The sequence below is a fragment of the Lemur catta genome, chromosome 10 (genome assembly GCF_020740605.2).
Source record: "Lemur catta isolate mLemCat1 chromosome 10, mLemCat1.pri, whole genome shotgun sequence".
Classification (NCBI taxonomy): domain Eukaryota; kingdom Metazoa; phylum Chordata; class Mammalia; order Primates; family Lemuridae; genus Lemur; species Lemur catta.
In genome coordinates, this window is record NC_059137.1 from 15,317,799 (window position 1) to 15,606,156 (window position 288,358).

Sequence of the window (288,358 nt, forward strand, 5' to 3'; positions counted from 1 at the left end):
AGAGAAAACTCGCTCACTTTGGATTTCTTTTTCGCACATGTAAACTACTTCTTTAATAGAAATCGGAAGGGAAACCATATTCTATGTGTTTGTTAGATAACTTGTAACGAGAGTACATCTTTTTATTATTTTAAGGAACCCTTGAAGATTCTCTATTTTGACAAAGCTAAGTGATCTTTGATGGGATGGCATCTTAAGAGATCCCCAAATAAAAAAAGTTAGTCATCTCTTTGTGCTAAGAGCTTTATGAACTTAAACTGGTTTATTCAGCTTCAGTTGGTTGATATTTAAATTTTAAAACCCTGTTTTTTCTTTCTTACCACACACGAAAACAGGTTTGATTACTTTATAATCACACCTTATATGTTTATAAATGTGGTTCTATGATGTATATGAATTGGATGTTATCATAAGGGAACAGAATAAGCATGGCAGAAATCTAACTAAACAAAGTTTCAAGAGAAAGTAAAATATACAAACTTACCACACTGAGGGGAAATATTGTCAAAAACGTTTATAGTATTGTATTCATACTTCTAATGAAAATCTATCAAGTAAAGACATTTACTAGATTGCATTATCAAGACTGGTTGTATTCATTTTCCATAGGAGTATAAGATGCATATGTTTAAAAAAATTCCACAGGCTCCATTATAATTAAATCAGTAACTTCAAAGTATAATAACAATTGTGCTTAGTTATATTTAAAAAGTTAAGGTAAATTAAAAACAACAAAATGTTTTTCATGAGATCACAGGCTGAAAACCAACATTCTAAAGCAATGTTAAAATCATAGTTTTACCTACAAGTTAGTTTTTCAAGGCAATTTTATGAAGAAATTATTGTAGTAATGATTGTACAGGCTTTCAAATACTTCTGGGTGCAAAATGAAAGCCATCAGATGATGTTAAATTTAAAGTGTGTTGCTTGTTTGTATTACTAATCAGTAGGGTTTAAACCTTGTATGTTGAATTGAACACTGCACTTCAGACAGTTGGAGAAAAACAGGCAAAATGTTTTCTTTGTATGTAATAAGAGTAGGTTTGGGTAATAAAGGAAGCATTTGGGAGGAAATTTTCTTTTGTGGTTTCCTTTGTATTGTCAGACCAACTGCTAAAATTGTATATGTCAATACTGTTTTTTTAATCTCTGACCCATGTAAGGAAGAGTCTCTTCCCTTCCCCATGCTTATTGCCTTTCTAATCCAACCATATTTAATCTCATGTATAATTTCCTATATATGCCAGGTTATATAGGCATATATAACCCCTTTGCTGGTATGATTTCCTCTACCTGTAATATCCTTGAGAATGTTTGTTCATTCTTTGCAAACCCTTGGTAAAGGGAAGTTGATCAATCCTTAATTTGTACCTACATTTTGCTTAATGAATACCTTTCTTACTGCACATGTTTTATTATAAAATACTTGCCTGTGTCTTCCCCAGTAGACTTGAAACCAGGAGCATTTATTCTTCTGTCTCTGGTATCTGGCACATTGCTGGTACATTGTGGGTGCTCAATAAATGGTGGTTAAAACAAAAGGTACTTTACAATACAAGAGTTGGTATGTGAACTTACTTGGTGAAGTATTGTAAGAAATCTTATATTCAATGGGAGGACAGTGTTTCTTGTTCAAGAGAGGTGTCAGTATATGAGCTTCAGAAGGTCTGAGAAACCCTTGAAATCGTATGCTGTTTTATCTATGAATGCAATTATGTGTCTTTTTTCTGGAGAGAAGAGCCATCCTTTAATCAGAGGCTCAAAAGGATCCATGATCCCCAAAAGATTAAGAACTACTTAGATGGTTTTTACTTCATGTTTTTCAGCAATAAAAGTTCTCCTACTGAATGTAAATTGGTAAAATTGGTAAATTGGTCTTGATTCAAGAAATTCACTTTTGGGAATCCTTCATAAGAAATGACCTAAAAAGCAGAGACTTCTGCACCAATTTTTTTTTTTTTCAGAGTGATGTCTAAAGTTCCAAAACATAGGGACAAATTCTAGATGTTCAAGAGTAGGGATGTGGTTTAGTTGTTAAGATAACATATAATCACTAAGAAGGATTAGGAAGAATTATTAAAAACAGAATCAGAATTAAGTGAAGAAAAATGAAATAGTTTGAAGATGTGCATGAAATTTCACTCCTAGTGTATAGTTCAGAGAATCTCTTATGTATGTGCACCAGAAGCCACATTCCAGACTTTTCATGGCAGCATTATTTGTTATAACAAAATAATTGGAAACAGTTCAAATGTCTGTCAGTAGAAGAATGGATAGATTGCAGTCTATCCATATACTTCTGGGAGAATTTTATGCAGGAATGGAAAATGAATGAATTACAGCCTTTATGCATCAATGTGGATAAACCACAAATACATAATGTTGAGCAAAAAGAGTCATAGAAACCTATACAATATAATTTCTTTTAAGGGCCAAAAAAATGGGAAATAGGATGATATGTTGTTTAGAAATACATATTTTTGAAGGAAAACTGTAACGAAAGACAAAGGAATGATTAATACAAAAGTAAAGATAACTTTGGAAGGGAAAGAGGGAAGCACAGATGGTTTCAAAGTAATCAGTAATATTCTATTCCTTAAACTATGTGTGGGTATGTGAGATTTCATTGTATTCTTTTCTTGAACTGTGTGTGTGTGTGTGTGTGTGTGTGTGTGTGTGTGTGTGTGTACACACAATGATATATATGTAACATTTCATTGTGAAAACTTTTAATAGGATATGAACTGGTAGATAAAACATAATTTCAACTTTGTTGAAAAAATATGTAAAGAAAATATTTGGAAGAAAACACTATAATTTAGTGATATGTATGCTAAAGAAACAACCAAACAAAACAAACCCATTACATTTTATTTCATAATGGTAAAAGAATAAATTCATCAATCCTAAATGTAACAATCCTAAATGTATATGCACCTCATAACAGCTTCAAAATACACAAAACAAAAACTGATACTAGTGAAAAGAGAAACAGACAAACCACAATTACAATTAATTAGACAAGTAGACAGAAAACAAGTAAATCTACAGAATACATAACACTATCACCAACTTGACCTGATTGACATAGAACACTCAGCCCACAACAGCAGGAGATACTTTCTTTTCAACTGCACAGGAGACATTTACCAAGACAGACCATATACTGACCCATAAAATAAGTCTCAAAAAATTCTAAAATATGAAATCATACAAAATATATTTCCTGACAACAATGGAATTAAATTAGAAATTAGTGCCAGAAATTTATCTGGGGAAATTCTGAAATATTTGAGAACTAAAGTACTTCCAAATAACACACATGTCAAAAAAAAAAATGAAGAAAAATTAGAAAGTATTTTGGACTGAATGAAAATGAAAACACAACATTTCAAAATTATGGGATGCAGCTAAAGCAGTACTTAAAGGAAAACTTAGAGCATCAAATTTTTGTATTAGAAAACAGGAATGGCCGGGTGTGGTGGCTCGCGCTTATAATCCTAGCACTCTGGGAGGCCAAAGTGGGAGTATTGCTTGAAGCCAGGAGTTCAAGACCAGCTTGAGCAAGAGTGAGACCTCATCTCTACTAAAACTAGAAAAAATTAGCCAGGTGTAGTGGCACACACCTGTAGTCGGGAGGCTGAGGCAGAAGAATCACTTGAGCCTAGGAGTTTGAGGTTGTAGTGAGCTATGACAACGCCACTGTACTCTAGCTGGGGCAACAGAGTGAGACTCTCACACACACACAAAAAAAGGAAAGATCTCAAATTAATGACCTAAGGGTCTATCTTAAACTAGAAAAGGAAGAGCAAAATATACCCAAAGTTTGCAGAAGATAGTAAATAAGACCAAAAATAAATAAAACAGAAAGCAGAGAAAATGGAACTAAAAGCTAGTTCTTTGAGAAATTCAATAAAATTGATAGACTGCTGGGCAGATGATCAGAAAAATTAAAAGAAGAGAGGGAGAAGACCAAAAAAAAAAAAAAACAATATCAGGAATGAGAGAGGGGTAATCACTATGGGTTCCAAAGACATTGAAAAGATAAGAGAAGTTTATGACAATAAATTTGATGACTTAGATGAAATGTATAGATTTCTTAAAAGACACAGATTACTGTGCTCACTCAAAAAGAAATAGATAACTCAAATAGTCCTGTATCTTTTAAAGAAATTGAATTTGTAGTTAAAAAACTTCCCCCAAAGAAAACTCCATGTCCAGATAGCATCACTGGTGAATTCTAGAAACATTTAAAGAAGAAATATTACCAATTCTACACAAACTTCCAGAAAAACTAAAGAGGAAGCAGTATTTCCCAACTCATTCTACGAAACTGGCATTACCTAGATACAAAACAAGATAGATTTCACAGAAAACTACAGACCATACTTCTCATAATCATAGACAAATATTTCTAAGAAAATTTAAGCAAGGCAAATTAAATACAACAATACATTAAAAAAATAATACCTCATGGCCAACTGGGGTTTATCCTACAAAGGCAAGCTTGGTATAACATTTGAAAATCAATCAATGTAATTCACACAGGCTGAAAAAGAAAACTCATATAATGATCATCTTAAGAGATGCACAAAAAGAATTTGACAGAATCCGATATCCATTTAGGATAAAAATGATGATGATGATGATGATACTCTCATGATCTTGTGAGATAATAAGAAATAAATACTTTGATCTTCATCCAGCTCCTGGTCAGAGCTCTGAAACCTTTGTAATTTCCTAAGTGTCATGAGCTATAGGAACATCTGATGTTATATTTGGTTTCTGTCTCTGGCTCTTGAAACAACTCCAGAATGATAAAGGTGAAAGGAATGTCTTTTGTTACTTATGGCAAGCCCCTGTCAACCACACCAGATTTAATGAGGTGACTTTTGGAAAGCCCCTAAAGATAGGGGTGCTGGTTGCCAGTGGAACCAATCATAGGTTTAGAGGATTGAATCTTTCAGCCCCACCTCCCATACTCTGGGGCCTGGAGATTGAGTGTAATCACCAATGGCCAATGATTTAAAAATCATGCCTATGGAATGAAGCCTCCATAAAACCCTAACTGAAGGGGTTCAAAGAATGGGGCTGTCTGCATCTTTGTTTTCCCATTGGCAAGCACTGGTTCTAATACAAAATAATAATAATAATAATAATAATAAATGTTAGTAAATGAATAAGTGAATCAGCAGTATCACAGTTTTTACACCAATAAATACGGTAAAGATGTGTCAGTATACTGTGATGTGTAGGCTTTGAATTAGTGAAAGCTTAACCCATAAACCAAATAGGCTGTTATTTTGGAAAGCGCCACATCACTTGTAAGTAGGGATGTTTGTGAGTGAACTTGGTAACATACATCACAAAATCCCCTTCAGTGGACCGGTGCTGATGAAGCTCATTCCTTCAGAGCAGAGAGAGATCTCGCCCACGGACTGGCCTGCATCTCCTCCGGCTTTGCGGCATGTGCCCACTGGGTAGCAGCAAACATAGTCCAATATATGGATGCTTTTGGTGCCCTCCCCTCTTTGCCTTTATTTTCAGTAGCTTGCAGAATCAACAGGCTACATCTCAGCCTTTTAATTCCCCAAAACACTTTCTAAATGAGCCATTGTTATCTTTAATCACCATGGCTAGGGGATTATCCAGCCTCATTTGAAGAAGCTATTTTTGCAAGGAGATGAGATTCTTCCAGATAAGGATAAAGACATTAAGGCTGTCTGTTAAGATTCTGCTTTAGTTGAGATAATAATTTTAGGGTAATTAAGCAAATTGTGTAGACTCCAATGGGCCGTTAATCCCCAAAGGAATTGTCTGAAATGGAGAAGTCTTTAAATTCCAAAACAAGGAATTTGGCAACAGTTACAGTTTGAATTTCCTTCAGTTAAAATGAGCAGGTACTGTCCTGGGAAAAAAATTAACTTCATTTACTTATAACGTGTATCTCACCTTTTTGTATCAAAAGATATCATAAAACCTTTAAATTAAGAGTTAAAGTTAAGTATACCAAGGAGGAAGTAGAAATATACCAGAAAACCTAGACTAAAGGCTAAATTAGCAATTGACACCGCATTTAGCTATGAGCTTCCCAAGAAACAACAACGTAAATTACTTAGCTATGTTACCTTCCAATGAAGGGATGCATACCGGAACATCAACAGAAAATCTCTTTTTCTGGGTTCTAAAAGAGAATAGGTTGCAGTCCTGAGAACATCAGCTTGGAAAGCAGAGAGACAAGGGTTCCAGTGCAGGCCTCACAACTACAGGATCTTGGGCCAGTTAATAGATGGTGCTTAGTCCTATTGTCATTACCTGTAAAAGTAATAATGATCCCGACCCCTTAGGGCTGCAGTGAGGTTAAGTGAAATCTTACATGTTAAGCACCCTGGCACATGTAAGGTTTGCAGTTTGCAGTGAATGTTAGTTCCCTCCCTCTCTCCCTATTATTTAAGAGGTCTTTAATAAAAACTTTAGCAAAAATGCAATGTTATTCTTTCTCTAGTGAATGGAGAATTGGATCAAGTACCAGGTGGTTTGTTTTCTGACTAGAAAACCAGTCCACAGCCCAGTATTGGAGTAAGGCCACTCCTAGGTTTTGAGTACATTTGGGATGAAATGAGATACTTTCTAAGTTGAATTGTTGCTGTTTCGGTGTCTTTGCTCGGTGATCTTGGGCCAGGATGGCACCTACAGGAGGCAAAAATAGGCAGTGTGGCATCTCGTGGGCTTTCTGTGGTCCCACGGGGATCCACAAGAATTGCCGTATTTGTCTAGGAGAAATGGATGGGAAGTGGGTATTGTGGTGTGAGGAGGGTGCGGGCCTGGGAGTCTGCACATGTCAGATCTGTCCACGCTCTGTTAGAAATTCACAGCGTGATCTCGGGCAGGCCACCGAACCCATCTGGATCTCGGTTTTTCCATCGGTGAATCCAAGAGGTTTAGTTTAATGTTCTCTGTGTGAGCCTTTTTCATTTTTGTATTCTATTAGGTGGGAAGAAAAGGGTGTTTGGGGTAAGATCATTAAATTCTGGTTAAGATTTATTAATTTATTCTTTCCCCAACATTTATTAAACACCTATTATCTGCCAAGTGCTATAATAAATCCTAGGGTATAGAATTAAAAGTCCCTGCTCTCCAAAAAGCCAGACACAAAAGAGTATATTCTGCAGGATTCTAGTTCTATGAAACTGTCAAAAAGACAAATCTTTAATGACAAAAAGTAGCTCAGGGATTTCCTGAGCTGGAAGGGAGATTGACTTGGGCAGGATTACCAGGAAACTTTTTAGGGTGATGGAAATGTTTTCTATCTATGCTAATAGGGTAACCACTCGCCTCCTGTAGCTATTTAAGTTAAAATTGATTAAGATAAAATTTTTTAATTCAGTTCTTCAGTCATGTAGCCACATTTTCAGGGTTCAATAGCCATATATGGCCAGTGGCTACTCTGTTGGACAGTGCGGATTTGGAATACTGTGTTTCTACCATCCCAGACAGTGCTGTTGGAGAGCCCTGTTCTATGTCTTGATCGTGGTGGTGGTTGCATGGGTGTGTAAGTTTGCCAAGTCTCATCAGAATGTACGAGTGTACCCAAAGTGAGTGCCTTTTGTTGTTTGTAAATTCTATCTCAATAAAATCGATTTAAAGTAAAAACATTGCCTCTCCTAGTTTCCAGAAGCTCACACTACCATAGGAGAGACAGCCGAGGTAATAGACAATTACAGAGCTAAGTGTCACAATGAAGATGAGCTCAAGGTATTCTGGGAGTCCAGACTGGGGCATCTACTCAGACTGGGTCCCAAAACGTGCTCTGTTTTTTTTCTTTGAGACAGGGTCTTGTTCTGTTGCCTAGGCTGGAGTGCAGTAGCATCATCATAGCTCACTGCAACTTCAAACTCCTGGGCTTAAGCAATCCTCCTGTTTCAGCCTCTGAAGTAGCTGGGACTACAGGTACGCGCCACTGTGCCTGGCTGTTTTCTATTTTTTGTAGAGACAGGGTCTTGCTCTTGCTCAGGCTGGTCTTGAATTCCTGGGCTCAAGTGATCCTCCTGCCTCGGCCTCCCAAAGTGCTAGGATTACAGGCTTGAGCCACTGCCCCACACCTGGCCCCAAAACTTTCTCTTAACTGTGGCTGAGAGGACCCTGGGAATTTGAGAGAGAAGAGGAAGGAAAGGTATTCTAAAATGTAAGAACCACTAGCACATACAGTTCCTTTGCGTGAGTTAGAAAAAGGCATTCCTACTTTGGAATGGACTCACAGCTTGTCAAGCAGAGCATGAATTGAACTTAAACCTGCAGGCATCCTATGGCTGGATGTACTCATGCAGGATGCCACCTGTCTGGTGTACCTGGTGGTGTGTCAGTCAGGGAGGAGGGCAAACGCAAAGGTAGAGGGTCTTACATTCATCCCTTTGAGGAGGGAGGTGCTGTAGCCACCACAAATATGTCCACCGTTCCCTAGGTCCTGACCTGTGCTCTCAACATGAAGTCACTACATTTAAGGGAGAGGCAAAGTTTACCATCCCCTCCTGCAGGTCACAAGACATTAAGTGCTTTTTTTAATCTGCAAAATGTCTGGACAATTGATGAATTTAATTATCCTTCTTTGCCTAGAGCTATTGCTGCTTTACATATTCAAATATGCAGCTGGAGAGGGTGGTTGAAAGCTCTCCCTGGCATCCTGGGGTGCCAGCCCCTGGGTTTAGATGAGTGGGGATCTGGCCATGGTACTGAGGATGATCAATTTTGGTGGGGACATCTTGGCTTGGGAGCTATCTATGCCTTCTGTAAGTTTCAAAAAGCTCAGGAGCATCAGCTTTTGGGAATCAGGAAATTAAGGTCCAAGTTCCTTTCTCTGTCAGTAGCTTGCTGTGTGACTATGGGAAAATAAGTTCATGTCTCTGAGCCTCAATTTCCTTATCCATAAAAGAGTGATAATGAACTTGTCTCAAGTTGCTGTTGTGAGGGAGCATCAAGGGATGAAGAATGTGGCATACGTTTTGTAAATAGTGGTATCAGGTAGGGATTTTATTTTATCTCTGTGTTACCAACCTTATGGTTCTTGGTCTCCAAGTCAATAGAATTGGCACGAGACTGAAAAAGGAATTTATACAGGCAAGGCTTTATTTGGGTGGGAGGAGGCGCTTTGCGCTAACAAAAGGAAGATGATGCTGGTTAAGGAGCAACCAGACTGGCTCTCCCAACAAAGAGCTGGGGAACTTTTAAAGGGTAGAAAGAGACAGTTTGATACTAGCATTGAAATCACAGCATGTAGAGGTGGAATTTTGTTGGCAGCTGCCCATCCAGCCATCATGCTTCTTCACACATTGCATGCCTCGTTAGCATGTTAAATCTCCACCCTTGGGCATGATTTTTAGCATTAAAATGAGGCAAAAGGTCTATGAGTGGTCAACTTCAGTCTTCATCTTGGCAGTAACCAGTTTGTGCTGGCTTTGACTGGGGCAGGCAGACCCTGCTCCAATGGTTGCCACGTCCTGTTAAAAAAAGCAGAACTATCTTCTGTTGAAGCTGAGTGTTAATCATGTTCTGAGCTTTTGTTCAGTATCGTAAGCAGACTTGAGCTTTGGCTCAAGGCTCAGGCAGGCAGCCCAAGTCCACCTCCTGTACTATCTCATCAGCAGGCCTTAAAAAGTGAGAAGTTACTGCACATATGGTATGTATAGGTTTCTATCCTGCTTTTGCAGGGCATAGATGTCTTGTAAAACACCTTTCCCCACCCCCTGGTTCAGAATGACTCAACTGCATGTCTCTGGTTGTCTCTAGAATTTTACTGTGATTTTTCTTTTATCAACTAAGTATTTAAGATGTTTTACTTTGTTTTATAATTATTTATGGGCATTTTAAACAGCTTCTTGAGGGCAGGGATTCTAGCGCTATGACTTAGTGGTTAAGAGCATGGGCTTTAGAATGAAATCTGGGTTCAAATTCACTCCACCACCACTTAGCTGCTTGTACGGTGTCAGGGAGGAAAAACTTTCTCTGTGGCCTCCCAGGTTCAGCAGTAGCTGGGGGGCTGTGAATTAAAAGAGCAAAAGACAGATTAACTGGAGAACAGGAATACGATTTTTATTAGTAGTCACGTGCACAGGTGTTCACAGAAAAGAGGCAAAACTCAAAGAAGTGGTTAGGCTTGAGGGCTTTTATACTATTTCAACAAAAGAAAGGGGGCTTGTCCTTGAAGGGATGGCAGATCACTGGGAGGTGACTAGTGAATGTGTGGGGGAGACTAATGGAAGGCAGGGAGGGAGGACACCCGAGCAAGGGAATTTATGCTTCAAGGCAGAAAAGGAGAAGGCCGAGAATTCTTCTCACATCTGTTGATTCTCAGTTGCCTTCAGCTCCAAATAATCCTTATGCCAACGTGGCGTATGTGGGGATGGCATATTCTGATCCTCTTCTACGGCCAGGCAACTCTTCCTCTCTCAATCTCAGTTTTGTCATCTATAAAATTGGAGCATTATCCGTTCTTATTTAATGAGGTTATTGTGAGGACAGAATGTGAAGTATTTAACATAGTTCCTGGCACATAGAAAGAGCTCAGTATATGGTAGCTAGTTATTCATGGACATCAGAGCTGAAGAGGCCTCGATGCTGTAGTCGAATGCACTCAGTATACGGATAAGAAAATAGGCCGAGAAAGTTGAATTGGCAGGTCTAAGGCCGTAGCATGTTCATGTGTGTTACCTTGTCTAGTTCAATAATCTACATTCTATTCCCTTTGTATTGGGGTATTTCTCATTCCTCTTCCCATCTTGAGAAAAAGTCAGGAATTGGAGTTAATTTGACAATCTGGCATTGAGCACCTACTGTATGCACTGCCTTGTGCTACATTATGGGCCCAGAAGGTATCACTGGCTTGATACACCAGCATGCTATGGAGAAGACAGTGGATACTGCTTGGGAATTGGTCCCTAGCAAAGACTGCTGATGTTGATGGTTGGTTGGGAGGAGTTTTTGAGAGCAAGGGGGCAGACCGGTGTGCCAGAAATACTGCTGAGATTGGGACCAGACACATCTGTGTTCGAACCTTGGTTACAGTGATGTATTAGAAGGGCAGCTTGGCCAAATCTAGGACAATGTGTGTAACAAAATAAATAATGATAGTAATGGATTATAACACATAAAATAAAACAAATATCCATGAGTCCATACTGATATAAATAAGTCATTGAATAAATGAACAAATGGGGGAAAGGGAAAGCTCTTCCTTACGTAAGAATTCCAATTAATAAATACAGCAGAAGTGATGAAAATAGAAAATCGCCAATTGGAAAATACCACTGTAATAATTGTTTTGTGTAAGAATCATCAATAGATGATAAAATCAGTGGGTGAAACTATGCAAAACAGGATACATAGCTGCAAACATCTCCCCACAAGATCCTTATTAATTACAAAAGGAAAAATAGTCATTTTCCTGTAGACAAACTTGGCAGATACCACCGCAGTCAAGAAAGCAGAGTTCCCATCACCCATTAGTGAGACATGTTGACCCTGCGTGTCCCCTGATAGGCACCCTGGGAAGGGCACAGCATCGCTTTTGTGATATTCTTGTCAAGTGTGTGTAACCTGAATTTAATCATGAGAAAACACCACACAGACCTAAATTGAGAAACATTCTATCAAATAATGGGAACAATTTCTAAAAGTGTCAATGTCATGAAAGATAAAGGCAGAATACCTGTCAGAGATTGGAGGAGAATAAGGAGACGTAACAAGTAAATGCAATGTGGAAATACTGGACTGGATCCCAGACCAGCAAAAGGGAATTAATGAGAAAACTGATTAAATTTAAATAAGGTCTGCCATAAATAGTATTGTAACAGTGTAATTTCTTATTTTTGACAGTTGTGCAATGGTTGTGTAAGATGTTAGTATGTTAGGAAAATGAGTGAAAGTTATATGAGAAATTCTTTGCAATATTTTTGCAACTTTTTTCTAAGTCTGAAATTATTTCTAAATAAAAAGCTAAGAAAGACGGAATGAAAGAAGTTTGGCCTTTAGCAAATCTCTTTCCTTCTCTGAGCCTTAGTTTCCTCTTCTGTGGAGCAGCACAGTCATCCCAATTCTCTTCACAGCGTTGTGAGGATGAAATAGAATAGTGCAAAGCAGCAATGTGTATGTACTGATCCTATAAAAAGTTATTCTTGCTGTTCATAATGGCAATTCAAGTGTCTTGAGCTGCTAAAACTTCAGGAGGGCTCCACCCAAACGAAAGACAACTGGCTGCAAGCTACTTCCTCCCAAACATTTGATATGACCTTGTCCAAGGAAATAATAATGCCAGCTTTGTGGTTGTGTGGCTGTTGCCAAGGAGATGGCTCCAGATAGCTCAAACAGCTGGTGGCAGTGACGTCATCTCCAGGCTTGGCAGAAAGAAAGGCCATGGTGAGACAGAGACAGGGCAAAGGCCTCCGTCCCTGACCATGAAACCACCACAGGAGCAGGAAAAACAACTTCCCAAATAGCCTTTCATTTGAGCAATTGATTCTATTTTCTGTTTCCGGGTTCACTAAAGGGTTTAGCACATAATGCAGGAACATGGTCATGCTGAATAAGGCGATGGATTAACCATAATGAGAACTCCTCACAGGTTTTCTTCTTTGCAGTGTCCAAAATGTCTAATTAGATAATGCAAACATGTGATCTCAGCATTGCCCACCCCATTTTGCACATGAATAAATAAAGATACAGCAAGGGAAAGGGACCCCAGGTCACACGATAAATTGGAGGAGTTTCCAGAGTCAGAATCCAGGTGTCCAGACTTCCAGCCTTGTGACCATACTGCCTACACTAAGATTCACCCCTCAGCCACCTTGCAGCAGTTGCTGAAGATGTAGAGTCTGGCGAACATATCACTTAAATACTGTTGTGTGGATGTAGCCCTCACCTCTCAATCCTAAATTCTAAAGTGGAGAAAAACAAACAAATGGGGGTGACAGGCTGCCTGAAACAATGAGGGCACTCGGGTTCAGAGGGACCTGGGCTCATTTCCCAGTTCTGGCACTGTCAGTGGAAACTTGAGTAAGCAGTTTTAACCTTTTGCAGCCTCAGTATTCTCACCTGTAAGTAAAATGGGTATAATAGTAGCCCCTTTTCCAGAATGTTGTTGTGAGGGTTAACTGAGGTGGTGCATTTGATATGCCTGGCACAAGTGACACACAGACATGCTCAAAATGAGTAGGTCCTCTTTCTTATTTTCTTTCTCAAGAGGTTTCATTGGCTGGATGGAAAGTTACTCCCTTCATTTGGGAAGTGATGATTTGTAACTCAGCCTCCCTCTCCAGAAGAGAGTTGGTTGTATTAATGTTAGTAGCTTTGAAATAAACACACAGAAATCACCTCCAGAGCTGTAAAGTTCTGAAAGGTCCTGAGAGGTCCAATCCTCTCATTTAACAGATGTATAAACTGAGGTCTAGAGAGCAGAAGTGGTGTGCCAAAGATCACAGAGTCATTGGCAGAGCCAAGGTGGGAATCTTGCCACCCCAGCCTCCCTGCTTTTGGATACACTCATCTCATGGGTTGAACTTAGCACTACCAAGGAGTATTGGTTCCGGGGCTTTAAGGACTGCCAAGCCCTCTCTTTCTCTTTCGGGCTGTTATCCCATTGCTGATTCTAGGGTTGCTTGAAGATCTGGGGAAGGAACAGGGACAGGTACGGAATCATGGGCTTTGTAAGCCTCACTAAAGCAGAGAGAGAGAGAGAGAGAGAGAGAGAGAGAGAGAGAGAGAGAGAGAATATGGGATGTGTGGAATTACTATTGATTGAGCTCCTATATCTCAAGTTATCCTCCCCAAAACCTTGCAAGATAGATGTTAGCTCCATTTTCCAGATTGATTGACTGACTGAGTCACTCATTCATTTAACATATATTTTCAAATACCTGCCAGGTGGCAGGCATAGTGCTAGGTGTTGAGGATATAGCAGTTCACAATTCAGAACAGAGTGCCTACCTTCATGGAGCTTGCAGTCCAGTGCAAGAGGAAGACATTAAAAAGACCAGATATATACAATTGCAAAATGTGGTAATTGCTACAAAGTAATACAGTTTGCTAAGAATAATACATGAGTATTAATAATACTCAATAATAATAATAATAATAATCAATAATAATAATAATAAGAGTAATACAGGTTGCTAAGAATGCAAGAAGTGATTTGATTTAGATTAGAGGATTAGCGAAGGCCTCTTTTGGAAAGTAACTGATTAATTACTTAATTGAAGAATGAGGAAACTGAGGCTGAGACGGGATTTGTTCATGATTATTGGGAAAGTCACCATCCACCCATCCACTCACCTTATTTTATTCAGGGCTCTCCCAACAGCCTGCAGAGGAGGGAGCAACACTGAGAAGGGGAGGGGAAGGTTGATTTCACTGCTTAAGCTCTGCCAAAATTATGCAGGTGTTTAGTGATTGCTATGTGCTTTAAGAAAGGCAGCCAGGGTTTTGGAGAGAGCCGTCATCTGGTTGGCAGGCGCCGCGGATCTGGCTCCAGTTGACGAACTTATTGTTAATACTCACAGTATTACTTTGAGAGAAAGCACTCGATTATCTGAGTTTCAGCTCAAAGCAGAGGAGGCTTTTTGGATGCACAGACCCCCATCCAAGGTTTTGGGGTCATTACTCTAAAAAACCAAACACTGCGTTAGGAACTCTGAAGGTCCGGGAGCATATTCCCATCTCCCGCTTAAATTAACGGACGACGGCCGGCTTTCGCCCACAACAAAGATGGCGCTCGCCCCAGCCTCGGCTTGCGTGCCCTCACGAAACATGGCAGCCGGCCTCTCTTTCCTTTGTCTCGCTGGCCCAAGCTCAGAGGCAATGCCCTTAGTTAAGATGGCGCCTGCCTCCGCTTCCCTGCCAGGCCTCTGGGCCTGGCAGGTCGGCTTCACCGCGCGCGCCACGGTGGCCCCGCCTCGTTTCCGTAGGAAGAAGCGCCGGGAAAGATGGCGGCGGCTGCGGTTTGAATTCCAGCGGCGCCGCCGGAGTCCGAACAAGAGCTGGGTTAGAGGGGGCGGGGACCTGGGAGCCGGACGGGTCGCTACAGCAGGGGTTACCCGTGGCGCCGCCGTCACCAAGACACCAATGCTAACACCGCCTCCGTGTCCATGATGGACTCGGTTTTGGAAGAGGACGTCACCCTCCCTGGGACGCTCAGCGGCTGCAGGTGCGGCCCGGGCATTTGGGGTTCGCGGTAACCAGGCCCGGGTTCCCGCTGATGCGGGTTCGCTCTGACGCGGCCTTGGGCCCTGCCCTTGAGGTTGCTTGAGGGTGCCCGGCCCGGGGCACTATGTGTGGTGGGTTACTTCAGGAGGGCCTCTGGGGGGCCCACCGGCTATACAGAGTGTGGGGGGCTGGAGTCCCGACCTACATCACACTCGCATCTAGCATTTTGGGACATACTTTGAAGAGGGGTTGAAGGACAGGTAAGGGGCTCTCTGAAAGAGTGGGAATAGGGGGTGCACTTCGAGTATTCCACTGGTGGGGGCTGTTTCGGGGGCAGGGACCTTGAGGGCACTTGATGGTTCATTCTGGTTTGAGGGGGTTGCTTTCATCATGGAGAATTAGTCGGTATGTCCAGACTTTGCTTTTTGAGTCACATAGTGGCCATACAGGAAGGAGGCAATGGAATGCAGTGGTTAAGAACCTTGGCTGGACTTGGACAGAACTGAATTCAAATCTAGCCCTGTAAATTGACTGTGTTATCTTGATGAAGTGACTTAACCTACTTTCCCATCTGTGCAATGGGCTAGCAGTAATATCCACCTGACAGAGTTGGGAGAGGATTAAAAGAGGTGATGCTTGCCCAGCAATTAGCTTGGCATATAATCAGTCCTTAAAAAATGATCCTGTGTTGCCATTATTATTATCACTACTACTGTCATCGATAGTGATACAAATCAGGGAATAATGGCTGAGAGTGGCCTCCCATTCGACCTGCCCCAAGAGGCAGATGGAGGCCCCATTGCTGGTGGGGCTGGTGGAGCCCTAGACTGGGGCCCTGTGGTTGTCCTGGGCTCCTGGTTGGAGAGTGGGTAGAAGGAAGACGAAGAGAGCCCTGAGTGAGAGCTTGCAGTGTTTATCCCCGCTCTGCAAGGGACAGGCTGCTGCTTTTAGTCAGCATACCCTAATTGAAAGGGTGACCGTAGTGTTAATTGTGCCAAGTGGGATGCTTTTAAGAGTGAAATAGGCACAATTAATATTTGTGCCTGGGCAGCAGGCATAAACAGGTCCTATCTTGGGTAAACCTGGAGTAAAGGTTATTCTGTTTATTGAGAACCTAGTATGTATCAGGCACAGACCAAGACCCTTTACAGTTCCTAATTGGATCCTGTGATGGTCATCATGCCCCTTTCTGTCCATCTTTCTTCCACTGCCCCAGTATATTGGGGTATGGCCTCTCACTTGGATTGTCCTGGCTTCTTCACACCTCTAATAGTTCTTTATACTACAGTTTGAAAACTCTTTTTAAAATGTAAATCTGATCTTCACAGTCTTCTGCTTTATGCTTTTTATGTTTCCTATTGCCATTCAGATAAAGTCCATTATTCTCTTAGCTCTTCTCACTTCAGTGCTTTATGGCCAAATACTTGGGCTTTGGGGACCCAGACCTACCTGGATTTCAATCACAGCTCTGCCACTTAACAACCCTGTGACTTTGGGTAAGCCATACATCCTCCGTGAGACTCAGTTTCTATCATCTGTAAAATGGGTTGGTATAAAGTCTCAGTTTGGCCTAAGGATTAAAATGAGTCTAAAAGAGTTAAGCCCACTTTTTGTCTGACCCAGAGTAGCTACTCAACAGATCAGCAAATATTTTTCCTTCCCTCATCTCCCTGCCTTTGCAGGAATTAGGCACTGTATACATTGCTGGTAGCTAATCCCTTACTCACCTGCTTTAGACCCTCCCTGGTTTATCATCCCCAGGATGAAGTTCTTTTATATGGCTTCCAGGGTCCTTCATAATCTGGTCCTTGGTACCTCTCTCATCTCATCTCTTCTTACTCTCCTTACCCTGTCTCCTCCCTAAGCCAGGTTAACAAACTCTGTCATGAATGCTCTTACCTTGTTCTTTCTCACTGCTGGGGCTGTGCACTTTCTGTTCCTGCTGACTGGATTGCCTTCCCTTGTCTCCTTTGTGTTATTAATGCCTATTATTTTTCAGGTCTCAATTTTGGTGTCCCTGCCAGGAAGCCTTCACTGACATTTCCCCATCCTCACCTGGGCCCTCTACTTTCCTAGCCATCCCCACTCATCACTGACCCTGTCTCAGTCCTTGACCTTCCTGTATTTTATTAAACAATAAAATCGTCCAATGGAAATACAATGTAAGCCATATATGTAATTTAAAATTTTGTAGTAGCCACTTTAAAAAAATTAAAAAGAAACAGGTAAAATTAATAATGTATTTTATTTAACCTAATATTTCCATATATTATCATTCTAACTTAATCAGAAAAAATTATTGATGAGTATCATACATTCTTTTTTATCTTACTAAGTCTTTGAAATCTGGTATTAATTTATAAGTAGAGCACTTCTCAATTTGGACTAACCACATTTCAGGTGCTTAATAAGTGCATGTGGCTGATGCCTCCCATGTTGGACATTGCAGGTATTGACGGTTAACTTATCTGTCCCACACTGTGACCCACTTGAGAGCAGGGATTGCATTTTGTTCATCTTTTATAACGCCAGTTCCTAACCTGGTATCTGCCACATAATAGGGGCTCAGTGAGTATTTGTTAAATCACTGAATGAACAATGATCCTTTGAGGTGATGATATTGTCTCCTTTTTCACAGGGGACTCTGAAGCTCAGAGTGGTGAAGCAAATGGTCTGGGATCACACAGCGCGACTGAGTCAGGATTTAAATCCAGGCTCTCTGACTCCAAAGCCTGGCTGTCAGTACCCTGTCTTGCCCTCCAACTGGTTCTCTGAATCATTTCTGACTGAGAGGATTCTGGAAAGATTTTACAGAGCTCCTGGCACTTGAACTGGCCCATAAGGAGTGGCAGAAATATCCTCAGAGAGACAGGTTCTCCATTAGGTGGTCACAATGGAAGAGAAAGATCCCTAGAGTAATATCACCCCTTTTTATTCTAGTATATTACTAGTACCTCCTGAGCACTCTTCTGCTTGATATAATAATTTCCAAGCTCCAGTTTTAAAGACTAACCTGGAGTCCAGTTTGTCCTTGAACTTGTTGAAAGTCAGTATGTTTCATTCCCTCCAAACCTGATCACCTGCAGGCACCCCACGCAGCTCCAGCCCTGAGGAATTGAGGCTCAGATTCTGACCCCAGGGACTTTGCCCAAATGAAGGCCCTTTATTAAGTCCTGCCTAGTGGTATGAAAAAACCTGGGCTTTGTAGTCAGGATGAGTGGATATAAATCCTGGTTCAGCCAGTTATTAGATGTGTTGCTTTGAGTGATTCATTTAACCCTTCTGAGCTTCACTTTCTCTTCGATGATAATACCTGTTTTATTGGGTGGCTGTGTGGATGAAGTGAGATTGTGCATATTAAGTGCCTGGCACCTCCTGGAGAGTGCACCAGATGTTGGCAGGGTTTGTTATACTGTTGTTGTACCACCATGCTTCCTGCCCTGGACAGAACCCTCTGCGCCTACAATGCTGGGTCCATCCCTTCGCTTTATGCCTAGGAGTCTGCTTCTCCCCGACCGTGAGCTTCCTGAGGCCTGGCCCAGGCTTGTTCGTCCGTGATTTCCTCCAGCACGAGGCCATTAAGTGCTTGCTGTCTAGTTAGGAGCAGACCAAAAAGAAATGTTTTCCTATAAACACCGTTTGCACTGTCTTGGGCAAAGAATACCTTCATGGACTTTTTGTAGAAGGCTGGGAAAGAGGATGGTGGAATGAAATTTGTGGTGAAGGCTTGATGGTGGTAGGAGGGCTGAGCCTAGATGGGGTACCCTGGGGCAGTGAGGTTTGGGGACAGTGTGCCCCATCACCAGTGCAAGCTCAGTGAGGGCAGGGAGCATGTCTGGTTCGTTCTGCATTGTATCGTCAGCATCTAGAACCATGTCTGACACAGAGGCCTGACAAATCGATTTTGTTCAGTCTCTGTTTGAAAAGATAAATACCCTCTAAATATAGACTTAATATTTAGTAGTCTCATGCTGCTTTGTAATCACTGTGAAAAAGTGTACACACAGGGTGTCAACTGGTACAATCTTTCTGGAACACAATTTGATATTATCTGTATTAACATTAACAACGTGCCTGTGTGTGTTTTTTAACAGCTTTATTGAGATATAATTTACATGCCATAAAGTTCACCCATTTAAAGTAATGGTTATTAGTGTATTTACAGAGTTATGCAACGATCACCATAATCTAATTTTAGAGCATTTTCAGTATCCAAAGAAGAGACCCTGTGGCCCTGAGCAGTCGCTGCCACCCCGCAGCCCTAGGCAACTGCAGTCTACTGTTTGTCTCTGCAGATTGGCCTCCTCCGGGCATTTCACGTGAATGGATCTTACAATGTGTAGTCTTCTGTCCGGTTCATCCATGTTGTGACATGTCTCAGTACTGTGTTCCTTTTTTTAAAAAAAATTTTTTTTTTTATTTTGGTAAAATATGCATAAAATTTATCATCTTAACCATTTTTAAGTGTACGGTTCAGTTATATTAAATACATTTGTAATGTTGTGCAATTGTTGCACCATTTATCTCCATAACTCTTTTCATCTCGTAAAACTGAAACTCTGCACCATTAAACAGTAACAGCCTATTCCCCCTTCTCCCAAGCTCTGGCAACCACCGTTCGACTTTCTGTCTCTCTAATTTTGACTACTCTAGGTACCTCATGTAAGTGGAATCACAGTATTTGTCTTTTTGTGATTGGCTTATTTCGCTTAGTGTAATGTCCTCAAGGTTCTTCCATGTTGTAGCATGTGTCAGAATTTCGTTCCTTTTAAAGGCTGAATCATATTTCATTGTATGTGTATACTGCAGTTTACAGTGGGCTGCTTCCATGTTTTTAGCAATTGTGAACATGGGTATACAAATATCTCTTTAAAACCATGCTTTCAATTCTTTTGGGCATATATGTACGCAGAAGTAGAATTGCTGTATCACATGGTAATGGTAATTTTCTTTTTCTTTACTTTTTTTTTTTTGTGAGACAGAGTCTTGTTTCTTTACCCTGGCTAGAGTATAGTGGCATCATCATAGCTCTCTGCAACCTCCAATTCCTGGGCTCAAGCTATCCTCCTGCCTCAGCTTCCCTAGTAGCTGGGACCATAGGCACGTACCACCATGCCCAGCTAGTTTTTCTATTTTTTGTAGAGATAGAGTCTCAATCCTGCTCAGGCTGGTGGTCTTGAACTCCTGACCTTAAGTGATCCTCCCACCCTGGCCTCCCAGAGTGCTAGGATTATAGGTGTCAGTCACCATGCTGGGCCCTATTTTTCATTTTTTTAAGGAACTGCCATACTGTTTTCCACAGTGACTGTATCATTTTACATTACCGCCAACATTGTGCAAGGTTCCAGTTTCTCTATGTTCTCACCAACACTTGTTATTATTATTTTTTGGTAGTATCCATTCCTGTTTATGGCCAAATAATATTCCATTATACACATACACCCACAGTTTGTTTGTTCATTCATGTTGATGGGCATTTGGGTCATTTCTACTTTTTGTCTACTATGAATAATGTTGCTATGAACATTTGTTCATGTGCAGGTTTTTGTGTGGACATGTTTTCATTTCTCTTGGGCATATATTATTAACATAACTAGGAGTGGAATTGCTGGGTCAGATATGTTTAACATTTTGAAGAACTGCCCAACCGTTTTCCAAGGTGGCTGCACCATTTTATACTCCCACTAGTAGTGTATGAGGGTTGTAATTTCTCTGTGTCCTAACCAGTGCTTTTTATTGTCTGTCCTTTTGATTATAGCCATCCTTGGGGGTGTTACATTGTATCTCATCATGGTATTGATTATATTTTTCTAATGACTACTAATGTGTTATCTTTTCATGTGCTTTGTAGCCATTTGTGTATTTTCTTTGGAGCAATATCTGTTCAAATCCTTTGCCCATTTAAAAAACATGAATCTGTTTTGACCCAGCAATTCCACTTCTTATCTATCCTAGGGAAATACTCATGCATGTGCACAGTGGGGCCTGCATGAGAATATTTATATGACATTGTTTGTAAAAGAAAAACTTGGAAACAAATTGAATTAACCATCAATAGGGGATTGGGTAAATACATATCCTTTCAAAAGTGTCTTTCAGACTGTTTGTGGCTTATGAAAGTCACATTGGTAGCTTGTGAAAGTCAGTTTCGTAGGTTGCAACCAGGATTTAGAAAACTAGAGCAGAATAGAAAACATTTCAAGGATTAAGGGTAATATATTCTATAGATCATAGTCAATAAACTTTGAAAAACTGCTGTAGAATGCTTTGTAAGTGTTAAAAACATTGAGGCAGTTCTCTTTGTACTGTCAAGAAAACATCATTAGGACATAGTAGAGGAAATGTTGTGGAACAATATATACAGTTTGATTGCATTTGCTTTATTTTTAAGCCACAAAATTAAAAACCATTTCTATGTATGTGAATTCATAGAAAAAGGTCTGGAAGGATACAGGTCTTTTTTTTTTTTTTTTCCTTTTAGAGGCAGGGTCTTGCTCTGTTGCCCAGCCTGGAGTACAGTGGTCCGCCTGATCATAGCTCACTGTGGCCTTGAACTCCTGGGTTGAAGTGGTGCTCCTGCCTCAGCCTCCCAAGTAGCTAGAACTGCAGGCACATGCCACCATGCCTGGCTAATTGTTAAAACATTTTTTGTAGAGATGGGATCTCTCTGTGTTGCCCAGGCTGGTCTTGAACGCTTGGTCTTAAGCAGATCTTTTTGACAATGGTGATGACCTCTCATGTGGGGACTAATATGGGAGTGAGGAGAACTTTAGGCTTACCTGTCTTTTTGTATTTATGTATTTCTTCTCTGAGAATAAGTAACAGAATGAAAAAGGAATTGTTAAAACACAAACCAAAGTGCACTTGTTGATGTAATTGTTTTCTAAATGCGATGTCCAGTCCCATCTGTGGCTCTTATGACACTTTATCAACGAAATACTTAGTCCTTGTTGGGTCTTGTGGTGTGGTGGACAATTGTGGTTGGCACATAGGCACAGAAAGAGATCGCTCCTCTTGAGTGACAATAGAGCAAGCTGGAAGAGTGAGGTGGTGAAGCTCAGGGGAGGGGCATTCATTCACTCAACAAATAGAAAACAGCTGTGAGGGCTGCGGCTGAGCTGAGCGCTGGAAACCCTCTGCCTCTTCATTATGTCCTCACCGTCCCCGCCTTGAGGAAGGCGTTCAGGGCGCCAGGGTGTTGTGGAGGTTCAGAGCATGGGGTTTGAAGTCAAGGCAGCTTGGGGTTTCCAGCTTTATTAACTTTTCCTGGCCTCTGTTTCCTCATTTAAAAAAAGGGCAACGTTTAAAAAGTACCACCAACTACAGAAGGGCTGTGGTGAAGATTACATGGGAGGCCGCCTGTCCTGTCCTGTCCTGGGCGTGGCTTCTGTGCTGCGTGGGTGCCCAGTGCAGGGGAGGTCCCTGAGGATTATCCTTTACTTTGCACGTGAGGAAACTGACACTCCACCAAGTGCCACATTCATGTAGGAGCTTTGGGCAGCCTGGACACAGGTTAGCAAGTGGAAAGGGCACGGGAACCTGGAATTTGGTCTCAGCTTTGCCACTTACCCTTTGTGATTTTGAGCAAGTTCCTATCCCTTTCAAGGTCTCATTCTTCCCATCTCTACAGTGATAAAATCATATCTGAGCCCTCTTCTTTTGATTATTGTTTTTTATTTCTAGTGGATCTCCATGAGGCCCCAGCCTTGATTACAAGGCTAAGAGTGAATGATCAGAATGGGAAGAGGAGTTGCCTGGGGCTGGAGGTGTGATTGGTACTGACTGGAGGGTGCAGATGACAGAGATTCACAGCATTTTAAACGAGGGTAGGTAAAGCACCAGTGGAAATTTGGCAGGAACCAGGCAGGAATTTCTGTGTTGCATAGTGATTTTGGTAAGATTTGGGACATCAGATGTCATTTTCCAAACTTTAGTACTTGACTGTTGGAAGCTTGTCTAAGTCCAAAATCTTTGGCATTGATTGCTAGGTAGTTTTCAGCCGTGATTGATCTTGGCATGAGTTATGGATGGGCGATTTCAGCCAGTGGGAGTTAATTTAATGGCTGTGGTGGAGAGAATCCCAGATTGAGAATGGAGGACCAGACTCAGGCTAAGCTTGGCCAATAACCTGGTGTGTGTGTGACCTTGGGCCTTGGGCCCACATCTGCAAAAAGTGGTGGTTGAACTTGATTTTAATATTTAAAATTAAATTTAGAAAATGGACTTTGTGCTTTTAGTGATGCTTATTAGAGGAAATTGGGAATTATAGAACGTTAACAGGAGGAAAGCATCTTTCATTTCCCTACAAATGATGATTTTTAATATTTTAATTTATTTTGTCTTTTTATGTGTCTATAGCCTACCTACTTCACAGAAGGATTTGAGGTGACTTTAGTGTATACGTACTGTATGCATTCTTTTCATAATTGAGGACATACTTTGTTTTATAAGTTTTTTCAGTTATTTTTATAAGAGACATATTTTATATGATCATTTTCCTGATGTTGGAATTTTATGATATTTCCGATGTTTTACTTGTTCTTGATCTTGAAGGTCCATTCCAACTCCAAAGTTTGGTGATTAGGCAAAATTGTCCCAGGAGCAGAATGAATTTGGATTTAGAGGCATGGAAAGAGCAAACTGCCAAAAAGTCAAGCTGAGCTTCTGTCAACTCTAGTTTGCAACATGGACAGAGAAGCATGAATGGGGCTTAGGCATAAAAGGCCTGGACTCTGGACCTGGTTCTCCACTTAACTGCCATGTGACCCTGGCTAGGACGCTGAAATTGGGCCTCAGAGCCTTCCTTTGAATTGGGCAGTTCTAATGATGGTAAATCTTGTATAAATTATAAAGCACTGTTTATTTCAAGGTGGTGATGATATTTTGCCCCCATTTAGGGAGTACACACTATATGCCAGGTACCTTGCTGTATCTTGCTTAATTGCCAATTACTCTGTGAAATAACTGCTATTCTCCTTTTACAGCCAAAGGAAGTGAGGGTTGTAGAGGTACGTGGCAGAGCTTAGAATAGAATAGTGTCTTTTGTGTCAAACCATACCTCCAATTATGGTTTAGTTTTCTGTCAGTGTCTCCAGAATCATACTGAACTATTTATATAATTCAACCAGTACAGCTTCTTGGATCAGTGAAATTTTGCATTTTTGTTTGACATTCTTAAAGCATCTGAATTGGTAACTTGAATCCCAGAAGTCGTGATAGGCATATTAGTGGTAATAATAATAATGATAAAACAATAATAGGTACCATTTGTTGAGCACTTACTATGTGCTAAGTGTTTCTATACGTGAACTAATTTAATTTTTATGGGTAGAGTGATATCTCCATGTAAAAGATTAAGAAAATGAGACTCAGAAACAGAAGCAGCTTGTACTTGCACAGGGCCTGTGTGCCTGGCACATACTTGGCACACAGACATTTGATGTATGAACAAATGAATGAATGACCATGCTGAAGGTCAGTCAGCTAGCAAGTGTTCAAGTTGGCACTCATTTCTAAAGCCAGAGCTCAGCCCCACAGCCTCAGTTCTTAACCTCTGCGTTTCATGCCTCTGAGGTAGCTCAGCTATGTGTCTCCCTCCTGACTATGGGCTGATGATCATCACGTGCAGTCCTGGCAGTCCTAGCAGCCTCTGTTCAAATACTAGCTCATCTCTCATCCCATGTGTTCTCTCCTAGTGGCCTTGTTCCCAATGTACCTGATGACCTGGATGGCGTCAACCCCAATGCTGGTTTGAGAAACAGTGGTGAGTGCACAAAACCGGGTGTTCTCTTGAGTAAGAACAAGGGAAGTAGACACTAGGTGGTGAGCTCCATAAGGCTGGAGACTGGGCTTTCATATCTCTGGGGCCCAGAGCCTGCCCTAGCCTGACACATAGTAGGTGCTCAGTATTTTTTGTACGTATTGATTTGTTCTCCATCTCCTGTCATAAACACTAGAGGAATTGATGTCCTGTAGGCCATACTTCATGAGTTTTATTTCTTGCTACCAAGCCGATAAGGATTCAGATAGTGTTTGCTGAACTGAAGGATTGCGTGGAGGCTGGACATTGAATTGGTGACTGGACCAGGCACGGAGGTTCTGTTGGTCTGCACAGCCGAGTGGCTGGAGGCCCAGGAGAGCTGCCGTCTGGACTGGGTGTGCCAAGGCCTTTCTGGCAGCCTGCTGAGTCCCGTTTGCCAGCTGAGGCCCAGCATTCCTACACGGGCCTGCCCTTTGGAGACAAATAGCTGGTTAGACCACAGGAGACGGTGCTGAATAAGTAAGCAGCGTATTGTGTTTAAGCTGGATTATGAGGAGACTTTGCAGTTTGGGTCTTGCTAAGCATTCTTCATAATTTACATTTCTGAGAAAAATGAATGCTATCATAAGTGTCTCCGTGGGTAGTGCTAATAATTTGCCTTGTTGAAATATCTTAGAGATATTTTGACTTTTTTCTCTTCTCTAAAGTGATGAGATACATGCAAAAGGAAGTTGTTTTTGCAGCAGACAGGCTAAATGTTTCAAGGTTTATTTCTGGAGAATACCTTAACAGGCCAACCTCAGTTTTCCTTAGGAACCTGTTAACTTTTACTTTAAATAAAAAATGCAACAAGCCTGCTTTCTACTCTTCCTGCCTATAGGCAGTTAGAAGCAGAAAATTGATAGGCCTGCTCCTTAATTCAGCCAGCAGTGTTCATCTGCCTCATGCCAGGCTCCGGGATAGACGCTGGGATTCAATCTCGAATGTGTTACCATCAAGGTGAGAGGACAGACAATTAAACAAAAAATTCTGATGAATCATATATATAGTCAGTGTCTGGGGTGAAAACTTAAACGGTGCTGTGAGAGGGGATTAGCGGGAGATCTTCCCTGGTGTGCAGGTGGGCCAGGCGAGAGTTTCCCCAGAAACTGCTACTGGAGCAGAGACTTGAAGAGTGAGTAGGACCTAGGCAGGGAAGGAGGGGCTGGGGATGAGCATCGCAGACACGGACAGCGGAGCACGGCCTGTTTGAGGGACAGGAAAACACGCCCGTGTGCCGTTAGTTTGCACACAAGGCTCCTTGTAGTCTGCCCCACCCACTCTCGTGGCCTCTTTTCTGCCGAGTTGTTTCTGAACACCAGGCCCACGCCGGCCTTTGCCTGGGCTGTTTCTCCCTCCTTTTGTCCCTCTCACCAGCTGGTGGCTGCCTCAGCTCAAAGCTCACCCTCCTTTTTTGGCTCCCCCCAGGCTGACTTAGGTACGCTTTCCTCTCTAAACATTATATATTTCACTTCATTTCATCTCATTAGTTTATTCCTTTTGTCTACTTTTAAAATAGCCAGAATCAGACCATTTTTCACCCACTTACACTCCTATCATTCTGGTCCAAACCGTGGTGATCTCTGGCCTGGATTATCCTAGTATTCTCCCACCTGTTCTCCTTGTTTCTCTCCTAAGCCCCTTACAGTCTGTTCTCAGCAAGGCAGCCAGAGGGAGCCTTCAGAAACCCTGGTCTGATCATGTTACTCCTTTGCTCACACTCTTCCAGCGGCTCCTCAGAGTCCTTAGATAGCCTACAGGACCACACACAGTCTGTCCCCCAACATCTTTCTTACCTCCTCTCCTGCTGTCCCCCTTGTTTATTGCTCTCCAGCCCACTGGCCTTTTGATGGTTCTGCAGGTCCACTAGGCGTGCTCCCATCTCAGGCTTCTCCCTGTGCCTGGAGTGTCCTTCCCTCAGGTAACTGGCTCCTTCTCTGCAAATCTGCCCAAATGTCACTTCTCAGTGAGACCTGCCTCAAAATTGCAATCCTCACCCCACCCCTGATATTCCATGTCCTTATCCACTTTATCCCCTACCCCTACCCCTGCAGCATTTATCACCTTTTATTATTATGCAGTTGGCCGATTATTTTGTTTATTGTCCGTCTCCTCTCTCTAGACTATCAGCTCCATTGTGGCTTTTTTGTTTTTAGAGACGGGTTCTTGCTCTGTCACCCAGGCTAGAGTGCAGTGGTTTGGTCATAGCTCACTGCAGCCTTGAACTCCTGGGCTCAAGTGATCCTCCTGCCTCAGCCTCCCAAGTAGTTGGAACTATAGGCATGCACCACCCCACCCGGCTAATTTTTTTTTTTTTTTTTGAGACAGAGTCTCACTTTATTGCCCGGACTAGAGTGAGTGCCGTGGCGTCAGCCTAGCTCACAGCAACCTCAAACTCCTGGGCTTAAGCGATCCTACTGCCTCAGCCTCCCGAGTAGCTGGGACTACAGGCATGCGCCACCATGCCCGGCTAATTTTTTCTATGTATATTTTTAGTTGTCCAGATAATTTATTTCTATTTTTAGTAGAGACGGGGTCTCGCTCAGGCTGGTCTCGAACTCCTGACCTTGAGCGATCCACCTGCCTCGGCCTCCCAGAGGGCTAGGACTACAGGCGTGAGCCACCGCGCCTGGCCACACCTGGCTAATTTAAAAAAAAATTTTTTTTGAAGAGGTAGGGTCTTGCTATGTTGCTCAGGCTGGTCTTGAACTCTTGGCCTGAAGCAGTGCTCCTGCCTTGGCCTCCCAAAGTGCTGAGATTAGAGGTATGAGCCACCATGCCTGGCCCATTGGTTTGTTTTGTTTCCTGATATTAGCCACATCTAGAGAGGGACCTAGCAGAAGGCAGGCTCTCAAAACATCTTTGTTGGAAGAATGAATTCGTTCATTCACTTAACACACAATTGCTCAGCACCTTCAAAGTGCCAAGTTTTGCACAGCATGAAACAGTTTGTTTACATCTCTGTCTTGCCCGCTGGATTGGGAACCTCTTGGGTACAAGATCAGTGTCTTTTCACTGTCATTTCCCCAGCACACAGGATGGTGCTTGGCACAGAGTGAGTATGTAGTAAATGTGTGTTGAATTAAAGAAGCTATGGAGAAATTTGGTTATTAGCAAAGTCTTTATTCACTGTAAAACAGAGGTCAGCAGTTTCCGGCCCATTGCCTGCTTTTGAAAATAAACACTTATTGGAATACAGCCCCTTTATTTGTTTATGAATTGTGGCTGTTTTTGTGCTATGACAGGATTTGAGTAGTTGTGACAGATTTTAGGCTTTGAGTATGGCCCACAAAGCCTGAAATATTTATTGTCTGGTGTTTCAAGAAAAAGTTTGCCAATCTCTGCTGTCAAATCAGTTAGATGTGCTTCGTTTTAATTATTGACAGGTGAAGATAGTATCCTGTTTAACAGAATAACTTTATGAAATAAAGAAGTACATATTAGGACAGTTTGCTTTGCCAAATGCCTGATGCATTTTCTGTGTTCATCTTTTGACACACACATCGTACATTGGGGTTACTTTAAGTAATCTTTAAATATTAGAAATATGATGATTTAGAGCTTTCCCTGAGCTAAAATCAGTAAATCACAACAGATAGTAAGTACCATGGGTTATACTATGGAAGCTGTTCATGTTTTTTCTTCTCTGGGCTCTATTCCTCAATAGGAATGCTGGTCAATTTTGCATGCCATGATGTTTTTCTATGTCTGTTTTACCTTTTTATAGTGCTCCCAGATGTGTCAGAAGAAATGGTGTCTCCCACCAGAGCACGGAACATGAAGGACTTTGAAAATGTAAGTGGAGATACCAAATTATTGCCCTTAACAAATCATGTCTGTTGCCGCTGTCCAGCCAGCCCAGGATAGAGCTGTGTTTCCTGAGAACTGTCTGAGCTGAATGATGTGAGAGGCAGGAGGCGTGCCACGTCTTGTAGGCTTTCTCTGTTGGACTGTAGCATATGCATGCAGTCAGCCCTTTTATGCAAGGGCCAGCTATGGGTTCTGACAGGTTCAGCAATTTGCAACTTTGGGGAGTTTGGTATTAATATATTTCTGGTGTTCTGAAGGTGAGGATGTTATCATATTCCACAGTTGAGGAGAACTAACATTTATCAAAGGCCTTACTATTAGCAGGGATCCCCAACCTATGGTGAGTTGTATAATTATTTCATTATATATTACAATGTAATAATAATAGAAATAAAGTGCACAATAAATGTAATGTGCTTAAATCATCCTGAAACCATCCCTCCTGTCCCCCATCTGTGGAAGAATTGTCTTCCATGAAAACGGTCCCTGGTGCCAAAAAGGCACATTATTTATGGGCCCTATTTAATCCTGCTACAACTCTTCAGGTGCTTTGTATTGTACCCATTTTATAGATAAGGAATCTTAATACTAGGAGACACTTGTTTATGGTCATATAATAGGTGTCAGAGCTGGGATTTGAATCCAGGATTTTAATGATTTCAAAGCTATTCTTTCTACTGCATTGTGCCTCCCCTTGCATTTTATAGACTTTATCTTTGTTGCTGTTGAGTGAAATGTGAGCAGCCTGTACCCAGTACTGTATAGTAATTGCCTGAGAATGGATTACTTGGTGATAAATTTGGCTTTGATGCTTAATGTCTTCCAGCATTGTCTTTCATTTGTTAGCAAAGGGGGTTTGTTGTCAAGTAACAGGAAAATAAGTTATTTTCCCAATTCCAATTCTCTTTAACAAGTTACCTGTTCAGTGCTCTCATTTATCTTGGGAAGAATTAGACCCTTCTTCATTTGTAAGTAAATGAAATCCATACTATGCAAGACGCAGGAGATATTTATCAGAGAGAAGATGGAGGACACAGAAGGAAGGATGTTCCACAATTATGTTCCTCTCTCCCCAGTTGTCTTTACAGAACAGAGCGGTGCTGTCTCTGGATTTAATTTAGAATACTCATTACTGCTAATAGTTATCTGCAAACCACCAGTGACCAATTGAAGAAATGACTTGTCAGATCTCTAATGGAAACAAGTAATTTCTGAGCTTTGAGTTGTTATAATTTCAGCTGTACAACTCGATCTATGCTGTGGGGTCTGGGGCCTCAAACGAATGAGATTTGATTATTCTACATCGTGTATAATTAAAATATGCTCTACTATTAAATGGTTGTTCCCATTTTATCATAAGAGTAATAAGCGCTGCTGTTTATTGAGCCCTGGCTCTGAGCTGGGTACTTTAAGTGGTAAAGCTTTTTGTATACGTTACTTTGATATTAAAGTGACTCTACAAGATAGAGAGTTATTATTTCATTTTTGAAGGGCACAGTTTTAAATTTTATTTCTAGATGAGAAAATTTCACAGAAACTTAGAATTTTGGTTTCGCATCGTTTGCCTACAGAACTGGAAGGAATCCTAGAATGGAATCCAACTCTCTTCATTATATGTGAGAGAAACTGAGGCCCAGGGATGTGATATGGCAAAGCTGCTCTCAGAGGCAGTCTGTGCTGCCGAAGGACCATGGCGTCTGGGGCCAGACTGCCTGTTGGTCCACTTCTGCCGGATGACCTTGGGCCAGTCACTTAACCTCTCTGTATTTTTCTCAGCCTTAAAATGGGCATGATATTATAATAGTAGCTACTTCTTAGGGCTGTTAGGAGGAGTGAGTGAGTGAATATATGTGAAGCACATGTGCCTAGCACAGAGTACATTCTATGTGTTAGCTATTTCTCCTTCTTATTGTTACACTTGTTATTTTTTCTACTCTGCCATGTGGTTCAAGTTTCCCTTTCTCAGACGTTTTCTTGATGACCTAAATCCTGTTTTCCTTGAAGGTGAGGGAGAGCCTTCTATGCCAATGTGTTTTAGGATTTATGTTTTTTCTTTATGACTGTGGTCCTTTGGCTGCTGTTAGGCATTTATGGCATTAATATTTTTTATTGTAGCATTTTCAAGAGCAAATTCTGCAGCTGAAATTGAAATGGCCAGACTGTTCTCAGTGTCTCCCTCTCAGGTCTTTATAAGTCACTGAAATTTTTCATTTGGCCTGAGCTACTAAATGCATGATCTCTGTGTAGTGGTAGTCTGAACCTTCTGTGGGATGCTTACAGGAAATGCTCTTGGCATCGAAACTAATTTTAGAGTCAGCATGCATATTAAGGAAAGGGCCGGAATACTTTTGATTTAATGAGGAAACTCATGATTCCTCTTATTCTAGTCTCAGATGACATCTAACCATCAGCAGGTGTATTTAGCCAGGGTCTAGCAAGACATATGCCCCCTTCTGGTTTTGCTTGGAGTTCATCCGTTCAATAAACGTTTTCAAATATATGCCCTTGTGCCAGGCTCTCTGCCAGGGTATTGAGAATTTGCAGTGGATTAAGACAAGGTAAGTCTTCCTGTCAGGAGGCTCAGACTCTAGTTGGGAAGATGGATAGGAAAACTGCAGTGGTAGAGGTAAGCACAGGGTGCTGTGGAGCCACAGAAGAGGGGCTCTGAACCGACTGGGGGATTCAGGGAAGCCTCCCTGGAGGAGGTGTTGCCTGAGTTGGGTCATCAGGGACAAATAGGGATTGGCCAAGTGGAGAGGGCTGGGAAAACATCCAGGTACAAGGACTCAATGTACGAATGTACAGAGAGGCATGACAGGGCATGATGAATTCAGGGAACTGTAAGCTCCCTTTGGCTAGAAGGAGGCTGTATGAGGGGGGCTGAGAGAAGTGAGGCCATGGAAGCAGGTAGGGGTCAGATCCTGCAGGTACTTGAATGTTACACTGCTTTGTTTTAATTTTGTCCTGAAAATGAAAGGGAACCAGTGATAGGTTTTAGTTTAGGGAGGGAAATGACCAGAATTGTGCTTTCAAAAGATTTACCCGGGCTGGTGACTGAGGCGAAGAGTTTGGAGGGGAGCAAGGCTGGTGGCAAGGGGGTGAGTTAAAAGGCTCCTGTGGTGTTGTGGGCCTGGAGGGAGGAATGCCGGAGCTAAGGACATGGAGTAAAGAGGTGTGTGGAAGAGGGTCAGAATTTCAGAGCTGGAGGAGCTCCAGGAATCATCTCATCCAGTCCCTCCATTTGACACATGGGGACTCTGAAGCCCTTAGAGGGATAGGGACTTACTCAGGCTTTGAACCCAGGTCTTCTGGCACAAGAAGACCTTTCTACTACATTCAACTATTTTGTGCAAATACTCACTCGGAAATGTAAACCACATGCCTTCTTTAAACTGGTAATCCATTGTCTAATATCCTCGTTAGCTGAGGGCATAATCACCCCTATGGTAGGCTTATGGTAGTAAGGTGATAAATCAATTTGGTCTTCAGTGGGAGCCTGACTTACTGGTCCTTTCTAGATGGCAGTGTAGTAGGGGCCTTCCCAGACAGACGGATGGAGGAGGCCTGGCTGAGGCAGGGTTTGTGAAGGCCAGTGCTTACCTGCTGGGACCTGTTCTAGACACTACAATCTCTCTCTCTCCCTTTAAAAAATTTTTTTGGATGAGTGGTGTGGGGGTCAGGGGAAACTTCCCTTTCACCCTGGAAGGTTCACTGAAAGATGAACTCACAATAAGGCAGATTAATAAGAGAAAAAGATTTATTTACCCTGGGCATGGAGAGAATCACAGAATGATTACCCAATATCTCAGTGGGGTATAGAAGTTTATATACCCTCATTTTAGAGGGAGGAGGAGATGAGGAATGTAGGTAATTCTGTTTAGGGGCAATAAATGGTTACTAGGGAGGATGAATAGATATTTGGGAGAATGAATGGATGGGAGAAAATAGATTAATTTGTGAATGATTCTCTTTGGAAATTAAATTAACCGAGAGACCAGTATTATCTTTGAAATGGGTTGGGCCAGATCTGGTTGCGTTCTTGATCTTTTTCCTGCAATATATTGAGATAACTTGGAGGGGAAGGAAAGGCAATTGTTCTTTTTGATGGGTCCCTCCGGTTTTACGCAGGTAGAGGGAAAGCCCCTTGCAGCCTGTTGATCTCTAAGGGCCTTTAATTCAAAATACTCTTTATACCCAAGGGTCATACTTTGGGGTGAAGTTCCCTGAGCTCCTTCAGTGGGCAAGACTCAGAATCTGGCACAGCATATCCAGTCCAGGTAGTAATCTTCATCAATGTGTGGAAGAGTTTAACTCTGGCTTTCAACAGGGAATGACATGGTAGCTTTCTATCTCCGTTAATACTGATGGATGGCATTATTTAATGGCTGTGTAATATTTCATAATTAAAAGGGATAAATTGAGCCACAATTCTCATAATCTCTTACAATGGGACATTTCAAGTTGTTTCTAATTTCTTACTTTTACAAAGCTGTGATGACTATCTTTGGGCATATCTTTTATAGTTATGTGATTTTTTTAGGGTAAATTCCTAGAAACAGGCTTTCTGGATGGCAGAGGTTTTAACTATAACGTATATGCAGCAAACAATACATATTATGGAGTGGGATTTGTTATTTCTAGTGCCTTTCTTTCTAAGGAATTGGGAAAACACTTAGTCAGGTGTGGCTGAACCAGTTACCTGTATGCTGGCCACACCCAGGTCTCTCTTCATCCCTATCCTTTGCCGCTCCTGTCTCATACCCACCTGCCCTGAGATACTGGCCTTCTTGTACTGAGGCCTTTATTTCTATTTGTTGAAAATTCATGGTCTCAGCTGAGGCAGTTGGTCAAGTTTGAGTGTTTTATGTGTAGTTTTGCTAGGAGATTTGCATCTTTAAATTTGCTCTGTAATATCTATATTGTGAGTTAACCCATTACCAGAGCATAGCTCTCTCACTCTCTGGCCCTGCCCCAATTGTATGGCCCCTAAGCTTTCAAAAGCACCATGGTGTGTGGATATGACATGGGCTCTAGAATGACAAAGACTGGGTTTTAGGTCTGTCTCTGCCACCTACTGACCTGTAGCCTTGAATAGTTTGCTTCCAGAACCTCATATGTAAAGTGGGGCTAATACTGTCTTTCATTCAGTGTTGTTATGAGGATTTTATGAGCTATGGTGTGGAAAGCACCTGTCCTGCCTGGTGCATAGTGGGTACTCAATAAATGCTGTATCTGCTCTAATCTGAAGATTCTGTCTACTACAGCCACTGCCCTTGGGTTGTGCCCCAGCAATGTTCAGTTTCTGCTGATCCTTTTGTGAGGTTCCTTTGACCTTGGAGTAAAATCCTAACCTTGCCATGGCCCATGAGATCCTGCCCTGTGTGCTCAGTAGCTCCCTGTCTCTGCAGCCCCAGCATGTTCTCCTGTCTTCTTGTATGCTGCACTCTGGCCATACAGGCTGTTCTTCCTCAGCCACACCCAGCTTGTCCTTGTGTCAGGGCGTTCTTGCATGCTTTGTCCTCTGGCTGGACACCCTTTCTCCCTTTCGTTGAATGGCAGGCCCCTGGACCTTTATGCCTCAGCTTTAACGTGACCTTGCTGGAGAGGCTGTCCCCAGCTCCCTTCCCAAATTCATTATTTTCTTCTACCAAGTGCTCAGCACCTTGTCTTTCCTGCCATTAATCTTAGGACTGAGATTATGTCTTTATTTTTGTACCTGCTTAACATGTGTCTTCTCTGTTGTAGTGCTCAACTCTGAGCCTAATAAGATGGTAGGCACTTAATAAATATTTGTTGCTTGAATGAATGTGTAACCTTGTGTGAGATACTAACCCTCTAAGTTTTGATTGCTTTGTCTGTAAAATGGGAAAAATAATATTTATCTCATGGGCTTGTGGGGATTAAATAACATGCTAGGACAGTGCCAGGTCTACCAGGCAAATGGGACAGCACAGTGAACAGGGCAGCTGCTGTGGTTTTTGTTAATAAAGTGGCTGGAGACGGCAGCGTACCAAGAGGGAGACCAATCATGATGTGGGTGGGGGCGTGCAGGGCCAGAGTCTCAGGAGAGCAAGCGGTGGTGAGGGGAGGGTGAGGCTAAGATGGGGGGACAAGGGTGAGCTTAGAACGAGGCAGGAGAGCAAGAACCGGGTGGGGTGCAGCTCAGTGGAAGTAGTTGAGGACCATGTCTGTAGCTGGCAGTGAGTGTCACAGCCACTCTCTGTGTAGCTCTCTGCACAACATATGGCCTGACGGCACCAAGGGCCTTTTGCAGAGTTGAGCATGTGGAGTCAAGTTGGGCTTATGGCTGGTGGGGATGTGTTAGGTACAGGATTCATCTGTGCAGCAGGCCAGTCTACTGGATTGAACGTTCTGAGTTCCCGTACCTCTGCACGTCCTGGCCATGCCCTCCAAAAACCTGGCCAGATGGTGGGCTGGGCACTGTAAATTTTTACAATCTTTTTGAAGGCCATTTGGAAAGATTTTGATAGTCATTAAAAATAAAATTACTCTTGAGCCCAGTAATCCATTTTGGGGAAATTTAACCTAAGGAAACCACCCAGTAGAAAAGGCAAAAGCTGTGTTCACAGAGGTGTTTGTTGCCACATCGTGTATAATTGTGAAAAATTGGAAAGAAGGAAAATTCTATTTTATATTTGTTATCTTTTATCTCTTTGACTTCTTGCAACAAGCTTGTGTTGATTGTATTTCACGGATGAGGATGCTGAGGTTGGAGAGATTAAATGACTTGCCATTGAGCTTGGTGTGATTGAGAAACTAAAAGATGACAAAATTCAAACCTGGTCTTCCTGATTGTAAAGCTTGTCTGTATACTTCCCACTAAAGCACACCAAATCCCTAAAAGCACAGTAGAGAAATGGTTAAATGATTGACTTTGAATCAATTCAGTGGAATTGTGTGCAGTCATTTAAACCGATAATTATGTGTAATTCCACAACAACATGGAAAATACTTGATATATTAAGCAAAAGCAGTGGAATATACAAATTTACTTATGTTATAATTCTACAAAAAACATATTCATGAGCAAAGACTGAAGGAAATATGAAGAGCTGATGTCATTAGTAGTCATATTCCAAGTGTTGTTTGGGGTTCAGTTTTAAAATTCTGTTACTGCTCTAGTATTGTTTGTTAATAAATAGATACTTGCCTAGTAACAGTTTTCTTGATGACTGGAAGACACCAGGGAGAGTGTTGGCATCAGAAACGAATTCCGAAGTGTCCTCCTCATTTTATTACTTAGCTCATTTTATTACTTAGCTCATTTTATTATTTATTCACTTAGCTGCTGTTGGCAGAATTATCTTACATGTTTACTAGAGATGAACTTTGGGCAGCAAGAAATCGTGATCTTTGTTGTGTTTAGGTGAGGTCTAACAGTTTTTGTCCTTTCAAAGAGGATAAAAAATTGATGGTGGCCCAAAGATCTGCTTATTGAGGGCTTGAGTGAGAAATGGATTCCTTTCTAAAGCTGTCTGTGTTTACTGCTTGCTAAGTGCCACGCTCTGCCAGGTGCTTTAGCTCATTTAGTTGTCCCAACACCCGTGTGAGGTAATTGATTTTATCCTTATTTTAGAGATGAGCCAGCAGTGGCTCAAAGATGTTAAATAATTTCCCCAAGGTCACACAACTCACAAGTAGCAGCACTGAGAATTCAGTCTGTTTCTGCTGACCCCAGAGCCCTTGTTCTTAGCCCTTGCTGCCTTGGTAGAAAGATGATCTTGTAGGGGGAGCTTCATCTCTGGAGGCCAGGCTCTCGCGAGTCCTTGAAACTGGTAGCCAGAGTTAGGCACCTTGCTTAGATTTCAGATGAGATGGGGCTGGTTGGAGTTGCCCTTATTTTTTATGTTGTTGGTTTTTGTTTTTCTTCTCTTTTAGATGGAACTTTAGGCTAAGCAAGGCTTTTAACAGGGAGTTGGGGGAGGAGGAAGCCAGAACCTGACTAGCAGCTCCTACAAAATCTTTCCTGCTGCTGAGCTGGGGCCCCTGTCCAGTTTCAGAAAGCACCACCTCGTAATCATGTTGGGATGTTTCCCATTTGAGATGGCTGCAGTTCTGTAATGACACTTGAGTTCCAAGGGCTGGAATGTGACAAATACAGCCCTTGCATTAGCTTACTTCTGGGCATTAAGTTTCTAAGTTATATTTGGTGGGTTTTACATTTTGAGGTATTTATTCCTTCTGTATTATAAGCTATTTTATGTTCTTCCACCTCAATTTTTTTTGTTTCTCATAAAAGGAAAAGTACACATGAGAAAAACATCAATATGTTTTACATTTTTATGATATACTATACACTATACTAAACATTCTAATTAATTTCTTTTAATCCTTATAGTAGCTCTATGACATAGGTATTATTATAATCCCATTTTTATAAATAAAAGAGCTGAGGCACACAGAAAAAGTAAAATAAGATCATACAGCTAGTATGGTAGTCTGAACTGTATTTATTCATTTATTTATTCATTCATTTAATAAATGTTGGTTGAGCATCTGCCGTGTTCTAGATATTGCGTGCTAAAACTTGGGAGGAAACAGCCAGGAAAGATTAAGTGAATTGTTTTCATATAATAAACATGATAATAAATAGTAAACATGTGAATAGATAGGATGAAGATTATGAAAAATTTTAGCAAGAAAATAAGAGCTGTGTGTTAGAGAGTGACTTGGTTGGGGGTGGTAGAGATGGGCCCCCATTAGATCTGGGAGTGAGGAAGGGCCTCTCTGAGGTGGTGACATTTGAGCCGAGAAGGAAGGGATGAGAGGGAGCCACCCTGGCAAGTGCTGCAGGAAGAGCTTTGCAGGCAGACAAGGGCTTGGCTTATTTGAGGATCAGAAGGGAGGCCAGTGAGGCTGGAACATCGTGGACAGGGGAGAAAATGATACCTGATGGGGCTGGAGAGGCGGGCAGGAGCCAGGTCATACGGCACTTTGTGGCCGTGGCAGGGAGTTTTAGTCTGGGAGTGATGGAAAAAAAAAAAACAATGGAGGCTTTAAGCAGAGGAGTGATGTGTACCAGATCTGTCTGACTCTGAAGCCTGTGGGGCTCTTGTTACATCTCACTGCCTTCAAGAAATTCTTAAATATATCTGTTCATCTATCCAGCCAACCGTTAGCTATGGAGTATTAATAAAAACTGTCTCTTGTGTTTCAGACTAGAATGCACAGGTTAGGTATGGTTCCCCTCTCCTAGTGATGGCGTGGGTAGAAAGGCAGGCAGCCACCTGGTATAGGGCAGAGCCACCATCGCTGTGATACAGAAAGTAGTGTGTGCAAACATTCAGAAGAGTCCCCAGTCCAGCCTGGTGGGGACACTCACAGAAAACTTTCTGAGGGAAGTGATAATAAGCAGAGAACTGGACTGGCCATTGTGGAAAGGTGGTGCTTGTATTTTGTTTTATTTATTTGGGCCCGTCTGGCGTTTGCCATGACCTTCTAAAGGCATATTTGCCTTCCTCACATTTTTAAACAAATTTCTTTACCTATAAATAGGATAAATATTCTTTCAAGTGTTTACTAAGAATTTTAACATTGTGTGCAATGTGGGCATTCTAAGCAACCTCTATAAATATTTTATTGGTAGCTGAGTAATAGAATAAGGTTTCTCTTTATAGGAAGCATCTGGTGGGTAGACTTTTTTGTTTGAATGAATGTTTTATGTGCTGTTTCCTTAAAACATTTAAAAAGAGGCTTTAACGAACCTACCAGTTGTTTCTTGTGCTGTTCTTGTTAGCCACGAAATTGAAAACTTAAGTGTTAACAACAGGGCCAAGGGTAGACAGTTTGAAAATGTACTTAATGTAGAATATGCTTATTATTTCCTTTTATCCAGTCATAAAGCTACATTTATTAAAAGATCGTGTAATGGATATTGAAAACTAAGAAGGGGAGAGGGTGGGAAGGAGGTGAGGGATGAAAATCTACCTACTGGGTACAGTGTACACTATTCTGGTGACAGGTACAGAAAACCCTTACTTCAGCATTATACAATTCATCCGTGTAGCAAAAAACACTTGTAACCCTTTAATCCATTGAAATAAAAAGAATACTATATGCTATTAAAAATTATTTTTAAAAATGCTGAAAAAATACCCAATGAATGTATATGTGTAGGAATGTACTAGCATCCGAGTATAGCTATTCATATTTTGCTATATTTCATTTTAGTTAATTATTGTTATTTTTTTTTTTTTGAGATGAAGTCTTGCTCTGTTGCCCTGGGTAGAGTGTAGTGGCATCATTGTTGCTCACTGCAACCTCAAACACCTGGGCTCTAGTGAGCCACCTGCCTAGCCTCCCAAGTATTTGAAACTATAGGCACACGCCATGAAAGCCAGCTAACTTTTTTATTTTTAGTAGAGACGGGGTTTCACTCTTGCTCAGGCTGGTCTCAAACTCCTGACCTCAAGCGATCCTCCCACGTCGGCCTCTCAGAGTGCTAGGATTACAGATATGAGCCACTGTGCCTGGCCCATTTTAGTTATTTTTAAAATCAACTTTATTGAGATATATTTTACATAAAATAAAATCCACCAATTTCAATTGTTGCATGAATGTTGACAAATGTATACTCTCTTGTAATGACTATTTTAATCAAGATATGTATGTGGTTATATAATAGTTTTTTTAGTGTGTGTATAGTTCTAGGCTCATGTAACCATCACTATAATCAGAATATAGAACAGTTCCGTAACACCACAAAATTCCCTTATGTTGCCTCTTTGTGGTCAAATCTTCTCTTAACCCCAAACCTCTGGCAATTACTACTCTGTTTTCCATCCCTATAATTTTGCTTTTCCCAGAATGTCATATAAATGGAATCATACAGTATGTAATCTTTTGAGACTGGCTTTTCCTCAGCATAATGTCCTTAAAATTCATTCGTGTTGTGTGGATAGCAGTTGCTGAGCGCTATTGCATCCTAGGTGTTACTCTGTTTATCCATTTACCCTTTGAAGGACTTTTGGGTTCTTTCCAGGCTTTGGTGATTATTAATAAAGCTGTAATAAACATTTGTGTACAGGTTTTTGTGTGAACATAGATTTTCATTTCTCTAGGATAAATACCTAGGAGTGGAATTGTTGAGTCATATGTTGAGTATAGGCTTTTTGCAAGAAACTGCTAAACTACTGTCTAGAGTGTGCCATTTTGCATTTTCATTAACAGAGTATGAGAATTCTACGTGCTCCATATCCTCATCAGCATTTGGTATTGTTAATTTTTAGAGAAAAATCTAGCCATTCGAATAGGAGTGTAGTGCTACGTCATTGTAGTTTTAATTTGTATTTCTCTAATGGCTAAAGACGTTGAAGATCTTTTCTTGTGCTTATTTGCCATCTATCTATCTGTATGTCTTATGTGATGTTGCTGTCACAAAATATGACTCCAGAGAATTGACATCTTTATTGAGTCTTTCAATCCATGAGTTTCTGTTTGAATTCTTTGCCTTTTTTTTTTTTTTTAGAAAAATTGGTTTCTAAGAAGGGGGGAGGATGGGAGGTGGACGAGGGATAAAAATCTACCTATTGGGCACAAGGTACACAATTCTGGTGGTGGGTACACTGAAAACCCTGCCTTCAGCATGAAACAGTGCATCCATGTAACAGAAAACACTTTTACCCATAAATTTTATTTTGAAAGGCAAAAGAATGCAATAAAAAAAAAAGAAAAATTGGATTCTCCTAAAATTAAATTTTGAAAGTTACTTTTGTATTCTGGATACAACGCCTAGGTCAGATATGTAATTTACAGATATTTTCTGCCAGTGTTTGGTTTGTCTTTCATTCTCTAAACACCATGTTTTTCAGAGCAAATTTTAAATTTTGATGAAGTCCAATTTATTGATTTTTTTTTTCTTTTATAGATCATGGCTTTGGTATTATGTCTTAAGAACTCTTTGCTTAGCTCTAGATCCCAAAGGTTTTCTCATATGTTTTTCTTTTTTTTAATATGTGTTTTTCTAAAAGTTACATAGTTTTACATTTAAAATTTAGATCTATGATCTAATTTTAGTAAACTTTTTAAAGTTTGAGGTTTAGGTTGAGGTTAATTTTTTGTATGTGGACATTCAATTGTTCTAATCCACTATTTATGAAAAATGAAGACTGTCCTTTCTCCATTGAATTGTCTTTGGACTTATGTCAAAAATCAGTTGGCCATACTTGTATGGGTCTATTTCTGTATTCTGTTCATTGGATTCTTCCTTTATCAAAATTATTTTGACTCATCTAGTTCCTTTACCATTCCAAATAAATTTTATAATCAGCTTGTCTATATTCACAAAACATTCTGCTGGGATTTTTGTTAAATATGAAGGAGCTCAGGAAATTTCACCCCAAAATATGACTCTAGAGAATTGACATCTTTATTATTTTGAGTCTTTCAGTCCAGGAGTTTGGTAAGTCTCTTGTTTAGAACTTCTTAATTTCATTGGCATTAGTAGTTTTAAGCATACAGTGCATGTTTTATTAGATTTATACTTGAAAATTTCATTTTTGGGGCTGTTGTAAATGGTATTTGAAAATATTTCAGTTTCCAGTTGTTCACTGCTAGTATTTTGAAATATGATTGATATTTTTGTGTTGATCTTGCTAAACTTACACATGAGTATTAGGAACTTTTTGTAAATTCCTCGGGTTTTATTTCTTCCTTTCTTGTGTGAATGCCTTTTATTATTATTTTTCTTGCCTTATTGCACTGTCCAGGACTTTGAATACAATGTTAAATAGGAATTGTGAGTGCAGATATCCTTCCTTATTTCCCATGTTAGAGGGGTAGTCTTTTTTTTTTTTTTTAGACAGGGTCTTGCTCTGTCGCCCTGGCTAGAATGCCGTGGCATCATTGTAGCTCGCCGCAGCCTCAGACTCCTGGGCTCCAGTGATCTTCCTGCTTCAGCCTTCCAAGTAGCTGAGACTATGGGCGTGTGCCACCACACCTGGCTAATTTTTTCTATTTTTAGTAGAGATGGGGTCTCACTCTTGCTCTGGCTGGGCTAAAACTCATGAGCTCAAGCCGTCCTCCCACCTCAGCCTCCGAGAGTGCTAGGATTACAGGCATGAACCACTGTTACAGGCATGAACCACTGCACCCAGCTGCCTCTGTAGTTTTGATTAAGAAATCTGCTGTCATTTGAATCATTGTTCATTCCCTCATATGTAATGTTTCATTTTTCTCAGGCTGCTTTTGAGTTTTTTTTAGCTTTTAAGTGTTCATCAGTCTCTGGGTGTGAGTTTCCTTGAGCTTATCCTATTTGGTGTTTGGTAAGCTTCTTGAGTCTTTTTCCAAAATTAGAAAGTTTTCAATTATTATTGATTCAAATATTTTTTTCCATACCACATTCTTTCTTCTAGTTTTCAGGGACTCTGATGAATGTTAGACCTTTTGGTATTATCTCAGCGGTCCCTAAAGCTATGTTAATTTTTTTCAAGCTTTTTCCACCCTCTTTTTCCATATTAGATAATTTTTGTGGTTCTCTCTTTAAGTTCACTGACTCTTTCCTCTGTCATCCCCATTTTTTGAGTCCATCTAGTTGACTTGTTATTTGATTATCATATTTTTCAGTTTTAAAATTTTTATTTGGTGCTTTTTTTATACTTTCTGTTTCTCTGCTAAGACTTTCTGTCTTTCCATTCATTTTAAGACTATTGTCTTATGTCTTGGTACATGGTTTTACATGTTGCAGACGTCTTAGTAATGTGACTTTAAAGTTTTACATTTTGAAATAGTCAAATCCATTTATTTTCTTCTCACAAAAACCTGTGAGATTGATTTTATTATCCCTGTGTTAGAAACTGAGGCTCAGAGAGGAAGCATGTCTAGGGTTGCACCGTGAGAGAGAGTTCAGATTAAACTTAATATTGTCTCCAAAGCCTGGTCTTTCTGCTTTACCATTGAGAGCCAAGCTTGAGTAGTGATTTTGAGAATGGAAAGGGAACAACAGATGCAGGAATTATAGTGTGGGCAGACACACTGGGTTTAGTAAAATATCATCAGCACTCTACACAATTCAGAGAGTCTCAAAAAAGGATGCGTTTGTCCATTATTTAAATTTCTTTTACTTTTTATTAGGAAATTTATATGCTACAAAATTCAAAAGGCAAAAAGGATATACAGTGCACTTCCAGATACATACCATCATATCAAACAAATAAGCATTTATTTATATCCCTGCCTTTTTAAAAAAATGGTAACCTGCCATATATAATGTTCTATATCTATACTATAGTGTTCTTTTTTTTTTTTTTTTTTGAGACAGAGTCTCGCTTTGCTGCCCGGGCTAGAGTGAGTGCTGTGGTGTCAGCCTAGCTCACAGCAACCTCAAACTCCTGGGCTCAAGCAATCCTTCTGCCTCAGCCTCCTGAGTAGCTGGGACTACAGACATGTGCCACCATGCCCAGCTAATTTTTTCTACATATATTTTTAGTTGGCCAGATAATTTCTTTCTGTTTTCAGTAGAGACAGGGTCCCGCTCCTGCTGAGGCTGGTCTCGAACTCCTGACCTTGAGTGATCCACCCGCCTCGGCCTCCCAGAGTGCTAGGATTACAGGTGTGAGCCACAGTGCCCAGCCTATAGTGTTCTTATTTCACAGTGTATCTTGGAGATAATCTCCTATGAGTATACAAAGTAGTCTTCCATTCTTTTTTATGACTCCATAATATTCTATTGAGTAGACATACTTAATTTACTTAACCATGGACTGATTGACTTTTAATAATTCAAATTAACCTTAGACTATTTAACCTTAAAAACTTTTTAAAATAAAGTATAACATACATATAGGAACATGCACAAATCATACGTCAGTAGTTCAGTGAATTATCAAAAAAAGAGCATACCCCTATAACTATCACCAGAGACAAGAAATGGAATATTTTCAGCACCCAGGAAGTCTCCTTTGTGGCTCTTCCCAATCACTACCCACTTTTCTTCCCCAAAGGTAACCATCATCCTAGACTGATAAGTTCTTTCCCAGCCTGTACTTCTATCATTCTCTTTATAACAGTGTTAAGGAGAGCAATCTTTTTTTTTCCTACGAGGCAAATACTCAAAGATATATGAAGCAGAGAGGGAGAACTTGGGGGATTTGGGTAGAATTTTGAAAAATATTTAGTTATTTAAACATGGTGATATAAACATAATAGGAAATTGCTTTCACAGTTAGGCTAATGTCTGTTTTTGGAGTTAGGTTAGCCTGCTCAGAAAAGCTTGCTGGATGAACCAAACCAAAAATCAGGAGTTTTCGTATAGGCAGTGAAGTTTAATCAACAGATCTCAGTCACTGGAGTCAGACAGAAGGGGAGAGGAATCCCAGTCTTGCAACTAGTAGTGTGCTCTTTGATCATATGGATAGTGCAAGTAATACTTTTGTGGTGGTGTTTTAAGCGTTGAGATATTGTATATAAATTATCTAGCCCAGTGCTTGTTTACTTAGTAGGGTCTCAGTAAATATAAGTTTTCTTAATATGTTCCTTTCCCCTCACCCAACTTTTTGTTTTGACAAGTTTCAAGCCTATGGAAAAGTTGTGAAATAGCACAGCAAACAGCCATATATACTTCATTGAGATCTGCCAATTAATGTTTTCTACATTTGCTTTATCTCTTTTTTTCCTCCTTCCCCCCTCTCTAATGAGTTGCAGCCGTCATGACACAGCACCTTAGTACTTGAGCGTGTGTCTCTTTCTTAGGACATTCTCCTACAGAATCATAATACTGGTACCTTATATTAATATAAAGTTGTTATTCCAATTTCCCCAGTTATCATCCTATTGCTGTGTTTTTTAAAAAATTTGAGATTCCATTGCACATAGTCATGCCTGTTCAACCTCCATTTGCTTAGAAGAGTTCCCCAAGCATTTTCACCTTAAGATTGTCATTAAGATTTTTGAAGAGTTCAGTCCTGTTGTTTTGTAGACCATCCTTTGATGTAGCTTTATCTGATCGACTCCTCTTGTTTAGATGCAGGTTAAAGGTTGTAGACACAAGCACTTTAGATGGAATTGTTTGCTCTCATTGATTTATTTCAGGAGGAACATGATGTCATTTGTCCCATCAGTGGTGATAATAGATGTATTTTCTTGATTAAGGTATGTTTTCAAGGTTTCTAAATTGTAAAGGGCCATCTGTGGGGTGACATCTTGAGACTGCAGTGATCTTTCATCTAATGCTTTCAGTGTTGATGATTCTTACCTGAATCATTTACTACTATAAAAGTTGTACAGTGGTGATTTTCTGTTCCTGTTATTCTTCTGCATTTATTAACTGGATTTCTTTTATAAAGAAGACATTCCCCTTTTCCTTTCTTTCTTATTTGCTTATTAGTGTGGAGTCATGAATTCTTCCTTTATTCAGTTATTATTCATTCCTGTTATTATTTATTTTGATGCTCAAATTGTCCTAAATTTGACTAGTGGGAACCACTTAATTCTTCTGGGTTGGTATAGCAAAGATAAGCTTTCTTTAGTGTTTAACATTTGGATCCATTTTGTACCCTTGTAATCTATGGGGATTAATGTAGGTAGCATCTGTAAGACCCTTTATGTTTTGTTGGCTTTAGGTAACCCTTCTGTGATATTTTTCAGCAAATTACTGAATTGAAGAAGGAAAACTTTAACCTAAAGCTCCGCATCTATTTCCTTGAGGAAAGAATGCAACAGGAATTTGATGGCCCTACTGAACACATCTACAAAACTGTGAGTGGCCCACTTCTCACTGCTGCCCCTGGTGTCTTTTCTCATAGTCAGTCCAAGCAGAAATTTGATTATTATGTATTCTCAGAGTTAGCAAGCATAGGTAGAGCTGGTTTCATTTAATTTGAGTTGATTATGGAGAGCATAACGATACTAGGATGACTTTAATATTAAGCAAAAAGGTGCATGATTAATTTTAAAGAAGTCTTTCACTCTCTTTTTAAAGTCATCATTCGATTCACTATCTTTATCTAAATTGACCTTTTATAATTATTTATTATTTAGAAACAGGTGGTGGAATGGTGCAATGGCTTTGGAATTGAATTCTATTACCAACTAACCTGCATAACTTTAGACAAGTCACTTCAGCTCTCTGGGCTTGCGTCCAGAGTTAAGTGGTAATCCCTCTGTCATGAGGTTATCTGTGTGGATTAAAATGAGATGACAGATGAAAAGCTCCTGCACATAGTCAGTGCGTGACAACTATCATCGTTGTCTTACTGAGGCTTCCTTTGGCAGCCTGAAGTTAGGATTGCCAGGTTTTCTGTGATATGACTCTTCTGTATGCCTGTGTGCTTGCTTATAACTGTCAGAAAAAAAGTCTATTCCCATTTGAAGTCTTGACCTAGAGGTCTTAGTCTGAAAACAAACCTTGGTTCTGAAAGTTGAAAAAAGAACTTGGCTTTCTTGAAAAGACATGAGTACAAACAATATTGCAGTGCCCATTTCTTGGCTTTTTCTAGCAGATTAGCCCTTGGCCTGGGAATTATTCCATCTTTTCCCCTCTGAAGTTTGTACCAGTGGAAACTTTTGAAGGAGGAAAAAGAATTCTTTAGTTTCAGCAGTTGAACTTAAATTGACTTGTCTAGAAGAGGGACTGTACTGTACTTGTGAGCCTTCTCAAGAACTGAAAAGCTCCTTTGTCCCTTAAGACAGTTTTTTCCTTCTCTGTGGAGGTAGAAAGACAAGGAGGATGTCCCCTTTTCTGGAAGAGGGTGATGATGCAATCAAAATTTTAAAGGAAAACTGATATTCTAAAGCATTTTATATGTATTAAAAAGTGTGGTGGTCATGTGTCTCAGAACTTCTGGGGAGATAGGAAGCCCAAATGTGTCAACTGCTGATTCTCTGTCAGGCACTGATGTGGACATTTATACATTTGTCATCTTACTGTAATTCTTACGATAGCCCAGTACAGTGGAGATGTATACACTGAAAAGACTTTCTTCCACCCTTGTCTCCTGGTCTAGATCTAACCAATATTATTTATTCCTTACACAGAAGGATTTTATGTATACATAGTACGTGTTTGTGTGTGTGTGTGTGTGTGTGTGTGTGTGTGTAAATCCCCTTTTTACATAAATGCAAACATGTTCTATTTTGCACCTTACATTTTTCACTCAATGATATCTTTCCTTAATAGTAGTTTAAGAGTTTCTGCATTCTTTTTTATAGCTTTGTAATCTTCTATTTTATGCTTAGAAGGTATCCTGACTTTTGATTTGGAAATTATGATCACCATGTATGTAAGTTTGTAACTTGAGAAGTTGGGCTTGAGAAAAATAGTCTAATGGACATGTTAGCTATCCATTCCTGTACATTTATTAGTTGGAGTGCCAGGTGGTCCATCAGAAAGCGAAGGACTTAGAATATGTTATATCAGCTCATACATAGAAATAAAAGTGCTCTGCCCTTCTGAGAGCTGGAAAAGGAATCCTCTGTTTGAAGAGTGCTTGTGCATTTTTCACAGAATCACAGTTGAAGACATTATGCACTGCCCCTGTGTCCTTTATGCAAATATTAGTTTGTTTTAGAAAAAGTTCTGCCTCATAGATGACTTCTTTAGTTCCTCTTGTTTGACAGTGAAGAAAATAACCTATTTTGAGTCCTATCTCCTAGGCTTTTCACATTTGCTAGCTCACTTAGTCCTCAAATCCCCCATGTCATGGGGCCTTTATGGTTTTCATTTGACACTTGAAGGATTGGAAAGGAGAAACATTGGTTTCTCGCCCCCTGGAAAGGTCACATTTGCAGTCTTGTGCTCCATCTCACTGTGAAGGCAGGGCCTGTGTCTGTCTTGTTTACCCCATGGCGTCAGTGCTAGGCCATTCACAGATGCTTGCTAAGTGGAGTGAAGGAGTGAATACGTGAGTATCCACTGACTTACTATAGTCTCTTCCCAGTAAAGACTAGACGCAGGATTTGAACCCATGTCCTTCAGGTCTCACACCCATGACCTTTCTGTTTTGGCCATACTTTTCAATCTGGGGTGCTCGTTCCCCCAGGGCTGTTTGGCAGGTATGTCCTCTGAGATGGTAAATTTTACTGGAAATGTTATTTTTATTTAAAATAATACATGCATGTTAGGAAGTAGAATGTAGAGTTTGAATGAGTTATTACAATAAAACAGGAGAGAGATTTCTGAGAAATCTTGGATTTATAGCAATCCTCTGCAAACTATGCACCCAGACCTCCTGTCTCTACTACATGAATTCGTCTAATATTCTGTCTGGGATACATTTGTGGATAAGTTTGAAAAGCCTGCCATCATTCCATTGTCTCACATTGCATTCCATTTGCCAAAGATTCTGTCTTTGGATTCTCATGTGAGTTGTCAGCCCAAGGCTGTGTGTGATTCCCTTTGTTCCAGTCAGTTAGGAGGAAGATGGTTGGAGAACACTGTGGTGTCCCTTATAGACAGTTTGCCCCATGTGGTTGTGGCTTTTTTTTGAGTACCCTGAAATCTTATCTTGAAATGGGACAGACCATGATGTGGCCTCCCACTTACCCATCCACGTTTTATGTTTTTAACACATTGCCACACTAGAAAAAAAATTTTTCCTTGGGGCCACTGTGTTTTGTTGCGAAAGTAGAATAAAAACTTTGAAAACAAAATGATCCTTTATAATTTAATGAAAACTTTGTTATTTTTTACTGTTTTCTGTGTGTGAGTTATATGCAGCTTGAAAAATAGTTCTCATGGCTCCCAAGGTGAAGAGATCTGTGAGTTACACATGCTTCATGAGGCCCCGGGCTCAAAACTAGTGTGGGTTAGATACAACTCACATGGCAGTTAATGTGTTAAAGCTGTACACTGCTACAGCCACCAAATGCATGATTGTAAACAACCAGAAGTAATTGCCTTGGAATGGTAAAAACAAACTGCAGAATTGCTTATAAATTTGCTTGGCGAAGGGCAAACAATTTTTAAATCAGCCTCACTTGTATGACATTTATGCCTTGATATTTGAATGCTCTGGCTGTTAGAAGCTTGGAGCATTTACATAATTGTTCCAAGTCTTGAGAAATCGGGGGCTTTCTTTTGAGACCACCAGTGTTTAATAATTCCCTTTTCCCTGTGCCCTGAGGCTAATGAGGTTTTTGAATCTAACATCTGCCTATTACAAGCATCGCATAGTCAGCCCGTGCTAGAAGTGGTTTCCCCACTGTTGATGTTCATAGGTCCTGTTTTTACACTGTTTCTTTTCTTTCTTAATCTCATCTTCAAGAACATTGAGCTCAAGGTGGAAGTAGAAAGTCTGAAGCGGGAGCTCCAGGAGAGAGAGCAGCTGCTCATCAAAGCCTCGTGAGTACCTGTCATCCTGTCAAAAGCCTGCAGATTGCCCAGGGCTTCTGATGGTAGGCACTAGGTTGGTCAGTAAAATGGAACCTTACACTTCTCTAAACCAGTCTTCTCCAGCTAGGCACTGAGGACCCCAAGGAGGCTTTTGTTTTTATTTAATTACTTACTTTGAATAGATCTTAAGTGTACAGCATGATGAATTTTCACAAACAAACACACCCGAAGAGCCACCATGCAGATCACAAAACAGAACATTACCAGCCCCCTCGAAGCCCCCTTTGTGCTCTCAGATCTTACCTTTCTCTTCCAAAGGTAAGCACTGTCCTGACTGTGGTTTCCATTGTTTCTTAGTTCTGCCTGTTTTTGAACTTCAGATAAATGGAATTATATGGTATATACTCTGTGTCTGGCTTCCTTCCTCACATTGTATTTGTGAGATCCACCTCTATTTCTAATTATCTCAGTAGCTCATTCTCACTGGTGTGAAAGCCTAGAGGATTGGAAGGGGTCCTGGCGGGTGAGGCAGGGGGTGCAGAGGACAGGGCTTCAGCCAGAGTAACTTTTTTTTGTTTGTTTGTTTTGTTTTTTTATCTGTTATATGTACTAGGGCCATTTGTAATATTTTGTTTGAAAGAGGTTCTACTGCTTAAAAAACATTTGAAAACTAGTATTTTCATTAATTAATTCATTTATGGAAATATTTATTAAACAATAAGCACAGTTCAGAGAATATAGTCTGTGAATTGATTTGTTATTCACTCATTCATAACCATTTATTGTGTAATAACCTGTGCTACACACTGAGGATCTGAAAAGAGACACTCCCTTACTCCAAGAGCTCATCAGAGACTGGTGAACAAATAGAGTGGAACCGGGGTGCAGTGATAGAGGGCATTTGCGGGTGGAGTGGGGACACCAGCGTGTGCTCAGGTTTGCTCTGTGAGAGTGGAATAAGACTTCAGGCTGCCCCACTGAGGATCTGGCTGAAGGCTTTTGTGGAAACGCCTCATTTGTCATGGCTGTAGAGCCCTTGCTGGGTGTGGTGGGCCAGGAGCACGGAGTCTTTGGCTCAGGGCACAGCTGCACTGCTCTGGGCCGGGCCAGTGTAATTTTTTTCACTGCCACAGGATCCAGCAGCTGGAGGTTGGCCTGCTGTTGGCTTTGACCATGTTAGAGGATCCCAGGCCCAGGCTTCTTCTCTGACTTGTACTGAACTTGCATACATGGTATTTTCTGAATGAGTGAATGAATTAATAAATATAGCCAGGTTAACAAGTTGTTGTTGTTGTTTTGGAAGCACATATTTTCTGGGGAGGGAGGCAAATCTACTTTATGTAGCTTGAAGATCAGTAATAGAATTTGATCTGTTTTACACCCAACACCCTGCCTGCTGCATGCATGTCTTGGCTAGGCCTTGTTTGTAGCTAAGCCTACACACATGGAAACCTCTGTCTGTAAAGGCTTGTGTGTACCCCTCAGTACCAGCATACAGGGTTGAGTGTTTTGGAGGCTTGTGCACAAGTGTGTGTGTGTGTATTTCCCAAACTGCCCAGCCTACATTCAAGGCCCTTGGTAGTCTGACCAGCTTTATTAATTTATTCAGAAAATATTGATGAAGTTGCTGTGGTGTGCTGCACTGGACTAGGTTCCTGGGACACAGTGGTGGTCCAGACAGTTCTGTGAGGCTACATTCTGTTGGGGGTAATGGTGATGAAATACTCGCAATAATAAATACAAACTGGGACAAGAGCTATGAGGAAAGTAAAGGGAGCTGTGAGAGTCTATAGCTGTGGGAGTAGATATATAAATATGTATATAGATGGAAACACAGCAGGGAGTGTGTCCCTGAGGAGGTAGCATTTGAGATGAGATCTGAAGGTCAAGTGGGAATGAACCCAGGGAATGGGTAGAGAAAGTATTCAAGGAAAAGGGAATGTGTAGGTCTGAGGAAACATGAGAAGTCTAGAACATGAGAGATTTTGGTCTTTATCTTAAAATCAAATGGGAAAAAATCATGGGTTTTGAGCAAGTGACACAATCAGAGTTCTGTTGTTGAAAAGGTCACTCTGGATGCTGCTGGGTGGGAAATGAATCGTGGAGGGAGCTCGAGCGGAAGCTGGGAGACCAGTCAGGAAGCTAGTGCAGTGGTTGAAGTGACAGGTGAGTGGGTGAGTCAGACGTTTGGGAAGCAAAATCACAGGCCTTGGTGAAGGATGGGAGGGGAGATGTCAGGGGTGCCTCCTGTCTGGGGTTAAGGTCATGCGCTGTGTTTAAGCATGTTCACAGTGACTTAACCACTCCAGCTTCTTCTCCTCCAACTCTTTATCCCAAACACAGTTCATGGATGCTATAATTGTTCTTGTTTTCGCTGTTCTAACATTGCCTTGGCAGACCTCTTTCCCTTCTTGTCTCCTCCCAGCCCAAATGGCTTTCTGTGGCCTAGCCCTTTGGAAACTCAAGTGGTGAACCACACATGGCTTCCTCTGGCCCATGTCAGTCTTGTAACAGACTTCTCTGATGTATAGTGACACTCCCATGCGTGTAGCACTTTTCAGTTTATAAAACATTTTCACATCCATTTATATCCCATCATTATCCTGGGAGCTAGGCAAATCTCAAGGAATACTCTTACTTTATGGAGGAGGGAATTTAGGCCTGGAGAAGGGGAGAGACATGACTCCTAGCCAGAGATGACACAGCTGGGATTAGAACCCACGTCCCTGACTTCTAGTTTAGGGCTAGGTTTCATATTCTTTTCTTATTTTCGTGTATAAACGTAGTATATTCACAGTATCTCTATGTCTGTTCAATGACAATATCTACCCTATAAGTGCTAAATGTGCCTTTCCCTTTACCCATGACTACCCAGCACCCAGCAGTTTGTCTGTGGCAGATAGCTGTTGATGGAAAATATCTTTATTACTATAATGCCCTCATCTCCCTTTTTCAGTGTTATGATTTTCGGTGCAGGGGCAGGATATGGGACTTGCCCAGGAAAAACCCCTGCTTTTTCCTACCGAACTATAATTAGAATGGAAAGAATCAAGAGTAAATGTTGAGGGCTGAAAAGGGCAGTGAGGCTGGTATTTAGAGAAGATTCTTTCTTGTATTGGGTGGGAAGCTGGATTAGACCAATTTCCCTCCACCTTTCCTCTCCTAGGTCTTGCTGTCTGCCTTATCTGCTAGCCTGGATTCTACAAGGACAGAAAGGGTGGAGGGAGGGACTAACAATTATTGGGATCCCACTTAGTTCCCAACCCTGTGCCTGGCACTTGACAAACTTTGTTGTGTTTGATCTCTACAACAGTTACGCGAGGCAGCTGGTATTCCCGTTTGAGTGACAAGAAAACTGAGGTTCAGGGGAGTGGGGGAACTTGCCCCAGTTGGTAACAGAGCTGGAACTGGGCTGGCTCAGAGCCCACTCTGCCTTGCCTTGAAGTAAACATATTTGTTTGCAGGTTTTCCGTTGTTATATTTATCAGTTATAATAAGGGGACATTAAAAACAAAAGCAGTCATATTCTTCGGAATAAATTTTATCTCCATAGCTTTAAAACACAAACAAAAATAATAATTCCATTAGTATAGGAAAATTGCACCATACTGCTGAGTATAAATTTTATTGCTACAGTAACTGTAAAATACAAAGATGATAAATGAAAAGTTGGAACATTTATTATTGGGAATATATTTTATTGGTATAACTAAAACACAAACAAACTGAATAATACCAGTACTTGTTAAAAATTGTAGTCAGCCTCTTGACAATGTATATGATTCAGACTATAAAACACAAAGGTTAGATCTGGGCTTATGGGAGGGAGGTGGTATATTTGCACTCTGGTGGGTAGTGGGCTAAGGGTAGGGGGAATGGAGGTGAGCCATTTTATAGAGAAGGCTTTATAAAGCCCCAGGGCTATAACATTTGTGAGTGGGTAGCAGAAATTCGTTACTGGAAAAATCCTGTATTCAGGGCTCAGGAAGAAGAGGCTTTTAGTCTAGAATTCTTTTGGCCGTATATAATGCCCCTTGAGGGGTGATAGAAATGATTGTGAGTCACTGTGAATTCGAAACAGTACTGATCCAGAAATGAGCCCAGGGACTGGGGACTGAAGACATTTAATGGCATTAATCAGGAAGTGGAAATGGCCACCTTGGTTCTGGCCAGCAGAGATCTCAGCAGAGGGGGTAGCATGAAGCCTGTCCCAGCGGCTCAGTAGGGGCCAGCGCGGCATGGGCCTCCGAGGCCACGGGCTAGCATGCAGAGCGCTCAGATCAGAGAGCAGGAGGCCCCACATGTGTTAGCACGTCGATTCTAAGAGGTAATCATCTCCTTTTTCACATGAGGAAACTGAGGTGTGAGAGGCAATTTACTGAGGCTAGGTAATTTACCCAGAGTCACACTGAGGATATAATAGAGTAAAAATTTGGAAGCAGATCTGTCCAGCTTCAGAGCCCATGTTCTTTCTTTCCAGTTGCTCACACTGAATTCCATTAAAGTGATATCATGACGCTGGGGCCTTCTGAAGCCTTATTGGCGAAAGGAAAAAAGATATGAATAAAGTCTTTATTTGCAGGCGACTCATATTTGAGACTTGGACAAGTATGGCCCTCTTGACTTTCCATTGTTCTCAGTAAAAAATTCACATGGCCTGTACATGTGAGTGTTTGATCACATGGCTGTTGGTTGGAAAAATTTTATATATCCCTAAATTAGGGCATGGGAGGCTGGTGGTGAATAGATTTGTTCTGTTGCAGTTTTTCTGAGAAACCAGCTTTAGGTGGAGCCATTTCCTTTATTATTCTGCCTTCTGGAAACCCACAATCATTTTAGAAATCTGATGAGGACTGCTCACAGTATAAGTCTTACAGATTCATGTCCGACGCTTTTTCTTTTGGCGTCAGCGGTTGTGGTGTGCTGTCCCCACCACTGCTGGCCATGTGGAGAGATAGATAACCCGTGGTGCCACAGCAGTGTGCACTCTGCGTGTTGTGTTGGAATGACACGGAGTGTAGTCTGTTTGCATAATCTCCCCTCTTCATGCCCTGAGTGGTAGTTTGTGCTCATATTGATGGTGCTGCATTTAAAATTCTTTCCCCTCCAGTTGGCAGAAGATGAAGCATACAAGCTCGTAATCTTGCAGATGTATTTTTGTTGCATACTACTCCTTTGCACGTTGGTTTGTCAAACCAGCTCTCCACCTTCTCTGCACCACTGGGGAAATGTACTTTGTTGGAAGCTTCCTGGTGGGAAATTTTGTAACAGCTCTCAGAAATCTTAAGAGTGGCTTACCCTTTGACCCAGCAATTCCCTTTCTATGAATCTGTCCTCAGGAAATCACTGGATAGTAGACATACAAGGATGCTTTTATCATAACATTGTTTATTATAATAAACAATAACAGCAACATTTATTGAAAACTTTTTGTATCAGGCACTGTTCTCAGAACTTTATGAAGTATTAGATAGATGTGTTAAACCAGAAACAATTTAAATGCTTTAAAAATAACGAATTGATTTACCAAATTATAGTATATTCATACAGTATACATATATGTATATACAAATATAGTTCTTTTCATACATTTCACTCATGAATTAATATGTAGCCTTTAAAAGTGATGGTACAGATTTTTATTTATTGACACAAAATGATGTTTATAGTGTATTAAGTAATAAAATCAGTTCACTGATACATACTAAATGGTTCTATTTTTGTAGAAAATATCTGAAAGACTATCTACTAAAATGTTGACTTAGTTATCCTGAGTGACAAGACTATGGATGGTACTCACTTTTTTCTTATCTGTGTTTTTGAATTATAGATATTAAGTTTAAAAAAAAGCTCAGCACAGGTCTGTGGGAGAAATGACTAACAAATACCCCTTGTCTCTTGGGGGCAGTTGACATTACCATCAGACTATCATCTTTAACTTGTTTTACCCCTTTGCCTCTTTTTGCAGCAAAGCAGTTGAGAGCTTAGCTGAAGGGGGTGGCTCTGAAATTCAGCAGGTGAAAGAAGATGCTCGGAGGAAGGTGCAGCAGGTGGAAGACGTCCTGAAGAAAAGGATAGCCCTTTTAGAAGAGGCAAGTCTGGAACTCCTGAGGGGAATGTATTTCTTACAGTGGGTTAATAACGGGGTGGGCACAGTTCGGCTTCCTTTTTCCTGACCTGTCAGTTTCAGCAGAAACAACAGCCACCCTTATTGAGCATCTCCGGGGTTCTAGCCCCATTTGAGGCATTTTACACGTATAATTTCTAACCCTTCCACCCTGCAAACAGGCCATTGTTGTATTCATTCCTGTATGAGGACAACTTAGGTACAGAGAGAAGTAAGAACTTGTCCAAGTTTAATCCTGGATTTAAACCTGTGACTGATGATTTTAAAGCCCATGCTCTTTCTGCAATCCCACTCTGCTTATTATCTGGTATGGTCACTTAATTTTAAAGATGTGGAAGCTGAGGGCCAGAGAAGGGAAGTGACTTCCCAACATTAGCCAAGACCGGAAGCAGATTGCTGACCTTTAGGCTGCTTACCCGTCTGGCTCCGGCTCCCAGTGTCCAGCCTCCATCCAGCTATCCTGCCAGTGCTCACTGAACGTCTTCTCTGTTAGGCACTGTGTGTAGCTTCTCCTTTTACTTATTTTCACTTAGGTGTTTCCTAAGACTGTGAGGGGAGTCAGGATGTTTCCTGCCTCAAAAATTCTGTCTCCTAGCTGTTAGAACATTTTCCTTCATTTTAAGCTAGTATTAAGTAATATTATTTAATTCTTGGTCTTTGAAGTCTGTTGTTTCATCTCAGTTTCTCTACCTGAAACTCTGATTCTTCTTAGTACATTTGAAGAGAAATGGCACCAAAAAGCACTTCTGGGTACAAAAAGCAGTTACTGTATTTTGCAGCCTACAATTTTCTACTTATGACATTCACATCAGGCCTTATATAAGATGTAATTCCCCTTCAGGGTGTGTAGGTATTAGATCCAAAAACAGGCAAGGAAATGGAGGCTCGGAGAGGGTAAGAAATTCAGCTTAGCTCATAAGTGATAGAGCTGGAACCAAAAGAAGGATCTTCTGATCCCAAATTCTGAATTTTAGTTAAAATGTAATTTTTTGACTGTGGGTTCAGTAATCTTATTTTTCCAGTTAGTGCTTCCCAGTGTTTTGGGGTTTCAGATCTCTGCTCTGTCACTTACCAGCTTTATCACCTTCCCTGAGCCTCTGCTGCTTCATCTGTCAAATGAGGATAGTGGTACCTAATTTCCATTAGTAATGATAATAATAACAGCATTACCAATAGTCTACTAAGGGCATACCATTGGGTGAAGCACCCTTCTGCTTCTAACATACACTGATTTAGTTAGTCCTTTCAATAAACCAATGAGGTCAATATGCTTATCATACTTTTGCTTTCTTTTTTTCTTAAACAGATGATGAAACAGGCACAGAGTGGCTAAGTCACTTGCTCAAGGTCACATAGGCAGTAAATGTCAGGTAGTCCATCTGTAGACTCGCAGAACTGCTGTACTCTACTGTCTCAGTATATAACTTTTTAGGTTTGGGTGAGGATCAAAGATAATATGTGTAAAGCTCCTTGCTCAGAGCCTGGCATTTAGTACACATTCAGTAAATAACAGGCTTTGTTTATTGTCTAAGAATATGGGAAATGGTTTTTTCCAGCTTTCACTGAGATTGGCAGGCCAGTCTCCTGGGGAGACATTGGTGGTGGAGGTGCTGTGGAGGTCAAGGGCCCAGAGGAAGAAGTCACCATGAGCTTTCTGTGATGCAGCAGGCATTTGGCAGTTTCACGACAGCTCTTTCATGGGATGGTAACCACCATCCCTGTTTTATAGATTGGGAAACTGGGGCTCAGAGAGGTTAAGTGACTACTTGAGGTCACACAGCAAGTAAATGGGAGAGCTGGGTTTTGAATTCAGCTTGATTTGACTTTTATCTTTGTGATGTAATCAGAGGCAGTTGGCATGATATGAGTAGTTGGAGATTGTCTACTCCGAGGTTGCTTTCATGAGCACCAGGGCCTTTTCTGTCACATAGACACTGCTTGTGTGATTTAGGTAATTTTCTTATAGGCTCCTCTGAGCTCTTGGGGAGAACATAGAGTTTCTTTACTACCTAAATCACCTTGGAGCTGTAGAAAATGTACTTTAGAATTGTGTAGTCGTTATCTTAAAAAAAATAGTGAGGGGGGCACTAGGTGTGGAGTGAATTTGTATGGAGATTATGGTGACTCTGAAATTTATGTATGTTTAGTATTGAGAGGCGCGTTTCTCCTTGTTCTCCTTGAAGCTGTAAATATTGATCTGATTTTTCAAAACCAAAAATACAGTTCTTGTAGAGTTGAGTCTTTTCCATTGGAAATGTCTATTACTCTTCAGGATACAAGAGGGAAAAATGGCTGGCAAATGTATTTATTACCGATTCTCTCCATGTATAGTACAATTCAGGGAGGGGAAATGTGCCGGAGAAAAAGTCATAAATATTTATATTTTAATCCAATTTCCTTTCAAAATGTTCCCAATTGTATTGAAAAATTGCATCAAATGCATTTAATTTAACTCTAGGATGTGAAAGCCGCCCAAGCAGAACTGGAAAAAGCCTTTGCAGGGACAGAAACAGAGAAGGCTCTTCGATTGGGCTTGGAAAGCAAGCTTTCGGAGATGAAGAAGACGCACGCGGGGGACTTGGAGATGGTTTTGGTCCTGAAAGAGAAAGACAGGTCTGGCTCTGTCCCCCTGACACCCTGACATCTCATTGTCTGGCAGCCTTGGGACAGAATTGTTCCCTTTCCTTCCCTCCTTTCCCTCCCTTCTCTCTGTGTTCCCCACGGGACTTGAGTGACTTTCTGGAATGTGTCCAACACAGTAAGACAGAAAACTAGGGATAAAATTGGGTGAAAAGAAAAGGGCACAGTAACAGAGATAGAGTCTACTGATATGTTTCCTGATAGACATTCATGCTGAAAAGTTTTACTCACATTCTACATTGAGTGTTCAGTTTTGGCTCTAAACTTCCCAGTAGTCAAAGGAAAAAGAGAAAAACAATCTTGGTGGCCATAAGATTCACATTGCTCTCAAGGTAAAACAAGCCAGCAACTTAGAAGCCCAGTTTTACTTGGCACTGTCAGAAGAAAGTTTCTCTTGTGGTTCTTCCCAAAGGGAACAGTGAGTGACTACGTCCTCACCATAAATACGAGTGAATTTTATGTGACTTGTTTTCTATCACATCTTTTAATGCAGGCCAAGGCCCAGATTAGTGCAGGGGGCCAAGAACAACAATGTGGAGCAAATACAGAGCTCTTTGATGATCAGGATAAAATGTATGCCGTTTAGTTCAGAGAAGGGGGCCAAGATGGCCGTTAGGCAGTTTTTAATGCTCATCATATCTTGCAACCAAGCTTTTGATAAAAACTTGTCAGGAGAAATTTGATTTTAATCCTTAACATGAACCTGACATTTTGATACTCTTGCTTTGCTTTGATAGTTACTGAGTGGAAGGTTCACTAAATATAAGTGCAACTGATGGCTAACCTGTGACCTGTCTGTCAAAGAGCCAAGCTTGTTTGGAATTTAGAGGAAATTGTTCTAAAGCTTGCAGTCTATTTTAGAGGATACTGACTGGTTCCTCCTTCTTGATCACTCAGTGCGCCTGCATTGACGGGTGCAACATGTTGCTTAGGTTCTTGTGCCTGATGGCCCTGGTTTCTCAACTGTTGTTTGCTTTTACTTCTGTCAGTGCCGCCTTTTGAGATCTGAGTCTGCTACTTGTTTTTTTTTTTTGAGACAGAATCTCGCTTTGCCACCTAGGCGAGAGTGCAGTGTCATTATCACAGCTCACTGCAACCTCAAACTCCTGGGCTCAAGTGGTCCTCTTGCCTCAGCCTCCTGAGTAGCTGGGACTACAGGTGTGCGCCACCACGCCCAGCTAATTTTTCTATTTTTAGTAGAGACAGAGTCTCGCTGTTCCTCATCCTGGTCTCAAACTCCTGCATTCAAGCGATCCTCCCGCCTGGGCCTCTCAGAATGCTAGGATTATAGGCATGGGTGCCACTGCGCCTGGCCTTCTGTTACTTGTTTTTATTTATGGGTTGGAAAATCAGGTGAGCAAACCTTTAGGATTATTTGTAAAAGAGGAGTAAATAGACCCTGAGGGAGAGCCCATGGTTTCCCTTTACGTGCCCTAGCTTCAGCATTTGGAGGAGCGACCATTTATTCGGTGCTCTGCAACCTTTTCTTAGTTTTGATCTGGCAAATCGAAGTTTTGTGATTAATAATCTCAGGATGAGACTTTATTCAGCATGTATTTCCTGTGCATCTTCTACTCAACAGTGGAGATTAGAATATAGGAGTAAGTGATACAGATTGAGTCCTTTTCCCCAGGAATCTCATGGTCTAAATTTAAGCTCATCATCTAGCTAGGTGGAAGGGGTGGAGGGCAGGAATGGAAATGATAAGGTGCTACAAGGGATAAATGCTAGGTTAATATATTTATCTAACTCAGTTTAGCAGGATTAGGAAAAGCTTCCTAGAGGAAGTACTAGAATGAGGAAGAATTGTTTGGACAAAGAAAGGAAAGTAAGAGTGTTATAGGCATAGGGCATAACGTGTGAAAGTCCAGAGGCACGAGGATCATAGCATGGTCAAGGCACCGGTGTTGTATTCCGGAAGGGAAGAGGGAAGAGGTGAGGGGAGGAATGCTGGGGGAGGTCACGTGGGCCTTGTTGAAGCATTTGGATTTTATCCTAAGGGCGGGCATGTAAGAAGCCACTGAAGAATTAATGGTGGGGCTTGGGGCAATGTCAGGATCAGATTTAAATTTAGAGAGATCCCTCTGGCTGCCCTCTGGGGGATGGACTGGCACTAGGCTGGGTGGAAGACCCTAGTTCTCATGCTGACACAGAAATCCAAACAAGAACTGATGGTGACAGGACAGAGGTGACAGAGGTAGGAATGGAGGAGAATAGGCAGAGGTAGGAAGAAGGTAGAGTAGACATGATGGGCATGAAGGGCTTGGTGACTGATTGGGTTTGGGGGGTGGTGGAAAAGGCTGCAGTGACATCCCCTCACCCAGGTTTCGAGTATGAGCAACTGTGGGGTGGTAGTGCGTTTTGCAGAGTTTGGGGGACAAAAAGGGGAAAAGAGGTAACGCTTTTGGGTAGAGCGAGTGAGAAGATGATGGTTTCAGTTGGGACATGTTGGGTTTGAGGGATCTGTGAGCATCTGTGAGTAGAGCAGATTGGGTATATGGATTATGGCTTAAATTAAAGGAGGTATAGATTGTTTCCTTAACCCACCATGAGCGTGGCCTTGGGAATGCATGCCAGGAATGCAAGGATGAACACCGTCCTGCTTCCGTGGAGCTCCCAGTGTGGAGATGTTAAAAATATGTTGTGACTGATGGTGTGATGGAGGTGAGCCCAGGATTCTGTGGTGTGACAAAAGTAAGGAAGTGATCAGCTCTGCCTGGGTGTGGGTCAGGGAAGGCTTATCAGAGGGAGGAGTCCTGGAGTTGGGTGAGGATGTCTTGTGGAGCAGAGAGAACGGCACACGCAGAGATACAGAGCCTGGCACATTTCAGGATGATCGTAGAGGAAAGTGGTCCCTGTTAGTGTGTGCCACAGAAGCTTGACTTCTCATCTGTCTTGGAAGAGGGGATTTGGGAAGGGTTAATGTTTATCAGGTACTTACTGGGGTCTCTGTGGAGGTGGGTGGTCAGATCAGAGCTTTGCTAAAGTCTGCATCTTCCTGGGATTTCCCATGGATGTGGCTAGACAGGTACGGAAATGTGATCTTTCAGTGCTGCAGATGCGTCTGTCTTTCAGGGATAGATGTGTCCCTGAGGCACTCTCAGAGACTGGTGCAGCAGTCAGATGCCAACTCAGGTTTTCCGCTCAGGGTGTGACCGCTTTTGTGGTGAAACTCTCCTGGGCCTCCGATCAGGGTGTTCCCTCCCTGAAGGCAGGCCTGCCTAGGGCGCTAAGTCAAGGTGGGGAGGAAGGTTAGCACGAATTAGAGCAGCGGTCCTTGGCTGTGCCCTGGTGAGACGGATCCAGATCTGCTATGCGGATTGACCTGCTGTTGGGCAGGGCAGAGTGTCCGGTCTTAGGCCCCGGGGCCCGCCTCACATGCATGGGCACTGTCAATATGTCTCTGGGCTCCCATCCTCCTTTCAAAGGTACATGCTTTAGCTACTTTATTTCCTTCAATCCCGCCTTTGAGCTACTCTGTATCTTTAAGGCAGTCACTGTTGGGGAGCCCCGAAGTTCACATATGGCCAACGTGTATGTTTTATTTAGCCTACAGTGTTCTTAAAAGTTTGAATTAGTTGCCGATATTTAAAAAATTGAATTTCCCATAACAGTCTGGGTTTCCAGCTTTCCTTGAAAGCCTAAAAGACATGGCAGCCCTGGGCAGTGGTCCTGCTGCTCCCTTTAGATGGGCCTGGTACTCCAGTCTGGCCACAGTCCCCACCTGGCCTCTGGCCTGCCCACTTTTTCCATTCCCTATCTAGAACTTGCTTCAAGGTAACTAAAAAAGAAAAAAAAAAAAAAGAAGAAAAAGAATTTTATTGAGGTATAAATTGTATCCAACAGTTTGGTGACTTTTACCTCTCTGGTTGATTATGTGATGATTTCAGAGTTGACCCCTAGAGGGCACTCTTGCGCCTCTTTCCAGGAGTTTTGGCGCCTGGCCCTGGGGCCGCCCGCACCATCCCACTGCATTGCCCGGCGCCTCAGCTGCTCTTATCTCCCTCCTCACCTTCACCCTGGGAAGCCGGGTGCTTCGCTAGGGCAGCTGTGTCAGACTTCCAGCCTTTGTTCTTTCTACCAAACTAAGTTGCTTTCTAGGCTTAGCTATAGTAAGACTCTCCTGAAGGGTCCTCTGACAAACTGCTAATTGTTGAATGTTTAAAAAAAGTAATAATTATAGCAACTGTCATTTGTTGAGTTCCACCATATGCCAGGAGCGGTGTAAGGTGGTTTTAAATAGCTTGTCTCCAGTCTGCTATTTTATAGCTGAGGAAACACAGGCTCGGAGAGGCTAAATTACTTGCCACGGTCAAAGAGCAGTTGACATGAGGTAATTTGGTGGCCAAGAGAAGGATGTGTTCAGCTCTCCCCGATGGGCACCCTCAGGGTGAAAAGGGTGGCAGAGCTTCCTTGAGGGGAGGTGATGCTTGACGGACTCTGGCGGGACACATGGGCGCTTATTAGGCGGAGATGGGGGTAGGGTTGGGAACGGCATTTCAGGCAGAGAGACCGGTGTGAGCAGAGGCAGAGAGGCACCAAACAGCCCGGCTTCGGGAGAGAACTGGAACAGAGAGGGTGGTGGTTTCCTGTGAGAGACGAGACTGAGGCTTTGAGCAGGGGCCTCCGATCCGGTCGGCCCTCAGAGCCAGGGCCGTGAATGCCCTGCGGAGGAATTTGGCCTTTATCTTGAATGTTAGTGTGTTTTTAAACTTTGCCCTTAGAAGCCCTGGAGAGACATTCCTTGTTTTTTCCATATTCACCAGAACAGCTCTGCTTTATTGGTTTTATTTGCTTAGATTTTGGTGACATTTCTTTTGGAGAGAGGATTTCTCTTGGACAAAAAAAATTAGTAATCCACTGGTGTCGGCGCTGGGGGCCACTGAAGGTCTTTGAACAGTGGTGGGACTGGGCCAGACCATAGTCTGGCAGCTCAGAGTTGGATCACCTGGAGCCAGGCTGGAGACAGGGGGACCCGTTAATGTCACACAAATTCTAGCCCTTAATCTCCGACCTGCAAAAGATGATTCCATTTATGTTCGGTCATTGGACATGTCTACTTGGAAGATGTCTTGCCCCATTTCCTACCTCCTCCTGCTCCACTGAGCTAAGAGAACAGCTTAGAATTAATATTTAAATTTTGTTCTCTTTTAGGCTGATTGAGGAGTTGAAGCTGTCTTTGAAGAGCAAAGAAGCTTTAATTCAGTGCCTTAAAGAGGAGAAATCTCAGATGGCATCTCCTGATGAGAACGTGTCATCTGGAGAGCTCCGAGGACTTTCTGCTGCTCTAAGGGAAGAAAAAGAGAGAGAAACTGAGGTGAGGTGACAGGATGTGAAGGGGGAGGGCTTTAATTAGCCAACCAGACTCTTCTATGGGAAATGGATGCACGTTCAGTCTTCATGGTTCACATACAGTTTGCTTCTAAATCTGAATTCCCTGTCAGCTGAGGAATGAACAGAAACTGCCTTTATCAGGGGCCCTGTCAGGCTCCTGTTCATATAAAGAGTTAGTTTAAAAAACAGTCCCATATCTGCTTGTCTCTATTTTACCATGGGTTAGTTTGTCGTTGCCTGGGGACTTTGTTTTCATCCTTTGGGTTTTCTTCGGATACAATTGTGCATTGTACATGTCCCTTTTCCCTTTGTGGTTAGAGACAGGCGTGAGGCCAGCTTTGGTCTGTAACCTGAGAGGTAGTGGGGGAAGGGAGCTAACCTGTACCAGGCCTGGCAGTGTGGGAGGGGTTCAGCGTATCACCTTGTTCAGTCCTCCCAGCCACCTGCTGAGGTAGAGATCATTGTCTCCTTGTCGAGTTTAGAAACAGGCTCAGAGGAGTTGTTATATTTTTCCAGGCTCCGAGAGGTGGGTTGCTAGTAGCTGACCCCAAAGCCTCCCTGGACTCCTCCCCCTAACTAGGCTGCCTCCCCAGCAAGCTCTTTTGAAGCAGATGGGCAGGCAGGGAATCACAGGTAGGTCTTAGCCTAGGCCTTCCATTGCATGTGGTACGTTCCCATGAGGGGTGTTCTGGATGTTCATGAAAAGTCTTGATTTTTTTATGGAGCAGGGTCTGTGTGCCCCCACAGCAGTGAGTTCTGTAGTCTCGCTGATCAGTTTTTAATCTGTGATCAGCCGTTGTCTCCTGCTCATCCGTTTAACCCTCTCCCCACTTCGCAGGTGCTGGCCTTTAGCAGGTCTTCTTCATCCTGTTTGGTAGCAGCTTGCTTTCCTCTCTGTGGGGCTGGCGACCAGGCAGTGTCAGCAGCTTGTCTTCACGTTTTTCTTCACTCAAATCCACTCTCTTGGCCCCACTCACTCACTGTGGGTGGGGCCAGGAGAAGAAGGGGACACTTGTTTTAATGAGTTCCACAGAACTGGGGGAAACTCAGGGCTCATTTTAATTGTTCTGGAGAAGCTATTGGATTGTGGGTCCCTTCTGGGCACTACCAACAAAATGCTTTTTCTTAGGCTGCACAAATGGAGCGTCAGAAGGAAAGAAGTCACTTTGAAGGGAGGATCCAGGTATGTTGATACAATTTTTAAAAATTTATTGAAGATTTATCCTATTCTTGCCTCTTGTTTTATTTGGAGCACAACAGAAAATTCCGTGTGACAATTTCTGTCATTTACGGACTGCTACTGCGTGCCAGTAAGGCACTTTAGAAAGGGGTTCTCAGTCTTTGCAGTAACTCTGTGAAGCAGGCACTCCCACTTTACAGATGTGGTTCCTGAGGCTCAGAGAGTTGAGGTCACTTGCCCACAGTCACATAGCTAGGAAAAGGTAGAGCAAGGGTTCCAACCTGCCCATGCTCCGTGGTCCCCCGGTCACAGCGGCTGGCACTGGTGTAGTGCCTGCCAGCTTAGAAAGTGCTTTCACATCCATTATCTCATTTGATCCTCACAGCAGCCCGGGAGGGAGGCAGCAGTGATTATCCTTAGAAATGTACTGACTATAAATGTATAGTTCAGTCTCCATCAAAAGGAATGAAATTAATGATCTGTTATTTCTCCCAAATAACCTGGTATGAAAGGCTCTGATGTGACTGTATTCATATTCCAGGAGGCACTGGAATCCTTCCCGTAGGAATAGCTGTCATCGTCTTAACTGATCTGATCCCTTTCCCTTCACCCAGCCCTGTTGCCGTGAGCGGTAACACAGTAACTGGGAGCCGATGCCACTACGTTCAGCTCGACTTGGAAACATTAATCACAGGTTGACAGGAATAAGATAGAATAACTGCATTTGAGTGTGCTTTTAAAGATATATTTACAGTGCATTTTGGTTGGAACGCATCAACTTAGTGAATCTTTTTCTAATCTAATTTAGGCACTTCAGGAGGACCTGAGAGAGAAGGAAAGAGAAATTGCTACAGAGAAGAAAAATAGTTTAAAGAGGGATAAAGCCATTCAGGGTTTAACCGTAGCATTAAAATCAAAGGAAAAAGAGGTATGTCTGAGATACTTGAAGGGAGATTTTTCTTTATTAGCTTCTGTGACTGGCTTGTTTCTACCCTGAATTTTTAGCTTTGGATAAAAAGTTTATAAGAGAGCGGAGATAGTATGGAAAGTGGGGAAACGATCCTTTAGTCAGCTGGAAATTCTTTTGGTGTGTGTAATCCAGTGCTGTCCAATAGAAATATGAATTAGATATGTAATTTTACATTTTCTCGTAGCCACATTAAATGAAGTAAAAAGAAACAAGTGAAGTTAATTTTAATAATTGTGTGTTTATGTCTCAAACATAATCATTTCAACATGTAATCAATAGAACAACAGTGACATTTGTTTTTCAGAATAAAGTGTTTGATGTACTTATAGCACATCTCAATTCAGACTAACCACATTTCACTTGCTAAGAGCCACATGTGGCTAGTGGCTACCATATTGTACAATGCAGGTCTGATCTTTTGAAGGATAACAGAAGATTGAGACAAAGGAGTTTTGGGAGGCAAGGCCATGACTGTGAACCCGTTAGAGAGCTACCTGGGGTACCCTGTTGTCTTTGGGATCCAAGGTGGTGGCTGACGGTTTTGTATTGTTTTCCTGTTGTTAGTGCAGCAATCTGCTGTGTCCCAGTAACTATGCTAGGCACAAATGCAGAGATGAAAACCCAGCTCTGTTTGCAAGTCTGGTGAGGAGTATAGAGTGATGGGTGTTGTGACTGAGGGAAGCGCAGGGGGCTGGGGAGGTGGAGGGAAGGAGACCTGATCCAGATTAGGTGTAGATGTGGGGCATGGGGAGCAGTACTTAGATAAGAAGACCCTGAGCTGCATCTTAAAGGACGAGTAGGAGTTAGTTGTAAAGGCAGGCAGGGACAGAGATGCCTTTTTGGGCAGAGGCATAGGACACTGGTCAAGGCATTAAGATAGGAAAGTCACTGAAATGTACCACAAACAGTTCGGAGCACAAAGTGCAAAATGTAAGGGAGGCCAGAGAAGCAGCTGGAGCAGTTGTCGGGGATCAGCTGGTAGAGGGGGTACTAATACTGCTGAGCTGCTTGGGTAGCACTTAAGGCCCCTGAAGGCTCTTAAGCAGGAGGGGTACGATCACATTTTCATGTTAGAGAGGTCTCTGGCTGTATGGAGGCAGGGAGGCCAGTAGCTGAGGCAAGAGCCAAGAAAGGCTGAATTAGAGCAGTGGTCACAGCAAGTAGGAGTGGAGGGGGAGGGGTTTATTCAAGAAATAAAATTAGAAATAATTAAAAATTAGAAACAAAATTGGGAAAATTAGATGATTAGAGTAGGACTTCACAAAAAGGAGCAGTCAAGGATGACTTCTAGGTGTCTGGCTTACGTGACTAGGATATGGTGGTGCCACTGACTCAGTTCAAAGCCTAGAAAATAGAGGATGATGGCAAGATAGGCTGTTGGGGGAAGCTAAAGCTTGGAGAGAACTCAGGCCTCGAGAGGTTGGTCTGGGAATTACTCATATACAAGTGTGAGTTAAAATTTTGTTAGCTGACCGGGCGTCGTGGCTCATGCCCATAATCCTAGCATTCTTGGAGTCTGAGGCAGGAAGATTGTTTGAGTTCAGGAGTTCAAGACCAGCTTGAGCAAAAGTGAGACTCTGTTTCTATTAAAAATAGAAAAAATTAGCTAGGCATGGTGGCATGCACCTATAGTCCCAGCTACTCGGGAGGCTGAGGATAGGAGCCTGAGGCTTGAGCCCAGGAGTTTGAGGTTGCAGTGAGCTATGATGATGCCACTGCACTCTAGCTGTGTGACAGAGTGAAACTTGGTCTCAAAAAAAAAAAATTCTGATAATTGACCTACTAATCCATGGAGAGTGTAGAATGGGAAAGGAGAAGGCTAGGATGGGACTGCAAGGGACATCAGAATTGTAGGCCTGGGGAAAGGAGTGCACAAGGGAGACAGAAGGAATGGTTGCTGACATAGGAAACTAACCAGGAAACTGTGGTGTTGAAGAAGCTCAAGGAGTGCCCGTGTTTGAATATTAACCATTGTTAGATGCAACAGCGATTTGGCTCATAATAGTAGTAGTTATAATTTGCATCATCTTTTGGGAGTTTAAGGCCCAGCTGAGGTTGGAGCTGAGGTCGTGACACCAGTGGTAGAATGGTTCTGGGTGCTGGCAAACTCCAGGGCGTGGCCATGGTGGTTCATGTTTGACTCCCGGGTCTAGGAGAAAGTCGCTAGAGGATGAGGAAGTCTGGCAGTACCCAGGCTATAGGTTATTGGGTGGGTCTTCTATATGGATAATAATAATAGTAACACATAGTATGAGCCAGGCATTGTATTAGCACCAATACACATTCCTCATTTAACCCTAGGGCTATAGTTGAGTGAGTAGTGGTATCCTCATTTTACACTTGAGAAGTATACCTTGCCTGAAGTCAGCTTGAAGTAAATGGCCAAACTGGAAATCCCACTCAGATCTTTTCTGACTACAAAGCCCTTGGTTATAAACCATATACAACTGAGCAGGAAGAGCATGTGGGCTGTGCAGAGGCAGGAGAGCCTGGTTGCATACGTGGCTACTGGTCCTTGTTTTTCCCCAGGTTGAAGAACTTAACTCTGAAATAGAAGAGCTCAGTGCTGCTTTTGCTAAAGCCAGAGAGGCTGCGCAGAAAGCACAGACCCAGGAATTCCAGGTAAGTGTTCACTTTGGCTTAAGTGGCTGTCTTTTTAATCCTGATTCCTGTCAAGGTGAGGACTTTGCAGCTGAAAGGAACTTGGATGATTTTAATAAGGAAAACTGTGGGTGGTCTTTAGCGATAGAATTTGCTCAGTCTAATTAAAGGGAGGCTCTTCACCAGCTTTGGGAGCTTCTCCAGCCCGTCCTCAATATGATAATGATAATCCTAAGTATCCCTACGGTTAGGAGTGCTGATTTTACTCTGTGCCAAGTAATGGTGCAAGATATGTAGATTATCTCATTTAACACATTGACTGCTACACTACAAAAAAAATTTTTTTCCTTGGGACCATGGTGTTTTATTACAAAAATAGAATAAAAACTTCAAAACCAAAAATGATCCTGTCTAATTTAATGAAAAATTTATTGTTTGTTATTGTTTTGTGTGCATGAGTTATATGCAGTTAAATTGTCGATATCTGTTGTAACAATAAGAACATTAACAAGTAAGATTTTCACGAACCAACTGTAGGCTTTTGCCCAGGGGGCCACACGTCACGTAACATGTATGCGATAGCATGGCAGCGTGAGTTGCCTGTGTGCGACACGGCTCCCAAGGTAAAGAGATGTGTGAGTTACATATGCTTCACGGGGCCCTGGGCTCAAAACTAGCATGAGTTAAATACAACTCACATGGCAATTAATGTGTTAATCTTGACAACCCTGTGGAGAAGGTAATTTTCATTCTCCTTGTATTTATGAGGTTTTGAGGCTCAGTGAGGGTGTGCAGCTTATTCATTGTCACACAGCTAGCAAATGGTGGAGCCAGGATTTAAATGTAGTAATTGCTAATAATAACAGGAGACATTTATGGAACACGTAATATGTGCCAAGCCCTGCTAAGTGCTCCCCATAGATTATCTCAGTTATCTGCACAACAGCTCTGTGAAGTAGGCACTGTTAATATTCTTGTTTTACTGCTGAGGAAATCCGGGTTAGGTTCAAGTAACTTGCTCAGGGTCCCAAATGTAATAACTGATAGAGCTCAGGTTTGACCCCAGAGCCAGTCTCACTCCCAGGCTTGGGCTTTTACCTGTCATCCCATACCTCCCCTCACCTGGCTGCTTCGGTCTCAGCTGCTCCATTCCAGGTTTCTGTTCCAGGCCTTGCTGTTTCTGACCTGCCTTTCTCTCCCTGCCCATCCCCCCAAGATTGTGCTGCAAGGACTCCTGCTGATGGGCCCGCAACTTTACCTCTCTTTTCCTAATTTTAGTTTTGTGTTTTAAATTATTTTAACATTTTTCTTTTCTTGTTTCTCATTTCCCTATATAGTTTATGCCTATAACTAATAATTTAATGAATCAATGAAGTTCCATCATCAAAATAAGTCCATACTGCCTAGAGCTCTGTCTTCCCACCCCTTGCACCAATGTTGCTTTTCGTTGTTAAGTAGAAGTTGGAAGTTAAATCTAATTTAAGACTGTTTGAGTTCCAAGATTCATATCCCCTGCCTTGCCTTTTGCAGAGCTTTGGTTCACAATAAGAATAATTGAAGTAATTTAGTTTAAGTCCTGGTATGCTACGAGCTCTGCTTTGAGGATCTCAGAGTTGCCTTCTCCCACCAGTGGTTGATGAAATGGAGCTGAGATTACACTTTAAACTGTTGTTTTTTTTCCTGGCTTAGAAAATAACATGCCTTAAAAGCTGAATTTTTAGGAAAACCTTTCATATTTTCCATTGCTTGGAAAAAAAGTATGTTGGCAATTGATAGAGAGATCAGACATCCTTATAAGCATTGTGATATTTTACTTGTTATGTTGAGCCTTGAAGGAGAAAAAGGAGTCTTATAAATTTAAATGTTACCCAGATTTATTACTTATATTTATTAATTTAATAACTGTAACTGTCAGTCCTAGTTGAAAGACTTTAAGAATGATTTTTGAGGTCTTGTGATACACAGTGTTGATCAGGTTTCTTGTCTTGCAATGCAGAGAGATCAGGAACTATTGTAACACCTTACTTTATACATGTCAGGTTGGCTTTGTGGAGAACCTTCATTTAGTCCTTACCCAAGAGGTAACAGGTTTACAAACTTTAGTGAGTTTGTGCCGGGACTCAAGCCCAAGTCTGTCTTCAAAGCCTGTGTTTTTTCCATTCCTCTGGTTGTGTGTGAGTAAATGCACACAATATGCTTATATTGGTTGTTTAATTGTGAAGTAGACATAGTTTGAATGTTGCACAGACGCTTGTAGATGTGTCTTGTTTCATGGGATCTTTTTGGGATAGTATGTGATTTGAACTGTTAATAATTGCAACATGAGTAAAATTGCCAGAGTTCATAGGGTTGACAACAAGCCTGACATTGAAGCAACAGCAAGTGAATATTTAAACTCTTGAAGTGGTTGCCAAAGTTCAGAAGCACAGAGATATGAATTCTAATCACAGGTGTGACACTGTAAAGGTTGTGGTGTGGGCTGGCTGCTGTTATCTCCATACCCATTAAAAAAAATATTTTCAAATTGGAAATAGCAACCCCCCCAGCTGCAAAAGTAAAAATGCACACTGTAGGAAATTGATGAAATACTTAAAGTAGTAGAGAGATGTTGATAGAGATCACCAATAAATTAATCTCTATTCACTGTTAATGCCTTGACTCTTTAGTGCATATTTATACGTGTACAAAATCGAGGCTGTTACTTCCCATTTCACAAATGAGGAAACTGAACTTCAGAGAAGTTAGTTTTCTCCGAAGTCACACAGCTACAATTGGTCTTTGAACCCTGGGCTTTCTGACTTTCTCTTTATTAAACTCATCGTGTTTATGCACAGTGGGCAAGAACGAAATTGTTTAATATTATATTTGGCCTTCAGTTTCTGACTGTATCTAATTGGACTAAATATTTGCCACCTGGATATCATGCAGAAAAAGATAAAAAGGCCTTCCAAAGAAGTTTTTCAAAGGGCCATTTAATGAAAAGGTAACATGGAAAGTATTTTTATGAAATTAATAGAATCTATGCATTTGAATCCTTTGAGCTTGGAGTTTTTGAAGAGGTTTTGTCATCATTATTTATGTGATAATTCTGCAAAACTTTCATCACTTTATAATAACTTTTAATAATAACCATTGCTGTCCTATGTTTTACAAGCCCCTAACTAATATTCCTATCTCTAGCCTTCTTCCCTCTAGTCTGCTTGTTTTAATTTTTGATAGGTAATTGCTGTTAATTGGAATCTTCACCACTAATGACAAGGTAGTGTAGTGCTGTGGAAAGAACACAGGCTCTGGAATCACTTGAATCGATGGTCTGAAAACAGACTAGTCATTTAGCAGTTCGGAGCCTCAGTCACTTAAATGGGCTTGATAATGTATACTTTGTGGGGTTGGTGTGAGAAATGGAGATATAACATAAAAGCTCTTGCTAGACACAAATCTACAGATTTTGGAAAGAAAAACAATCAAAAAAGCACTTGGTTTAGCTCCTCATATATAATTAGTGCTTAATAAGAGGTAGCTATGAATATTGTTCAAGATGAGCATTTTCCAATCATTGTTTACCTCCTTTTGTTGAGATTATTTAAATAAGCATTGCCACACTTTTTTTTTTTTTTTTGGCCTCGTGATCTAGGTTTCCCACTTCTTTTTATTTATTTTAATTTCAAAAGAAACAAAACCAGAAGATTTTATAAACTTAGTTTTAAATCTGCATGGAGTCACCCTCAATTCCTGTTGCTGTGTTCATAGCAATTTGGGGAACATGGGATCAGATGTCTGGGCTTTTGATTGCCCAGCAACAGCAGAGCTTCCCAGCCCCAGATTGAATGTGGCTGTAGCTTAGCTCTCCCGAACAACTGAGTTGACAACCTGAACAGCTGAAACGTAACCAGTGGTGGTGGCAGAGATGGAGTGCCTGAAAAGGGTGAGAAGCTGGGGCCTTTATTTCACAGTCTGAGTTATGACCTTGACAGCTCAAGTATCATTTGTTTGTGAATGATAACAAAACAGCCTTAATTCAAAGAGCAGATTAAAAGAAAGTTTATTTTCTTGTGATTGGAAGTATTAGTATACTTCAAAATTTTTTTCAGAGGACTAGAAAGAAGAAAAGAAGGAAATCCTGAAATCACCTAACCACTATTCCCATTTGGATCTTTTTCCTTCTAGACTTCTAGATTTCTTTTTAGATCATTTATAATTCGGTCATCTGTTTTTTCATAGAATGTTGCAACTTAGAAATAGTCCCGTGTTATCAATCTTTGTAAATATAGTTTTAAGATTTCATCATGTAGCCTTATCATACTGATCATTTTTTTTTTTTTTAAGAGGCAAGATCTCTTTGTGTTGCCCAGGCTGCAGTGCAGTGGCTGTTTGTAGGTGTGATCATACGCACTACAGCCTTGAACTCCTGGGCTCAAGGGATCCTCCTGCCTCGCTTCCCGAGTATCTGGGACAACAGACATGGGCCACCATGCCTGGCTTTTCCATTTTTGTGTTATGCATGTTTAGGTTACTTCTTATTTTTTACTGTTACAGGTAATTCTGTGATGAATGAGTTTGTATATAAGGCTGTTTTTCCCCCTATATTTTGGATTCTTCTGAGATTGAATCCTAGGAATGGAATTACTGGGATGAGTGTGAACATTGTTTATACTATACATATACAGACTCTATACGTAATCTGCCGATACATAACAGGTGCTTGTTTGGCCAGTTCTTGCCGATACATAACAGGTGCTTGTTTGGCCAGTTCTTGAGGAGTGATTATTAAGAGCACCATTTCATAAGAAGCGCACCAGCACTGGATGTTCTCGTTAAAACAATCTCACTTGATAAAGGAGAACTCGTTTTAATTTGTTCTTTTTGAGTATTGGTGGGTCACGATATTTTTTTGATATGTTTGATAATTACATGTGTATTTTCTCTAGTGAACTGTGTATTAATGAAATTAAGATATTCTTGACTCATTTAGCTCTTGGACTTTGCTAAAGTTGTAGCCTTTCAGGGTGGCCGTTGAGCCACCATGCTGACCACCTCTTTTTCTGCAGATGACCCTGGGTTTGAGCCGTTCTAATACAGGTGAACATTACAAGTGCTTGGATCCATTGCTGCTTTTTGTCAACCTAAGTAACAAACAAAGAGAGGCTCTCTAAAAGAAAATGATGTTTATTCAGGAATAGGGCATTGGAATGGGAATGTACATGCTTTAGTAAACTATGTGCATTTTCAGGGAGGTAAAGGAACACAAAGATTTTTAGTGAAAAAATGAGGAGATTACATAATTGTTTTGAGATAATTTCCGTTGGCTACAAGGGTCAATAGCAAGGGTGAAGCTAGTCTGAGGTTGGATAGGCAATTGCCAGGCAGAAGTATTTTTTGTATAGGGTCATGATGTCCTCGTGGAAGGTCATGGTTTTTGCGGAGTCTGTTGATAGTTTTTGCTATCAGGTATTTATCCATGAGAACTGTCTCTTCATAGCCTTCCCCAAATCTGTCAAGGTGTCAAGGTTTTTTTTTTTTTTTTTAAACAAAAGTGACTCCATTTTGATTCAGACAATTTTCACATTTTCAAATATAGCTCTTCATTTTCTACCTTTTAAAAATGATTTTATTTTTTAAAACCATTATGAAAGTAACATGTTCATTCATCTTAGAACATTTGGAAATACAGAGAAATGAAGGAAGAAAATCAACTTTAGTCCCACTGACTAAAGACAGTTACTGTTAGCATTTTGTGCTTTTCTTCTAGTTCTTTTAAAAATACTTCTTTTACACAACTGTGGACTTTTCTCCCTTGCCGTCAACATCATAACAAACATTATCCCGTGTTATTCCAGAATCTTCATATTACTTTTGCTTTGGATTTTGAATATTGTCTATCTTAATCTTTTTCTTTTCTTTTTTTCCCCCAAGGTGGAAAAGGAGCCCAGATTTCTTCGTTCGTTTCATGAAGTATGACAACAAGCTCACCTTGCTTTTCTCCCCTCTCTTCTAGGGGTCCAAAGACTACGAGGCTGCTCTGTCAGGAAAGGAAGCCCTTTTGGCCGAGCTGCACTCAGAAAACCTCTCCAAGAGTACAGAGAACCGCAGACTGCGTAGGAACGTTAAGAAGGTCAGCCAGGAGCTGAGCGACCTGCAGCAGGAGAGGGAGAGACTGGAGAAGGACCTGAAGGAAGCCCATCGAGAGAGGAGCAAAGGAGACTGCACCATCCGTGTGAGTGCCCCTGCCCTCTGACAGCGGGCTGGGGCTGTGTGGCCGTTTCTGGTTATAGGGTGATACTCAGTGCAGAAAACTTAGAAAAATCTGAAAATTATGAAGAAGGAAATAAAAATAAATTCATCATCTCATTACCTAGAAACGACCATTCTTAACTATTTGATGTTTCAGTCCTTTCATTCTCTCTCTCTCTCTCTCCCTCTCTTACTCACACACACACACACAAACACACACACGCACACACACATACACACCTGAAAATACAGGTTTGTATCCTGCTTTTTTTTTTTTGGAGATGGAGTCTTGCTCTGTCACCCTGGGTAGAGTACAGTGGTGTCATTGTAGCTCACTGCAATCTTGAATTCCTGGGCTCAATGGATCCTCCTGCCTCAGCCTCCTGAGTAGCTGGGACTGCAGGTGTGCACCATGATGCCTGGCTAATTTTTCTATTTTTTGTAGAGACAGGGTCTCGCTCTTGCTGAGGCTGGTCTTGAACTCCTGAGCTCAAGCAATCCTCCTGTCTCTGCCTCCCAGAGTGCCAGGATTACAGGTATGAGCCACCCCGCCCAGCCTGTATCCTGCTTTTTTTAATTTAATGTTCTCATGTCATGAATGTTCTTCAAAACATGTTTTTTTTTTTTTTTTTGGTGTCAGCACAATATTTCATCACTTAGATGGGCTATAATTTATTTAACTAGTTTTTTATTGAAGGGCGTTTAGATAATTTCACTTTTTTTGCCTTACAATGCATTTGCCAGCAAACATTTTTATACATAAATATTTATCCAGTGAGTCTTTCTTTTCTTTTCTTTTTTTTTGGAGATGAGGTCTTGCCATATATTGCCCAGGCTGGTCGCAAGGTTTTGAACTTCTAGGCTCAAGTGATCCTCCTACTCAGCCTCCTGAGTAGCTGGGATTATAGGCATGTGCCACCACACCCAGCTCACTGATTAATTCTTATAGGGGTATAACTACTGGGTCAAAGAGTATGAATATTTTAAAGACTATTTAAAAGATATACTCAAATTATTCTACAGAAAGATTGTACCAGGTTTCTATATGTGGTCTTTTTTTCATGACTGTACTCTATTCAGCCTTGAGTATTAGCATTTAAAAATTCTCTCTGAATTTTGGAGGCTTATTGAGTTTCAATTATATTTAAACTTCAGTATTCAATGCCTTTTAATCCCTCCTGAGAGTCACATCCAGATGCATGGCTTTGGTGCATTCAGGTGGGATCAGGGTCTGAGTCTGAGTGATCATTGCCACTCAGGTTAATTGGATTCCTTGCCCTAGATCTTGGGGCAGGCAGAGTCATTAGAATAAAGGACTCAAAAAAGAGCCCACAAGTACCAGGGGGGTAGTTCTGGCGGCTGCTGTTGGCAGGGATGACAAGATCCATGGGTTGTAACTCCAGTGTTAACACTGAAGAAAGGATTGAAATACAATGTTTGTGTATTTTATTAAAATTTTAACATTAATGGAGCAGTAATGGAAATTTAGAAAAATGAGAAAATAACAGCTACGGTTCTACTATCCTATCAAAATAACTCCTTTTCCTTTTCAGTATTACCTTTTGGTCCTGGTGTGTCTGGGGTCCTGGTATAATCAGAGGCTAGATGCTGGTCTGTGTTCTTTAGTCATTTACTCTGTCATAGGCACCTTCCCACGCTGTGTGGCTCCAGCGTGATCATGGTGAATGATGCACACTTTCACTGAATAGATTTCTTGTGATTTACTTAATAATTTTCTCCTTTGTTGGACATTTTGGCTGTTTAAATAATGCTACAATGAACATCTTTGGTCATAAAGACATTTTCTTTTCAAATCCATAGGATAGATTCTGAGGAGAGAGATTACCGGGTCAGATAGTGCAAATATTTTATATTGGTTAATCATGCTGCCAAATTAATTGTCCAAAGGGCTGGCCCGTTTTGTGCTGGCAACAGCAATGTTGGAGCTTTTTTGTCTGTTATTAAAAGACTTGTTTCCCATATTTATGCAGTGTTAATTGAACACCAAATGTGGTTTAGATACTGATGGAATTGTAAGATATAACTTCTGGAAGTTTTATTTTTCTAAGGAAGATGAAAAAATGTTATTCATGACAAAACACAAAACCATTTAAATCCAGAGCTAATAAATGTAACCTGTTCTCAGTGCAAAAGATCTTTGTGAGATGGAGTAGTCAGGGAAACCTGCTAGAAGGGGCTGACACTTGAGTTGAATGAGAAGGGTGAGATTTGGGTAGTGTGACTTCATGGATGAGTGAAGCCTGGCCAGAGGGTCCTTTAATAGAGTTACAGTTTTTATTGTAAAATTCTTATATTCTTTGCTGTTGGATAACAATTTTTTTAGTTTAAAATAGTTACCCCGCCATCCCTTACTGCTGTCATAAAAATGTTCATTAAGTAAAATTTGGATGGCAGAGGAAGGGGGGAGATACACACACATGCACATGCGCACACACATACACACATATATATAAAATTATATCTACATATATGATACGTAATTTTTTTACATTATAGCTTATTCTTGGTAAGCATTTGGGATGGCTATATAACATTACATCAAGTGGATATCCTGTAATTTTCTTACATATCCCTCTATTATTAGACATTTCATAATTCACTTATTCATATAAACACTGGTGCTTCTAGAAGAATTTTAGGCTGCTGTGGATAAAAAGATGTATTCCTATGTAACATGTATGCATCTTCATAAGGAGGTTACAGTGTTTGGCAAGGAATGGAAGGGACTGTGTGGCAAGAGGGAGGGATTGGGATGAAGTACGCTACGAGTAAGACTTTCTAGAGAGGGGCGGGAATCCAGCTTGAATAAACTTTGGCGAAAAGGGAAATTTATTGCCTTGTGTAACTAAATTGCTGGAAGGACAGGGACACTGGAACACTCTCTCTGAGAGCTGGCTTCTTTTTCTTACATCTGCATACTCCAGTTCCAAGTGGTTGGACCCCTCTTTGCCATCCCTGCTGGGATCACATCTTCCCAGTTTATTGCAGAAGAGGAAGGAGGACTCTCACATTTTGCTGCCCTGGCTGGCTTCTTGTCAGGATGGCCAGATGGGTGAGGTACTAAGTGAGCCAACTTGGGTCACTTGCCCGTCTTGCTTTGGCAGTAGTGTGTGTGTGTGTGTGTGTGTGTGTGTGTGTGTGTGTGTGTGTGTACACCATCATTGGAAGCCTCCTCTAGAACCACGTGTTTGGAGGGAGCAGGTACCCAGAGAAAGTGGTATTTTGTCTCAGGGCACTGGGCAGACCAGAACAACAGCTGTGCACTCTAAATGCTTACCTCATGTGAGCATGGCTGTGACTTAAAACTTCCTGGCATCTATCTTATCGTGGCTACTTTGATGCATCAAATTATGTATATGTTTCTGACAAGATGATTTGACTGTGTTTTCCCATTTTTTTGCATATGTACTGCATCCCAGTTGTATCTCTAGTTAACTTTTGGTTATAGTCTAAAGATTTGGATGTGTCTATTTCACACGAATGTTTTATACCAGCTCTTGGGGGTACTAGCTTGTTCAGAGTCTGGGGAAACATAGTGGGGTGGTTGTTTGCTTTATAGTGCTAGGGTAAATGCACAGGTGGAGCATAACCCACTAGCCTTGCAGATCTTGTTGTTTGTTTCTGTTAACTAGGCCTCTTTATTTAACTAGAGTGCCTCCCATTTGCCAGCTGCTACTGGTGTTGCTTTTGGATTGAAACAGACCAAAACCCAGACCTTTTAGTGGTCTTTATTTCTGCCCTGGCAAAGGAAAGGAATCATTCATACATTCAGCAACATTAGAATACTTCATGCAGGCCTTCTACTAAGTGGGGGACAGTTCCATAACAGAGATACGAATGAACTATGATAGGAACACAGAGAAAGGAAGTGGCTTGCAGGACCAGAGAAGGCTCCTGGGGAATGTAACTGTTGAACTGGTTGTGAAGTTTGAGTTAAAGGTTAGTAGCTAGGCAAGGGGGAGGAGGGTTTTGAACAGAAGGCGAAGATGCAGAGGTGGGAGAGAGAGTGGTGATTTTGGGGAAAAAGAGTTTGGGGCTGTAGTGAAGGGTGGTTGCCTCTAGGGGCATGTCAGTTCCAGAGCCTATACTTGACCCATAGGCAGTGGGGCCCCTGTGGAGGGGAGTTAAGCAGAGGCTGGACAGGATCAGATTTGCAGTTTGGGAAGACTAGTCTGACGGATGTCTTGGAGGGTGGATTGGTGTGGGAAAGTCAGGAGATGAGGTGAGAAAAGTCCTTTCTTCAACATGTAAGCCAGGCTCTTGAGAGGTCAGGGTTATAGGTGGGAAAGGGAAGGAACCTGTTCCTCTGTAATGAGGATGCTCAGGTCTGGCTTCTAGGGCTTGTCTTGGTGCACATTCAAAGGTTTACCCACCAGGACTCTTGGATATTCAGTTTTGAGTCTTCTGTTTACTCGAATATCACTGCATCCCACAGGTAGAATAAAGAAAATATTGGTAAGAAAAATGTCCAAAACACAGGTCTTGTTCTCAATCCACATTCAGCTTAATCTTCAGCAACCTTCATTGGAAATGAAAACTGCTATTTGGAGTGATAGACATAAAGCAGATGTGGTCCTTCGGTGTGGATATACTTTACATTTTACAAAGGATTGCCTGTGTTTTTTATGATGCTCACACCATTGTGTTTGGGCATTTTACGGATTAATCTCAACCTCAGAATTTAAGTGGCTTGACCCTGGTAACATAGAAAGTAATATATATGTGACATGGATCCCCAGGTCTATGGATTCTAATTTCAGGACTTTGCCTAAGATACTGTGCTGTGGCTATGCCAAACAATCAATAATAAAGTTGAGAATACTGTGCTTTTTGACAAAAAGGAAGATTGATACATTTTTAGCTTCTCAACAGACCAGAAGAATACATTCTCAAGAACATCCAACTTGAACTATTCTGGATAATTGAAGCTTTAAAAATTATAATTTGTTCCTCTCGTTTCAGAAACATTTGCAGAGGTTTATAGAAAGTCATAAGATTAAATGAGATTAAAAATAAAGGCATTAGGATCAAGAAAAAATAAAGGTGACTAGTTAAATGGAACCACAGAGTGAGTATGTGAAAATACATGTTGTGATGTTCTTCACTTTGCTAAGGAGGAAGACTTACAGCTCAGTTGATAATTCCTGGCAGCAAAGGTAAAGAGGGAAATTCAGTTACAAGGTCTCCAGTGTCTGTAAGATGACCATGTTAAGATAAAAGGGCAGCTTTTGCTGGCACTAAGGCATGAAGGAAGAATTGCCTCTGGTGGCTTTTTATAAAGAGTATTCTGAACAGTCTACAGGGTCTTCAACAATACCCCACTTAATAAAAGGAATTCTGCACAGGGCCAGATCAGTGTTATCCAAGTCAGTAAGCTTGTAAGTAGGAAGGTTCTCAGTCCTTGGGACTATATCTAGCTGTTTTTCATTATTCTCTTTCCTTGGACAAGAACTGCAAAATCAGTTGGAAATGCTGCAGCCCGGTTTACATACGAGGCCTGACTTAAAGGCTGTGCAGAGGACCTAGATCAAGCAGTACTGGTTTTTGTAGCATTCCCTGAATTCTGATGGTAAGCCAACTGGTTCTCTTTTGGATGTGATCAAACCATCCTTTGCTCATGCCAGCAACATTTATTGCCAGTCTCATTGTGCCTGTTCTTTAGCATTTTGGAGGGTGGCAATTCTTTTGCTGAAAATTCAGCTTGGATCAGAGGCATATGAATGCATTGTGTCTGATCATGATGAACACTGGAGCTTGGGCAGTGAGAGGTCCTCATGTTTGTTTTTAATTGCCTGTGATTGCAGTGACCGAGTGCCAGTTGACTCAGCATGTGTTGTAATTTGCAGTTTGTTTATTTGTTTGTTCAACAGACATTTATTGAGTACTTGCAATGGTGCAGGCACTGTTGTTGGGCTCTGGTGAATACAAGCTTTACTTCTTTGGAAATTTTATTTATAATGAGAAAGGTCAAAAAGTAAGGGTCACAAATAGATCCCCTGTATTGTATTATACCTCCTTTGCCACCAGAGGAATGCATATCCCTACAAGAAAGTTCAGGAGGCCTTTGCAAACAAAACAAAACAAAACAACCCCCCCCCCCCCCGCCCCCAAAACCAACAAACAAAAAAGCCAGTGTTCCAAGTCTGTGTCCTACTTGTGGTGTTTAAAGTGTCCTAACCTCTGATGTCTGTAACAGGGATGCTGCTTGGATCCTCAAATCCCTGCCCTCATATCTCTGAGTTTGATACTGTTTGGACCTAGAGACTTGAAGCTTTCCTTTTGGTGTGTGCACACGCAGGAGTGTGTGTGTGTTTCGTGAAGGGAGAAAGAGAGAGAGAAATCTTTATTTTAGATGTGCTCTCTCTGGTTCAGGTGCTCCGTATTCTACCCAGAGTGGGTGGGGGAGAGAAGCAAGCCATAGTTTTTCTGTTTTCCTTTATAAGCAACATATATTAGACATTGGCTTAGCTGCATTCCCCAGACTGTCTCAGAATGCTCTCATCTGTTATGAGCCCTGTCATCTGCTACCCTGACAAGTGTGTGCTTCAGTACCTGGGCACTTAGCTCTGTGGGGATGCATTTGCTGGCTAAAGCCCCCAAATCTAATCAAAGTTATACCTGTCACCTTGCTGGCTAATCCTGTGTGCTTTGACAGGAGTGGGTTTAATTTCAGGGTGGTTCAGCCTGAACCCCTCCTGTTCTCACATGCATTCATTGATGGATAGCTCTAAGGGAGACTGTGACAGCATTTAGAACATCTCTTGGTGAACCGGAATCAAAACATGGCATTTGGAGACAGAGTCTACAGGCTGGTTGGTTAGTGCTAAACCACAGACCTGAGGCAGTATGTTTTTTAAACAAGGGTCAAATGTTCTCCTTGCCTTTTTTTCTTTTTTAAATCAAATGTGAAGATTTTGAGTTGGTAACCTTGTAGAATAATGTGCAGTTTAAATGACCTATGTTGGAAGAAGTTCTGTCTTTGCAAGTTCCAGTTTCTTATAAGAGGGCCTGTCAGCAGAGACATTGAAGTCAAATGGGATTTGAGTCCTGGCTCCATCACTTACTAGATGTTGAACCAGCAACTTTGTCTCTCCGTACCATGGCGTCCATTGCTTATTAGAAAAATAGGGGTTAATGGTTAGGATTATCTGAGATAGGGTATAGGACTTAGCATAATACCTGACACATCATAAATGATTAATAATTGTTAGCTACTTTGATAATAACACCTCTGCCTTGGGCCCTAGACACTTAGCAATTTTAATAGGCATCTTTGGAATAGTGGAAGACAGTGTTGGACTTGAGTTGCAATCTCAGCTTCACTTAGAGGTGCTTACTCTTGAAGCCAACTACTTAACCTCTCGAAATTAATGTTTACTCCCCTGAAATGGGGTTGATTACGTCTATTTTAGGATTAAACAAATGAACACTAAAGTTTAATGCATGAGAAAATGCCTGCTGTGGTTCCTGACACAGAGAGGTATATGCTCAGTGTATAAGATTCATTCTCTTCTTTCCTCTTTTCCTACTTTTAATTGTATGGCAGGTGCTGGCTCAGGACTTTGAATGAAAAACCATTGCTGGCTAGGATCTACTGGACTCTGTTGATTAATAAATGTGGTCTGCCCTTCTCCCGGTCAAGTCACCAGAGCTGTAAATTTTTTCCATGATCAACACTAACCTCTCCTCCGGAGGAAGTGCTTGTCTGTTCCTTTCCAGCTGGTTGATCCCTTTAGAAAGGGAGTCAGAACACTCCCAGCCTGAGAGACCCTGGAGCGTCTCAGTGGCTCATGCATGGGCTGTTGGGAAAGCCACTTTAAGAGGCTTGCATGTGGAGTTGCTGTAATCTCTGTGGGGCACAAACGGGGAAACTTTCTCTTATCTCACCTTCTTATTTTATCTTTTCTGTGCCAGGCTCTGTCCTGGGTACTGGAAGTACAGGACTGAATCAAATCATACACAGTCTCTGAAGGAATCTAGTGGAGAAATATAATAGAAATGCAGACAAAGAGCTAATTAAAATATAGCATGATAAATGCTGATAGTGGGATGGACCCAGTGTTTTGGGAGCAGGGAATGGAACTTTGCTAAGAGACCAGAAGGGGAGGGAGGGAAGACTTCACTGAGGAGGTGGGTTTGAGCTGTTTTCCCTGGGTGACAGGAGGTGGAAATGCATTCCTGGTAGAGGAAAGGCCTGTGCCAAGGCTTGGGGGGCATGAATGAGCCTGGCATGTGGGCAGCAGTGAGTGGGGCTGGAGATGGGGCAGGTATGTTCTGTTGCATCCTTCAGGTGGGGTTTTAGAGAGATGTGGTGTCTTGCCTGGTGCTTGACCCAGCTGGACCTTGATGTCTACATGGTTTGAACTCCCAGCTCCTTTGTCCACTCTTTGTGGCTTTCTGGTGACAGCTACACTGCGCCCCTTGCTCAGAACTTCTGCAATCTTCACAGCCAGTACCATCCAGCTAGGTGAGGCACATTTGTTAGTTCTATAGGGCAAGGACTCTTTGATTCAGTGGCTTCTGGAGTTTTTCCACCTAGCATAAGAATTCTTTATTCAAATGAACTCTTAGGGACAAGAAACATAAAAGTAGAGCTTCTCAGGGTGAAGTGAGATAGGAGGCCTGGCACCCTCCTTTGCCCCACCATGTCCTGCTTCTGCCACAGCCCCCAGGAGCAATGAGGCTCCACAGAATGTGGCTTGCACACTGCTGTCTCCTACTAATTCTAGAAATTCTCCTTACGTCACCAAGTGCCTATACCTCATTAAGAGTTTGGAGACGTTTCCTTTGTATTTTTAAAGGTAACCACTGAGCGCTTTGACAAGCTCTCTCACAGTGAAACCTGATAAGGTGGAAATTTGATGGATGAGAACCTTCTCGTTCCCCATCTGGCCAGAGATAAAACAAACTAGCTGGCTGGAGAAGGAAGTATGAGGGCCTGGCTCTTCATTTCTAATGCGATTCTAAGATTTTAGGGATATTTTATTTTTTCAAACAATCCACTTTTAAAAAAATTTTTTTAATCAGCCAGTCTACTGTGAGAGAGCCCTGCCTTGCAGAGGCAGCTCTCAGCTCAGTGTTGGTCCAGAGTGTACCTGTGAATCTTACAGAGAAATTGCTGGTTAGTAGAGAAATTGAAGTCATCAGTTGATGTTATCATACTGATCTTGCTGTGAGCACTAACTTTAAATCAAGTTGGTAGTCTGGTATAGGATAGGGGTTTTCAAACCTTTTTTTCCTGTGTAAATCCTTTTTGGTCAGATGCAAATAAAACAGATGCACCCAAGGGAGCTCTGCCGATTCCTTAGGATGGTGGCATTTTGCATTAAAATCAAATATAACTTTTTGTGCTCTTCACCTAGCCTACTGAGCCAATTTCTGGAGGAAGGCCCAAGAACATGTAGTAAGATGATACTGATAGCCAGTCAACCTTGGGTATTCTTAATCCTAGAGCTTCTTGGTTTCGTTTGAAAAACCACTGGTGTAGTAAAAAGAATACAAATGGACCTGGTTTTAAAAAAATCCTGGCTGGGCACGGTGGCTCACGCCTGTAATCCTAGCACTCTGGGAAGCCGAGACGGGAGGCTCACTCAAGGTCAGGATTTTGAGACCAGCCTGAGCAAAAGCGAGACCCCATCTCTACTAAAAAAAATAGAAAGAAATTAGCTGGACAACTAAAAATATATATAGAAAAAATTAGCTGGGCATGGTGGCTCATGCCTGTAGTCCCAGCTACTTGGGAGGCTGAGGCACGAGGATGGCTTGAGCCCAGGAGTTTGAGGTTGCTGTGAGCTAGGCTGACGCCATGGCACTCTAGTCTGGGCTACAGAGTGAGACTCTGTCTCAAAAAAAAAAAAAAAAAAAAATCCTGCTTCTACTACTTTTTACCAATGTTATTTTGGTTAAGTTACTTGAGCTCTTTGAGCTTCAGTTTTCTGATTGGTAAAATGGGCCTAACCAGAGTAAAGACGTCCCTCACAGATACTGTGGGTTCGGTTCCAGACTATTGCAGTAAAGCGAATATCACAATAAAGTGAGCAACATGAATTTTTTGGTGTCCCAGTGCATATGAAGGTGTTACGTAAAGTGCATACATAGTGTTGTGTAAGCACTGCACTGTGGTCTATTAAGTGTGCAATAGCATTATGTCTAAAAATGACAAGGTGCATACCTGAATCTTTATTGCTAAAAAATGCTATTAATAATAATCATCTGAGCCCTTAGTGAATCATAATCTTTTTGCTGATAGAGGGTCTTGCCTCAATGTTAATGGCTGCTGACTGATCGGGGTGGTGGTTGCTGAAGGCTGGGGTGGCTGTGGCAATTTCTTAAAATAAGACAACAACGAAGTTTGCTGTATGGATTGACTATTCCTTTCACAAAAGATTTTTCTGTAGCGTATAATGCTATTTGATAGCATTTTACCCACAATAGAACTTTTTTCAAAATTGGAATCAGTCCTCTCACACCCTGCCACTACTTTATTGACTAAGTTCATGTCAATATTCTAAGTCCTTTTCTGTCATTTCAACCATGTTCACAGCATCTTTACCAGGAGTAGGTGCCATCTCAAGAAACCACTTTCTTTGCCCATCCATAAGAGGCAACTCCTCCTCTGTTCAAGTTTTTTCATGAAATCGCAGCAATTCAGTCACATCTTCAGGCTCTACTTCTTTTTCTTTTTTTCTTGTTTTGAGACAGAGTCTTGCTCTATCTCCCCAGGTAGAGTGCGGTGGCATCATCGTAGCTCACTGCAACCTCAAACTCCTGGGCTTAATTGATTCTCTTGCCTCAGCCTCCTGAGTAGCTGGGACTACAGGCACGCTCCACCATGCCCAGCTAATTTTTCTATTTTTTGTAGAGATGGGGTCTTGCTCTTGCTCAGGCTGCTCTTGAACTCCTGAGCTCAAACAATCCTCCCGCCTCGGCCTACCAGAGTGCTAGGATTACAGACATGAGCCATCACTCTTGGCCAGGCTCCATTTCTAATTCTAATTCTCTTGCTGTTTCTACCATATTTGCAGTTACTTTCTCCACTGAAGTCTTCAACCCCTCAAAGTCATTCATGAATGTTGGAATCAACTTCTTCCAAACTCCTGTTAATGTTGTTGTTTTGACCTCTTCCCATGAATCACCTATGTTCTTAATGTTATCTAGAATGGTGAATCTTTTCCAGAAGGTTTTCAGTTTACTTTGCCTAGGTCCATTAGAGGAATCACAGCCATAGCCTTAGAAATATATTTCTTACGTAATAAAACTTGAAAGTCAAAACTTTTCCTTGATCCATGGGTCACGGATTGGATGTTGTGTTAGCAGGCATGAAGACAGCATTGATCTCCTTGTACATCTGCATTGGAGCTCTTGTGTGACTAGATGCATTGTCAGTGAACAGTAATACTTTGAGAGGAATCTTTTTTTTTTTCTGAGCAGTAGGTCTCAACAGTAGGCTTGAAATATTTAGTAAAACCATGCTATAAACAGATGTGGTATCATCCAGGCATTGTTATTCCGTTTATAGAGCACAGGCAGGGTAGATTTAGCATAATTCTTAAGGGTCCTAGGATTTTTGGAATGTTAAATTAGCATTGGCTTCAACTTAAAGTCACCAGCTGCATTAACCCCCCAAAAGAGAGTCAGCTGGACTCTCTTTGGAGCTTTGAAGCCAGGCATTGACTTCTCCTCTCTAGCTGTCAAAGTCCTAGATGGCATCTACTGCCAGTGTAAGGCTGTTTCGTCTACATGGAAAATTTTTGTTTAGTGCAGACACTTTCACCAGTTACCTTAGCTAGATCTTCTGGATAACTTGCTGCAGTTTGTACCTCAGCACGTGCTGTGGCACTTCATACTTTTATGTTACGGAGATGGCTTCTTCCCTAAAACCTCATGAACCAACCTCTGCAAGCTTCATGATTTTTTTTCTGCAGCTGCCTCACCTCTCTTAGCCTTCGCAGAATTGAAGAGAGTTAGGGCCTTGCTCTGAATTAGACTTTGGCTTAAAGGAATGTTGTGGCTGTTTTGGTCTTCTATCCAAACCACTAAAACTTTTTCCATATCAGCAACAAGGCTCTTTTGCTTTCTTATCATTTGTGTGTTCACTGGAGTAGCACTTTTAATTTCCTTCAAGAACTTTCCTTTGCATTCGCAATTTGGCTAACTGGCGCAAGAGGCTTAGCTTTTGGCTTATTTTTAGCTTTGACATGCCTTCCTCACTAAACTTAATCATTTCTAGATTTTGATTTAAAGCGAGAGACATGCAACTCTTTCTTTCACTTGAATACTTAGAGGCCATTGTAAGGTTATTAATGGGCCTAATTTCAATATTGTTGTGTCTTGGAGACTAGGGAGGCCCGAGGAGAGGGAGAGAGACGAGGGAACGGTCGGTGAGTGAAGCGATCAGAACACACGAAACGTTTATCAGTTAGGTTTGCCGTCTCATGTGGGTGCAGTTCGTGGCACCCCAAAACCATTACTATAATAATATCAAAGATCACTGATCACAGATCACTATAGTAGATAATAATAATGAAAAAGTTTGAAATATTGTGAGAATTACCAAAACGTGATAGAGACATGAAGTGAGCACATGCAGTTGGGACACTGGGCTGGCAGACCTGACGCAGGGCTGCCTCGGGCCTTCGATCTGTAGAGCACGCGGTGTCTGTGAAGTGCGGTAGAGCAGAGCGCACTAAAATGAAGCCTGCCTGTGTCTGTTTGGCAGGGCTGCTGTGAGGGTTGAATGACGTGATGGATAAAGTGCCTGGCACTCTCCTAAATACCATAGAGGTTTGTAGAAAAAAGTGGCGGGTGGTATTTTGGGAGGATGATTGATGAGGACCTGAGTAATCAGATTGGTCTTTGTGGAAGAAATGGCACTTGGGTTGAGCCTTGAAAGATAGCATGCTGTCTTTAGGCAGAATTAGAGGGAATTTTATGATACTTTTTTCCAGGTGGAGGGAACGGGCTGGATACAGAGAGCCTGGAGAGTATGTTAATAAGGTGCTTGGGTCAGGGGGACTGGGTGGGGATGAGGCTGCAAGGTAAGCTGGAGCCCGCTCTAGCAGCCTTGCATGGATGGCTTGTTAGGATAGCCTGTTCTGCAGTTAATCTGGAGTTTCTGAAGGATGCTGAGCAGAGATGTAATGACCGAAGGTCTACATGTGGTTTGGTGGGGTGAGCCCAGAGACGGGGAGACCAATTAGGAAGCTGTTGCAGTTGACTGGTAAGGGCTGAGTTATGAAGAAGTCAGTGGTGGTGGGATGGAAGGAGGTGAGGGGCCGAGGGTGGTGGGAGGGATACTTTTCTCCCTCACTACTGTAGCGTCTACCCTTCCTCCTTTCTAATCAAGGGAGGAGTCAGTAATCTGATTAACCAGAATCTAGGATATTTTTTGGGCCATCTTTGTTAATGGGTGGGTTACTGTACCTTAAGGCAAGAACCCAAGTTCCAGATTCTCCTGCTTTCTTGCTTCAGACACAGCCTCGTCTCCTTCCCAGTCGTCTTTGTCCACTTTACTTCTCCTTGAGTGAAAGGACTCAGGCAGCTCCCTCATGCTGTGTTCACCCTCCCTGTCTTTCCCCGCCAAAAAACCAATAACAACAAACCACAACCTTTAATTTTATCAGAAAGTGCTGCTCTGGGTACGAGATTGTCACAGACTTGTACTTTGATTCCCATCCTGCTATTGTTTCTGGTGTATGGCTCCTTTTGGACTCTGAGGATGGCAGGAGTGGAAGACAGGGCAGGATTTGGGCACTCTTGGCTGTGAAGAGCGCCTAATCCTCACCTTCATCTCATGTGCTCTGTGTTGAGGATGTGCTGTACCTTGAGGTCTGGGTTACCTGGTGGATGACCAGGTGCGTGTGAGAGGGAGGGGCAAGAGCCAAACCCTGTGGCTGGGTGAGTGGTGGTGCTGTGTCCTCATGAGCAAGCCCGGTAGGAGGGGTCGCCCTGGGGGCTGTGCATGGAGGAGAGAAAGGTGGGACAGCATCATTTGCTCTGCACCAGCTGTTGTGCTGCATTACCCATCATGCATTCTCTCATTTAGCCCTCCAAGGACCCTGGGAGTTTGCATTATTATCTTCATTTACTGGAAAGGAAACACTAAAAAAGATTTCAGTTATCAGTCTTTGGTCACACAGCTAGTTAGCAGTAGAGCCAGGATTCAAGGCCAGGTCTGTCTGTTTTCACAATCCAAGAATATTAAAGGAAGTTTGGGGAAACCACCTAAGATTATCAATTTTCATTTCTGATTGTTTTGCTCAGGCAAGACATGCCGTCTCCATGCCTCCTCAAAACACTCATTATAACCCCTCTGGTGACAGCGCTTGAGCCTGTGGCTGTCTTTGTGTTGCCATGGCAGCTGTTCTTCCTGAAAGCCACCTCAGCACACCAACACCCCCAACCCCTGCCTCCGCCCTGCCCCAGGAGTCATTTTACTTTAAGCCTTCTCTGACTGCTCTTCATATGAGGTTTGAGGCCTCTGGTTCTGCCCATTCCTTAGGAGGTGGGCCTCAGTCTCAGGCTAGATAGTCTGCCAATCCAGGTCCTTAAGAAGCTATAAAATTACCTCGGGGTGTTGGAATTATTGACCAATGGAAGCTCATGTCACAGACTGGTTTTATATTAATACTTTCTTTGGCCTTAACCAGTAGTGCAGTTGGGTGGAAAGTTCTGAAGGAATTTGGGGTCATACTGACCTGGATTTGAATTGCAGCACTAGAATTTACTTGTAAAGCTTTGTGAAAATCTCTCAACCTCTTTGAGCCTTAGTTTCTTTTCTGTGAAAACATGACCAATAATACCATGTAGGCAGTTATTAGGGTTAGAGATGTTTTATCTAAAAATGCCTTGGCCTGTGCTTGGCTCATAGCTGGTGCTTAGTAAATGGTGGATTCTGTTACTAGTGATTATAATAAGAGAAGTAGTTTATAGTCTTTGGTATTCTGAGTTTATTCAAGACCCTGATGGTGCTGTAGGCCCTCTGCCCCCACAAAAATGTACACGCACACAAATTTACATGGGATCCCAGGGCCCAGTCAGTGGACTTTAGGTTAGGAACTCCTAATCTTGGGAGATGACAAAACTACATGTCCTTTCTGGAATTCTGGGTTTCATATTGTCAACTCTGTTAGGTTTAGGGGACATGTGAGAGAAATGTGGCACATTAGTAGTCTTTATCACTTAAGACAGCGGTCCCAACCTTTTTGGCACCAGGGACCAGTTTCATGGAAGACAATTTTTCCACAGATGGGAGTGCGGAGCTGAAGTTTTACTATGTTGTCCACTGCTCACTTCCTGCTGTGTGGCCTGGTTCCTAAGTTTCATGGAAGACAACTTTTCCACGGGTGGGGCAGAGCTCAGGCAGTGATGCACGGCCCAGTTCCTAACAGGCTATGGACCAGTACTGGGCCGTGGTCTGGGGCCTGGGACTGCAGACTTAAGACATGTAAGAAGTTCTTACCAGGCAGTCAAATTAAAATTTTAAAAGCAAATATAGAGGAGAATGGAATAAATGATTGCTGAGTACACACATGTATGCTAGAACTTGAACCACACATCAAAATATGGGTCTGATAGGTGTTTGTATAAAGGAGGGAACCAAATCTGGGCAATGATGTAAATGGACCTGTAATTACCGTGCACAGGAACAGTGCACTCTCTGTACTCAGCATGATGTATGAACACTTTAGAATCAAAGGGTAGGCATGATCTTTCTAGGATGGTTTGCAAGTTTATTGTGAATTTAAAGATGTACACAAATGGCTGGCTTAACACAGATCTTATAGTCATTCTTCATAGCAGTTTTCAGGAGGAAGTTTCTAAAAGTGAGTATCATGTGATCATTAAGTGGCTTGAGATCAGTGTGTTAGTGAGTGCTGCAAGGAGATCTAAAGTCTTGCCATGGTGTGGAGGTGAAGTGAGAGGCTTTGGAATCAGAGCTGGAGTCAGGCAGGTGCTGTCCCTTAGTGACTGTGATCTTGGGCAAATTACTTTACCTGTCTCAGCCTGTTTCCTCATCCATAAATGGGGAGCATTCCCATCTAACTCATTCATTGATTTATTCAGTTACCCAACTGATATTTATTTAGTGTTTTTCTGGTTATCTGTTGCTATATAACAAATTTCTTCAAAACTTGGTGTCTTGAAACGATAATCGTTTTATTATATTTCATGAGTTTGTGAACCAAGGATTTGGGCAGGGCTTAGCTGGGTGATTTTCTGGTCTGTGTGACCCAGGTCATTGAGAGTATTCAGCTGGTGGATGGGCTGGGGTCCATGATTCTTCACTCACATGTTTTGTTGGGGATGGCTGGAAAGCTAAGCACAGCTGGGATTATCAGCTGGAGCACTGTGTGTAGCCTGTCCGGCATGGCAGTGTTCTTCTTAGATGTATGACTCTCAGGACTCCCAGAGAGTGTTCCAAGAGATAGGAATTGGAAGCTGGTGGTTTTCTAAGGCCTGGGCCCAGAAACTGGCATGGTGTCATTTCTGCTATATTCTATGGGTCATAGCAGTCACGTTGCTGCCCAGATTTAATAAGAAGGGACACAGAAACCACACCTCTTGATGTAAGCAAGGTCAAAGAATTTATAGCTATCTTTAATCTGCCACAGTGCCTTCTGTGTGCCAGGTACCATTCTAAGTGCTGGAGATGCCACAGTAAATAACATACACAAAAGTCCCTGCCCTCATGGAGTGTGCACCCTGGTCCGGGAGACTAGAACCAAAATACACACATCAATTAAATACTATATTAGGAGGTGCTATGGGGAAAAATAGTGAAGTGAGGGAATATGGAGAGTGGGGCTATGGTGGGGCCAGTGGTGGCCATTTGAGATGGGGCGGCCAGGAAAGACTGGACTGAGAAGGTGACGGTTGAGCTCAGATTTGGAGAAAGTGAGGGAGCAGCCTTGAACTTGCCAGGCAGGCAGAGCACCAGGTGTGAAGCCCTTGAGCTAGTATGTAAGAGGAACAGCAAGACAGCCAGGGTCATCGGAGCACAACTAGTGTGGGCAGAGCAGGAGCAGAGGAGGGTAGCAAGGTCACGGGGTGCAGCTGGTGTGGGGCCTTGTAGGCCATCGTAGGTTGTGAAGATTAAATGGGTAATTATGAAAGCATCTAGCACATTGCTTGGAACAAGAGTAGGCACTTGACACGCAGTAGTGTCTGTTATTAATAGAACCCAGATGTAGGAACTCCTGGGTGTGGGAGCCCCCAGGTCTCCCTTAGTCCACTCAGTAACCACTGCTCAGCCACAGCTGTTTATTCTGATGAGTCTCATGGCCAGCAAAACACAACCGAGAAGGCAAAGACATAACGAAGTACGCTTAAAAGGTACATCCTTGTAAGCTGCCTCTTCTCTAACAGTGCTGGTAAGGCAGACTTTGCCCAGGTAGATTTTTCTGATGTAGAGGGAAAATGAGTTTGTGTGTGCATGTTTGGGTATGCACACTTCGGGTGATTCTTGAGACAGCATCTTTTCATTACAACTGTCCTTGCAACTATTTTTATTCACGGCCAGCAAGGACAGTTTGCACAAGGGAAAATCCAAATAATAGTCAAATATATAGAAGCATGATTGGCAATCAAAGAATACAAATTCAAACACGGTGAGAAACCATTTTATACCAATTATTAATAAATTAGCAAACATTTAAGAAAATATCAGTGCTGGTGAGGATGTGTTGAAACAAACGACACTTTCATGGTGCCATTTTTGCCACTGCTTTTTTGGGAGCAAGTTTGTTAGTTTTTAGAAAGAGTCCTCAAAACACGCTAACCCTTTGGCCTAGTAATTCCACTCTTGGGGATTTAGTCTAAGAAAACAAATGAAAAGTTAGGAAAAAAACCTGTATGCACAGAGTTGTGATTTGCTATATTATCTATAAGGGTTGGAGACAGTGGCAAATAGTTAAGTGACTTAAGAATGAATATAATGAATATACATAAAGATTGTGTGGCATCTTTCAGTAAACACCACCCAGCCCTGTTTTGCCTTTTCTTTAGACTAAGAGGAATGAGCAGAGCCAAGTTGGAAGTTCTTTCTCACCTCTGTACTTTTTTTCCTGTGGAGACAGGATTTCCCTCTGTTGCCCAGGCTGGTCTTGAACTCCTGGCCTCAAGTAATCCTCCTGCCTCAGCCTCTCAAAGTGCTGGGATTATAGATATGAGCCACCTCGCCCGTCCTCTCATCTCTGTACTTTAAAATAAAAATGACTTTTCTTGACTTTATACTCTTAAACTTTTTGTTTTTTAATTGTTCTTTTTATATCATCATTTAATCACTGTATGTTCTTTGTAGGTTGTAGTATAATGGAATAAATAAAGTAAAATGGGGAAAAGTCCAAACCAAAGTTAAAATTACATAAAAATTAGGGCTACAGATGGACAAGGACCGCAGGGAGTATCTAGTTTGAAGATGTGTGATCTGTTGGTGTGACCGTACTGTCCGAGAATGTTTTCATTCTCTAATCTTAGAATTCTGTTAATGTTGCTTTAGTATTATTTGTATCCTCCTAATAAAAAAAACCAACAACCCTCTTTCCCCCTCCGGAATTGAATTTCTATTTACTGACATTTACAATTCATGATAAGTTTGTGTTCTAGTTGTTTTGGATTAAAGGTTTAAGGCATTCTCATCATCTGTTTGACTAAGAAAAAAATTAACATTTAATTTTTAAAGGATTAAAAAAAATGTTACTTACCCTTGCCCATTATGAGTGTAGCCTATACTTAGTATGAAGTACTTAAAAAATTGAGAAAAGAATAATGTAATTTTGTAAAACCATCCATAATTATGTGTTTTGGTATTTCTTCCAGGTTTTTAATAAGTGCCTTTAAGAAAAAAAACTGTTCATTATGGAAACTTTTAAATACCCACAAAAAGAGAGAGAACAGAACGTTGAACTCCTATGTGCTTGTCTCCCCGTATCGGCAATCGCAAACTTGTAGCTGACCTCGTGTCATCTCTGCTCTCCCCTTAGTACCCTCCTTTTCAACACTGATTTTAAGCAACTCCCAGACATTATTTTATCAGTGTTGCAGTATGTTTAAATTAAATACCATTTTCATATCAAAAATCTTAATAATCTCTTTAAATTACCAAATAGCCAATTAATGTTTAGATTTCCCTGATTGTCTCATTAAGAAAATTGAAACAGTTTGTTAAAATCATGATCCAGGCAAGGTATATACATTGCATTGACTGATGTTTCTTTTTAAAAACTTTTTATTTTGATAACTTTAGACATAAAGGAAAGGTGGGAAAATAATAGAGTTTCCATATATCCTGAACCCAGCTTCCTCTAATGTTAGCATTTTACACAACTGTGGTATATACTCACCAGAACCAGGAAATTAACATACAATAGTATTAACTAATCTGCAGACTGTATTTGAATTTTGCTACTTTTCCCATTAGTGACCCTTCTGCTCCGGGATCCAGTCCAGGATCCACATTCATTGAATTGTCCTGTCTCCTTAGTCTTGTCTAATCTGGGACAGTTCTCAGTCTTTGTTTTTCATGACCTTGACTGCATTGAAGAGTACCGGCCAGTTTTTTTGTGAAATGTTCCCATAATAAATTTGGGCTTGTGTTTCTCTCCTGATTAGATTGAGATTATATTAATACATTCTTGGTAAGAATAGCACAGAAGTGATGTGCTCTTCTTGTGTCATCAGGAGGTGCATAATGTCAATCTGTTTTATTACTGGTGAGGGTAGTGTTAGTCACTTGGTTAAAGTGGAATTTTCTGTGAGTTTCTCCACTATAAAGTCACTATTTTATTCCCTTTATAATTAATAAGTATTTTGTGGGGAGATATTTTGAGACTATGTAAATATACTGTTTCTTACCATACTTTCAAGAATTTTAGCATCCATTGATGGTTCTTACCTGCATCAGTTATTACTGTGGTGTTTACTTAGTGGGGATTTTCTATTTCCATCATTCCTTCTACACTTATTAGTTGTAAGTATACTATAAGAAAGAGCTACCTTTCCTTTTCCTGTATTTATATTTAGTTATTTGTTTATATCAGTATGGACTCATGGATATTTGTTTTATTCTATTTGTTGTAAGCCATTACTATCATTTATTTTGTTGCTCAAGTTAGCCCAGTTTTGGCTTTTGGGAGTTCCTTCAAGTTGATTCCTGTGTCCTTTCAACATGCCCTATCATTTTTTGAGCAATTCCTTGCTGTCTGGGACCATAAGATATCATACTGAGCTCATCTTGTATTTTCCATGCTCCAAGCTTAGAATCAACCATTTTTCCAAGGAATGCTGATTTCTTTTATTGGAGAACGAGATTTAGAAACAAAGATCTGAACGATATAGGTATCTTCACTACTACTGGAGTGTTGCTGGCTCTAGGCCTCCTCAGTGGACAGAGCTAGGAAATAAGTGTATGTGTATTGACACTTGCATATAGACATCTGTATTTATTTCTGTATCTGTCCAATGCTGTGTGTGTTTGTGGATAGTCAGGAATTCATACTGAGTCCGCAGAATTCATTCTTGCCTTCCCTAACTTATTTGTGGACTAGGTTGGGTCATTTGTCTTTTAGAGTTTTCCACATTCTAGATTTTGCTGATTGTCTCTGTAGTATCATTAACTTGTTTCTCTGCTGATTCTATTTCTAGTAAGTTGGTAGTTTAAATAACATACATGATCAAATTCAGGTTTAATTTTTTGGCAAGATTACATCATAGGTGGTCATTCATTCACACTTCCAAATATTTGATAGTTCCTGTTTTTGTGATGTTATTAGCTTGATTATTATTTGCAAATGGTGATAATCTAATTTCATTATTCTTTGTTTTATAGCTGAATACTTCTGTAAAGAGAAACTTCTTTTTCATCACCTATTTAGTTACCCTGACGTGCAGTTCATATAGGAAAGACAAAATAAGAGTTTCCTAGAATCCTCCAAAGGCTACTGTATTATTAATAGCTTCCTATTGCTGCTGCAACAAATTACCACAAACTTGGTGGCTTAACAGTACAAATTTGTTATGGTTCTGCAAGTCAGAAGTCTGAAATGGGTCTCCCTGGGCTAAAATCCAGGTGTTGGCAGGGCTGCATTGCTCCTGAAGGCTCTAACGTAGAATCTGCTTCTTTGCCTTTTCCAGCTCCTAGAGGCTGCCTGATTTCTAAACCTGTGGCCCTTTGCATCTTCAAAGCCTATAGTGGCTGGGGGAGCCTTTTCCCTGCTTCCCTCTTCCACTTTTAAGGATCTTTGTGGTTTTATTGGGCCCACCTGGATAGTCCAGGCTGTTCTCTATTTTAAGGTCAGCTGATTAGCAACCTTAATTCCATCTGTAACCTTTGTTCCCTTTTGCCATTTGGTGATTAAAACGTGAACATCTTTGGTGGCTGTTATTCTTCTATCAGAGTGACCAAAGTTTTTTTTTTTTTTTTTTTTTTTTTTTTTTTTACAGTATCATGAATTCATAGATTTTAACATTTTGATATATTTTAATTCATTTTATTATCCTTATTATAATTCTAATTGTCCTGTCTTTGGACAGTGGAAAAGTTTATTCTAGTTGATTCCTGAGTTCTTTTGACATGAACACTGTAGTTGTTGATTGCTTCTTCCTTTCTGATATGAAAAGATGTCTGGACTCAATATACCTTCCTGCCCCAGGTCTGCAGTCATCCCTTTCTCTGAGGAGGCAAACTTCAGTGAGAATCAGAATTACCTGGAAGGCTTGTTAAAGCACTGGTTGATGGGCCCTGCCCACCTTCTGAGTCTGTGATTTAATAGGTCTAGTATCAGGTGATACTCACTGATTATGCTGTTCTAGGGACTACACTTTGAGAACTGCTTTAAAAACCCTGTTCTTTTTGATAGGAAATGCTATTTAGAAACTATAGTCCAGATACCAAAGAGGACACAGATTTTTTCAGTGGAAGGAATGAGGAAATATGAGTTAATATTGATATTTCAAATTCAGATTTATAATTACAAGTTTTATCCTCTTATGTATGTCTTTTATGCTTAAAGTCTTGGTTCTTAGGACATTAATAATTATTTAATATATATTATATGTACACACAGTTTCAGAGTAACAATACCAATATTCTTACTTAGAACATAATTACTAAAAACAGTTTAGGATTTTGTGGTCTCTTTTGTCTGTAGAGAAATATCCCACAAGGGATATATAAATTATTTTGCTTTAAAGTTATTGAAATGATTCCTCTCAACCAATCAACTCATTACAGTTAGATTTATTTGTTTGTCTGTTTGCTCTGTTTTTAGTTTTAGGGGATTTTTATTTTAAGATAATTATGTAAACATTTAAATGATTCCACTGTCATATCTGTAAAATGAGTTCCAGTCTATATCTCTGTCTCTTCTACCTTGTTCTCTCTTACACCTTATAGACAATCATTTAATTTGTATTATGGTTAAATAAATGGCAATATGCTATCCATACTTATTTCTTTTGGATGCGCTCCCCACCCCCCTTTAACAATACATTCTGAAGATTACTTAAGGGCACTATATTTAGTCTTCTTTTATAGCTTAGGAGTGCTCCACTGTGAGAATGTACCATAGTTTATTCCTCTATTAGTGGACATTTGGGTTGTTTACAACCTTTTACTATTATGAATAGTGCTTTAGTATCACAAATAGTACATATTTTAAAGTAGTCAGAATCATAGTGTATACTTTTTTTTCCTGTTTTTTCTTAATGTTATGAGTGTTTTCCATCTTATTATAAATTCTTTGTAAATGGTATTTAAGACAATTTTTTTCTGATTATGAAAGTGATACAAGATCTTAGAAACTTAGAAAAATAAAAAAGTAAAAATCAACTGAAAAATCACTCATAATCCCTCTATTTAGATATACTGTTATGTTTTGATGTGTTACCACATAGTCTTACAACGGTTATATAAACATTTAGAAAGCAAGCCATATCATATTATATATACAATTTGGTATCCTGGTTTGTTTTTACTTATAATTGTGCTTTTTAAAAATACTGTACTCTTTATAATTATTTCTCTATTGTTGGCTATCTAGTTTCTTTCTGTTTTTTTAGCATTGTAAATAATGTGATAAATATTCGTGCGTAGAGCTCTTTCCAAATTTCAGATTATTCTTAAGGTTGGCTTTTGTAAGACTTCAAATGAGAAGGAAGTACACATTTGTTGAATGCATCTATTATCTTGCTTTTATAGCAGTAAATTTAGCAAGTCAAACACATAAGAAATTGTCACCTTGAAATTTTTGTCAAGTAATGTCCATTTTTCCCTTTTCTCCTGGTAGGACCTTAGAAATGAAGTTGAAAAATTACGCAATGAAGTGAATGAAAAAGAGAAAGCAGTGGAGAATCGGTATAAGAGTCTTTTGAATGAAAGCAATAAAAAATTGCACAGTCAAGAGCAACTGATCAAGCATCTAACAGAAAGTGCCAATCAAAAGGACTTGTTGCTTCAGGTACCATAACTTTTTTTCTTTTGTATTTAAGTCTTTTGATTTAGCACAAATTGTTTTTGGTTTTTTAAAAACTCTTTTGTAGGAACATTTATGTTTATAGTCGTCATTGCAATATTTTAGAGCACTTTAGAGCTTTCCTTATGTCATTTGAGCTTGGAGAAACAGAAACTCAGAGAAGGGATTAACTTATCCTGGGTCCTATGATTAGTAAATTTCAGAGACTGAAAGGTGCTAATGTTTGGGGGTCCTCCAGAAAATCGGCTAGGTCTCCACCTGAGCATCTCACAGTGAGGCCACCTTTCACATGGCCTTTCCGTACTCACAGAGCTTCTGAGCACTTTTAACCCTTGAAAGCAAATAGATGGCCTGAGTTCATCAAATAGGAGAAAAGTATTTAAGAGGAAGACAAAACCCAAAACAGAACAAAAGTACATAGAAGAAATAGAAACAATGCAAATAGGAGAAGACTAGACAGCTTTTAAAAGACCAAGAAATTCGACACTGTACCATCTTTAGATATGAAATAAGATCAGGACTGATAAAAAAGATATTTGGAAAAGAGGAATGACCTATTGGAAATTGAAAGTATGATCACAGATGTAAAAAGTTTAATAGAAAAGCTAGAAAAGGTAGAAGATAAAATTGAGTAAGTCTTCCAGAAAATAGAATTAAACAAACAAAAATTTAGAAAAATGAGAGGGAAAAGATAAGAAAATTAGAAGCTTGATTCAGGAGGTCTAAGATATGACTAACTGGAGTTCCAGAAAGCCAGAACAGGCAAAGGAGAAGGAAGGAAAATTTCAAAGTAACAGGAAAAAATTTCCCAGAATGGAAGGACAGCTGTTTCTACATTGAAAGGGCCTGCTCTGTTTCTAGCACAAAGAATGAAAAAAGACCCATTCCCCAAGGCATGTCATTGTGAAATTTCAGAACACAGGGATAAAGAGAGGATTAAAAGTCTTCTACAGAGAGGAAAATCCAGGTCACATACAAAGGACCCAGACCTGGAATGACATCAGAATTCTCAGCAACACTGGAAATCAGAAGGCAGAAGAGCCATGCTTTCAGATTTTGAGGAAAAGTGATTTCTACTCCGGCATGCTGTACTCAGCCAAGCTGTCAGTAAGTGTGAAGGCAGACTAAAGGCATTTTCAGACATTTGGTGCCTAAAATCATCAGCCTCCTATGTGCTCTTTGTAGGAAGCTCTTGGAGAATGATTCCATATAAATGAGGGAATAATCAAAAGAGAGAGGCATGGGATCCAGAAAGTATTCACCTGGGTGGGGTGAAGGGAAGCCCCAGGGTGACAGCTGAGCCGCTTAGGTAGCAAGCCCAGATTTGAGCCATTGAGGGAGAGTTTCAGTTGTGATCTCCAAGAAACTAAATGGAAGAGGTCAATTACCTGATGTATTTGACTCCAGGAGAGGAATTTTGAAGTTCTTCTGGAGAGTTAGGAGATAAATTAACATTAAATACATAATTTTATGAACTAAGTAAACAAATAGAATAAAGCAGTTACGAATTCCAAGATAAGCAAAGAACTGACCATGAAAGGAAATGTAATCATGGAACACGGTATGGCTGAGCCATGAGCAGTATTTATGTGGCTGTAATAATGTAAATGCAGAATAGTGATTTACTAATAATTAGTTATTGACTACTAAAATTATGATATAATTATTAGGAAAAGTGTGGAGGGGCAGAGGATGTAGGAACTGAATCCTTAAACTTCTATGTATGATAGGAGCCAGTAAATGAAATCTAAACTTAAGAAATGAAGAAATGTGAGAGTAAGAATGTAATGTAGAAACATGGAGGTAAATAGAAAAAATAAAGGGGTGAAAGTTGTTTTTTGGGTGTGGGACTTAGAGGTGAGAAGTGAAGAGGCAGAGGACTGCTGTTTTCCATTTAAGCCTTATAGTGCTATTTGACTGTTAAACTATATAATTGGGCTTTAAAAAATGAAAAGTGTAATTTAAGCACAACTGTATTATGACAGTTGAAAGTCAGTGTTGGTTATTTGGTTCCTAGTTCTTTCTGTTATAGTTCAGTGGGTTTTTACAAAGAATTGCCTCTGCTTTCTTGTTTCTGTTCATCTAATTTCTTATGAAAGTTTGGCTTGATAAATTAATTCTGCTGGCTACTTAGGAGTAAGATGTGTTTCCTACCCTTGATTTCTGGCAGAGAGCGGACAGAGTCTTAGTTTAGGACCAGGTTTAAGTTGTTAAGAATAGATTCTGTGCTTGAACTTGGCCAAAAGACCAGAAATATAGTCCCTAGTCCTGTCCAGTCCTGCTGCTAGACGTCAGATCATCTGGAGGGATCAGTGAGGGGAGTTGTGTTGTGTGTCATCATCATATGTGTCCAGACCCTATAACAGTATTTGCAGTCTTGGCTTTTTCTTCCTGGAAGTCAAATCTCTTTGTGGATATGGACAGTCCAAACTTTGTAATGTTTTGAGAAAAACTAAGACTTTGTTGAGTTTTGATATAGAAGCCCTCTAATCATTCTAGTAGGTCTGCAGGATAGGAAACATACTCAGAGATCACACCCTAAGCAGGAAGGAACGAGGTCTGGAACCAGTTCTGTTGGGCCAGAGCCTGGGCTTTGTCCCCCACACCTACTGAAAGGCATTCACGGTGGTGAGTCAGGAAGGTTTGTGACAACTGCCACCATCCTTGGCTCTGCCTTGCTGGCATGCTGCTATTCTCTAAGTTATACTAACATAGAAATGGAGTTGCGTTATAGTTTTGTAATTGTCTGGTATTTTGGGATGATGGAAATTATTTAGGGGACATATGGGTATTATGAAAAAATAAAATATATTTCCTTAAAGAGTTTGGGACAGTGTCTTAATACTTTTTTCTTTGATGAAAACTTTCTTGTAATTTATTTCATATCCTTAGAAATTCAATGAAAAAGATTTGGAAGTAATACAGAAGAACCGTTATTTAATGACAGCAGAGGATCTTGAGTTTAGGAGTGAAGGTTTAATAACAGAAAAACGCTCTTCTCAACAGTTACCTGGCAGCAAAATCATCTTCTCTGAGGTGAGTTTGACTGAAATTGGACATTCATATGCGAATGTATTCATATTCTTTTCTAAAACATATTTGATAACTCCTTTGATCTAGAGATCCTCAAATGCCTTCTTGCTGATAATTGAGCCTATAACAGGTAGGAGGAGGAGTTCTTAGCCTACTCCCTTACAGATTAATATACTTTAGCTGAGCATTAGTAGTTGCACTGTCCATGAAACTGAGAAATCACAGCTTGTTAAAGAGAAACCTCATTTGCTCTATCATGGATCAGTCTCTCAAGAACTATGTAATCCCAAGTGTTCAGTAAGTTTTCCTGTTTAAACACATAAGAAAATTGGCATGGCAGGCTCTTTTTCATCTGCCTCCAAATTATCTTTCCAATCTCATTTTCTTTCATCTCCAGCAATAGCTAACTTGTTGCAGATTCCTGAAAACACCATGTTTGTACCTCTCTGTGCCTTTGCATCTGCTATTCCATCTGCTTGGAATGACTTTTCCTTCCTTGTTTACCTGCTAACAGGACATCCGTATAGGTGCCACTCTAATGTCACCTTCTCTGTGGAGCTTTCCCTTAGTAGCCAGGCCATCTCTTCCTCCGGTTCACAGCACTTTGCACAATGCTCCATGGTAGCACTTACTCCTTGTGTCAGAGCTATGGGATCACCTTTCTACCTCCCTTCCCCTGAACCGCTGTGCAGCACCCTGGGTGGGCACTTCAGGGGTCAGGAACTGGCACATGCTCTGAATCCCAATGCTCAGCCCATATCCTGGTTCTGTAAATGTTTGTTGAATGAATGAATGAATGAATAATGCAACTAGGCAGCCGAATATGGGAAGGGAAAGGAATTAACTCTAGGCCAAGTTTTTTTTCTTTAAACCTGGCTTTAATTAAGTTCATGCATTCAGAAGATAGAGAACTCAGGCAAATTAGTTCTCTGATGAATGGCTGTGATCGTGACTTGTGGTTTTGTGAAGTGTGATTCTCAAAGTAATTAACAACTGGTACAACATGGGCATCAGCTATCAGAACAGACGTGGGCAGTAGGGCTGGAGCCGGGCACCAACCCTGTAATTATTAGATCATGGGGAGGTCTCTAGGGGTCCACAGGAGTTAGCCAGAGCAGCTGGGGTGGTTGGAGTGGATGGACCAAGGTTTATTTTCTAACTGGTGTAGAAATATTTTAGTATTTCAGCATTAGTACTAGCCATTGTGCTGTGTGTCGGCTCCGTGTCAGACCTGGTCCTGAGGGCATCATTGGCTGCAGAGTTGGAGCTCTTTCTTAATTCTGACCGTTTGTGTATTTGCCTCTGCTCTGTCTCTTGGGAGTGTCAACATGGACCCCTGGGCTGGGCCAGGAATCCGGAGGCCTGGATTTCTGTCTTGGCTCTGTCATTTCACCTAGGTGACCTTGCGTAAGTCTGATAACTAAATCTCAGAGGGCTAATGTCTTACTATTTTAACTTGCATTTAGTTATTTGATTTTGACCAAATTTAGTTGGGCTATTAAGATTCACATTAACCTATAATAAGGCATAGTTTGTTTTATAACAAGATAGCAGCCTGTTAGATTTTTTAGATGGAAATATTTTCACTAATTTGAATACATAGTTAAACTTTGCTATTTTGAATCACATTTCAATTGTGTAAAAAGTATCAAATGTTGAACAAAATATTTATACATTTATTAAGCAGGTTGAGTATTTTAAAATTTAATTTCACTAGTTTTATCATCTGCCCCATATTGTTTTTAGTTTTCGGTGCTGGGTGGTGTCTGTGCTTCATATAACTACAAATATAAAGTCATTGCCTGGGCATTTAATATTCATATCCTGGTGATGTTTAAATTACTGTGCAAAATACCTAGGTATTTTAGCAAAGGTTTTAATTCTTTTCTGCAAGACTAATTTCAAATTGTAGATAAAGAATTATACATTATCAGTTAGGAATTATAAATTTCTAGCTGTCAATTTAAGAAATCCCAACTGTTGCATCCTTACAATCCCCGCCACCCCCAAGAAAGGTATACTTTTCAGATTGTAGTTCTTCTTTGTAGAAAACGTGGATTTCTTTTGCTATGCCCTTGGCCATTTTGTGTTGATTTAGGATTTATCCTCTGCCCATTTCTACAAAGAGCTTGAGGCTATGATGATGTCTCTATAGATGGTGGGCAGTCTGTTTTCCTTCTAATCATTGTGTGATCCTGAGAGTTAATGCTAGATGATCAGGGAATTGAAGAATAGAGAGTAAAACACACTGACCATATTTAACTTACTGCAGCCAGAGATTTATAGCTTGGTTATTGACATGGCTGGGACATCACTGCCGAATTTTCTGAGTATTAAAATTAATGTCTTTGTTGCAGGGCTGTGACACAGCTACTGAAATAAACATCATCCATCTACCAGGCCACTAAATTGCCCTGATTACCAAGAAGTGATCCATTAAGATTTCTCTTTACATGTCTGCTGCCTCTTCAGACTGTGGTCTGCACAGAACATGTATTTCCTTCGAGTCATTAAGGAAACTATGGTAGAGTAGAAAATGCCAGTCCCGCTACTTACCAGCTTTGTGACCTTTAGCAAATCGCTTAATCTCTCTGAAACTCACCTTCCTAATCTTTAAAGTGGGCAATTACATGCCTGCCTTCTGAGAGGACTTGAAATAATATAAGTGTATTAGTTAAGGTTCTTTTGGTTGCAGGCTACAGAATCCAACATCGAGTAGTTGGAGTAAAACAACAATGAGAGGGAGCATTGATTGGGAGCATACTGGAGGTGCTCACAGATGCCAAGCAAGACTTGAGCAGCCACACTTTGGGGGAGGGTGAAAACCAGCGGCTCCACGGATCTCGACAGCAGCAGTCGCAGACTCCAGGGTTCTGTCTTTGACTCCCAGATGTCTGGTGTCTCAGTTTAAATCTGTCAGTTGCTGGGAGAGAACTGTACTGGTTTAGCATGGGCCCAGGAGCTGGCTCGCATAGGAGAGGAATCTTCCTGGGACTTGCCCCTGTGTCTTAGGGACAGTTCTTAGAAGAGGCAGGGGAATGTGGTAAGCTGGGTGGTCATTCCGGGGGCTGTTGAGCACACAGTGCTGAGCGAGACACGCGGCAGGTGTGTGGCAGAGGTGCGTCTTCTCTGTGATGAGAGGCCTCCTGTCTGGGCTGCTGCTTGTTTGGAGGGACTGGGTGGAGGCTGGGGGTTGGTTGCTCTTGCTGAGCAGGTGCTTCTCATTACCCCGCTCTGGGCAGCCTGGCCCCTGCCTCTATGCCAAGGAGATCTGGTTTGTCAGCTCTGCTGAGGGAGCCAAATGACTTCATTCTAATGGGGCATGATTCAACGCAGGGGAATAGGTGATTGATGAAATGGGACCCAAATGGCTCCGAAGAGTTCATTTATTTAACATGGGTAAGCAATTTGCTTCTAGGAAGACGTTGACTCACTCTGACTTCCATTATGCAAAATATCCCCAGGAATCTCTGCTCTTAAGATTCGTATCAGTCCCTGTGTTCCCCTCTTACCTATTTAATCATCAGTTCAGCATGTATTTATGGCAGCATTTGATTTGTGCCAGACATTGTGGCTGGCGCAGGACACTGTTGCTTGCAGAGAGCCCTCAGCCCTGTAAACAGGTAGTTGGTACACTAGCCGCGGGGCAAAGATGAACAAGTATGCTCTGCTCTGGGAGCTGGAGGAGGGCATCTTTCGCAGTCAGGAAAAGCTTCCTGGTGAGATTTGGCCTGAGTACATCCCATAAGGTGCTCTGGAGTGTGTCAGTGGAGAGTGGTAAGTGGTGGCACTCGGTCTCTGAAGAGAGGAGGGTTCCTTCCTGGGGCACAGGTGGAGATATTTCCCAGTTCCACTGAGATGGAAGGGCAGGAGGAAAGGATGAAGGCAGGAGCTGAGGATAGTGGTGGCCTGAGAAACCTGGGGCAGCTTTGGAATAGCTGCCAGAAATAAGTGGGGAGGGGGCTGAGCCAGCATCCAGGCCCTGATGTGGCAGTGAGCTGTCCTCCTCTAGGACTTGGAACCCAGCCTACAGAGATCCAGTTAAGATACGGGGGCCCACATACATACATTCCTCCCGTCTCTACGCCATCCACCGGAAATCCATATTGGTCTTTTTTCCATATCCCTTCTTGGTTTGGCTTTGAAGTTACATACTTAAGCACAAATTCTGACTTTACCAGTCATTAGCAGAGTGGACTCAAACAAGTTACCTCTGCTCCCAGAGACTCAGTGTCATCAACTGAAAAGTGGGAGAATGAAATACTTCCCTGGAATGCTGTGATGAGTAGAGATGATATATTAACATATTAATATGTAAGTAACTAGCATAGTACTTGGAGCATAAGCACACGTACTTGAGCCAGGCATTGTTTTGAGGACTTTGTCTAGATTAACTCATTTAATTCCCTTAATGACCCTATGAAATATGTGGAATTATTAACCTCCATTTAGAGGTGAGGGTACTGAAGCACAGAGAGGTTGAGTAACTTATTGGGTCACACAGTTAATAAGGTCATGTAATCTTAACCATCATGGCCTTTCACGTTACTGCCTCAAGAAGCAGTAGGTTTTTTAATTTTCTTTGGCTGGCCTTTGTGTGACTGACATGTCCCCATTGTCAAGCACCCAGTGTTTTGCATCCATTATGGGGCAGTGATGGGTGGGCTGAAGAGCACGGGTGTCAGAACCCACACCCTGGCTCCCCTCCGTGACCTTGGGCATGCAGCCCTCTGTGCCACAATCCTCATCTCTGAAACGGAGAGCGTGATAACACGTAAGCACATTGGGTTGGTGTGAGGATTAAATGAGAAAGTGCCTGGAAAGCACTTCTCATGGTGGCTGAGGACATGATATCTTCCTTGGGCTTGGTGTCGTATTTAAATCCTACCCCCTCTCTTCTCTGGGATTCTCAGGGTGCACACATGGTTGTGTGCAGGTGGGAGCTGAGAGAATCCCACATGATCCTGTTGTTGTATGTAAAAGGCATTTGGAAGCTCCTTGTGCCAGTGACAGGTGGCATGATTTACAAAAGGGCCTGACATTTCTAGCAGTCTGGATGACTAACTTATCATGACCAAGCTGGTGGTTTAGCATTTAAAACTTTTAATCAGCAAGTGGTGCCCTAGCCTTGTTTTGTCAGGGTTAGAAACAGAGCGGTGTTCTCCTAGCTCAGAGGTTCTTAACCTTTTTTGCCCTCTGCATGCCTTTGGTAGTCTGCTGAAGCCAAGGACCCCGTCTCTGGAAAAATGTTTAAATGCATAAAATATTCAAAGGATTCTAAAGGGAACCAATGTTTTGAAATTCAGTTATCAAAATATAAAAAAATTATGCTATAGAAATGGTGCTTGTTAATACATTAAACAACAAATATGGTGGTAAGTAAAGTGACTGCTGCAGTTCTGAAGTAGTGATAAAAATGAATACTTGGAGATATCTGCAACATATATAAAATAACTATTTCTTTTGATGACAAAGTCACAGTAATACCACTAGTACTGGCTTTTAGTAGTAGTAATATTCCTTCAATTCATAATTGAAGGGCATGCTAAATTTCAGTTAGCAGTTAGTGGACATAAAGATTTATTTTTTTTCCCCATTCATGTTCATGCAGCCCCTAAATTTTATTTATTTTTTATTTTTTAATTCTTTTTTAGAGACAGGGTCACTCTGTCACCCATGTTGGAGCTCAGTGCAGTAGCCCAATTATATAGCACACTGTAACCTTGAACCCCTTGACTCAAGGGATCCTCTCACCTCAGCCTCTGGAGTAGCTGGGATAGGTGCATACCACCATACCCGGGTAATTTTTTAATTTTTTTTTTTTTTTTTTTGTAGAGGCGGGGTCTAGCTATGTTGACCAGGCTAGTTTCAAACTCCTGGCCTAGCGATCCTCCCATCTCAGCCTTCCAAAATGTTGGGGTTATAGGCATGAACCACCGCGCCCAACCTAAATTTTTTGTCTTCCTGGCTAGAGTGCAGTGGCATTATCATAGCTCACTGCAACCTCAAACTCCTGGGCTCAAGCGATCCTCCTGCCTCAGCCTCCCAAGTAGCTAAGAGTACAGCCATGTGCCACCATGCCGAGCTAAGTTTTCTGTTTTTGTAGAGATGGGGTCTCACTGTTGCTCAGGCTGATCTCAAGCAGTCCTCCCGCCTCCACCTCCCAGAGTGTTAGGATTACAGGTGTGAGCCACTGCATGCAGCTCCAGCCTAAATTTTAATCACATTAAGAACCCCTCTTAAGTGGTATCTTAACTTTAGGAGAAATCATAAGTCAATGTGAACTACAAAGGCTGTCTGTAGCCCCAGTTTCTCTGTTAACTGAATATCATCCTCCTCCAGCATCTAGTTGGCGCCAGGCACTGTTCTAGGTATCCTGCACACATTAACATTTTTTTAAACTTTGGAATAATTTCAAACTTATAGAAAAGTTACAAGAATAAAGGATTCTATTTTTCCTGAGCCTTCGGAAAGTTGCCATGTGAAGCCCTATCCTCTCTGAATACATTAGTGTCTATTTCCTATAAACAGGGACATTCTCCTGTATAACCTCTGCTCAGCCACCACAACCAGGAAATTAGCCTAATTTTCTTCACTACTATCTTGTAATCCTCAGGCTAATGCCTATCTCATCAGCTGTCTCAGTAACACCCTTTGTAGCAAGAGGATCCAATCCAGGATCACACATTGCATTTAGTAGTCTTGGTTCTTCAGTATTTAAATCTGGAACAGTTTCTCAGTCTTTCATGACCTTTGGTACTTCCAGAGTGTCTAGGCCAGTTGTGTTATGGAATGTCCTTCAGCTTGGGTTGTCTGTTGGGTGTTTTCTTGGTGATTAGATTCAGTCTGTGCATCTTTGGCAGGAAAATCATAGTAGCAATACTGTTCTCATTGTGTCTTATCCAAAGGTACACGATTCTATTTGTCCCATTCCTGGCCATGTGACTTTGATAACTTTATGAAGACGGTGTCTGCCAGGTGTCTTGACTGTCTATTACTCTTTTTTCCTTTACATTTAATAAGTATTTTGGGGGAAGTGTTTTGAGTATGTGTAAATATCCTGATCTTTAAACTTTCACAAACTAGTTTTAGCATCCTTTTATGATTCTTGGCCAGATTATACTTGTTCATCTTGCATAACTGAAATTTGTTCCCTTTGGCCAACATCTCCCATATCCCCCCTGTCCTCCTGACTGTGGCAACAACTGTTCTACTCTTTACCTACTTCCTTATTTTGTGGCACAAGAAAAGTGCTGTAGATGTGTCTTCCATTTTCCCCTGATTTTCCTTGTCCCAATACTGGAATCAGCCATTTCTCCACGTACCCCTGGTTTCTCACGGTTCACAATCTATCTTTGATCTGCTCCGTGACTCCATGGGCAGTGGTTATTGTCCACCATTTCACAGGCGGGAATACCAAGGCTCCTAGTAAGTAACTGGTAAGTGGCAGAGCCAAAATTTGAACTTTTAAAAACACTTCACATTTGTGAGTGCTAATTCACAAAACCACATTGCCATTTCGTAAATGAGGAGACTGGACCTCATAGAGGTTTTTCAAGCTGCTTATCCAAGGTCACACTGCTAGCAGGTGGCAGAGATCCAATTCAGGTCTCTAGCATCACTCTGCTGGATGCCTCCCCACAACGCCTCACTTGGCCACTTCTGCTTTGCTGTAACTCCCTTGTCTTCGGTACTTGTCAGGTTCTGGTTTGTGAATTTCTCTTCTTTGGAGCAACAGAAAGCATGGAAAGGTCTTCTTTGTAGTGTTGTGAAAACGATGACCGGCTGCTCTGAGGGGTGACAGTTTTACGGTGGGCAAGTCGGATAACTGTGATGCCTCTCCTAGCAGCTGTTTAGTGTTAGAAGCTCAGCTCTCAGCTTTGTTCTGGGGTAGGTGATGGGCCGTCATTCCCCACTCCTCCTGAAGGTGGTGCTCTCTGACTGTGGCCTGAGCCAGAGCCTGGCACAGGGCCCCACCTTCGTCTGGTTTTAAAAACCAGAGCTAGCCACATATGTTTGCATAATGTAAGGATGTACTCTTTTAAAATTCTTCCCTTAATGTCAGATGCCTATTGTCATTTCCAGGAAAAGCAACAATCAGACTATGAAGAACTGATTCAAGTCTTAAAGAAAGAGCGAGACATCTATCTCCATCTGGTAAAATCTCTGCAAGAATCGGACAGGTAAGGGGGTTTCTGTTTGGACATCACACACACATGAGTGTGAACACACACACACACACACACACATCTTGAATAAATGCTGGGGGTCTCTCAGGCAGCAAAGCCCTATCATTTTGCTTAGGAAATTTATAAAGTGCTTGGATGCTAATAGCCATATTTAGTCAGATATACCTGTTTTCTATCAAGAATTGTCTGATTTTTGGCAACAAAATTAGGATAAAATATAATAATTGCTCAGATTTGTAAGTACTTTATAATATGTTTAGAAAGTGCTTTCATGTCTATTATCACCTGTGATCCTCACAGCTGTTCTGTAAGGTATTAGTGGTACCTGTACTTCCACAAGGCCATGAAAACTAAGAGAGGTTAAGTGACTTGTTCAAAGTCTCACAGGCGTTGAGCGTCAGAACCCTGGGATCCAAACAAGCCTCCCTGTCTGGGAGCAACTTGTGTCTCTGCAGGATTACTGAAATGGTTTGGGACCAGCGTGGTTTGGTAAGGAGAGCCAATTTTATGCCAGTGGTCTTGTTCTAGCCCTGGCTCTGCCACTTTCTACCTCTGTGTCCTCAGGCAAGTGGCCTGCTCTGGCCTCTGTTTGTACATCTATAAATGCAGGGTTGGCCTCAGGGAGTTCTCACATTAAGAAATCATTTCTCTACACAGTGGGATAGTTACAGTTGAAAGGATATAATATCTGGGATTCATTTCAAAACAGTACGGAAGCAGAGGAAATGGGTAGGGATATCGAAGGAACAGGACTGGCCCTGGCTTCCTGATTGTTGGGGCTGCAGTTTGGGTATATTAGTTTGTCTTCTTTTGTATATGTCTAAAATTTTTCATAATAAAAAGTGTAAAACCATCACCCCCCTCACTTCTCCCTCTCATCCACCCTTTGCTCTTGCCATCGTGAGCTCTTCCTTGTTCCTGGGGCTGTGTGTTCCTGCCTTTGCCTTCACTTGTGTTTCCTACCTGCCCCACCACCCCTCTCTCCTACTGAGTCCCCCACTAGTCCTTTAGAATTTAGCTTGAGTGTTAACCCTTGCCAAGAGGGCCAGCTAATCCCCAGAACAGTCGCCTGCCTCTTGTTGGGCGGTCTTTCTGTGCGGTGACTGCTCTGTCTCCTCACCTGCACGGGGAGCTCCCCCCAGGCAGGGATCCCATTTACTGTCTCTGTTCCCCAGGGCTTGGTGTAGAGTAGGCGCTCTGGAAACTCTGAGTAGGAATGCCCCTTCCCCCCAATGCTGATCTTCTAAATTATGAGATAATTTTGCAATTTTAAATCTGAAATGAGTTTAGAGAAAATGAAAACATGCTGATGAAATTCTGGGAGTAGCATCACTCTCTGAAAGTGAGTTTTTTCAAGAAGCCTCAGCTGCTGGCCATTTTCGCTTGGGAGAGGGGTTGAGTCATGTGGGAAAACTCAGAGGAACAGTCAAATTTCGTTTCAGTTGTGCAGCTTCTCTGGGTGGGAGCCAGGTTAGATTCTGGGCAGCGAGAGGCCCTGTGGGTGGATGTGGTTGCTCGCAAGGCCCCTCAGCATTGTGAGTGGCTCTGAGTTTCACAGTCCCTCTCTTAATGAATGAAAACATGGATGGGACTGAGGCGAGTCAGGGCTATGACTAACAAGGATGCTTTAAAAGGTTTCCTTTTCATCTTCAGTCTTGCAGTACATTTAGGGCAAGACAGACCTGAGTCCAAATCCCAGCTCTGCCACTGAGCAGCTCTGAGCTCTTGGCTAAGTCACTTTTCACCGTGCGCCTCAGTATGTTTATAAAATTGAGATTGGCTGGCCCAACTGCCTACCTGCCTACCTGCCTACCTGCTTACCTATCTTTCCACCCTACAGGCCTGTTTTGAAATAAGAGGTGATACTATGTAAATCCTAATTCTGCCTGGCACATAGTAAGCACTCATCAGTAAGTGGTATCACTTCTTAAGAATAAGAACAACATGAAAAGCTTGCGCATGCTTCAATATCCCAATGTGGCTTGCATGTAGCTTGTGGGGGGTTTTGAATCCTCAGGGGGCAGAATTGTGGGCTGAGGCAGGTGGAGCTCCCTTCTGCAACTCCAGCACTGCTGGCTTTCTGGAAACTGGCAGCAAAGGTGGATGACTGGCGACATGATATGCTGTGATTAAAAGTGGACAGGGAGGGCAGGGAGGAAGGGAACTCATCGCAGGCTACGTGTGCCGGATCTTTTCACTTTTACTATTCATTCTCCATAGCCACACTTAGAAGCTGGTGGCTTTAGCCCCATCTTACAGAAGTGGAGATGTGGCTTCTAAGATGCAAAGTGTATTTAGAGCTCACATGTTTTTGACTACTGAGCCTAGGCTCTTACCAGCACACCACCCACTGTGAGGACTAGCACAGTTTGCACTTCCCTGTAACTCAGGGTTTCTCAACCTCAGCAGTGTTGGGATTTGGGGCTGGATGATTTTTTTGTCATGAGGGGATGTCCTATGCATTGTAGGATGTTTAGCAATCCCTGACCTCTGTCCAGATGCCAGTAGCAGACCTGCCCCCTCCCATACCAGTTATAACAACCAAAAATGTCTCCAAACGTTGCCAAATGTCCTGTGGGGCAAAATCATTGCCAGAGAAGCAGCATTGCTGTAACTCGTGAAAATCAGAAATTTTGGCTCATAAGTATCATCTTTTGTATGGGAGTTGTTGGGGTATGTGGAAGGAAGGATGGTGTTTTTTGAGCATCTGATATGTGTTAGGCACTGTGCAAGGTCTTTCCCGTGTAACATCTTATTTAATCCTCAAAACAATCTTGAAGTAAAAGCATTATTATCCCCGTTTTACTGATGAGGAAATCAGGACTTGGGCAGTTTAACTGACTTGCCCACGGGCATGGAGCTAGTTAGTGCGGTATGTTGTTGTGAGCTTGGATCTCTCTGACTCCTCATTTCTGCTCCTGCCTATCCCCCACCCCCCCTCCACCCCAATTGCGATTCCAGAAAGAGGAAGGTACAGGGTTTTTGTTTCTTTCTGAGCAAAGCACCTTTTGTTCTGCCAGCTCCTCACACCTTGAAAAGATTCTGGAGTAGGGAAAACATAAATGACAGACAGAGGAGCAGCAGCTGTGTACTTTTCACCCTGTCAGAAATGGAAGAGGGAGTGAAGCAGTTAGCTTTCCCCAGCCCTAATCGCAGGAGCTTCGCTAAAACAATCTCCTTTTTTCCCCCTAGTTAAATGTCTCTGCAGCATGACTGCATCCAAGCGAGTGCTGTGCTGTCACACCTCTGTGCGGTTTTCCATCAGCCTTACAAATTGATCATTATGATTGTCTTGAAATGGAACTAGGTGCAAGTTGCTAGTAGGGCCCCTTCCCTTGCATGAAGACTACTTCACAGTGAACCGTCCTCAGAGCAGCAAGCATCGAAGATTAGACATAATGGTTTATTTTCCTTCCAGTGTATGTTGATTTATGTGTGCAGTTCGATGGATGGAGCTGGAAGAAGCCTTTGAAGGAGAAATAGGGCTTGAGTCTGACACACATTTAGAGGAATGGCTCCTAACCATTTGGGGGCTATGGACCCCTTTTAAAAAATCTGATGGAAGCTTATGGGCCATCTCCCTAAAAAAATCCACATATTCATAAATTTTTACAGATAGTTGCAAGGTGTTGATGGATCTTCTTAGGGAATCATAGGTCAGATGCTGGACAGAGAGTGATATATTTCTCGATGTTTATAAAAGGAGGCCTTCTGATTTGTTAATGTGTTTAATCTTTAACGATGTTCATATACTTTGACCCAGTAATTGCACTGCTGGGAATCTTTCTTAAGAAAATAACTTGAATGTCAAACAAGGCTTTAGGCACAGAGATGTACAGAGAAGCATTATTTATGTTATTTAGATGTCAGCTGGGGTCTCCACGTTCCTCTGAGAGCTGGACTTAAAGATCTCTGCCAGCTGCATATCAATAGAAGTACAAAGCCTTTCTTATGGTTCTGCACTGTCCGATACAGTAGCCACTAGCCATGTGGCTATTTAAGTTTAAACTTACTTTAAATTTAATAAAATTAAACGTTCAGTTCATCGATATGTTAGCCACATTTCAAATGCTCAGTAGGCACATTTAGCTAGCGGCTACTGCAGTAGAAAGTGTAGATATAGAACATTTCCATCGGAGAAAGTTTTTTGCACGGGGCTCCCCACGGTGAACACAAATTTTGGGAGGTGTGCATTTTCATGACCTCCTTTGGGTTTTGGGCTTCTGGTTCTGTGAAAGCTCTCTGTATAGCTCAGCACTGTATCACATTGACCCATATGTGAAACCTGACATCTCCACTCCCAAAATAAAAATCCATTTCTACTGTGCATTTATAAGTGGTTAATCCACCACAATGGAGTTCTGTTGGCCCTAAATTGGTCTTCTTTCTTATTGTTGACTCACTGTTCTTCCTTTATTTTTTTCTGTTCCCTCCTGTCCCCAATACCTACTCCCAGTATGATATCTTTGAGGAGTAACACAAAAGCTTCTCCCTCTCTTCTGAAGCCTGGGTGCCAGGTGACACCCAGGCCCTGGCTAGCCTCCCTTTCCATACCCAAGCCCTGTCAAGGCATTATGCCAAATAGAGAAGCATTCTGGAGAATCATACTATTTCCACCTGGTTATATCTGTAGCAAAAACTTGGGAATGACCCAAATATCCACTAATAGGGGATGAGTAAAGTAAATGGTGGTACAGTCACTGGTTTAATATTATATAGCCATTAAAAATGATGTTTGCAAATAATTTCCAAAAACATAGGGAAATATTTAAGTGAGGAATGTATAAATCAGCACTGTATGTCAAGCATTATTTCAACCTTGTAAAAAATACTCACAGGGAAAAATATTGAGAGAAAATACAGTCTGCCATGTGTTAATTGATAGTAGGAGCATGGGAATTTGGTTTACTTTATACTTTTATATTTTAAATTTTCTGTAATAAACATGTATTTACTTTTATAACTAGAAAAAACACATAGGACATAAAGATCACAGGAAGGCTTGCTGGGCTTGCGTCTTAAAGCACAAATAGGTCTGTTTTAAAATTTCTGATGTCTTGTTTTACCAAGTATCAACAACCTGCAGGCTGAGTTAAACAGCATTTTTGCCCTGCGGAAGCAACTGGAGCAGGATGTACTGTCTTATCGGAATTTGCAAAAGACCCTGGAGGAGCAGATCAGTGAAAATCGGAGGCGGGAAGGTACATGCTGTCTTCTGCATATTTCCTTTTGGTTTTTCCTCTTGGAGGATGGGGGCTGAACTTTAAGATAGTGCTGCAACTTCATTAAGAGGTGAAGCACCTACAAGATTTCATCTTGGGATTCTTTTTGTGGTAACTATGTCGATGTTGGCTTTCCCAGGCTCTATCCATCTGGTTTTGGCCTTCTTATTGAAGAGCCTAGTAAATTGTATCAAATTCTGCAAAGGGTCTGTTGTAGGATTGCTTCCTTGCTGCCTTTACTCTTTTTTGTATCATTTGATACGCCTAGCTGTGGATAACCTTGGGGACTTGCAATCTTCTTTTTCTGGTAAACAGCCTTCATTGCCCAAACATCTGGGCACTGCCTACCACAGCACCCACTGCAGAGAGCCCAAGACTGTACAGATGTATGGGTGAGACTGCTGTCGCAGGTTGAAACGTTTTAGCATTGTAGATTAATCAAGGGTGGGCTACAGGATGAGGGTCCTGTGGGGCTTGCATTGTTGTACTCATCACAGTGATATTTGGCGCTCTCCCTTGCTAGAACCTGAGCCCCTTAAAGTCTGGTATCTTATTCCCTTCTGTATCTCTAGCCTGGTGCCTGGCACATATTGTGAAATCAGTAGTTTTGACATTCCTTGAGTACCTGCTATGTATAAGGCACAGAGCTAGGCATTTAACTTTTCATCTCTGATCCTGACAGTCATCCCATTGGGTACAGCAGGTATTAACTTCATTTTACAGATGAAGAAACTAAGCTCAGCTGGTGGGTAGGCTGGGGTTTGATTTGCCCAGATTTGAGCCAGCATATCTTCCTTTGGAGTTTAGCTCTTTCTTGTATTCCATACTGTATTTTAAAAGGTGGATCATCTCTTACACGTATTAAATGAGATACTGTTTGTGGCTGTGCCTCACTCAATAATCAGCCTCCCCGCCTTTCACCTTCTTCCCTCTCTGTTAGAACATGACCTTCGCTGCAAGGAAGCAGACCCTTACGTAGGTGACTGCAGATTCTTTTATTAATGTCTTAGCTCTAGCAGGCAGTCTCTGCACTTAATGTGCTTGCTTCCCATGAGGGGTCTGGGGCCAGTGAAAAATAGATCAGGTACTTTTATTTCCCTTGAGTTCTACCCTTGAGGGTCACATCTAATTTTTCTGTATTCTCGCCTAAACAGAATCAGTCCCTCATTTAAACTGAAATCATCATTTGCTTGTGCCATTTAGAATGGTCTCCAGGCACAACACTCGATATGCAAATTATAATTCAGGATTGGCCACAGTGAAAACCTACAGCCTAAGATGAAACCATACATTGAAATATCAGCCTGTAGAGAAAGGGAAAATTACTTTTGCTCCAAAGGTGGTGCTTTGAACCCCCTATGTGTACTTACGCTCCTTCCACCCCCACCTCCCCCAATTCAAATTGCTTTAGATGGACTGCACTGGGATTGGTTTCAGAAGGATCTGTTTCTGATATTCTTTTTCTCCTCCCCCTCCCCACTTTTTTTTTTTTTTGGGCAGAAGAACCATTTTCATTTTATAGTGATCAAACATCTTATCTAAGTATTTGCCTTGAAGAGCACAATCAGTTTCAAGTGGAGCATTTTTCTCAAGAAGAACTTAAGAAAAAGGTATTGACCTATTAACTTTTAATGCTTTTTTTTTAAGGTTGTTTGTTGTCTCTTGACTCTGAAAGCCCCTTTCCTCTCCTTCATTCCCTGTGCTCTCCGCCTTGTCTTTGTTCCTCCCCTGTGCATTACCTGGACTGTTCTTGCCCATGTCTGACACAGGCTTCTTGAGCCTGAGACCCCAGCCCAGGCTTGCTGTCCTTGAGGAAAGGCTCTCTGGCCTGTCAGGTCATTCAGCTGTCTTCCTGTACCTAATCCGAATTGATGTCTTTCTCATACTTACCTGTGATTGTCTGGTTATTTGTCTATGTCCCCTGCTAGGTTGTGAACGTCTGAAACTTAGTGATCATGTCTTATTCATTTCTGATTTTCCAGTGCCTGACACACATAGTAGGAGCTAATAGATGCTTTTTGAATGAATGAAGTTCCAGGTTTGATCAATAAATCTTTTTTTTTTAAATTTTTTAACTGGAAAGGTTTTTCAATCTGTTGATCAGTGGCATGGTTAGAGTGGTTTAGTGTTTCAAGGTTCTAAGCACCATTGTTAAGAATAGGAAGTGTGAGCATAGAGGCAACTGCATTTGTTGTAAATTATCATACATGTGTGGCTGAGATTCAGTTTCTCTCTTGGAGTAATTCACATTGTGGTAGAGGAGACGCATGTAAACAAGTAATTGCAAAATGGAGTGCAAGGGTTGCTGTAATGGGCAGCTGTACAAGGTGTAGAGGTAGCAGAGGAGGAGAGGTTAATTGCCAGGGGCATGGGGGCGGCCCATTTGATCAGCGGAAGCTTCTTAACAGAAGTGAGGCTTGAAATGTGTTTTGAAAGGTGAATTTGGAGTTTATCCAGGTGGAGGGCTTTCTCAGTAGAGAAAGAGAAAACAGCCTGTGTAAAGCACAGAAGTAAGAAATAGCAAGATCTGTAAAACTTTGGATATTTTGTGAGGAGTAGGGCAAGGAACATTGAGGCAGCTGCTAGTTTTTGAAGATGAAGAAAATGGAGGTGATAATAGCTGCTGCTGTGTCTACTGTGGCTGCGGTAAGGGCAGGAGATGTTTCCCTTGGTTGGCATTTAGTAAATGTTTGTAGAATCAGAAGGTCTTGTTCTTCCCACTAGAACCTCCTTGAGGATTGGATCCAATTTTTACCCTGTTTCGATGTGTTGAGCATCTGTGTGCAGTCAGGGTGGGATTTTCCACTTTATTTGAAGAGCTAATGATTGCTCCCATCAAGAGGTGTTTGGAAAATGCCTGGCTATTGGGATTTGAACCTTGCAGGAAACAAAGGTGGTATCTGCTCAGTTTGCTTATATGTCTGGCCCAGCAAGACCTGTGCCTTCAAGAGAAGCACTGGCCTGGGAGCCTGGGGAGCTCAGTTCAGGCCTGGCTCTGCCTCCGTGGAGGCAGCTGCCCTTTCCCACGTGATTAGGCTCTTCAGCCACCTTTATGTCTCAATTAGTTCTCCAGACACCCCAGGTACGGGACCTTGGGCAATTAACTTCGTTGTAGCTAAGGTTCCTCATTATGAAATGGGAATAGACACACAGTGGCCTGTCTGCCTCCTCAGGATTTTTGCAAGGAATGATTGATTGAAGCTTGTAGGAGTATTTTAGTATTAGCCATAAATTGCTTTCTAATTGTCTTGTTATCTGTGATTATTACTGACATTGCTAGATAGGTATACAAAGAAAGAGGTCAATGCTGTAAAATAAGGCAAATAGTCTCAGAAACTTGAGCCTTGGGGGAGTTTTCCTCCAGAGGGTCTCAAGTACAAGACAGAAATAGTATTAGCTGTCGTTGACTGATCACTTGCACTGTGCCAAGGACTTCGGTGAGCTGTGACAATGGTCATGTTCTCACAGTAACCCATTCTGCAGATGAGAAAACTGAGGCTTAGATTAGGCAGCTTGCCCAGGATATCTTTGCCTTAAAGTGATTGGCTCTGGGATAAGAATACCAGCATGCCAAATGTCAAAGCCACTGTTTCTGTCACTATATCCGGGATGTCCTGAAGGTTAGAACTGGGCAGCCTGATTCTCCGTAACTGTGGTGCGGAAGGGTCTGCTCCACAGGAAGGCCTGTGTAGGAGTGTGGCCCCGGGAAGCAGAAGCCTGCTACTGGGTACCCAGCCGTCTCCTGTTCTTATCTTTTAGGTCAGCGACCTTATACAGCTAGTGAAGGAATTGTATACAGACAACCAGCACCTGAAGAAAACCATTTTTGATTTCTCCTGTGTGGGTTTCCAGGGAAATGGCAGACTTGAGTCAGCAGGAAGAACAGAGGTAAGAAGAAACATTCTTGTTGTCATGCTAATTACAAAAATGTAACAACTCAAAAGATTTCTCAAGACTGCATCTGTCTTGGGGAGGTCTGTAATTGAAGTTCCCTTTGCTGTGGATGGGGTTTTGGGTCTTGAGGACCCTGTTGGGTCGAGCAGGTCCGTCCACAGACCTCCTCAGGTTTGCATCATGTCTCCACTGACACATTCGATACATTGTGATGCTTTTGACTCCTATCCAGCCCTGGGATCTGAGCTGCAGATGGCACATCTGGATGAGCGCTGTGGTGTCAGAGGGCTCTGGAGAGTTGCCAAACCATCCAGATAATCTGGGCAGTGTAGATGCAGCCTTAATGACTCCATTAACATTGTAAAACAGACACACACATACCCCACCTGGGGAAAGAGCAAGGAAGCCTTATTCACCTCGATGACTTGTGGGTCTCAGTGCTGATCTTTGTGATGTGTTGTCTCCAATTTTCGCTGTTTGTGACATGTGCTATACAATGGGAGGACCCTGAAGTTGTGATGGTGAGGAAAAGCCTAACTCTCCTATAGGAAGAACCTTGTTCCATGTGGGTATTAGCATTGTTTCAGAAGACCAGAACTGTTCTCATTGTGAAGTGCAGTTGTAGGGTCTTTTTGTCTTGGGTCCCTCAAGTATAGAACTAGAATCTTCCTGGTTAGAGTTGTCTTAAACTCAACCTGGAGTGCCAGGTAAATGGAGCTTTCACATTCGTTGCCATATCATTTCTTGGGAAAGGTCTGTCAGCCTTAAGCTGTCTCCTCCTACCTTCAAAGTGAGAAATGCTCAAAGGTATTTATGCTGTCTTTGAGAGAGGGAAGATTATTGATCTTAGCTTCGAGGACTCCAGATAATTTTGAAGGCCAAGAATATCTGCGATCCATTTAGAGAGAAACCAGTGTCTTGGTTAGCTTCCTCTAAGGCAGCATTTTTAATAAGCAGTTGATTCTTCACTGACTTCATTTGAGACATAAATGGCGAGTTTTGTTTCTTCATTTGCCCTTTGAAAAAAATCTGTTAAATGTCCCATTATGTCCTTTGGAGAACAGAGGCTTTTTCCTCTTGCCACTCTAAGATCTTAACACCAGCCGATTCAGATTTGAGTCATTTGTCAGATTGCACTTTGATTTGATGTTCCCTGTGAATAGTCTTATCCTTTATAGCACAGTTCCCCATCTTCCCCTGGAATGGGATGGTAAAAATGATATGCCCACCTTAATCTTGAGCTGAAGGGGTAGAGGGAGTTAGGGGTGAGGGTGGATAGCAAAGAGTGAGGCTGCTGTTCTCTGGGAGTGCGTGTGGTGCTCTTTCGATGAGAAGGCAGAAGCAGACCAGAAATGCTTCTGTTGTCCACAGCATTTGCTGAGCAGCAGGACTTGCAGAGTGGGGGCTGGGAGTAATTCTTGCTCTCTGGGAGCCTATAAATCAGAGGAGAACCAAAAAAAAAAAAAGCAAATATGTTTTGTGTTTTGAAATTCAGTATTTTTCCTCTGATATTTAATTTACCCATAGCATAACCCTAGCAATAGGAAAACAGAGGAAAGAAATTACCCCTAATCTTGTCACTTTAAAACAGGCACAGTTATTTAACATTTTGGAATTGTGCCTTCTATATTTGTATGTATAAACATGTGGATGCACACACCTCTGCTGTAATAGTTGGTATCCTGTTTTTCCTAATTGCCAATGGGTCATAGCATCTTATTGTATCGTATGAATGCACTGAAATTTAACTGACTTGCTATTGTTGGACTTGCAGATTGTTTCTAGTGATTCACTGTTTTAAATTACATGATGAATGTCTTTGGACGCAGATCTTTTTCTGTTTTAAGGGTTTTTTCCCTTAGACTGTATTCCCAGATTGTGTAATTACTAGGTCAAAGGAGAGATACAGATACGCGATAGACATAAAATTTATTTTCATATGCCCTCCCCCAACAACTTTCACTTTGGAAAAGGGTATAAGTAGTTTGAAGGCCCTGATGGAGTTTGTCAGGTTTCTTTTCAAAGTGGCTGCCCTGGTATAGAACCCTGCCGGCTGGGTGTGATGGTGCTTACTCTCTGAATGCTGACAGTTCATGTAGAGATCACCAAACGAAAGACCAAGACGTGTTGTTTTAATGTGCATTTAAAAAACCTCTATGAGGTTGCCTGTTTTCTTAAATGTATCTGCTGGTTATTTATGCATTATAGGAGAATTTGGTTGGAAATCGCCGTACAGAGTGATTTCAGCAGAGTATAGTCAGGGTGGTGAGCGTTGAAAACCATGAACTGTGTAACTCGTGGACCTACCATCTCTGAGTGTTGGGTGTGTAAAGCACTTGGCACGGGTACTGGCACATTTAAGTGCTCAAAAAGGATTAGCTACTGTTATTATTTACTTACATTTTCATTATTAGTAATGCTTAGAAAATTAAGATTTTTTTGGCATAGAAAGGAAATGTCGATTAAGGGGCATAATTTAACTGAACTCAGGTATTTGTAGGGCTGTCATGTAGAACAAGAAATAGACCTTGTGTGACTCTAAAGTATAGAAATGGTACTCAGAAGTATAAAGTGCTTATTAAATATTCTGTTAATATTAATGTGTCCTGATCCTGGAAGGTTTCTATAAAAACTAAAGTCAGTTTGCTTGGTTTTGTTTTTCTTTTTCCAAAACAAGGTTTTTCTTCTAAAGGGAAGATCAGAAGAATTTAAGTTGTGCTGGGAGAGTTATGGGGGCAATTGACTAAATGTAGAAATTTAGAAAATAAAACTGTTGAGGTGGAACCATTGATATCTCATATGTACAACATGCCCAAAAAGTGACCTACTACTCTGATTTTAACACCCTCAGTGCAGAGTTAACTACTTCATGGGTGAGATGAGGTTTGGTGTAATTTTGAAACGCCTTTGATTGATTCCTTCCCTGGATGTGGCCACCTTTCCTCTTCTTATTTATTTGGCTAATCCAGGTATCCCATGACTAGGAGTTTGCTTTTCCAGAGAGCTGAGAACTGGAACTTTGTACTATCCATTTTGTAAAATGCAGAAGCTTTGGGATTTACACTTTCAAGAATTAGGGATTTATGCAGTCTTTATAAATAACTGTCCTTCATTTCCAAAAGCATAGCGTTGTCACCAGGCAAGCGTGATACTCTTCTCATTAGAGATGAGGACTTTTTGTCAGCAAAATGACAGTGTTGTGGGGACTGTCCATCTCAGATGTGTGACAGTCCAACAAGAGCTTTATGCCTTGTGCTAAACAGGAGAAGTGACGCATAAATTGGGCACACCATAAATGAAATTTATTGCTTTTTTGGTATTTGATATTTTCAATTCCATCAATAGCTATTTTCCAAAATCTTGTTACTTTTATATAATCTGAAAGTGAATTTAGCAAAGGCAGGGATGGCAGCGGCACAACAGACAGCATATTTAATTTACAGCAGCTCAGGAAAGGCCGGGCAAGGGCAAGGCGAAATGCCTTTAGTTATTTCTTGGGGAATTTGTCCTTAAATTATGCTTGATCTAGGCAGCTGTGTGTGATTTGCCAGAACTAGCAACTCTAACTTTGGTTAATTTTTATTTCATGGCTTTGGCATTTGTTTCTGCCTCGTTTTTGTTTGTTTGTTGTTTTGCATTTTAAAAAAAGACATCACTGACTTATTCATGCATATTCATGCTGCACACTTTTTTGGGTTGCATTTTCACATCATTCCATGCTCCATGTAGCTTCTGGCTAGCAAGGAGGACGAGGACACGATCAAAATTGGAAAGGATGACGAGAATAATTTCCTGAGTGACCAGCATTTGGAGCAGGGTAATGAGGTAGGAATGTGGCAGTTAACTCCTTATTCCATCTGCCCCACTCTGTGCCCAAGCCAGTCTTCCCGTCTGGAATGAGTCCAGTGGGTTTTCTGTTCATTCCTCCTACATCGAGTGCCTGTTGTGTGCCAGCAGAGAGCAAAGAGACTGGGTCTTTTACCTCTCAGAAGTTATAAACTGGGTGATAGAGCCAGTCATGAAACATGAAAACAGACATGTAGTTGCAAATAAAAATGGGGTGGTTATAGGAGAATAACAGGCATTGCATGCTGGACCTGGACAGATCTTTAGAGATCTAATCCAACCCATTTATTTTATGCATTGGAAACTGAGGCCTATGAGGGAAGGTGATTTTTCCAGGGCACAGATAAGTTGGTGACAGAGTTGGGGTGAGAGCCCTTGTGTCTGGACCACTGTGAAGTCCCAGATCATTTGACTGCAGCATAAAGAGCTGCTGGTGGAACCAAGCTCCCCTTCCCAGGGGCCCTCTACAGTCTCCTGATCTGGAACCCAGCTTCATGTCGTGTGGGCATTGCGATCATTTGACCCTCATCCACACAGAATGCTCTTCAGTCACATTCATGCTGAACATATGGAGCAGGCATTCTCCAAGGTTGAAAGAGCCCCAAAGACTGGGAGGTGGTGGGGGATAGGGTGCTGTAGATTGGGCAGTTTAGGCTTTTAAGGTGTTCAAGTTCATGGAGTTGTGAATGGGGGATGATAAATTGTAGGTAGTTTTGAAGAGCAAAGTAATTAAAAGTGAGGTTTTAGAATCAGGGAGACCTCATTTTGAGTCTTGGTTTTGGCACCACCATCTCTGTGACTTTAGTTAACCATTACTTTACCTCTAAGCCTGAGTTTCCTCATCAATCAAGATAATAATACTTCCTTTCAAGATTGTTGTATTATTTAAATAGAAAAGCATGTTATAAGTGGTCAGTAAAAGATAATGATTATTGTTTTTATTATTCTAGACTTTTCCTTCTTTGGAGGTTGCTTATTTGATGGATTTAATAACTAGATCAGTGGCAAACAAGACCCTATAAATAACAGCTCATTTGTGTGGGTCTTGTCTTCCATTTAAAAATCTTAATCATTTTACCAGTGTAGGGAGATGGGGGTGATGGCTAGTGTGTATATCACCAGCAGTAATGAAGTCAAGAGAAGTTATTTATAGACTGGCAGAAGAAATTTACAGCTTTGGATAGGGGAGAAAGAATGCTAATTGTAGCACCTTAAGACATGCCCAGCATAGGCTTTAACTAGATGCATCCTTGGTACCACTCCTCTGGGACCCCCAGTGACCCACAAAGGTGGATCCGTAAATAACATCTCTGTGGGAATTAGGAACTCTTCACCTTCCTAATGAGACAATCAAAGCCATGTTAATTAGTACGTGTCTGTAAAGACTAAGTTGGCTTTCTGATATGTAATGAGGAGGATACGCTGCAAGAAGGATATAATAAATATCCACATCATTGTTAATGACATGGGTTCTGTACCCTTCTTAGGAAGAACTTACAGGGAGTAGGCCATTGGGTGGGAAACAGACATCCGGTGTGCACCTACAGTGAGTAAGACACTTAACCTGAGCCAGTCATCTCATGTCATTCTCCTAACCACGGTGGGAGGTAACATTACTATCCCCATTTTATAGATGAGGAAACCGAGGCTGAGGAGGAGTGATGTAAACATCTCTATCCTCTTTCTAGAATGTTTCTCTGCATTAAAGTGGGTGTGTGTGAATCTGCATGCCTGTGTTCCTCCCTCTCCCCATTCCTCCTCCTCTTTTCATTTTCTGTCTCTTACCCTGTGTCTCCATCCTTTCTCTCCTTCATGTACCTCTTTCCCCTCCTCCATGTTCCATTCCACTATTTGACGAAATACCTTTATTTGCAGATTATGGAGGATCGTTTCAAAGAAGGTTGCAAAAATGGATTTTTAAAGCACACAGATTCCAGTATATCAGACTACGATGGAGACCACAAATCTGGTTGCCCTGGAGACCAGAGCCTGGAAGAAGGCGAGCTCATGAACCTGCATGTCCCTTTCGTCAATGAGAAGGCCACATTGTTCCTGGAATCCAGGTAGACACGGGGCCCAGACATTGCTTTGTCTCTCTAGTTTAAGGGGAGAACAAACTCATTTTGCTAAATGGATTTAGATGATGGTGCTGTGTAATTTACCTAAGAGAGCTCCTGAAATGGCCTGGAAGGAATCTTGCCAGTCATGCAATTAAGTAATTAGGCTGCATGCTAGTGGCTGTGAGGGGACTTCAGCAGAGCCTCATGCAAGCCCATTATAAAGAGGAGAAAGAAAGCTTTCCTTGAGAATTATTCCTGGGAGCCCCGGAAAGGGCTGCCTTGCTGTCCATGAGAGAAATCAACCCTACTGAAATCTCTTCCATTTTCTGCAGTAGCTTAAAAAATACCATTGTAGTTATGACTCTGCTGTTTTATGTAGAGCTTAAATTAAAATTCTCTTCTTATTATATCTGCCGGGAGTCATTCCTATGTAAGGAAATACTACAGGTTGTTTTTCTTAAAATAAAAAAGGAGAAACAGTGTGTTTGTATTTTTTTAAATTAATCCTTTAAGAGCAATTTCCCCCCACCCCCACCCCTTTCATATTCTTTCTAGTCCATCCATAACAGCTGCTTGGGCTTTGGAGCCAAAAGAGCTGTGCCTTAATCTCTCAGTGCCTCAGTTTCTCTGACTAGTCCTTAGGGTTGCTGTGAGGAGTAAGAAAAAAAATGGTTAAGAAAAATGGGTGGCATGTGATACATGTTCAGCAAAAGTTTTCAGTTCTCTTCCAGCATAGACAGAGAAATTGAGCCAGTGACTATTGCCCATGACTCTTGACAAGAGCCAGGAGCGGTAGAATTTCTTATATCATCAATGAGCTAAGGCTTGTGGACATTTCTTCAGCTCACAAGAGGATTGCTGCCTTCTGTTTTTGTGAGCTCAGCGAGGCTGACCTCTCCCCAATCCCTGACATCTGTCTAACGTTTTTCTAGTGTGAGTCCTCTGGGGAGACATGCTCAGTGGCTCTTCTGGTTTATTATCACAGCATCACAGGTCGTTAGGTGACCATCATCAGTGCTTGAGAAATAGAGGATTTCCTAAACATCAGGGTCGTAAACTTTACATCGGAGTTAAAAGATACCACTTTCTTTCTGAGGGCCGTGGAGGGATGCGCGTGGGTGATGCGAGCCAGGGAAAGTACCGTGGCTGCAGTGGGAGTGTGGTGATTGGGGTGGGGGCGGATGTGCTCCCTTCTGGCAGACAGGCCTTTCCAGCCCCAGCTGATGGTTGGGAGTCAGAAAGGTCTGGGTTCTAATCTTTGCTCTGCCACTCTGCTGCACGGTCCTGAATCTTTAGGAGCCCATTCCTGCACCTGTGAAATAGGGGTAGGTAACAGTGCTCACCTCACAGTCTTATTGTGAGGATTTAGTGTTGTTAAAGGATTTGGCACATAGTAAGTGCTTAGTAAATATCAGTTCCTTTCCCCTTACACCTTCTACACGGCAAAGGTGCTCCAGAAGGGTATGTAAACAATATTTGGGCCTCTGAGAAGACCCCTGGGCTGAACTATTCCAAAGGTCTTGATAACAGTGATAGCTTAATGAATCCACTATTCAGATTTCTAGCAAAATAACACTTGAAATGTTTTATCTAATAGCACCACCACTTTAGTATATTATAATGGCCTCTTTCACTACGTTTTACTATCCACTTGTAAAGTCTTTTTCCTGGGTTTTATTGTGTGTTGTTTGGTGGTGAGTGATGATCCTCCTTTGGCTAGCTGAATAGCAATTGTCATTATTTTTTATCTACATTAAAGAGGGAGAGGAAAGGAAAATTTAGTTTAATATCCCCTGAAGCTTGAAATAACAGAAATATTTTAAAAGTCTGGGTTTACTACAGTTTAAGATGGTTTATGTAACCTAGATGATCCTATATTAGAAGTGAAAAATGTGCATACATTTAAATTTTGTGAATATTCTTATTTATTTTTTTATCCCATTTCAGCGTACTTGCTTTAGCTGTTTAATTTGAGTTGGATTGACTCTGCCCCAATCTAGATAACAGATATGCAGAGGGCCATATCCCTGCCCTCAGAGGGCTCACTGGGAAGACAACGCCAGCGTGCATGTCATTTCCAGCGGGAGAGAAGATCCCAGGATGGGAAGGTCATGGTATATTAAAGCAGTTGGTAGAGTCTGGTCTGACTATTACACGAGGCTTCCTGAAGGCAGGCAGGTAGAAACTGCAGGGAGAAGGAAAAGAGCTAATGCTGATGAGGGCTGGTCTCTCCCCCTTTCTCCATGAGCACCACCTCATCTAGACCTGCAGCTCCTTCTCCTAGGAGTTAGCAGCAGCTTCCCGCCCTGGCTCTGCCTCTGGGCTTGCCCCCTCCAGGCCCTTTTCCCATAATTTTCTGTCTCAATGTCATACCTTTCTCTTCTTTTTTTAAGAACCTGTTTTCTTCCTTTATTTTTCAGATGATCTAAACATACTTATTTTAAAATCTTTTTCAGATTGGTTATTGTTTCTATTTCCTCAAGTGTGAATTCTCTCATTTGTTGGATTGTTGTCTTTTTTAATAGTGGATTTTGGGTGTGAGTTAGATTTGCCTGTGCCAATAGCCCGGTGCTGCTCCACCCTTACTCTGGCCTGAGTGGTGATTTTGAAGTTGCCTCAACTTGGCCCTGTAGGGTCTTACTTTAGGCCCATGGAATCTATATGGTTCCTCTTCCACCATAGGGCTTGAATTTCTGTCTCTGCTGCTTCCTGCAAATGCTTCCTATTCCAGCCTCTTTCTCATGGCTGTGGGTTTCCTCCTGTTTTTCTGATCTTTGGATGCTTTTATCTTGATTTTGAGCCCTATAGTGTACCTTTTTTTGTTATGTATATGTTACTGTCATTTTTTGTCATTAGAGCAGTGTGAGAGGAGCATCTTGACAGGAAATCTCTCCATTCATTCTTTACACAACAGCAGCCAGAGTCACTCTTCCAAAGCACACCTGTGACCAGGCCACTCCATCTCAGGGCCTTTCAGTGGCCCTCCTTTCCCTAATGTGGTGTATAAGACTCTCCATTTCTCCCTGCTTAGCTTTCTAGCCTCACCTCCTATTTGCCACTTGACTCTGTTCCCATTGTTTCCCATGCTTAGGCTCTTCCATCACCTCTCCCCTTGGCTAGCTTCTCTTTGATGTCAGAAGTCCTCTTCTGACATTCTCCCTGCCTCCCCAGCCGGACACTCTGGGATAGTTGCTCTGTAACCCTCATGATTTGTTTATATATCTGTTTCTACAACCAATCTAAGTCCTTGTGGGCCATTTTGTCTCCCTGGTGCCCACGATAGTGCCTGGTACAAGAAGTACAAAAGTACAAAAGGGAGTCTTCTTGAACTGCTCTACCCCGGGCACCACACCAAGTGTTTTACATGCTGGCTTAGTTTTAGTCCCTGGAAAGCAGAGCCTGAGATACGTACTTGAGTACAAGTGATTTATTTGTGATGTGACATCAGGCAACAGGAAGGAGGGCTCAAGGAGAGGACGATGGCAATGAAAACAAAGCCACTGAGGGTCTAGTATTGATCTGGTTACTGCTGTGGGCAGCTCGGCCTCAATCTTGCCGGGCACCCTCAGAGAGCCGTATAGACTATGCCTGTCTTGTCCCCCTGAAGGATGGGAGACTGGGACATTTACCCACCAGCTCTCTTCCTCCTCTGGTTGAAGGTTTCCCCCCAGAAATATAAACTATTTGACATTTGACACTGCCTTACTGGCTGGCGTAGAGAGCTCTGGAAAAAGCTTCAAGGCAGTAGAAACGTGGTGGGACTGTCTATGTTATGTCTATAGGAACTGCCAACACAGCGATAGCTGAAATCAGAGGTGAGACAAGGGCATGTGGCAAGGGACATGAAAAGCATCTGCTACCTATACACCATCTTGTTTAATCCTCATGACTGGGCTGGGCTCAGTGGCTCATGCCTGTAATGCTAGCACTTTGGGAGGCTGAGGCGGGAGGATTGCTTGAGGCCAGAAGTTCAAGACCAGCCTGGGCAACAAATTGAGACTCTGTCTCTTAAAAAAATAAAATTAGCTGGGTATTTTGGTATGTGCCTATAGTTTCAGCTGTTGGGAGGCTGAGGTGGAAGGGTCGCTTGAGCCCAGGAGTTCGAGGCTGCAGAGAGCTGTGATTGTGCCACTGCACTCCATCCTGGGTGACAGAGTGAGACCCCATCTCTAAATTAAAAAAAAAAAAAAATCCTTATGGCTGTCTTGTGGAGGAAGACTTATCTTTCTTTCAAAGAATTACAGAGTTAGAATTTGGAGCCATTTTTATTTGCCTTCAAAGCCAGCGCCCTTTTTTTACTGTCCTTGTATACTAGCTTCCCTTCTTTAACATCTGTTTATGAGCATCCATTGTGTGCTAGGATGGATCAGGTCATCGATGGACCAGCCAGGTTGGCCAGAGTCATCTAAAGCCATACTTGCTCCTGGATACAGAAATGGGACCAGGGCCGTAGTGGGGCTAGAGAACCCCTAATTGTCATGAACACCTTTTGATTCTGCTTGCTCCCACCCAGGCCCAGCCTGCATTCACAGATCCACATTGCCCACTCACCAGCTGTGTGCCTCTCGTCTTCTTGCCCATGAAATAGACATGGTAATGCCTGCCTTCTTTGGTTGTCATGAGGTTACATGGGATAAAATACTTAGTGTGATTGCCTGCATGTTGTGGGTACACACTATGTTGAGTTTGGGTGGAATCTGAGCAAGGGCGCAAGGCTGTGGCAGAAAAGCTTAATTCTCCCACTTCTTCCCTTTTTGAAAAATAGGCCAGACCTTCTGAAAGTGCTATGTGAACTGCTTCTGGAACGAATGTGCTTGACAGAGCAGGAAGTTTCTGGAGAACGCCTTGATGATAAAACTGAGAAGACACTTAAGCAAATAGCTGTTCAGCTAAAAGGCGAACTTGGACAATTTGTCCAAGCCATCTCATTTTCCAAGTCACATGATGAACTGAAGCCACCTCGGGAGGCCCAGCTAGTAAAGGCGGGTGAAGCGTCCAGGGGGGAGCTGAAAGATGCCTCGATGCAGACTGTGGCTGTGGAGGGCGACCTGCTGGGATTTGGACCCAAAGGAAAGAGAGAGGCTCGGGAAGAGAAACCAAGCGATGCCGCATTCAGCGCTGAGGATCAGCCGGAGAACTTGTGCAGGGTGCCTGGGCGGCAGGCCACTTCCCTCTCCTTCCTCAGTGAGAGCAACAGAGTAAGTTTTTCCAGATATTAATTATGTATTTATTTTATATAAACAAAAAACTTTAAAAATTACCTCTGATCCCATCCCTTTTTTCCATTTATATAAAGAGAAAATCTGGTGTGTCCCTTAGCCTGCTCTTACCCTGGCCTCCACCTAGAGGTGTGTCCTCCTGAACCTTCTCCTCACTCCCAGCCCCCTCTTTTCCCTCTCCCACGCAGCCTGTCTGATTTATCTATGTATCATGATATTTATGTGTTTTCCTTAGAAAATACACGCTTGGGATCCTGTTTATATGTCCATCTGTAACTTTCTCTTTCACGTTATGAGGAGCATCTCTCCTTGTAATGGCTGCGTAAGAGTCCATTCTGGCAGTGTGCCAAAATTTATACAGTGTTCATCAATTGATGGACATTTGCTTTTGCAGGTTGCGGTAAAATTGTAATAACCTGATTTTAGAGGTAGGGATGAGAACCTAGGTTTTATTTCGTGCAGACTTTGTGTAGGAGAGGTACTTTTCTGAGGGCTTTGTCTATATTCTCTTATCTTACAACACGTGGTGAGGAAAGCTAGATGAGGAAGCCAGATCCCACAGGCGCATGGTTGGCCAGCGGTTAAGGGGGGCTTGCTTCACTGGGACTCCCACTGTGCTCACCACAGCCACACCCTTTCCCTAGGTCAAGCTACCGCCCAGCTGTGGTAGCACAAAATGGCAGAGTCTGGTTTTGTTGGGTGAATGTCTGCATGTTGATTTTCCTTTGGTCTAGGTACTATATCTGTGGTTCTTCACAAATGCCATTAAATATGCCAGATTGTTAAAAGCCAGACCCTCTTAGCAATGTTTGATTGTACCTTTACTAAAATCCTCTTTGGGGTAGGGCTTGGGGTTGAGAATCCCCACAGCAGGGAGATGTGTTCTAGTAGAGAAGGAAATGGGTCATGTTTCCGATAGAGCTCCAGTGTCGGCTGTTGGTGTGCTCATTTCTGATGGGTGTTTTGTATCTGAGAAATCAACTGTACACATTGCTTTATAGCATCAGAATGGAGAATTAAGTTTATTTTCTGACCACTAAATTACTGCTTTTGTGCATACCAAAGAGAGTTAGATGTATCATTAGCAAAATTGCTTTTGATTGTTTTAAATTATGCACCAAAACTGTAATTTCTAGAAAAGGGTTTTCTAAAGATATCAGAGACAAAAAAAAAAAAAAGACACTGTCATTATATTAATGGTACTCGAAATGCAAATTTGTGCAGTTTGGCTAGAATAGAAATGCTTTCATCTGCCCCAGCTCCTTCAGTTTGTACCTATATGTTAGGAAAACTAGATGTTTTTTGTTTGTTTTTTTGTTTGTGTTTTTCTATTGTGTAGGAGATACCATTCTATGTTCAGGATAATTGGAGAATTGAACAGACTTAATCTCTTCAAATATATTTAAAAGATTTTTTTTTTTTAGTTTGAAATTATCCTTCTTGCTTGTGTCTTCAACAGGAAGGAAACTGTGTTTATTTGTTTATTATTATTTTTAGCATCTGCTATATGTGCCAGGGATTGTGCTAGACATTCTCTACATCATCTCATTTAACCATCCTAAGAGTATGAGTTTGGTAGGTACTACCTACATTTTACTTATGAAAAAACATAGGCTCTAAATGGCTCAGAAAACTGTCGTGAGTGACTCAGGTGGTAGGTGGAATGATGGGCCTAAACTAAAGTCTGGTTTGGGAGGCAGACAGAGATATTATAAACCTACCTTTCTCAGGGAGGAAGGAGCCCTCTTATCACTGTCGTAGCCTCCCATCTATGCAAAGTAGATGAAATTTAATGTTATTCTTTGTGGTCTTTGGTAGTCAAGAAGTCAGTATTCCTATGGCTTACCTTACCTCTTTTAAAAGGATACTCTGGTATCCTGTTAAAAGGACTGTCACTGCAGCCCGAAGGGGAGACTGGGAGACCAGATATCCTTCCAAGTGTTTAGTTATGAGGCAAGAGGATAGACTTTACAGATTAACGTGTGTTTGCTGAGGCCTGGCCAAATATCTGCCTTGAGTGCTTGGGTAGTAAGTCACCTGACCTTTCTCAGTGGCTCCAGTGAGATCAGTGTGACCTAGAACCTGAGGCTGATATGATGGCTAAATGAGGTAATGTGTGGCAAGTGCCTATTGCAGTACCTTGTATGGGCAAGAATGTGTGAGTTCTTGTCCCCTTCCATTCCCAAGTGGGAAGATCCAGTATATCTTTAATAAGGTAGTAGGTGGGACTCTGTTCAGAGTCCATAAGGTAGCATTTTGTTTAGTGTTATTTTAGAACCAGCATTAGGTTGACTGACGGCAGTCTTCCAGCTTGAAATTGGCTTTGGTCTTGTGCACTTACAGATATCTTTGCTGCTGCTGTATGAGACACAGATTTGGATCCAAGAATAAAGACTGGTGGAGCCTGAGGACTACGCAGATTATTTTCCAGCCCTCTTTGATGATGCACCCACCTCCTCCCAAGTGGTCCACATCCCCACCTCAAACTGTTCTTGTCCTTGAGGCTGCTCACACCTCTTCCCTGCATTTTCAGGCCAGAGAGTATCTTGCCTTTCTTAACTGAGCACTGGAGTCTGAAGAGCTAGTCTGAGGTCTGACTCTTGAACCTTCTTGCTGTGTGACATTGGACAAGTTGTTTGATGTCTCAGTTCTTGGTCTGGAAAACAGGCATGATAACTGCGATTATCCTGTGATCTCTGGGAATGCAGTTTACTTTAAGATTATGGGAGAATGTGCTTGAAAGCATTTTACATCCTAGAATATGCAAGAAGGGGCCCTTAGTCTCCTTTCCTTCTTGAGAGACCTTGGTGATTTCCTCAGTCCTTGAGTCCCAAATATTTCCTGTTCTTGGGTTCCTTCTCCTACACTATTTAAAAAAAATGTTAATAACAGCTTTATTGAGATATAATTCACATATCATACAATTCATCCATTTAAAATTTATAATTCAGTGGTTTTTAGTATATTCACAGAGTTGTACAACCATGACCACAATCAATTTTAGAACATTTCTATCATCCCAGAAAGAAACCGTGTACTCATTAGCAGTCACTTGCCATTCCCCCAGCTACCCACCCCCAGCCCTAGGCAACCACTAACCCACTTTCTGTCTCTTCAGATTTGCCTGTTGCGGATATTTAATATAAATGAAATCAAACGATATGTGGTCTTTGGTGACTGGCTTCTTCTACTTAGCATAATTTTTTCAAGGTTCATTCATATTATAGCATGGATCAATACTTGACTTATTTTTATTGCCAAACAATATTCCATGGTATGGATATACTACATTTTATTTATCCATTTATTAATTGATGTACATTTGAGTGGTTTTGATGGGTTGATTATTAGGAACAATGTTGCTTTTCATGTGCAGATTTTTGTGTGGACATGTTTTCATTTCTCTTGAGTGTATACTTAGGGGCAGAATTGATGGGTAATATGGTAACTCTGTGTTTAACCCTTTTGAGGAACTGCCTGCCTATTTTCTAAAGTGGCTGCATCCATTTTACATTCCTACCAGCAGTGTATGATGGTTCCAATTTCTCCACATCCTCACCAACACTTACTGTTGTCCTTTTGATTATAGCTTTCCTAACAAGGATGAAGTGGTGGTATTTTATTGTGATTAGATTTACATTTCCCTGATGACTGATGATGTTAAATGTCCTTTCATGTGCTTATTGACAATATGTCTATTTCCTTTGGAGAAATGTCTATCAGATCTTGTGTTCATCTTTTAGCTGGATTTATTTATGTTTTATTATTGAGTTGTAATAGTTCCTTATCTATTCTAGATTCAAGTCCCTCTCCTGAGCTTTTAAATATACAATTCCGCACTTGAGAGACAACCCCATTTGGCCTCTTAAGTTATTATTTGCATGTTCATTCTGCAAAGAGTTGAGTACTTACTGTGCATAAGTTCTTGTGCTGGAAGCTATGGAGAAAGTCTGGCCAAGATAGGCAGAGGCCTCGAACCCTGGAGCTTATAGGCTGGTGCTGAATATAGGCAGTGAACAAGTGATTCCACAGGCATTTAATTATAATGATACTAATATTCTCTGCAGAGAATTGTAGGGGACAGTGAGTGTATAACAGGGGGGCCTGACCTAGTCTTGGAAATCAAGGCCCATTCTCTTGAGGAAGCACAATTGAGCTAAGTCCTAATGAATGATTTGGAGTTAGCGTGGGAAACTGGGGGGAGGGGAGGATGGAGAACGAGCAGAAGGATACCAGAGTATCCTTTTAAAAGAGGTAAGGTAAAGCCATAGCAATACTGACTTCTAGCCAGAAGAGTCAGCATATGTCAGGGTCCTGAGGTAGAAGGAATGTGGCATTTGAAGAACCAATAGGAGATCAATGTGGTTGAAGAGTAGGGTGAAGTGGGATCTCAGGCTGCAGGTCGCGCAGGACTTTGTAGACTGTGCCGTGGGCTTTGACCTTTGTCATAAGGGAACTGGGAAGCACTTAAAGTAGTTGTAAGCAGCAAAGAGGAATAGTAGGTCTGCCTTATTGCTGCAGCGGGGAGAGTGGATAAGAAAGGGCAAGAGTGCGTGTGTGGAGACCACTCAGGAGTCTGTTGCCTTGGCCTAAGTGAGAGCTGACAGTGTCTTGCAGCGTGGTGGTGGCAGTGCAGGATGAGAAGACCTGAAAGAATTGAGAGACGACAGGGGAGTTGGAATTAATGGAACCTGAGGAATGAGGAAAGTGAGTGATGAGAATAAAGGGAAGTTTAAAAACGATTCCCAGGGTTCTAGATTGTATAGTAAGTGGATGGTCATATGATTGACCAAGACAGAGACTGTTGAAGTGGCATAGATTTTCAGATGGGTACATGGGGGAATAGAATCAGAGAGTTTTCAGAGGACTTGGGAGGGCCTGTGAGCCATCGCAGATGAAGATGTCTGGGATGGTAGGCAGGTTGGGAGTTCTGAGCCTGGGAGATGCATAGGGGGTTAGTGACCCACTAGCCACTGAAAGAAGGTTCTGGTAGACTAGCAGGGGCGGGAGGCAGATTGGCTTAGACTGAAGAATGGTTGGCAAACAAGGAAATAAAAATGTTTCCCAGAAGATTGTGTTGCAAAAAGGACTGCCGTATGTGGAACATCTGGATTACCAGGGCCAGAGGGTGTTGCGGAGAAGCCTGGACCTTGACAGTCAGAGGCGGGAGCTGCCAAGACGCAAACTCTGGCTGATGGATACATGTCTGGGTGGGCAGTTTGAATCCTGTTTTATGAGGTTGTCATGAGAATGTTGACTGTGCAACCAAAGTGTGTTCAGTGTGTATTCATTGTTGTATATGTGTGTGTTTTCAGGATGCTAAGAAGTCCCGCTTGCCAATCCTACTAAAACCATCCCGGTCATTAGGAAATGTGTATTGTCTCCCTGCCACCCAGGAGGTGGTGGCCCAGCTGCAGGGCCAGATCTTGAAGCTGCAGGGGGAGCTGAAGGAGTTTAAAACTCGTAATAAGCAACTTCACCAAAAGTTAATTCTGGCTGAAGCAATGATGGAGGGGAGGCCCACGTCCGACACAACGTTACTGAATGGTAAGCACCGAGAAAAATGTTTTCTCCACGAGCTAGACAAACGGCTTGATAGAACTGCTTGAAATGTCAACCTTGTTGTTTAGAATTGCAATAAGTTTGAGTATAAATTTCATGAATTGCAGTGATTAATCTTGACTCTCGACAAATGCACAACTGAGGGAATGCAATAAGGAAAATGAATCTGTTGCTTTCATTTTATTCTGGAGTCTGGATCAAGGGACTTGTAGTGCTCACAAGTCTTGTGGGGTCACTGCTGCTTTCACTTGGGGTTGTCTGCAGGTGCCGCAGTGGTGAGATAACTTGAATCTGGGCTTTTTTGCCTGACTTCATCTGTGGAAGCCTCAGGCATGTGGCAGCAGAGGTATGCAAGTGAGATTCTCTTTGCAGGGTTCTCAGGGCTGATTCTAAACCCTGCTGACTTTATGCCTTCCTCTAGAAGTGACCTGCCACGCCACTCATGTTGAATCTGCTGCCTCTGCTCCTGGGGACCAAGACAATAGAGAGTCCCTTGGTTAAAATGTATTTAAGTAGTTAGGATCCAGGGATTTTGGAGGAAGCACCTCTGGGGGGTGTCCTCTAGTCTAGTACAGTGGTGCATAGAGATTTTGGACCACCAGTCCTTTGAGAATCTGAAGCAAGCTGAGGGCCCTCTTACAGAATAATGCTGGTGAGCACATACATGTAGCATTTTACATAATATTCTCAGGGTTCATGAATCTACAAAAGTACATATGTTGACCCTAATATTGAACTTCTGCTGTATGCAGATGGCAGCATCCCAATAACAAGGACAACAACAGTAATCTTTTGTTTATTTAAAAAATATTTATTAATTTCTCCTGTATGCCAAGCACTGCTCTAGGCACTGGGGAGATAGGAGCAAACAAAACAGATGAAGTCTGTGTCGGGCCTACCTCCTTGTCGGCAGTGGGGGATGGTGGTGGTGGTAATAAGCTGATAAGCATATATGTGAACTATGTGAGAACAGAAGTGCTGTGGAGAAGAATGCAGCAGGGTGAGAGCGTGGGGAATGTGGAGTGGGGTGGGGTTTGCTGACGTTCGTGAATGGTAGGGTGAGGCTCTGTGATGGTGGCATCTGAACAGAACCGGGTGTTGAGTAGGGGAAGTGAGTGTGCTAGTCACCTTGGGAAGAAGGAACAAGGCAAAGGGCCAGGTGTTGCTGTGAACTTGGGAAGTTGGATGAATAGTAAGGAGGCCAGTTACGTAGCTGGAGTGGAGTGAGAAAGCGGGAGAGTTGTCAAAGATGAGATCAAGGAGGCAGCAGGTCAGGCCAGCTCTCACAGGCCACTCTAGGACTTTGTCTTTTACTCTCAGTAAGATTGGAACTGTTGGAGGGTTCTGAGCACCCGAGTGATATGATCTGACTTAAGTCTTAAAGCAGGAGTTGACAAACAGCCTGTGGGCCAAATCCACAAAGGTTGCCGGAGCAGCAGTGTCCTGAGGGGACAGCCCGGGCTCAATGAGAACGAGGGTGTGAGACGAATATTCAGAGAGATTGATGTTCTTTGGGATTTGCCTGTGAAGGGTATCAGTACTGGGAAAGCGCATCAGAGCAGGGGATTTCAGAATGGTTCAGGGATCTGAGATGACTCTGGACATGGACTTCCTGTGGTATTATTTATTTTTTTTAATGAAGTAAAATATACATATGCAATTGTATATCACCATCTTTACCATTTTAAGTGTATAGTTTAGTGGTAATAAATACATTTATATTCTGTTATCCCCACACTACTTCCTGGCCTCCAGTAAGCACCAGTATAGTCTCTGTCTTCATGAGATCCACTTCTTTAGCTCGCACCTGTGAAGGAGAACATACGATAGTTGTCATTCTGTGCTTGGCTTATGTCATTTAACATAATGGCCTCCAGTTTCATCCATGTTGCTGCAAATGACAGGATTTCATTCTTTTTTATGGTCAAATAATATTCCATTGTGCATATATATATGTACACACACACACACACACACACCACATTTTCTTTATTCATTCATCCGTTGATGGACACATAGGTCGATTCTGTATTTTGACTGTTGTGAACAGTGCTGTAATAAACCTGCGAGTGCAGATATTTCTTTGATACGTTGATTTCCTTTCTTTTGGACATATACCCAGTGGTGGAATTGCTGGATCATATGGTAGTACTATTTTTAGTTTTTTGCAGAATCTCCATACTGTTTTCCATAATGGCTGCACTAATTTACATCCCCACCAAGAGTGTGCGAGGAGTCCCCTTTCTCCACAATCACTAGCATCTGTTATTGTCTGTCTTTTTGATACAGGCCATTTTAACTGGGGTGAGATGGTATCTCACTGTGGTTTTGATTTGCAGTTCTCTGATGATTAGTGATGTAGAGAATTTTTCATATACCTGTTAGCCATTTGGTTTTTTTTTTTTTTTCCTAGTCTCCTTGTTTCTCAGGTATATATGTCTTCTCTTAAGAAATGTCTGTTCAGATCTTTTGCCCACCATTATCATATATTCATGTATATATACACACACACATACATACATACATATACATACATATAAGCTATTGAGTTGTTTGAACTCCTTATGTATTCTGGTTATTAATCCCTTGTCAGATGGATAGTTTGTAGAAATTTTTTCCCATTCTGTGGGTTGTCTCTTCACTTTGTTGATTGTTTCCTTTGCTGTGCAGAAGCTTTTTAGCTTGATGTAATGGTCCTAACTGTTTATTTTTGCTTTTGTTGCCTGTGCTTTTGAGGTCTTACACAAAAGAAATATTTGCCCAGACTAATATCATGGAGCATTTCCCTAGTGTTTTCTTCTAGTAGTTTCATAGTATCAGGTCTTAGATTTTAAGTCTTTAATCCATTTTGATTTGATTTTTGTGTATGTTGAGAGGTAGGGGTCTAGTTTCCTTCTTCTGCGTATGGATATCCAGTTTTCTCCATACCACTTGTTGAAAAGATTCTCAATTCCCCATTGTATGTTCTTGTTACCTTTGTCGAAGATGAGTTGGTTGTAAATGTGTGGATTTATTTCTGGGTTCTCTCTTCTGTTCCATTGGTCTGTGTGTCTGTTTTTATGCCAGTAACGTGCTGTTTTGGTTATCATAGCTTTGTGGTAAATTGAGGACTTCCTGTGGTATAAATAAAATGAGCACCTATTATTTATTCAGTCCTACTATACTCTTTAAATATATGTTCTAATTGAATCCTTTCAACAGTCCTTTGAGGCAGGTATAGTAATTTTCCCTGTCTTACAGTTGAGGCAGCAGTTTCAGAGATAAAGTGACTTGGTTACAGTCACACTTACTGAGATGTGAACCAGCCTCCCTGAATTCAAAGCCTGCATTCCTTACTATTTCATACAGCTTAGTATGTGATACTTCTCATATGGATTTTATGATGCTTTGTAGCCAGAGGTGTCTTCTATTTACTCTTAGGTTCTCTCTTGGGTTTAACATAATTGAGGTTTCAAGATAAGTGGGCCTGTGGCAGAAGTGCCTTCCCTCCCTCCCTCCCTTCCCTCCCTCCCTTCCCTCCTTCCCTCCTTCCCTCCCCTCCTTCCCTCCTTCCCTCCCTTCCTTCCCTCCCTCCCTCCTTCTGTTAATTCATTTATCCATCCATCCAGGCATTTGTTGATGCACTCAGTGAACATTCCCTGAGCACCTGCTGTGTTTGCAGCCCCATACACTGGGTTGGGTGTAGGAGAGAAAAAGAGAATATAGTCTCTGCCTTCTGAGAGCTCCCTGTCTAGTTGGGGGCTGGGGAGGTGGCAGGTAATTAAATCAGTGTATGGTTGTGGGGGCTTCAGAGAGGAAAGATTTTATGGCAGAGGTGACTCAGCCCAACAGAAGCCCAGGCATTTTGCCCAGGACTTGCCGTTTGTACTCAACATTGTTTTTATTTTTTGCTGAGGCACTCGGCTGGCTCAACCAGGTGCTGCTTCCACAGTTGCCCAGAAGACCCTGGGGCCTCTCTCTTCTTGGGAAAGTGGGCACAAGTTGATAGAATTCATTTTCTCACTCAGCTTTTTGAGAGCCTGGACTTAAACCATTTCAGACAAGCTGCAGTGTATTTATGCTTTTTATGTCCTGTTATGGCAGCTCGATAGATTAATTTTATCTTATAAATTGCATTTTGCCTCCCCAGTGTTTTTATTTTCCCTGTTGTATCTTTGTGTTCTTCTCAGTTGCTTGGCTAAGTTTCAAGTCCATGGTTTTATTTATTTTTCTTTCTCTTTGCGATTGCCTATAGCTCAGCCTCTTGTGGGAGAAGCCTACCAGGATGGCCCAGAAGAGCATACAGGAGTTAAAACCACACCCTCTATCTGGAGAGGCAAGGAAATGGACAATGATCAGCAAACAAGCTACAATATCGGTCAGAATTCAACCCCTATGAGTATTGAATAGCTACTATGTGCCAGGCACCATTTGGGATATTTTATGTAAAAATTATTACCAAGCCTGCAACAACTGTCTCAGGGTATCATTATCATTCCCACCTAACACATGGGGAAACTGGGGTTTTTAAAAATAATTGATCCAGGGTCACCCTGCTGGCAGTAGGTAGAAGAGTCAAAGCATGCTGGATGCCTGTTAGAGCTTACCTGTCCATGTGTTAAAACACTTTTCTGCCAGGCAGTGGGCTGGGTTCTAGTGGTTCAGCATGAAAGGGACCCCGTAAGGTCGGAGGAGACAGCCATCCCAACCGTCCGTTTGTCTTCAGCATGGTGCTGGCTACTGTGGAGGTGTGCAGAGTTGGCCTCTGTGTGCCCGGGAGGAGTGGGGTCAGAGGACAGCCTGCAGCCGAGACCGGGTTGTGGGGTTTGCCAGGAAGGTCAGTGGGAAAGGTGCAAGATATAAGTGAGGTCACAGGCAAGTTGTATTTCTTTCTTTTTAAAATTATGAAGCATTATAAGCATACAGATAAGCACAAAGGATAATATAACAAATACCCATGTTCTTACTCAACTAGAATGAACAAATGCTTACACATCTTCATCTTACCTTAGATCTTTTTTTTCCTTTCCATTAAAAAAAATCACTATTAATCTAGATCTGATTCACTCTGTAAGAAGTAATTATTATCCTCAGGAATCCTAAAGTTGTCATGGGATGGCCATGGGAACACCAGTCTCTGGAGAAATACTGAGTTATGGGCCCCGTTCCCAGTGGTGTATACTTCCCCAAGGCCTGAAGTCACTGCAGTGAGTGAATACATGGTCACATGCTTCTGAGTGTTCCAGGCTTTGAGGAGAAAGCTACTCTACCCGCAATAAAGTACCCCTTAGCTGAATTATGGAAAGTTCTAGGATTACAGTATTTCTTATAATGCAAGTTAAATGGTTCTAGGGACATCTTTTGATTTCTTGTTCATAGTAATTAATAAAGACTTCTGGACTGACTGGCAGCTTCCCTTTCCCTCTCAGTACTCCCCTTCATTACTGAACGTCCTTCATTCTTCCTAGTGTGCTTCAGAACTTTGCACATGCTGTTGTGCACGAACGTCCACCTTTAACTGTTGCTTGGCTGAGGCTGGGTGCTGCAGGTGACATCTTCACTGCTTTTTCTTCTTCAGGAGCCTTTTGATGGATATTTGGGAAATGAGTGAAGGGGATTTCACAGGTGTTATCGGCCTTCAGTTCAGGGTCAAGAGCTCGCTTTCTCTGCTCATGCACCCCTGGTATAGGAGATCTTGATTGTAGGAGGGTTATGGCAAGAGGCAGCATTCAGAGCATTAGGGGCAGGCCGCCAGGCTTCAGTGAAGTACCCTGCTGCTTACTCACCCTGAACCTCGGGCAAGTTCTTAAGCCTCTAATCCTCAACTACCTCTTCTGTACAATGGGAATGCTAATGATGCCTCATGATTACTTAAGGAAAGTCATCAGAACTCATATTTATTCCCATGAATGATTATTGCTTCTTGCCATGAAGTACAGACCAAATTCCACTGTCATGAGGTTGTTACAGCAAAGCTATTTCCTTGTTTTAGAGGGTGATTAGGGTGATTCACTGGAACAAAGCCTTGTTGCGATCCCCACTCCTCCCATACTTTCTCAGCCGAAGTACTTACTGAGTACATTTTCTGTCCCAGGCCCTGTGTCAGACACTGTGGAAACAGACATGGATGACATGATCACCTCCCTTAAGGCCCTCATCAACTAGTGATCATGACAAATTATATACAGTAAGAATGCTGCATTAGGAATGCTTCTTTTAGGTCATGTAGCAGCCACTTTTTAAAACAAAAAGGTGTTTTTATGGTATGTGTGTCATGAGCAGAGAGGCAAGAGTGTACCTAAAGTTATAAGGAGCTGATTGCAGAACCAAAAATTGGAACATGCAGTCTGATGAGGATTTTCATGTGATTTTCTTTCTGTGAGATCTCCCAGATCATCTGGTCTAACCCACATTGTCACTTTTGCAGTATTTCCCCAGGCCAGCCTTCGTGTGCATGCCTCTAATGATGAGCATCTCCTTCTATCTTTGAACAGTTAAAGGATGTTCATGTTACTTGGGTTCCTTCACTACTATGTGCCAGACACCATGTTAGCTTTTTTGCATATATTGTTCCATAGAATCCTAAAAAAAAAAAAAAAAAAAAAAAAAACCAAAAAACCCAAAAAAACCCAAAAATGACTTTTCACAGTGAATGGTATTCTTTCCATTTTACAGATAAAGCTACTGAGGCTCATAGAGGCCAGGTCACTTATGGTCATGCAACTAGTAAGTGGCAGAGCCAGACTTTGAAACCAGGTCTGTTTTATTTCAAAGATGGGTTTTTCTACTACATTCTGCCGTCTGTTTAAGTATTCAAACAACTCTTTATATGGAGCTGGGCTTTCCCTGAATGGCAGGCAGTGTGATACAGTGGTTAAGTGCTAAGATAGTGGTTAAGAACAGAAGCTCTGGAATCAGGCCTGAGCTCATTGCAACCACATCAGGCATCTCTTTCCTCCTTTTACATACAGAGGAAACTGAGGGTCTAGGATAGTAAGTTACTTGCTAAGGCTGTACAGCCTTCAAAGCTATAGATTCTTTCTGCTGCACCACTCCGCCTCTCAAACAAGTTTGGCTGCATCTCTAAGGATTTAGCTAGCTAGCTATAAGGAAATATTTCCTGGCAGGGTTGTGAGACAGTGAAACAACTCACTAAAGGGCATGTGTCGTCTCCTGGAAACCGGTAGACGTGGAAATGAGAAGAAGACTCTCACCTGTCATGAATGTTTAGAATTACTGTTCTTTAATGTTGCTTCACTGAGTCCCCCAATATTTCTCAGACTGTCCCTGACCTCTGGTCTGGGTTAGGTACTGTACTAAGCACAGAGAATGTGAAGATGAAAGGCCACATCCTTGCTGTGAAAGAACTTGCAGTCTGGTGAGGGAGCGGTGAGGGAGAGAGGACTCCAAATTTTACAAATGTTTAATTCTATGTAAATAAATAAGCCAGTGGTGATTCTTACACCAGCACCCAGCACATGGTGTGTTTGTCTTGAGTAATATATATGAGGTGCTGTGGAAGCACAGAAGGGAATGACTCTTGCACAGGTTGGAGGTGGCCTTGCAGAGGAAGGAAAATTAGATCTGAGTATTGAAGTTCATTGAGTAGCAGCAGAGTAGAGGGCCAGGGGTATTCGGGCAGAGGGCACAGCACGTGCAGGGAATCATGGTTAATTTAGTAGGAAATCTTTATAGGTGGTGCCAGGGATATTCCTGGAAAGATTACCTGGAACTAGATCATGGAAGGTCTCGGGTAGATAGTAGGAATATTGATGAGTTTTAGGTGTGTGTGTGATTTATCATGGTTAAATTTTACTTTTTAGAACAGTCACTCTGAGGAAGAGGATGACTGAGGGGTAAGAGGGAAAGACTAGAGGCAGGGAGGCTTGTTAGGAGGGTGTTGCAGTAGCCTTGGCTCAGCTATGGCTATGAGGAAGGAGAAGGGGGCTAGATTTTGGCAAAGGAGATTCTGACATAAATGTGTTTGGTTTTCAGACTCTGAAATTTACCCATCTGATGACCTTGCTATCGTGCCAACATGCAAAGAGAATCCTGAAGATTGTCTGGGCCTGACATCAGTAGCTACTTACGTGAGTTCTAAAAGTCAGCCTTCCATTAAAGTCCGCATGACTGGGACTGATCAGTCTGAGGACATTGATACCTCAAATAATACAGAATGCTTAAAACAGAAAATCCATGACTTGGAAACTGAGCTGGAGGGCTACCGGAATTTCATATTTCAGCTTCAAAAGCACTCCCAGTGCAGTGAGGCCATTATCACAGTTTTGTGTGGGACAGAAGGGGCCCAGGATGGCTTGGGAAAGCCCAAGGTCAGTACTGACGAAGAAGAAATGACCTTTTCAAGTTTGCGCCAAGTACGCTACGTGAAGCACATGAAAATCCTCCATCCGCTGGCCCCAGAGATAATTGATGGCAGGATGCTGGAGAGCCTCAAACAGCAGCTGGTGGAACAGGAATATGAGCTGCAAAAGGAGCAGAATTTGAACATGGAACTTTTCAATGAAATCCATAACCTGCAGAATAAGTTCAGAGATCTCTCACCCTCAAGGTACAATTCCACTTCTGCCTTCTCCCCCAATCCAAGCCTGCAGTCCCCCAACACTGCCACTAGGCAGGAGCCCTGGAGCTAAAAGGGAATGCTGCTGCGTGCTGGGGTGGAGTGTGTTCTGGGGAAGGCTTTGATGGTGGGGTTCGGGCAGCCAGGTCCTGGGGCAAGTGAGACAAGAAGCCACAAAGAATAGGAATAGTGCTTGCACATATGAACATCAGCTGTGAGTCTTGAGTCCTCTGAAATTGACAAGGCAGATTTTGCCCTCCCCAGGCTGGGGACTCAGGTTGGGGACGCCAGTCATTTGGTGGGTGACAGTGCTGTTGCCAAACTGCAGTGTTTACTTCTGGACTCCATTATTGGCTTTGGTGTGTTGTGGAACTAAAACTGATGTTGCAGGTAGGGTGGGAGCAATATAAATGTTTTCCATATCCTTACCCTTTAAGGCCATCTCAGAGAAATAAGCTTGTGTTGAAAGAGAAGAATTCTTAGGTCACGAAGATAATGCTTTATGGGTATAAATATATATAGTTTTGCTCCATGAAATAGGGCAAAAATGAGATCATTTGTAAAGTTGACCTTTATTCGTCACTAATTTGAGACAAATACGTTGTCTGAATTGTCAGGATCCAGAGGGAATTTTTCAAGATTTCCCAAGCAGTGAGATTGAAGGAAGCTTGTAGTTATTGAAAGGGTTTTGTCTCAGACCCCTGGTTAGTCACTTTTCTAATTTAATTCTGAAAATAACCTGAGAAGGAGGTGTTCTTAAGCTTGTTTTTAGAGGTAAGGAAACAGCCTCAAAGAGGTTACTGTGACTTGTCTGAGAACATTCGCAAAGCTGGTCAGAGCTGTTGCCCATATTATCCCACTCCAATACCCATGTTCCTTCTCTTCCATTAAACTGGCTGCCACCTTTAATACCAGTGCCATGTGATCTGCCTGTGCACACTCAGTGTCAAAGGTGATTGCCAGGCCCACGTACTGTCATTTCAGGAAAGGGGAAACAGTTGAAGTGAAGCACCAGCATCTGTGCTAAGCCATTCTTTGGAGTCAGGTCACTGTGGCCACAGTTTATGTGACCCGTGTTTCTCTTAATCTGTGGTTTTCTCAGTGGCTACTAATATTGTGGGCTCACATAGGAAAAGATGGCACATGGTAATAAGAAGGCAGTATTGCATAATAGAGCTTTGAAGTCAGAATTGTGTTTAAATACTAAATTTTCGCCACTTAACTAACTTTGTTTTTCCTCTTCTGTAAAAGGGGACATTTATACGTTTTTTGGAAGACTGGGAGGATCAGATAACTTATATAAAATCCCAAATTCCGTGACTGACTGATAGGCCTTCACTAAGTGGTAGTTAGGATCATGATTATTCCCTGACCTTTCAGTTGGAAGGAAAGAGTCCTATCTTTTTTCCCTTGCTTTACACTCTGTTTTTTGTACATGAGAATTTTTGATGGATTCCCTGACCCTTGGAGCACTTGTTTCTACAATTCAGAATAGTATTTTTGAAGAGTGTATGGAAACTAATTGTTTGCCTGAGTCCTTGTCAATCTGTACTTTAATTGGGGGCTTTATAAGGTTAAAAATGTTGCAGAAGAATCTTTGTTCCAGCATTTATTGGCTGTTTGAAATTGAAGAAGTGACCTTGTACAGTTTCAATTTTTCTAAAAGTATATATACTTGTACAGCTGCAGGCTTTTAAAAATTGTGCTCTGTCATTTTTCCAATTAGTGTTAAGGTCACAAAAATTCAATTCTGAAATGGTCCATGCATTTTCTCCCCCCCACCTTTTATCAGATACGATTCATTAGTTCAGTCCCAAGCCAGAGAGCTCTCCCTTCAACGGCAGCAGATTAAGGATAGCCATGGCATCTGTGTCATTTACCGTCAACACATGGACACCATGATTAAGGCGTTCGCAGAGTTGCTGCAGGCCAGTGACGTGGATTACTGTGTGGCCCAGGGTTTCCAGGAGCAGCTAAATCAATGTGCTGAACTGCTGGAGAAATTGGAAAAGCTATTTCTTAACGGTAAGTGGGGTGAAGTATGCGAGTCCTAAGACATCGGTAGTTGACCCAGGACTTCTTAGAGGAGCACAGGAGGAACTGACTCCTTGGCCTTGCTTATCTCCTGCCCCTCTGCCTTGATGAGGTGACAGAATCACACTTGTTGCTTCTTCCTTTCAGTGACCACTTCCAAGTGGCCTGTGGTCTGTACTGTTCCAAACCAGGAGTCCAGGTTGGATGCCTCAGGTGCCTGGCTGGCGAGGTACATGAGTGAAGTCAGTTGGAAGGTGCCCCTGAGCACTGGCCACATGGTTGCCCACTCTTGCAAATTTTCCAGCGAAGATGGAAGTCGGGATTTTTGGTGAAAATTCATGAGTTTTAAATATTGGCAACCAAAAAAACCCAACTAACTGAACAAAACTTTTATTAGTTACAAAATATATGCAAGGGTTAGAGGTGGCCAGAGGAAGAATGAAAGAAAACCTTTGCTAAAACTTTGCCATGTGCTGGGTGCTTTAATAAATGTTATTGCATTAAAATTTTTTTCAATAATTTTTTTCAAAGATTACAGCAAAGAACTACCATTCACCCTTCACCCAACTTCATCAGTTGTTAGCAATTTTGCCACATTTGTTTTGTCATTCTCTTTCTCTGTGCATGCACATGCATGCACACACATTATTGTCTTGTGAGCCCTGTAAGAGTGGATTCACAGTATAGCGTTCCTTTCCTCAGACCAGAGACGTTCTCTTATTTAACCACAGTACAATTATTAAAATCATAATTGGTGGTGTCTAATATACTATTATCTAGTATATAGTCTGTATTTGAATTTTTACCATTGATTCAATACTGTCTCTTATGACAGTTTTATTCTGTATCCTGATGCTTATCCAGGGTCCAGTCCCCACGTTAGATGTAGTTGTCATGTCTCTTTGGTCTCCTTTAACCTGGAGTAGTTCCTCACCCTTTGTCTTCTTGACATTAACATTCTTGAATAGTTCTGGTCAGTCCCTCACTTTGGGATTACCTATTGTTTCTTTATGATTAGATGCATGATTAGATTAGATTAGTTGTGCAAAACTTTGGCAGGAATAATACATAAGTGATTTTTTATTCTCATGGTCTCATTACCTTAAGGAGGCACATGATATCAGTTTATCCCATTTTTGTTAATACTCACTTTGATCTCTTGGTTAAGGTGATGTCCATCAGGTTTCTCCACTGTAAATTATATTTCCCTTTGTAATGAATAAGGAATTAGTGGAGGATACTTCATAACTCTGTGAATATTCTGTTCCTCTTCAGCCTTTTACCATGAGTTTTACCACCCATTGATGATTCTTGCCTGAGTCAAAATTACTATGATGGTGGCAACATGGTGGTTTTTTTTCTAATACCATCATTCTTTCTTCATTTATTATTAGATGACATTTACTAGAAGGATGTATTCTCTGTTAAACTCCTTTTATTTGTGTATTGGTTATTTGTTTATTATCAATGTGGATTTATAGATTCTTATTTTATTCAATGAACAGTTTACCCAATTCTGCCATTCATATTGTCCCAGATTTGTTAAGTGGCAGTTCCTTTCATGTGTCTCCATCTTTTGGGGAGCAAAGTCCTTATGTTCTGGCACAAAAAAAAGATGTTCCATGTTCAACTTGTACTGTCCCTGCCCCTGAATCATTTATTCAAGTAGTCCTGGGTCCATTTCGAGGGCTAAATTTTTTCTATTTTTTTATATTTTTGTGGAGATGGGGGTCTTGCTCTTGCTCAGGCTGGTCTTGAACTGGCCTCAAGTGATCCTTCCACCTTAGCCATCCAGAGTGTTAGGATTACAGGCATGAGCCCCTGCGCCTGGCTCCCAAAGTCATTATTTTTGTCCCTCTCCTTTATATCCAGTAATGTCACTTTCTAGTCCCCCTTTCTTAGACCATTGGGATTGGCTTCCAGTCACTGCAGCCTCTCCACTGAGAGGGTTTGCTGAAGTCACCAACAGCTTCCCCTTTGCCAAATCTAAGGATCCATTCTCAGTCTTCATCTTGCTGAGATTATAGCAGTATTTGACATGGTCAGTCCCTCCCTCCTTGGAGAATTCCTTGCTCACTTGGCTTCTGGAGGACCCCACTCAGAGTTCAGTTCTTCTCTCCCTCAGCCCCCCGGCTATCCCTGTGAGGCTCTGCCTTCATCTCTGACCAGTTCTCATGGCCTCTGACCTTGTTGCTGCCACTGCCCCAGTTTGCCTGGATGCTGCAGGCCTCTCCTACTTGGCCCGTGGGCTTCTGCCCTTGTGCCACGCAGTGCATTTTCCACACAGTAGTCAGAGTGAGCTTTTAAAAATGTAAGTCAGATCATGTCCCTTCTCTGCCCCCAAATCAAAGCCTTTCCTTTTCTTCAGTGTAAAAGTCCAGATAAGGGCCTGCAGTTTTTCTATCACGCCCAGGCGGGCTGCTTCTTCAGGGCCTCTCTTCTCTCTGGTGTCCCTGCTTCCTTAGGCCTTTTCCCAAATGTTGTCTTATCAGTGGGGCCTTCATTGATGTCTGTATAAAATAGCAAGGCAGCCCTGCTCCACCCCTGGCATCCCTCCTCCTGTACCCCGATTTGTTTGCCTCTGCCCTCCTCATCGCCATCTTGCATGTGTAACATGAACTCATTTGTCATTCTGCCTTCCCTGTTAGAAAGGAATCCCTACAAGGGTGTAGGGACATTGTCTGTGGTGGTGTTGCTATCGTGCTAGGAGATAGACAACGTCTGGCAGATAGTAGATACTCAACACATCGTTTTCAGAGAATGAATAAATGAGTGAATGAATCCTAGTTTAACAGTTGTAGAGAGTGTGACCCAGAGAAAGTAAGCACTGTGATTATTTATGGAATGAATGGCAGAGGTGAAATTTCAAATCGGGTCTCTGGACAAAAACCTCTTTCCACTACTTGATCTACTTGTATTCTACTTGGTATCATATATGTTATTTGATTTAAACTTTGCAATAACCTTGGAAGCACAAGTTATTAACGCAGTTTTACAGATGGGACACGGAACTATTACCTTACGTATCTAAATAAGTGGGCCTTATTAGTGGTGAAAAATGCAATCACTGGTTTTAGGCTGGCCAGGTTAGAGTTCTGGCTCCCCACTTGTAACTGTGTACTTTGGGAAACTTATTTAATTCCTCGCCTCAGTTTCTTCACCTGTAAATTTAGCATTCTAATACCTAATTTACAGAGTCATCATTAAGGGTTAAATTAAATAATGGATGTGAAGCCTTCCTTGGCTCAGTGCTTGGTGTATGGCTTTTATGTACTGAGTATTTACTAGTATTTGTATTTATTGTGAGTTGGGGCTTAATCTTCAGAACAACCTACATTACAGGGGAGGAACATAGCCTTAACAAAGGTGTGTTGTTTAAAGTCATTAACTGCCTGGGTGGAACCAGGATTTGCCTCTTGTTCCTCTGTCTTCGTATATACAAAACAGGTGGTTTATGAGGGCCCACATAATTCAGTTAATTCAAGGATAGCACATGAGATAGTTTGCCCATCTGGGCCCAGTGAACATTTTTTCCCGACTTTTCCAAAAGGCCCAACAGCTTAGATCTGTTGTAGACTAATGTTCCTAGTACCAGTTTCCCAGGACTTGTGAGGACCAGGGTATAGGAGCACTAGACTCTTTCCAGCTTTATAAAAATCTATCTTCTTCTGGCTAAGGTTTTCCAAATAAGCTAATTTTAATTTTATTAGTGGAGAAATACCTGGGTACCCATGATAAAGCTGAATCCTCCAGGCCCAAGGCATTTTCTGTCTGCTTCTTCTTCCTGTAAGTCCTCACCCGAGGCCCTAGGAAGTGGGAGGCTGAGAGAGAACGCCTCTGGCCCCAGCTGCCCTCCCTTCCTCACCCAGCCGCTCCCCTTGATTTGTTTTTCAGTTATTTACCTTGGCAAGCCCAACGAGATCCCACTTGTTTTCCTGTGGGTTCTGGAGACAGAAGCATTTCAGGCTTAATAGACAACACAAACATAGAACTTTATTTTCTTCTATAAAAGGAATAAAAGTCCCAGGAACCTTACTATAGCTCCTTTTCTTAGAGCATAAAATAGAACACAGAGGTGGGTCTTTCTTGGATGCCATGTAAGGGGTCTGGCTCCTGAATTATGAAGTGAGCTTATTATAAAGGATTTTTATATTTGCGGCAGTTGCATAGCATGAGTTCTTAAAAATTTAAATATAGCCTTTTTGTTATTAATACAAAGCAATGCATGTTTAATGTGGGATAACAGATAAGCAAATATTCTTAAAATTGCAGCATTTGCACAGCAAAACACCTTGGAGTTTATACGCCTAAACCTATGTTATACCTATGTATATTTTTTATGGAAATGGGGTTGTTTGCAACCTCTCCTTTTGTTCAGTTATGGATAATAAATATTTGTATACATTGAAAGTTTTAGTGGTTCTAGAACATTCTTTTGTATAAATGTACCATAATTTATTTAATCATTCCCCATTAGATGGGCATTTAGGTTGTTTCCAGTTTGGGGCTATTATAAAGAACACTGTATTGGAATCTTTATACATATCCTTGTTATTGCTTTAATAATATTTGATTGGCAGGATCCAAGAAGCAGGATGCTAGTGTGGTTTCTTAATGCTTGTAAGGGGCCTCTTATTAAATTCATTAAACTAGGGATTCTGCTAGGGCTCTGGAACTCAGCAAGCTTTTGTAGGTTATGTACATTTTTCTAGAGTAAGAGTCTGTAGCTTTTGGATTTGCAAAGAGGGCTGGACATAGTAGATCAGGAACTGGTGTTTCGGCCAGGTTTTCCAATATATCCTTGTTCATGGTGCTTCCCAAGACCAGTTGCATAAATAAGGAAGGCAATATTTTGTCTTCAGGTATTTTTGAGTAAGCTGTGTTCGGCACTGGGAAAGGTACTAAGAAGATAGTTCCTTTCTTCATGGAGCTTACTATGTGTGTCAGGGTTTAACCACATGAACAGAAGACAGCTGCTGGGACCCCTTGCCTTGGCGGTCCTTTGCTGATAAAGATGAACCTAAAACATTCATTTCTTTTCAGTGCCTTCTATAGTCTGCCTTTTCTAGCCCACTACCCTCTAACGATGATGATGGTGATGATGGTGATGAAGGATAAACAATGAGGACATGGGGAAGTGTGGTCTTTATTGAGTGTTTGCTATATGCCAGGTGTTGTTCTCAGCCTATAAGGAGGTACTATTTATTACCTTCATTTAATACGTGAGGAACAGAGAGGTTAACGCACTTGCTCATGGTCGCACAAGAAGTGGCAGCCAAGCCTGAATTCAAGCCCAGGCAATTGACTTCCACGGCCCATCCTTCTAACCACGATGTATTGTGCTTCTCACACTGCTGTCAGATTGGGTGCACTGGTCAAATGTTTCTGTGGGCCAGGCCTTGTGTTTCTTCACTTTCGTGACTGTGTTCAAACCACCTTCTTTTCTGTAAGGCTTTTACTCCTTCTTCACTTAGAGAAATTCTGCCTATCCTCCAGAATGGTTTCTTTGTTCACCCCAAATAGAAGCAAAATCTATTTCTTTTTTTTTTTACTTCTAGGCTGTTTGTAGCTGACAGCTGACATTCACTTCTGACCTTGTGATGGAGGCCATCCCAAGGGTGTTGGGTTGGGAAGAACAGGACCTTTGGAGTCAGACAGAATTGAGTTCAAATCCCATCTTTATGGGTCAGATTTCTTCTATGGGGATAGTAGCACCTATCTTGCAGAGCTGTTTGTAAGGATTAAATGAGATTATTTCGAGGGTGTCCTGCTTGGCAAATAGTGGGAGCTCAGCAGGTGATAACAGTGGTAATGGGGTGTGCAAGTTAAGGTCAGCTAGTGATCCAGCTTTCAGGTAAAATGGAAGGTTTCCTCCTAAGTATCCCTGAAATTGCCCTTCCTAGAGCCCCTTAGCTTCTTCCTACCTTTATAAAAGTTTTCTTCCTCAAAGATATAACTGCATTGCCACCTCTTCTAAATTTTTCCCAATAGTCCAGGCTGGATTTCATTTGTCTCCTCTGTGTGCCCCTCACCCCCAGCAGTATCCGTGCTGCCCCTATCACAGCACTGCAGCTAATTGTCTTTGGGTCCACTGTTCCCACTCAGTCGTGAACTCTGAGGGCAGGATGGGTCCTCATTCATCTCTGTATCCTCAGTGTCTGGCACAGGCACCTGGGAGGAGCATTGTAAATATATATTACCAATTACTAGCAATTACAGAAAGGAAGAAACATTTGGGTCCTGTAGGAGATTCCGGGCTATGGTATTTGAACTTAACTGTAGGATTGATAGAGTTTGAGCTCGGGACTACTATTTCAAAAGAGCCTTCTTAATGGAAGTCTGTCCTGCATAATAGTCCTCTTTTGCTTGTTTAGTTCTAAGTAGGATAAGTAGATTTTTTTTTGTAAATTTGAAAAGATGAAGTCCCCCCATTGTCTCACATTATGCAGCTCTTAGGTGTAGCAACAAGATTTGCCTGAGAGATAGGATCAGCATTTTCATGACATGCATCCTAAGCTTTTGAAATGGCCTGACAGATGGTACCCTGTCACCTGTGCAGAAGCAGTTTCCACCAAGAAATTCAATGCATCAGTTGTTATGATCTCCCTGTGAATCCTGCAATAACCATTTGTCATTTGGTTTTAAAGAACTCTGTTGTGATGGGGGAACGGGTAGAATGTGATTGTTGTTGAATTACTGCAAGCTCCCCAAAGGGTCTGTTATCTGAATAGGGGGAAACCCATGCTGCTGGTGGCATCAGGGCACTTCCTTCTGTGGTCATGGGCTTTGTTAGGAATGGAGGAGAGGTTTTTGATGAGTTCATGGTTGGGAGACCTAGAATGCTTAAAGCCTGCCCTAAACCAAGGGTACCCACCCTGTGACATTTCTGAGGGAGATATACTCCTAAAGAACAATGTGATTGTGAAGCAGAATGTCACGTTACTGTTTACCTGGCTAGTACATGTATAGTCCTCAGCTCTTTGGAAGGCTGGGCTGGAGCAGATGGCCCGTCCTCAGGGTCTGTAGGGTCCAAATCTTATGACAGCTGACTGTTGGTAAGCAGCCCTAGTGCAGGCGTGAGATGAAAAGTGCGACTGAGCTGCTCTTTTAATGTACAGTTGTCCCCGCCTATTAGGGATGGTCTTGAAGCCACAGCTTCCACTCGTGGTCTTGAAGTCTGATCCCATCAAATGTGGGTTGTCCCCCCCTTAAAGAGGAACATAGAGGACAGAAAGATGGAGACCTTGAGAGAGGCCACTGTGACAGAGGCCTGTCAACCTCTACCTCCCTTTCAAGAAACCAGAATATCACACCATTTTGGGCCAGGATGTAACCAAGAGGATCAAGGCTTAGATTTGTGATTTAGCTGTCAGGATATCGCCATCTCTCTTACTTAACTGTAAAATGCAGTAAAGTAAGAGAGAGTGAACTGGGCAAAGTGAAAAGAGTCGAAACATAAAACCTCTCCAGTTTCTACTTCTTTGCTGTAAAATGGAGATACTAACACTGTGTTTGTAGGATTGTTGTGGGGCCTAAAGGAGACAGTGGATATGAAAGACCCACACTCAGGGCCTGGTGCCTGGTCAGTCAGGCCCCTTTGACTCATTCCTGGTGGTGACAGTGCCCTGCAGTGGTAGATGACTTTCCATCACTTGGCACGTAGCACTGACTGTCGATGCCCAGGTGGCCAGCCTGGTGGGGCGAGAAAGCGTCTGGACGGCCATGGCAGCCGGCCTTGCGAGTTTGTAGGCGGAAACTGCTAGACATGAAGCAAATGTGCAAGGCTCCAGTGATCTTTTCCTCTACACTGTGGTGTTTGAGAACTTTTCATTTTAAGAGTAGTTTTGAAAATTGTATGTGTGGGTGCAGTTTAATTATAGTCTCATTTTTCAAGCACAGCTACAGAAGAGTTTGTTTTTTTCTTTAGCCATGCGTTAGTTTCTTCAAAGAGCATATCCCAGTCTGCAATTTCCAGGGTTCTGAAGTATTTTTAAAATAAAGTTGTTAGTCTCTTTGAAATCTGGGCTCATGTGCTTCCTTTCAAACAGCAAATGATGACATGCAGGAAGAGAGCAGAGCATCTTTTGCCCAACTACATTCTGAGCTTTATTTTGTTTTCTTTTGTCATTTCTTTTAGTCATTTCCCCTGCTGTAGACAGTGGCTTTTTCAACTGTCCTCATGTACTCCTTTCCCTAGTAATCCTGCTTCTGAGAGCCTTCCTAAGGAAGTAATTTAAATGCAGATAAAGTGGTGTGCACAGAGATGTTTATTTCATGTATTTATAGAAGTAAAAATTTGGAAATGACCTAAGTGTCAAATAGGGAACTGCCAAAAACTGTGGTACATGCATGCTTACAATCCAATATTAGTGTAGGTATTAAAAATGATCTTTCTAAAGCAAGTTTCATAAGAGAAATGCTTATAATGAAATACTAAGTGAAAAAATTAAGTCACAGTACAGCATCATCTGTGCCAAAATGCATGGAAAAAACAATGGAAGGAAATCCAGCAACGTGTCTGCAGGGGGTACCGGGAGGATAGTGATCTTTTTTTATTCTGTTGTTGTTTCCTATAATGAGCATATATTCTGTTAGTGTCATAGTTTTGGAGAAGGAAAAAGAACCTGCACCAGCAATGCCTTTGTAATTGCTTTTTAGATTCAGTGCTTGTCACCTAGAACTAGTGTCCGTGCAGCAATAAAGGAGGAGTCTGTAGTCTGGATTGTATTTTTGGTACTCCTACTTTAAATGTCTGGGTGGCTATAAAGAGTGTTTAAGTAAATGGAATAGTGCCTCTGCCAATATATGAACAAGAAATCATTAGGGAACACTTAAAAATTTTTTTTCCTTCTCTCTTGTTATTATTTGTGCTTCCAGGAAAATCAGGTGGAGTAGAAATGAGCACCCAGAATGAACTGATAGAGAGGTGAGTATGTGGCATTTGTTAAGAAGACTTTCTGGGACTTTCTAGGTTTGGTTTGCCTGTCTGCTTTTTAAATATTTTGGCTCCCTCCCGTTCTGTTAGTTTCCTGCTTCTTGTAAATATGGCATAAACATTTTGGAACTGATGGTGGCCATAAAAACCCAAGCGTTCACGCTGTGTGTCCTGTAGCCTTCAGTCACTCGTTTCATTTCCCTCAGGTGATTTGAACCAGATGCTATATTCCTTCTGTTGGCTCCCAGATAACCTGCAGGATAAATTCTAGACTCCTTAACCTGGCATTTGCGGTCTTTCTCAGTCTGACTCACTTTCCCTTCCCATCATGTTCCTCTTGACTATTATTCTCCAGACCATGGCTGTACACAAGCTACATACTCTACCTTTTCCCTCTTGCAGTTTGAAAGTCTTCTTCAGAGTCAGTTCAAATGGAAATGAACGTGATTCTCCCTAATACGCTCCACCACATCCCAGGATCAGTTATTCTTGCTGTAGCACGTGGCACATAATTACATTACAGCACTTATTAATATCCCTTGGTGTTGTAATGCTCTCTGCATTTATCTTTCTATTCCTAGTATTCCTCAAAAGAGGAAAGGAGCTAGCTAGCGTTAACTGGGTATTGGTATGTCCCAGCAGCTGCCGTAGGCATTTCACAGTTATTACTTCTTACCCGACAAGGTTAGAAGTAACTATTTTAGGATGAAGAGACTGTGGGTCAGAATTGCATACTTGCCATTAGAGGCAGAGCTGGGATTTGAACTTGAATCTATCATACTCTACTGCCTGTGCTTTTACTATCATCCCATGTTGTTTTGAGGGGCAAAGACTACATCTTGAATATCTCTCTGTCTGTTCCAGCTCCACGTATCAGGCATGTAGTTGGAGCTCAGAAAATGTTCATGGAATAAATGAACTGTATATGTTCTTAGGTTGCCTTTATGGCCAACTGAAGATGCCAGGGCCTTGTCCTCCTCTGTTTACTGCTTGTGGGTTCTGAATGCTTTTAATGCTGCTGGGTACTTTCCTCCTCTTTGGAGATGTGGCCATTTGGGCTTCTGGGGATAAAACAAAGAAACAGAGACCAGTCTGGGGTACAGAAGTTGAGATTTTATTGGCATTGCAAAGGCCATCAGCATCATTAGAGTGGGCACGCAGGGGTATCACAGCTCACTGGAGGACATTTTAATCAGGGCTTCTATAAATGTAAAAGAAACTTAAATTCCTCTCTTATTGCAATATTGTCAAAGATCCCCCAATTCAGCTCTCCGCTTCCATCCTTATAATAACAGATCACATCTCCCTGGCTGGCTATGGAGAGGGCAAGGAAGCCTTCCCAGAGTGGGGACACTCTTAGCTGAGATTTAAAGGGTGGGAGTTGAAGGGGGCGGGGGTTCTTGGGAGGGTGTCCTTGCCTGAGACGGAGACATGGCCCCTTTGAGCAGCGTGGCTGGTGCGTAGAGGGTTGAGGCTGGAGAGGCAGGCCAGGCCCTGCTGGGTTGGTCCTCAGATGCTGCGTTAAAAGTCCAGGAAGAGGGGAGTCTTTGAAAGAGAGGAAGCTAGGACTAGACATGATTAGATTTGCCATTTTGGAAGACTTCTGTGGTTGCTTAGAGAATGGGTTGGAGGGAGGCAGGAAACCTTTTAGCTCTCCTCAACCAGTGTGTCACCCTTTCCATTTCTGACAGATTTGTTTCTTTTCCTTCAGTTCTGCCTTTTTCAGCTATAGGCTTAGCACTCACATGGGTCACTCCTAAGCTAATTAAATGGGTGCCCTTGGCCCATTGTGCGCTTTTGCAAGCCAGCAGCAAGCCTGTGCATCCATCACGCTGTCTGGGCGAAGTTGCATCTGGTGTTTACCTGTTAATGAATGCATTGCAGCTTTGGAGTCCTTTGCTCTTGTCTGAGATCCTGAATAATGTGAATAATGAGACTGTGGCCACTGACAAGATGTAATAGGAAAAAGTGGAAGAAAAAAGCTTAAATTAAGGAGCTTATCTATAATGGAGATTCGCATGAGTTTTCGTAGCATTCAGTTTGTTTTTTCCCAGGGCTTAGGTGCTCCTTGGGAAATGCAGGTTAATAACCAGATGATTACTGCAATGATGATATTGGGACTTGTTTGGGGACAATGAGGGTTTTAAGATTTTTAAATCCGTAAGGCCACCTCATGGTTTTGGGCTGGGCTCTGTGTTCTCCTGGGGCCTTGGAGCCAGATAGGCCTGGTTCAGATGTGAACCATGCCACTTACGAGCTGTGAGACAGGGACTAGTTTATGATGAGCTTCAGTCTCTCCAGCTCTAAATGATGATAGTGATCCCTACCTCATGGGGTTCTGTGAGGCCAAGTAAGATCTCAAGTGCCTGGTACAGAGTGGGCACCTGGTAAACAGCTACCATTGATGCAGCTCCTCTCTCAGGGCCCCACCCCTGTAAGCCAGACTGTGAGACAGGCACAATCCCCCACTCCTCTTCATTGGCTCCCAACTCAAGCCCACTGAGCCCTTTTTGTTTTTAGAATGTCATTGCTTAATGTTGTAGAGAAACACAAGGGCCAACTGAAGTTCTAAGTGTGGGGAAGTTACAAAAGGCAAAGTAATCTTCAGTGTTCTTAAATCATGGTCCTGGCTTGGGATTTTAGCATGGGAAATGATTTATCTTTCAATCCCAATGGTTAAGGATTGAGGAAGACAACTCAACCTACCAACATATTCTACCCGAATCTCCTGAGCCTTCAGCCTCTCATGCATTGTCTGATTATGAAACATCCGAAAAGTCCTTCTCACGAGAGCAGAAGCAAGATAGCGAGACCGAGAAGACTTCAGTTGTGGCGAACAGGTTTTCTCAAGGTAAGCTGAGCGTTAAGCTTTACTAAGCATTTTATACATGGCCCAATTTAAGCAACAGTTTGCCCTCTTGCCTTAGGAAGCAGAGTGTGGTGACAATTGAATGTTTCTCTGATGAAAAGAGATCTCATTAGGGCCAAAACTGGTCATTCAGAGTATTATTTGTCACTGGAGAAAGCTATGATTGTTGAAAGTGTTGGCATTGGGGAGGAGTTATTTTTATTTTAAAAACGACCACTGAATAATATGACTTGCCATTTCCTGCAGGCTGTGTGTCACTGGGGTTGTGTGTCCGTCCAAGTTAGGTTTGAATTTCCTATTGTTTCTTTCAAACTCAATCCTGAGGCAGGGCCACTTCAAAGACTCTTCTGCTTTGAGTTGTATAGAGGCCTAAGAGTACCTAACCTCCTGTTCTGATATTTTTGTATAAGTACAAAGTTTGTGATTGTATAAGTCTGCTTTGTTTCCGTTTGATGTGACCCTTGGCCCATTGTGTCAGGCCTTTTGTCTTAGTCCATTTGGGCTGCTATAACAGAATGCCTTAGAAATGGGTGGCTTATAAATAGTAGGAATTTATTTCTTACAGTTCTGGAGGCTGGGAAGTTCAAGATCAGGGTACCAGCCAGCAAGGTTGGCTCTGGTGAGGGCCCTCCTCTCAGCCGCAGACTGCTGTTTTCTCATTGTCTCCTCACATGGAGGAAGGAAGATGGGAGAGCTCTCTGGGGTCTGTTTTATAAGGGGTTCTACCCTCATGACCTAATCACCTCCCAGAGACTCCACCTCCTAATACTATCACACTGGGGCTTTAGGGCTTCAACATATGAATTTTGGAGACTCAAACATTCAGTCCATAACACCTTTGTTCTGCCTCTGACCATGGACTGAGTTGGCAGAATCAGCCTCTCAAGAAACCTGCTCCTGATCTCCCCTTCACTTTTTCTATACTTTATACAGTCTTGATTCCTCCTTTTGGGGTAACATAGGGCTTAGTGTTTGTAATTCAGTATATTTCAAAGGTTCAAGGGATTGTGTAGACCAGACCATATAGACCAGGGATCAGTAAACTTTTCCTATAAAGGGGACAGACAGTAAGTATTTCAGGCTTTGCAGGATGTATGGTCTTTGCTGCAATTACTCAACTCTGCTGTTACAGCACAAAAGCAGCCATAGACAATGTAAATGAATGGGCATGGCCATGTTCCAATAAAACTTTATTTATAAAAAGACACTGGTACCTCCTTGTTAAAAGCTCTTTATTGGTACTTGATCCCATAGATCATTGTTTTAAAAAAATTTGAAATCTTTTTTTAGCAACAAAACTCCCCTTTTTAGATGAAAATTTACACAGAGGCCCATGCAAAATGTACAAGAGATATGAGTGGAGCCTTTGTCCCCATGGTGGCCTCTGAGGCTCCCCTAGGACACTCATGGCCCAGAAGAGCAGTGTTTGAAAACATACCTAGAGCATGAGATGTACATTCTAGGCACAACTCAGCTACCAGCTGGGGTTCTCCAGCAGCCAGTCACCTAGACCTGGTTTCTTTGGGTTTTTCGCTGTATCCCTCTGCAATTTCTGTGGGTTTCTGAGCACATACTTGATTTTTCTTGGTCATTTGTGGTTCTACATTCTGCCTTCCCCTAATTTAGGTCAGACCTCAAATTGTTTCCCTGTCCCTAGCACCAGCTCCTGCATTGATTATATCAGTCCAGTCTGAAACTCAGTCCCTTTCTAAGACCCCCAGAGACCACTCCCACTCCCACTCCCACAAGGCCTTTGTGTGTAGAGGTGATTGGGAGTTTGATGAACCAGCAGGATGGTAGCAGTTACGATGCAGCAGCCCAAATGATTTAAACAGGAACGTTTGAGATCCCTGTTCTTCATCCTCTGTTCCTCTTGCCTTCCCCTCTGATTCTACCCTTCACCCTGTCTGCCACCCCAACCTTGTTTTATTTATAATGTAGAAGCCTTTAGGCATTGCTCGCATTATTCCTCTGGGGACCCATGACCTTGGGCTTATCATGCCCTCTTAGAGGATTACCTGAATGCACCTGCACTGTCCGGAGCCGCCCTAATACGCCCATTGCTGTCTTTTTTCGTTTGTTTCTCTTCAGCCTTTGTTCTCTGCTTGTGGTTTTTCTTTTGTCATATTTATAATCTGTGTAGAGAGATAATTTAGTATTTTTCCTTTTCTCAGTTAACATTATATCATAAACTTTCTGACATGTTGTTACATAACACCATTTTTAGTGGATTTAGAGTAGTTCATCGATGGGGGAACTACCGTTTTCCTTGTGTTCCCCTGTTGCTGAACATTTGAGTCATTTCAGATTTCACAGCTGTGCACACTGCTGCAGGGAATGTCTTTGAACATGAAGCCTTTTGCCTATTTGGGGGCATTTTCTTAACATAGATTCTATAAATTAGAACTACTAGGCAAAAGATATACACTTTTGGGGGGGCTGCTTTTTATAGGATTTATGGTTTTAAAGAGTTAGCATTTGTCAGGAGGGTATTATTGTAAGAGACAGATATTTTTCTCCCATTTTATAAAGGCCAGTATAGTGTTTCCTTCTCCTTGGTATGGCTGCATAATTAATAAGTGGTGTCCAATTCAACTGCGAATGTTTCCTTAAGCCCAAGTGATGGTTCCAGCTCCTGGCCAAAGACTCAGTGGAAACTGGCTTATATCGATGGCTACTGAGCATTTAGTACCGCAGACCAGCAGTGTGTGACTTGGAAAGACCAGCAAGGAAGGTTGCAGTCAAAACAGATAAGTTCGTGACTGACTCTGACCTTACTAGCCGCTGGAAGAAGATTTGCAGGGTAGCAAGGCGGGAACGGGGAGGTACAGTGCCGTGATGTGCCAAGAGCTTATTGCGGACGGAGTCCTTCAGTGCTGTGCTGCAGCGAGAGCGCAGACATGCCACCAAATTACTTGCCACACTTCTGGCATTAATAGGAGATAGCTGAAGGTCTGGGAATTAAGTCATCTCATAAACATTCAAATTCATGGCAAAATTACTATTTAATTAGGAAAAGATCTGTAACATTGTGCTACTTTTAAATGAAAGTCATTTTGGAGGAATTAAAACTGGGTCATAACATTAGTATAATGTTTTAAAACAAACATTCCTAAGACATACTGAGCATACCCTAATTGATGAATTAAAGACATTAGTTTTGCCTTTGGATACTTAATGTGATTATGCTTTAAACACTGACACTAGAAACCTACCTCTAGATTGGAATTGTGCTTCCTGCTTTCTTTGTTAAAGTGAGATGTGGCAAAGGCTGAAAAAATACATTCATTTTAGAAAATTTGGAAAATTTAATATTGTATATATTATTAAATATTATATTACAATGTAATAGAGAATTTTTGAAAAATCTAAAACCTGCCATTCAAAGGCAACTGCTATTAATATTTAGGTGTATTTCCTTATTTTGTATATTTGTGTCTTTCCTGTCTGTACAAATTTTTAAATAGAGTTACGTGATATTGTGAAATATGGACTTGGTCTTCCTGGCATACCACTCCTAAAATCTTTGGAATCTCTGAAATGATATGCTTCCTTTTGTATGCTATTGAGTTGACTGTTGGCTGGGGGCTTCTGGGTAGTCTCTGGATGGGGGCTGATTGTCAGGGGAGCCGACCATGTGATTATAGGTTTGGAACTATCAGGACCTCCGCAGTGTCCTTCCCCCACCCCCCCACCCCGCCGCCATCTCTAGGGAGAGGATAGGTGCTGAAGATTAAGCTGATCACCAGTGGTCAATAATGTAATCAGTTGTGCTTGTATGATGGGGCTTCCATTAAAAATCAAAAGGACTGGGTTCGGAGAATTTCTGGATAGCTTAAGACTGAGAGATTCCTAGAGGGTGGCACCCCCAGAGAGGGCATTGACACTCCACGCCCCTTCCCACATACGTTGCTGTATCCATCTCTTCATCTGGTGTCTGTCAGTGTCCTTCATAGTATCCTTTATGATAAACCCATAAACATAAGCAAGTGTTTTCCTGAGTTCTGTGAGTTACTCTAGCAAATCAATTAAACTCAAGGAGAGTGTCCTGGGAACCCCAGTTTAGAGTCAGTCAGAAGCACAGGTAAAACAAGCTGAGGCTTGCCATTGGCATCTATAGTTGGGGGCAGTCTTACGGGGCTGAGACCTCAACCTGTGGATCTGACACTATCTCCAGGTAGATAATACCAAAATTGAACTGAATGAGAGTACCTAGCTGGTATCCACTGCACAACGATTGCTTGCTTGATGTATATGGGAAAAACAACCCCCCTCCCCTGACATTTGGTCAGAGAAGTCTTCTGTGTTGAGGGAGAATATAGGAGAAACTCAGTTTGTTTTTTTTTACAAGTTGTGATTATATTGAATATTTAACTTTGTGTCTATTTTAAAACTTAACATAATAACATGATAATTTTTCTATGATATTATATAGTTTTCATAACCTTTATTTTTTTGGAGACAGAGTCTCACTCTGTTTGCCCCGGGTAGAATGCGGTGGCGTCATTGTAGCTCACAGCAACCTCAAACTCCTAGGCTCAAGTGATCCTCCTGCCTGAGCCTCCGAAGTAGCTGGGACTATACGCATGTGCCTCAGTGCCCAGCTAATTTTTCTGTTTTTAGTAGAGATGGGGTCTCACTCTTGCTCAGATTGGTCTCGAACTCTTGAGCTCAAGCGATCCTCCTACCTTAGCCTCCCAGAATACTAGGATTATAGGCGTGAGCCACCGTGCCCCGCCTTCATAACATTTTTTAACAGCTGTGTAATACTGCATTATAATGGATGTGCTGCAGTTCATTTAACAATTTGAGCTACTTCAGTTTTTGCTGTTACATACAATACTAAGATGAACATTTTCCTGCATTCTGGCAAATGCTTGTTGGCATCTGTGGTGATCTCTTTAAATAGAATCCTAGAAGTAGAATTATTTGGTAAAAGATATTGGAAAAGAGCTTTTCTCAGTCCAGTGATAGAAGTATCCCGCAAAGGTCATATGCATTTGTACTCACACTAACAGGTTGTACTCTTGAGATTATCTTATTACCATTCTCACTAGCATTGTTTTGCTTTATTTTTTTCAAGTCTTAAATTAGTAAGTGATAAATAGAGAACATATTTCTTTCAAAAAATTGGTCTTGAACATAACTGGATTCATTATGAAGGTAGTTTAATCAACTCTCAGGCAATTCAAGCAGACTTGAAAGTGATCTGTTAGTTTCACCATAAGGAAGATTTTAAATTAATATTTGATATTTAGAAGAATAAAAGGCTATGTTAGCGTTAGCATTAAAATTGCATGGAATATAATTTTTCCATGTGATATAAAATATCTTCCTCATGGGGGGCTGCAGAAAATCATTATAGAACTGTGTCTGTGGGCTGTGGGAAACTCAGCCTCCCCATGCCAGGAAAGAGTCGCCAGTTGCTAACTATCTTAAGACACCCAATACTGTTCAGAATTTCAAGATCCCTGATAATCTATAAATTATTCAGTTTGTTGGGGGCTTCAGACTTTGAATTAAAAATGCCCTTCCCTCCTGTAGACTTACTAATGGAACATATACAGGAAATTCGAACTTTGAGAAAACGTTTAGAAGAATCTATTAAAACAAATGAGAAGCTACGGAAACAGCTGGAACGGCAAGGATCTGAGTTTGATCAAGGTAAGGAAGCTTGGAAGCTATGGAGAAATAGATATTTTAAAATAAAACAAAGCATTATTTTGTCTTTTCATCAATAATGGATTATAAAAATATCAGCATTTTAGTAGTCTAGTAAAGCTCACATGCCAATGAAAAGGTTACCAATATTTTTGCATAACCACAGTTAGCTCTGAAGGGAATGATCTTCCACGAAGCACGTAAAAGTATCTTTCCCCCCATAGGTAAGACATTTACATGCCTCGAAAATTAGAACCTCCATTCTTTGCCCATTAACCCTGTGTTCCTGTCCCTCTTCTCTCCTTTTGTTCGTTTTCTTTGGTATCCTTACAGTGATTATTTTTTTTAAATGCAAATACACGTATATATTCTTATTCTCCCCCTCATTTACCTAAAAGGTAGCATACTCTAAATCCACTATTCTGTCCCATTTTTCGTTGCATAGTGTATCTTAGGCATCTTTCCTTATTGCTCCAGAGACAGTGTCCTCATTCCATGAAGAATGTATCTTGAGAGCATCTTGGTGCACTTGGAAAAGCCTGAGTTTGCTTGAGAGTTAGATTGACCTGCGTGTGGATCCCTGTTCTTCTTTTAGCTTTGTGACTTTGGGCAATTCCCCCCATCTCCCTCAGCCTTAATTGTTTCATAAAACAGTGTCATTGTGAGATTAAATGAGGCAGGGTTATGAATAGAGCCTTGCTCAGTGCCTCACTCAGTAAATGGTTGCTTTCTTCATCATCATCAGTTTTATTTTACTATTTTATTTTGTATAACATTATCCGTTTAATATTGCAAAGCTCTACAATGGTCAGAGACCCTAATTTCCTCCCCATCTTTAGAGATGAGAGAACTGAGTTCTAGAAAGATAGTACTGGCTGACAGCACCTGAGTCCTTGGACCCTTGTCCTGTCCTCATTCCTTTCTGGCCCATCATAGCCACTAGCCTAGAAGGACATCTCTCCAAAGTACTGTATGTGCTGCAGTGTGCAAGGTAAACGGAATGGTTCCCTTCCACACTCTCCCCCCTTCCCTCTCACTCATCCACCCTCATCCTGTGTCCTCCCCCTCTCACCCTCAGGGAAATTGATTAATCTGAGTTATTAGTCGTATCAAACACAGGAAAAGAAATACACGCCTGGGCCCTTCACATTCACTCTTGGTAATGCCTGAATTAGATTCATTCTGTTTTACATTTTCCCTGGCAAATCCAATTATAGAATTATTTGGGGGCTCAAATGGCCACGAGCTACAATGGAGCAAGCAGTCGCTCTGGAGAGTAATTTGCTCTGATGGGAAGGTTTACAGAAAGGCATTCATAAAGTATTTACGCTGGTGGAAAGACACACTGTTCTCACCATGTTGTCACAATGTCTGAAAAGACAAAGAAACAAAAGTGGCTCCACCTCCCCCTGCTGTGAAATGTGCCCCTTGGGAGTAGGCTTGAGAAAGGTACGGCTCCTTATAATATTGAGGGGGAATATTGTTTATAGCCGTCATCTCACATGTTAGGGCTTCCAGCGAATCCCCAGTTGTACGAACTAGGCGTGCTAACGTTCACAGGGAAGATGGGCCTGTCGGCGTCGGGAGTGGGCCTCACTAGCTCCAGTTTGGCTGCTTAGGTTTAGGCTATGTTAGGAACTGTTCTTTGGCCTAATTATTTCTTTGAAAAGAAATACTACCTCCAAAGCTGGTACTTTAGCTTTGGTCATTGTCGACCTCTACTGTAGAATTGTTCCTGCCCATTCAGCTTACTCTCTAGTACTGCTTTGGCTCCAGCCTGTCATCGATGATGCTGTTAATATAAATGGTAGCAGCAGTAACAACACCACATCAGTCATTTTATTGAGCTACTGGACACTTAGGGACGTTAAATGACTCTCGCTGAGGTCAGGCAGCTCTTAAGAAGCCAGAGCCATGGTTCAATCCCAGGTGTCTCTGAAAAGATGCCAGAGTTCATAATGGGGAGTGGAAGAAGATGGTGGAGAGAGACGTATGTGAGTAAAAAAAAATGTATGACACTGTGGTAAGTGAGTTATTAACATGAGAACAAGGTAGTGTGGTGGAGTGGAAAGTGTATGAACTTCTGGGAGGACTGATGTCGTACCTTCCTTACAAGGAGTTTACATGTCACAGGTATTCATGCCAGGATGTGTACCAGGATGCTTTCAGCTGCAGGTAACAGAATATGAGTAAAAACTGATGTTAACAACAGGGGTTTGTGTTTTCTTACATAACAAGAAATCCAGAGGCAGGTAGTTCCAAAGGCATGTTTTATGGCTCAGTGACTGCAGAGTTTGGGATTGGTATCTGTGATGACTGTAGTAATTATAAGCATGTCATCCTCTCAGGACAGTGTCTAAAGCATGAGAAAGAAGTGGGGAAGGCTTCTCCCTGTCCTTCTCTTTGCATCCAGGGGAAAATCTGTCCTGGCAGCCCCCTTCGGACTTCCCATCAGGTCCCATTGGCCAGAAGTGGCACATGCCCATGTCCTTGTGGCAAGGGGGCTGGGAAAGCAGGGATCTGGCATTTTGGCTCTGCGGGGTAGTAAGTGGACTCCATCAGTGTGGAGGAGGGGGAGGGGAAGAAGATGCCTGCCAGCGTCGAAGGCACCTTGCACACAATAGGAGCTCTCCTGAGGGTAACTGTGAACATGAACGTTGTCTGTGGTACAGACATAGAAAGCTGAGAGGGCGGGGAGTGCCAAGGTTGAGTGTCAAGGGAGGCGTCCATCAAGAAGTATCATCTGAGCTGGATTTAAAGGGAGGGCAGGGTTTCAGGAGACAGACAAGAGCATGGTGAGGTATCTATAGATGAGGACATGACCTCCAGCCCAGTCTGGAGCTTTAGACCCTGATCTTTAGGATATGCACTTAAATTTGAGGTAAGAGTTGAAAGAGTGTGATTTTGACAGTTAAAGAAAGTGGTGGGCATTCTAGGCAAAGGGAATACCTCCTTCTGCAAAGTCAGGGAAGTGTGTGACCGACCACATGTGTGTTTGGGGCACAGAAGTGGTCCATTTGGACTGCCTTAAGGGCATGGGGCCCAGGGTGGAGAGGTAGTAGGGCATGCATTAAGATTGGCGCTAAGTAATGGAGATCCTCAGATTCTAGACTGAGAAGTTGGACCTTGTGTTTTGTTTGTTTGATTGTCTTTTGCCATGATGGGCCATCAGATGTTATTTGAACAGAGAGTAACATGAACGGACTATGTTTAAGATAACCCTGTTGGCAGAAGAGCAGAGAGGCAAGCTTAGAGCAAGGTGATAAGGCCTGAACTATAGGGACAGAAAAGAGTAGGCCAGTGTCCAAGGTGTTGTGGAGAAAGAATCAGCATTTGTGACTGCCTGATTGGGCAGTGGAAGAGAGAGACATGTATGATGCTGGGGTTAGGGGTTATGGTGATACCATCTCCTGAGGCAGAAGGGTGAGGAGTTCAGCTTTGTCTCTGTGGACTGAGCTGCCTCAGTAGTGAGGCCCAGCAGGTGGCTAGATGCATGGGTTTTGACCTTGGGAGAGACATCTGTGAAGGTTAAGACTGTCACTCACTCACCCCACTCCTGGCCCAGTTCTCCTGTGTTGCTCACCCTTAGGATCTTCCCTTAGGACAGGGAAGATGTAGGGGAGCCTCACTGTCCCCTGTCTTTCAAGCTCACTCATTTCCCTTTGGCCTCTGGTATTATCGTACATAGTATACAGGAGTGATTTTCATTGCATGTTGTGTTAACTCGTTGTTTAAAACTGTTTTCTAGCAAGTTCCAACCATACAGAATGACCTCGAGACTGTTTATAAATCACTCTTTATGTGTGTTTTTATAGGTTCTACAAACATTTTTGCTTCTGGTTCAGAGCTGCATAATTCTCTGACATCGGAAATTCATTTCTTGAGAAAGCAAAACCAGGCCCTCAATACAATGCTTGTGAAAGGATCCAGAGGTAAGAATAAAGGAGTCACTTGCAGTCTGGAACCCCCAAGCCTTCTGTGTCATAGAAGGAATGGAGGCATTGGAGTCTGACCAGCCTAGGTTTCAATCCTGCAGCTCTGTGATGGCTTTACACCGTTTAATTGTCACAACAACCCTATGAGGTATTTCTGTTTTACAGCTGAGAAAACTGGAACCAGAGAGGTTAAGGAATACCTCATAGGGCTGTTGCGACAATTAAACAGTGTAAAGCTCTCAGCACAGTGTCCCTAATAGGCACTTAGTAAATGTTACTTTATTTACTTGTCACTCATCCCCTGTGTGCAGCCACCTCTTTCGTCCCTGTTCACAGTGGAAGAGAGAAGCGTTGGAAATAACATTACTGCCCAAATCTCAACCCGAGATTTCCTACTATCAGGAAGGTTTATCCAGTATTTCTTATAGAAAGATCCCTTCTCTTAATTCCTTGTGTTTGGAGCTTAGCTACCAAAGGGCTTTGACTTACATTATCATTTAATACTTAAAGCAATTCTGGAATGTGGTATTATTAGTGATATTTTACAGGTAAGAAACCTAGGCCTAGGGAATTGCCTGGCCTGTGGTCACAGAGCTCGAAGGGGGTGGAGCTGGATCTTGGGGCAGCTTATTCTACTTTTTCTAGAGAATATTGATGCTGATTTTGGCTTAAGAGATGAAACTGGGGCTCCTGTAGGCCATTCATTCATTCATTCATTCAGCGAACATTTCCTATCTCCTGTTCTACATCAGGGCCTGTGCCAGAGTCTGATGCAGAAATGAAGGAGACCTGGTCCCTTCCCTCAGGGGGCTCATGGTTGGATGGGAGAGACAGCCAGGCAGCCACAGCAGGCCAGTGTGGGTATTAGCCATGTTAAAGGCAGGCTCAGGGGACTGCAGGACCCCAGGGAGGCATCCCACCCCAGGAAAAGCTAGTCTTCAAGAGCTGAGTCTAGAAGGATAAGGAGGGATTAGCCAAGGCACCTGAGGTTTAGAGGAGCCAGGGCCTTTTCAATAGAAGGAAGAGAGCAGATAGGGTGTAGGGGTTAGTGGTGAGGAGAGTATAGACCAGTCACGAATTATATGCAGTTTGGTGTGTGTGGAGTCTGAGGGAGGAGGTGAGAGCTTGCTTAGCTTGCTTAGGATTGTCGTGGAGTCAGAAAGCCTGAGTCTGAATCCTGGCTCTGCCACTAGTTGGCTGCGTGACCTTAGGGAAGCCTTAACCTCATCAATCCTTAGTTTTCTATCTGGGAAATGGGGAGAGTAATCGTACCTACCTTGGAAGTTTGTTGTGAAGATTAAATAAGATGATATGTGTGCAGGTCTCAAATGTAAAGCCTGCACAGTTAATGCTGGTACGTGTTAGTTCTTAACCGTCATGAGCACTGCTAACAACTCGTTGTTATGGGGTGCTTCCTGCCCCCAATGTGCTCGTGAAGCCCTGTGCTAAGCCCTTTATAGATGGTAACTCAGTTAATTCTCACATGTGGGGAAACTGAGGCACCGAGAAGTGAAGAACCACATTCAAGGTTATGAGGTCAGTAAACTGAGAAGCTGCACTTAAATATGGCCATGCTGCCTCCAGCACCCTGCTCTTGACCATGTCTCTTGTGCCTCTGGGTATATTTTATTGCTCAGGAGAGGGGGTATCCTCATGGCCTGAGGAGTGAGTGGGCCCCAGGTGCCATCTGCACAGCCCTGCTGGCCTCCTGGTTGGAGGCTTGAGGAAGGCTTGTGGATTTCTCAGCACCCCTTGCCTGATTTTTGGGCCCTGTTTCCTGCCTGTGTCGGTAGTTTCTACCCACTGTTTGCTCCGTGAAGGCAAAGTAACTAGGCTTGCATGGCTTATTATTTAATAGAAAATTAAACAGGCCCATTTTATCCCAGTGACGTTTAATCTGCAGCCTTGATGTTGACAGATTTATCTGCCCAAAATGTATAAGATAATTGGAATGCCAAGATCATAAATGCCAGATTAAATCTCATTCTTTTTTGTATTCTTGGAGTGTTCGAGCTGAAGTGCTGTATTTGCGTAATAAGGTTGGGAAAAACAAATGGTGTCTGTTCTCAGTGGTACTTTTTTTTGTGTTTGCAGATAAACAGAAAGAGAATGAAAAATTACGGGAGTCCCTCTCCAGGAAGACTGCGAGCCTTGAGCACCTTCAGCAGGAGTATGCCAGTGCAAAGGAGGAAAATGAAAGGCTGCAGAAGGAAGTCAGTGAGAAGGAGAGACACAACCAGCAGCTGATCCAGGAGGTCTGCAGCACCGGCAAGGAGCTGAGCAGGTAGTGGCTGTGATTCACCTGTCCCCTGTTGGTCATACCATGCATCCAGGCACTGGGCTGCAATCGTAGAATGAGGCACAAGGCACACGAGCCCGTGCCCTAGGGGACAGACAGTAAACACCAACATATCATATGTCTGGTGGGCATAAAATACATGGAGAAAAACCATGAAAGTAAGGAGGAGAGGGCTTGGGGAGCAGGTTGCTATTTTTTGTCTAGGGTGGGCCAGGGAAGGCCTCTCTGAAAAGATGACACTTGAACAGAGAGCTGAGCATAGTGAAGGGGTAAAGGCTGCAGCTGTCTGGGGATGATCATTTGTGGCAGAAGGGGCACGGACCCTGAGGCAGAGTGGCCTTGGTCTATGCCCGGCAGAGCAAGGAGGCCAGCACATCTGGAGAGAGGGCCACCCTAGCTGGTAGCAGCTGGCCGGATACTGAATCTGTTGGGCCTCGTAGCCGACAAAAGGACTTTGGTTTTTGCTCTGAGAAGCATAGGAAGCCCCTGGGAGATGGAGCAGAGAGGAGTGATAACCTGCCTTAGATTTCATAAGGATCACACTGATCACTCTTTTGCAGTTTCCCCCTTAGACTCTGTCTTGTTCCACACTTCAGTTGTTCCTGTCAGCACTCTTGAATGCCCACTGTTTTAGAGTTACCATCATCGCCCTTGTCACCCGGGGGGATGATGTAGCAAGATCTTCATCTTTGCCATCAGACAGTCCTGGGGTTAAGTCCGGGCTCCTCTTCCAAGCTGTGCACACCTGTGTAAGAGACAGAAACTTTTTAAGTTTCATATCCTCACATCTCTGAACCAAGGAGCAAGAGAACATGTACCTACCTTTTAGGGTGTCTGTGAAGATGACATGCGATTACATACCTAAAGGGCTAGACATGGGGCACTTGGGAAATTGTGGCTGACTAGAATTCTTTTTGTTTCTTTTAAAACTGAATGAAACAATTACCAATTTCTTTATTTGTGCAAATTTATGGGGTACATGAGAAATGTTGTTACATGTGTGTAATGTGTAGTGACCAAGTCTGGGTATTTAGGGTGTCCATCACCTAAGTACAATAGTTAAGTGTAGTCATCCTACTCTGCTATCAAACATTGAATTTATTCCTTTTATCTTTCTGTGTGTTTGTACCCTTTACCCCACTTCTCTTCATTCCGCGCCCCACACACCGTTCCCAGCCTCTGGGGTCTATCATTCTACTCTCCAGCTCCATGGGATCAACTTTCTTAGCTCCCACTTATGAGTGGGAAGAGGGGCTATTTGTCTTTCTGGGCTTTGCTTATTTCATTTAACACGGTGACCTCCAGTTTCATCCATGTTACTGCAAATGACAGGATTTCATTCTTTTTTTTTATAACTGAATAGTATTCCACTGTGTATATGCACCACATTTTCTTCATTCACTCATTGCTGGAGACATCGGTTGATTCCATATCTTGCTATTGTGAATAGTGCTGCAGTAAACATGTAAGTGCAGGTATCCTTTTGCTATATTGATTTCTTTTACTTTGGGTAGCTACCCAGTAGTGGGATTGCTGGATGGAATGGTATTTTTAGTTTTTTGAGGAGTCTCCATAATGTTTTTTATAGTGGCTGTACTAGTTTACATTCCTACCAACTGTGTATGAGTTTCCTTTTCACCGCATCTTTGCCAACATCTGTTTGGGTTTTTTTTTTTTTTTTTTGTCTTTTTAGTAATAGCCATTCTGACAGGTATGAGATAGCATCTAATTGTGTTTTTGATTTACATTTTTGTGATGATTAGTGACATTGAGCATTTTTTCATATATCTATTGGTCATTTGTCTTTTGAGAAATGTCTATTCGTGTCCTTTGCCTACTTTTTAATGGAATTATTTGGTTTTTCTCCTATTGAGTTGAGTTCCTCATATATTTTGGATATTAGTCCCCTGTTGGATGAATAGTTTTCAAATATTTTCTCCCTATGACTGGAAGAAACAAGTTTTGTGTAAATATGAATAAAGCATCTATATACATTTGAGTACAATGTTTTTGTGAACATAAGCCTCCCTTTCACTGGGGTAAATACCCATGAGTAGGAATTCTGGGTTAAAACTTAGAAACAATCCAGATGTCCTGCAGTAGGGTAATGGGTAAACCACTGTGGCACATCCATACGATGGAATACTACTTCACAATAAAAAGGAACTAACTATTGGATACCAGTTACAACTTAGAAAAATCTCAAAGGCGTTAATGCTGAGTACATAAGCCAGTTTCAAAAAAGCAGCATGTAAGATTTCATTGATGTGATATGCTTGAAAAGACAAAACTGTAGTAGAGGTGAACAGATAAGTGGTTGCCCAAGTTAGGGGGCGTGGAGGGTGGTTTGCAAAGGGAAGCAAGAGGGAGTGTTATGGGGATGGTGGGATTTCACTGTATGCTGGTTGTGGTGGTTACATAGATTAATACATGTGTTAAACTATGAAACTATCTAACAAAGAAGCCAATGTTGATATATGCTAATTTTTTTTTAATTATAAAAGGATTAAAACTTAATTTTATAAGTCAGGGTTCTCCAGAGAAACAGGATCAATAAGATTCTTTTCCCCTCCCCCCACTATATAGGAATAGATATTCTGTTGATACCGTATGGATAGATACAGAGATTTGCTACGAGGTACTGGTTCACAAGATTAGGAAGACTGAGCAGTCCCATGATCTGCTGTCTGCAAGGTGGAGACCCAGGAAAGCCAGTGGCGTAGCCAAAGTCCTGAGAGTGGGAGAGCTGATTTTGTAGGTTCCTGTTTGGGTCCAGTGGAATCTAACTGGGAGCACCTAGGACAGGAGAAGACAGGTGTTGGAGCTCAAACAATCAGCAGAGGGAGAATGACTGGAATTCTTAACCATGCTTGTCACTTTTTTGTCTACACTCTGTGGCTGGGATGGAACTGGCCTGTCCTGGGGGTTTTGGAGAAGTCACCTATAGTACTGTTAACTCTCCTCCCCATGCTCGTGGGCCCATTTCAGGGTGCAGGAGGAGATGAGGTTGAGGCAGCAGCTGCTCTCCCAGAACGACAAGCTACTCCAATCCCTCCGAGTGGAGCTGAAAGTGCATGAGAAGCTGGATGAGGAGCACAGGAGACCGAGAGGTACGGGGCGCTCTGGTCCACGGCTTTGCTCATCCTGGGGCTGCTGCGTATTAGGCTGTGAGCATCCCCAGACAGCCGGGGAAACATGGAAGAACTCAGGCTCAGGAGTTAGGCCAGCTGCAGTCTGGAATCTCATTCCCTCCTTCCTGCCTGTGTGCCCTGCAGCAGGTCACTTCACCCTATAGGCCTGTTTCTGCCTATATAAAAACACGTCTATGAATACTCCTTTTGTAGAGTTGCTGTGAAAGTTGAATGAGATCATTTATTAAAAGTATCCTAGCATTGTACCTGGCACTTAGGCACTCAGGAAATGACTTTCATTAAAATTTTTCCTGCTAGTGTGGATTTCTTTTTGCCCATTCATTCAGCACATATTTATGGAGAACTTCCCACATGCTGGGCATTGCTCTGGGGATAGTTGTTGGCCCTGGGCCTCTCCGTATCCCAAGAAAGATACCAGATTGGAGTGACTCAACTATAAAGTGTAATATTTCAGAATCAATTTTGAGGTATGGTGGGTTTTTTTTAAAACTAATTTTCCAGATGGTTTCTCCCTATTGAAAGTTTATCTAGAAAAGGGTCATCTCACAGCTTTCATTTTCTCTTCAAGTTGCTTTTCTTATTCTTGCTGTTGTATCTTTTTAATATACTATGGCTCTTAAAATCATCCCCTTTCATTTTATAATTCCAGCCCAAATAGATTTTATTACTATTAGACATAATTTCGGGGTTTGGTGTGTAATTTGCTAGGCTTTTATGGCCAGAAGAGAAAATTAATTTCCAGCCCTGATTTAGCCTGTGGAATAGTAGCAATTAAGTCTGCCAGTATTTTTGTTTCTAAAGTCAAGTTGTTATTTTAAATTGTACCTAGTTCTCAGGAAGGGGGAGGGTGAAGGTGGTGGTGGGTTTGAAACGCTGTTGAGTTCCTTTGATGCCTGACCTTTTGATTGTGGAAGACGTTAACCCCTCCCTTTGCACATGTCCAGAGGCCAGAGCAGAGGCGTCTGGAGAAGGCTGGAAGGGGCAGGATCCTTTCAGTGACCTGCACGGCCTCCTGACGGAGATCCAGGCTCTGCGGGCACAGCTGGAAAGGAGCATTGAAACCAACAGCACCCTGAAGAGCAAGCTGGAGGAGCAGCTGGCACAGGGGGCAGAGAAGGCACAGGAGGGGGCCCTCACTCTGGCTGCCCAGGCCCTGGCCATTCCCAAGCGGCCCCGTCAGCTAGACACACACGGTACTGCACCTGCTTCTTACTTTCCGAAAATGCAGCTGAGTGTCTGTGTGTGGCGTGTGAGCTTCTGAATGATATCTTTGCCCCACGGAGGTGTCTTTCCATTGACAGCAGACATGCGAGCCCAGGGACCTGACCGCTAATTAGCTGTCACTTTTGGCAAAATGGTGTAATCTCTGTGTGGGGCACCTTGGTTCTCAAGGAAATGGAGTTTGGGTTTCCAGCTGCCCTCGATGCCTCCGGTCTTCCTCCCTCCCACCCATTTACTCCTGTCCACATCACTCTGGTGCTGAAAATCCTTTTCAGTTCCTCTTACTGCCTTTAAAAGAGAATCTAAACCTTTTACTCTGGCTTTCAGTGTCTTCAGGATCTAGAAAGCATCCTGGTAGGTTTAGAAATCTGTTTTGTGTTTGCCTGTGGGTTTGTTGTCTTGCCGTGGAGAGGCAGTGTCGGGCAGCGGCAAGAAGACAAGACACCTGTGCCACCTGCCCAGCACAGGGCCTGGAGTAAACCAGCAAATGGCCGGGCTTAAAGCAGCCAGCCAGGGCGTCCTCTTTGCTCTAGGGACGAAGGAACTAAGGTCCAGGGAGAGGATGGGGCTTGCCCAAAGTGACACACCAAGTAGGTGGCAGAGCTTTAGCTAGAAACCATTTCCAGCTTGGAGTCCGGTGCAGTTCCTGACTCCCAGCCAGCTTCTGGAGCCTCGGGTGTCTGGGGATTATGATCCTAATGCCCACAGGGTAGGTGTGTGCATCCCGTGGGACTGGGATACTAACAGACTTCATAAACAAGTACTGTACTAAAGTTTATCTTTACTTGGATTGGGTATAAAGTCTATTGCTTTTAATTAAACAAATAAAAATCTCTTAAGGAGCATCCAGATTTAGAACTTATAGTGATTAGTCCATTGATTTCTTCTTGATAAGAATTTTGAAATTTTAGCCAAAAAGATGATGTAACAATAAGAAAAAAAAGTGAAGGGGAGAAAAACCCTTTGTGATTCTACACATTGATCATTTTTTAAACTTTGCATATTTCTCTTTATTGTTTAATCACATATAGGCATGAATTTATATTGTTCAAATTGGTTTTTGTGCCATTCTGTATCCTTTGTTTTTGCCCAATGTTACATCGTCTGAGCCCCCGCTGCTTTCACGTGGTTTCCTAATGATTGTTTGCAGATTATTGTCAGTCACCGAACCATCACCCTGTTGATTATTAAAGTGGTCTCTGATTTGGAGCTTTAATAAACATCGATGTTAATACTCTTTTTGCTGTTAAACAATATTCTCAGGATAAAATCCTGCTAGGGGACTCTCAAAGGGTTGGAATGGTACCCTATTGTCGCCTTCTAAATAGTCTATATGGCAGCAGTGTGCAAAGGTAGTGGTTTTAGCAGGACTTCATCAGCGCTGGGCATTGCCATTCTAAATATAGATCTGCTCCTGGCTCGTTTTAGGGCTTTGAGGAGATGATGCAGGAGATTGTGGGGGTGGGCCGGGGGAGACTGAAGCAAGGAGAACAATTGTGTGCTTGGGGTGCTCAGGAAGGAGGGTCGGGAAGCTGAAGTGAGGAGGCCAACGCACAGCCCTTACTTGCTTTTGAAATTTGTTCAGAGGCAGCCCTAGGTGTGCCTGACAAGAGGCATCCAGGAAAGTGTTCAAAATTCACAGTGCTGCCTCAGCAGAAAAGTTTTCTAATTTCCTTGAGTCAAGATCAGAATTCTGTCACAGGCAGCAGCCTCTCTTCCTTTGCAAAAGACTTTTCAGGGCTATATTTAAGTGCACCTGTTAAAAAGTTTTGTTCTAAAAGCTGCTTTGGCTGAAAGTGATTCCCTCAGGGGCCAGCTCCACGGATCCTTGGCCTTGGGGATCGCAGTGCCCCCTTGAGAGGCGCTGGAGTGCAGCCAGCGCATTGCCTGGTGGTGCAGGGATGGGAAGGAGCTGGGGCAGGGGATCCTGCCACCTGGACACAGTCCTTGCTCTGCCACTGACATGCCGGGTTATGCCGGGCAGATCACTTCCCATCTCTGCTGCCCCTTAGTCTCCCCCCCCACGAAACCTGATTTACAATGCTATTCTGCCCACCAACTATTGAGAGTCCAATAGCTTTTCAGCTATGAAAGTGCTTTCTATAAAGTGTCACACGGGTCATCTGTACAGCATCTGTTGATTTTGCCTCGTTACTGTGTTTCAAGTTCTCACCCCCAGCTCCTAATGCTGCTCACTCTCCTCTCCAGCTTAGATTACCCCCGTGGCCTCCAGACTCACTCCTACAGTCCAAAACACAGAGCTCAGCCTTGCCCTGCTTAAAGCCCTTGTGTGGGTCCCACAGTCCTCATGGTTCTGTCCTTGTGCCCCACTGAGTCCTTCCCTGGAACCCAGGCCTCAGCCATGTGAACTGCTATTTCTCCCCGATTCGGTTCACTCCTCTCTGCCTTTGCACCTGCTCCCCCCACTGCCTGGCGTTTCTTTCCCTCCTCTTTCCCCTGGGTAAGTCACAAGCTGTCTTAAAACATAACGCAGGTGTTAGCCTTTGGGAAGCCAAGTTGGAGCCAACACCTCTCACCTGAGCTCCCGTGCCCCTGTGTTTCCCTCCCTAATCCCTGATCACACTGAAGTGAAACCGCCTGTTCTCTTGTCTGACAAGAGGGTTCTTGTAGGGAAGGGTCTGGGCCTGGTCAGTCTGTCTCCCTGGTGTCCACACGGGGCCTGGCAGGACGGATGGCCAGTGAAGATTTGAATGAATGCCTGCGTGTGCCTGAATAAGTTAGTGCATATATGTGAGGTATGTTACTGTATCCTCATTTATTTCTCTCTCAAATGCTGACTACAGTGAAACTAATGGCTTATTTTCCTTCTCTTGTTTTGCATTTTGTAGATGGTGACAAATGTCCCATGGCAGGTGATAATTCATTTGATCTGTTTGAGTCCACTCAGGCAGTGACACCAAAATCAGGTATAAAGCTGCAGTCTGGGTAACTGGCAGCATTGGGTGTGGGTGTAGGATTTTTAGATTGAAGATCAGGGCTTCCTGGTCCTGACTCAAGAGGGTGTTCGGCAGGGATTTGGGGTTTCATGTTCTCAGGCTCTCTAGCTGGTGATCTCCTCCTCCAAGCCAGTTAATCGACTACTGGGTGTTACCAACTGTAGCAACTTCAGTGGGTCCCTGTTGCCGTAGATTAAAGTGTGATCCCCTTAGCGTGGCTTTCAAGGCCCCCCAGGGTCCAGCCCCAGTGCTTCTGTCCAGCCCCGTCACTTGGCCTGGTGTAGCCACACAGAGGGGTCACCATCCTGCAGACGGGCCTGTACTTTCCTCTTGCTGTGACCTTCACACCCCGGTCATCCCAGTCTCTGCCAGTGAAAGTCCTACTACTTCCTCAAGACTCACCATTAGCGCAAGCTCCTCTGTGAAGCGCCCGTCCTGCTGTCCCGGCCACAGCATTCATCCACACTTCTGTTGATCAGAGATAAAAAGCAACAGGCTTTTACCTCTGTTTAGTGTAATTCTTGCTACCTGTCCAATCCAGCTCAGCTGTTGCTTCTTCTACGAAGCCTTCCCTGATCTCTCCCTCCCTGCCAGGTAATTGCTTTTTCCCTGCGCTCTGGCTCTTCATCACTGTGCTGTTGCACCTCCTCCCGTGCGCGTGTTCCCCTGACTGCGGTGCTGGATTCATTTGTGTGAATCTGGGGTCTTCTGCAGAGTGGGTGGTGGTTAAGTGTTGGTTAACTTGACTTGAGCCTCTCCCACAAGATGAATAAGAAGCCCAGTGTGGGGTAATATACAGGCTGAGGTCTAGGAGCCAGGCCTCTTTCCTCTCCGGGTTTGGGTTGAGTGGCATTTGGGAGTGAGGGCGTCTCTTAGTCCTCCTAGGTAGCGTCAGCATCGTGAGCTCATTGAGCACAGGGTGCTGTCCCAAACAGATCTGACATCTTACTTTTCATTTTGCAGCTTCAGAGACTCCTCCACTCTCTGGGAGTGACATGGACTCCCTCTCCTGTGACAGTAGCAGCTCAGCAACCAGCACCTCATGTGTGTCCCACCCGGTCACTGACCACCGCCTGTGGGCCAGCAAGAGTGGCCACCATGTCTTGGGCCTGACTGAGGACTTTGAGGCTCTGTGCACGCAGATTGGCCAGGGCCAGAGGCTCCTTGCCGAAATGGACATGCAAACCCAAGAGGCTCTCAGCCCTGCAAGTGAAGAGCTGGCAGCAAAGGTAACCTGACCACAGGGCTGCAGGGCAGACGCGCACTGGGGGCAGGGGGTGCAAGGGGTTAGCTGAGGGCGCTGGGAGGCAAGTGGCACAGTTGTCCTCTGAAAGGCCATGAGAAGAGGGACCAGGAATTGTGGCCCATAAGAGCTCAGAGGTCAGGTCCAGTGGGGGAGAGACTGTAGGTGGTTGTTGCTTTTGGTGGGGGAGCAGCTTACTGAGGTTTGTGTCGTGTGTTCCTGCGACAGCTTCTTTGGGATCCGTGGGCCCCTGCTCCATCTGTCCGCTCGCTCATCCGTCCTTCTCTGCACCCACGTCCCAGTGTCTGTCCATGCTTCTGCCTGGTCCCCTGTCCATCGCCCATCAGGCCGTGTGCTCGGGCTCGGAGACCACTGTGGTGAGGGTCAGGCCCTGATCCTCATGAAGCGTCCCATGCCGTGCCCAGCATCTGTAGCTGCTGTGACTAGCTTCCCAGAGTGAGGTCTCCTGCAGCCACCTTGAGATTGTTGGCGGCTCCCACCTCTTCTTGCAGAGGAGCTTTTTATATGATGGTTCTGTGCCCTCTTCAAAGCAACCCTGTGAATAGGTGATGTGGTTCCCCCTTTATAGATGCTGAAGTGAAGTTACTTGGAGTGGTCAATATTTGAGCCCAATTCCCTGTCTTCCAAGGCACTGTCCTCTGTGTCATCACGCTGTTTCCACCACGCAGGAGGTGCCAGTCACACTTCTCCCTGGGCAGCGGCTGCAAGGCGCTCTGATTTCTACCTGGCTTCTGCCTGCCTCCCCAGCATTGCCCCCCCCATCCCCATGTCCCCTTGTACGTCCTTCTCTGAGCAGGCTGGGCCCTGGCTCCCCTTGTTCCCTCTGGCGTGGAGCCCCCACCCCTAGCCCTTTTCCTGCCCCTTCTCCCTGCCTCATCTGAGAGTTGCCTCTTGTTGAGGACCAGGCGCTTGACATGCGCTTACCCTGTCACTGCCTCCCAGGCCTGGGGTCGGATTTCTCTTTTCTCTCGAGACTGGACCAGACCTTTGAGCTTCTCTGTGTTACATTTTCTGATCCCTCTTCTCAGGTCCTCACTGAGGACACTTGAGCCCCCTGCTTCCCGAGACTTGTTTTGAGTTTTGTTTTACTATATTGTAAAAATCAGTTTTGCATTTTCTATTCCCCTAGATAATAAGCTCTGGGAGAGCACGGGCAGTGTCTGTTAGCGTCTGCTACGTTCAATGTTGTGTAATGTTGTATCTGCTACCTGGCACAGGGCCTGGCGGGGACGAGGGGCTTAATAAATTTTTTGACTTTTTGTTTGTTTGTTGAATAAATAAACATTAATAAGAGTATTGTTCTTTTCTGATGATAATCTTTATAATATAAAAGCTAGAAACTAGAAAAATACAAAAAACATCTATAAAAATGCCACCTGGAGGTCTGCACTTAAAATTTCAACATATATTCTTTTAGGTCATTTGTAAAGGTTATCAAACCTTCTCATAAATATATGAGTTTCATATATTACAGTAAACATCATATTAACATTTTTCCTATCTTATTCAATATTTTTCTAGCACTTGATTTTTAATGGCTGCCAAGTAAGCTTACATGTGGGTGTACCTCATTTATTTACTCTTTCACTTGTTTTTTGGCATATAAACTGTGGTGAGCATCCTTATATGTAAATCTGTGATCATATTTTTCATTACTAGTTAAAAGCTTGTGAACTTTTTAGGGCTTCTGTTGATGGCCGTTGCTACATTACTTTCCAAAAAGGTTTTATCTCCGTTTACGAGCATCTATCTCTTACACCTTTGTCTTCATTGAGTGTTTTCATTTATAATGATTTTTTGTCAATTTGATATCTAAAAAGAGTATGTCATTTTATGTTTGTATTTATTACTTGTGAAAACAAATGCTCTTTTAATTTTTCTTCTTATTTCCCCTTCTCTGAGTCACATTCTTTGTTTCTCATGCCTTTGGCATCCCGCAATTTGAGTTTGTTTCCACACATACGGGGGGGTGAGAGAGACCTTACAAGGCCCTGCTGTTGCATTCACAGTAAGCAGGGCTGTGTAACGGGGACTGTTAAAGACAAAGACATTTATGTTGCTTTGGTTGCAGTTGGTGCCATTTGCCCTGGGGGGTCTCCGGGCTGTAGAGCAGTGTGAGTGGCCCTCCCCTGGATCCTCTTCTTGGCAGAGTAACTGTAGTTAACGCCGCTGGTTATTAATCATGGTTATTGATTGGGTTAAAATTACCACTGAAATTCTCTCATAATCTACAATTCACCAGTCTTTAAGAACAATAAATCGGTGTCATGTGGCACCAAGCTCTTGCTCAGCATGTGAAACACAAGCCCTACAGTCTGGAGATTTATGCTGCCTGTTAAAGCTTGCTTGTCTGTATCTTTTTCAAGACTGTGTGTGACAACCTTCTCATCCTCCCATGTAGGGTCTGCATTTGGCACCGCTGAGCGAGTTTGTCACCAGTGTGAGCACAGCCAAGCTGACCCTGGACGAGGCCTCCAGGCTAATGAAGCTTCTCTGGAGAGTCTCCCTCCCTACAGATGGCCAGTGCGGTCTTCACTGCGAGCAGGTGGGTGGTGACATGTGATTCAGAGACTCAAGCATGTCGCGGGGGCCTGTGTCTCAGTCTCTTCTGTGCCCAGCCCAGGACCTGGCCCACAGCAGACGTATGTGTCAGAGGGAGGGGAGGGCACCGTGTTTGTTACGGCTTCACTGTGTGCTTACCTGATCCGCCTGCAGCCCTGACCCGTCGTGTCCCGCTCTGAGCACATCTCTGTTGAGTAGAATCCTGTCTGCATCCTGCACACGAGGAAACGGAGACTCAGGGCATTGAGGCGCTTGGTCAAGGTTACAGAGCTGGTTGGAAAGCATAAGTATCTGAACCCAAAGTTTATTCTTTTATAGGCTTTAAGTTCCACTTTGTCCTCATGGACCAGCTCATTCTTTTCTACTCATAATCCCTTTCATTTTAGCTGCCCTTCTCTGGACCTTCTGATTGCTATTGATAGCTTTCATTGTCGTAATTTAGTGGGCCTTCTTCAAAATCTGTATTAACTACTTAGGAACGTCAGACTGCCAGTCAGGAGGCTGGCAGAGTAGAAGCTGTTCCCCGCCTTCCGTCTGTGGGACGCATGCAGTGCCGTGACAGGGTGAGCACCCACTCTGCCTAAGCAGAGAAACCGCTCTGGAGGAGGAGCATACAGGTTAAGGAAGTTAGAATCCCCTGCTTGGTGGCCTGGTAGATAGTTCGCTTTCGTTTAGCTAACCTAAGAGTTCTTGCTAAAGACCAACAGGAAGGCAGAAGGGACATTTGCATTCCGTGTCATAATCTCATTTTGACAGCTCTCAGATCTATCAGACATGGCAATGAAGTAGCCGGTGACGTAGCCTTTTCTTATCTGACGGTTCTGAGGAGCCTGTCCTAAGATTTCCCTCTTGGGATCCTGGGGAGGAAGTTCATAACCATTTGTTGCACAGGGAAATAATTTTTTGTCCACCTTTGGCTGGTAGGGGTGTGGAATACAGAGTATCAGGGAGGAAGTGTGGGGCTCCCTGGCCTCAGCCCACATTGGCCTTTCCTTCCTTCTAACCCACCAAGCTCTTTTCCCTCTTAGGCTTAGGGGACACAGGTGGTCTGACTGCCTGGAGTGTCCCATGCCCCCTCCTGGCTCATTTTCACCCTTCAAGTCTCAGATTAACTGCTACGTCAGAGTTGGAGAGGGCTCCCTGATTCCTCAGGCATGGCGTCCTCTTCTGCTTCATCATAGCCCTTATCATAGACTATGGCGTTACATATTTGTTCGTTTAATGTCTGTCTTCCTCTGTTTTCCTTCAGAAGACCATGTCTGTTTTGTTTATATTTTTGAATGAATGAATGAATTTCTTCCCATACTCCCAAACTAATATTAAATACCTGCCTCACAGGATTTTTAAACCAAACATGAACTAAACAATTGACTCTCAATGCAATACTTTTGTCCTTAGCACATAGTAGTAAATGTTAAATAGAATCTAGTTCTTACTTTTTATGCATATATAATATATACAACACACACACACACACACACACACACATGTGTTACAGCCATGTTGACCTCCCCGAGTACATATGGCCCAGGCTTGGTGGGTGCCCGTGAAGGCTCATCCTCATTTTCTCGGGTAATTGAACATGCCCACTGTCATATCGTAGAATTGTGGAGCCAGAAAAGGGACCTCTGAGATGCTCTGAGGTGGTTGCTGGTGTACACAGACCCCTTGTGTGGTGTTAAATTGCCTCTAGCCACTTTTCTGTCACTGCCTGTGTTTCATGCGGTGCCATTGCTTAGTGTGAAATGTGTGTAACACAGATTTCCAAGTCTTCACCAGCAACCCCAAGGGTTTTTTACTACCTGGCGTTTTCTCTGAGTGCCATTCATTTGGTTTTGCATTAAAAATGCCATCCCATGCAGTCCATAGGACTGCTCTGGAAAGTGTGTATCACTTTTATGTAAGAAAGTTGTATGGAAGGGGCCAGGTGCGATGGCTCATGCCTGTAATCCTAGCACTCTGGGAGACCAAGGCAGGAGGATCACTTGAGGCCAGGAGTTGGAGACCAGCTTGAGCAAGAGCGAGACCCCATCTCTGTAAAAAATATAAAAACTAGCCGGGCATGGTGGCACGTGCCTGTAGTCCCAGCTGCTTGGGAGGCTGAGACAGGAGGATTGCTTGAGCCCAGGAGTTTGAGATTGCTGTGAGATAGGCTGATACCACCGTACTCTAGCTGGGGTGACAGAGTGAGACCCTGTCTCAAAAAAAAAAAAAAAGTTCTGTGGAGGGATACAAATGGACAGGCTGCTTGTAGGAATAGAAACTAGATTTCTCTGAATAGACCTTGTTTTGTAGATTTGACTTTGAAACCGTATGAATGTATTATATAATTATAAAAAAATCAAAATGGAAAAAAGCAATTTCTAAAAATTTATGGCAAGATGAAACAAACCTGCATATGGCATTGTAGGCATAACGACACAAAGAGGAAGCATTTCAGTGACTAAAACACAGTAATTTAACCATATATTCCTAGTAGAAATATATATATTTTTTATTTTTAAACCACTATGAGAGCATTAGAAGTAGTAGAAATATTCTAAGGCAAAAAGAACTACCAAAATAAATTTAAACTGTTTTTATTGATTATATTGTTAGTAATAATATTGGTATTAATATTCTGAAACTGTTTCTATTGTAAGATAAAACAAATACTGTTAATTTCATTAGGAACTGAGATTTTTATAAGAGAAAAGAGATATAAATATAAAATCAAATGAGGCCCTTGTAATCCTAAACTTGAAGCAAGTATCAGTATGAACTTGTGTTGTATTTTTTTATTTGAAAAATTTACTGACCCCATGTAAAAAGCTTTAGAAACAATGTCTGATCTAGTCCCAGTGAGCACTCCTAGTGCCCAAATTGTCATTTCTAAATACCTTTTCTTACTAAAAAGAACTAGAGCTCCTTGGAGAACTGGCTTGCTTCTAGGTCTGGGGCAGGAAATGTACAATATAGCTTAGGATGTATTTTCTCCTAGTAAGAAAGGAACGAGGTGGGAGGAGGGAGGGAGCCCTGTAGGTTTACAGTGGTACCCAAAGTGTGGATCCTGGACTTACAGCCTCAGCATCACCTGGAAACTTGTCAAAAACGCAAATTCTCAGGCCTCACCCAGACCTGCTCAGTCAGAAACTCTGAGAGTGGCCCCTGTAGTCTGTTTTTTCAGCTCTCTAGGTAGCTTTGAGAACCAGTGGATTAAAAGAAACTGAAGAGTTTGTAAATGCAAAATGTGGATCTTATTTGGATCCTGAATCAAGCCAATTGTTTAAAAAAATAAAATTATGAAGCAATCAAGGGAATATGTTCACTGACTCCGTATTTGGTGGTACTAAGGAATTATTGTCATTTTTTAGGTGTGGTAATGATACCATGGTTTTTTTTTTTTTTTTTTTAAGGAACCATTTTTCTTTTAGAGATATATTTTATAGATGATATGATTGGCTTCTAGGATTGGTTTCAAAATAATCTTGGGGAGAGAACGAGCAGGGGTGTAGAAGAAACAAGTGTAACCATGAATTGATCATTGCTGAAGCTGGATGGCTACCTGGGGTTCATTATCCAATTCTTTCTTCTTTTATAAATGCTTGAGATTTTTCATCATAAAAGGAAAACAAACAAGGAAAAAATCGCACCCCAGAAGTCAGGCAGAACACTGATGAAGAAGTCTGAGCCCCCACCAGGCCGGGAGAGGCTTCCAGCTCAGTGCTGTTTGTGGCCCTCAGCAAGAGTTGTCCTGCTGGGCTCCTGCTGGGTGCCAGGCCCTCTGCTCACACTCAGCTCTCATTTTGTCCCTTCATAACCTTCAGGGAGTTAGCTGTTGTTATTCCCATTTTTCCAGAGTAGGAACTGAAACTCCAAGAGGTTAAGTGACTTGTTCCAACATCGTATCACTAGGAAGCCGCAGCGCTGTGCTTTGGAGGCCCTGCTGTTTTTACCATAGAGCATTCATCCTGTAAAAATGAAGATTTGAATCCAGTGGGACAGCAGACACATAAATAATTAAAATTTTAAAATGTGCTGGTTAGAATGGGTACAGGACATTAGGAGAGCGCCAGTGAAAGTTAACTCACTAGCCAGCAAATAGTGTCAGGCACCTTCTCTGCGCCAGGCACTGGTGATCAGAGGGAAGAAGTGAGCTGTGCTCAGCAGGGAGGCAAACAAGTAAACACAGTTCCCGCAGCCCACCATGACATGGGGACGCGGAGTGCCATGGGCACCCAGAGCAGCAGTAACCAGCCCCGACTAGGGTGGGGAAGGGCTGTCAAGTAAAGCTTCCTGGAGGAGGTGACGGCTGAGCTGACTTTAGATGGAGGAGTAGGGGTGGGCCAGGCAGGATTTGAAGTGGTCACTCCCCTATCTTCCAGCGTCGCACTTGAGTCTCACTCTACTGCCGTGTGACAGATGGGCCAGGGATGGTTATTCCAGTTTTATAGATGTGGAACTAAGGCTCTGACTAGAGAGAAACTGTCGTGGAGTGTGTGGCCTATGGATCCATGACCAGGACCTAAACCTTTGTGGGCTCTTAGCCTGAGGAAGAGAATCAAAGCAAACCTAATGTTTAAAATTAGGATCTGTTTGGGAAGAACCGTTGAAGTCCTTGTATCTGACATGACTGGTTAATCTTAAAGTAGGTTAAGGCAGGGAATCAAAAAATGATACATACCTTAAACATTTTAGTTTAACTTAAAACGGATAAATGTACATACATTTGCCATTCTTTTGATGTGGGGCCAGGGCCTTTCCTTTGAATTTGGGTCTGCTGATTGGAGTTCCACATCTTCTTTCTTTCATAAACTACATCCATAATGTATGTCTGTCACTTCCAATTTCTGTTTCTTTAAGATGAAGAGAAAACTTAGACACTTGCAAAGCAATTTGAATATAGAACTCTTCTAGACTGTGTTCCTCCCACATCTTTTATAGTTGTCTCACCCACACCTAATTTGCCAGAAATGTGTTTTTAGTGACTTGCTTTTATCAAGTCTTTTCTGAAGCATATGTTAGTTTTCATACAACCAGTTCTCTCTTTTAATACGCATATTTTGTGGGTTTACTTAAATTTAATTAAATTACGTAATTTGATTACAAGTACAACTACCATAAACAAGTTGGGGAACAGACTAAAGTCACTCTTCATAAGCTGACAACTCACCCTCTCTCATGGGAGCAGCGGTGTTTCAGTGTAGCACAGCAGCCTGTGCCAGGGTGTTTTCCTGAGAGAAAGGCAATGTCCTTGACTCTGAGCTGGTTTGGTGGCGCCTGGCTGAGGGGGTGTCTCCTGTGTGTGCATCTCACTGCACGGCCCTGGGGGCTCTGGGGGCTCTGGGTCTGCCACCCGTTCACCACTCTGCTCTGAAAAACCGAAGTAGGCTCTCCTAATGGATCACACTCTCCTAGTAATACTTTTATATGATATTTTTAAGATTTAAACATTACAATTTTTTAAGTCAGCATTAACATTTTTGTCAAAACACTCAATGTGAAATCATATCTTGATGATATCTCAATATACACATCTATGGATGTGGACCTGTATATATTTGGTTTTATGAAACAGGAGTGCCTTATATACAGTATGTGTTCTTGGTCCTTTTCTCACTGATTATCATCTTCTTTTGATATCAATAAATAGAGCTCTACAACATCATTTTTAAGAGCTGCAAATTTATTTCATTATATATAAGCACCATAATTTATTTATCCAGATATGTATTAAAAGAAATCAGGTTCTTTATTTTTTCCTACCACGAACAATGCTGAGATGAACGTCCTTGTACGCAGGCATCTTCTTATGCTTGTGTTGTTATTCCTTGGGGCAAATGCCAAGGTGTAGAGTTGCTGGGTTGACGAGTCCAGCGCATTTTACGGTTTGGGAGATCTTGCTAAGGTCTTCTGGCTGGGCCTTGCCAGTTTACAGTTTTGCTAACAGTCGTGAGGGTACTTTCCCCTCACCTTCACTGGATTTCGTCCGGTTTTCCCAATCTGATCAGCAGGAAAAGGCTTCTAGTTTTTATTCAAATATTTTTGTTAGCAAGATTGAGCATCTTTTTATGTTTTTGTAATTCTTCCTATGTAATATGATGTGTTATATTCTTAGTTCACTTTTCTAATTCTTTATATTCTTTAGATTGAAGAAATGAAGGCAGAGATCACCAAACTGCACAAAAAATTGTTTGAACAAGAAAAGAAGTTGCAAAACACTGTGCAGCTTTTGCAGCTGAGCAAGCACCAGGAAAAAGTCATCTTTGATCAGTGTAAGCAAGCGGTGGGGGGTGGCTGCCACATCTGTCCCTTTGTTGCCTCCGAGGGCTAACAGTCCAGCCCTGCATTACCCGCCTAGGAGCCCGGACTGTTTGTAATCATGCCTCCTGTTTATGGGTTTCTGTCACACTTCATCCTTTCTGACTCACACAGACAAATGTATTCACTTAAGAGACCTTTGCCAAGTAGCCCCTCGGGGCCAGGGACTGTCGTCCCACTGGGGAGACAGGTGTGTGGCATGTGCAGTGATGGGAACACGCATAGGGCTGGGGTGGGAGTGGGGTGGACGTCACTGTTTTGAGGGAGGTGGGCGTCTTGGACGAAGTGACACCCAAGCTGAGTCTGAAAGGAAGAGTAGGGGTCATCAGATGCAACGGGGAGTGGCAATTGAGGCAGGGAACAGCATGGGCAGAGGCTCAGAGGCAAGACATATGGTTTTGTATTTGAGAAACCAAAACCAGTTCCTCTTGGTGAAGTGAAAGCTGCAAGTGGCAGGTTGAAGCGGGAGGCGTTGGGGGAGGTAGGGACTGCATCCGTGGGAGGCTCAGAGCAGAGGATCAATCAGCCTGTCACATCTGCGTGCCAGGACAGCTCGCCAGTGTCTGCTCAGCAGTGGGGAGGAGGCCGACTGTCTAGTCAGGTAGGAAAGGAGGGAAGGCCTCGGCCAGGACGGTGGGATCCAGAGGAGGGCATGGGTTTGAAAAATAGTTCTCAAGGCAGACACTGAAACTCAAGGTCAGAAAGCTGTAGTAACTTTTGCAAGGTCAGCCCCAGCTCTGACGTAGCTACTTCCGAGATCGTTTGGGAGCAGCTCCTTTTCCCGGTTTAAACCCTCAGGGCTCCCTCCCGCTGCGTGTTTAGAGGAGCCGGCAGAAGCCGAGTTTCCATTTGTGCCTCTTGGCAGCACGGCCCTGGCCAAGCCTTGTGCTGTCTGCATGACAGTTTCCCTGTCTTAGGAGAACTGCTGACTGTGGCGCTTTCCTCTCTGGAGGTGCCAGCTTGCCTTGTACTGCTCTCTTATCAAAGTCCAACGTTTCTGGGGCATTTCTGAGAAGCACAGAACATAGATTATTGCCAAGTAGGAGTTCTCCTTAGCCGCCCCCTGGGAACCTTCTGAAAATAGACTCTGTGAGACTGGCAGAGTTTGAACTGCAAGCGAGAGCAACTCAGTCAGTGAGCAGGCACTGAGTTCCTGTTGTGTGCCCCCCGTGCCAGGCTCTGAGGACAGAGGTGAACGAGACAGTCCCTGCCAGTGAGGATCTTGGGCGTAATGGGGGGAGACACAAAGACTAGCTGCAGGACAGTGTGCTAACTGCATCACAGAAGGCTGGAGAGGTGATTCAAGGCTTGATTGGGTCTTGAGGGATGAGTAGGAGTCAGTGAGACAGCAAAGGGGCAGGAACAGGATTGTAGCAGACAGCCTCATGGCCTTGCCGCTACACTCCCAGAAGCAAGAGAGAGCTAAGTCTTCAGGGACATGCTTAGGACATGCCAGGGCTTTTCCTGTGAGAGACGAGTGAGAGGGATAGGTAGGAACCAGGTTACAAGGAGCCTTATGGACCAGACTCCAGCAGGAGCAGCAGGAATTGGCATGGTCCATTTGTGTATTAGAAGATCCCGTTGCTGAACTTGGAGGGACCAGGAGGTGCAGGGAGGCCTCTTGAGGGGCTGTGGCAGCCCCCCAGGTGGGCAGGGCCATGTGACAGAGGGACAGCACTCAGGAACCTTCTTTCCAGCACACTGCTGAGCTGGGAACCCTGGATGAGTAGGGCAGACATGGGAGGGAGTCACATCTTTGTGCTGGGGCAAGTCTTGATTTGGGACAAGTCCTTTGCCACTGGGTCCCTCAGTCTTTTCATCGCAGCAGGGATTTCTGTGCTTTAGAACATGGGCAGTGCTGTTCAGGTGTAAGGGTCTCCTCAAAACTGGGGCCAGGGGATCCTTAGCTCTTCTGCTGTGAATTTTGTTCTCTAGGTATGTTCAGTACTCTTTCAAAATTATTTTTAACCTCCCCAGCCATGACACTTAATCTTTCCTGGGTCACAGGCCCCTTGGTGAATCTCGAGAAAGCTACGGTCTCTCTTCCCCCAGCAGTGCGTACATCCATGTATATACGGAGATTTGCACATGGCGTATGGGGATGTAGGACTCGCCAAAGCAAATCATGGTGTCAGGTTAAGAACTTCTGCCCTGCAGCAGTGGAGGGGCAGGGGACAGAGAGGCAGTTGCTACCTCTGAAATTTGTTTTGCTGAGTTACAGACAAAGCCTACACCGTCTGTCCCTTCCCCAATGTCACAGATTGCAAATAAACTTCATGACCTCCAGATGGAGATTTTTGTGAGGCGAGAAATCAATATTTTCTCTAGGCCACACACAGCACCTATTCCGACTAAGCCATTGGGGAGTCAGGCTGTGTGTGTCGGGCGTGAGTCCATTTCAGCCTTGGGCATTGCTGGCCAGAGTCCCGGCTCCAGAAGCCTGTGTCTGTCCCACCCGGGGAGTACGTTGATTTCCTGACCTCACCAAGCCCTATCTAGAACAGATGCCCCACCAGGCTCAGAGGTTGGATCAGCCGTGGCATTCCTGCTGCTGCAGTTTGTGCTGGACGAGGTAGAAGCGACCACTCTTCACGGTACTTCCTCGAATGGCAGGGCATACCCGCTCCTTCCAGGAGTTCTGATACGTGGGGGACTGCCCAGTACACAGCTCTGGGTGTAGAGTCGGCAGGAACCTCTGAAATCATCCCGCCCAACCTGCTCCTGTCCAGGAGGATGTGACTTGCTCAGGGGAACCATGTTGGGCTGTTCTACCAGCCAAAGTGCAGGTGAGGGAGGAAGAAAGCACCCAGAGCTTTCTCCCAGGCCCCGAGGAGCTGGCTTAAGAACTGCTGCGCAAACATTTGACTTTATAGATCTTCCCTTGACGCTTGACTCGGGCTTCCACATGAGGGTCTGCGTGGAGTAGGGCATGCCCCTTCCTAGGGCTGCTTCCCAGAGGGCTCAGGAGACCAAAGCGGGCACGGTCAGGCCCAGGCCCACCCTGCCCTGCACCATCGCCCCCCACAGAGGTGAGCCGGAGGGATACCTGGGCAGTCGGTGGCCATGCAGAGCCTCGGTGTGGTGTTGTGTAAAATGGCACAGCATGCTCTGTTCTCTGGGTCGCTGTGAGGCAGTGGCTTGGTGAGGCCTTGAAAGGTGTCTCTGGTCCACCCTTGCTGCCGGATTCCTTGGGCTGTGATGGCACAGGTGGGGCCTTCCGACCTCTGTCTGGACAGATGCTTCAGGGTTGTCCACAGGTCTGAACCCCTTGGGGTCGGGGGCTTGGCTTGCACACTGCCCTCCTGGACGCACGTCTCTAATCATCCCATTCTTTGCTTTCCCCTCAGTGGTCGTAACCCACAAAATCCTTCGGAAGGCCAGAGGGAACCTGGAGGTAACGCCCTTTGAGTTGTTTCACGGCAAGCCACCTGGAGGGCAGGGATGGGTGCGGGGCTAGAAAGGACTTATTTTGAAAAAGGAAATTGAAGGTGAAACCTGGGGACATGTCCTCAGCAAAGAGTTGCATTTTTCTGCTGGCAGTGCATGGAAAGTTTCATTTCATCATACCATGTCACCAGTCGTGGTTTCAATTTTTAAATTTATATGGTATTTTTACCAGTGAGAAATACAGTAAACAGTGCCTGGCACATAGTAGGCCTTTTATAAATATTTCTCAAATGAATACAATATGATCTCATTGTCATTTTATTGTGTAAATACTTGCAGATCAAACAGTAGGTCTTTGAAAGCAGTTTCAGAATAACAATCTCACCTTTAACTCTGTCAGGGATCTTACTTCAGAAATCGTCCATTGGACTTAAAATTCTTTTTTCCTCTGTTTTCCTAGCTCAGGCCCGGGGGTGCCCATCCAGGAACATCGAGTCCCAGCAGACCAGGCTCCTGAGGAGGACTTTGAGCCAATAAAGCCTGTGGTCCCCCCAGAGCTCGCACTGTCTCTTTGTTCCGAGTGTGGTTCCTATTTATTGAGGAAGAAAGAGCTGTCTGCCCAAAGGAAATCTATTTTTTCCCTTAATGTTTTCTCTCTGAAAGTTGGCTTTAACTTGTTGTCAGAAAGGTTCAGCAGCTCTGCAGTGAGGTATTGAAAAGGCCCTGTGCTCTCGGATGCTGCATTTTAGACCTGGGGGGCAGGTATCTGGAACTGCAGTGGGCGTCACGCCGTCCCCTGGGTTTGCTTAGTACTCAGCCAGCACCGCAGTTTGGAGATTCTCACTAAATGATTAGTTTCGTTTCAACTTGGTAATTCCGTTATTTTGTGTGGAGCCTCAAAGCCCAGGTCTCAAACTCCCAGGTGACAGGCCACGGTCCTGGGAGTCACATGGCCCTCAGGTTGTCCCGAGCTCACTGCTGAGCCCATGCAGGTGTCCAGAGAGGAGCGACTCCCTGCGGCGTGGCTATGGCACTGGCACGTCACAGCCACGTTGTATGCACAGCAGCCCTTGAGGTGGTGCCACTCCAATTTAGGAAAGAGCAAAGCGAGGCCCAGAGCTGGGCCTTGGCATCCGCACGATGGCAGTGAGCTGTCCACTCAGCTGTGCACGCTGCAGCCCCGTCACTGACCTTCCTGTTTACTTAGCCTTTCCCTTTGCCCGGAGCTTCATGGTGTCCCTGAGAAGTAAACAGGGTAGGGCTTAGGCCTTCTTGCAGATGGGGCTCCAGACTGGCCCAGGGTCCCTGGGACCTGCAGTCATCCTTGGGCGTGGTGCCGAAGTGCTTGAGCCTGCTCTTTGCCCACAGCCTGTGCCACCACCAGGTAGCATCGAGCAGGTGCCAGCCGGGAGGTGAGCCTCATCCTCGCAGCCCACTATCGGGAGCGTTCTGAGTTCTGAGCTGAACAGTAAGACGCTTTCCTCCAACCAGTGACATTTCTTCAGTGTCTCTTGGGCTGGTCTCAAGCAAGTTTTTGGAGTACTGTATTTGTAGTTCTGTGGGGGTGGGCAGGAGAGGAGTAGGTCGTACAGTGAGTGGTTAGAGCTCCCACTAGGTTTGGGAGTCAGACCTGGGTTCAGATGTACTTACAGGGGAACAGTATTGCTTTGCCTGGTTAGTGCACAGCCCATGGGAGCTGAACTTGGTCATTGGCAAGGGCTTGAGGTGCAGAGCTTGTTGGGGGGGGGCGGCTTTTGGTTCTGGTACATCCCAGGCCCGTCTGGTCGGTAAACCCAGGCATGCCTGGGAGCGGGTCCTGTGGGGAGCGGCCATTCGCTTCAGGTCTCCCACAGCTTTTCAGGAACACAGGAATCCAAAACTAAGTATATTTTTATCCCCCAGTTTAGAGCTGTGTGAAATATTTCCAACCTTGGGCTGGTGAGAGCCCTCCCTCTTCTGGGAGGTGGAGGAGCAGCCCGGTTTGTTTGGGCTGGATTAGGGCCAAGAACAAACTCTGCAAATAAGACAATTTGGACCTTGGAAAAAGCTCCATTGTCCCTGGTGAGTTAATTTTACCAGCAGCTGAATTCAGGAGGCTTTGAAGCAGTAATCAGAAAATGCGTCAATTTCCCGTTGGTGAAATTAATCGCCACGTGTGCGGAAGCGCACCTGAGAGAAACAGCTGCAGGGGCTAAATATATAGAGCGAGCGAGAAGGGTGGGGGGAGAGGCCCAGGGCCCCCTGCCAGCCCCACCTTGGGAATGTGCTTTGATCTCACAGCTGAAGCCCAGCTGCCCACTACCCATCGGGAGCCCCAGAGGTAAAATGCCCCCCCCCAGAAGGCGCCCCCCTGGGGAGCAGCAGCCAGGCTGCATCCTCGACTTGACCTGCTCCGCCCTGCCCGCGTTCCAGGTGAGAAACCCGAGTCTGTCAAAACCTGTCTTCTGCATTATCCTACCACCACGAAATGCCATCTATTTGAGAAACTAGAGCCTTTCCCTGCATGACAAGCCAAAGAATTCTCACCCTACCTTTTGCGGCAAAATGTCTGGATGACCAGGCAGGATCCCAGGGACCCACAATTGAATTCCTCTACACAGCAGCCCTGAGAACTGCTTGTAAATGGGCCACGGGCGGGAGAAAGAGTGATCTTGTTAATAAGGTCTCGGCATTGTGGAGGCCGAGAAACCTGCCTGGGGGATCCGGCCCAGCCAAATTGCCTCTTCAATCTTGGCCATACTTTAAGTCTAACTCAAAAATGCAGTTATCGAAATTACTCGTCCCGTCGTGTCTCCTGGGAAGCCCAGGGGCCAGACGTGTTTACCTCATGCCACAGATGGGGCCTCCCAGCTCTCTCTGCCGGCACCAGGTGGGGTGGGTGTGGGCAGAGCCAGAGGCCCTTGCACCCCCTTCCTCACCCTCCGTATCCTGTCTGCGATAAGGGCCACTCTATCCATGGTTATATCCCAAGGCCATTGCTTTGTTCATCTCCACTGCCACTTGGCCCAAGTGACCATCGACTCCCTCTACTGCAGTAGCTTCCCAGTTGGCTTCGTCACAACCATGCTACCCTCTCCAAATGTCTGCCCTACCACAGCTGGAGCAATTCTTTGAAAGGCAAAGCGAATCACGTTACCCTCCTGGTTTAAAATGTGGAATGTCTCTTGCAGGCCTTTGGTGCACTGGGCCCTGCCCATTCCTTCAGTTTCCAGCTGCTCACCCTCTTAGCTCCCTGAGCTCCAACCTCTTAGGCCTTTCCTCTCTGGCCACAGGGCCTTTGCACACACCGCCCTTACCTAGCACGCTCCTGTCCTGGTTGACTCCCACTCATGCCTCGGAGCCCAGTCAGGGGAGTCTTCCTGATCAGGAGGCCCCTGTTGTATGCTGTCAGAGCATGATGCTTATCCCCGACTGGTACTTGGCTGCTGTTGTGACTGTGTGATTTTTGGGGGGTTATGCCTCTCCCGGTCACTGGTCTGAAGCTCCATGAAGGCACAGACTCCACCAGCCACACTGCAACAGGGCCAGCAAATATATTCACTCGCCCAACATTCCCAGAGCTGTTCCCACCTTCTGGAAGGACTCAGATTGGTGGGGGGGAACAGACAGGTGATTCTAATAGGGAACACTTGTTCAGGGGGCCGGGGTGCCAGGCAGTCTTGGAACATTACCACAGGCAGTGCTCATGACGGCCCTGTGGGGGAGGTACTGCTTTTTTCAGATGAAGGACTGGGGCACAGAGTGACCTGCCCGAGATCACATGGCCAGTAGGCCATGGAGCTGGGTTCCCGTGGAGGCTGGCAGGCAGCAGGGCCCAGCTCCGCACCGCGCTGCCAGCGGGCACAGCGAGTGCCGGGGGCCGCAGTGCGGTCCGCGCTGGCAGAGTATCTGCTGTTACCTGCTGCCTGCTCGGAGGCCCTGCCAGTGACCAAAGCCCAGCCCAGCCCTGGCCTGGCCAATCTCTGCATCTGCCATGGGAGACAGGGAGGCAGAGTTGCCCCTTATCCTTTTTGTCCCGCTGTTGCCCGGGTCCCTGCCAGCTCAGCCCGTGCTGACCCCATCCTGCGGAAGCCGCTGCCCGCCTGGCCCCAGAGGGCAGCACCGCAGGGCGAGCCCCTCCTACCCGATCACATGTGGGTGAAGCTGGCAGTGGCTTCCACTGGCTCCTCCGTCAAATGCGTAATCACATGGCTGTTAGCAGGCACTCACAGGAGAGCTTAATTACATGTTTGCAGTTTAAAAAGACCCTCTATTTGTATTAATGCCACTTTCTCCTTCCCAACAGAACAACGTGTGGTCTCAGCTTATTTATGACACTGGACGACCGAGATGGTAGTGATGGTCGACACGGGGAAGAAAGAGAACAGGGTCGCCCAGCCTCTCGCCTCTTCAGCCAAAATGACAGTGGGGTCAGGTCCACCGACATGGGGTGACCAGGCTACAAGTGTCCTTGTGGCTAGGAGCCCAGCTGGAGTGTGTGTGTGTGAGAGAGGGGGAGAGAGAGGGACTGTGGGGGATGGATATTCAGCTAGGAAGGTATTTGGAGGCATTCACTTTTATCAAATGCAACATTTCCCAGCACCTACCTTCGCCCAGACCTGCCAGGGCTGGTGTGTGTCCCTGAGGGACTCCTAGTTGGGTGTGGGGGGGCAGCCAGGACACAAGTCTCTCCCTTACCTCCTGACAAACGGTAACAACAGGGGCCCCGGGGGCCCAGAAAAGGGGTGGGCAGGGATCGTGCCCTGCGGAGACCCTGGGTGAGCTGCAGAGGCTGACTGGGAATTTGTGGGTTGGGGAGGGGCTCCAGGTGGAGCAAACAGCCCGGGCAGAGGCCTTCGGGTGGCACATCACCTGCCTGGAGTGGCCTTGGGGGGTCAGTGTGAGGCCACGGGCTTCATCGGAGCAGCGGGAAAGAGACTCGGATGACTTTGTGTTGGGGAACCGGGGTGGGATGGAAGCTGCTGAGGGACCTAGGCCAGAGTGTCCTCACCTGGGCAGGGCTCTGGGACAGGCGGGATGGACTCGAGACATTTAGGAGGCTTGGGGACCTGTGTGCGTACGTGCGCCCCAGCGTTGGGGGTGAGGAAGAGGAGAGGGTGCAGGCTGCTGGTGTCTGGCTCAGTCTGGTGTGGCCGCATCCGTGGGGACAGAGCAGTGTGGAAGAGTGACTAATGCCAACTGCACTTTCCAAGTAGACAGAATATTCTGGGGCAGGGGGAAGGCACTCCAGAGGGAAGGAACAGCTTGTACAAAGGCGTGGAGGCTTCTGAGGAACCTACGCAGTGAAGTGTGGCCAGGGTGTCAAACATGAGGCTGGGTACAAGACACTCAGGATTTGGGCCTTGTCACGGGGGGTGGCATTGGGGAACCAATGGTGATTGTTCCAGTAAGAAGAAGAAGCAAGCCCAGGGAGGAGGAGAAAGAAAAAGGCTAGACACAAGGCCAGTTGGGGGGTGGGGTGAAGAATCCGGGAGGACACAGAATCCGGCTCTCTTCTCGAGGCTGTGGCTGTCACTGGAAGGCTGACCCATGGAAGGGAGCCAGCTGCCTCCTCAGTGGGGCAGTGGGAGGATGGCAGCCTGGAGGCCTCTGCGGACTTGCCTGGGGCCTGCCCTGGAGCGACTTGGTGACCCTGCAGGCAGCTGCCCGGAAAGGGCTGTGTTTCTTCTCCATGGCTTCCCAGCTGACCTCTCCCAGCCTCCGTCTGCAGCCCCACCTTTGAGATGGGGGCGGTAAGGCCTCCCTTTTTCTACCCACACCTCCTCCCCGCTTGGGGGTTCCCTGTCCTTGAGATCGATCCTTGGCTGCATCAATAGAGGTACAGAGTCTCAACAAGAGAGGTGAGTCGTCGTGCTCTGCCCACGACGCCAGACCACGCCAGGAGCCTTTCCATCCCTTCCTGGGCCTCACTTTGGGGGGGCTGCAGACAAAGTGGATTGTGGCACTGCTGCTTTCACCCCGGTTCACTGAGTTTCTTTTCCATTTGTCACACATGTATATGCCAGGCACTACATGTACGTAGTGACAGTTAATCCCATAAAGTAATATATGTCCTTTTTATAGATAAGAGGAACTCGCAGTCTGGTATTATAATAATAAAATAATGCCTGTGGTAGGCAGAACAATGGCCCCCAAAGATGTCCATTCGCTAATCCCCAGAACCTGTGACTATGTCACTTTATACTGCAAAAGGGAATTTACAGAGGAGATTAAAGTTAAAGACCTTGAGATGGGAGATTTCCCTGGATATCGAGGTGGGCCCACTCTGATTACATGAGTCTTAAAAGAGGAGAACCTTTCCCAGCCAGAGAGAGACGCGGCAATAGGGTCAGACGCGACAACGGGCTGAGGATGGAGAGAGGGACCCCAAATCCAGGAATGCAGGTGATCTCGAGAAACTGGAAAAGGCCGGAAACAGATTCTCCCAGAAAAGAGCCCAGTCCTGCCAACTCCTGGATTTTAGCCTATGGAGACTCAGGTCAGACTTCTGCCTGTACAACTATAAAATAATAAGTTTGTGCTGTTTTAAGTGACTAAGTTCATGGTAATTTGTTATGGCAGCTATGGAAAACTAATACAGTGCCTTAGTATAAATATGATCATACGCATTTAGAGATCATACGCCATGTACTTGTCATAGTGTACTTTCCTAATGACAGGGCCATTGACTACACAGCCTTTGCGGTAGTGAGCTCCCCGTCCCTGGAGGTGTGTTACAGAGGCTGCCTGCCAGCTGTTGGAGATGTCTTAGAGGGGATTTCTGCTTTGATGGGCAGATGCGTGGACCAAGGGGCCCTTCCAAAGAGCCTCCAGAGATTAGAGTCAGAAGCCACATGGCTAGGGCTAGAGGAGACTGTGATCCTCCCTGTGGCTGGAGGCCTCTGTCATCCCCCACAGCGTCTCCCTTTAGGTGCGTTGTTATATATGGTCACAGGACTCCATTACTTCAGAACGCTTCTGTGTGATGCACTGAAGGAATTATTGAAATGTGTAATTACAGTGTGCATTGTAATATAAAACAAGTCTATTATATTTAGTTGATGGAACTGTGCTCCATAATGTCTGCTAATATGAAAGATTCCGCCATTAGAGTGTTATATTGTGTGATGATAATTGTCTGTCTGCAGAGACGGTCTCCTGGTCTTCACCCGGTTCCCACACGTGATGTCGCTGCCACAAGGAAGCTGGAATACCTGAGCTTCCCAGGTGAGAAGGCACTTTGCTGTCATTCGGTCGAACCCACGTTAGACAGATGGGGAAAGTGAAGCCCTGAGGGATGTGGCCATCAGCCCAAGGCCCAGAACTGGTATCGCCAGCATCTCCTGCCACCCAGCCAGTGGCCGGCCCGTGGTTCTCAAACATCTTTGGGAATTGGAACCCTTTGTTCAAAAAGAATCTCGTGTGGAGCCGCCATATACAAAGCAGATGGGTCAGATGGGCTCCTCAGGGTCCCGACTGCTTGGGAGCTGCTAAGTCTCTGCCGCACTCTGAGGCCCCTCCACTGAACACTGGGGTGCCAAGGGACACCCTTTGAAAACCAGTGGCCCAGCGCCTTCTTAGTCCTGATGGGAAAACTGAGTCTCTGAGTGGGGCAAGTACTTGCTCAAGATCACACGCCAAGTTGGGGCAGAGCTGGGGTCAGCAGTCATGTCCCTTCGGCCTGTGCCCCTTCCTCACACCCTTCTCAACCCTGGCTGCCTCGGAAGCACTGGGGACTTGTCAGTCACAGGGGTCAGAGCCCCGGCGCTAGACACTGGGGTGTGGTGAGTCTGTGGCGAGGCACAGGAACCCCTGTTTTCAAGAGGAGCCCCCAGGGTCCTGCTGCTCCTTCCTCCCCGATGTCTCTCAGGTCAGAGCTCCTCTCGGCGCCTCCCTGCCCTGCGCTAAGTCAGGCCCCATCACCCGTGGTTGTCTTCCTTCCACAAATACTTACAGAGCTCCAGCCATACAGCGGGCACTGTTCCGGGCCCTCGAGACACATCAGTGGACAAAACAAAGACCCCGCTTAGATTCCAGCAGTGAGAGAGCCTAATAAACAAGCCCCTCGTCTCCTTTGTTAGAGGGGAGGGTGTGGTGGCCGAAAGGACCCTAATGCAGAGCAGGGGAGGGGAGGGGAGAGGAGAGAGCAGGTGATGGTGGTTAACTGGGTAGACAGGGGAGCCTCCTGGAGAGGGGTTGTGAGGGAGCAAAAGTCGTCCCAATTCCTCCATTGCTTGGATCTGTGCAGTAGCATGTTGGGAACAGAGAAAGGGAAAATACTTGGGTTCCTGCATTGTTGTTGGGCTCTAAAGCCACCCTGCTTGTGCTGGGCTCTCACAGTCCCTCCACCTTCCTCCTGCAGCCTTGAGGTGCACAGGGGTCAGACCTAGGCCAGGGCCGGGCTGGGCAGGGCTCCTGTCTCTGCCCTGGCACTTCCACTCATCAGTCTGTGTCCCCAAAGCCCTGCCGGCCACGTGATTAACTTACGCAAGTCTGTACCTCTGGTTCATTGGAAGAGTCAGACACCAAAGCTAAGTTTGCAAAACTCTACATACACATGTCTGTGTAGCTGGGTTCAATTCTCCCATTTTGCAGCAGCAGAAATGAAGCTCAGCGAGGTGAATTTGCTTGCTCAGAGTCATGTGCCCAGTAAATGAAAGAGCTGCTACCGTAGCTGGGTTGGTTTGGCTGTTTCCTCTGTATCTTGTCACCTCACCAAATGTTTGCGGAACTGCAAATGGAGGCGTGGAGAATGAGGCTGGCTGAGTTAGCTCCCCCAGACCGGCGATTTAGAGCATGTTATTCAAATCCAGCCGACTCCTGTTTTACACTAACCGTCATCAAAGCCCACTGTTAACCGGCGTCCGCATCTTCCTTTGTGCATTTGAAAAAATTCCATCTCAAAGCCATCACGTCTGAGCAGTGACCACGGAGGAGTCAGTAGGAATTAAATCCGAAACCAGAAACAGGACGAGGGGAGGGGAAGGTCATCCTTTGAAATGACAAAGAGGTGCTGTTTTCTCAGTCGGGTAGGCCCGGCTACGGCAGCACCAACTGGGCTGCAAATTTTAATTCCAATCTCTGCAGCTGCTAATGTGCTTGTCGCTTGGAGAATAGACACTAATTGACAAGCAACTAAATAAATAACGTGTAACATGAAAGCAAACACAAGCTTTAGAGGAGAAAAAAATAGCAAAAAGGATGAAATTAAAAATGCGGGGGGTTGAACAGTGTTTTCCACACTCCATTAAAGTGACATCAAAAGGCTTTTCAAAATATTTGTTTTATGGTAAAGATACAGTTTGGAATCATCTGAGCTCCTGTCCCCGTGCCGCTGTGCTGGGGATCAGGGGTGGCACAGTGAGAAGACAAAAGCAGGTTCTTCAAAAGGGACTGGAGACCCGCAAGCCGTGCGCCTGAGGGTGACGTGCCAGCCCCTTTGTCTTACAGGGGGACCAAGGCCCCGAGGGGAACAGTGGAGAACCCAAAGTCACCCATCGGGGCCCTGGGAGGTTAAGCCTCTGGCATGGGTTGAATTGTGTCCCCCCAAAAGATATGTCGGTTCTAACTCCCAGTAGCTCAGAATGTGACATTGTTTGAAAACAGGGTCTCGTTACAGATGGAATTAGTTAAGACGAGGTCATACTGCAGTAGGGGGGAGCCTGTAATCCAATACGACTGGTGTCATAGAAGCAGAGGACGGAGGGACGGGAGAAGAACACCGTGTGAGGATGCAGACACAGGGAGAAGAGGGCCATGTGACAACGGGGACAGAGACTGCAGGGGCGCAGCTGCAAGCCAAGGGACACAAGGATTGCCAGCCACCGCCAGAAGCTCGGAGGCAAGGAGGATTCTACTCCAGGTCTCAAATGGAGCGTGGCCCTGAGGACAGCTTAGTGTTGGAATTCTAGCTCCCGGCCTGTGGGGGAAGAGATTTCTGTTTTAAGCCACCCAGTTTGCGGCACTTTGGTTCGGCAGCCCTGGGAAGTGAATCCACCTCTGCCTCCCCGCTCTGCCAAGCCAACGAGGACACGGTCCCATGTCCTGGCTTGAGACACTCTGTCTGAGAATTCCCGACTCTTCCAGCCAATTATTCTTGATCACCATATAGCCATGAAATGTCATTTGTGTTCCCCAGTTTTAATTATTCACGCAGTTTTTGCTACCTAGACTTCAAGAATGTTTTCCAATTTCAATTCAATTTGTTCAACGAGAACTTCTTGAGCTTCTTAACAAAATATGCCTGTCCCCTTCCACCTCTCTCCCCAAACCCGCCACCGGACTCCCTTGCCTTTTCCCCTGAAAGCGATGAGATGCTCCGCCTCAAGGCCTGGCCAGCTCTCTGCCTGGCGTGCGCTTCCCCGAGCCGTCGTGTGGTGACTCTCTCACCGCCTCCACGCCGCCTGCTCATAGGGCCTGCTCTGACCCCTGCTGTAATCCCAATCCGCCCCTGCATGCCTGATTCCACGCAGCGGCTTCATGCGTGTCATTTTTGTGTGTGTCACGCTTATTGCTTGTCATCTGTTTTCCCTCCACCAGGGCAGGGACCTTGTCCGTCTTGTTCACCTAGAGTGGCATCTGGCACGTAGTAAGTTCTCAATATTTGTTGATGAATGAGGCTCTCCCTGTGCTAGGCCTGGGGTGGGGGGTCCCTGGGGAGACTGATATGTGGTCACAACAATTCCAGCTTGGGTGCCACTAGTGACAATAGACTGGCACAGCAGAGGCGTGGGGAGCCGCTCTTCCTGGGGTGGCCAGAAGGGCCTTCCAGAGCGGGTATTGTCTGAAACGAGCAGGCACGTGGTGGTAGGAGGGCCTGGCCGAGGGGCCCAGCGTGCGGAGGCGTGGAGGCCAGGAGAAGCATGTCCGTGTGCTGCTGTGTACAGTGACGTGTGTAAAAGATGCGGGGGAGGGAGGTGAGCTGGGACAGTCAGCAGGTCTGAGCCTGAAGGCCCTGCACACCTGTGACTTCGTCCTGGGGAAGAGGGAAGCATACTGAACAGGCAGGGACAAGTCACCTTTGGGTTGTGTAACGTCCACTTTCAAAATCACTCGACCAGAGGCAGTTCCTGGCACGTCAGGCTGAGCGCCTATCTTCTTTGAGCTCTATGGGCCCATGTTTACTGCCCAGAACTCTTAGGTAGCAAGTGACAGAAACCCCATTCGTAGCAATAGACCATGAAGGGAGAGGGGTAAGGGTGGTGCAACCTCAGAAGGAGCTGGAGCCAGGGCCTCTCCACACCACTCATTGTTCCTTGTCTCTGTCGGGGACTTCCCTCTCTCCTGGGTGGGCTGGGAGTGGGGGACACCGGCTGCAGGAGCTTCCAGGCTCACACCTTCTCAGCTTCATAACCCAAGAGGAGAATGTTCTCCCCTGGCAGCGGAAGTGAGAAAAATCCCAGGGAAAGAGCTGATTGGCTCAAACTGAGTCATGGGCCCACCCTGTGAGCATTTCCTGCGGCTGAGAGTAGGATCCTGGTGAGGCAAGCACCTGTCATCTGGGTTAGCCTGGGTTGGGTCCTTTTTTTCTGACATGTCCTAGTGGGTTTCTCTTTTGTGAGCCTCAGTTTCCTCACCTGTACAATGGGAATAACATGCTGTACCTTGAAAGGGTCTTTGCAGGGTCCCTGAGAGGATGAATGCAGAGCACCTTATAAACACTCGATGGCTGGGCTTTCGCAAGGCCACGGCCTGGGCATCGGCCCCCTCCACACGTCCTGGGAGGGAGGCAGGGACGCGCTCACAGAGCCTGGCAGCACCCTCAGAAGTGGGCCAGTGTGACTGGCTCATTCCTCAGCAGGGAGGCCAAGGCCCGGGGAGGGAGCAGCTCACCCGGGGCCTCAGTGCCTGCTCTGTCAGGGCTGCCGCAGCCCCGCAAAGTGGGAGCTGATGTGACGGATTGGCGCCGAGGTGGGCGCCTGGCATAAAATGAAATTGCTTATCAGAGAAATAATGCTAAAAGTAAAATAAATTAGACTTCGCACTGACGTCGTAATTTTAAAAATTAATTAAGAATAAAAAGAAGATGCATCTCGAAGGAAGGGAGAAGTCTAATTTCGACAGACAGTAATTAATTCCTTCATTCAGGGATTCATTAATGAGCCTGAAGTACAAATTGCTCCTTCGCAGGGCCTGGAATCCCTGGGGGGCCTTTGCAAGGCACTGCGGGGTCTGAGGGCCCGTGGCAGGGAGCCCACTTGCAGGGACAGGTGTCCCGGGCCCTCAAGACTGAGTCCTGGCTGTGTCGTTCTGACTTTAGGGGCGGATGGCCCCCATGGGGCATGGTTGTGGGACTCCCTCCCTTAATCACGCCTTGGTCACCTACTGTGTGCTGTGCCTGGGGTCAGGGATCGGATAGTGCCTTGGCCCCTCTGGCCTCATAGTCCGATGGAGGAGACAGACCCTCCTTACACCCCGTGCTGTGTGCTTTACTGTGACTGGAGAAGGAGGGGACTCCTGAGCTGAGTGTCGGAGGATCCTCAGGGCTTGTGCAGGAAAGGAGGGGAGCGGGGCTTTCCAGGCAGAGCAGAACAGAGAGGGACAGACAGCGTGGCCTCCGCAAGCTGCTGGCGAGTGCGCTGTCCGCAGTGTCGGGCAACTAAGGGAAGGCAGGAGGCCGCTCACAGTGGCCATGGGGAGGTCCGGGTGAACGCCAGGCTCCGAGCTTGCTCTTTGTCCTGAGGGCAACAGGAGACATCAAAGGGCCCAAGGCAGGAGTGTGGTTTGGATTTTAGAGAGAACGCAGGGTCTGAAATCCCACCACTACCTCTCCTTCTTTGCACCCCGAGTGCTGACCTTGCAGAGGTCCCTCCCTGCGTGTCCCTAGGCAGCAGTGTGAGACCTGATTTGGGGGGTTAGAGAACTGCACATTTGCCTCCTGGAGCTGGGAGCTGGGAGCGAGGGACTTAGTTGCATAAGGAGCCCAGAGCTTTTTAGGACGGCATGGCTGAGACCACAGCCTCTGTTGCCAGAGACACGAACCTGGGGATTAGTCAGGGGGAGCTGGCACAGCCTTCGGTGAGGATCGGAAGCAAGGAAGGACAGGCAGGACTGGAAAATAACATCTCCTCTGGGGAAGGGGGACTGTCTCATGTGTGGGGGGTGTTGGCACCCCTCGGGACCAGCCACCTGGCGTCCTGGACATGTTACCGTGAACCAGGAGAGCTGCAAGGCTAAATGTGTCAGTTGTTACGGTGCGTACAAATGGTTAAAGCTTCTTACTGAACAGATGAAAACATTTAGGCTGAGTGATCAGTGGTGAAAAACTAGAAGTACCTAAAATATTCAATAATGAGAGCTTGATTAAATAGATTTTGGTACCCTGGAGTACGACGCTAGCCAAAAAAAAGTCTTAAAGAATTTTTAATGAAATGAGACATGCTCACAATCTAATGTTGAATAGAAAAAGCAAGATGCAATGTGTGATGTGGTTTCAGGGGTTTGTAAAACAGGGTGGAAAAGAATCCACCAAAATGTTAACAGGGTCTAAATCTGGATTGTGGGATTGTGTGTGACTTTTAGTTCCTTTATTATCTTTCTGTGTTTGCTGCAATAAACAATATAACTTATATTACTTACAATAAAAATATTATAAAAACAATATTACTTTTATAATAAAGGAAAAAAAAACCCATGAAAGTTTATAAAGGAGCCCAACACCCCATAATTCGTAAGTGACACCATCTTAGTGGAAAGCCGTTCCTGTTTCCACAGAGATTTTTCTTACTATAATATATCCAGAGGCACAGATCACCTGGATCGTATCCTGCTCGCCTTAAAAATCCTCTCTGCTTCTGCATGAGGATGGCATTTATAGATGCACAATAGAGTTAAAAGAAGAGCTGGCCAGAAGGTTGAGGCACCTGGTAGGATGAGGAGGGAGAGACAGGAGGAGAAAATGATGACAATTTTAGCTGGGTGACCCAAGATCACTGGGGTAGTTGTTTTCCCCCCAGTCACTGGGAGGGGCTGCAGTGAGTCATTCACACTCTCTCACTCTCACCACTTGGGAATACAGCATACATTTGTGGGGTGATTGGGCAGAATTAGGGGTGCAATCTATGGTCAGAGAACAGAACCAGTTTAACTGACCAACCCAGGGACTGAACTAATGATCATAAAGAATGAGAACTGGTATGGTTTATAAAGTACGCTTTCTTCCATTATTTCACCATCTCAACAACCCCATAGGTTAGACATTACTATCTCTATCTGGGTAATGAGGAAGCCAAGGTCAGAGAGGTTAAGAATTTTGTCCAAGTTGCTCAGCTCCTGGATAGCAGAATTTGGACTTGAGTCTGGCTGTCCAGATGTCAAGTTCTGGCCACACCCTTTGCGATCACCGCCTCAGTGGGTGATGTTATGGCCACTAAAAACCGCTGGTGGTGTGATCCTGAAAGCCACATGGGCTTATACATCATATGGGCTGTTATTCTAAGTCCTTTCCAATGCTAGTGAACTCCTCTTCCTCCAAGAAGATTCCCTGGGTTAGCGCTACACATTAGCATAGCATATGAGCCAAATGGCTTCCCCAGCCATGTTTTTTTTAAGCCAAAGGGGAATTCACCAGATAGATAATAGAAATATGAAGGGTGATACAAGCTTAAGGGACATCCAGGGATTCAATAATGTGTCATCAGCTCTGATGTTGCTTCAGTCTGTCTGTAGACTCATGGCCATTAGTGGGCACATGGACACAGAAAGCTCCAGAAGCACATTCTCCAACCTTGACTACCCTGGCTAAAAGTCAATATCTTCCCCAACAGTGCTGGCCATAAAGTCCCAGGGAAGGTTCTGATTGGCCAGGCTGGGTCATGTGACCACTCACTCCTGTGGCCATAGGGGCAGGTCTGCTCCACCTCAACTGCCCAAATGGATATCCCCAGGGAAAGAGGGATTTTTGTCACCAAACAAAAGCAGATTTCAGCCAACAATTGAAATTTCAAATATTATTATTCTATTTCTCAACTTACCTTCTTTGGACAGTACTTTTTGCCTTTCTGCTAAGAACATTGAGGAACTGAGCATGCTTACTGCCTTCCACCTCTTCTGTCCCTCACTGAATGTTGTAGTTACAGGTATTATTCTTAGTTCTTCTACTGATTGCCTTTGTAAGTTTTAATAACATACTAAGTATCTAAATTTTGATTTATTTCTCTAGGATTGTAAGTATTGATCTTTGCCATGAAAAATAAAGAAGTCACTGTACTTGCACTTTCTTCTGTGTTTCCTGTCTGCACCCTGTTCTTGTTAAATAATTATTCTTACATTGTCAAGGTTCATAACATTTATATTCACTCTGTTACCATAATGGTCTTTCATGATTTCTGTATAGGTTGGTTCTAAAATTTTAAACCCAATAAAAATATCATTTGTACACTTTACATTATGGAAATATTCACTGCAGAACCAAGAGATGTGATTAGACCTGTATAGAGAGGAGAATGAAATCAGTCCTGTGTTCCCAAACCCTGCCTGCTCAAAGGGAATGTTCTAAACATCAGGGTTGGTGGACTCTGTTATAATTTGGTTTGCACTTTTCCTGATTCTAACTTATCCTTAGATGTCATTGTTTCCTGTGTCTACTCTATTTCTCTTCCCTAAGGGTTTTTAATGTAAATTTTGCCATTTTAATGGTTTTAAAGTGTATAATTCAGTGGAATTAAGTGCATTCATAATATTATGCATCCATCACTGCTATCTAGTTCCAGAACTTTCTCTTTACCCCAATAGGACACCCTGTACCCATTAAGAAGCCATCCTTCATCCCTCCCTCTCCTCAGCCCCTGGCAACCACTAATCCACTTTCTGCCTCTGTGGATTTGCTTGTTGTGCACATTTAACATGAAAGGAATCATATGATATGTAGCTTTTTGTGTCTGGCTTCTTTCATGTAACATAATGTTTTCAAGGTTCGCCTGTGTTATAGCATATGCCAGTGCTCCAGTCCTTGTTTACAGCTGAATGGTATTCTGTGCTGTGGATATACCACATTTTACTTATCTTGTCATCAGTTGAGGGATATGTGGGTTCTTTCCACCTTTTGGCTATTGCGACTAGTGCTGTTAAGGACACTTGTGTACAAGGATCTGCTTGAGTCCCTGCTTTCAATTCTTTTGGGCATATACCTAGGAGTGGAATTGTTGGACCGTATGGTAACACCGTGTTTGACGTATGGATGGACCACCAAAGACAGAAATGACAGGGCAATAGTAGATGTTATGGTCGTTCTTGAGGAAAGAGCAGGTCTGCCGGCACCAGAGCAGAAACGAACGATTGGCTGTGCAGGTCATCATGGAGCCCGCGGGAGGCGATCCACACTTGAATAAACCCTGGACAATGTGTCGAAAAATAGAAGAGAAAACATAAAAACAAATAACTTTCCAGGATCCAGACAGGAAAAAGCAAAACATCTAAGAGGTGACCCAGCAAGGAACAAGTCGGGCTGGCCTCAGATTTCCTTGGAAGCCACAGAGCAGCGTCAACAGAGTTGGAAAAGAAAGGGTTGCACCTGGTGGCAACGCTCTGGGCTGAGGGCAGCCCGGGACTGGAAACCGTTGTATAAGGAGTGACCAGGCTGGCAGGAGGCTGTCCCTTAGCACCCTGTGCCCCTCCCTGTCTTTGCTCCTGCTGTTTCCTCCTCTGGGAGTGCCCTTCCCCTCCTCCCCTGCCCCCACCAGTCCACCAGGGGGCCTGTTACTCATCCTTCAAAGCCAGCTCAGAATGTCCCCTCTGCAAGCCTCGCTGCCCCCAGGTGAGGCAGGTGGCGCTGTTCTGTGGTGGCTTTGCTCTGTGCTAGTTGCTTTCTTGCCCTCCCTCAGTGCGCCTACTTGCCTAAGGCACTCGTTAGACCCAAGCCCGGGCCATCTCTGCCCGCTGCGGCTCAGTTTTAGAAAGAAACTGAGGCAGACACCATCCTACAATGTCAGTGGTGCAGGGGGCCGGGTAGATCCTCAGGCCAGCCCCTTTGTGCCACGTGTTCAAGGTTCCCTGGAGCTGCAGGTCTGGCTGGCAGGGACCGTGGAGCATAGGCTGTGGTGGGCTGGTGGGCACAAAGGCCTTTGTTTTTGGGGAGGAGTGAGTGCCTGTCTGTGTGCCCTGAGAGAGGAGGGGCAGCCCAGGGCCATGATGGGATGGGAAGTGGCCCGGCCCCACCCCGGCCTCTGGATGGCGTGGCTGGCAGCGTACAGGTTAAGGGTGTGAGCCTTGGTGCTGCCACTTCAGGGATTTCCGTAACCCCTCTGGGTCTCAGTTTCCTCATCTGTGACATGGGGATAACAGCATCCTTCTTCATATAACTGTTAGAAGATCAGATAAAATATTCACGCAAAGCCCTTAGAACCTCACACAGATCAGCACTTGGTGTTAGCTGTGAGTAGCAGCGGTTATTTGAACATCTTTCTGGAGAGGTGTTGGCGCTGGAAACTGCAGGGACCGTCCTCAGGAGTGATTGTGTGGGACTCTAGATGCAGGCAGTGTGGCTTCCTGCCCCAGAGATGCTGTGTGCTTTGGAATTGGGAAGGGGGCCACGGTGCCGTAGTCACTCTCTGAGTGTGCAGGGAAGCAGCTTAGCTCTGACACGGAGTTAATCTTCAAGGAGCACTGACTTATTCCCTGCCCGCGCCCTGTGATCCCTCTCTTATTTAATCTTCACGAGAAACTCCGGATATCATGACAGTGCCATAGACCCATTTTACAGATCGGGAAACTCAGGAAACCTGACCAGCAGCGAGGGAACCAGAGAGCAAGTACGAGTCTGTCCGACCCTAAAGTCTGTGCCTCAGGCATCAACATTCAAAATCCCCGATCGTGACCACTGGTCTGATTCTACTCACCTACTGTCGAGGAAACCGAGCCCAGCAATGTCCAACCTCCTTCTGCCCGTGAGCTGTAGGACCAGAACTTGGCTGTAGCCTCCCCCTTTTTCTCTTATGGCCAAAGGGGAAAAACAGTGGCGCTGAAGCAGGTTCTTCCTTCCTGCCCTGCCTGGGGACCCAGGGGCTGACTCGGAGGCGACAGAAGGACCAGTCCTACCGGTGAGTCATTTACCTTGATGAGCCTGAGCCCCACTTAACGCTGGCCCCTGGACCAGGGCAACAGAGCCTCCATTGCTCACTGTCTTTTGAAATTTAATGACCTATGAATGATAACAGATAATGTGCAAATTTGACATAATCGGTCCTGGACAATTTCCATTCAATTATTTGTTAATAAACACCAGGACCCCTGGCTAGAGTTTTATGCTTCCAAATTTGAAATAAAAAGCTGGGAGGCTGAATAGAGTAGAATACCTGTCTCTTCTGTTGCTGAATATTTATAGAGAATTTTATTTCCGCAGGGCTGGGTAACACCCAAGGTTTACTTGGTGTTCATTTGCATTGTGAATTTTTTAAAATAGTAATTATCTGCAAAAGGTCAAATATTTGCTTTATCTATATAATTCAATTTCCCAAAGGCCTTTGGGATTCAAATTAATGCCCTTGTAATATCTTCATTGAAAAAGAAGATTAATTATGCTTACATGGAACCTAATTTGGCTTATCAGACCTTTAATGTGGCTGCGATCATGAGTGCATTTAAATTTAGGATTATGCGGGTGATCTAGGTCCCTTATTTGGGAGACTTTTAATATTTGTCATTATTTTTATGCATATCATTTTTCCCGCCTGCTCGGGAAAATTAAAATGTCGGTTCTGAAAGAAATAAACATTATGTATTGACATTGGTAATTATGTTTTGGTATTTAAGGATGCATAAAAAACTGCACACAGGGCCTCAAATATAAATTTGCAGTTAATGCCCTTCGACGGAAACTGGAGCTCTTCTACCAGACTCACTAAATTGGGAACAAGCTGTCTCTGGGGGTGCTGTCTTAAGGGTAGGATCTGGGCCCATGACTTGTAGTGGTGTTCAAAGATGCTTGAAGGCTTGGATGGCCCCAAGAACTTGGATTTGGGGTCAGGAGGCCTGGGTTTCTCTTGGTCACTAAAGTGCGATGTGATCATTATTGCTCAGAGGCCTCTGCTGAGCCCCAGGTTCCTGTCTGTGAACCATAATCATTTGTTTAGGTTCTTTCTCTCTGGATGGTCAGTTCCTCAGTGGCAGGGCCATATCTTATTTAATCTCGAACCTCTAGGTCTGTCAGCACAGGGTCTGTTACATGTGGATTATGTATGGGGCTTTGATCCCTAACAAAGGTAGTGGGCTCTTGGAGATAACAGGGATTGTGAGTCAGTTTGGTTTTGTATCAGTTAGCTATTGCTGTATAACAAATCATACCAAAACTTACTGGCTTAATATAAGAACTGTTTATTATGTTTCAAGAGTCTCCAGGTCACCTGTGTTGTTCCACTGATCTAGGATGGGTTGGCTAATCTTGGCTGAACTTGCTCATGTGTCTTAGATCAGCTGGCAAGTGGCTGGGGGCTGCTGCTCCAGGATGGCCTTGGATGAGGTGCTCCGTGTGTTTTCTTATTCTCTGGCAGACTAGTCTGGGCTTGTTTTCCTGGCTGAACAGGGGTTCGAAGGAGGGAGCAGAAACATGCAAATGCTTTTTCACACTTCTGCTTGCATCTGGTTTGCTGCTGTCTCCTTGGCTAAAGCAAGTGATACGGCCACACCCAGAGTCTATACAGGAGAGTCTAACAAAGAGCAGGGCTACAGGGAGAAAGCAGAGCTTGGGGCCACCAGCGCAATCAATCATAAGCTTTACTGTGGCCCTGCCACTGACCAGCTATGTGAACAGAGGCACGTGGCTTAAGACTCTGAGCCTGTTTCTTCATCTGTCAAGGCTGGCAGAGATGTGGTGAGGTTTAAATGACATAAATACACCAGGTACATGGTGGCTCTCCAGGAATCCTTACTCAAAGGTGCAAGGATGAATGTCTAAAGATGGGCATTGCAGCTTTGTTTATGAGAATGAAAAATCAGACACCACTTAAATATCCATCAGAAGAGGCCTATTTAAATAAATCATGGTACACCTGTTTGATGGAATACTTTTTAACCCTTATGTCAATGCCTGAGGCATAGACAGATGTCCACGATAGATTATTAAGTGGAAAAAAAGTTTTTCACAACTTGTAATGTAGGATGCCATTTTGTGTGTGTATGTGTGTGTGTGTGTGTGTGTGTGTGTATGAAATGATAGCTATATGTTTATTTCTGTTTACAGAGAAATGTCTGCAAGACTATGCCCTATGAGTAGCGGGATTTTATACTTCTAGATGGTTCGAATTTTTACAATGAACAAGTATTACTTTTGGAATGGAAAAAAAAACTGGAGAAAAATTTTAGACAAAGAACAAAAATGATGACTTCCAGGGTCTAAGTTAGCTGAATGATTGCTAATATAGTTGACTCTTGAACAATGTGGGGGCTAGGGGTGCTGACCCCACACGGTCAAAAATCTGAGTATAACTTTTGACTCCTCCAAAAGTTAACTATTCAGAGCCATCGGAAACCTCACCAATGACATAAACAGTCAACACACAAATAGACTATCTCTACATATATTTTATGTATTTATGACATACTTTTTTCTTAGTTTTTCACTATTTCCAAGTTATGCAGTTCATCTTCTAGTTTTTTCAAATTGTTGCAAATATCTAAAAACTTTTCCAATATGTTTATTGAAAAAATCTGCATCTAAGTGGACTGTACAGCTCAAACCCGTGTCGTTCAATGGTCACCTGTAGTCTATAATTAACTAATCTAAAAATGATAACTACCATTTACTGAAGACCCTTTATGTGCTGAGCGCTTCATATCCTTGATCTATCAGACCTGAAAGGGAGGTGGGACCCTCCGCTGTCTTGGTGGGGAAACCAAGGCTCAGAGTAGGAAAGTAACTTGGCCCGGCCGAGCATGAGGCTCCCCGTCCTTCAGGCCGAGAGGCCAAACCATGTTGGTGTATAAAGTAGTCGTTCCCCGTGTCTGGCTGCCTACCAGAAGCGCTCGAAGGGGGTTTTAGTTTTTTTCCAAAATACAGATTCCTAGGCCCCACACCATTTCCGATGAACCGGGCTTCTCTGGGATGGGGCCCCGGGAATCTGTATTTTGATGTGCATCCACAGGGATTCTGGGGCAGTTAGTCTGGTTTTCAGGAACTGCTGCCCTAACCCTTTGTCTTGTCTAGAGGCTCATTTGATCTCCCCGGGAGATCCAAGAAAATAAAACGTAGACTGTGGCCAACACCCCCATTTTATAGAAGAAGAAACTGAGGCTCAGAGAGGAGAAGTCACTTGCTCAGAGTCCCGGAGCTAGGAATGGGATTGGAGGCCCTACTGACCCTAAGCCCGTGTGCCATTACAGCCCACTGAGTGGCCTGGCTGTGGGAAGGCTCTTGGGAGGGTGACAGGAAAGGGAGGTGATTCCTGGAGTGTTGGGGGCCACCTGGTAGCTTGTGGCTGCCAACTGCCTCTGCCTGTGCCCTCAGCTGTTGGATGGGAGAGGGCAGAATCCCGTGGCTCACTTCTCTGCCAGGCGCTTGGAGGCCGATGCCAGGGTGAAGCTGTGGTGGGACTGTTGGCCACACCTACTTTCCACTGGGGGAGGGGCAGATGATTCCAAAGTCCCAGCCCAATGAAAAGGGAAAGAAGAGTTCTTTCCTGTCTCTTCTTTTCTGTTTGTGGCTTCTTGGCTTTTACTAGTGACTTTCAGGGAAATGATAAAAGGCAGCTGTAATCAGAGGGCTTTGAGCCATCTACACGTGAGCATCAGAGAAGGCCCCACCTGCATTACGCATGGCTTCAGAGCCCACTCCCATCGCAGGATTTCTGCACCCCCAGGCCCCGCCGGCCTCCCCAGCGCCTCCCCACCTTCCCTCCTGCAGCCGGGAGGGCCACTCTTCCTCTGGCCCTTCAGCTTGGCTCCTCCCCCGCTCACCGCCCTGTGCTGCACCCTCCACTTGGCTCCCTCTTCCTCCTCCCTTCACCCAGCTGATGCGCCTCATCTTTCAGGTTGTGACTTAGATACCACCTCCTCCAGGGAGGCTTCCCTGATCTGCCATCCTCCCGGCTGGGGAGAGCGCCCTCCACGGTGTGCTAGACCAGTGGACATGCCACCTTCCTTTGTCCTCTGTCTGACCTTGGCAGGGGTTCCCCAGGATGCAGTCAGATTCGCCCAGTGGTCTCTGCCTCAGAGGTGGCAGCTGGTGGAGGGACCCCCCCCCCCGCAGCGGGCCAGGGCTGCTGTAGAAGCCCAAGTGGGAGGCTGGGGTGGGGGTGGGGGTCACCCGAGGTGGGAGCGGCGGCTGCTGCCTCTGACTTCCACAGGGGGTCAGTGTAGCATTAAAGTTCCTCCCGACTGCTCAGCCCTGCTCAGCCCTGGAGGGAGGCCCCTGGCTCAGGAATCTGGGTCAGCTGGTTATATTTAGAACCCCTGGTGGGCAGGGCAAGGGCAGGTGGGCTGGGGATTCAGAGCCGCTTGAGAATCAGTTTTGTTTGTTTCTTTTCTTTTTTGTTTCGTTTTTATTTTTATTTTTTTGAGACATTGTCTCATTCTGTTGCCCAGGGTTGAGTGCAGCGGCGTCATCATAGCTCACTGTAGCCTCAAACTCTTGGGCTCAAGCGATCCTCCTGCCTCAGCCTCCCAGAGTAGCTGGGACTACAGGCGTGTGCCACCATGCCCGGCTAATGTTTTCTTTTTTTGGTAGAGATGGGGTCTAGCTCTTGCTCAGGCTGGTCTCAAACTCCTGAGCTCAAGCGATTCTCCCACCTCGGTCTCCCAGCGTGCTAGGATTACAGGCACTGTGCCTGGCCACTTTTTTGTTTGGTTTGTAGAGTTTCTTCTAAAACTCTAAAAACATGGGGATGGATTTGTAAGCACATGTCAGTACCATGGAAAGGACAGATCCCCTCTTTCCTAAAGCCCCAGATGGGCTTGGAGCCACCTTTGTTGAAGACCCCTCTGCCTATGCCTGCTTTCACCTGGGAAGGTGGTTTTCACCTATAGGGCACTTCTCTGCAAGGACAGATTCCAGGGCCCTAGGAGGTCTCAAAGATTACCTAGGTCTCTGATGATCCTGTACATTTTGCAACTTTCTGCTTGGTTGTTGAGAGTGTTGAGAAACTGAGGCCAGAGAGGGGGGTCTCATGTGCCCAAGGCATTGCAGGGAGTCAGTGGTGGATCCAGGTTGGCCTGCTCACCTCCAGCTGGCTCTCTGATTTCAGTGGAACCAGCCTAGGATGACGATGTCACCTTTAGCAAAGAACGCTCAGATTTATACAACCAGTTGTCATTTACACAGTGGTTCCCATCCACATCCTCAGCTGATGCTCAGCAAACTGAAGGCACTGCCCTCCTCATTTCACAGAGGAGGAAACTGAGGCTGAGAAGAGGTTGAGGGGGCTCCCCAGGCAGTAGGTGGAGGGCGGGGTTCCTGACCTCAAGCACAGAGTTCTTTAGAATATGCCAGTGGTTCCCAAGCTCTAGCGCATGTCAGACTCTTCAGAGGGAGCTTGTTTGAAATGGGGGTTCCTGAGCCTCCCCTCCAGGGATCCTGTTTCACTAGGTTTGGGGCAGGGCCTGGGGATCTACTTTCTAAACCGACTCCCCAGGAATTCTGAAGCAGGTCGTTGGCAGATCACACCCGGAGATGACTGCAGTGTGCGTACTCACCTCCTGGGCACCGTGTTCCTGTGCATGTTCAGATTCGGTGGACCTAGGGCGGGGCCAAGGATCCGTGCTGAATTTCTAACAAGCTCCCAGGCGATGCTGCTGGACCGTGGACCACTCTGAGAATCACTGTGATTGGGACGGTGGGTACTCTTATCCCCTGGGGCACGCTGTAGGGTGGATATGTCCCAAAGTAAGCAGACACTCTCCTGCTGTCCCCTTCCAGGAGAGGCTAATTTATGGGGTCATTGCACTTTCTGAAGTTTCCTTTGACCCTCAATCTAAATACCTCCCCATCCACATTCCCTACATCAGAGATGGGGGAATCTCAAAAGTAGAAGAAACAAAAGGCAGAGCTCTCATCAGACTCCACTGCTTAGAGGAATCCCACTGACCTACTGTTGGCAAAACCTGTCCTCCTTGGGCCGGGCACGGTGGCTCATGCCTGTAATCCTAGCACTCTGGGAGGCCGAGGCGGGAGGATTGCTTGAGATCAGGAGTTCAAGACCAGCGTAAGCAAGAGCGAGACTCCGTCTCTACTAAAATATAGAAAGAAATTAACCAGACAACTAAAAATATATAGAAAAAATTAGCTGGGCGTGGTGGTGCATGTCCGTAGTCCCAGCTACTCGGGAGGCTGAGGCAGGAGGATTGCTTGAGCCCAAGAGTTTGAGGTTGCTGTGAGCTAGGCTGATGCCATGGCACTCACTCTAGCCCAGGCAACAGAGTGAGACTCTGTCTCAAAAAAACAAAACAAAACAAAACAAAAACCTGTCCTTGATGTCCCAGGAGCTCAAGGAGAGACAGAAGCTGTTGAATGGCCCTAACTCCCCAAAGATACCTTTCTATGTCTCTTTTCCATACCTTCCCGATGTGATTTCTACCCGCCTCCTGAATCTTGTGTTATGTTAATATTTCCATAAGTATTCTTAATTAGATTTCCCAAGCAAAAGAAAGTTTCCAAAGTTAATTAAAAGTTGTCTCACTGTAATTGTATAAAAGTAGCTTTTGCTTCTGAAAATCAAATTATTATAATTAAACTCCTCTATCCGTTTAAAGATTTCAGTGGAATGTTTATTGTTTGTTTATTATGAAGAGACCTTGGGAGGGAAGCTGCTCCCACAGCCAGGGCTCGGTGCAGCCGACGTGGGGTCGCGGACTCGACTCTTCCCGCCTTTGATGATTTCCCGCCTCTGGGGATGGAAGAGCAGATCCTGTGTGCATTTTGATGACTGCATGCAGTGCAGGCTGTGAGTGCGTCCCCAAATTCTGGCTCCCGTTGCACGGTAGGCTACATCATAACTCACTTACATTGACTGTTTCTCCGTCTTTTTAATTGCTCTTGGTCACATGACTTCCTCTGGCCAATGAAATGTGGAGAGAAGGGCTGTGTTCCCCTTCGGAGCAGACACAGTAGGAGCCAGCCTCGATCGTCTCTCTTGTCTTTGCCATTATGACTGACAGTGTCCCAGACAGAGGCTGCGCTACCAGCCTGCGACTGGGGAGGAGAGAGCGTGGAGCAGAGACGCAGATACCTTGCAGCAGACATGCAGTGTGGGGGAGAAATGAACCCCGTTTCTTGTTGCTATAGCCAAATCTAGCCTTTCTCTGACTTCTGCATTGTTGCTTGTGGGTGACAGAGTTTTTTCTTTTTCTTTCTTTCTTTTTTTTTTCCTGAAGGATAGAGGTTGTTTTGTCTGATGGTGGACAGTGGAAAACTATGACCCCAGTCTGGTTTTTAGGGCCTTCAACATCTAACCCTCATGAATCGTCTCAGCTGCACCTCCTGCCTCTTTCTTCATTCTGACGTCATGGCTCTGTGCTTTTATTCGGTCTGAAGCAGTGCTTCTTGGAAACTGAAGAGCTCACTAATCCTCACCGATACGTCCCTAGCCCTCAGCATTAAAACCTAAATGCTGCCACTTTAGTCAGTCACTTATCGAGGCCAACCAGGTCAGAGGACACCATGGACACTGAAACAAGGTGGCCGCCCAGATGGTCCAGAAAATTTATTTAAAAAAATGACCTGGGGAAGAGGGAAAAGAGACACAAGGAAACCATGTAACAACTTTTACAGCTTCTTCTCAAAAGAGATACCATCACCTTTGCGTGTATTTTATTGGAAAAGTGAGTCCGTATGCTCAAGCCATGCTCCTCTTTCAGGGAGGGGCAGTGAATATTTGGAGCAACGATACAATCCACTACACACGACCTCTTCCACTATATAGAACCTTCTGGAGGGCAGAATCCAGGCACTAGTTAACCGTCAGCGTCTCAGCACCTGCAAAAGAATAGTGAATACCCAGGTGTTCAGTATGCCATGTTGGATAAATTCACCTCAGGGGAGTCACAGTTAAGGCAGACCAACTGCTCTTGGGTAATAGCAATGTTGTCATCACCACTTTAAAATGAAGAAACTGAGTGAGTCTTAGTTACCTAGCCTGTTACACCCTCCCGCCCCCCCATGTGATGGAGCTGTCATTAGATCCTAAGTCTCTTTGTTCTTGGGCCAAAGCATAAATGTTAGACAGAGTCCTGGTACCTGTAGTACAGGTGGAAGCACAGACTTTGGGGGCAGAAGTGCCCCCTGGAGAGCATCCATCAGTCAGTCTGTCTTCCTTCGGAGAAATGTTCTTTCCTTTGTAATTAGTTAAACCATGGTTGTTCTATGGTCTTGGCAGGGGGTGGCGAGCTGCACTGTTCAATAGACCACAGGTTCCTCCCCAGAACTATCTGGGGTTTAGGGAAAGATAATTCTTCTTTAAGGCATTGAGTTTTGGAGTTCTTCATTTGAGACTGCACATAAATATAAAATGATTACTCTTCGCCACCACCACCAAGCTCAGCAAAAGTTCTCTCCCCCATTAAGTTTTTCTAAAAAATTATTTAACTCAAACAATTTGCATTGAGTGCCAGTTATGTGTCAGGCACTTTACTAGAAACTTTATATTGAGAGACCGTTATTTAATCCTCAAAACAAGCCTGAGGGTAAGTATGCATATTATACCCATCTTACAGAAGAGGAAACTGAGGCTCAGTGAGGTGAATTGTCTTGCCCAAGTTCACATAGGTAGGAAGAAGCAGATCTAGACCTTGAATGCAAAGTCTCTGCTCCTTCTAACCCTTCGACTACGCCCTTCCTCACAGGTGATATCTAACCACTTCTCTTTATGACACTTTGGAATAGTTCTAGCACAGTGCCTGGCACATATGTTGGAATGAATAAATACACACATAGAGGAAAGAGGCAGGCAGGACCAGGAGCCCACAGTCCCAGATTCAAGGCTGAGAGCTCTGTGGATTCTTACCAAAGTGACCTTGGCCAAGCAATTTCCTTCTCAGAGTTCCATTTTCCTATTCTGTTAATTGGGACTGAGAGTCCCAGCCCTTGAGGCCTCACGGGGGCTAGCGAGGATCAGATGACAGTGGAAGGGAGCGAACTTGAGCGGGCTGGCCTGATGGCTCCTTCTCCGCATGCCATCACCCGGTGAAACTGTACATCTGTCTGACCACTGCCCAGCGGGACCTTGTGGAGAACAACAAACGTCTCTGCTGAAATGGTAATTGCAAGCTGATGAATATTTTGTCATTTTTCATGCCAACATCAGCCTTTCCTGCCGTCAAAGTTCTTCATTTTGGCTGCACACTTGAGTGACAGGTGCCTGGAGGGTGCCAGGCAGGGGACTGGGCCACAGTGACATTATGGACCATTATGCAAATCCTTGTTAGTTCTCAGGGGCTGGCCCTCCCGCCCACCGGGGAGCTCTGGGAAGCCGTGGGCCACAGGCGCGGTTGCTCTCCGAGGTGCTGAACCTCGTGCACAGACCCACCGGCTGCCCCACAAGGAAGCTGTCCACCAAGGGAGACCCGCCAGAGCCGGACAGCACTCCCATTCCGCTCACTTGCCTGAACTGCATGGCGATTTTATCTGATAACCCTCTTCTTCCTCACTCTAGAACTGGGGGATGGGATATTAGTAGGTGGCTTTGACGGAGATTTTTGTCTCTCCCAAGTGGGCTTCCCTCTTGAGATTGAAAAATGTGACCATTCCACAGTTCCGCTCATTTTCTCTCCTTGTTCTGTCTTCTCCCTACCAAGATCTGACTGATCTGCAGATAATCTCCTGCATTTACCAATCCCTTTTTTTTCTAGCCACCCTGGTACTTTCCCATCCTCCCAAACACAGACTCCTCTGGTGAGCACCTCACATTCAACATCCCCCGCTCGCCCAAGTGTCCTTTTCCGTATTTTATCTCCCGACAAAAAGGAGCTCGTTTGTAATTTTCCCATCTATACTTCTTATTTTTTCTTTCTCTTTCTCCCTCCCCCTTTACTTTTTTTCCTTCCTTATTATTACTTTGCTACCATTATGGATGAATAACATGGGAATAATGATCCCTGAAATGTTATAATTCTGTATACAAAGCAACAGAAAGTATCAGCGATCCCAATATCGGTTCCCTCTTTGCCGGTTGCAGCCGCAGAATCCTGTGACCACTGCGAACGGCCTCATTGTTCCAGGCGTTGCCATTGCTCAGCTTATTTTTAACTATTGTGCCGCATCCTCTAAATTTAAACTTTCTCACTACTTGGCTACCCGGGGGTGACAGATTCCTCTGTTTGCATTGCATTTCCGTGCACTCTGGAGGATCACGGGTAAAGTTCTGGTCAGAACAATTAGAAAGGGTCTGAATGCTGGGAGGGAGGAGAAACCACCTGCCCTGGCTCCTCAAATTCTGAATTTCAACTCCTGCTGTACTAAGCACCCCTATAGTGCTTATTTTCCCTAATGCTGCTTTCCACGGGGCAGGCAATTACTACAGCTTGTCCTCAGGCTGAAGTTTAGATGTGGGGCATACACTTGCAGTATCATGGGTAGAATCTCCAAATGCCTAACAAAGACGACAGTCAAAGGCTGAATATAGGCAAAGACTGATGCTCAAGGTTTTGGTTAAAATTCTTCTCTCGTTTTCTCCACTGGAACTTCATTACCCTTCCCCCTCCCCTCTTCCTCTCCCTTCTTCTGACTTGGGGAAAAAAGTCTTTAATGCTTTAAAGACAGAAATTGATATTCTGTAATCACTAATGTTGTTTATATTCTATGAACATATGACACAGCACGAGCAGTTTAACAATGAAACAAATCAAGAATCCCCAAACATTTTCCAGTCAGCCCACAGACACCTGTTTGGGTTTCTTTAGTTCTCTTCTTCCTCCCTGTTCCCAAATTTAATTGAAATTGTGGTAAAACATATATGACATAAAATTTGCCACTGAAGCCATTTTTTCAGTGTACAATTCAGTGGCACTAATTACATTCCCAGTGTTGTAAAAACATTGCCACTGTCTCTTTCCTAAATATTTTTATCACCCCCCAGACAGAAACTCTGTACAATTAAGCAATGACTCCCCATTACCCCTGCCCTCAGCCCCTGGTAACCTCTAATCTACTTTCCATCTCTATGAATTTGCCTATTCTAGCTATTTCATGTGAGCGGATTCACACAACATTTGTCTTTTTTATGGCTGAGTAATATTCCATTGTATGTATACACCATGGTACTTTATTCCTTTTTATGGCTGAATAATATTCCATTATATATGATATTGTATATATAAACACACACATATATAACACATTATATATATATCAGATTTTGTTTATCCATTTATTTGTTGACGGACACTTGGGTTGTTTTTCTCTTTTGGCTATTGTGAATAATGCTGCAATGAATATTGGCATACAAGTATCTGTTTGGGTCTCTCTTTTCAATTCTTTTGTGTATATGCCTAGCAGTGGAATGACTGGGTAATATGGTAATTCTCTGTTTCGCATCCATCAAACTGTTTTCCACAGAGGCAGCACCATGTTACAGTCCCACAGACAACGTACGACATGGAACCTCGTTCTTCTAATCTTTTCCTCTCCCCTTTACATTTTTCCTTTTACGAGACCATTGTTAACTACATTACTCCTCCAATGTCTTAGAGGCCACTGAGTACATACTTTTAAAATCAGGGGTCTACATTTTCATTTTCATTATTCACAAAGATTGGCCCAAGACATGAAACATGCAAATTGCCATCCAGAAAGAGCTATGTCAGTGACACCATGGATCCTACGCTAGTGACTGAGCAGGGCTCCACATGAACCAGCCATAAAAGACCAAAATACAGCTGAATTTTGGTCTTTACAGCACATTTCAGGCCCAAGTCCATTTTACATCACATTTAGATATCGCTGAAGATAATTTCTAGACATTTTTGGCTCATTCTCAGATTTTTTTTATCCCAGTGTAAAACACAAGGATTCAATAAATAATAGTCATAGGAATTTTAGTGCACACAATCCAAAGTTTAGCATAAATTAACACACCACAGGCCTGTTTTTACAATTTTACAGTCTAAGGTACCTGCAAACTCACCCGAGAGATAAAATGGAGTCACAGCTGAAAAGAATTCAGTCAAACTCATACAAAACAAACAAACAAAAAACAATTGATCTCAAGGAAATTTCTCTTCCCTCCAGGTAGGAGGAATCCTGCAATCTTGGGAGTCATTCAGCAAGTGGTCACTACTTTAAAATCCCAGAAGGTACACTCGGGCACACAGTAAATGCTTAATTTGGCTGTTTTTATTATTGTAGCTCACCTTGGGGGATTTGAGAATGTGGGGCTGTCGAGGGTTGCGCTCTAGGGGGAGGGAACAGAGTGAGTGGAGCTGCAGTTTGGGGACATCTGGGAAGGCACATTGGGCTGAAGGGAGGGGTGGGAGGAAGCAAGAGGTGGGTTTTCAAAAGCGAGTTAGGGGTAGGCTCCGGCAGGCTTGAGGACGTCCTGCTCTCGGCAGGCCCTGAAGGCCAAACTTGGTCTCAGCCCTGGAAGTTCCAAAGGGACAGATGTCGCTGACGTGTGTGGAAGGAGGGTTGGGTCAGTTTGCAGTCTCACGTGTGAATGGACAGGAAGCTGTTAGCAATTGCAGCTTTGCTTTCCATGGTTTGTAATAGTGGAGCTAAACTGTTGTACTCTAAATTTTCAAAATTTATGGGCGAGAAGAGATTTGTTTAATGCAGAGTTCCTTAGACCAGAGCCAGAAAAATGTGCCCTTAACATCATGATAATCGATGGAAAAGCCACTACACTAGCATTTTGCCAAGCCTTGCAAAAATAATGTAAAGGAGAACGCAAGAAAAAAAAAAGACATCATATCGTAAACCAGGGCTAGCATGAAAACTTAAAAAAGGAGAAGCTGGCATAAGATAAAATGTGATTTTGAATTTTGAAGAAGATCATTCAGGATTAAAGTTACCTTCCATAGCCAGTATATTTTTTAAAATCAGTTTTTCATAAAGCCAAATTTTCTTCAACTTATATAATTGCCCTTGGTCATAAAATTAGGACTTTTTAAGTACCTATATACACACACACACATATAAAATGTAATATATATCTCAGTATATATTTTATGATAATATATAATAATTTATGTGTATTAGTTACAATTTTATTTTATTTTATTTTATTTTTTTTGAGACAAAATGTTGCTCTGTTTACCAGGGTAGAGTGCTCCTGGGCTCAAGGGATCCTCCTGCCTCAGCCTCCCAAGTAGCTGAGACTACTGGTGTGACTCACTGTGCCCAGCTAATTTTTCTGTAGAGATGGGGTCTTACTCTTGCTCAGGCTGGTCTCCTGACCTCAAGCAATCCTCCTGCCTTGGCCTCCCAGAATGCTAGGATCACAAGTGTGAGCCACCATGCCCAGCCAATGTCCTATTTTTGGTCCAGCCAACTGTGGGGCTTTTCAGGCAGGTAACCTGGGGTCTCCCAGGGGGTTACAGTGAAGAGAAAATGGCTTCAGGCCTAGCATCTTCCTTGGAACACTCTGTGGCAACTTACACAACTTTTTCTAAATTAAGAAAAGATGCCTCCAGACCAACAGAAGCATTGTGGGCCCCAAAGCAGGACTCCTGGGTTCTTGCTGCAACAGCCCCTGGCTTCTACCTTCTCTCTGTTGCTGGAGGTAGAGGGAAGGAACACGGGCTTGGAATCCGAGGGTCTGGGACACAGCAGCTCTCAGTGGATCCTGGCTAAGTGTCTGGCTTTCTCTGGATCTTGGTTTTGCCATGTTGAAATAAGGGAGTTGGGAGAGATGTTTGCATCCGGATTGGTTGGGGTTCAGGTGCGAAATCACCCAGGGTCTTACTGAGTATTACGTTGCTTGCAGAATCATTGCAAGCATTGAAGATATGGATCCTAAGTTGAAATTTCAGGATCATCTCCCAAAACTACACACAGAACTGGGCCACCAAGGGGGCTGCTGCCACTGCTCAGATTAGGAGGCTGTAGAGTCAGGAAGGTGCCTGCCAAACTGAGAAGCCCCACTGCCGCTGCAGGCTGAGGCCATGCCGCCTCTCCGGGACTCAGACTGGCTGAATGGATGCCTGAGCCCCACCTTTCAACAGCTACGAAGCGAGAGATCCACCTCTGGGAACTATACTGCAGCTGCCTCGGAGACACCTGTGACCGGGTTTGGCTGCAGAAGGGGCAGCTGATGCATTTCGTCTCCCCAGGATGCTCCTCTTCTGCCTTGCAAAGCTTGCATGGCGGCATTTGGGTGGCAGAACTCAATCACATTTGCAACCCCAGCTGCAAAAGAGTCCAGGGCCCCAGTAGCTTGTAGGGCCCCACTCTGCAATTCAGACACACATTGGAAGAACGAGCTAGTGGAAGTTGAACGAGGCAGGGTTCACCTTCATGTAAAATCGTGGTATAACAAACAAACTCATTCCACTTCCAGGACCCCTGGAGTTTAGGAACCCTGATGCTGCCCTGCTGGTAAGCAGTGTCCTTGTCCTATACCCTTCTGCGTAGCCTGGGGCTGAGGATGGCCCATGATAGTCTCGTTAGTCACTCAGGTTGGACCCGAGAAGACTCCATGTGGGCCTTGCAAGGGAAATTCAGTGACATGAAGCTGGGCTCCTCGCAGTTCTAGAATTTCATCCTTCTGGGGATGAAGAACTCACTGGCCACGTTGTAATCCATTAACTCAAATTCCCAAGAAAAACAGAACCATAGACAAAAGTTTATATACAGTCATCCCTCGGTATTGGTGGAGAATTGGTTCTGGGACCCTGGGGAATCCCAAAATCCGCAGATGCTCAAGTCTCTTATATAAAATGGTGTCGTATTTGCATATAACATGCACACATATTCCTGTATACTTTAAATCATCTCCAGATTATTTATAATATCTAATACAATGTAAATGCTATGCAAATAGTTGTTATACTGTATTTTAAAATTTGTACTATTTTTTATTGTATTGTTTTTATTTTTTTTCAAGTATTTATGATTCATGGCAGGTTGAATCTGGGAAGCGGAACCCACGGATTCGGGGGTGGGCAGCTGTGTTAGCATTGCTGGGGAAGGCTATTCTGAGGAAGCAGGAAAGGACAGTGAGGCGGGGAAGAAGTTCTGCAAGCCTAAGGGAGTATGGGGCTGAGTTGACCAGTTTTGTGTAGCTCATATCAGCTTCATAAGACATCTTCAGAGGGGCTGTATGACAGTGTTATATCTTCAAAGAGTCTGCCCAAGGGAGGAAGGCAGAAGAATTTTTCTACTGGCTCCCTTCTCCTACTGGTCAGCTTTTGCCCGATTGAGAGAGCAACTCCCCTGCACTTCCAGGTTGCACAGCTTAGCCCTTCGGCAGCCACCGGGGGAGATAAATCCTAAGACGGCCCGTGAGGGGGTGTGAGTCAGAAGAGCATCCACCTGTCTGCCTGCCTGCTGCAGCCTTGGGTCCTGGCTGGGTGACCCAGTGCTCGTATGTCTTCACTGAGCACATCAGTGGCCACAGGGAGGGGGCAGGAGGTGAGAGATCTGTTAGGTCGAATCCATGAACAACACAGGGCCAGATGCAGCTTCCAAAGCCGCTCTGCCTAGCCATGCAGGGGAACACTACGATGACCCCCTCATGGGTGGAGATGGAGCTCAAAGAACTCCTGAATTCTCCTCTGTGCCTTCAAATCACGTGGTCATGGCCAAGCAATCTTCCTAGGGGGTTACCAGCCACACTGAGCAGAAAACCATGGCCAGGGCACCTGGAGAGGCACATAAATGAGTCAGAGAGTGACCGATTGTCATTTGCATAACATTGACATCTGGGCTGTCATCTCCCAGCTTCCTGGTATCAGGCACTTGCTTAAGACCACACTGATGGGGCAGGGAAGGGACAGTTTTTGGGAGAAGAGAGGGGCTGGGAGGACTGGGTTAGGGGTATGTGTGGCTCCAGAATGCTCATAGCTACATTAACGTGGGCAAATGGAGCTGAGAGTGTTGGAGGTGGGATGCTACGTAGGACCTTCTGGACCTTGGGGAGCTGAGGTGTGCGAATGGATACCAGAGAAAATGTTGCATTTGAACTGAAAAGTCCCTTAGATTCTCAGGGTCAGAGTCACCTTGTGTGATCCCTTCCTCAAGATTCGCATTCTCTCCAGTGGTATCTCCTTCACCCACAGTGACAGGGAGCTCACAGTTGTCACCCCCAGATCACATTTGCTCATCTGGCCGTGGGCAGCCTCCTGGGATTTGTGGCTTTCTTCTCTCCAGGTTGATCACCCCGGTTCTTTTCCTGTTGCTCATGAAACATAGATTTTGACCTTTGCTAGTGAACAGGCTGCTGGCCCGTGTCCCTCTGAAAGGCCAGCATCCGGGATGAAAATCCACACTGCATACCAGTCGCGTGCCCCTGAAAACACGTCAAGTTCAAATCTACCAGGTTTTCAGGGGTGGGGACAGAGCTAGACCTTTGACAGCCCGGCCCAGCCCTGCGAGCCCCTGATTATAGGCTGCCGGGTGGCGGGCGTGCCTTTTCATTAGTGCCGGCGATCAGATGCCACCCTGAGTGATGGCTGGTGCAGGGAGATGGAGGATAATAAGCCCCTTCCATCGCTCCGACTCCCTCCGGCTCCTGCGTGTGGAGCGAGAGCATGAATTGCACTCCGCCCCTTCCCCTCACACGGAGCTCCCAGGTCGGTGATTGTCAGGGCTGGAGGGAGCTAGGGAGCTCCATCCCTTAGACATTCCTCCTGAGTCCTCTCACCCACGCCCTTGGCTTCACCTGCCACCTGCAAGCTGGCCTCCCAGCCTGGAGCCACTGGCCGGGGGCCCCCTGCCACTCCTGGTCCACAGACCCTGTGGCCTCGCAGACACCTCTATCTGGACGGGGATGGGCACCTGCCACTCAGCATGGCCCAACCCAGATCGTCCACCTCCCCCAGCACATCTGTCCTTCTCTTGGCCGAACCCTCCCCTCAGTGCACACACCCTAGGCACATAGTCACCCACGCCCCTGCCATTGCAATGGCCGTCTGATGGCTCTCCCCTGCCCTGCCCTCCCTGGCCGCTTCCTCTCAGCAGTGGCACCAGAGTCCTGATTCTGAAACCATCTCAGATCGCACCACTCTCCCTCTCACACCCCCAGTGGCTCCCTGTTGCCTTGTTACTAAGTTCCAGCTCCATCTCCTGCCCATCTTTCCAGCTTCATCCCCAAGCCCCTTTGTCTTGCATTTGACTCCCGGTCAGACTACACCACGGTGATTCCCCCAAATACCCATCTGTTCTGTGGCTGCAGGTGGGTCTCTCTCCCAAGGATGCCAGCGCCTGCTCTCCGACCTGAGCCCTGGGGTGAATGCCATTTTGTACCTCAAAACCCTACTCAGGTGTTGCCTTTTCTCTGACGCCTCTCTCAGTATGACAGGGATACTGATCCCTCCTCTTAAACTACGTCTGTATCCTATACACACCATTCATTCATTCATTTATTCAACACAGTTTGTTGACTGCCCACTAGACATTAGGTCTTTACTCTCATAAAGCCTGCAGTCTGGTGGGAGACACAGACATTTAATACACACACACACACACACACACACACAATTGTGATATGTGCAACAAAGCAAAAGAATAATGAAATAATAGGATACACTGGTGGATAGGGGATGGGAAATATTACTTAGCTTGGAGAGTCATGAGCCTTCATGGGTGAGTGACATTCATGCTGAGACCTGAGTAGGACCAGAGAAAACATTGCAGACAGAGCAAACTTCTTGTGCAAAGGTCCTGAGGCAGAAAGGAATGTGGTACATTCAAGAAAGTGAAGATTATTTGAGAGTGGCTAGATCTGAGGGTGCAAGAGAGTGGGTGGCTGAGTCTGGAGAGAGGTGGGGACCAGACCACACAGGAAGAGAGGAGGGTGCCGGGGCCTAGGAAGGGTCTTGGGTGGAGATGTGTGTGCAGGACGATGTTGGGAACTCTGCCGGCTGCCAAGACACCATCAGCACAGTCTGCCTCATGCAGTCTTGGGGTGGGGGTGTTGGTGGGGGAAGGAGAGGAGGTCAGGATGTGTCCAGTGTGGGTGACACAGCATGGAAAAGTGGCAGGTGTGCAGCCCGTAAGCAGAGTCATTGTAGCAGGAAGACACCAGGAGCCAGAGTGGACCAGGAGAAATCTAACTCCTGTGCCCCGAAGGACCAGAGGGAGGCAGGAGGTGACTTTGGGGACCTGTAGGGGGCGTTGGGGGTCAGAGCTAATGTCATTTGACTCTCAAAGCTGCAAGGTGATCCTGGCGGCCACCTGTGTGACCTTGATATCAAGGTAGGTTCTCAGTAAGTGTTGTGGATGTGAATGGAACTTGATTGGTCCCTTGCACCTGAGCACCCTCTGAGACGTCGTAGTCCTGTGCAGAAGAGGGCTTTGGCTTTCTTCCACAATCCCCATTCTAACTCCCGACTCCGATTCCGGTTCCTTCCATTAACCAGACCCCATTCCCCTCCCTGGCCATCCCTCTCTCCATTTGCGGCTTGCAAAGATTGTCTGCTGTTATGCCTTTTAAATGCATTTAAGTATGACCTCCCTGCCCCCCCAACCCTTTCCAGCAGCTCTTGCTTTTTAAATATGGGGGCCCTGGGTTCCATGGGGGGAGTGGGCTGCAGCCCATCCTTGGGCTGGTCCTCTCTCTTGCCAGGCCCCTCCTCTCCGCTTTCAAGCACTTAGGGCAACCCTTGCAGAGTCAGCGAAAACCGGTCCCTCTGAGCGGGAAACACACACTTCAGCATTTAGCTGGTGCCGCTAATGTGCCTGGATGTAATTGTTCAGAGAGCCCAGGACAGGAGCCCGGGTGGGGATGGCCCCAGGGCTGCAAGCCTGGGCTTCAGAGTGATTTGCTTCCTTTTGTGAACTCAGCAGCGAGGACACTGGGTGTCTTGCCCAGGACTCCTTCCCAGAGCCCAGCGCAGGACCCGCACGTGGGAGCTGCCCAGGAAGGACCCATGGAGGGCAGATGTGAAGGAACAAAGACCCCGTCAGTTCTTGGTCTGTCAGGAGGACAGGATGGGTGGTCGTGGGGAGGCTGATCTGGAAGGGGAGAGACAAGCCAACTCCCCATGTGGGCAGCGGGGACAATTAAACCTGCCTTGCAGGGTAAAGACTAGAGAGGGAGTATGTACAGGGCCTGGCGCAGTGGGTGTTCTATTAATGGGGGTGCATCAAAATCGAGACCATAAAAACCAACGACGTGGCTGCCATCTTCCTCTACTCTGATCCATCCTCCCAAAGCTTCCCAATCTGAACCCATCAACCTGCTGACTCGCACTGCCTGCAGGATAAAACCACACCTCCTTAGTTTGGCGTTCAATGTCCTTCTGGTTCTAACCCATCTGCTCTCCCACTTCATTTCCTACCACGTTCCCCACACTGCAGACATTCTGAACCTTCCTGCTCTTGACCGTCCCTGGATGCTGTCAAGTCATGGAACACCATTTGCCTCCATCTCTGCCTGGCATACACCATCTCCTCATCAAAGCCCAGCTCAAACCTCATCAACTTGGTTAAGCACTTCCCTTTGCACTCTCCTTGTGACACATGTCATAGCAGCAGGACAGTGAGTAGAGGAGGCAGTGAAACATGATGGTTAAGAGTGCTAGCTGTGTGACTTTGGGCAAGTTACATAACCTCTCTGAACCTCAGTTTCCTCATCTGTAGACTGGGGATAGCAATCTCTTCTCCACAGGGGTATTGACTTATTGGGAAAATGCTTGGCCTAGTGACTGGAAATTAATAAAGTGCTTAATAAATGCTAGTTGCTATTGTTATAATCACTATAGTGCATTATGGCTGGCCATTTTTGTATTTGCCTTCACTATTGGGCTGTGGATGCTTTGACCTCCTTAGGCCTCAGCTGGGTCCTACGCATCCTGGGGACTTAATGGCTAACCTTTAAGGATATGACCTGGGCACAGGACCTAGCTTAGCGCTTAGAGCACATGGCCAGTAACTGCTGGTTTGCAACCTTCTCAATAAAAGGGCCTGTAAACATATGAAAAAATGGTCAACATCACTAATCATCAGGGAAATGCAAATTAAAACCACAATGAGCTATCACCTTACCCCAGTTAGAATGGCTTTCATTAAAAAGTCCAAAAACAACAGATGCTGGCTTAGGTTTAAGTCTTATCCATTATGAAAAAAAGAAAGAAAAAAAAAAAACAGATGCTGGTGTGGATGCAGAGAGAAAGGAATGCTTATGTACTGTTGGTGGGACTGAAAATTGGTACAACCTTTATGGAAAACTGTATGGAGACTCCTCAAAGAACTAAAAGTAGACCTACCATTTGATCTAGCAATCCCACTACTGGGCATTTAACCAAAGGAAAAGAAGTCATTTTATCAAAAAGACACTTGTACTCAAATGTTTATTGCAGCACAATTCATAATTGCAAAGATGTGGAATCAACCCAAGTGCCCATCGATTCGTGAGTGGATTAACAAAATGTGGTATATGTGTACTGTGGAATACTACTCAGCCATGAAGAAGGATGAATTAAGACTTTTTGCAACAATTTGAATAGAACTAGAGACTATTATCCTAGGTGAAGTATCTAAAAGTGGGAAAACAAACACCACCTGTATTCGCTGTTAAATTGGAACTAACCGATGAGCACACGTGCACAGAGGGAAGTAAAACTCAGTGGAAATCAAGCAGGGGGGAGGGGGCAGGAGGGGAGGGGCAAAAACCTACCTGACAGGTACAATGAACACTATCTGGATGACGGGCACACTTATAACCCTGACTCAAGCATTACAGAAATGATCCACAAAAAAAAAAAATTGTGTACCCCTGTAATATTTTGAAATAAAAAATTTTTTAAAAATAGAAGGGCCTACACCATCCTCTAGCATCCGGCATCGAGGGCACACTCAGGGTGTGTCTTCTCCTCTTGAGTGACTGTCCTAAAACACATGCTGGTCACCTCAGCGCTCTGGGGCCCTCCAGCACCTCCTAGGTGCCCCCAGGACCCCCAGGACCCTCAGATAACCCCGAGCCTCCTCTTCGCCTCCTGTGCCCCTTCCGGCTTTCCGAGCACTGGCCACGGCCACAGCTGCTCCCAGTTCAATCAGGGCTTTGGCTCGTGGCATTCGCTCTCGTTTAACCACCCTGCATGCCCCTGCCCCGCCCCCAGCAAGGGCGGGCACCCATATATAGCCTGGCCAGAGCCTGCCTGCTCACCCGTGGCTCTCAGCCGTGACCCCCACAGCTAGGCTGGGGCCCAGGCGGCACCAGCGGACAGTCAGCCCCGGGCCAGACTGCGTGGGTGTGAATCCTTGCCCTTCTGCTGACAAGCTGACTAACGTGAGAACGTTTGCACAATCCCTGAGCCTCAGTTTCCTTATCTATAAAATGGTGATGCTAAAAGCCGCACCTCGCAGCGTCTCCGTGAGAATTACAGGAGTTCCCGCCCCACCTGGGCGCGTGTCAGCCCCCGGTTGCTACGGCGTACATTTGCCTTGAAGACCAGAAATGCTTCCTGGAGGACATGTGAGTAAATATTCCCTCCTTAAATATTTGATTTAAAGAGCTTGACTTGGAGGACAAAATACAATAAAGCTGCCGCCTTTTGCCATGTATTATTAATCTCCATGCATGGGTGACGGTGCGAGGACGCGGCTTCCCCAGGCGGGGGCCTTCGGACAAGCTTCACCTGCTGCAAAGGGGCTGTAAGGGCGGAAATGCAATCTCGCCCCAGTTAGAATGCCAGAGGCGTGGTGGCAGGATCCTGCAAAAGGGTGGGCCCCAGGGAGGACAGCTGTGGGGCCGGAGACAGGGAGAAACGTGGTTCATTCATTCACTCATCCGCTCATTCATTCATTCATATCTCAGGGCAGGTTGGTCTTCACACTTCCCTTCTTTCTTCCTCTCTAGTCCTTTCCTCCCTCCCTTCCTTCCCTGCCAGCTTTTTTCCAACCCTCAGTACCACAAAGGTAAGGAATGTTATCTCTGTTCTGTCAGTGAGAAATCTGTGCCTGAAAAGCGTGGAGCTTCGTGCTGACTTCGCACAGCGGCGATGCGGGTGGGGGTTTGGACTCTGCTTAGGACCGTAACCACCTTGAAGGCAGGAGGGGTGTGGGATCATCTTTGTCTCCCCAGCTCCCGGCTGGGCATATGGCTCAGGGAAGGTACCCATTCCTTGTCAGACAACCGGGACAGGAGTTATCCAAGAAGGCTTCAGGGAGGAGGGGGACTTGAGACAGTCTTTCAAGAAAGGACTTAGAATTTAAAAGAGAAAGATGATTGTGGTCATCAGTGAAACCATGGTCACCACCTACCAGACACCTGCTGTGTGTCCGCCATTGCACTAAACAGGTGTATTTATCTAACCGCACTTAATCCTCATGACAGCCCTGCGAGGTAGGGCTGCTTTAGTGAGGGGACGCCAAAGCTCAGAGAGATGAAATGACCTGCCTGGGGTTACCTAGGGAGTAAGCCGTGGAACTGGGGTGTGACCCAAAGTCTGTCTGACCCCAAAGCCTGTGTGTACTCTTAGCCTCCGTGCTAAGCGGATCTTAACCCCAACGAGGTGAGCATCTAGCCACGAGCTTTCCTGTGAAAAAGGGGAGGGGCTTAGGAGGCAACGATCTGTCGGGCCCCTCACCCCTGACCGTGCTGTGCTGGTGCCACAATCATCCAAATGATGTCAGTGCCCCCTGTGGGGACGGCTCTCCCCCTCCACGCGGCTCCTTCTCAGGGTTACCTCTTGGGTTTCCACAACAAAGCCTCAGGTTCCGCCTCCCGATGCCTTGTGGGAGACAGGGAGCACCCCGGGCTCCAAGGATTCCCCTCCTGGGAGTCTGCCTTGGGGAGCAGAGGGCAGCCGTGCAGCCTTTCCCACAGTCGAAGGTCGTCTAGGACGAGGGTGGTGCACCTGCAGACAAAGAGATCTTTGGAGCTAGTTCGGAAACATTCAACTGGTTCAAGCTCCTCTTTTATGGAGACGGATGCAGTCGGCTCTGTTTGTTCATCCTTGCCAAGTCCAATCTGTCAGCCTATAGGGAAATGCATCTCATGAATGGGAGCTCTGATTAGTGTCCTAGCCAGGACTTATTCCACCCAAACAGAAGTCTAGCTCCTCGCTAGAATCCGCTCATCACGGATGTCACGTTATGCTGTGGGGGTGCCAAGGATGCCTGCTGGGCTTCTGGCTTACGCAGCTGGGGCAGCGGCAGTGTCACTGACTGAGACAAGGGTATCGGGGGAAGAAGGGCAGGATGCCAAGTTCCACTTTGGACAGGCTGAGTTTGATATGAAGATGGAGATGTCTTCAAGAAGGTTGAGCATAAGGGTATGGAGCCCAGGAGAATGGGCTGGGCTGCAGATAGAGATCTAGAACTTGTGACTGCAGGGGTTAGATGAGAAGCCCTGGAAGCGGATGGACTTACAGTGAATATAATGAGGAGAAATGAGCCCTGGGTATTGGAGATGTACTCAGAGGTCTTGGACCTCATTACAGAGACCCAGGCAAAGAAATCCTGTGTTCTTGGAGCTAATATACCACTCCCCTATGTCTTCTCCACTCTTGGTGGTGGTTAGATTTCAAGCTTGACCTGTTAGTTCATTTCAGATGAACAAGCAGTGGGAGCCTCTGTGCTAAACATGGGGACACAGAGGCATCTCGCCTGGATCTGCCATCAAATTGTTTACGCTCCAGTGGGCAAACCAGACAGTATCTTTTGTGAAGACTGGGGACAGAAGGCTGCACGCCAGCCCAGCCAGAGACACAGTAGATTGGACAAAACAGCGCCTGCTAATGCGTTAGTAAAGGAAAGGCCCATTCGATGTACTGACAATACCAATACCGACTGTGTACAGGGAGATTTTTTCCCCCCAAGATCAAATTGATAACAACAGGTTCCTTCACAGCACCTAATTTATCTGCCAAGCAGATATCTCCCCCGTGTGACCACGTTGCTATACCTGTCACCCCCGATACAGGGACTAGACAAATACCCTCTCTAGATTTCAGGTACCAGCAGGAGAATGAAATCATAACTCACTTTAGAAGCCAGTGATACATATTTATATTCTGACTGGCGCGGGGCTGAAAGAGCTCTTCACTTAGATTGTGCGATTCTTGGCCTCGGACGGGCATCAATCTTCTCTCCAGTTTGTTAACACGGCTGCCACTCAAGCCAGATTTACCGTCACATGACTGACTGTGCAGAGACAGTTCATCACGGGAACATTTGCTTAATTTGCCCCATCCGAATTGTTCCCTGCAACGGTGATGCCTGATACTGCTTCGTAAATGACATTTCTTTTCTGTTTAAAAAAGTCTTTCTGCCCACCCCTTTCTTGTGTTCACCCTGCTCCTTGTTTGGCAGATGCAGTAAATGTCAAAACTATCTATAACTCCACAGAAGGGAGGTCAACATTCAAGGCCAAACAAAACCTATGTAAACTGTCCTTGGCCCATGTAGGATTGGCCCGATTTAATGAATTGGGCTGATTTTTTTTTTTTTATGAGACTTAACTTGGTTTAGCTGTATTGAAAGTTTATATTGAAAATTTGGATATATTGAAAAGAACAATCTAGTTTAATACTTTATATTCTCTCTGGGGACTGTGTGTCCCTTCTTCACACTTTTTCCTACAGATCTTGCAAAGTTCTTTCTACTCTCTCCTCAAGCTGATCGAAATTTCAGTTGTAAGCACCTACTCTTTGCCAGACGATGAGATAGACACTTTTCATTCATTATCTGCTTTCACCATGGGAGGTGAGGATAATTGTCCCCATAGAAGTTCAGAGATATCCAAACTTGTGAGATGGATTGAATTCATTTGGATTTTTCTGATTCCAAACCCATGAGCATTCCTCACACCTCCAAGATTAAATTCTGGATTTCCCAAGGTCAAAGGAACCTGTAAACTGTCTCTTTGAAGTGTGGGAATGTGCTACAGAGACTGGAGCCCCCAAATGTTTAGGGATATAACAGATAACTAAAGTTCACCTAGGGCTTATTGTGTGCTTAGTATTTTGATTACCTTATTTAATCCCCATTTTACAGATGAAGAAGTTGAGGTTTCAAAAGGGGAGGTGCTATGGTTTGAATGTTTGTTGTGTCTCCTTCAAATTCATGTTGGGGATTAATCTCCAGTGCAACTATATTAAGGGATACAGAGTTTTAGGAGGGGATTAGGCCATCAGGGCTCTGTCCTCATGGATGGAATTAGTGACCTTAAAAGGAGCTGGAGGGAACAAGATAGGCCCTTTTGGTTTTTTGCCCTTCTATGTCATCCACCACATGAGGACACAGTGTCTGTCCCCTCTGGAAGACACAGTGTTCAAGGCACCATCTTAGAAGTGGAGACTGAGCCCTCACCAGACACTGAACCTGCTAGCGCCTTGGTCTTGGACTTCCCAGCCACCAGAACTGTGAGAAATAAATTTCTGTGGTTTATAAATTACCTAGGCTCACAAACAGATTAAGACAGGAGGTAACTTGCTCAAAATTGCCCACTTGGTAAATGACAGAGATGAGATGAAACTCCCGTCTTTCCAATGACCAGGCCTGTACCATAGCTACTCTGCTGGGCTCCATGAGTTCAAATTCTGTTGCTGCGACCCTAGGTGTGCTCAGTCAGGAGCTGCCCAGGCTGGAGTAATGATTTTGTGGCTGAGGGGATGGGAGTCGGGGAGGAGATAGAGATTAAAAATGAAAATTAGAATGTCGTAAGGGTGTTGTCAATTACCTTCAGCATTTCTGGCTGGAGAAATGTTGTTGTTGTTTTGTTTTAATGGGGATTTGGTGGAAACCCACTGAATAGAGCTGGGTCAGAACTTGGGGAACTGGAGACAAGTGTGATGGAGACCGTGGCCTTGAGCTTGCCACACACACGATAGTTGAAGAGAACAAATAGAGGAGAGGAGTGCTGGAGACTGACTTGGCCAACAAGGATGAACTCTTTGCAGAGAGATTATAAACAGTTGTGATTACAATGCTTGCTCCCTCAAGTCCTGTAAAATAAGGAAGTATCTTTAGGAGGTATTCTGTTAGCATGAGCTGCTTAGGGAGTCCCTTAAGTGCTGATAGTCTCAGGGGCTCTGAATTTTTCCCTCTTATTGCTTCATGAACTCTCCCTGAGGGGCTTCATTCATTCTCATGGAGTCAACTTTCCCACGTATGTCTCCAGCCCAGCTCTCTCCTCAGCTTCCCTTCTGGAAAGCTCCACCGTGTCCCACACATCCTCCAATACGAGCATGCCTGGAGCTGACCTCATCATCTTGTGTTCAAACCTGCTCTTCCCCATGTCCCTTGTCTTACTGAACAGCATCATCCTCCATTGAGCCATCCAGTGAGGGAGATTCTAGGGTCCTCCTTTCCTCATCCAGTTGGTCACTAAGTCCCACTGAATCTACCTTCCTTATATACTTCCTATCTATGTCATCTCATTTAATCCTCATAGAAAACCTAGGAATGATGATCACTCCTATATTGCAGGTGAAGAAACTAAGGTACAGAGACTAAGGTACATGACTTAGACAAGGTCACACAGGTAGTAAATGGTAGAATTTGGATTTGAACCCAGTTCTGCTAACTACCTGCTTTATCTGATATTGTTATTATGGAGCGGATCTGGAGGAGATATTGGAAGGTTCCACCACTGTACTAATTTGCTGGGGCTGCTATAGCAAAGTACCCCAAATGGGTACTTTACATAACAGAAATTTATTGTTTCATGGTTCTGCAGGTTAGAAACCCTAGACCAAGGTGTTGGCAGGATTGTTTTTTTCCTGAAGACCATGAGGGAAGTATCAACCTCTATTTTTGGCTTGTAGATGGTCATCTTCTCCCTGTGTCTTCACCCTCATTACTTCTGTGCAGACCCTATCTCCAAATACAGTAATATCTGAGGTACTGGGGGTTAGGAATTCAACATATGCATTTTTGGGGGAAGGTGTCACAATTTAGTCTATAACAACTATCAACTAAAAAAACCCATAAACCTTTAAATGGAAAGGCACCCTTTATTTGGAATAGGAAGTATCAATATTATAAACTTTGTGATTCTCCTTAAATTTATTTATAAATTCAATATGGTACTAATAAAAATACTACTATGTGATGACAAAATTATTCTAAGGTTCATATAGAAATAAGAACATGTGAGAAAAGACAGGAAAAATCTGAACATGGAGGTGAGTACTAACCCTATGTTATGTCAATACATTGTGTAATGATAATGATGAAAATAATTTGATACAGGACATAGATAAAGTCCAGAAACAGATCCAAGAACGTGAGGGAATTTAGTGTTTAACAAGGTAGCATTTGAAACAGTGTGGAAAAGATGGATAAATGGTATTGGGTCTACTGACTGGTCACCGGTGGTGGAGGACGGGCAAGCTATACTCCTACTTCACTTATGCCAAAACGAATTGCAGTTCAGTGAAGATTTAAATGGAAATTATGAAACCATGGATTACTAGATATGGATATGGGTGAAATTAAAAGAATGTTGCAAGTCAGGCATGGTGGCTCACACCTGTAATCCTAGCACTCTGTGGGGCCAAGGTGAGATGATTGCTTGAGCTCAGGAGTTCAAGACCAGCCTGAGCAAGAGCGAGACCCCGTCTCTACAAAAAATAGCAAAACTAGCCAGGCATGGTGGTGTGTACCTGTAGTCCCAGGTATTTGGGTGGCAGAGGCAGGAGGATCACTTGAGCCCAGAGCTTGAGGTTGCAGTGAATTATGATGTTGCCACTGCACTCTAGCCAGGGTGACAGAGTGAGACTCTGTCTCAAAAAAAAAAAAATATTGCAGTGACGAGGGGCAACGGTTCGTCTAAGCATTGTATAAAACCATGAAGCCAAAAAAGAAAGGATAGACAAATGCATTATATGTAATTTAAAACATTTTTGTGTGGCAAAAATACCATAGACAAGTCAAAACTGAACTGGTGAAAATATTTGCAACAAATGACAGAGAGAACATTTTCTTGTTTTTGAAAAGGGAAGAGCAAAAGAGAAAGATGGGCAAAGGGTGTAAACAGGCTCTTTTCAGAAAAAAGGAATACAAATGCACAATAAATGTTTGAAAAGATTCACAACCTCTTCACTCATAACTAAAGGAATGAAATTTAAAATAAAAATGAATTTGCTTTTTATCTATTATAGATTGTTATATATCAAAAAGGAGATAGGGAAAGGAGAAAAATCAAATATTGGTAGTATAAAAGTACATTCATTTGGATGGGAAATTTGTCAATATCTAGTACAGTCAAGCAATTCTATTTCTAGGTATATATTAGAGATTATCTTAGTTTTGCATGCAAGGAACCATGAACAAACACAAGCAAAATTGCTGGAGTGCACGGTGTAAATATTTTTGAATTTACTAGATAGTGCCACATTATTCTCCAAAGAGTTGTGTCAATTTAATATTCCATAAGAAGTGTACAGGAATTATTTCTCTACTCTTCACCAATACCCAATATTATACAACATTTTTATTTTTTCTAATCTGATGTGTGAAAGGGACTCTTCTAATTTGCATTTCCTGATTAATAATGAGGTTGATTATCTTTTCATATGTTTATTAGGTTTCCTCTTTACAGAACTGTTTGAACATCTTTTGGCAATTTTTCTATTGGGCTGATTGACTTGTGGGAGTTCTTAATATATTCTGCATACTAATCTTTTGTCAGTTATATACATTACAAGATTTCTTCCCAGTCTGTGGCATATCTTTTAGCTTTATCTAAGACATTCTTTGTCATACATTAGATTAAAATTTTAATGTGTAGTCAAATTGATCAGATTTTTCTTTGTGATTTGTGCCTTTAATGTCTTATTTAAGAAATCATTTGCTACCCAAGGTCAAAAAGGTTTCATATATTTTCTTCTAAAACTTAAAAAAATCTCATTATTTTGACAATTTGAAAATACATTCAAAAAAGTAGAATAAGGCCATGAATCCCATGTACCTTCCCTTAGTTTTAACAACCATCAACTTCATGTCACTTTCACTTCATCTGTTTTCCCTTATCCCTCCCACTTTTTTTCTGGGGTATTTCAAACAAATCCCAGACATATCATGAATAGCAATATTAGTTTATAGGTAACAGATAAGGACTATTTTAAAAAAGAAGTTTAAAATGTTGCTTTTCACATTTAATAATGCATTTCTCTCCTACTGATTGAAAATGTCAACCAAGTCATATATATATATATATATATATATATATATATATATATATATATATATAAATATATATCGGCTATCTGATACATATATTTGTCTGTATGTGTGTGTGTGTGTGTGTGTGTATGGAGAGAGAGAGAGAGATAAATATAGTCTCTCTATTCCAGTCCATTGATTTATTCATTTACCCATGGGAGAATAGTATGCTGTTTAAAATACTTTAGCTTTATTGGAAATGTTGGTATCTGAGCCAAGTCTTTCTCATTATTCTCTTTCAAAATTATCTTGACCATTCTTCTTTTTTTTTTTTTTTGAGACAGAGTCTCACTCTGTTGCCCAGGCTAGAATGCCATGGCGTCAGCCTAGCTCACAGCAACCTCAAAGTCCTAGGCTCAAGCGATCCTCCTGCCTCAGCCTCTCAAGTAGCTAGGACTACAGGCATGCGCCACCATGCCCGGCTAATTTTATATATATATATATTTAGTTGTCTAGATAATTTCTTTCTATTTTTAGTAGAGACAGGGTCTCACTCTTGCTCAGGTTGGTCTCGAACTCCTGAGCTCAAACGATCCACCTGCCTCGGCCTCCCAGAGTGCTAGGATTATAGGCGTAAGCCACCGTGCCCGGCCTCTTGACCATTCTTGACTCACTACTGGTCTATGTGAATATTAGAATCAGATTGTGAAGTTCTGAAAAAAAAGATTGTTAAGTTCTGTGAAAAATTCCAATTTTCATTTTCATTGGAATTTCCTTGAATTTGTAGATTTATTTGGGGCCAATTCTGACGTTCAGTCTCTACCTGTAGAATATGCTTCATTTCTTCATTAATTTAAGTATTTTTTGTTATCAATAAAGTTTTACAATTTTTTAATAAAGATTCAGGAACTTTATAGTTTCTGCCATTATTATGAATGGGAATTTAAAAATTTCTAATTTGTTGTTGCTAGTATACATGAAGTCACTGATATTTGCATGTTGCTCTTGTGTTTGGGGTCCTTGTTTGATTCTCTTATTAATTTTAATATTTGTAGATTCTCTTGAATTTTCTGTGTAGACAAACATATAAATTGTGAATAATGACAATTTTGTTTCTTCTTTTTCAATCTTTATATATTTTTTCTGTTTCTTGTCTTATTGCATTGGCTGGAACCTCCAGTGCAATGTTAAACACAAGTTGTGATAGTGGAAATCTTTGTTTTGCTTCTAACTTTAAAAAGACTGCTCCTAATGCTTCATTATTTTATGTGATACCTGCTGTTCATTTTTGGTAGAGATATATTTGAGCAGGTTAATAAAGTTTTATTTTATTTCTTACTTGCTCAATTTTCCTCCATCTTGAATGTGCATTAATTTTGTTAAATACTTTTTTCTGCATCTATGCAGTTACCTACCACATAGATATTCTTCTTTAATCTATTGATGGGATGAACTACTTTTGTAGATATTTAAAGGTTAAATCATCCCTAAATAATGGGGATAAATACTACTTGACTAAATTGTATTAGAAAAAATTCAAGCTTTAGTTAATGTTATTTAAGTTTTTAGCATTTATGTAAATGATATTGGCCCAAGTTTTCTTTTCTGATGTGTTCATGTTTTCTACTTTGGGGAGTGAATTTTTTTAGTGCATATATTTTTTTCCAGAACACTGTTCACTTTGTTTTCAAATTTATTGGTATAAAACATTCATTATTCTCTAAGGTTTCTATTAAATTTCTGTTCTATGTAGTCCTCTTTCTCTTCCATCCCTAACTTGTCTAAATCTTGCCAACACTTTCAAGCTTTTTGTCTACTTGATTTACCACTTTCTGAGAGAAATGCATTAACATTTCTGACCAAGATTGGGGATTTATCAATTTCTTCTTATAATACTGTAAATGTATGCATTATATATTTTGAGGCTATTTTTAAAGGTATATACATATTCGGGATTGCTGAATCTTCAAGGTGAATTTTTTTTATCCCTAATAATACCTTTTGTTTTCATGCCTATTCTGCCAGAAATTAAAATTGCTTTAGAATTTTTGTTTCAGCAGGTGTTTTCTTTTTATATCTTTTCTGACCTTTTTACTTTCAGTCTTTTTGTGTTTTTATATTTTAGATGTGGCTACTAAAGTATATGTAAGTAGGTTAAAATAAGTCTAACCTGAGAATATCTGTTCTTTTAAACAGTGGAGCATGGTCTATTTATATTCTATGTTACTAATATTTAAACTCATTGTCACCCATGTTTCCTATTTACCAGGTTTTTTTCTTTCCTTATCTTGTTCTCTGTCCTTTATTACCTTCCATTTGAATGATGAAGTTTTTCTTATGCCCTTATTTTCCTCTATTGGTTTGGAAGTTACTCACTGTATTGCTATCATTTAATGATTACCTTAAATCTCTAACATGTACCCACTGCTCATCCTGCATCTGTCCACAGAATGGGGAAAACGAGCCCAACACCACTACCTTCTGGTGGCCGGTCTCTCAACCGAGACTTCAGGACCTTACAACCTTTTTCTGAAGCCGTGATGCCTACCCACCAATTCCGGGAAGACAGGAAAGCTCCTTCCTCGCACCACCTGCTCTGTAAGTCATTATGATGAATAAATTGGTTTCTGGCCAAACCAGGTGAGGACACACACAAAGCTAATGGGTTGAAAGTTTAATATGATTGTGTTAGTTTTTTCTTGCTGGGTAACAAATTACCACAAATTTAACAGCTTAAAACGACTTCTATCTATTACCCCCCAGCTCTGTAAGTCAGAGAAGTCTGGGTAGGTTGCCTGGGGTCTCTGCCTGGGGTCTCACAGGACTGAGATTGAGATGTCTGAAGAATGGGCTCTTCCTGGGGGCTCTGGTGAAGGACCCACTTCCCAGTGCGTCCAGTTCCTGTGGTTGTAGGATTGAGGTCCCTGTTTTCGTGCTGGTTGTGAGCTGAAGGTCACTCTCCACTCCTGCATGTGGCTCCCTCCAACGGCCGCCGCCATTACTGTATCAAATCCCCTGCGTGCTTCGAGTCTCTGGCTTTTCCTTCTGCCACCAGCCAAAGACAACTCTGCTTTTAAAGGGCTCATGTGATTTTGTTAGACCCAGCTAGATAATCTCTATTTTAAATTCAGTTGATTAGTAACCTTAATTACGTCTGCAAAATGCCTTCCCAGAAGTATCTGGATTAGTGTTTGATTGAAGAACCAGGGGCTGGGAATCTTGGGTGTCCAGATCTTAGAATCCCACAGTGATGGAGAGAGCAGACGCGTGGACTGATCAGGAGAAGGGAGCTGGAGGCATTTGGGCTGTTTCTGAGAAAGAAAGAAAAAGAGCTCTTCCCTAGGAGCCCATATTTCTTCATTCTTCTGAAAACCATGCAGTGAGCATCAGCGGCTGGGCAGAATGCTGGGCGCTGGGAACAAAGGCTCTTACTGCTCATGGAAAAATGACTCGCTTTGGAGCCAGAGCGAGCTTGCTCACGTCCCAAATCTGCCCCTATGACTATGGTCTAGTCCAGTGGTCCCCAACCTTTTTGGCACCAGGGATCAGTTTCATGGAAGACAATTTTTCCATGGATGGTGGGATGGGAGGGGGATGGTTTTGGGATGATCCAAGTGCATTCCATTTATTGTGCAGTCAAATCTCTCTGCTAATGATGATCTGTATTTGCAGCTGCTCCCCAGCACTAGTATCACCGCCTCAGCTCCACCTCAGATCATCAGGCATCAGATTCTCATAAGGAGCGCGCAACCCAGATCCCTTGCATGCACAGTTTACAGTAGGGTTTGCACTCCTATGAGTATCTAATGCGCGGCTGATCTGACAGGAAGCAGAGCTCAGGCGGTGATGCGAGTGATGGGGAGTGGCTGTAACTTCACTTGCTTGCCTGCTACTCACCTTCTGCCGTGTGGCCCAGAGCCTAATGGGCCACGGACTGGTACCAGTCCATCTGTGTTGGGTGCATTTGTGCTGCGGAGACATCTTCAATACAGTCCCTTGGTGTTGCCATTTGTAGTGAAAGGGTGGCTTTAAGACGTACTTCCAAAGGCCAAGCCCCTGGCTCAGTGCCCAGGGTGTTGGAAGTACACAACAAATGTTAGTTATTATTCTTATTGTTTATTTTCTCCATCCCAGCTCCTCCAGCTGTTCTTCATGGGCTACTATACTACTCTTCCTGTCCTCCATCCTCCTTTTGACATTTTCCAGTTTTAAAAATGCCTGTTTCCCTGCTACCTACAAGGAATTTGTAGTCTGGGGGTGAGGGGCTGGAGTGTGCGTGGCCTATCACTGTGCTGTGAGGTGAGGGCCGTGGGTGGTGGGGAAGAGAAAGGGGGCTATGTTGCTGGGTTGGGGGTGGCTGCATTCGGCTGTCATGGACAGATGCTATGCGGGGCGGATGCGGTGGAACAACATCCCAGTTGGAGGGAACAGAGGACACAGATGCCTGGAGTTTCCGGTCTGACTCTAGGGGCTCCCAGGAGAGGGAGGCACACGGGCAGGCCACACACTACTGTAAATCAAGTGGGAGAATGTAATTCATAGGCCCGGAGCAGGCCAGGTGCTCAAAGGTGGCAGTCCCCGAGGCCCAAGGCCCACTTCTGACGCCAGCGTCTCCCTGGTGCACAGAGTGGAGTAAGTTGATTTCCCCGAGCTAGTGGCTGAGATTTTTTTCCCCTATGAATCTGGCTTGGCTGTCAGCTTCACTGAATTTTAATCAAAAGCCATTCTGAGAAGTGTTTGTGACCCTGGGGACTATCTGGCAGGTAAAATGACCAAAGGGAGAGAAGGGCGGAGCAGCCCCTAGAGGATGTGGGAAACCACCTTAATTATCACCATGGCAGCAGGCTGGCCCTGCACAGCGGGCCTGTGTGGCTTTGCAGGGGTCCAGGGAGGGGGTGGAGCTGCCACCTAGGGGATTTCACATGCTGACACCGCCTTCCCAAACGGGCTTTCTGATCGTGAGCTTGAGCTTGGAGAGGTTAATAAGGGCAAACTTGGCCTGGGGCAGCCCTGGGGCTGGATTCTGGTCTAGAGAGACCTTCAGTCTGAGCTGTCAGTAGGCTGCCTGGGAAATTCAGATTCTTTCATCTTTGAGATTCCACCAGACGGGCTGCCTCTGGGGCTGCCAGGTCAATAAGAAGATCTGGCTTCCACTGGGGACCTCCCACAGGCAGTGGCTGGTCTAATAGCCCCAGCCACTTCCTGGGCACTTTACCATGGAGTATTGGAACGCCCGTTTTATAGATGATGAAACTGAGACTCAAACTGGTGAAGCGGCTTGCCAGATGTCACACACAGCATGCGAATAGTGAAGCTGTATATTGAAAACAATTACATCATCTGTAAATATTTCAGATGATATTTCTAAATGATAAGAACTTTAAAAAGTGCCACTATCACACCTAAATGAAATTAACAGTAATTCCTTAATATGTCAAAGACGCACTCAGTGTCCACATTTCCCCACCGCTCTCCTGTTCGGTGTTTGAGTCAGGGTCCTACGTTGGGATAGGTTGTATGTGATAGGCACCTGTTTCAAGCTGTGGGCTCCCCCTCCAACTCTATTTTCTCTCATTGCAATATTTTGTTGTTGAAACCAGGTAATTCATCCTGTCAAATTTCCCACAGTCTGGAATTTGCTCATTTGAAGCAGAAAGTGGAACCCAGATGTGTTTCCAGAGCTTATGTGCCACGCAGAACACAAGCCCGACCCTTCCTAGCCCCTCCCGACACAGCAGCTAGTCATTTTCTTACAATGCAAGCACAGTGTCACATTCACCTGCTCACATCCTCCATCTCAGCGTAGAAGCCAAGGTCTCTATGGAGCCAATGCCCCATCTGACCTGGCACCTGGCATCTGACCCCCTCTCTGATCTTGCACATTCCTCCTGTCTTTTCTGTTCTGGCCACACCAGCGTCTCCCTGTGCATAGAACATACCGAACACACTCTGCCCCCCAAGGCAGAGTCAGGTGCCCACTCTGTAATTCCTACCTGCACTCATGCACGGTACTGTGACCACCTGCCTGTGAGATCCTCATCCATCTCTGTGGTCCCAGCTGCTTGTATATGTGACTTGCATCAACACCAGGAGACCCTGGAGGGCACCAGGGTCCAGGAGGCTTCCCAGCCCTGAGGGCTGCTCCTTCCTTCCTCAGTGGGCACAGCCCTTCCCACCCAGATCGTGGGCATCACATCCATGCTCCTGTTGGGAGTTGGGGCCTGGGGTTGGTCTTTACTTTGAGCTTGCCCTCCAGTGTCTGCCTCCTGGGGGCCACCAGACTGCTGCTTCACCCTGCACATCACCGACTCAGCTCACTCCATAGGGCTTTGCTTCCGTCCCCGTGCCTGGCATGAAAGGACCCCCCCCCCCCGCCAGCGGACTTCCACTTGGCCCCTACATCCATCCGTGGGCACCCTCTCCTCTCTTTTCTTTCATTGTAATATTTTGTTGATGAAACCAGGGAATGAGTCCTGTCTAATCTCCCACAGTCTGGGTTTTGGGGATTTGAAGTTGGAATTGAACCCAAATAAAGCCCTCCCTGCTTCGGGGGATCTAGCCGCCATACTCAGCTCTCAGCTGTCCCGTCCCTTCACGAGCTGGCTCCCAGAAAACCACTTTGCACTCTTCTCCAGAGAACACCCGAGCCAGGCTGGCATGTGCCTGCTCACCCAGCCTGCTGTGAGCTTTCGGATCTGCCTTAGTTGTAGCCTGAGTCCCCTGCACCTTTGTGGCCACTGAATATTTGAGTTTCTGGTCACTCTTCTTTAGATCCATTATCTTAGCCCTGGCTGTTATCAGCCTCTGTACATTCATTCATTTATTCATCTAATAAACACAAACCAAGACTTTCCCAGTCCCGGGCAGCGTGCTGGGCTCTGGAACACAGGGTCTGGCTAGGCAGACCCTGTCCTGCGGTGCTCAGGGCTGGCTGGGGAGGGAGATAGCACGCATGCAAAGCCCATACAGTGTTACGTGTGCTCTGACACGAGGAAGGACAGGATGCTTGGGGAGAGTAGAGTTTAGGCATTATCCCGCTCTAGGGGTTTTGGGGAGGTCAGGGAAGACTTCTTGGAGGTACATCTAGGCTGAGCTCTGATGGGTGACCAGGCGTTGATGGGACATATTAGTTTGCTAGGGCTGCCGCAACAAAGTAACACCCTGAATGGCTTGAACAACAGAAACGTACTCTCTCCCAGTTCTGGGGCTAGAAGTCTAAAAGCAACGTGTTAGCGAGACCCTCCTCGGATAGACCACCCGCTGTTCCACCCCGACTCACCCCTGGACTTTGCTGCTTGCACACCTTGGCTGCAGAGACCTGTCCAGCCGTCTGCCTCAGTACCACCCCCACCCACCTCTGAATGTCAAGTCTCCCCCTCCCCCCCCCAAAAAAAAACCCTTTAGGACCAGTTCAAATGCCAAGTTCTCTGAGAATTTGTTCTGGGCAGCTCATCCCTTCCCTCTCCTCTCTGCCTCCTCCGAGCATTTGAGAACATCTGTGTGACACTGTACTCTCTTCCATCCAAGCATTCTAACCCTTCTTGTATGTATTTTTTATCTTCCTTATATTATGAGCTTCTTGATGTCAGGCAAAAACATCTGATTCACCTTGGTAATCCCAGAGTCTGCACACAGGGCGGAAAGAAATGAACCAATTAAATGCCAGTCACTGCACCACAGGCTTCATGAGTGAGTTCATGGTTAATCCTTCCGGCCACTCAGGTGTGGTCACGTTAGCCCCATTTACAGGTGTAAATGCTGAGGCTCAGAGGGAGGGGAGTGACTTGCTTAACTGGCGTGATACTAAGTGGCAGAGTGTGAAGCTTGTGCCCTTCTGCTTCAGCCAGCTGGGTCAGCGCGTGTTGAGTGAGTGAGTGAGTGAATGAATGAATGAATGGGAAGTTGGAGAATGGGAGAGGCTCAGAAGAGCACTCAGGACCCCTCTCATTTCAGGATTGGATAGGAGGTGAGGAATTAGGGTAGAAAATCTGTCCAATAAATGGAGCTGGTGATGAACTGAGTTCTTTCCATATTCCACAAATGCAGCCCCTTTGCCAGTGGCAGGAGGAGCAGAGAAGGCCCCAGCCTTTCGTTCCTGGGTGCCCTCAGGCCGGTCACTCCCACGGGGAAAGAGAAGGCTGGAATCTCTGTCTTAGAGGCCCCCCAATCTTCTGACATTCTCTCCGTTACACAGACTGTCCCGGTGAACTCCCACGGTGACCGATCACACGTCCATCTCCCAGAGAATTCAGAGCAGAGGCGTGGGGTGTGGATCAGCTCTGCCCGCCCACCCCCTGCCCGCGCACCGCCTCCTTCCCCTTCCTGCTTCTTTCCAGCAGGGCCTTGGTCATCTCAGCCATTAGCCCAACTCCGAGGGGACGAGACCATTTCGCTGCAGTCAGGGGTGGGCTCACCGTGCTACAGCCATCTCCAGCAGAGCTCAGCTCTTGCATCTGCTGTGCTAAGGGGCATTTTTACTTGAGCAATAGAGAGAACAGAGGTGGGAGGGAGCACAAGGTATCAGATTCAATCATAGACCGAATGCTCTTACAGTCCATTAGCTGATATGGAAATGCTGAGTCCCCAAGTCTCTTTCTCCCGGCTCCCTGCCCTTTTAAGCCACAATGATGTCACCGCTCCTAGAAAGCCCATGGCATCAGCTTCACTCTGTGCTTTCCAGGCAAGCCGGGCTCCTCTCGAAGGTGAAATTTGAGCAACTGCAAGTGATTTTGCTGCAATGCTCTCCATCCACTTCCCTTTTTCCATAAAAACACAATGTGTTTCTCTGCTCATTCGTTCTATTTCTTTCTTAGTTCACTCAAAAGTATTGCTAATGGCATCCCTGACCCTCCAGGGCCCCCAGCGTCCTAGTAGAAAAAGAGGACCTCAGTTTACCTCTAATTCTGAGTTCAGGATTTCACGAGCATCATTACTGGACTAAGCTGCCTTGAAGAGAAGAAATGGATCAACTCTTTATATTTTGTTGAGAATTTTTGCATCTGGATTCCCGAGAGAAATTAATTTGTAATTTTCTTTTGTTATAATTTGTCAGGTTTTGGTATCAAGATTATGCTGGACTTAAACAATAAAATGAGTTGGGAGGCATTTACATTCTCTGGGAGCATTGGTGTAAGACTGGTATTATTCCTTAGGTATTGGGTGGAATTCATGAGTGAAGTCACTAGTGCAGCCCAGAGTGTTCTTTGGGGGAAAGTTTCTATTATGAATTTGATTTCTTTAATAGATTATTTATGTCCTCTCGTGTTAATTTTAATAGATTGTGTTTTTCTAGGGAATGGTCAATTTCAACTATATTTTCAAATGTATTGGCATAAAATTGTTCATAATATTCCCTTATTATATTTTAAATTTCTGAAGGGTCCTCCGGTGATGTCCCTTGTCATTACTGATGTTGGATGTCAGTTATTAGTGTTTTCTCTTAGTCCTGTGACCAGTTTTGCTGGGGGGGAGGTTACCAATATGATTAGTCTTCAGAGAATCAACTTTTGGCTTTGTTAATCAACTCTACTGTACTTAATTTTCTCTTTCATTATTTCTATTTTTTTATTTCCTTTCTCCTACTTCCTTTGGTTTTATTTTTCTGCCTTTTTCTAACTTTTTGAGATGGAAGCTCAGGTCATTAATTTTCAGTCTTTTTCCTTTCTAATACATGCAACAAAGGCTGTAATTTTCCCGCTACGCACAGTTTTAGCTGCATTCCATAAGTTTTGATGTGTAGTATTTTCATTATCATTCAGTTAAAAATATTTTCTAATTTTCAATGTTATTTATTCTTTGACCCAAGGGTTATTAATAAAACTATATTTCTTTACTTCAAAATACAGAGACTTTTTAAGTAATTTTTTTGGCATGTTTTGGTATTCATTTCAAGTCTACTTTTGCTGTGTTCCGAGCACTCCCTCTGCTTGATTTCAAACATGATTCCAGTTCTTGAAATTTGGTGAGACTTGTGTGACAACCCAGCTTATGGTTTATTTTGGTAAATCACATAATCAACTTTTGGCTTTGCTGATGAACTCTATTCACTTTGTTTAGTTTTGCTATCCTTTCTCACTTTATTTCGCTTCACTTAATTCTTAGAGCTGTTCTTCCAGAGGCCTTTTAAAGCCTCCTTTTTTAGGTAAAGGAACTAGGGAAGTGTAATGTCTTGTTTAATGGTAGGGTTTACCTGCCTGGTTAAGGACAGGTTTAAGCCACAGGGTTAAGTCATGGCTCCACCACTTATTGGCAGTTTGATCTTGGGAAAACTTCTTAACCTTTGCTTCTTAATTTCCTCATTTGTAAAATGGGGATAATAATGGCACCTTACAAGGTGGCAGTAAACAAATGAACTAAAATTCATGAAGTACCTAGAAGAGTGCCTGATATATAGTAAGTGCTATAGAAGTGTTTGTTAGAGAAATAAACACTCAAGGCTCAGAGGGGAAAGACTTCCTAAGTTGATGTAGCTAATGCCATAGAGTAGGTTAGTGGAAAAAACTAGAAGTCATACCCAGGTGTGTTTGACTTGAGATGTACTTTTGTCATTGCATCATGCCACACCCCCAAATCTTACCCCAAATCAATGACTGGGTCAGGGGTGGCAAGTAGGTGCCCTCTTATTGCCAGTCTGATCTGTTGGGATGGCCCTGGGTTTGAGAAGGGTTCTGAGCTCAGTGTAAGTTGTGCTATGATTGACTGGATGAGGTAGGGGAGTGGAGACACAAGTGGCATGTGGGAGCCATCCCCGTGTCAGCTGGGGTACACCTCTTCCAGGAGATGTCCTTGACTGCTCATCATGCAGGGAGCTCTCCTTTCTTTGAGGCTCTTCACATGTTAACATAACCACTGAACCTGGAGGAAGGTGGATCCACATATCAATACCCAGAGTAGCTGAGGAGGAAATGGCAGATGCTACATCTCAGCCAGGAGGTGAATTTAGTTTGAATCCATGAGGCATGTCTCCTGGAAATTCCTGTACAGGTGGGGAGATTTTGAGCAGGACTGGAACTCTTGTCTTATAAACATCTGTGCCTGCTCTAGGACATTATTATCTCTCTTCTGAACTGGGAAACCATGGGTATATAGACTTTTTGATTGTGTGAATATTTATGGGTTCTTTCTCTACAAAAACTACAAAAACTTGAAGGCAAAGACCATTCTTTTTCTTCTGTGCCTCTCTAGGTCTTAGTATAAACCTAGCTACCTAATAGGTACTTAATAAATCTTATTGAATTGAACTGATGCTTATTTTGGTGGATATAAAATATGAAGATATTGTTCCAGAGTATACAGGTGAATTCATTACACTTGAATTTCTCTGAAAGCCAGTACAAAACTGGTACCTCCATGTCAAGGCTCAAGTGACAATAGCCATGCCTTAGACTTGTTTTCATGGGACGGAGAAGAGAAGGTAACATTTAATTAGCAATTACTTGGGTGGAAGGAATTTAGCAAAAACCTTCTTATACTATATATTATCTCAATTAACTCTCAAAACCCCTTTTGAGTTGTTATCCGTTTTATTATACAAGGGAATTATATGAGGCTCAGAAAGGTTGAGCGATTTGCTTGAGGTTATACGGCTGAGTTGATAAGTGGATGTGCTGGGAATTTACCCCAGGTCAACGTGACTCTAGTACCCATGGTCTTTATTATACTATTTTACCACAGGTCTTCCATTTATCCATATATGCCCATGTACTGATCCATCCATCCATCCATTTATCCATCCATGCACTGATTCATCTATCTATACATCCAACAGTCCATCCATCTATCCATTCACCAGCTCATCCATCAATTTATCATCCATCCATACACCCATCTACTGACCCATCCATCCATCCAGCTGCCCATCTATCTATCCATGCAGCACAGAGAAGTGGAGGGAGTCGTGCAGTGAGAGTCGGGTTTTAGTCCCAGCTCTGCATTGACTCATTGGCTGACCTTGAGGAAAGTACCTCACTCCTTTGTGCTTCCGTTTCTCATTAGTAAAACAAAGCTTTGGACTAGAAATATGATCTTGAAAGTCCCCTGTAGCCCCAAGATTCTAAGTACCTGAGAAGTTCTGCTTTCTCATTCTTTTTTTAAATTTAAAAATATAAAGGGCGTACAAATGTTTTAGGTTACATGGATCATTTTTGCAATGCTTGAGTCTTGGCTGTAGGTGTGCCTGTCACTCACATAGTGTTCATGGTACCCATTAGGTTGGTTCAACTCCTCTCTTCCCCCCTCCTCCCCGGTTGCTTTCCACTGAGATTTACTTCCCTCTGTGCACATGTGTGCTCATCAGTTAGCTCCAATTCTTTTCTTCATAAATAACACCACATGCAATTGCCACAAAAAGCTTGAAACAGGTGCCCAAGGAGCCACAGAAGCAGATTCCTGGTGTCTGAAATTCAAGGACTTTGTCACTTTGAGTCTGAGGACAATTTACCTGGACTCTGACCTATTTTCATTTGCCTCAGTGGACTTAAGTTTCCAAGCCCCAAACAAGTCTCATGTGGTGAGCCCAGAGCTCTGTCCTGGGAACAAAGTGGGGTTTATTTATCAAATCAAACCCTGCTGTGGAGGCAGAGTCTGTGTTTGCACCACTCATGCACTCAGCAAATATTGTTCCTATCATAGACAAGGACAAAAGTAAACGTCACCCTGAAATGTCTGTGTTATCACAGGTTTTCAATCCCAGGGACTCCCAAAAACCTCCAATACCACTTTCTCCATTTTCATGCCCCTTAACTTGGACATAAGATTTACCACTGTGGACCATCCTTTTTCTTATTAAAAGAAAAAAACCATTTCAGATTGCAGAAGTGATGCATTTCCAATTGAAAATATAGCAAAGAATAAATAAGAAAAACAACCACCCGTAATCCCACCTCCCACAGATAAACTCGATTAACATTTTATCGTATTTCCTCCTAGTCTTTTTATGGTTTTCAAAGTAGTTGAAATCATACTTTATAACCTTTTTCTATCTTGCTCTTTTACTTAATGTTATATCATTAAGCATTTTTCCATGTCGTTAAGAACATTTCCTAAGCATCATTTATAATGGTGGCACAATATTCCATCTTGTGAGAGGCAGTTCAATTTACTTAGCCAGTCCCCGAAATCCAACATTTAAGGTTTTTTACCCATAATATTTTACTATTATGAATGACACTGTGATGAACATATTTTGTGCATAAATCTTTGCCCACATGGCAGATTATTTTTCTAGGAGAGATACCCAGGTCTAAAACGTGCCAATTTGCTTTCCAGAAATATTATACCCAATTTTTACTCCTTTTGGCTGTCTGCGAGGGTATCCAAGGCCCCACTTCCCTTCCCCAGCATAGACAATTATCATTAAAGAGAAACCTTGCTAATTGTATGGGTAAAAGAGTATCCAGTCTTGTTTCAGCTTGCATTTCTTTCATTAGTAATATGGTCAAATCAAATCAATATTGTCATATTTACTAGCTATTTTCATTTCTCTTTTTCAAACGGTCTGTTTGTGTTTGATCTTCCTCTTCTTTCTGGGTGCTCTCTTCTCTCTGGGTTTTATCTATAGGCATGAGTTCTCCAAATGAAAAACAAACAAGGAGAACTCAAGAGCAAACAAGCCTTCAGATTGAATCACGGTGCGCTCTGATGCTCCCTGTAGAAAAAGGTGTTTTGGTAATCTATTGCTGTTTAGCAAGCTGCTCCAAAACTTAGTGGCTTAAAACAACCATTTATTTTTCTCATGAGTTTTGGGGTCAGGAATCTGGGAAAGGCTCAACTGGGCAGTTAAACCAAGTAATGTGGCATCTGCTGGGACGGCTGGGGCTGGAGGATCTACCTCCAAGATTGCTTCCTCGCTAGCAGGTCTGGCGTCCTGTGGGGGCCGCTGCAAGGCTGGGCTCCGCTGAGACTGTCAACTGGAACACTTACATGTGTCTTCTCCAACAGAGTGGCCTCGGGGAGTTGGACTTCTTCCAAGGACATGTACAGCTCCCAGAGAGAGCGAGGTCCCAGATTTAAGAAGTAGAAGCTTCTGGTTTCTTAAAGCCTGGGCCTGAAAACTGGCACAGTGTCATTTCTACTCTGTTCTGTTGGTCCCAGCAGCCACAGAGCACGCGCGGATTCAGAGAAAGGGCACATACAGCGCCCCTCTTGATCGGAGGAAGGTCAAAGAATCAGCAGCCTTCTTCAATCTGCCACACAATCGTGCCTCTATATTTCAAGCATTAAGTTAGCATGGATTAAGAGCGTGGAAGAAGGCAGGGAGTAAATGAATGAATGGATGAACATTGAGAAGTTACACAATATTCAGAAAGCCATGGAAGATCACTAGGAGAGCCCGGATTCAAACTTAAGGATATTATTGCTCATGTTTAGCTCCAGAAACATTTCTTTCCTGCAGAGAAGGGGCTCATCTCGGCACTATGTGTGGAAACTGGCACTACATGTAATGACATAAAAGTTCCAGAATGAAACCATGGAGTAATCATCCCTCTCCATTTATTGAGTACATCTCCTGAAATAACTGTGTTCTCTCAGAGGGCAAGCAGGGGGGGAGAATGAATTAAAATACCCTGGTCTCAGAGTCAACAACATTGGGTGGTAGATTACACAGGTTAATATGCAAAACTTTCAAATCCTTATCTTTCTTCCCTAGGCAGGTGACCTGGAGTTATTAGCCGAGCTTATAATGTTAAGTATTAGAGGCTGAGATGACGTGGCGTAGCAGACTACTCATCTCTTGAGAATTTAGTCATTTTCCTGATAGAGAGCTTGGCCCAGTGAATTCCTGAATGAGGATTTTTTTTGGATTTTGTAGTATGACAGAAAGGATTCCTTTGCTCCATTTCGGTGACTTATTGGACACCAACAAAGGCCATTATACAGCCTAACACCTTCCATCAATCCCCCAGCATAATTGAAATGGAAAACTTCTCATTCATTCATTCATCTGTCAGTCAGCAAATACCCGCTGAGCACCTGCCACACTTCTCACGCTACGTGGAGATACAGTGATGAGCAAGAGACGTGGCCCCAGCGCCCACGGAATCCTCCCAGTACTGAGCCACAGGACGGAAGCAGGTGGGGGAGGTAGACGTACTGAGTGCCCACTGTGTGCCACGGATGGTGCTAAGTGCTGTGCAAACATGATCCGCTGTTACCCTCACACCTGGGATGCAGGGATTACCTGTCTTTTAGAGGGGGGGACGCTGAGACTTGAAGAGAGATGTGATTGCTGGAGGTCACCCAGCCAGTCAGTGTCAGAGCTGGGGTGGGAACCTTGATCCATCTGACTACAGAGCTAATGCCACAGGAGTGGCAGAGAGAGGACAGCGGTGGCTTTCCGACTTCACAACTACCTGTGCTCCATGGCTGCCTCAAACCTAGAGCTAAAGAGCGACCCAAAGTTAGCTGCCCCCCACCTATTTTTATTAGCCTTTCTCAAGCACAGGGCTCCTGTAGCTCTGTGATTCTATTCCGGAGGTTTCTTACGCCATGGCTGTGAGTCCCTGCAGGGATAGGAGAGGCGCTGTTTGTCCTAAGACAATGGTGGCTGAGAAAGAAGAGTGGGACTTCACCTGTTCCTCTTCTCTTTTGTCTGCCCACGATCTAGTAACTCCTCACTCAGGTCAAAGGCACTGTTCCACCCCTATTCAAAACAGACCGCTCCCCAAGGGGTGTCTCACCATTCATTTACATCAGTCCTTCCCTGTCCAGCTCCTTTGGTGCTGCTCTTGGGAGAGGGAGCCAGCTCAGCATTTAGGTTTGCCATCCTGTGCACCCAGCCCCTCTCCCTCCACCCCAAACCTCTTGCATCTTCCTAAACACACCCCGTCCTTTCCCACCCTTCTGTCTTGTCCACACTCTTCCTCCTAGTGCCCTTGCTCCCAGGCGCTGCCTGGCAATGTTTACTCATGCTTTGCAACTCAGCTTAAGTACCCTCATCTTCTCCCCATCAAGTCTCCTCTGACCTGCCTGGGAATAATCGTAGTAACTGACATGTGTGGAGCTCCTGCTCTTGGCCAGGCTCTGTGCTAAACACTTTCCATGCATTTCCCATTTATTTCCCATCACAACCCTGGCACAGAGACGCTAAGTGACTTGCAGAGGGGCACCCAGCAAATCAGTGGTGGTGTGAGATCAAACAGGCATTGGACACCAGTGTCCGTGTGCCCAAGCACTTGATCTGCTGCCTCCTTCTTTTCACAAGACTGTCCTAGCACTTACTTCCCTGGGTCATTGTTATTTGTTTCTGTTACTATCTCTCCTGCTTGGCTAGAGCTGGGTCCTCTCTCTCCGTCTCTCTCCAGAGCCCAGTATAGGTCCCGGCTTGAAGAAAGTGAAGGAATGCATGAATCAGTCTGCATGTCCCACCCCCACCGGATGCTTTTTGAGAATCAGCACTGAGCAGAATGCTTTACACATAGTAGGAACCAACCAACTAACCAACCAACCAGCTACATAACCTACTCCAGAAGAGAGGTGAGGAAGATGTCACATTCTTGCTATAGTTTACTTATTGCACTAGAGCATTAGTTCAGCAAACATTCATTGAGCACCTACTATGAGTAGTGTCATTTTGACTTCATCTTGCAGATTTCTGCCAGGGTTTTATGTCTCTTTCGTGATACTACCTCCCTGGGGGCAAACAGGTGTCAGATGCCCCCAGGGGCAAACAGGTATCAGGTGCTCAGCAGCTGATGATCTAAGAGTCTGGCAATGTAGCTCTAAGAATGTAGATCTTTGATTCAGAAACAAGGGAAACAAGAACTCTAGATTCTCCAAGTTTATGAACAAAAGATAAATTATTCATGAGCAAATAGCAAAACTAAGTAAGCATAATACAAAATTAATAAGACATACCTTTTAGAACAAAGTAAAGGAATTAATAATAAACTACTATTTACTACTGAAAATTCAATCCCCCCCAACCCTGTTTGGTTATCACATGATGTCAGTTTGATATTATGGTTTCAGAGTTGGCTATGGTTGCTAAAATCAGATTCTCTTTAGTTCATGCTGCCTTCATTTCCACTGATGTTTTTTGAGACCCTCTTGGCTCAAGATGGAGGCACAGTCTTTAAATAAAAAATGGGCTGTCTCACCTAGGGATAAACTTTTTCTTTGTCCCAAGTTGTGTTTATTTTCATAGCCATGCTAACACTATCTCAAACTGACCTACTGCTCTTGACAGCCCTTGTAGAAAGAAATGGACACTGTTGGTTCCCCATCTAGTTATTCTCTTTTCTTTCTTGCTGGTCAAATCTTCATTTTGGTTGGAGCCAATGTGCCCAGCACCAGGGGGTAAAGCAGAATTGAACCAAGACAATCACGATGATGCTATTCTTGGCAAAGGTCACGTGAATGGGAGGTAAGGGGAAGTCTGCTGGGGGAGTTCTAGAAAGATTGTCCTTTTTTTTCTTTTTGTTTTGGAGACAGAGTCTCACTTTGTCACCCCACCTAGAGTGTAGTGGCATCATTGTAGCTCACTGCAACCTCAAACTCCTGGGCTCAAGTGATCCTCCTGCCCTGGCCTCCCAGAGTGCTGGGATTACAGGTGAGAGCCACCGCTCAGCCAGACTGTCCTGTCTCAAGAGGGCCATCTGAGGGAGGAGAAAGCCCTTTTCCCAGTCCCTCCTTCCTTTCCAGGGTTAGCCACTGTCCTGTGAGGAGGGTGAGCTGCTGCAGTCCTTTTGAGACCCCAACGGGAAGATGATGAGAACCTCAGAGGGGCTGACCCAGTGCCCTGAGGCCACTGAGCTGCTGAATAAATCAAATCCAGGATTCTTGTCATTGAGATGATTACCTTTCTCTATTGCTCAAGGAATTATTTATTGGCTTATTCCATTACTTGCAGCTAAAAGCACGCCAACTGGTACAGCCAGTACAGGGGCCATGCCCTGATTTCTCCTGCATGCATGTGCACCCCACGGTGCGTTACTCACACACACATGCACGACATTCTTCCTTTTAACCCTCTACAGTATCTGGTAAATACTGAACACATTATAGTTTCCTTAAAGAGTGGAAACCAAGCTCAGAGAGTGATTTCTTTTATAACAAACGATTATGGTGCCATATCTCTGGGGTTTTAATTGCTGTGATTCTCCCAGCAGTGTGGGAAACAGAAAAGTATTCAGACTTGTGCTTCCATGCAAGCTGTGACGTCGTCCTCTTTGAAGATCTTGGCGTTGGACAGAAGTCTTAGGAATTTTGTTGGTTAATTTTATGTGTCAACTTGACTAGGCCATGGGAGGCCCAGATATTTGGTCAAACGTTATTCTGGGTGTTTAGGGATGAGATTAGCATTTAGATTAGACTGAGTAGAGCAGATTGCCTCCCTAATGCGGGTGGCTTCACACAAAAGGCCTGGATAGAACAAAAGGCTGACCCCTCCCCCACCACCCCTCAGATAAGAAGAAATCACTCCCGCCTGACAGCCTTTGAGCTGGGACATCAGTTTTTTCCTTGCCTTTGGACTCAAACTGAAACATTGGCAGCTCCTTGGTCTCAAGCTCGCTGGCCTCTAGACTGGAACTACACAGTCGGCTGTCCCCGGTCTCCGGCTTGCCAGCTGCACGTCTTGGGACTGGCCTGTGAGTGCACAAGCCAGTTCCTTATGATAAATCTCTTTCTGTACCTGTGAGCATCCCGTGGGTTCTGTTTCTCTGGAGAACCCCGACTCATACGGGAATCACCCAGCTCTGCAGGAAGCAGAGTTTCCTTCTCCACACAGGGGGGGACAGAGACCTGACACTCTGTGTGGCCACTCTGTGCCGGGCACAGACACAGTATGGCATTTAATCTTCTAACAGCCCTGGGAGGGTGGCCCCCGCTGCCTCTCATCCGTGGAGGAAGCTGACACTCACGGAAGTGCAGTGGTTTGCCCCAGGCTACACAGATGGTAAAGGCAGACCTGGGGTTTGTGGGTTTTCTGTTCTATCAAACCGTCTGGGTGAAGCTGGAGAAATCTGTGGGAGGGCGGATTTTTTGCTTGTTTTCCCATCTATCCTTAAGGGAACTGTCTGCTCTGTTGTTTGGGCCCGAGACCCCCCAGCTCAGGGTCCCTCCCTCCATTCTTCTCATTCATTTGAAAAGCCCAGTAATTTACAAAGACAATTCCTTGGCAGAGTCAGAAGACATTTGTAGCATTTCCAGCCAAACACAGACAATTCATTTTTAGTCTCATGTGAGAATCTCTTCTGCAACCTACAACCTTTTTCCCACCTCTTTCTTCTTGTCTTTTTTTAGTTTTAGTCTCAACCTCCCCCACCTTATTCCTTCCACCCATGAAAGCAATTTTAACTTCATGAAACTGATTAAAGTTTTATGTGCCTATGTTCCTTTACTGGACTCATTGTAGATTCCTTAGATTGAAATGGAACTAGGCCAAGATGGAAAAGCCTCCAGGACTTTCTAACAAGTATGAGGTCGTGTGTGCATTTGTGGGGTGACTCGGGACGTCAGCCGACTCTCGGGTTGGGGATCATAGACTTATTGATGAAACCCAAGTTCCTTAGGACTAAAACGGTGGGCTGGGGAGTCAGACAGAAGCCAGTGGGTGCAAAGAAAATGTTTGCTCAATAAATGAATGGATACATGGACTAATGAGTGAAGGGAAATAATTATGACTAATCTTAACATAAAAAAGGCTATTGATATCATGTACGAGTACTCACCACGTGGCAGGGACCGTGCGAAATACTTTACTGCCGTCACCTCATTTAATTCCTCCTAGATACTTTTAAAATAAGTATTATTATCCTGTTATTACAGATAATGAAATTGAGGCACAGAAGGTTTCAGAACTTACCTGCACATACTCAACAAATGATTGGAGCAACTGGGATTTGAAACAGTATTTGACCCGATGCACTTTCTGATTGTTGAACACGTTGTGTTATTTTACAATGGCCCGTGCCCGTCTTTCTCTGCTGTGCCTTCCTGTAGGTGGGGTGTCCTTCCCCGCCCCGATGACTCCGGGTGTGGCCATGTGACTTTCTCTGGCCGAGGGTATGTGCACGGATGTGAGGTGCACCGTGGTGACCCGGAGCTTTAAAGACTCACGTGGTTTGGTTCTGTCTCTCGTGAGCTTCTTTTCTCTGCCATGAGAACAGCAAAAGCTACCGCAGCAAAAGCTGACTAGTACAGTCTCCATATCCCGGAGATCAATGTGCATCGCCTCCCGGAAGGATGAAATGTAAACTCAGATTAGACTGGGAGACGGGGAACGCCCGTCCCAGGAGGCGGGAGCTGAGTTACAGAGCCACAGAGCAGGGAGGACACATTGCAGCACAGAGGGGACAGTGAGAAAACAACTTCACTGAAGCCCAGAGTAGGGAACAGGGGAAGACAGTCGGAAAATCAGACCACAGAGGGCATTGAACAGCCTGCTGGAGGTAAAGGATGTTCTCTGGAATGTTCTGGACGGCGAGCCAGTGAGATTTCATAAGCAGGGAACATGGTGCTTTCAGGAACCTGCTCATGGTTTCTTGCCGTGTGTGGAAAGCATCGCTGGTCACGTTTCCCCTGTTCTAATCCCTGGCTTATCCTGCAACCCTGCTACTCGGGCGGCAGCTTGTGCCCGCAGCCAGGAAGTTGATTTCTTTCTGCGTTTATCTCATGTCTATCAGGATGGGTGACTCTGTTCTGTTCAGAGGAGGAAAAATGAAGCTGCCTCAGGAATAATAATAGTGATTTTCTTTTTTAAAAAAGTTTCTGAATCCTATTTATCTCTGCTAAGCAGGGCAAGGTCTGAGGTAGAGGAAAGAGAAGGGCCCGACATATCTTAGCAGCTGTCATGTGCCCGCAGGGCTGCACTCATGTGTGTGTGACCCGTGGGCTTGCACAGGGCCCTGCACTGAGAGAGGGACCGGACTTGGTGTAATGCTCTGCTATTGCATCTTAAAATTCCTAATAATTTTTGGACAAGGGACCCTGTGTTTTCATTTTGCACTGCAGTGCTAGGCATTGTAGTAGGAAGCACTTTGCATAGCTTATTTCATTTAATTCTCTTGACAACTAGTATGAGGTAAGGAATGGTCCCTCTAGGCTGATTGCAATGGACACTGGGGCTCAGAGAGGTTAAGCAATTTGCCCAAGACCACACAGCTGGCATGTGGTGGAGCTGGATTCGAGGCCTGATCACACTGTCTCCAGAGCCCATGCTCCTTCACCTGACATGTTTACAGAACATTTTTGCCTTTGAAGCACCTTTCTTTCCATTGTTGTAACTTGAGCTTCCCCACAGTCCTGTGAGGTCAAAGTCTTTACTCTCATTGACACTATAAGCCTGTAGAAGAGAGGTAGCTGTCCCAGAGTAAGATAGAAGCATGGGGTTTCAGGCCAGGGGGCCCTGAAACCTGGGTCGGCAGGGCCTGTGTCTTGAAGAATAACTCCACGGAGGCAGGTGAGACCCAGGGCTGTCCAGACGCAGCCTCTCCACCCACCCTCTCATCTCTCAGAGACTCGCAGCACTCGCAGGCCATACTCAGAGTTAACGGATAACCCAGGCAGTGGAGGTTTCATGACAACACTTGGTCCAAACCTTTCCCTTTATAGTCGGTGGAACTAGAGGCTGAGAGAACCAGAGCAACTTGCCCAGAATCATACACAGGGATGTGGCAGATCTAGGTGCCAGGTAATGTGCTAAGTGCTGGGGACACAAGTGAACAGGACAGACACAGCCCTGCCCTCAAGCTGCTCACGTCTAGAGGGGAGATGGACAAGGGACCTAAGTCCTCTGACTCCGGGGACCCTCCGGCAGTCAGACCCTCCCTTGGCACAGCAACAAGCAGGCCGAGCACCTTTCAGGAGGAAAGTCTTGGAAACTTCTGGCTGGGAGAGGTCTGAGCTGTTGTCCTAGAGCTGATGCTGGCTTTCAAATCAATTTGCATAAGATAGGTCCTATCCTGTTAGAACAGCAAATTAATAGCTCATTTTATGGATTGAGCAATCAACACCTACAGCCCATAAATTTAACAACAAACGCGGCTGCTGATCAGGCTTTCAGCTTGGTCCCACCATCAAGCCATGCGCTTCCTCTTCCTTCCTGCCGACCTTTTTATTTCCTTTCATCTCCCTCCTCATGAACCCTCCTCCTAGATCCTCATTTTCTCATTAGTAAACATGGTGCTAATTTGACTCCCCAGTTCCCCTTCCATGCTGGGGCTACAAGGTCTTCCCAGTCCCCCGAGGGGGTTCTGCCACCTGCAACGTGCCCCGAACTCCAGACATCAGCACACAAGCTCATTCTGGGGCCCTCGGCTGGGCCTTGGGGATGGGCGATCAATATTTCACAAAGGCGTTAAGGTGCTGATAAAAGATGCATGAAGTGTTGTGCAGGGAGGAGCTCGCTGACAAAGGAGTGGGTGACATTATAGCTAACCTTGGTGGCTATGACTTACGTGGATGGCATTCACTAAGGAAGTCTCCACTCTGATCTTCCCAAGGAGATGGAAGGAAGATTTTTCATCAGGACATCGTCAGATTTCTTAGACTCTCCAGCTTAACCTTCCTTAAAAGACTTCTAATGGCTTTAGATGCATGAGTTGTATGAATTAGGGGGGTGAGGGCCCAGATGATATGGCTAATTAGACCTCCATTAGCTGTGGTTTCCCATGAATTTTGCATGCCCCTCTAAGTGGGAGCATTTTGCATGACAGTTGCGCCTTATTGGCAGAGGCTGAGGGAGCCTGGAGATTCTGGATCAGTAAGGTGGTGTGTGATAGATGGGATTATTGGTCCCAGTCACTCCACTGTAATAGGAGAACACATTCTCGCCTTTTGCCACTGCTTTGCTCTTTGCAGAGTACATGTTGGACTTGTCCATGTGAGTTTCTTCGGCCAATGAGATGATAGTGGATGAGACTTGATCGAAGGCCTTCAGTGTACCTGTGCAGTTAGTTCGGTTGGGCTTTTGCCTTCTGCCATTTGCCATGAGAAGAATGTGCCACTGGTCCAAGGAGGTTGAGACACGTGGGGTGGCCCCGAGGCAAACTTGCAGCCTGAAGCCAAGCCCAGACGAGCTCAGCCAAAGTGCAGGCTGAAGCAGAGCTGCCCTTTTGAGTTCAGCCAAACCACAGTGACCTGCAGAACTGTGCAGCATGAGAATAAATGCTTGATGTGTCCCGCCAGTGAGTTTTAGGGTTTGTTATACAGCATTAGCACCCTCATGTGTGGTACAAATGGAATGTTGGCTGAGGTTCCTCCCCTGCTTGGTTCTCCGAGGCTCCTTGTGTGTGTCTGTCCTATTCATGGCCACACAGAGGTAGATCTCTGAGAATCCTTCAGCAGCTCAGCCCTGCCTGCCTGCCCTGATCTGTGTGTGGCATGTCCCATCCTTATGGTTATTCCTCTTGTGACCTGTTTCCCGACTTACACTGTCACTTTTCTTCTCGGAACCGGATCATGACACTGCTTCCCTGGCTATGATTTTCCCTTCCCTCTTTGCTTCTGATTAAGGCTGCACAGCCTTCCTGGAGCATGTCCCACCTTGAGGCTGATGCTCCGGGTGGCTTTGCCTCTTCAGCGAGGCCGGCCACTCAGTCAGCGCTCAGGACAGAAGCATCGGCCACTCAGTCAGCGCTCAGGACAGAAGCATCGGCATTCATTAGTCAGCCCTCACCCACTCATGCATGTGTGCAGCAATGCACATCTACTCTGGGCAAGATCCCGGTGCTGGGAATTCACAGAAAAGTCCCAGGCACATTGTCAAGGAGCTCACACTCTACAGGGAAGACAGATAATTATTCCCCGCTCCTTGTCTTTCCAAGTTCAAGTGGCCACTAAGTTCTGCATGTGTCTCCATCCCTTCTCCTCAATCCCGTTAGATTATCATCATTTCTAGCTTCAATCATGGCAATGGGCTCCTAAACCTCCTCCCCCCAATTCTACCCTTTCCCATCAGCCTCCCAATTTCTCCTCCAAACTGGTGACCCACCTGATCTTTCTAAACAAAATCTGGCTGTGCCAATGTCCAGCTTAAAATCTGCTAATGGCTTCCTTTCACCTGCTGGAAGGAGTCCAGCTGCTCACCCGCCTCCAAGGCCCTCCATGATTGGGTTCCTGCCAGCCTCACCTGACTCACCTCCTCACCCCTTTCCGCCCCCCCCCCATTTGTCCTAGGTGCTCTCCACCAGCTGCTCCCCACACTGACCGTGAACTTTCTGGTCTCTGCACTTCAGGATATGCTCTTCCCTTTGCAGCTCACATCCTTCCTCTACTCTCTCAAAACCCTCCTTCCTCATGCTTTGAGATTCAGCTCAGTGTCACCTCCTTGGGGAAGCCTTCCCAAAGCCCCCTCGGGCAGAGTTCCCAAGTCCCCTCCCCTTTCCTCCCGTATGCCTTGTGCATCTTTCTCTAGTGCAGTATTTATCACATGGTTATGACATTTTGTGCATTTAACAAAATTTTCTTTTCCTGTTTACCCAGATTGCTTCTAAAGAGAGTGGCTTAAGTTAACAGGCGAGCCTTTGTTCTGCCAAGCACCTTGCTGTATTTGTACATAAACAACTTTGGGGCTGGAGCCAGAGTTAGGTCATGGAGCAGAACGTAACAGATGGGGAGGAGTTTGAAGATCTGGGTGAGGGTGGGGAAGGAACTGGGGTGGCTCCTGTCTTCCAGGGAGAGAGGAAAGTCCTCTGCCTCCCCTCCACTAGAGGGGCAGCTGAGAAGAGACTTGGGGACCACGGGGACTGTCTGAGATGGGAGTTTCAGGTTGATCGCTGCAGGATGTGCACTATGTCTCTTCATTCTGTCATTCAAAATCTACCAGAGTCTGCACCACTCAGTAATGCTTTTGAGTACATTGGGAAGTTGACAAAGTTCAGGTTCTGCGTTTGAGTGGATTTAGAGTAAAAACATAAGAGAGCAGCCTCAGACCCAGGTGCAGGGCAGATGGGCCCAGGAAGCTGCACATCTCCAGGAATGAGAAGCAGCCACGGGAAGACCTTTGTACTCTTGAAATGAGGACGTCCGAGCCAGGCCCCTGTACCTCCCAGGGCCAGGAGGGCCCAGCCGGCATCTTGGGTAATTCCTTTCTGTGTTTGTCTCCCCCATTAGATTCACTCAAGGGCGGAACTGGCACAGGATTTATTAGGATTCTTTTCCCTTCAAGGAATAGAAATCTTGAGTTGGCTTACGTGAAAAAATAAACTATTGTGTCACATAATTGAAAGGTTCTAGGGATACTTAGGGTCAGGTAGGGCTGGATCTAGGTGCTCAAATGATGTCAGTGGGATTTAGTACTTAATTTTCTGTTTACCTTCACATTAGTTTCATTCCTAGGGAATTCTCTCTATGGGGTGGCCTGGCAACCCTATGGCTCTCTTGCAGCCACGTAGCAGAAAGAGAGCTTCTCCTACTCCTAAGTCTAGGGATCGGGGCTCATTGCACAAATTTGGAGTGTGCATCCACTCCGAAATGGATAACTATGACCTGAAGGATTGGCCAGGCCTGAGTCGTGCCCCACCTGTGGTTCAGGGTGGGGAGGAGGTTGGGATCCGTTCTGCCTGGGTCACCTGGTCTGTGAGGGATGGAGGGATATTCTCCCAAAGGAACACGAAGGGGCTGATATGAGAAACAGGGGAAATGAATGCTGGGGCACCGATGACCATATCCAGTGCCCTCGTCATCTCTGTCATCATGCTTGAAATAGAAGAGAGGCTGATAAATTTACATTTGATTCAGAAAAAAATAGAGAATTCAGTTTTTCCATACTTTCAAGATCATTCCATCTGTAAGTATCACTAATATCAACTGATGTTGGATGTACTGGCCTCTTGGGGCACAGCGAGAAGCAGCTTTCCTTTCCTCCCCCCACCGCCTTCAAACGTGTCCCGCTGACTCTCCCTTCCTCGCCCCTTCAAGGAATCTTGGGCAGATCCTAGAGACTGTCACTTTCTAAAATGTTTTTAACTTGACTAGTTCTTAGAACGCTTTCAGATTTATAAAAAGGAGTTTCCACATTCCCCAGTTTCTGATATTATAACATCCTACCTTAATATAGTACATTTATTACAATTAATGAACCAATATTGATACATTATTATTATTCAGTCCCTTTTAGATATTAAACATAGTTCTACTTTCAGAAATTAAAAAGTCCAGTTTGGTCCAAATCAAAATTTCGATCTCCCATCTGATGCAGACCCTCCCAGCTCAGCCCTGTGGTTCAAGGCCCTGCAGTGGGGAGGGGGCTTGCTCTTGGTCTGCTCGTCCCTTGGCCATCATCACTTTGTTTTGCCACCCCCTCCACCCCCCACCCCCACTGATGGATGTGTTCTCCAGGGTCAGGGCCCAGGAGTAGAGATTAGGGGAGAAGGTGACGTCTCATGGATTTATACAGAGGTCCCCAACCTTTTTGGCACCAGGGACTGGTTTCATGGAAGACAATTTTTCCATGGACAGGGGGTGGGGGGGGCTGCAATGGGAGAGGCTGTAGCACCTGTAAATGCAGATGAAGCTTTGCTTGCTCACTCACTGCTCACCTCTTGCTGTCTGGCCCCGTTCCTAAGTCTCAAGGAAGGCAGTTTTTCTATGGATGGGGGTAGGGGGTGTTGGGAGGTTGGGGGTGGAGCTCAGGCGGCAATGCACAGCCTGGTTCCTAACAGGCCACAGACCGGTACCTGGCCGCAGCCCGGGGTGGGGACTGCAGGTTTATAGGACCAGTACTGTTGTAACGTGACCACTGGTGACCTCTGCTGCAGCAGGCTGTCTCCCGTGCCACGTTCATGGCCGAATGGGAACCCACCACGAGACCTCCATGACTGTAATCTCCGACAATGTCCCCACAATTCCTGCCCTTAGCAGTTCACCTTCAATCTTTCCCTTCTAGGGTGTCCTCCTCCCAGCAGGCAGCTTTCTAGGGCTGAGCCCTTTCGTGAACCCTCCCTCTGTGGCATCTCCTTGGCTTGTGGCCCCCCGTGCTCCCCACTGACTTTTAGAAGCACAGCTGCTCCTTCACTGTCTCTCTCCTTGGCCTCCTTCGCCGGCGTTCTCAGCCACACTGTGCTCAGGCACCCCCAAACTCAGAGCTCTCCCTCAATGCTCCACTTAGAGCTTGGCTCTGGGGATCGAGGATTCACAGCTCGGTGAGCACCCACGCTGGGTGGGGGATACCGGGCTCCCCTTCTCACCAGCCCCCTACAATCTCCATGAGCAGAGCACTCTCGGTGTTTCCTCCCCCACAGAGAGGGCAGGGACAGCCCCACAGCCCGCTCCCTCCCTACAAATCCCCCGAAAGAATTCTCCTCCCAATTGTCCCTTCCAGTCTTCTGGGGCATATTGAGTGTTCCCAAGATGACTGCAACAGTGTCTTGTCTCCTGCCCACAGTCATTCTAGACTCTAGAATCTTGCCATTCTTTCCTGAAGAGGTAGAGTTCAATTCCCCTCCTCTTGACTCTGGGCAGGTTTGGGATGGGCTTATAATCCATAGAATGTGCCAGAAGCGATGCTGTGTGGCTTCTGAGGTGGGGCAGAAAGGACAGCGCAACTTCCCAGCAAGCTGAGGCTGTGGAGCACTCGAACCCGGGCCCTGGGCTTCCACTTTCGCAGGCTGGCTGCCTGGCGGCTCTTACCCCGGGAAAGCCCACGCTGGCCCAGGCGGAGAGACCACGGGGAGAATTCCTAAGACTGGAGGAAAAGAGGGAAATGTCCAGTGAGCTTCCTGCGGCTCCAGTTTCAGTCATCAACCAACTACCGCCTAGGAGACCCCAAGCCAGAACCGCCCACCTGAGTCCTTTCTGGATTCCTGGTCTGCAGAAACCAGAAGAGACAGTAAAATGATGTTTTAGGCACTACATTTTGGAGTGATGGGTTGCAAAGCGGTAATTACTGGGACACCCTTAGGTTAGAGGTGGTTGAGGTGGGAGCGGGATGAAGGGGGGGATCGCGGGAACTTCTGGGTCTCTTTAATGCGTCCTGTGTGGGGATGGCCAGCGTCTCTTTACAGAACAGGGTGTCCTGGTCATCCGTTGCTCCTGGCTTTGCAGCCCTCGCCGCAGGTCCTTGGCAATGGTCCTTCCTCTGGGACGGTGCTCCTTGAAGGAGCGCTTGACGTGCCACTGCTTGTTACTTGTCCAAAATGGGAACAGAAATTGGCAGAAGTGTTTATTCCCAACAGAAATGGAAATAAAATAACTTTTATAGCAATTTGATAAATCTGTTGACTCTCATAATAAACATTTGAGGCTAGCAATTTGTTTTCTTTATTTTTATTTCATTTTTTTCCCCCTAGCAATTCATTTTTATTGTGTTTTACAAAAGTGTTGGTCTGCAATGAGATGAGAGTGAAAAACACAAACCAAAATAAAATGCTTGTCCTTCATCAAAAATAATTTAAGAAGCTGCTCTGGGAAACCTTCGTTTCACATCTTGCTCCACTGGCAGCCACCGGGCGGGAAGAAACAAGGACCGATCGACTATATCCCAGGCGTTGTGCTAGGGTATTTTACCATCACTATCTCATTTAATTATTACCATGACTTTGTTTCCATTTATATAAACATATATATATTTCTAAGGTAGATACCTAGAAGCAGAGTTGCTGAGAGTAGAATATAAACATCCGAAGCTTACTAGATTTTGCCAAATTGCTGTTCTGAGTGCTTGTACCAGTTTATATTCTCAACAGAAGTGAATGAACACCTTTCTCCTGAGGTCCCTGCTAATACTTCATGTTACCAGATTTGTAAAAACACATTGGAAAACTTGGTATGAAATTATACCTCATTGTTTTAATTTTATCATCTCTACATATGTTCATTGGTCATTTCTATTTTCTCTTCCATGAATTGCTTGTTCCTATACTTTGCTCACCTTTCCATTGGAATTTTCTAGTTGATTTTTTAACTGAGATTTTTCTTGACATTATTGTTGATTCACACGAGGTTATAAGAAGTAAAACAGAAAGATCCTCAGAACACTCTGTCTAGTCTCCCCTAGTGGTAACACTTTGCAAAATAATAGTGTAGGATCACAACCAGGATACATCAGCATTGATATAATTCATCTTATCCAGATTTATATATCTATATAATATAAATTCAATAAATATAATATTTATTTTTTAAAATTTTAAAGCATTCAAAAATATTAATGTAAAGAAATAACATACCTATTTCTAAAATTAACTACATATATATAGTTTGCCATATTTGCTTTGAACCACTCTCTTTTACAACGTCACAGCTACGCATAAAGCTCACCTTGGTTCTTTCCCAGTCTCATTCAGACGTCTGCACTCATTTACTTGCACTCATTTGTGTGTTTGTGTGTGTGTCTGTGTACATGTATGTGTGTGTTCTTTCCGGTAGGTAAATATTAAATTACTGATTCAATTTCTGTAATGATTATAGATTTCTTCAAGTTCTAAATTTCTTTTCAAGCCTGTTTTGATAAGTTGTATGTTTCTAGAAAGTTGATAATTTTGGGGAATTTATTGTAATCACCACCTGAGCCCACCCATGCAGTTCCTCTCAGCCTGAGGCACCGTGATCCTTGATTACCGTGTCCCTGGGATCCACATGTCCCAGCACATGTCCCTCACCCATACTGGAGTGAGTCTCCCTTTAGCTCGGAATGATCTGAATGGATCAGAATCAGACCCTACCCAAACCCCCTCCTGCCTGTGCAGCCTTGGGCACGTGATTCAACCTCCTTGGACGGCAGTTTCCTTGTCTGTAAGATGGGGGTGGTAACACCACCCCATAGAGTGAGGTGGGAACGAGGAAGACCCTGGCGCAGCACACAGCAGGTACCAAATCAGAGCAGCTCCCTCTCTGCTTTGTGCCTTAACTCTCACACCCGGGTCTTTGTACCACCAGGCAGTAGCAATCTGAAAGTGGGGACTGTGTCTGATTCGCTTACCCATTCCCTCGATGCCAGCGTGCTGCAGTCACCCAGGAAATATTTCTCGAATGGAAGAGCTGGGCCTGGAGGACCAAGATTGCCAGGTGTGGTGGTGCAGAGGGGGAAGGCGCCTGAGGTGAGGTCGCATCTCCAGGGCATCGGAGCTAGGCAGTGTCGTCTGGCGGTGAGGAACGTGGGCTTTGACTGCACAGAGATGGGTTTAGATCTCGACATTGCTACTTGGTTGCTATGTAACCCATTTGAGCCTCAGTTTCTCCATTTGTTAAATGGAGTTAATAATAATAATAATAGCTAACAACTAATAAATGGTTACTATGTGCCTGGACCATGTTTTAAATACTTTACATGCATTGTATTATTCTAATTCATTTTATTCTGGCAATCCCATGAAGTAGGCAATAGTATCACGCCATTTTGTGGGTAAGAAAGAGAGAAAGGGAGAGATTACGTATCTTGCCCAACACCTTGTGGCCACTGGTAGGATTTGAACCCAGGCACTATGGCTCAGTAGCCCACCAGGGGCGGTTCCCACAGCACAGACTTGGTGAGGATTAAAGGAGATACTGTGCATAACATTCTGAGCAGAGAGCCTGGCACGTAGCGATTGCTCAGCAGGAAGGGTAGTTATCACTGCTCCACGCAGCTCTCCTGGAGCCCTCCCTGGGTCCAGCCAGAGTCACCGGACGGCTCTCACAGCGCCTGATCTTGGTCTTCCCCCTGGGTACCAATGCCGCTTCCCCAGACAGCTGAGGGGTGTGTGCACGCCTGGGGACCTGCTATTGTTGGCATCAGCACTGCCTCTTAGGGAAATGACTTTTTTGGCACAACTTTTCCTGTTCTTTCCAGAAGCTCATGTTTCCTTCGAGCAGAAATCCCTCTTCACATGGCAAAACAGCTCCTCTTTTAAAAGGACAAAGCCATGTAGAAACACAGTCATGACATTTCTAAACTGTGTGAGTCTTTGTCACGTCTATGAGGATGTGGTGGGAGATAAAGCTGGAAGAGCCCACAGGACCAAGACCCGTCCATCCTCCATCCTCCATCCTCCAGCTGGTCATCTGTCCATCTAGCTAGATAGCCAATTGTCCATCCATCTGCCCATCCATCCATCTATCCATTCTCAACAGAGAGTTTTTGAGTACGTACTATGTGCCAGGCATTGCTACTATGTGCCAGGCATTGTCAGTGCTCATCACATATGCCTGATGAAGGTGATCAGTCTGGGTACAAAGAAGAAGAGATCCCCAAAGGCTTCCTGGAAGAAGCAACACTTGACCAGGGCCAGGAAGCCTGTGTATGCAGTGGGGCTATTGGAGCTTCTGATTTAGTAAGTGAGGCAGACGTGCAAATGTTGATACACATGAGTGTGTCCTTAAGGAAAAGAGCCTGGCTCTATGAGACTCTGAACCAGACGAGTGGTGGCAGAGGAGTGGTGGTCAGGGGAGACCTGGAAATCTGTACTTAAAAAAAAAAAGTCCCAGACAATTTTGGTGGCCACAGATGTTTGGGATCCGTGGCTGTTGCCGATGGCTCATAAAGGTGCTGAGATCCTTCTTCACCCCTCAGCCCTGGGGCTGGCTACTCCGAGTGACAAGCAGCTTATCTGTTTTCCCAGCGTGCTGGACGATACCGCCATGTTCAGCGTGAGGCAGGAAGCTCGCTGTGGCAGCGTGGAGCTATTGGGGATTGTTAAACAGGGATGCGATCTGATCAGTTGAGCCTTCTGGAAACCTCTGAGGTGACAATGTGAAACAGGTGCTGGTGGGAGAGACACTGGGAGGGCAGGAGAGCTGCGAGGAGGTTGGGGAACCATCTGTGGGGTACACGGGGAGGCCTGAGCTCCAGCTGTTGTGGGGGTGGTGGGGACCCGAGAGCAGGGGACACATGTGGGAGGAAAAGGCAGCATGGCCAGTGGGGAGCCACGGATGCTGCCAGCTTCCTGGCTGGGGTGTGGGGGGCCCATTTCCTGAGATGGGGACACAGGAGGGGAGGCTGGGTTGGGGTGGGGATAGGTAAAGATTTCGGTTTTGGATGAATTAATGACTCTCGAAGAGTCCAGATTGTGCGTCTGTGATGGTTCTTTGATGACAGTCAGCGGCCCTTGAGCGTGGGCCGTTCAAATGGACATTATTCCTGAATCAAAACTTTTGCCATCTGCTCGTCCCTAAAATGCGAAAGCAGAGGGAACTTATTTCCTGACGAGACTGGTGAGGAGGGAGAGAAATGCTCTTTAAACGCACGCAGGACATATGTTCTTCCTTCAATGTCGCATTTGTCTGGAGTGCTCTGCGTAGCCCTGGGGGACGTGAGCAAGGAGGAAGCTGCTGGGGGAGGCTGGGTTCCTGAAGAGGGGGGCAGACCTCAGGGCCGTCTCTGCCTCTCCGGTTTTAGTCTGTCTTCATGGCCCAAATCAAGTGCTACTTCTTCCAGGAAGGCTTTGTGGATTTCTCCTTGACCTGGGCACGAAACATAAACAGCCAAATGGCGATTTAATTTGCCATGGGTGTCTCCATTCATGGTCTGCCTGCTAAGAAATTAGGTCCATGGTAGTTGTTCTCAAACTTGCCTGGGGAGCTCTAAAAAGTAGTGACACCTGGTCCCACCCCAAAGATTTCGATGTAATTTGTTTGGGGTGCTGCCCGGGCACCAGGAATTTTAAAAGCTCTCCAGATGGTGCTAATGTGTATCCAGGTAAAACTTAATAGCTGATTAATTCCTTTCCATCCAGACGTGTGGATGTGTTTTTCTTTTAAGCATTTTTGGAAGGCAAAAGCAGCAATTCCACCCAACTATCACTTAAATAAAAGGTAGCTTATTGCTCTTAGCCAAAAAGATGCCTGCTGTGGCAGGGATATTAAGAGGCCAGCAGAGGCGGGTTCCAGTATGAAGACTTTTGGCGTCTCGCTGTGCTTGGACCAGGATATCGTCCCACTTCTTCCAGGCCTAGATCTCAAACCCAGAATGCGGGTTCCTGGTGCTGGAGGTGGAGGATGGACTAGGCTGTGGGTCCTTTCAGAGACCACTACCAGGGTCAAGTTGGACAAGACTAATCCGGCTGGTAAATGCTTGTAGGGCTACTTTATGGATTCAACTCCATGCACTTTGTTTGTGTTAGGCCCTGGGGTTGGACATGGGAACTAGAATTGATTGCTTAATTGATCTGTGACTTACCTTAATCTAGAAAGAAGCTAACTTGTCTTACAGTGATTCATAAAATATGCTAAGCGTTGGCATCGATAAGAAAGAGAGTGAGCAAAGAAAGAAAACAAGGGGAGAGGGAACAGAAGGTAGAGCCACCACCTTGGTGGGCCACCATTTAGCTTCCTCATTCATTCATCCCTTTTTTCATTTCATTATTGCCATTTATTAATTAAAGAATTAAATCTCCTCCATTCATTCAACCTTGCCTTCCTTTCCAGGGCACTTTTGTGGTAGCTCAATGGGAACCAAATCAACCAGATATTTTCCCCATAGAAATTTAGAAGACACGTGGCTCTGTGTTTCTGATCAAACCTGGTCTTGGAGAGAGAAGTCGGGGGAGGGAGTTGGGGCAGGGAACTGCAGAGCCTGACCGTCCAGACGAGTTAAACATAAATCTAAAAAAGAGGAGAGAGTTGGGGCATCATCCTGGGAGGACTCTAAGCCCATCTACTTCCTGTCTGCAGGGGACAGTGAAGCATGTGAGGTTCATTTGGTGGAGAAGGGCAAGGGGATTCAACAATCTGGAGGGTCCTGATTTCCACACCCTCAGTGCTGAGCTGTCCTGGAAACCCAGAGCCCCGCCGGGAACCTGAGCTCCATTTTCAGTTCCATAGCTGCTCTCAGCTGTAGATGCGATTTGCCTGGTGTCTGCTCTGGGAATTCTTCTCTCTTACAGATGGTAGGACTGAGATGCAGGGAGTGTGGGGACGCCCCTGGCAGGTGTCTCACAGCTGTAAGCAGTGGGGATGCTGAGGCTTGGACCCTGGCCTCTGGATGTCTGACCTCTACAGACCGTGAGCTGGAATGACCATTCCGCTTTTCCTGTGTGTAACCCACCCCTGCAGCCTGGCAGTCCATGAGCGCTCTCTATAGCACACCTACCGCAGACTCACTCAGTGGCTTGTGTGGTCACCTCCTCATCAGACCCTGATGGTCTGCAAGATCGGAGAATACGTCTGTATCCCCTACAGGCAGCCCAGGACCTGGCATTTAGCAAGCACCCGGTAAACATTTGATGAGCTAAACTGAACACCAAATTCCTAGCACTACCATGCTTCTAGCACATAGACAACAAGAAGAACATTAAAATCAAATGGTACCAGTTGGCATTATCTAGGGGCTTGCTATGTCTAAGCACTATGTATAAGTGTGCATATATTTAAAACCTTAGTTACACCTTACAACAACTCTGTGAAGTGGATTCTCCAGCTCTTATTCTACAGATGAAGTGAAAGAAGTGGAGGAATCAGGACTGAACACAGGTCTGTCCGACGCCCATGATCCTGAGTGGCCAGCATGCCACCTCCAGGGACGGCAGGAGAAGCTCTGGATCTGCACAGCACGCTAACTTCTGCTAAAGTTAACAGAAGCTGTGTTCTGCCAGTGCCATGCTTTGAGACCTTGGCTGAGTCTCTGGCCTTCTCTGCTTCAGTTTGCACAGGAGAAGGCTCTAGAAGATGAGCTGGAAGATCCTTCCACGTCCAGCCTTCTACAAGCCATGAAATGTGTAAATGTGTCCTAATCGAAGCCTTGGACTCGGGCTTTCCAACCTGGGGAACAGAGTTACATTCCAGGACTGCAGTTTGGTGTGTGTGTGAAAGACTGTGTGGTTCTGTGTGCATGTGCATGTGTGTGCATGTGCATGCATGTGTGTGCATGTGTGTGCATGTGCGTGCACACGTGTACACGTGCATCATGGGTCTGTATGTGGGAGGATTAGCTCCTCACATATCCTAGTGACAAAGTCACAGGCTATAGCCCACCAGACATGCCCCTACCAAATGGATTTTCACTCTCTGGGTTACTAAGTAATGAAGTCTGATCCCAAATCATGCATATTGGGGCCACGGTAAAGCCAGGAGGAACTCGGCAGAAAATGCATTTTTCTTGCTCTTAGAGCAGAATAACTCACCACCCCCAGCTCATCTATATTAAAACCTTAAACTTTCCCTCTTAGCAATAAAAAAACCCGCCCTGTAATCCCCAAGGACCCCAGCTATGTGCATCAAGAGACTCATTTTTTAATCTATTCACTGAAATTTCTTTACCTTAATGGGGGTATTAATGGAGGACTTTTTTATATCACATAAAAATATGGAATGTGGAATTCAGGGCTGCCCCCAAACGTCTTTCTGGTTTCTCCACTTCCTACTGCCTCCTGCTTTATGCCAAAGTTTATGAGTCTGTAATTTCCTGGAAGTTTATATAGCATGAAAGAAGGAGACGTGATAAAATATGCAATTTAATTGCAAAAACCACGTACTAATCTTGCTAATGTGCTAGATTAAGACCATAATGCGAGAAGCTGCGAGGTGGTTAAACTGATTTAGAGCAAATTGTACCCCTAAGTCTCTTTGTCTGTGCCCATATTTTATGCCACCCAGATCTAACAATTTATTTTGATTATTGATTTATAGTCCAAGAATAATAATGTCATGTCAGACTGTATGTTATTTAGAGTAATCTCCTCTCCTGCTGGGCTGGATGAATACCTCTAAGACAAGCCCCGCCCGTGGCAGTGTACCTGCCAGAGGACTCAGCTCTGCTCCTAGACCACAAGCATCTCATTTGGGAGTCACAGCTCAGCTGCCCAGGCTGCCCCTGCAAGCAAAGACCTCTGGCGATGTCCAGAGACAGAGAACTTCAGCTGCAAATAGCCAGAGCTTCGTCATGTGAAATGCAGCTGTGCCTGCCCACGACACAGAGTAGAGCGAGGACCCAGCGAGGTGATATACCAAGTTCAAGGTCCCTAGTAGGCTCCCAGTTATGGGTAATTCTTCTTTGTTTTAGAGCATCAGAGAAGGTGAGAGGCTTCAAAACTATCATAATAATGTCATTGCTTTTTGAGCTAATTCACTTAAAAGTAATTGTTCATCCTCTCTGTGCCAAATTCTACCTCGCATATAGGAGCATGATCAAGAAAAGTCCTGGGGAGAGGGCAGGGAGCTAACGGTGAGATGAGTGTGCACAAGTCATGCGTGCATGTGTGGGCGGGGCAGGGGACACTGTCAGGTGTGGGAACGTCACTGCACAGGAAGTTCCAAGACTGGGACTGTGGCCCCGGCTCTGCCCCTCACTTGCTTGGGTGTCTGGAGCAGTTCCCTTTGCCTCATTGGGACTCAATTTTCTCTGATAAACTCAGGGACTAAGCTGGGTAATGGCTAAGGTCTTTTTCCCTCTAGCGACTCTAGGACCCCTCCCTAGGGATGGGTACTCTGTGCTGGAGGCAGGTGCCACTCACTTTTGAGAGTGGCCAGCAATGGAGCCCAGAAGGGGCCGAGGAAGATGGGTGGAGACTAAGCAGAAGCAGAATTAGCAGGAAGAATTAACACTGGACCATGAAGCCACAGGCGTTCGCATGAGTGCAAAAAAACCCAAGGCTGTGCATCTCGGTCTATCACTTTCTCTCACTTCCTGTCCCATTTCATGCTCCCTTTTAGACCCCATGGGTCACATGATCAAATGGACATTTTTATGGTCCTCAAGTCTTATGACCCCTGCACAGTATAGAGTTCCACATCGCCTTTTCATTGCCAAGTGAGTTGAAGGAAGCGCGAAACGAGCGTTCTCTGATCTCCTCAAACAGATTTAACTTCATTTTTGCAGCCATTTGCCTAGTGTCTACTGTGCACCCTCATCATATTCCACCACATCTTACATCTCTTTCGAAATTTGTCTCTCCTGCCCTCAATACATGGCCAAACCTTAGACGGCAGAGATTCTGTCTTTTATCCCCAACATCTGCCATGCTCTATACAGTGCCGTCCACATCGTGGGGACCACACAGACACCTGCATCAAGTGACACAAGAGAGAGCTACATCAGAAAGAAGAAATGATAAAACATCATCATATAAATTTGAGGACCAATCCCACAGTCCACAGACTATTGCACATCTTCTAGGTGCCTGGCCCTGGGCGGGGTTCTCTGGAGAATGCAGAGATGGTAGTGGGAGCCGGGCAAGCCACGCAGATCCCCCTCAGGACCCCGCTCCCCCAGCTGCTGGAAGTCTTGGCTGCTGTTGACTCATAGCTGAATCCCTCTTAGCAATTGCCCTTGGCTGAAGGGAGCCACCTCACCCAAGCTTACATCCCCTCCCTGGGGCAACACCTGGGACAACTTTGCAGTATCATCTCTGTGCAACTCAGAGCTCCTTTTGGGATTGGCTGAGGCCTCTGTTGCAACTTCATCACAGTTCAATGTCTCCCTCTGCCCAGCCTTGCTGCCTTCACTCCCTCATAGCTGTTGAGCCTGACAGCACCCTCCACCCAAAACAATCACTGGATCTATGACCAGAGTAATGAGAACTCACATTTATGCTGAGAGCTGGGGAGAGGGTGTGAGGAGGAGATTTGCTCTGTGATCTTGGTCAAGTCACTGTCCTGCCCCGATCCTTAGTTCCCATATATACGATGAGGGGGCTGTAGGGACTGCTGGGTGTCAGCCCAAACCTCCTTTCTCCTTTGTCCACAATGATTGGACTGTAGCTGGGCATATGCTGTGTTTCTCATCCTCTCTTGTCCTTAGGTGAGCCTGGGTGGCTTTGTCCTCCTCAACTGGTGTGCCACATCTCAGTCTGGGCCTGAGGACTCAGCTGTGCCTCCGCTGTGCACTTTTCCTTTCCCATGAGTTTGTATCTGGACATGATGGCGACACAGTGTTGACCAAGGAGATGATGAAACTGTCCTAGGGGTTGGAGGAGCAAAAAGGTTGAAGGCAATGGGTCCCTGGACGGTTGCGTGGAGCAGAACTGCCCAGAATTTTGGCTCCATCCTCAAAACACCAGGGAGGGGCTCAGTGAAGGCGTATCCAGGGATCCCCGCTGGGGAGTGTGAAGTGCAGTCTAGCCCCAGTGAGGGTCAAGAGCTGAAAGGGGAGACCAAGGAAGGAGACCATTTGGGAGGCATCAAGCTTGGCTGCATCAGACCATGGCAGCAACAAGAAGACAAGCCCACTTTGGGGACAGGCCATTCCAGGAGAACATAGGCTCCTTGGCATAGTGGTCTGTTTTGTTCATTAGTGGATCCCTGCTGCCTAGAACAGTGCCTAAAACTTAGTCGGCACTCAAGTAAGTGTTTGCTGAATGTGCCAATGTAAGTGAGAGGGGAAGAAACAAGGCACTTTTTTATTTTATTTTATTTTTTTTTATTAATTTTTTTTAAGACTAGTCAAGTGCAGTAGTGAGGAGGGGGGAAAGTAGTAGAACAAGGAGTTCAATCTGTAACTGACTGTGAACAATCAAGTGAGATAACTCACTACCTTCGGACCAAAGCACTTTTTGCGGGAGATGGGAGGTGAGCTGTTAGAGAGGGCAGGAGCAGCAAGAATGCCTGGCTGGTCACCTTCTTCCAGAATCTTCCCCAGCAAATGCTCGCTGTGCGGTTCACACAGGGGAATGCAGGGCCCAGTGCACAGACCGCCTCTGCTTCTCTTCCCCTCCCCAGACGCTCTTGTCCTTTGTTCTTTCTTCTACATTTCATCCTCCATCACCATGGCCTGGAAGTGGCTGCAGGAATCAATGGATGACTCTTTTCCCCCTTCCCAAATCACTGTTTTTCTTCAAAAGTTCACATATTGCATCTTGACATTATGTAAATTAAAAATCACCATGGCATTACCTGGGATAAACTATGCTCTCATTTCAACCAGCTCTAGTTAAGATACCATCAGCATTTTCTAGAGGTTAAGGCTCAGCAGGGGATGGAAAAAGGCCAGTCAGATGGAAACTTACTGCAGAAAGGGCATTTCTCAGTGGCAGCAGCCTCGTTTTGGTTCCATCTGACCCCCCAACGTCTGCCCCGTGGCTGGCATGGACTCCCCTTAGGTTGAGCCTTCCTAGGACAGACGGGCAAACTGAATCTCTTGGGAGAGTTAAGAAGATTCCTAGATGCATAGAATGGATTAGAAACTTTGTGTGAGTTAATCCGGGCCCATGGGGGTCAAATGTAGCCCTGAGGAGCTCTAGTAGTTCAGATAGTGAAGGAGAGGCTGGGGGTGCTAGGGGTGGGAGGACTCTGCCCCCTCCAGCTTAAATCACCTGTTATGTTTTTTTCCCTGTCACATGTTGGGCCTTTGCATAAGATTTTATCTGAAGAAAAGAGTTCTGTGGCTAAAACGTTTGACCAGCCTTCCCACCCATTTTACAGATGAGGAGACTGAGGCCTAGATAGAGGAAGCAAGTTACCCACATTGACAGGGCCAGTCAGGAGTCGATCAACAGTCTTGGAAAAGTGACTTTACATCTATGAGCCCACTTTTCTTATCTCTAAAATGTGGGAGACAGGACAATCCCTGTCTTGCTGAGCTGTGTGGATTAAATGAAATATTGCTATTGGTCGAAAGACCTGCAGTATCCACAAAAGCTGAACATTGGCAACTCCGCCCTGGGTATCTATCTATCTAACAAAAATGAATGTTTATGTCTTCCAAAGGACAAGTACAAAAATATTCCCTGCAGCTTTCTTCATGGTAGCTGCAAACTGGAAGCAATCCAAATGCCCACCAATGATAGAATGGATAAGTGGATTGTGGTATATTCACATAATGAGATACTACACAGTAATGAAAAAGAGTGAGTAAGTGCCGTACACAATGATGTAGAGAATGTTACAGATGCAGTATCGAGGGCCAGAAGCCAGGCACTAAAAAGTGCTTATGGTGTAATCTCATTTATATGAAGCTTAAGAACAGGCAAAACTCCTCTATAGAGGTGGTCCTCAGAATGGTGGTTTCCTTTGAGAAGAACGGATTGGGAGGGGGCATAAATGTGTTGGGGGGGGCTGCTGGAAATGTTGTGTATCTTAATTTAGGTGTTGATTTGCAGGTGTGCACAAATGGAAAGATCAACTGAACTGTACACTTAGGAGTATTGCACTTAATTGTATATAAGTTATTAAAAAGGTGAATAGGGAAGTTAGATAGTGGACTCTGGAGTGTGTATGCAGATTAATAACTGGGGTCCAAATGGAAGATGCCAGCTACTACCAGGGTTAGGGACCCCAAATAAGGTTCTCTGAGCTCGTGGTTCTCAAACTTAGGCATGCATGAGAGTCACCTGGACAGCGTGTTAGCACAGATTCCTGAGCCCCGGTTCCAGTGTTTCAGATTTTCTGAGTCTAGGGTGGGACCTGAGAGTCCTGCGTTATTTAAAGGCTTCCAGGTGGCCTCATGGTTCTCAAAAGCAAACTGAAAACAATGCATGCAGCATCCCACAGTCCAGTGAAGTCTGTCCCCCAAGGTCCCACCCCCATGCCACCTCCTTCATGAAGTCTTCCTGCATCGTCCCTTCACTGCCACTGGGATTTCTCTCCAGAGAACTCTCATTTTTTCCCCCTCCAACTTGCAGCATTGCATTAGAAGTTATGGAGGCAATTTGTTTGCTGTGAGCAAGCCACTTCCCATCTTTCAGCCTGCATTTCTACATCTTTAAAGCAGAAGAGATAATCTGATACCAAGTGTTTCATTTGAGGTACTGAGAACAAAATCCAGAGTCCTTGCCATGGTCCAGGAGATCTTTCTCTGGGCCGCTCAGCCACCTCCTCAGCTCCAGCCACTGCCACCCTCTCACCCTTGCTTACTTCTGTCTAGCCTTCTTTCAGCTTCAATGGAAAACTCATTCCTACCTTGGGAACTTTGCACATTCTGTTTCTTTTCCTGGAATGCTTGCTTTTTCTCCTCCTGTCCTGGTTCACACATCATGTCTTCTCAGAAGGCTTCTCCATCTAAGCCAGTCCTGCTGTTGTTCTGTCTCAGAGCACCCAGTTGTGTTCCCTCATGGCACTTACCACAGTTTGTAATCATATATTTATTGAATAGTTTATTGTCTGTCTTCCCCTCTGCAGTGGAAGCTCCGTAAGTCCAGGGATTGGGTCTGATTTGTTTATATTGGATGTCTAGCACCTTGGACAGTGCCTGGCAAAAAAAGAGCACATTAAATATTTGTTGAATACATGAATGAATGAGATTCTGTTTATCATCCTCCTTTGGAAACAGCAAAGCACCATGAAAATGTGGGATTTCTCAATATTGTATTTTCCCTCTTTGACTTTAAGCCCTCAGGGGCAGTGACCAGGATCTCACTTCTTTCTCTAGGCATTCACTCCTCCCTCTGCCCCCCAGCATATCTGTGTCCACTTCTGCATCTAGCCAGGGACTTAGCATCTCTCAGCCAGACTCTTGCAAGTGTTGTCTAACTGGCTGTATTACACAGAGCACTGTGGGATCCAAGAGACAGACACCTGGGTTGAATGGACATAGGCAGAGAATGGAATTTACTGTAAGGATACTGAAATCTCCTGGAAGCCAAGGGCGGGGTGGCTGGGCCTCAGGAATGACTGGTGCCAGGGCGTCAAATGCTTTCTTCTCTGTTCTTGTTAGTTTTTTCCCTCTCTCCCTCTCCTTATCCCTGTTCCTGCCATATCATTGATCTTGGCATCTCACCCCTACACACGCCTTGTCCAAAGCTTCACATTCTAAAGGTCTAAGCATGAAAGTGGGGCTTCCTGGCTCTGTTTAAGTGCCATGTGCTAAAACTGACTCAGCCCAGGTGACTTCCTCAGTCTAAGCAGTTGTGGCCAAGACTGTGGGGGCATATAAGAATTTGACAGCACATGGGTAGAGTGGGGGGAATTCCCCAAAGAAGGGGCTTACTAGAAAAGCAAAACAAGAGGGGCCTGTCACCTCATCCTCCCGACCCTGGGCTTTTTCCTGCAAACCAGCCCATGTGAAATCACTTCTTTCCTCAGAACGCTGCTGGGAGAAAGTGTTTGCAGGGCAGGGACCCTATCTTAATTACTGTCATATCCCCAATGCATAGCATAATGGCTGATACATAGTATGTACTCGACAGATGTTTGTTGAATGAATAAAGGAAACTGCACCTGTGGAATAAAGCCCACCTCATGAGTGTGGCATTCAAGGCCTCCGTGGTGTGTCCTTCCCAATTGCCAGCTCCATCTCTGCCTTTCTCATGTGCACCCCTGCTCTGGCATCACTGGTCTGCTGGCTGAGCTCACTGTGATCACATAGGTCCTATTTTCTGACAAAAAAAACCTTTCCCAGCCTTGGGGGCCTACCGCTATGCTAGCTCCTCTGTGACATTTTCCTTGGTTCTTGTGGTCAGATTCACCATTCATGGTACGTGGCATCTTCCTCCATCTGGCACTTCCAGTGTCTGGCATCACAGTGGGCATGTAATAAAATAGTTTTAGCTTGTCATTGGGTTTTTCTTAGAGTCAGCTTGGTACATGCCTGACTCCCCTTTTAGACTGGGAGCTTCCCATGTTCCTGAATCAGGTCTTGGTGCACCCTGCTGTTTAGTTTGGTGCATTCTTTCCTTTTGCCTCATATTTTGGCTATTTTGGGCTATTGTCTGTTAATAAACACCAGGAATTGTGTCCTATTCTTCACTATATTTCCCTGAGTTGGAGGAAGCTGGGACTTGGCTGTTTCAAGGGAACATAATGGGCCTGTGTCAGACTCTGCTGGTCACAATAACGTGGACTCAAGAGAGCAGCAGGGTTGGGACAGGAGCTGTGGGTCTGCATTTGGCTTGAGAAGCTATACCCTGCACAACTTCTGGAACCTTCTGCAGAACCTGGATAAGGTGAACCAATACTCTTATTCAATTTGGCATCAGGATGAAGTGTAGTAACAGAATCCTAAGGATTTGAAGCAAGACAGAATTTAATAGAGGGCGTCAGGCACTTACGAGTGGTTGGAAGGAATTGGGATGAGGAAGGCAGGGGCTGCTGGTAGTCTGTTGACTGACTGAGAGGGCACAAAACCACAGCCGGGTCCAAAGGTTAGGAAGCTGCTGCTGCTGCCCCAGCTTCTCCCCTCGTCCATAAAGCTGGTGGCTAGACTGTGGGATACTGAGCCCAGCTGTGGCAACATCCATGTCTCTGCAGCCTTGCTTTCCAGTGGCAGTGAAGGCAGGGGATGGCCGGCACCTCCTTTCCGCCATCTGAATCTCACATGAATGCATCCCATTGGTGGAGCCTGACTTGCCTCCAAAACCGTAGCTGCAAATGCATCTGAGAAATGTAGGCAGCGTCTCAGCCTTGCAGTACCGGAAGGTACGCAGAAGGGGGATAGATTCCAAGTGCCACCCGACCACAACCTCCACGGTCCCCACTTGGCTGCTGCCGCTAATGCGCCATATGCTCAGGGCACTGATGTGAACACAAGTGTTCTTGCTGGGTGACTTGAGCTAATTGCAGCTGTTGTCTTCTGGGGATTTTTGATACTTGTTTCCAGTCTGGGAAGTCAAGTTTCAGATTGGAAAAGTCTGATAAGGATTGTTAACAGAGACAATAGTTTTCTTGTTTAGCTCAGTGATTCAAAAAGGCAATCGGGAGTTGGTTCATAGACAGCTAGAGCTGGAAGAAACTATCTAATATGCAGCGCCCATGTCCTCCCATTTCTCAGATGGGGAAACTGAGCCTCCAAAAGGAACACAGGTCACCTGGGCAGAGCTGAGACTTCAGCCCGTGGGCCTGCATTTCCGCCTGTCATCTGGGACAGCCTGGAGCTGGAGGCCTGCCCTCTAGTCTTGACTCCTCTGCCTGCTAGCTCTGTGATCTTGGAGAAATCACCTCCTCTTCTGTGAAATGAATTTAACAATGGCACCCACCTCAGGAGGCTCTGGGGAAGAAGGCATGAGACAATAGACGGAAAATGCTGCTGAGTACTTCCAGTTCCCGAACATCATGAGCATTCAACGAATGTTAGCTATTGTTATTTTCATGAGGTTTTGTTCCAAGAAAGTTTCTAAGATCTTATTTAGACACTGTCACATTGCCCCCAGAGAGGCTGGTTTCCATAAAATAAGAAAACAAAACAAAACAAAGTAAAACAATGCAGCAGTCTGGGGAGGGAGGAGTTTAGCTCCGAGAGGACGGGTTGGCCTCGCCTGTAGCTGCAATGGGTGGCTGCCTCGGTGGGATCCTTGTCGGGGAGCCACCAAGTGAGCCATTTCCAGAGTCCCTCTGACTCTGTTACAGTGAGGCATTTCAGCATTTGATAGTTACTTCTTCAGGCCTCAAATACATTACCCCCCTCCCAGGTTTAAAATGGAAATACTTAAGGAAACACCCATTAATGCTGGGGCTCCTACTCCCCCACCAGCTCTATTCTGGCCAGGTCTGTGCTGGGAGCTTTGTTGGACACACTGTGTCTGATTTTCACTACGAGTCCTTTGGTGGAGACTAGCTGGCAGCCGGGCGAGCTCCAGGTCTTAAGAGAATGAGAGATGGTGGCACTGAGGCAGGCCTGGGGGCAGAGCAGGACGGAAGACTTCTAGGTGCCAGGCTTGGATGTCTCTTGTGTGTCTCTGTTAATGACCTCTCTCGGCAGTTCTGAGAGATGGACGTCATTCGTATCTTGCAGATGAGGAGGCTGAGGCTTAGAGAAATATTAATAATTTGCCTAGGTCCTAAAGCTGGTAATTGCTGGCCCCAGGATTTGAACTGAGAACATTCAGTCTCCAAAATGATTTCTTTCTTCATGCCTCCTGTCTTACAGGAAAGGAAAGTGGATAATGGCAGGGTGAATTGGGTGACCCCCAGTATATTTGTGACGTCATCCTGTGACGATGGGGGCTTGGAGAGGTCTAACAGTCCCCGAAGAGTAACTGATGTCTGGTTTCTGCTGATCAAAGCTTTGCCAGGAGGCTCGGTCCACATGATCCCAGGATTCATTTGCTCACCTGTGCACTTAGCTCTTTACCACATGTAAGCACCTACTGTTGGAGACTTTGCTAGTTTTCATCTACTGCCGCTGAAAGACTATATTTCCCAGCCTCTCTTTTAGATGTGTCCAAGTGACTAACTTCTGCCCAATGACGTCTGCACAGTTTGTGTGAAGGAAGAGTCCAGGAATGCCTCTTCTTCAAGGGAGCTCATTCAGTACGATCGCCCTCCCTCACACCCTCCTTCTTCCTGCCCTTGGGCATGATGGCCAGAATCCCAGCAGCCACTGTGGACGGTGAGGTGGATTTGCAAATGGCATCCACATTTGCAAATGGTGGGAATGGTGGGAAAAATGATAGAAGAAGTCTCGGTCCTTGTTGCGTGTTTCTTGAGAGGAATGAATGTCTTTCTTGTTGAAACTACTGTTATTCTGGGGTTTTGGTGGTGTATAGTCACACCTCAGCTTAGTGGATCTATCTACCGTGTGGAGAGAACTGATGTAGGCAGCGTGGGGTGTACAGGATGAATCCGTTGTGGAAAATCTGTGTTCAGAAAGCTCCTTGTCTAGCGGAGGAGATGAAACAAGGGCGCAAGGCATGTGAGCAGAGAGAAGTCAGCGATTGCTGTGAGCATCCGGCGGCGTGGGCAGCACCTGAGGCTGCAGGGACCAGGGAAGTCCTCTTACAGAAAGATGTGTCGGGTCTTAATAAGCAAGGGGCAGGTGACCTGCCGGCAGAAAGAACCCCACGGGCAGACCTGCGTGCAGAGTGCAGGGCATGATTGCAGAGTGGCGATTCATCTGCATTCACGAGTAATGAGTGATTTGACTTGAAAGGGGCTTTGGCAGGGCTTCAACAGCCGGGGCAGTCAGGGAAGGTCACGAGCAGGAGGGCGACCTCCTCATATCTGATCATCAACTCTTCCTCCCACCAGCCCCACCCACCGGGCCGGCACTGAGGCCAGACACTGGCTCCTCCTGACTCCGGATCCCCACCAAGAGGAAGGAACTAATTTCACCAGTGGTTCTTATAAACTTTGCAGTGATTGGAGCTTCATCTTTTGCTGTCCATTCCTTTTTTTTTTTTAAATGCTTAACATTTTTAAAAAACTGTGACAAAATACACATAACATAGAATTTTCCATCTTAATTGTTTCTTAGTGTGCAGCTCAGTGGCATTAAGTACATTCACGTTGTGCAACCATCACTGCTGTCCATCTCTAGAACGGTTTTCCTCTCCTCAAACCGAAACTCTGCACACATTAAACAATCGTTCCCCATTTCCCGTCTCCCGCAGTTCCTGACAACCACCATTCTGCTTTCTGTCTCCAGGAATTTGACTACTCTAGGTTTGTCACCTAAGTGGAATCATACATACAGTGTTTGTCATTTTGTAACATGCTGATTTCACTGAACATAATGTCCTCAAGATTCTTCCACATTGTAACATGTGTCAGAATTTCCTTCCTTTTTAAGGTTGAACAATATCCCATTGTGTGTATACACCGCATTTTGCTTCTCCACTCATCCATCAATGGACACTTGGGTTGCTTCTACCTTTTGGCTATTGCGACTATTGCTGTTACATGTACAAATGTCTCTTTGAGTCTATGCTTTCAATTTTTTCAGGGGCATATACCCAGAAGTGGAATTGCTGAATCATATGGTAATTCTACATTTAACTTTTTGAGGAATCGTCATACTGTTTTCCACAGTGGCTGCACCGTTTTACATTCCCACCAACAGTGCACAAGGGTCTTAATTTGTCATTTTCTTGGTTTTTTGTTTTGTTTTGTTTTGCTTTTTGACAGTAACCATCCTAATCAATAGAAGGTGCTTGCTGTTCATTCAATTAAAAACTTGATGTCATCCTTGATTTTAAAATAACCCCACACCTTGGGAAGCTGTGGGTCCCAATAACCCTGGGATGTTCCTGAGAATAAGCCAATAACGGCAGCTCACCGAAGAGCTGCAGAAACCCCAAAAGGACAGCCACGTGAAATGTCTTCACTCCTTTCCCTCCAGACAGCAAACACTCCCTGACTCTAGAGGAAACATTTCTGCGCACACACCAGACTATTGAAAGCAGTGTGTGGAAATGCTTCTGCTACGTTCTCAAGGTCTCCTTCCATTTTTGGCCTCTGGAAGAGTTTTATTTTGCCTTCACAGTGGCGCAGTAACAACCACATAGTTCAAAAATAGGTTTTCATGTGCATTTCCTTGTTGAATTTTGCACATTGAGTTTTTTATATTCATGCATTCTTTTACGACGCCTAAATGTTTTCTTTGAAATGTGCACTGCATTGATTTGTAAATTAGATAGTTTTCTGTAATAAAATACCATTTGTGTAGGGAAAAAAAATCTGTTTTTACAGTGGGTGTGGAGGGGGAGCTGGAGGGCTACGTGGGAGGGGAGAGCCCTTGTGGGAAGCCAGTGCTTGGCTATCGTGGTGGCACTGGGAACCCACCGGGAGGAAGGCTGGAGACATTTCGGAGAGGATCTGCAGGGCGTGGTGCCCAGGCACTGGTCAGGCCAGCAGGATGAAGAGGATGCAGGAATGGCCCCCGTATTTCTGGCTTCCTGGAGAGTGAGTGGCAGAGAGTCGGGGAACAGGACCCAGGCATGGTGCTGACTTCCTATTTTCCCTTGCAGCGGCTGCAGTCCGCCCAAGCTTCCGGTTGTGCTCAGTAAGGCCGGAGTGCGGGTTTACGGAAGTTTGGGAGGGGAAGAGAAAGTTGAGGGATGAATGGTAATGGGCCTTGGAGGCAGCCTTTGCATGTGAGCTTGACTTTCTGGGCTGGACAGATAGGTGTGTGGTCCGGTTTAGGGACACGACCACGGGGTCCCATTCCGTGCTAAGTCTGAGGGGCCTTCGTCTAGTCGTTCCATGGTGCAGATGGGGAAGCCGAGGGCCGGCCCAGGGTCTTGCAAAGGGTTGGCAGGAGAACAGGAACCAGAACTGAGGTGTCCTGACTGCTTGGAGGGGAAGGCTGGTGACCTCTGAGAGTCCCTTAGCCCTCCCTGGGCTCTCCCACCCGCTCATCTCCCACCCCACCTCTGAGTGAGCCCCTCCTGGGCTGAGGACCCAGCATCCTCTTTAGAGTCAGCCTGACCTGAGTTCGAGTCCTGCCTCTGCTTACACTGGGAGGCCTTGGGTGGTGACCCTTGCCGGGAACTTCAGTATCCTCATTGGTCACATGGGGACACTGAGGCCTCCATCCAGAGGTTGGCTGGTTTAATGACGTAAGGTGTGTTAGAGGGCTGGCGGGGATTGCCTGGCACCTTGTGGGCACTCAGTAAACAGTTGTTGAATCTGGACCATTTCAGAGCCAGCCTGGCCGTCACCTCCTCCAGGAAGCCTTCTCTGGTCCCTGCTCCCCTAATCACAAAAGGTCAGGTAAGATCCCCTTTCTCTGTGCCCCAGAGCACTGCACTGTGCATCGTAATTGTCACTTTGAGCACAGGGGCTGTTATTATTTAGTAGGATAATTTAGTTTCGGCATCAAAGAGATCTGAGTTCAAATCTTATCTCTGCTACTTCTTAATTGTAGCATCTGGGACAAGTTTCTGAATATCTCTGAGCCTCAGTTTCCTCATCTGTGAAGGGCAAGCGGTATCGGTAGTACCTACCTCTTAGGGCCTTTGGGAGAATTAAATGAGATAATACATAAACACAGTCCTTACGATGATGTCCGGCACGTAGTAAGAGTTCAATGAATGTTCGCTACTTATCAGTTATTAGTCATCTCCCGCCACTGGTACTTTTACTTGTAGGCTTATTGGCTTAGGAGTTAGAAGACCTGGGTTCTGGTGTCAGCTTTTTATTCTATTGGTCTTTAGTGAGTTTCTTGATCCATCTGAGACTGCTTTAGGTAAGTGCTTAGGTGATAAATGATTGAGGGTTTTCACCTGAGGAGCTCTAGCTACCACTTGTCTCTGTTTTTCGCACCAGTGATGAATGTGTGTTTCCGGAGCGTCCGTGCGGGGACTGAGACCCTAAGGTGGGCTCTGTCTTCCCTCCTCTGACCACACCGGCCCCTTGGGGAGCTCATACTCGAGGTGGCACCTGCTCCCGGGCTGGGTTCCCATCTCCCTGCTTCCCCCGAGCCCTCCCGCTGGGGCGCTGTGTGTTTGCAGACACGGTGGAGGCCCCTGGCCTGGGGCGCAGCCCTGACCCATGTGGCCTTGTTCTCTGAATGCACATATACATTTTAGAAATGTTTCTCTTAATCATATCTTGAATTAATGCAGGCCTCGTTCATTCCCAGCTCTCATTACCCTCTTAATTAACTCGGCACAGATGGAAAAAGTCGGAATTGCTCTAGCCGAGTTGTTCTGCTAGTTTTAAAATGAGATGGCAGATGGAAGGACGAGGTGGAACGGGCCGGCTTGGAGGGAGGAGATGAGTTTCCAAGCTGTCACCGGGGCGTCAACAAACGCTCCATCTGTCGGTGGTGAGGCTGGGCCGAGGCCCCTTGCAAGGGGCTGGCGTTCGGAGGGCCGACACGGGCCAAGGCTCAGAGGTCCTGGCCACCCCAGGTATCCTGGGGACGTGGCCCCTGGCACCGGGAAGGGCGCCAGGAGTTCTGGGGTCCTGATGTGGCTGGAGACCTCTGTCCCAGGCCATGACGGAAACACCCATGCCCCACACTGCCGTTTGGGAGCCAAAGAAGGGTTTTATTTTCCTTCTTATCTAAAATAGTCTTGAGGACTGCTGCATCGACTCCACGTGGCTGTCAGAGTGAACTTTCTAAAGCACGCAATCGCTTTGCTGCTTGACACGCTCCACGGGCCCCATGTGTCCGTGTCTGCAGCCCCACCTCTGCCCACCCTCCGCCTGCCCCGCCTGCCTCCAGCTGTGGCCTGGAGCTGGCCCCCCGGCCTTGGCCTTTGCTCTTCTTGCTGCTGGGGCTCCGTCCCTGCTTTTCACCCTTCGAGACCAGCTGTGTTAGGCACCCCTAGGGAGTACTCTGCATCTCCTGCTTCTCCTACCAACGTGTTTTCCAAAATTCTCTTTGCTTACGAATGAATTAATAATTCTTCAGCAGCAGCTTGTGAAAGGGCGTTTGGTTTGTTTGGAGTTGAGTCTCAACCTGAAAATAGCATAGAACCTTAGAGTTGAAAAGGATCTGAAGAATCTTTTAAAGTTCAGGCATCATCTCTAGCACATCCTTGAGAGGTAGGTACTCAGCCCTGGCTTGCATACCCTCAGGGACAGGGAACTCACTACTCAGATAGATACCCTATTGGTGGACAGGTCTAATCGTCCCACTGTTCTCTGGGCTGGGTGGTGATCTGACACCTTGTAGTGTGCATGGGAATAAAATCTGTCCCCTCTGCCCAAGGGCAGTCCATCAGGGGCTTCCCTGAGCTTGCCACCCTCCATGACAACACAGAAGGCAGAGCCCACCGACTGGTCTCTGATACTCCTGTCAAATGACAGGGACTTGGGATGAGTGACCATTTCATCTTATGTCCCAGGTGTGTGGAGTAGTAGACAGATCTTGAACTTTGGAGTCAAATAGACCTGGTGTCAAACACCTGGTCTTGCTGTTTATGAGTTGTGGGATGTCAAACAGATGCCTTAACCTCTCTGAGCCTTGGCTTGCTCATCTGTAAAATGGGGGTTGAGTTAGATGGTTGCTAAAGTCCCTTTCAGTTGTGACCCATGAAGTGCCAAGTTGGTCGTCTCTGAATGTTCTGCTTCTGTCTCAGGAACTTGTTGCTATTTCATCTGCCCTCCAGACCCTGACCCTTCCTGAACCTTCCTTCTCAGCCCCTGGTTTATTGCACTGACTCTTTGGCCCCCTTCATAAATTCAGTTCTGGCCAAGTCCGTCCCCTGGTCTGTCTTTATGGCCCCCATGAGTGGCTGGGTTGTTTCCAGGCTCCCTAGAGTGGCCTTCAAGGCTCCAGTATCAGGCCTTGGCAGTGTCTTTAGCTTCATAAGCTATAAGTCTAGACTTTCCACTTACCCTTTGGAGTTCTCCCAAAGCACTTTCACTCCACGCTTTGCACACACTGTTACTTCCACTTGCAAATCCCTCTCCGCTGGCTGCTGAAATTACAAACTCCTATAGATACTACAAAATCCCATTCAGGTGTCACCTTTTTATTTGAAGCTTTTTCAGACCATTCTTTCCCTCTGAGACAAAGTTCATCCCTCCTCTGTACTCTTTTACAAGCACAATCATCGCATAAATCTGGGGCTGTCTTTCTTCTGGGAGGGTTCTGAGGCACCAGGGGCAGGGCCTGGCAGGCCAAGGTCCCCACCCTTGTGACTTGTCCCTGCACTTCTGATCCCAGTCTCTTTCCTCACTTTTTCCGAGTGAAAATGACGGTGGTTCTTAATCAGAACTTCTTAATCACACCACGTTATCCTTCCGAGATGGCTTTTACCTCCAGGAACCCACTGATTCCCCACTCCAAATTACTATAATTACCACAAATGATAAAATAGCAGCTTTCCCAGTTTTCTTTACCCTTGCCAATTTGCATATGCTAATGCACTGACGTCTCCCATCAGCCCCCTCCTGCTTGCTTTTCAGGGACAGTTTCTGTAGTTTGTGTTCACTTGTCCCACACCAACTAGGACTGGATCGGGGCAAAGAATAAAGAAGCCTCCAGAAGTTCCTAATCCACCCAAGACATGGAAGAAATAAATTTCCTGTTATTTAAAATGTA

At 44.3% G+C, this 288,358-nt stretch overlaps 1 protein-coding gene and 1 long non-coding RNA gene across 2 annotated transcripts; both read left to right on the forward strand.

The window, feature by feature from the left end:
• Positions 1-14,948: 14,948 nt before the first annotated feature.
• On the forward strand, positions 14,949-190,372 carry CDK5RAP2 (CDK5 regulatory subunit associated protein 2). The gene is made up of 38 exons (XM_045563942.1): positions 14,949-15,190; positions 24,885-24,952; positions 28,716-28,783; positions 45,401-45,511; positions 49,018-49,094; positions 55,054-55,177; positions 57,671-57,825; positions 63,007-63,169; positions 64,316-64,369; positions 65,175-65,294; positions 67,866-67,958; positions 73,933-74,151; positions 97,475-97,645; positions 100,553-100,696; positions 108,779-108,876; positions 113,953-114,083; positions 115,605-115,714; positions 117,864-117,992; positions 121,728-121,823; positions 123,720-123,907; positions 128,670-129,102; positions 134,439-134,670; positions 138,920-139,042; positions 142,660-143,233; positions 145,035-145,267; positions 154,154-154,202; positions 156,893-157,062; positions 162,625-162,744; positions 166,557-166,673; positions 168,771-168,960; positions 171,964-172,085; positions 173,072-173,320; positions 176,198-176,275; positions 177,269-177,534; positions 179,971-180,114; positions 186,259-186,385; positions 189,779-189,825; positions 190,279-190,372. Exons 1-38 carry the CDS (start codon positions 15,132-15,134, stop codon positions 190,333-190,335), a joined length of 5,709 nt encoding a protein of 1,902 aa, XP_045419898.1. The 5' UTR covers positions 14,949-15,131; the 3' UTR covers positions 190,336-190,372.
• A 25,012-nt stretch (positions 190,373-215,384) lies between these two features.
• LOC123645896 lies at positions 215,385-222,670 on the forward strand. Its single transcript, XR_006737734.1, has 3 exons — positions 215,385-215,540; positions 219,943-220,007; positions 221,636-222,670. It is a non-coding gene; the product is annotated as an uncharacterized LOC123645896 (long non-coding RNA).
• The last annotated feature ends 65,688 nt before the right edge of the window (positions 222,671-288,358 follow it).

Bases quoted from the DNA above. Each gene is read 5' to 3' on its own strand.
- CDK5RAP2 (XM_045563942.1), top strand. From the start codon at position 15,132: ATGATGGACTCGGTTTTGGAAGAGGACGTCACCCTCCCTGGGACGCTC. The intron at 24,953-28,715 runs GTGAGTGCACAA...ACCTTTTTATAG, and splicing joins TGCTGGTTTGAGAAACAGTG to TGCTCCCAGATGTGTCAGAA. The intron at 55,178-57,670 runs GCAAGTCTGGAA...ATTTAACTCTAG, and splicing joins GGATAGCCCTTTTAGAAGAG to GATGTGAAAGCCGCCCAAGC.